The following is a 285,232-nucleotide window of genomic DNA, read 5'->3' on the forward strand; positions in this document are numbered from 1 at the left end:
AGTCCTGGAATTTCAGCTGTGTGACCATAGCCTGTTGTTTTATTTGGTGCTGGGGACCAGATCCGGGGCATTTTTCATGCTAGGTAGGAACTCCACCAACTGACCCACACTCATAACTTCTGTAACTATCCATCCAGTGGAGAATCTATGATTGCCGAGACATAGCTAACCAGCAGCGTGTACCCCCTTTCATGGTGTAGATTTGCCACTGAAAAATGGCTTCCTTTTAAGGAACCCTTTGCAAATGATAATAATCCTGGCCTACAACGGCTTCCCATGTGTCATCCTGTTCTTTCTCTTCCTCCCCCTCCCAAGGCAGTCCTAGAAGTCATATATTAAAAATGGCAGGGCTTAAATTACTGCAGGAAGCTTGTAAGCCACGGAACTGAGTATTCCCAGATAGAATTATCAGACTACTTCCACAAAGGACCAAGTCGTCAGACCTCCCATAACTTAGGGGTCACTGAGGACAAAGCACAATCCTTTTCTCATCTCCTTGGGTAAAAAACAATTGAGGCCTTAACTTACTGAATTGTAATTTATTGGAAGGCACCACATATATATATACCATGAACTGCATTTTACCTTTATTTTATGGTAGCTGAAAAGGGCAAGAATATTAATTATCACCTCCACCCAGTTTGGGTTACTCTAGGATAATTATTCATGCGTAGGATACAGCATCATCTAAATCTTAAGAGATGTTCTCATAGTTGGAAAGGGCAAAGTAGTGCTCTGAGGGATTGAAGATGTTAAGTCTAGAGCTGTCAACCTCAGGGTGGGATGTTCACTCCCCATCCTTCCACCCCCAACTAAGAGTTTAATAAAATCAGAAACTCAGCCCCAGCATCTAACACTCCTTCTTTATTTAATACACATCCATGAAAAGACAAGGAGATACAGAGGTGAGACAGTACAGGTCTTCCAAACTGAGGTCCCAGTGCCTCGGTTCCTTCAGCAATTCCCACTGGTATTGCCCTGATGCAACCGTCTGTGGCAACAGTGTGTTGTGGGAAGGGGTGGAGAGACAGCTGGAACATAGAGAAATGTGTACAACTCAGAGCGATCTCAACTTTGCCCTAACTCAAGTACCCTCATGGGAATGTCTTGCAACACATTATTAAGAAAAGAGGTTTCAAACCAAAGGGTGGGTGACTGCAATAAATATCACATGAGATGAACAAGGCATGGGAGTTTCCATTTACTTATTCTAATATTTGTTCTTCTCACTAGACACTCAACTCCATGAGAGTAGAGACTGTCCATACTGATCCATTCACCCCTGGCACACAGTAGTGACTCAATAAATATATGTTAGAAGGTTGGATTATCCCTGATTTAGGGAGAAAGAGAAAATAAGATACAATACACAGATGTATATGAGTTTTAGTGTTTCCAAAGAAGACTGGATTATGATGAATATATCTTTTAGATAACTCCACTTCCTTTAGTGCCCAGGACACATTTTCTTATATCACTTTGAAACTCAAAGGAAATACTTTCCCAATGATTGCTTGGCTGGTAAAAGATGCTTTCATAAAAAATATAGCCTCTGAGTTGTTCGCACCATTAGGAGAAAGGCTGTCACACTCAGGCCGAGAGCATGAAGGTGAGGGGTGGCAGCGGGCACCACTGCTCCACATGGACCAGATTTCCAGGTCTATACCCATCACTGCTCTCTGCACTCAGCATGAAGTGGAGGACATACTCATGTATTGGGTGGGCACTGGAGGAAATGTGGTGGACAAAAACATCTAGTGGGTGAAGCAAGAGTACTTTACTGGCCACAGCGGGATTAGATCTCTTGTCCTGACATAGCAGCAGGACTTTCTATATCCCAGAATTCAGTTTGTCACTGTTCTGAGCTCAGCATTTGTTGGTCCTTGATCAATCTCATACTCAACGCTATCTGCCTCACTGCCAGCACCAGGAAGCAAACAGTATTATATTGGTACAGGAAGACATCCACCCGCCCATGGTCTCAGGGATGGAATCAGGTCCAATAGACCTGAACAAACCCATTAAATGTGTTCAGATAGCCTGAGCCCAGCCCATCCACACGAGATGGCTCCTGACCCCTGAGGTCTGTGTCCTTTCACCACAGTGGACAAATCTCTATGACAACTTCACTGTTGCTCAAGAGCTTGAGTATTGTAGCAGCCTGGGGGCAGGTTGTCTCGAATGTTCTCTAGGTTCTTCACATCAGCTAGAATTCCATCTATGCTGGTCTCCAGCAGATGGAGGTGGTTCCTCTGCCGACGCACCCTCTCCTCCAGGTCAGACATCAAGGGCCGAAGTCGACTGTTGATCTGGGTCTTGGCTTGGAAAAGCTCTTGTTCTAATAGCATCATCCCTTTTTCATCCACACTGCCAGGCTGGTCTGTTTTAGGGAACAAGAAGGATGTTAGTAGAGACAAGCTGTCTCGAGACCTCGAGGAACACATGCACCGGCCCTTCTGAGATCCTAACAAACTCTGCCCAGAGAAAACAGCTTGCCATACACTGAGATGGCCTCACTTTCAATTAAGAATGAAGTAGAAATCTTCCTAAGAACATGAGGCCTGCGTCTGTGCTATGAACAGCCTAGTTCAAGACTAAGCTCCATAGTGTAGCCAATGAAGTTCCGAGTTCTATTTGGTTGAGATAACGGATCGGTGAGCTGAGAAGGCTGAAGGTTATAAGGGGCTGAAAGTTGTCTGAGGTCTAGCATAGCTCACCCCTGGGATCTAAACTAACTCCAAACAGACTTTCTGTATCACCCCGAGGAAGTATCTTGCTGTTTTATATTAGGAGACCTTTAGAAATAGGCTGAGCCACAGGGTTTACAAAGGCCAGGGTGTCCTTAGCTCTTTGGAGGATGGATTCCAGCTGCTAGGGAAAGAGGCATGACTTCATTCTGGCTCCATGTCTGCTCATTCCATTTATAACAAATGCCATGGCATTTCTACCTGTACACTCTATAAAACCAATGTCAACATGAGAGTACCAGGTCATATACATTTAGTTCAAGTAGATTAAGTACTTCCCAGTGGGTTCACACTCAAGGTCGGGCTGCCTCATGTGTCTGAGCCTCAGTGATAGGATTTGCCTCCTCCTGATGTGTGTGTGTGTACATATGCCACAGAACATGTACAAAGGCCAGAGGAAAACTTGTGAGAGTCAATTCTAGGATTTGAGCTTATTATACTGAGCTTATTATACTGAGCGCACTTAATGAGCTATTACCCCCAAACTCAAGAGACTGCCTAAAGTAGAAGTTATACCACAGTGAAAAATACTGACCCGATGGACCCTTCAGGGAAAACTTCAAGAATTAGGGGTTGTGTCCCAGCACAGCAAATGAGTGAGCTTGGGAGTGAAGTAATGTGTACGGGAAGCCACATTCAGGAAGAGAACAGGACAGGAACAAGGAGGGAGACACGGATCTCAGGGGAAGCCCCGCCCCACTGTTTACTGGGTGCTGTGCATCCTTGGTTTACCCCCATGTGAAGCACAATAATAAAACCCATCTCCCCAAATGCTAACAAGACTTAAATGGTCATGCCCTGAGAGCTCCTGGCACAGTCCCTGACAGGTAGTAAATGGTTAGCACTTCCTACCACCCTCCCTCCCACTCATGTTCCCTTTAAAGGCCCCATTAATTTCATTACCATTCTTTAGAATGCTAGCCCATGCTGCTAAAATCTTAACTGGGGAGATCTTATCTTTCATCTTTAGAGGACATTTTACTCTCTGGGGCTTACTGGATCACAAATAGACCCATTAGTGTAACAGCACAGACAATACTGGCCTGTCAGTGATAATCCTCCATGAGGCAGTCAGGCATTGCAATTGTTCTACTGAACCAGTGAGGCATAGCTGAGGCTTCTCCTGGATGTCATGGGAATACGTGACCCAGCTCCTAGTCCCTACCCACTGGAGTCTCCGTTGATGAGGGCCCCCTATTAACTATTAACTTTAGACTTCAACTTTTTAAACAAGTATTTATGTGGGCATATACATGCATGTGTGTGTGTTCATGTTCTATATGAGTTCAGGTGCCCATGGAAGCCAGAGAGGGTATTAGATGCCCCTGGTGTGGAGTTACAGATGCCCAACCTGAGTCCTGGGAAGGTAAAGGGGATTTTCCTCTGGAAGAAAGAACAAATGTTGTTGGCCAATGAGCCAGTTCTGCAGCCCCCAGAGTTAGACTTTTAATTAACAGCAGTTTTCTTTGGGTAATAACTATAGGGAAACCCGATTCCCTGCTGTACTGTGCTAGTAAATCTATCCTATCCTAAAATCCATGAATCTCCCGCTCTTTGCACATTTCCTCCAGGTTACTTATCCAGGAGGCTCCTCTTTTCCCAGTTGGTCATAACAGGTATAGGTTTGTTTAGGGAGGAACATCATCAGATTTAGCAGATGGTCCTTCAGACCAAGGCAGCCCATTGCTCAAACCTTTCCCTCCCCACTTGTTCTGCCTCATAACTGGCTCCTGTCTGTTTCCAACAGTTCCCACATGGCCTTCTTTGCCTCTAAGCCCCCCACTCCATAACTTCTCTCTGGTGCAGTGATGTGGTTACTCTCCTCCTTAAGACTGCCCCGGGGACCCCTCAGGCTCAAGACCAGGACCCTCAAGCTGACCAGACTTCTGGGAATTTCCTGGAACACACCCAGTGCTCTGACTCACAGCCCTTCACTCCCAGATACAAGTGCTCAGTGACTCATCTTAGACATGGTAAGATGGAAAATGTAAAGCAACCTGGCCCAAGTGTCTGGGCCCTGAGACAAAGCAGACTTCCAGATGGTCTCAGGGAAAGTTGAGATCCCCACACATCCGGACTAAGAATGTCAAGTCCTCTGGGGACAGACCCTGGGCTGGAAAGCTGTGGATGCTCTACAGACCTATGAGGTGTAGGATGCCGTCCAATGTGTTGAGCGTGTCTTGGATGGTAACTCCAGCACTCGTGGCTCTGGCATCAGCTTGCTGGGCTTCAGTAATCACCTGAGGACAAGTGAGTACAAAGGTGTTCTGAGAGGTTATTTTTGTCTTGGCAACTAAAGAGAGCGCACATGGAAAGACGCCTGCACTCACCAGCTGCACCGCGTCCTTATCCGTGTCAAACTCCAGCTCCTTCCTGGCCAGCTCCCCCTCCATCTCTCTCATCTCGCTCTTCAGAGTGGCCAGTCCCTTCTCCATGGCCAAGGCCCCATCTGCTGTCACATTGGCTTCCAAGTTCAGACTCCCTATCTCCTGAGAGAATACAAGGAGCCAGGATGTGAGGAAAGGGAGGGTGAGGCTCAAAACATCTCAAGGACAATTGGAGAAAAAAAAAAATCTGTGCCTGGCTCAGATGGAGCAAGTCAGATGGACAATGAGAGAGTCAGACTTCAGGACACACCCTTCTCCAGGCTGGCCCTCAAGCAAGTTAGTTCTAGGTTAGCTCTCTAGAGACTAGGAGGGTCAGTGCGAAAACACTGGTTCTCTTTCAGTTCAGTGCCTAGAAAATTTCTAACGCAATCGGGAAAGCATTCGAACAAACCCAGAGGGCAAGAAACATCATTCTCTGACACTCACGGGCTTTAGTCCAAAGACTCACCTGGTCTTTGGAACAACTTTACAAGGATTTCCCCAAGACAGTTGTACTTGGAATACAGACCTGGAGTTAACTGTAGTGGTGGGATTTTGTCTTTGCAGGGAAAAAGTTCATCAATGCCTTTATCAATAAGCTACAATTAAACAGTTGCAGGTATCTTTATGCTAGATGCCATATAAAGGAAGGTTTATAAAACTGCCCTCAAGGGGAATTGTTAGAAATTATAGTTTGTAGGTTACCAAGCAGTCTTAAAAGTGAGGTCGAATAGTCTAGATGCCCAAGACCTCTTGACTTCCTGGAGTGGCACCAGCTCCCTAGAAATCCTTAAGTAAGCAGGAAAGAGGTCGCTTTCAGCGGAGAAGCATTCCTTCGCTGGAGCTCTAGGCATGGCAGAGCTGGACCTCAGTTCTCTTGAATGCTCTTATCTCCATCCCTAGCACCAAGCACGCACAGTGCCGGACAGACTAAAATAGGCCCAGCTGAGACAAAGGTTATAGAAGGCTCTAGAGCACGGGGATTTCATATCCAGAATCAAAACGCTGATGTCAATTGTTACAAGTTAAATTTACATCCTAAAACTCATGTTGAAGTCCTAAGGGCTAGGGATGCTTCTCAGCGGGAGAGAGCTTACCAGCACGAACAAAGACATGGTGGATGGAGTCTTTGGTGCCTTACACACCTCTCTCAACTCAGAAGATGACCTTATTTGAAAACTGACTGTTGCAGATGTAATTAGCTACAATGAAGTTACACTGGACCCTTAATTCAGTGAGACTGATATCTTCTTATAAGATAAGACTGAGATATGAATATAGTGGCCAGCCTGGGCTACATAGTGAGACCATGTCTTGAAGATGAAGGAGAAGGAGAGGAAGATGGGAAGAAGAAGAAGACGAGAAGGGGAAAGAAGAAGGAGGAAGGAGGATAGAGAAAGGAAGAGATGACAGAGGACTCCGGGGATCACACAAGCAGGGAGTGGACGAATAAAGCTATGCACCACGGAAGACCAGGATTGACTGCCCTCCTCTGCAGCTGGCAAGAGGAAAGGAAGAATTCTCCCTGAAGCTGTCAGGAGAAGTGGAGCCCTGGGCGACTAATTTCTCATTCTAACCTCCTGAATGGTGCAAAAGTAACTTCTATTTTTCCAAGTATTTTCTGATAGCAGCCTTAGAAATCTTCATAGTAAACAACTCTGGGTATTCTCCACAGTGCTGTTCAAAGGAACACGGAATATGGTGTATTGGCTGCTAGCCAGTGACAGAATCCATCCAGCAGGGGTGGGCGTGTAGAGCGAGACTGCTGTGCCCTCTCCAGGACTCTGAGCCATAGGGGCTGAACTGAGCTGAAACTCTCTCTCCCTGGAACAGGGCTGTGTTGGGCACTGCCTGGGACAGCCTGTATATCCATTTTTCTTTACCTGCTCTATCTCACTGCTGATCTCCAGGGCCTCCCTAGCTGCGTTCTTTGCCCGTTGGGTGTCAGCAGCGGCGCTCCCCAGGGCCGTTTCTGCTTGCTGGGTCTTGTCACTGGCATCTGCAACCTTCTGGCTAATAGAGGAGAGTCTCTTCATGGCCTCTTCAGCCTCTGCTTTTCTGTCTTCAACCTGCAGATCAAACTCTAGAATGAAGAAAAAAGAAGAGAAAAGAAAAAAAAAATGCCACAGAGACAACTGAATGAGAGAGCCTGGTGTTCTGAGGAAAATCCCTGAAAGGGACCGATTACTAGCTAGGGGTGAGATGCTGCAGCTGGGATTAGCCTTTCTTTCCCAAGAGAAAAAGGTCTCAAAGGAGCCACTGAGGGAGCTGTCAGCTTGCCCTAGGTCCCCACCACTGCAAGGATATCAACATCCAAAGTAGACAAAGAACAGGTGACTCTCTTTAAAGACTGAAGACTTAAGTCCAAGCCTGAAGCCAAAGAGCAGAGCTGGGGGTGTCGTCACAGAAAGTGGGGTGTCGTCACAGAAAGTGGGATGTCGTCACAGAAAGTGGGGTGTCGTCACAGAAAGTGGGGTGTCGTCACAGAAAGTGGGGTGTGGTTGCAGAGCTGGGGTGTGGTTGCAGTAGGTATAGAGGAACTTTCTATGAAGAGAATCCTAAGTCTTTAGAAATGATTCCCTTTTGTTTGCTAGTGAATAATGCTGAATTAAACCAAGTATCTTCAAGATACACCTCAGACTCCCTGGGAGTCACAAGTCATTACCTCAGAGCAGGCATATTGGAAGCAACCAAGCCACCCAAGGAAAGGAGAATATCAACACAGTTGTGACATACTGGTATGAAGGACCCTAGAGATCACCTGGTCCCCTTAAGGAGGACACAGGGATCTAGAAAGGTCATGCAGAGAGCTTGAGCTGGTCCTAGGGCCCAGTGAGGGTCAGAACTCAGGACTCCTGGCACTTAGGTGGAATGACTTCCACCACCTAGGTCAAGTACTAATGAGATCATCATTACCTTAGTAAGGTAGTGACTAAGCACCTATTAATAACCCAAATACACCCACCATTTAAGGAGGCAAAGGAGCATTTAAATGAATCACGAGTGTCCCTTTAAATCTGGATCACACAGCACTAACCTCGGAGGTTCTTCAGGATGTTCTCAACTTCATAAAAAGTGGCATTGCCCATACTTAGCGCTTCTTGGGCTCTGTTTTTAGCAAGGTTGGCACGGGAAAGCAGCTGATCTGAAGTCTGTAAATAGAACAAGATCAGAATGAGTGCATTCCTGCTAGCAAAATCACCCTGACACAACTTTTCCGTGACACCAGAGTGCTGTGCTGTGACTCACCGCAGTCTAGGGGTGCTGGAGCAGAGCCCTCTAGTATCTGATCAGGAACAAACTTTGTAATATATGTCTTTTAGAGGAAAGTCTCCAACTCTTTCCACCCTAAGGGGCAGGGATAGTTTTGCAAATCACAATCTTAAACACTAGCTAGTTCCTGAATCTAAGATGGACAGACTTGGACTAAAATGAGACCTACAAGACCTGGGTTCTCTTCCTAGGTTCAAATGCTGACTCAATGGGTGGGGTTAATTCCATCAAAACTCCAGTCTTGGTTACTCCCTCTGTAACCAGTGGCATCATGACCTTCGAAGGGTTTCTGGTTGTGGCTCTGGCTATTTCCACCCATACAGTTGGCATTCAGTGCGTGCTTATTGGCTGAGCGAGTGATTAACAGAAGGTACCTGTCTCCTATCCTTTCCAGTCTGTAAGAGCTGCCGTGTTTCTTTTTCCCAGTTCCCCAGATTGTTTCGCACACGTGTGAATGCATCTGTTTGTCTGGTCACCAGGTTTGAGAGAGAATCAGCCTTTTGTCTGATCCTCTTTGCTTCCACCTGTGGACACAAAGTTACAAATGAGTGTGACTGTCTGCTCACACGTCACCACACTGGCTTCAGGACCTGCTGTCACCATTTGAAAATACTGGCAGCCTTAAGAAGCCAAGAAAGCAGACACTGGCCCTAAAGGCCCAAAGCCTACCAGAAATGAGACAGGGTGCCAAGGAAAGACAGGCAGTACAACTCCCAAGAATACAGTAAACTTTGTCTCTGGTCTTTAAAAAAAAATTGTTAAAAACAAATGCTTTATCTATTCACAGAACATATCTCTACGGAGATCACTGTGAGGGTCTTTAGCTGTTGGGTTTGCAGGTGAACTTAATCCAACAAGGTTGCAATAGCTAGGAGATTGATGGCAGAAAAAAAAAGCAAGCTTTTTGATAGCAAAAGTCTTCTTCTTAGCAGTATCAAATGGATGTATCGAACTCCATTAAAATTCAATTTGAGGGTCTCCAGAACTGGGGGGGGAGGCATAAAACTTTCCTTGACTAAGGGGTTCAAGATTAAACATGCAAGTCATTTTCCCTTTCAGAGTCTAGACAACAGATGACAGGAAGCACCTGTCTCTTCCTAACACCAAGCCCAAAGTCCATGCTAGGTTTTAAATACGGGCTATCAGCCACGTGCTGGTTGACATGGGTGCTGGGGTATGTGTGTATGTGTGTGATGGGAAGCCTTTGTGGGGTGTAGGAGGCCTCTAGACCATGTGAGCTCTAAAGGCATTGTGCACACTCGCCGATCATTTCCTCTGTCCTCCGGAGACTCTGCCGCCCTTAGCAGGACAGAGCCAACGCAGGTACTGTGCCTTTAACCGTCTGAAACACTAAAGAAAAGAACCTCTTTCCCCTAATAAGCAATGAGTAATGTGACACTGACTGGCACAGCCATTGTGAAGAAGAAGCTGTAAGGTTGAACCTTGTTCTGCAATCTATAGAGAAGAAAGTTTCCGTGGCCGTTTGTCCGGGCGGCATGCACACAGGATCAGAGGCCTCACCTGAAAGGACAGATCACTGACTCCCTGAAGCTGAGAGGCTGAATCCAGGAGGCGGAGACTGTGCTGATAAGACCTATCAGCTTCAATGTCGGCTTGGGTGCCCTCCCTTGACAGCTGCTGGGTCAGGGACTTGGTTTTCTCTAATCTGTGGGGAGAAAAAGTGAATGGTTAATAATAATAATAATGATAATAATAATAGCAATAATGGAGGGGGAAAACAAGACCTTATGATATAGCTTTGACAGGTCTGAAACTTACTGCACTCCTGCCTCCAAGAACTAGGATTACAAATACAAACTATATATGTATATATAAAATTCATCTTGTTGTTTTTAAAAATATGTAGTTGGGCCAGGAGGCATGATTATCAAAGTGTTTAGGAGGCAGAGACAAGTAGGTCTCTGTGAGTTGGAGGTCAACCAGAAGCTGGCGACTTAGTGCCTCACAGTCCCTCTCCCCATCCTCCTCAGGCAGTGTGTACATGTGCGTGTGTTTGTGTATAGGTTTGGTCAGAAAAATTCAACTCAAGCTTCCCAACTGCTGATCATCTAAGTGCTATTTTCCTGTCGCTGGCCCTGTCAGATGGCTTTCTATAGCCTTCATAAGCTGGAGGGAGACCATCTCTCCCTGTGTTGTCATGTCTCAGTCAGAATGCAAGTTTTACTTAGACACCATAACCTTTCTTTTCCTAGTCTTAAAAATACTTTCCCCAAAGTAACACCCATCCTCTTGCCTATGCTGTTGTTGCTGTTATATTATTATTATTACTATTATGATGATGTCAATAATTGCTTTAGTTCTCTGCAGCCTGTTCCTGAGCTCCAAGGGAGCTTGCCCTCTTCTAAGCACCCTGATCTGTGATGGTTCCACCGCCTCCTCCTCACATCTCTCTTAGGCTTTGTCTCTTAGGCTGGATCCTCTTGGGTTGCAGCTTGAGCAGTATTCGCCATCGCCTCCCTGTCACGTCTGGAGCTCCAGAGTTCTTTGTGTACTGAGAGAACTCTTTCTTAGGAGCATCCTGATCTTCCCCCACTAGGCAACACATGTCGCCTGGAATGGTCTGACCCATGCTGTGCTTCCCATGTACTTCTGCAGTGAATTTGCTTTCCGAGGCATAACCAGGGAATCGCTAGGCACTACGAGGATAGACAAGCCTCCATCCACGGCTCCCTTCATGACCCTCAAAGTTTTGTGGCCAGTTATAGTTCAAACAAGACCTGCATCCAAATAGCAAACGACGGTACCAGCAGGTTGGCCACCGGTGCTTCCCACATTGCGCTCCTCTCCAGTCACTTTCACTTGGCCTTCCTAGAGCTTCTCCATGCCAATCCTACTGAGAAGCCTGTGGGCCAGCAGCAGGCTAGCACAAAAGGCTGCAACCTGATTTGGCAGGCCAACGTCTACACTGTGCTTTGGTAGTTCATGTGTGTACGCTGTGCAGACCGCCATATCCCCTCTCTGCGGACACATGGAACCTGCCAGGTGAGATCTGGTAGGTACGTGAACCATCACCCTGTATTTAGGTGTGCTGTACTTATTTTTATCCTGGGTTACCAGCCATTTCCCAGCACAGTAGTCAGTTGTACCTTCTTACAGCCTTCTAAGTCTCACTTGCTGTCTCTTAAAGCAGGTCTTATTCTTGGTAGCTTTCATCCGGGACCCCATCCTGAAGAGCAGAAACCCACCATAGCGACTCCACACAAACCTCCTTCTTATTACTAATGTATAGTTTCACGTGCCTCTCAAGTGTGGTTTGCACTATACACTGGGAGCTGTCAGCTTTTATGGCTCCCCAGATGAGGACACGTTGAACATACTTTCCCATAAGACCTTGTACCACGGAGCTGTCCAAGACGCCGCTTCCGCCTCCTCCACTCAGAGCCTTGCGGGCCAACGAAAGTGCTTGCTTGGAATAGTCCTCAGTTTCCCTTGCCAGTTGCTTCATTGCGTGAGCTGACTCAGCGTGGCTGAAGACATTAAAGATAAAGAATTAGGGTTTTCGTAGAAAGATCAGCACAGGTTAGTAACATCCATCTTTCTTGCAGGAAAGAATAAAGGATGCAGTTTGACTTGTGAAAGCCAGACTAAACTGACTTGAAAGCATGGGGTTGGAGGAACAACCGAGAGAGAAGCAGATGCTCTCAGCCTCACAGTGCTACCCTTCTGTGGTCATTTCCATTTAAGCCATTCTCAGAGAAGGTATGGTGAGGGTAGCTGGTGGTGGTCAGTTCAGAGTGACAGACTATTTTGCTTATAAGCTGTTTTCCCGCAAGCAGAACCCCAGAGGTTTTATACATCCAGAGTCCACCTCCTTACTCCTTACCCTGGATACAGCTTTAGAGTGGGCCTGCAACTATGGAGGCAAAAATCTGTCAGTAAAAATCTCCCGTAGCCTTCTGATCTCCTGGTTCTAGGAAGTAGCTTTAAGATAACAAAAGCCAGGGCCTCAGGAGGCAGCCCCTCTGCAGACTGGATTCCACCCGAGATTAGCAGAGCCTGCCACCCTGCCAGCCAAAGCTTTTGAATGTGGTAGGATTTATAGTGAGGAGCCAGGACCAAGGGAGCTAGCTGCCTGTCATCTGTGAGGTCCTGCAGAGCCGGTTTCCAGGGGGAAGGTCCTTTTGTACACTCTGGCCCCCATAAGCAAGCAAACAACTCGTTGCTACTTGTTCTCAGGCCTGGTGTGGGAGTTGTGGAGTCCCTGAAAGCTGCAGACACCCGTTTCCAGAGGCTGATTCACTTCACAAGGCCAGAAGACTCCCATCTAACGCAGCCGTTTAAAGCCCTCTGTGAGTCAGAGAGAAAGCTGGAAGGGAACACTTTCATCAGTTCCTGCCAAACAGCCCTGTGGACGCTCTGTCCCTGCCATTCCCTGAAAGCCAAGTGCTTCAAAGCGGCTTCAAGGCAGGGGAGGGCTGCAGAGGGGCCTGCAGGGGGGCAAGTCCTGAATGCTCCTGAGTCTTGCCTGGAGCAGGGGTGTCAAACACTGCTGCTGTTTACCTGTCTGCCAATCTTGTAGCCTCCTGAGCCAGACTTTTAAACCCATTCGGCCCCGCGTAGTGCTCAGAGGAATGGATATTCTAGGGAATAAAGGGAGTAGGTTAACATTTGCATTTGGTTCTGGAGCCTAAACAGAAGTGCCAGAAGGATTCTCACTAGCCACCACAAAAGTCCAGACCCTGGCATAACAAAGGTCCCTGTCACCAAGATCACCCAGAAGAAGCTTGCTCTGGCAAGAACAAAGTAGGTATCCAATTTCAAGAGAAGTCTTTGTAAAATGGATGAATCTAAAAGTATATCTATATCTATATCTATATCTATACCTATACCTATATCTATCTCTATTTCTTTCTCTGACTTGGTGCTGCTCACTTGTAATACTTTGGAGGCAGATGCAGGAAGATGGTGATATTGAGGCTAGCCTCAAAAAATACACTATATATCTCTCAAGGTATATGCGTGTGTGCTCAAGAGTGTGTGTGTGCTTGAGGGTGTGTGTGTGTGTGCTCGAGGGTGCACATGCATGTATGTGTATGTGCTTAAAGGGTGTCTGTGAATGCATATTTGTCTGTATATACATCTTGGATGCCTTTCTTTTTTACTCTTTACCTGATTTTTTTGAGATACTTGGAACTTGTCATTTGGGCTAGAGGGCTGGCCAGTGATTCCCTGGGACCCTCCTGACTCTGTCCCCATGTACAGTACTGGGGCTGTGGGCATGCACCATCACAGCTGGCTTGTAAGCGATACACTCACTGAGCCCTTTCCCCAGACTGATGTAGCAAGTTTTAACAACAGTAATAATGGTAACTGGACCATGGGGGGTTTACAAAAAAAAATTTTTTTTTACAATAAACACTTTTTAAATGGGGAATCAAAAACATTTTTCTTTAAAAGATTTCTTTCTTTATTTATTATATGTAAGTACACTGTAGCTGTCCTCAGATACTCCAGAAGAGGGCACCAGATTTCATTACGGATGGTTGTGAGCCACCATATGGTTGCTGGGATTTGAACTCGGGACCTTTGGAAGAACAGACGGCACTCTTAACCACTGAGCCATCTTGCCAGCCCCCCAAAACACTTTTAATGTGATTTCTTTACTACTAGCTGATTATCTTTCGATTTCCTTTTTAGTTTAATTCATTGCTCTTGTGTTTGAATCAGGGTTTCTTATATCCTAGGCTGGCCTCTGAGTGGTCCGCCTGCCTTCACCAAACTCAGCCCAATTCCTCTATTCCTCTCTACTTATTATTCTTCCTATTATCCTTGCTGTTTGTTTGGGTTGGTTTGAGTCAGGAGCTCACTGTATAGAGGAGACTGACCTTGAACTTGCTGTGCTTCCACCTGGGCCTCCAGAGTGCTGGGATCATAGGCGTTTTTGCCACTAGGCCTGGCCACTCTATAGCCTTCAAACTCATAAATACAAGGGGCTCAATCATGTCTCCCTCTCCTATTGCACCTTGAACTACTCAAGGTGTGTGTGCCGGTTATATGGGCACAAGTTCACTCTCTCACTTTCAGTCCCATGTCCTTCAGCTTCCATCAGACCCATTCCTCTCCTCCATTTTATTCATTCATTAATTCAGTTGTCTTTTTTTTTTCTTATGCGGCAGACAAATATAACAGCCACATACTATACTAGGGGCTGAGAATACAAATATAAGCTAAGTTAAATTCTACAGATAAGAGGGAAGGCAGGATTCTGTCTATTGTGAAAGGGTGGCTAGAGAGAAATCAACTATAGAGGGATGTATAATGCAGTTCCATGGGAAACTGCAGGTGGCCAAGGACACAAGGCATAGACAAGCCTGTGACAAAGAAGAAAAGCCCAGCTACCTGCCAGGTCAATCAAGAAATCCAGGGACAGAGAGTCAGCCAGTGAGACCTGTGGGGCAGTAGTGAGATTCAACATGGCCACAATAAATGGACACGCTAACTAGGCAAACATACAGTGTTCTGCAAGGAAGCTTCGCTTTCTGCCAGACTCAGGCGCATCTGAGAGATGAGTCTGCTCGTATCCTGAACTCGGTTCTGATGCTGACTGCTCAGGGCCCGGATCCTTTCCGCAGTCATCTTGAGGTCATCCAGGCGGGTCTTGTAGTTGTTCTCTTGGCTCCTTGCCTTGGCCAGCTGGAAGCCAAGGGCTCTCATTGCCCCTGCACACGAGGAGAAAAACAAGACAGATGCAGAATGACCGAGTTAACCCGCAAAGCTGAAGACTTGACTTAGAGATTAAATGAGAAAAATGTCAGTGACAAATATTTGTGACAGTTTTTCACCCTGTCATTCAGGTGCCAGGAGAATATAATAGACAACACCTCCACCCAGGCAAGTGCTGGCTGCAGAGACCACAGAGATGACGGCCATAAAGACCATAAAGATGACCCAGAATCACAGTTCTTTCTAGGGCATGAATCTCCTAGCTGATAAGCAGTTGGCCTCCTCACCTTCTGAAATCTGAGCTTCTCTTAGAATGTCTCGAAGGGCCTGCTCAGCCTGCTGCATCCTGCCTTCCAGCTCCCCACTGGGGACTGTACCACCACCACCACCACCCTGAGCCTTTGAAACCAGGGCCTCCAGGCTCTGGAGCTGCTGGGTAAACTGGTCCATCTGAAAGCACACAGGAAAGGAATCAGAAGGGGGCGGGGGGGGGGAGACCACACCATTCAGCTCCAGGGATGCAGCAGGTAGAAGGGTCAATAGCTTGGCATGCTTGGTTCGTTGCGGTGGTTCAAATCTAGACTCTTGAGCTAGACCGGCTGAGTGAGGATTCTGGCCCGCTGCTTTAACCAGTGACCTTGGGAAATCATCTTCTAATCTTAAACAGCGGCAATAAAAACATACTGTTCACATGGCTATTCTTTGTGCTGAAGGAGTTGCTATTTGTAAGTGCTAAGAACAGAGCCTGGCACCTAGACACTTCTAGAAAGGCTACTGGGGGACTAGAGATCTAGCCCAGTGTTCAAGTGCTTGCCCAGCAGACACAAGGTTCAGTTCTTAACACTACATAAAATGAAAATAAAATATATGATATTTAGCAAGATGTGTGATGGCAAACACCTGTAATCTTGGCATTGGGGGGAGGGAGGGGCAGAAGCAAGAGGATCATGGGTTCAAAGTCAGCCTCAGGCTCTATGGTACGTGTGAGGGCAGTGTGAGCTACATGAGGCCCTGTCTCAAACTAGCCTTCCAAAGGCTATTAAGTAGGTTAGAAAAAAAAAAAAAAAAAAAGATTGAGGGTCTGAGGAGATTGCTCAGTGGTTTAGAGCACTCATTGTTCCTAAAGAGGACCCAGGTTCAGTTCCTAGACCCACACAGTGGCTCACAATCATCTCTAACTCCAGTTCTAAAGGACCTGGTGCGTCCTTTGGATCTCTGTGGGCACCAGGCACACACGAAGTGCACAGACATACGTGCCAGCAAGATACCCCTATATATTTAAAAAAATAAGTAAAAACCAGATTGAGAGTGTTCTACATATGAAGTTCAATTTCCCCTTATTGTCCCACCTAGAAAAGAATGATTAGTAATTAAGAACATCAAGTACACTCATCTCTTAAGTTTAAAGTTGAGTTTTACCATTTTATTTTCTGAGACAAGATCTCACTCTGTAGCCCAGGCTGATCTCTGATCTGGGGCTTACTAGTTAGCCCAGGCTTGCCTGGAACTCTGGGCAACAGTCTCAGACACCTGCATTCTGGGGTGACACCCGAGTCACCACCATCAGCTCTGGAACTTGGTTTATAAAGACATCTTATGTGTAAGTAACGGTGGGAGGGGACCCAGCTGGGAAGCAGTGCATGGCAGCCCTGTCCTAATTTGTTCTCCGTTGCTGTGATTAACACCATGACCAAAAGAGGACTTGATTCAGACTCTGGGGATCATGAGCTACACTCCCAGTTCCATGGGCCAGGACACTTAGAAAGATCACAAGTACTTTCAGACATTAACCCTTAAAAACTGAATCTAGAATGCTCCCCCTCACCCCCAGATTCACTAAGTTGTCACGAGTCTAAGTGAGACTGGATCTTCCAGAGGATACTAAAAATGGTGTAGATGAGAAGGTAAACTTACCACAAAATTATTATACACACTATTTTAGTATACGTTAAAGTTTTTTATTGTGTATGTGCGTGTGTGGGTGCACATGCATGTACGTGTGTAGATGCGCATATGTGTGTGCATGTATACACGTGGCAGGGTATACTCCTGGATGTCAGAGGACATCAGGGGGGTGGTTCACTCCTACAGCCTTTACATGGGGTCTGGGAATTGAACTCAGGGTTTTCAGGATTGCTTCTAACCACTGAACTATCATCTCTCTTTCTCTCCACAGATATATATATATATATATATATATATATATATATACACACACACATATATACACATATATACATATATACACACACAGACACACACATATATATACATACACACACATATATTTATCTATCTATATCTATCTATATCTCCATATCTATATCTATGTCAATACCCATCCCCAGGCCCATCCCCAGGATATATGGGGGTTCCAGACCTGTGACAGAACCAGGGCAGAGAACCACTCAGAGTCTGATTGCCTGTGGCTGGGGGCTGGAGAAGGTGGCATACCTGAATCTTCACTTGATTGTAGCAAGCAGGACAACTGGTTAGGGCTGCGTGCTCACAGTTGAGGCCGCCAAAGCCTGGCTTGCAAACACAGCTGCCATCACCTCGACACTCTCCAGGCTCCGAGCCCATGGGGCTGCAGTTGCAAGCTAGAGATAAGAGGCAGATAAATGGTGTATTCCCACCCAACTTGACCCAGAATGGGAGGTACAGCTAGGCAAGAGAACCCTGAGGCTGTGTCAGATCCATCACCCCTCCGCTGTGGCCTCGAGCACATTCCTATAGAAGCCAGCCCAGGGAACCTCACAAGCATGATCTATGTGTGTGCGCTCGAATGCAGAGGTGCCAGGAAACTTATCATCTTTCTCCTCTCATCATGCCAAAAGCCTACTGGGTACTTCGCTGGCACCCTGATTTTGCTTATAAGGTGCATTTTTTTTTTCTGGCCTATTTTAAGCCAGCTGTAAACAGCGTCTTCTGTTTTCTAGCTGAGGAATGTGAGCTCAGAGGGTTTGCTCAGATCCTAGACCAAATGAAAAGAAGCTGCCATGAGAACTCAGAAGAGCCAGGGTTCCTTACTTCCCACTGCAGGGAAGGTAAGGAGGGGAGGCAGTGGCCCTCCTGTGTGCCAGGTTCTGTTCCGGAGACAAGGATGTACCAGTGGGAGAGATGCTACTCTGAAGATCCCACACTGCTCTCGGAGCTAAGTGCTCTGCCGTTACCTGCACATAGCTCCCACGCCTCTCCTTTTTAGTGTATGAACTCCGCAGGAGTAAGACTTAGTCAGCACCGCTACTTTAGTCCTGAGGTGCCAACTGCAGGCAACGGCAGCTGCTCATAGCAGAGTAAAGGAGCTTGTCTAATTTTAATGAAATCTAAAACAACGAAAGAGTTTTCATTTATGTACTATGTGTTTGTTTACTTAAAAAAAAAAAGGTCTCGCTCAGTCGCTCAGGCTAGCCTCTAACTCAGGATTATCCTGCCTTAGCCTCAGGAGTGCTGGGATTGCAGGCATGAACCACCCCACCTGGTCACAGGGGACCTCGAAGCATCTCTAGGTAGACATTCTGGTGTCAGGACCTGATAGCAGCCACACACCAGAGTCATCTGGGGCCTCAGTGTGTCCATGTTTAGGGGCTAACGGTGGCCCTGCACTTTAAGGCTGAGCTGAGGGGACACACCTGCACACTCGGGTTCGGATCTGAAGCAGCCCTTAGCAGCCCCCCTACGAAAGCCTCTTTGAAGCTGAATCTCCTCAGGAGAACTGTCTTAGTCAGGGTTTCTATTCCTGCACAAACATCATGACCAAGAAGCAAGTTGGGGAGGAAAGGGTTTATTCGGCTTACACTTCCATACTGCTGTTCATCACCAGAGGAAGTCAGGACTGGAACTCAAGCAGGTCAGAAAGCAGGAGCTGATGCAGAGGCCATGGAGGGATGTTCTTTACTGGCTTGCCTCCCTGGCTTGCTCAGCCTACTCTCTTATAGAACCCAAGACTACCAGCCCAGGAATGGTCCCACCCACAAGGGGCCTTTCCCCCTTGATCACTGATTGAGAAAATGCCTTACAGTTGGATCTCTTGGAGGCATTTCCTCAACTGAAGCTCCTTTCTCTGTGATAACTCCAGCTGTGTCAAGTTGACACAAAAATAGTCAGTACAAGAACCTTCTGCGGTTACCTTCGTAATCACACCGAAGTCCCGAGAGGGTCTCTTCAACGGCTTTACAACCAGACTCCTCCCCTCCTGGGTTTGTTCCGGCTCAGTGGTGAGTCATTTATTGCTCTCTGGTGACAGGTCTGGCAGCTTCTTTTCTGCCTACCTGCCTTGGGGTTGGGCAGGATGTGCCCCCACTTATCTGCTCTTTCACTCAGGAATGTAAACCTGACCTTTTTTTTTTTTTTTTTTTTTAACTTTTCCCACCCAGGTTTAACCATTTGAGAGTTTCTAATGCTGCTTTCAGAAGCCGGTGCAGGGGAGGCTGGTCTTATGTGGCATGTGAATGAATAGTACAGACTGTTCAGGAGCCGGTCTGGTCATAGAACTAGTTGCCTCATGATATTAGCTGTCCTTGCCTTTGCTTCCATGTATAGATTCAAGCAAGCTCATATGTCCTTACACATGTGCATGTGTACACACACATACACACACACACACACACACATGCATGCACACACATACATATACCGAGAGAAAGAGCTAGGGGTGCATAATTTGTCTAAGGGTATAGTCTACCTCGACACTTGTCTGCTGGGTTGGGAGCCAATGGGTCTCCAAAGTATCCTGCTTTGCACTGGTCACAGTAGACACCGGCTGTGTTGTAGATACATTTCAAGCATCTGCCTGTCAACTGGTCACAGTTCCCAGAGGCACTGGGGTCCACGTTGTTGTTGCATTGGCAGCGTTGACAAGGTCTCACTGGGCCACGTTCCCCAAAGGGATCCCCAAAGAAGCCATCAGCACAGAGCTCACAGCGGGCACCTGGGAAGGAAGAAAAGAACATGGGGTCAGCCCACACCAGATTGTTCCCCACGGGCAGCAGGACCAGAAAGAGGCCTAAGGCACTTGGTAGAAGAAGCCGGCAGATGCACGGTGGTAGTTTGAATGAAAATAACCCATAGGCTCATAGGGAGTGGTGATATTAGGAGGTGTGGCCTTGTTGGAGTGGGTGTGGCTTTGTTGGAGGAAGTGTGTCACTGTGGGTGGGCTTTGAGGTTTCAGAGGCTCAAACCAAGCTCAATGTGTCACTGTCTCTTCCTGCAGCCTACAGATCCAGATGTGGAACTCTCAGCTACCTCTCCAGCACCATGTCTGCCTGGATGCTACCATGCTTTCTGCCTTGATGATAATGGACTAATCCTCTGAAACTGTAAGCCAGCTCCAACTAAATGTTTTCCTTTATAAGAGTTGCTGTGGTCATGGTGTCTCTTCACAGCAATGAAACCCTAACTAAAACTTGCATCAATCCCAGGCTCCTGGCACAGTACCCTAAGGAACAGATGAGCATGGCAGGGGTAGAGACTGCCACTTTATGGTCATGGTCACCACAGATTGACTTCATTAAGCGCCACAAAGAGGCTTAATTAGCTTGTGGGTAGAAGCCGGCAGGAATACAGAGGCAGTGGCATTTCAGTGACACCGAGACTGCTGCAGAGTGCTTAGTTTTTCAGATTGCAGACGTAACTGTCTTCCTTCTTACCCTAGGTTACTTGAACATAACCAGATCTAGGAATGTACTCTGAGGGTAGATTACTGGCCCAGCACGCACAAAACTCTGGGTTTGATCTCCCAGGATTGCCCAAAAGCAGATACGGTGGCAAGCACCTATACTCCCAGCATTTGGGAGGTAGAGGCAAGAGATCAAGAACTCAAGGTCAGGGCTGGAGAGTGGCTCAGTGGTTAACAGCACTTTCGGCTCTCATAGAGGACCTAACTTTGGTTCCCAGCATCCACATGAGATTGTCACAACTACTTATGACTAGCTTCAGGGCATCCTATGACTTCTGTTAACCTCGTGGGCACCTGCACTCATGTGCACAGACCACCCCCATACACATAATTAAAAACAAATAAATATTTTTCTTCAAAAGACATTTAAGGTCATTCTCACATACTAAGTTCAAGGCCAGCTTGGGCTACAGCAGCTCCTGGAGGGGCAGGGGAACTATGACTATGTAGTTGGTCTGAAGCTTTCATTCCCTAAAGAAATGCACATGACTGTCAACAAGCCAGCACTATGCTTTTTCCTCCATAACCGCACCAGCCCGTGGTCAATCCCAGTCACAGCTCAGACACCGCATACACCTATCTCTAGAATGTGCACATTTATATTAACCTGAAGCAACTATTACTCCCCAGAAATTCTCCTGAATGGGAGCTATTTGCACACGTGCACAGCATCAGGACAGGAAGCCGAGGGAGTGCAGGGTGTTGGCCCTACCTGTGACCCCAGGGGGACAGTTGTTACACACCACCTCCTCTGTCTCAGGCATCACTGAACAGCTGAACCCATTGTGACAGGGACATGGTTTGCAGCTACGGGGATCATGTGGGTCATTGTAGAAACCGATGGGACAGTCAGCACACTCAATGTCAGGATTCTCGTCTCCAGAGTAGCAATCTCCTGGAGTGTAGAAGAAAGAAATGACTGCTGACATAGTTCTGTCAGTGTAGATGGAATGTGGGGATCAGTTTACAGAGGCCCCAGCCTTCCCAGAGCCTCCCTCAGCATCTGAACGCTGACAGACATTCATCCTCACCCTTGAACCAGACAGAAACATGGCCACCACCTTGGATCTCAGCCTTACCCGTCACATTCAGTTAGACACACACATCCTCACTGGCCGTAGCATAGCACTGTTCCCCTATCCTTCATGGTCACATCGTTTGGTCACCACCTTCATTTAAAGCCTGCATTGCCTTTGATCTCCCCACACAATTCCTGCAACCCAACACCAATCCCCCCACCTTGTACGGAGCATGACGGTCATTTCCTGTAACCTGGCACCTTTCACTCACAATCCTACGGCATTTCCATAATGAAAAGAGGTCAAGTGTCCTATCACCACCTCTGGCTCCCTCGACCTTGGTCCCACGCTCCCCATTATTTCTCCATCCCCTAAGCGAATTCAGGTATGATATTTCCTCCTCAGTCCTTGCTTCTCCGGGAGACCCACTCCTCCGCCTCTACCGGGGGACACCTGGTCCAGGTGTCACTTCACTCACCCGTGTCTGGATCACAGGCCCCTCCCCCTTGGCAGTTACAGGGAACACAGGCGCCAAAAGGCCCCAATCTTGCCGAATCTCTTTTGTAACCAGAAGCACATTCCTGGCAGAATTGTCCCTTGTACCCAGCAGGGCATACACAACGTTCAACCCAAGGGGCTGGGGCTCCAGAGACAGGGCGGGCTGAAACCAGGGTCACGTTATCAATGTACCCTGTACCTGCAATAGAAAGAAGACGTTGAAAGAGGCAAGGTCTAAAAACCACAATAGAGAACGGTGGCTTCTTCAGGCCTGTAGTCCCAGGACAAAGGGAAGCAGAGGCAGGAGAATCTTTGTCAACTCAAGGCCAGCCTGGTTTACCATTACCAGTTCAAGAGCACCCAGGATTTTATTTTCTTTGCCCAGGTGCTGATCACACATTGTGGTACATGGACAGCTATAGCAGTCAGTGTCAGTACTCTGGAATGGGGAAAATTAAGGTCTAAATTGTGGCTGAACCCATATTAGCTGTGTGGATTGGGCAAATTCCTTGATCTCTGCAGACTTCGTGTTCTTAGTTTACAGGAGAGGCAAAGAGTATTGTCTAGCCCCCTGGTTTGTTGTGAAAATTACACAAGACACTACCTGGCATAACATACCTGGGAAATGGTAACAGTTCAGCAAACTGCTGGCTGCCACCCTGCCTGCTCCCTCTGTATCTGTGGCACTGGGGACATGGACATGGAAGGCCAGCCACACTTCTTTGGTCAGTGTTTAGAAGTGTGAAGCACCCTCCCCTTTAAATAATTGTAGGTAGGATTAGAAGGCCCAACACAGGAAGTCCAAAGATGGGAACTAACAGAGGAGATGCCCATTAGCTGTGGACTGTGGACCATAACCGAACTAAAGAAGGGACTCTTAGCAAAGAAGTATCTAGCTGATACAAAGAGATCTAGCTGATCTCTTGCTAGAGAAACATTCCTGTTAGGAAAAAAGAATATAAAACACAGACTCAGGATTTCTGAGAGGAAACCATCAAGTTAGTTTATCTTCCTGACCAGGGTCTGCTGTCACCCGTAGAACTCCAAAACAGATGAAGCTAAAACCAGGGATGGGGTCTTTTGCTCTTTCCTGGTCACTTACTATATTCTCCGTACGTAGCTCGGATCAGGAGGGCTGTGAGGTTCCGCAGTAACCTTCGATATTCGAAATAACTCAGCTGGGGACTCCAGTGACTGCTTGGATGTTCATTCAGTCTGCATAATTGAACATTTTTCAATGTTTACAAAGTCAAGTCATGCCACAGTGATACCTGATACAAGTTATGTCCAAGAAGGTGAGAACAGTTGAGCGTTGGCTTCGAGTTTTCTAGGAGACAGAAGCTTGGAGTTTTCTCTCTCCACAGGAAGGGAGAATTCCACAGGAAGCAGTGAAGGGTGTGTCAGTGTATATATTTCCAGGGATCACTGCAAAAGCTGGTCCCAAGCCCTCAGACACATGCAATACTCTTAGCAATTGCATAACCCAATACTAGACACATATCAGCTCCCCAGGTTCTGGCCCTGGAAAGTTACTGTTTATTCTAAGCTTTGTTCTTAAGGGATGTACTTGTGACCTGGGTATGCTTCATTGGTTCCTTCCATCTGTCCATACCCTTGCCCTCCCTGGAATCCTTTTGTAAGTGCAGGGAATCAAACCCAGGCCTCACACACACCAGGCAAGTGCCCATCACGGGCTGAAGCTGCCATCAGAATGAAGCCCGTGGTGCCTGCACCAGTCATCTCTGTGCTAGCCTTCGGGTTTCTGTTCCTGGAATACTGACTGTATGAAAGACCCTTTCATTTCATTCTCTGACTGGCTGATTAAATAAAGCATGGTTGTGGGGCTGGGGATACAAGTCAGTGGTAGAGAACTTGCCCAACATATACTCAGCCCTGCATGTTTAATCCCAGCACTGCGATGAATGAATAAATTAGTGAAAGAAATTAAAAAAAAAAATCAAAGTTGACTGTGTCCTTGGCCTGGGCAAGAAATTATGGGATTGGGGGAAAATAAAACTAGGCAGAGATGATTAAGATTCAGCCCTTGGAGTTGGAATAATTTAATCCAGTTTGGGCTGTTAGCAATTCACAAACAGAACACCGTGGGAACAAATACATGATGTCTGTAACTTTGCCTGGGTTCAGAGAAAGCTCAGACAAAGAAAGCATGTAAGCTGAACCCCAAAGAATAAGTTCACTAAGCCGAGGATGTGAGACTCCAGGCAGGAAGGAGGCACACGTCATCAGAGTAAGTAGCAATCAGGTAATTAAGCACTGAGTTCATGTGGATGCTGGCTCTAAGTCTGCCTCTCTCTGCTCCTATTGGCCCCCACACTCCTTCACTGCACACTCACTCACACACACACAAGTGTGCATACATTTGTGTGTGTATGAGTGTGTCTGTATAGGTATATGATATGTATGCACAGACACACTCATACACACACAAATGTACATATACATCATACACCTACACAGACTCATACACAAAGGAGATTTGTGTGTGTGTGTGTGTGTGTGTGTGTAACTATGTTGGGCATTTAGAGGGCAAAAGCAGGCAGATCTCCGAGCTCCAGGACATCCATGTGCAAGTGATACCATATATGTATATAAATTGGGCTAGAGAGATGATGGCTCAGTATATACCACTCTTGCATACGACTAGAGTTCAGTTCCTACCACATACATCAGGTAGCTCACAACTGCCTTAACTCCAACTCCAGGGGTTCCAACATCCTCTTTTAGACTCACATGTACATACCCCTGACACACACACATATAAATTTAATTTTTAAAAAATCATTATTATGTGTATAGGTGCATGGCAGAGTGTCTCATGTCACAGTACACATGCAGAGACCAGAGGACAACTTCATGGTCTCTTTTCACCTTCTTGTAGGTTCCAGAGATCAAACTTGAGTTACCAGATCTGAGCAGCAAGTCCTTTTATCAGCTGAACCATCTCACCAACCCATGACACTTTTCTTTTTTTCTTGAGACAAAGTTTCACTATGTATCCCTGGCTGTCCTGGAACTCATTATGTAGACCAGGCTGGCCTCAAAGTCAGAGATCTGCCTGCCTCTGCCTCCCAAGTGCTGGGATTGAAGGCATGCGCCACTATGCCCAGTGACAGCCTCTCAGTGGCTTTCCATCATCTGGTCAGCATAGACAAGATGTAAGCACCTGGCATGACACAAAAGATACAGCCTGGTAAGTCCTTTCTAGACGTATCAATCTTATTTATCCATCTCCTTTATCCATGCTATGTTCCAGCTACAAAGATATTATCCATGGGGCTCAGGAGATGGCTCAGTACTGGTGGTGGTGGCACACACCTTTAATCCCAGCACTTGGGAGGCAGAGGCAGATGAATTTCTGAGTTCGAGGCCATTCTGGTCTACAGAGTGAGTTCCAGGACATCCAGGGCTACACAAGAAACCCTGTCTTAAAAACAAACAAACAAAACAAAAACAAAATAAAACAAAACAGTACTGTGGTTCCCAGAACCCACATGGTAGTTCACAACAACCATCCACCATCGGTTCCAAGGGAACATCCTCACGGATATTCACACATAGAGGTTGTCTTCCTCTAATGTTTCTTTCTGGAATAGCCTTGTGTATCTTTCCATTCTCAGCCCCTACACTTGATGCCTTCATGAAGCTCCAGGCAGAATTAAGCTCATTTCAAAACAAACGTTTACCAGAACCAAGGCAGCTACTGGACCGTATCGTGTCTGCTTTTAGGTGTGTTATAGATCTCACTAGGTCACAAGCTCTTGGAGGACCAAGATCTTATTCCATCTTTCTTAGCCTCTAACAGTACAAAGCACCAACCGAGTGGGCACAGCTTCCCTCTACTGCCTCTCTGAACCCATCACTCCAAAGCCACTTTCTATTGGATGGACCCCAGCTCTGCAATGTCACCTGCAGCAGTTTCTCTGAGCTCAGTCCTCCCCACACTCCTCACCCCACTTCTTGTTCCACTGGAATTCAACTACTAGTGATTCCATCCACACTTACCTCACCTTCTCGGGACAAGTATCTCTGCTACCAGTGCAGCTGTACCTCTTATGTGTCTTCAGAATACCTGTGTCCGCCCTGTTATCTCAGTCACCCAACTGGCTGTACATCATTCTCTCCTCATGCCTGTGAACCTGTCAGCTACCGGAGGGAAGGAACAGTGTCCTGTTTCTGCATGTAACACTGTGCCTAGTAACCCACATGGCTCAGAAAAGCCTACTGGCTGGATGTGTGCTGGGACGCATGTGTGAACAAACAACATGGCTCTAGCTGGTTGGTGTGCTTGTGGCCTCTTTTTACCTGAATGTGTAAGTCTTTGTGATCCCACAGGGAAGTGTCTTGCCCGGTGCCATCAGAGGAGCCCTGATCTTTAGACCAGCACCTTCCAGGATCACATCGTAGGCAGATGGCTGTCTACCTCCTCTGTCCACACGGTAGTCAAAAGACAGGCTCTGCCCGTAACTCACTTGCTGGTTACCGAGGAATTTGGCTGTGAAATGGATTTTTGAAAAGATCAGTGGTACAGCTGAGAAGACAAATGCATGACCAAATTAAATTAATATTGTCAGTTTCTACTGGAGTCCTGTGTGACCCACCCATCCTTCTATCCCAAGCCACCCTGACGGAAGGGTCAGTCACGTCATGGGATGTGGGTGTGATATTTTGGCTGTGTAAGTAGCTCCAAAGATAATTCTACTTATCAGATAGCTCATGACATGACCAGTCTGATGGACAAAGATCCAAGGCAAAACAGCTGGGGTGCCACTTGTTATATATAAGTGTCTTTCATTTTGGCGAACACTTAGCAGATATTATATTTGTGTGTATACTTCTGTGTGTAGCAGGTGAGCATGGATGTGTGTGCAGGGATGTGAACAAGCATGTGGAGGCTGGATATCATGTCGAGTGTCCTCCTTAATCACTTGACATCTTTTTTTTGAAACAGTCTTTCACTGAACCTGGAACCCACCGATTTGGCAAGTGTCTCTGGCTAGCAAGCCCCAGGGATTCTCATGTCTCTACTGTTGTAGGACTGGGGTTCCAGGCATGTGCCACAATCACCAGCTTTTCCCCTGAGTTCTTAGCGTTCAAACGCAGGTCGTCATGCTTGCACCACACATTCTTTACCGGCTAAGCCATCTCCCCAGCTCTGCCCATATCTGATGACAATAATTCTTGACTACTGGCATGCCCTCTCTCATTTAATAGTTGAGAGGACTAAAGTTCAGAGATGTTAAAAAGAACCACTTGCTTGGGAAGTGCTCATTAGCTAAGGTTATGAACTAGGATTCAAAATTCTAGTCAGACCTTTGCCACTCAGATCAATAGTTTTAAAGTTTTTTTAATGTTTAAATACTTATTTATTTATTTATTTATTTATTTATTTATTTATTATACATAAGTATACTGTAACCTGTCTTCAGACACTCCAGAAGAGAGTATCATATTTTGTTACAGATGGTTGTGAGCCACCATGTTGCTGGGATTTGAACTCAGGACCTTTGGAAGAGCAGTTGGCACTCTTAACTGCTGAGCCATCTCACCAGCCCAGTTTTAAAGTTTTAACATGTGCTTTGGGGTTGGAGAGATGGATCAGCAGTTAAAGAGTTCTTCCTGCTCTTCCAGGGGACCTGAGTTCAGTTTCCTAGCACACACATTGTGCGGCTCACAGCCTCCGATAGCTACGGCTCCAGGGGACCCAACACCCTCTTCTGGCCTCTGAGGGACCCTGTACACATGTGTGCATTCCTATGTGCAGATATACATACACATTAATTAAATGTTTTAGCTTTTCAAAAAGACATTCTTTGTGTCTGCTTCTTAATTGACCCATTAAGTTTGGTTTCATGCTCCGATGGGAATCTAGTAACTGCTCATTTGGCTAATAGGTGGGTACAGAGGGAATCCCAGCAGGGCTGAGCTCCAGGATGCCTTGATGGCTCTACAGTGTCATGGAATAGTGACTTATCAGACTGGGCCTAAGCTCCAGGTGTCTACTGGAGCTGCTGCAGCCCCAGTGATGGGGACGGGTCGTACATCACATCTTCCAACTTAGTTTTTCTCTCCTGACTCTGCAGTCCTACCAATTGGCTTCTGCAGAAACCACCCCTCACATACCAGGGGCCACAAAATAGACGGGGTCTGCTCTTCGGGCAGAACTAAACACGTCCCGATGGCGCTGTGACCAGTGGAGTTTTGCAGGTGCCCCATTTCTCTGAACCGCCTTCCAACCATCCGCATCTGCAAGACAAGACACTGCTATGAGGCTGCTCCCATTGTCCCTTGAATTAGGTACGCAAGGCTCACTGATCAAAAAGCCCCAGGAGTAGAAAGGGGTTTGCTCAGCATTTTTGCTTTCTTTTAGAGTTTTCAGAATTCCCCAGTCACTCCTATCCACCAGGCCCTGTCCTCAGCAGCTTTGCCTTTAAAAAAAAAAAAAATATATATATATATATAATATTCCATGTGTATGTGTGTGCACATGCCACAGTATGTGTGTGTACGTATGTGTGTGCATGCCATAGTGTGTGTGTGTGTGTGTGTGTGTGTGTGTGTGAAGGTTAGAGGACAACTTGTCCCAGTCAGATCTCTTCTACCACTATGAGGGTCCTAGGAGTAGAACTCGGGTCCTCAGACTTGGTGGCAAGTGCACTTAGCCCCAGCTCTCTAGATGGCCCTTTCTTTGCCTTATCTTTATCTGGCTCTTATCTTTGGACTCCTGTGATTCTATGCTTGCTCTCACCTGCCTATAATTTGTGGTTTTTACCGTGCTCACCAAACCAAGATCTGGCCTTAATGGAGTGAGGCAAAAATTCAAACAAGCTAAAAATAGTATCAATTTCAATATTTTTTGTTGTGCTCTGAAGCAAGCTAAAGATATATATTAACTCAGTGCGATGGGATGTTATTAGTGAGCGTGGATTCTGAGATGTTCTCATAAACTCCTCGTCCACATGAACGATTCTTTGAGGTTTTGAAATAGATATGGGTGGGAAGTAGAGGGATGTTAATAGCTTGTCTCCTTTTTAGTTATTTTTAAATTATTCATATGTTGTTCAGCTGTAATTTTTTAAAGATATATGGTTTGTCTTATCCCGACAATATAATGTACATTAAAAAAAATAATGCAAGAGGGCTAGAGATGTAGCTCAGTTAGGAAGGTGTCTGCCTAGCATACCCAGGGTCCTGGGTTCGATCCCTGGCACAGAACTGAACTGCGTGTGATGGAACAGCTTTGTAATCCCAGGACCTGGGAGGTGGAGAACCATGACTTGAGAAGCCATCCTGTGACTAGGGAAGCCACTGTCATAAACACAAGTCACAGATCTTAGTATAATGCTAAATTAAAAAAAAAAAAAAAAAAAAAAACAGCAAAACCTTTTGTAGAGATACTTTACCCTGACTGAAAGTTGAAGTGATTTTGTGGACACTGAAGTCGGCAGAGGCGTGGCAGCTGGCTGAATGCCCATAGCAGAAACACTGGGTACAGCCCTCAGGGTTTGCCCGGTCCAGATGATAGTAGCCTGGTCGGCACCTGCAGCAGAATCATAGAAGTCAGGGCAACACTATTATTTCTTATTTCACAGGGAATGCCATGGCTGACCCAGCCTCTTCTACTCTCTCTCCCACTCAGCACCATTAATTTCCAGAAAGAAGAAAATGGCAAGGTTTACATACGACCTCTGACCTCCACTCCAGACCACCAGAGGGGCAATTCCAGCCCCCACCCTCACCCAAACATATACACAACAAATGAGCATGTCCACTGTCTCTGCCTTCACTAGAACCTTGGAAGTCTGGAAACTTGACTACTGACCCATCTTTGATGACTGGATGGAGGTAGGGTAGGGAGGAATGAGACAGGATTATGCAGAGCTGACCTGCCCTGGAGCGAGTGTTTAATGGAGGGGAAGTGGGGGCCAGAAAGACAAGGCTCTTACCTCAGAACCTATTCAACTGTCCCAATCCCCAAGAGCTTGGAGTACTTACCAGCACCATGTTTGTCATACCTAGGCCTGGTCCACAGAGGAAAGATCCAGTAACAAAGATAAAAGAAACCTGGAGACTTCCCAGAGCAGCCAACTGCAGGCTGGCATTCCACCCCTGCTCCCAGACCAAGCTCTCGGGCAGCTTCTCTTTGGACAACTGCCAAGCAAGGCTGAGCTCTGAGGAGGCTTCAGGAAAGAAGGCTCCGGTTTTCTCCACACAAGACAGGAACAGCCCCGTAGGCACCTTATGTCTACACCTTCATTCAATTCCCCCCTGAAGATAGAGTTGCTGAGACAGGAATTATTTCTGACGTTCTTGGTGGAGGAGGATAAAAGGGCCGAGGTGGGATTCAAACCCATGGAGAGGGAAGGATGAAGGAGGGAACAGAGCCGTGGGATGACCAATGACGAAGAAAACCAAGGATGATTGGCACGCCACCCAGCGATGGTCACTCCCATGGACCACTGATGTCACTGGGATAGAATATTGTTAACAGAGACCCACTAATTATGGCAATGGCAACTGTTACTCTATGTAGCTGTCTACTTTGTTGCATATTCTAGAATTTAAAAGGCTTCCAAAGACAGGTTTAGTGGCACATGTCTGTAATTCCAGTTCTTGGGAAATAGAGGCAGGAGGATCAGATGTTCAAGGTCAGCCTCTGCTATTGTAGCAAGTTCTAAACCCTGTCTTAAAACAGTAATAAATAAATAAGGCTTTCCAGTAGGGAGTAGTATAATCCTAGCATTTGGGAGGATGAGGCAGGAGGATTGCTATGACTTCAAGGCTAGCCTGGCTACATGACGAGTTCTAGGCCCAGCCTCTGTTACAGGGTAAGACTCTGTCTCAACATGCATATGGTGTGTGTGTGTGTGTGTGTGTGTGTGTGTGTGTCTGAGTTTCAGGCAGTTGTGGGCCACTGGACACGGATGCAGGGATCCCAGATAGGATCCTCTGAAAGAGCAGCAAATACTCTCAACAACACCCTGAGACCACAGGCTCGGAATGCACAGGCAGCGCCTTCACCCAGGCAGATGTGTTTGGCAGGGTGCCAGGAAAATGCTTGCTTTCTTTGAGCTCTGAGGCCACCCTCATGATGGCTCCTCCGCTCACAGCCATCTCGGGGGGGGGGGGGGGAGGAAACTTTAGTCGGAACACAGATTGGACTCAAGGGATGTCCTGAGGCAGCAACTGAGGGCCAATGGCTCCTCACTGCTCCACCTGCCTCAACATGGCTCAGGCCCAAAGGGCTCTAACGTACTGTCCCAGTTCATGTGTGTACGTGTAAGTACCATCCCCTTCCTGGGGCGGTTCCTTTTCAGTACACAATGGTTATGTATGGCCATAGACTGCCATGGTGGCTGTTGCGAGGATTTTCCTCAATGTGTTTAATTAGGCCAGGCGTCTCCCAAGACCCACTTTAGTCACGTGGTCTCATTATTGCACACAGCCTTGCATCTAAGCACCTGGGAGTCCCAGGCAGCTGCCAAGGGGACTCTCTGGGGCCCTCTGTCTCTGTCACAGGAAAAACAAACAGAGGGGACCCAAGGCAGAGGATGGACCTCAATGAATGTTTTTTTGTTTGTTTGTTTGTTTGTTTGTTTTTTAAGCTCAGCCTTTGAGGAAAGGGAGAAAGAAGCTCTCAACATTTGTTCAGAACCCACTTTCCATAATTGTTCTCTGTGGATTGATTCTTAAACACCAGGTGCCAGAGCACTGTCCCTCAAGTCCTCAGGGGCACGGTTCGCACAGACCTATCACAGCGCTCTCCAGTGACGGCTGGTTTGCAGACACATCGGCCAGAATCACAGGGTCCAGAGATGCCAGCTGGGTCACAGTCACACTTGGAATCTCTGAGTGAACAAAAAGAGGAAGAAAGTTAGGAGCCGCTTTCCAGCACTTCACAGTCAGACACGCAAAAGTCAGCTGCCCAAGCAAGAGACATCCCAAGGCTACGGCTTTCTTCTGGGGACTTCTCTCAGCAATCACATCCCCACTGAACTCTTCTCACCTTTAACAACACGTTTATTTAAGCCAGTGGGGCAGTGGCCAGTGAACCCTGGGCTACCTACCCGAAAAGAGCAGAGTGTGCCAAGTGCAGGCCAAGGCCATTACTAAACGATTTAGTCTGGTCAACTAAGCACGTTAGTCTTTTTAAAAATAAGTACATAATTTATTTCTAAATAGTCTAACTCAATCACGTCTTTTAGGATGGCGCAGTCCCCTGTGTACCTGATATTGCAGTATGTTCAGGCTCTACCATTTGGTAAGGCTCAACTGAGATATAATTCATATGTCATGGAATTCACCTGTGTATTGTGAACCGTTCACTGGTTTGTAATCAGTTCTTGAAAATCATATGACCATTATCACAAAGAACAGATCTTAACCATTTCCAATGCTCCTAAAAGAGCCAAGCCACACCCTCCCTCAGCTCCCACCCCCAGCCAGATGTGGACACTGATGTACTTTCTGTCTCATTAGATTTGACTACTCTGGATATTTCTTATCATTGAGATCATATCACATGTGGCCATTTGTGACTGACTTATTTCACATACCATAAGTTTTCAAGGTCTGCCCATGTCATATCACGGAGTATATATCGTCCTCATGGCTGAATATAATCCCACCATATGGATTTACCATAATTTGCTTATCTATTCATTAGCTGGTAGACATTTGGTGTATTCCCAGTTCTTAGCAATGATGGGTAATGTTTACATGAACTTCAGCACACTAGGTTTTGTGCATTTTATCCATTTTTATCTATCATGCATGTATGTCTAGGAGTGGAATTTCTGATTTCGCTGTCTTTTGTTTGCCTTGGTGGTGAGACTCTTCCTGGAGGCACCGGAGCAGTCATCTGATCCTGACACAGCCTCCCTGACTCAGGGCTCCCTCTGGTTTCCATCACTCTTTTTGGCACACGCTCACGTATCTACCTCATCAGTCTAAAACCGAAGCTGCTAGCTCTCCCCTGGTAATGAAAGTCTGCTCAAAGACCTTATAATGGAGAAAGAGTGGATGATGTTCCCCTGTGGCTGTCTTCTGACTCCGTTAAATCCTGCCCAAACCTGAAGCTTGTTGGACTCCTTCTCCTTCACAGTCCCCATCCAGTTAATGCTAGATCTAACCAGGCTCACATCCAGAATCCCTTTCCAATCTTCGTCTTTCCATTCCTCCATAGTATATCCAAATCAACCAGCAAATACATTCTCAGGGCTAAGAACCAGGGAGATGAGAAATAGGAACCATTCCTGATTCTTGGGGTTTCAAGGTGGGGAACAGCAACAGCAGTGATGTATAATGGCAGCCATGCTGGAACACCCCCATGGTGCCTCTTTCCCTTCCTCGACTTCAGGCACTGAACCCAGCCATGAACAAGACAAAGTTCTGGTGAGAGGAAAATCCAAATGCTGATAACAAATGTGAGAGCCCAAATAAAAGTAGACTCATATATGCACAGTGGGGGAAATAAGGGGGGACCCTGGAGGAGATGATGGGACACGTGGAGCTCCCTCAAGTGCTTCATAGCTTTGTAGGAAAAGGGATGAACGCAACACATACTGCTCCTTCGAAGCAGGGGTTGTGGCTAGAGTGTGGGAACCAGGAAAGCAACGAGAAAGTGATCTAAAAGGCCAGAGAAGGATAGAAGAGAGTAATCTATGCAAAGGCCCAGAGGAAAGAAAGTCCAGACAATGGCTAGGGTAGTGCCAGTAAGGCCAGGAAGATGTGCCTGTCTGGGCAAGGGACTGTAAATAGGAGTGTCAGGGAAGTGACGTTATCAAGCCTAGTCTATTTTCATTTAATTTTTCTCTGGAGTCTAAAGAACTCTGTAGCTATGAGGTATTATAGGTAATTAGCATATGTTTCCTTTCCATGAATCCACAGCTTAGCATCACCTAGGTTTGAAGGCTGCAATCCAATGGTCTGTATTCAGTCAGAACTAACATTTTCCACTGCTGCAAACAGCCAGCCAGGGGCATGCATTTCTGGTTATTCATGCTGAACCCAGAATCAGACTTCAGGAACCAAACAGAACCAAGTAGACTTGTGGATAGAGATGCTCCATCTTTTTCTACTATCCATGTCCCCAAACCAGGATCCTCATGATGAAGGCCAAACCAGAGGAAAGGAGAAACAGGACATTTTAAACTGAGTTGTTGAAACTCATACCTTATAACTCCAGTTCTGTGGAGGCTGAGGCAGGAGAACATTTGAGGCTAGCCTGAGCTACATAACAAGGCTTTGTCTGAAAACCAAAACAATAAAGCACACAATAATACTAAAACAAAAACAAAAAAAGCAAAATGAACAAACAAATAAAAATCAGGGAGAAAGGAGGAGAATAGAGAGGGAGGAGAGGGGGAGGGGGAGGGGGGAGGAAAAATGGGGAGGGGGAGGGGGAGGAAAAGGGGGGAGGGGGAGGCTTATACTGAAGTCATTCACCAAACCATACATGTTCCTAGCACACTGTTTTTCTACTACAAAAGTGAAATGATGCATAAAATATTAACAGTGCCAAACCAGGAAAGGTCTTGGGGACAGTCCTTGAGACAAGTGGCCCAGACAGCTGCCTAAACTCATCAACAATATTTCAATACCAGCAAACAGCCAATAAGTCGCTGGACTTTGCTCCTGGTTAGCATGCCAAGTTATTACTAAGGCAAGCTTGTTTCGCCTGTCATGCAGTATAACAATCGTTGGAAGGACAAGTCTTGCAAAAGAGTTTATTCAGGACGTAGCCACAGGTGGAAATGAGTTTGGAGCTATTCATGGGCTGATGTATGGGGACAGGTGGCTGGAAGTCAGTCAGCGGTCTGAACGTGTGCAACCGTTGCCCTCAAGACCCTCACGGCAGAGGTGTTATCTATTCCTCCAAGACAGATGCTGCTCAGAAGCAACTTAGGCACGTAACTAGGAGCAGTGAGGTCTAGAAAAGCAATAATTAAGAGCAAGCTAAACTTAGAAAATTAATAAAAGCTGGTTAAGTCTTGAAAAGTAGTAACTAAGCAGGTTAAGTCTAGAAAAGCAACAGCCGGGGGCTTGCTAGGTCAAGAAAAGTAACGAGAGCAGGTTAAGTCTGGGGCCCATCATTACCAGAAACATTGGGCAGGCTGCTGATGTCAGCAGATGAAGCAGTTTAAGCCCAGAGGGTTTAGTTAGCTTTTCCCTTGCTCTCAGAAATTCCTCTGCCAATTTTCTTTCTGGCAAATTATTTACCACCAGACTCCCCCTGCTACCTCTAAGCTCTGTATCTCTGTGATTGCTGTGTGATACGCAGTGTACATTGAAGGAAGACAGTCTGAGTCCTCCTTCAACAAAAGAATCTGAGGATGGAAAGCAGGCGTTTCAAACAGAAGGAACCAGCAATTGGGCAGAGAAAACGTCTTCTACACAAAGTGTGCTGAGGTCCAGTGGGTCCCTGGTTGGAATGGGGGAGAAGCCTCTGTGTCCCTCTTGGTTCCCCAAGGAAAGCCAAATGCATGCATCCAGGTGCCGAATCTCTGGGTCTCCAAACCGGCTCTATCATCACCAGTAGCACTGGGCATTTAAATTTCTCATGGTTTAAGTATCTTCTTATTAAAATAAGTGTAATGATAATCCCAGTTGTATATAGTGTTTGTATAATGATAAAATTAAACAGCCCCACATGAAGAAGTCACAAAAGTATTTGTGGGTGTCATTATTCCCTTGGTAATAGCAATGGTGGAGTAAGGATGCTATGACAATTAATCTTGGTTGTCAACTTACACCCAGGAAGAGGGAACTACCTCCATGAGAATGGCTTTTGGGCAAGCCTATGGTGTTTTCCTGACACCTAACTGGTATAAGAGAGCCTGGCCCACAGTAGGCAACACCATTCCTTGGCAGGCAGGCGGGTTTGGGCTGTATTAGAAAGGTAGCTGGGGCTGGAGAGATGGCTCAGAGGTTAAGAGCACTGACTGCTCTTCCAGAGGCCCTGAGTTCAATTCCCAGCAACTCCATGGTAGCTCACAACCATCTGTAATGGGACCCAATGGACTCTTCTGGTGTGTCTGAAGACAGCTACAGTGTACTCACATACATAAAATAAAATAAATAAATCTTTAAAGAAAAGAAAGGTAGCCGAACATGACATGGAAAGTAACTCAGGAAGCCGTGGTCCTCCCAGGTCTCTGCTTCATGTTCCTGTCTTCAGTTCCTGCCCTGACTTCCCTCAACGATGGGCTGATGGAGATAAAACAACCCCGAGTTGTTAAACTAAGGCAGATGCTTACAGTTGCCTCTGGTCTCGAATACATCCAGCATCGGTGAGCATATGGAAGCCTGGCTGACATCGGTCACATCTTTGTCCTGTCACACCTGGCTTACACCTGCATTGTCCAGAGTTGTCGCATCCAGCACTGAGGGAACCTGTAGCCCACCAGGTGGGGAGAAGGAGAGAAGAAAAATAAGTATTTGTAAGGCATTGGAAAAAACAATGACCGTCTGCTTATGGGAGCTCCAGATGCACTCAAGGATGTGCAAATCCACTGCTTTTAACAAGGAACCCAGGCCGTTTAAATCTCTACTCAGTACGGGATATTTTGACACGTGAAGATGCCTGCTTCACAGAAAGAGGGGGGTGAATCACAGAAACATTTTTATTTACACATTTGCTCTGACTTGACAGTAGGGAACACACAGTGCCTTTCTTTTTCTTTCTTTCTTATTTTTTTTTTAAATCCCATTAATAGGGTGTGGTAATGCATGCCTATAACCCCCTGGAGGCTGCATTGGAATAACCTGACCAGATCAAGTTCAGTTAGCCTGGTCTACACAGTGAGTTCAAAACTTGTTCCAGCCTTTGGAAACTCAAGGAGAAAAACCAATGACAGCATATTAACATATTAAGATAAATTACTTTCTCCCTTGTATCTAACAACCAAAGGCCATCTTTTAGGGGCCAGTACTTGACTTGTGTGTGTGTGTGTGTGTGTGTGTTTACATGAGTGTGAACTTAGGCAAGCATGTGGCAGCCAGAGGACCATCACCAGTTTTCCCTGCCAAGCAAGGCTGGGTCTTGAATTGGCCTGGAATTCAACAACTAGATGAGTCTGTTCAGATCCACCTGCCCCCACCCCGCCAGCACCATGACTATGCGTGAGACGACACTCCCATCTCTTTTTCACACGGCTTCTAAGGATCGAACGGAGGCTCTGCCAGCAGTTCACTGACCGAGCCATCTCCCCAGCCCTGATGGCATGATATATTTTTTTAAGTATGCACGAAAACCCCTTGACGAAGAATGTGTTCACTAACCGGGGGAAGCAGAAAACTTCACTTATGGAACGTCTCCTGGTGGCTCAGTCACTGCCTTGCAGTGTCTTGTTCATTTTTTCCAACAGTGTAACAGTCACTACGTTACACTGACGGGTTTAATAATGATGTTTTCGAGATGATAGGATCTCATGTATATAAGGCTTGCTTACAATTCAGTATGTAACCAGCGGTGACCTTGGATTCCCGATCCTCTTGCACCTCCCAAGTGTTAGGATTACAGGTGTGCTCCACCACACCTGGTTTATGCAGTGCTAGGGATTGAACCAAGGGCTCCAAGCATGCTAGGCCATCACTCTACCAACTAAGCTACAGCCTCCCCCATAATGGCATTTGATCCAGGAGTATCATGCCTTGGACCATATTAACTCCCCACTACACTCACCCGCCTCCCCTAGTTCTTCCCTTTCAGTACTCTGCTCCCCCTCCTCCCAGATAGTCCTCCTCCTATTCTCATGTTATCCACGGGTCTATATGCATATATAACCTAGGTTCCACATATGAGGAAAGATATAATATTCATCTTTCTGTGTCCTCATTACGATTAATATGAGCTCCAATTCCACCCATCTTCCTGTAAATAGCCTAAGCTCACTCTTGTCTGTGCTAAATAAAACTCCACCATGTGTATATATACCACATTTTTCTGTGCATGGGCACCCAGACTTATCTCAAAGATTAGCTTCTGTGCATAGTATCCTACTGACTCAGTTTCCCATGGGCTTGCTCTTAACTGTAAATGGGTCCTCTTAGGTTTCACGTAGATGGCAGGAAAGAAAGGCTCAGGATGGGATCGCATATCAGATACCCTGTATATCAGATATTTACATTACGATCCACAACAGTAGCAAAATGACAGGTCTGAAGCCATAACAAAGTTATTTCATGGTTGGGGTCACCACAACATGAGGAACTAACTGTATTAAAGGGTTGCAGGATTAGGAAGGCTGAAAACCACTGGGTTAGAAGAAGCTGGAAGATAAGAAAACAACCCCAGCTTTGAGTTCGACAGATCTCAACTCAAATACCAGGCTCTTCTAGCTGCGTGCCTCGGGGAAAATGGCTTACATGTGATTTCTTTTAAGTGAGAATGAAAACATTGCCTCTCGGGGCTGTTGTAAGTCTAGGAGCTAATATGTAAGAGGTGCCTAAGTCAGTGTTTCACATATAGTGGGTGCTTAAGAATGTAAGCACTACACTAATAGACTATTACAGTGTTAACAGCGCAGTAGTAATTTACCCCTAAGGCATCCTTCAGGCCTTCAAGGTTGGCATGGGACTGTTTGATGTCTCTAAATGTAAACATGACTAATTGAATTCACATTCTAAAACAACAGCACTGGGATTTAAAAGCCCCTACATTATAAGCCTGGCTCTGGGCTTTAAAGAATAGACAGAGAATGGCTTCCCTGGTTCAGTTTGTGTCTCAGGGAGTGTTCCCAGGGCTCAGGTAGATAATCTCTATGCAAATCTGAGGATGCAGAGGGTGTCAAAAGTGATTAATACTTAAAGTGAAGCCAAGGAGTTTTCCAAGAGAATCTTGTTCCTCCCTACCTCCCTTCCCCACATCTTCCTCTATGTGTGGGCACACGAGAGTGCACGTGTGTATGTGTGCGTGTGTGTGTGTGTGTGTGTGTGCATGCTGGGGATATAGTTTATAGTGCAGTACCTGCTCAGCATGTGCAAGGCTCTGGATTCCAGCCTCAACATTATATGAACACACATGCATGCATATAAACTTACAGCTAAAGATGTTTTAAATAATAGCTGAACTATGCTAACCTATTGTTAGCATATTTGTTATATTGTTATATTGAATATTGATATTGAATATTGTGATATTGTTATAGATCTGTTTTTTAAAAAAGGAATGAAGGAAGAGAACAAGCCCAGTGATACTGATGATGGCCACACACCTCAAGAACTTGGGTGTCACAGAAAGAACATACACAGTGCATTTTGAAGTATTCGTGGAAGGCTAGCAGGACTTAAATATGTGACTAGCACTCAGCACTGTCACTGGGACCACAAAGTCATCCCCTAAAATAAACTCACTTCTGGCTGGGGAGATCTCAGGGGATATCGCACTCACGTGTGGGAACCACAGTTTGAGTCTCCAGCTCCTCACTGAATCTCAGTGCCCAGGAGGCTGAGCTGTATCTCAGGCCCTCCTCAGACTGTGTTACTTTGAGACAATGTCTCATTGCACTGCACAGGCTGCCCTTGAACTCACTGTTCACAAGTGATCCCGGGAGCAGGCTGGCTAGCTGTGCTAGCTGAATCTGGAGGCCCCTGCTCAGTCAGAGACCCTGCCTCAGTAAATAAAGAGGAGAGCAATCAAGGAAGACACACCATGAGCTTTGGCTTCCATACCATGTACACACCTATGCCTGCAAACATGCAGACATGCATAGCCCCACATACACATACCACATCAGCACACACATATACACTACACACGTGCAAAATAGTAAGCTCACTTCTAAACTTAGGAGAAATCGGTATGAAGGCCAAACTACTGTGAGCACAAGTCAACTGTCGGCTTCATTTACCACACGTGACATAGTGATGTGGCTTTTTTTTTTTTCCTTTTTAAGATTTTTTTTTTTCATTTGAAACTTGTAGTCAATTGGGGGGCTGAAATCACTCAGGACATTATCTTTAAAGAAGACCCATAATTCCACCTACTTGGGAGACTGAGGCAGGAGGATTGCAATCCCAGGGTCTGTTGGGTTACAGAACAAGTTTACTGACAGTCTGGGCAGCTTAAGGGATGCTGGGATATAGTTCAGTGACAGGGCACTTGCCCAGCATGCACAAGGCTCTAGGTTCACTCTCTAACACTCCTTCCTCAAATCAGGCTACTGGTTAGTGATTGGTAAAGCCCAGGTACAGTTAGGAATAATAAGTAGTAAAAACAGTTCATTCCACCAATGTATCCCTCGGCCTAGGCAGTTGGACCTTAAACCTTTCAGTTTCTTCATCTCCTCCCAGGGACTGTGGGTGTGTGACAGGCATGGCCTGTCAAGTCTATCAAAATGTTTTGGAAAGTATAAGGTATTAGTTAGTCATTAGGAAATCCAGGTTTGCAGCCGGGTGTGGTGGCACACGCCTTTAATCTCAGCACTCGGGAGGCAGAGGCAGGTGGATTTCTGAGTTCGAGGCCAGCCTGGTCTACAGAGTGAGTTCCAGGACAGCCAGAGCTATACAGAGGAAATCCAGGTTTTCTGAAGGCACCTGTCTGCCTTGGAGATAAACAAAGTATTTTGATTTTTTTTTCATTCATACGGAAGGGACAGGAAGGACCTGTTCTGGGGACAGACGACCCGGATTATATTTGTAGCTCTTGCAGTGCCTTGCTGGGAGATTTCAGGCTACTTCTTATCCTTCTAGATCAACTTCTCCACTGTTAAAAGATACTTTCAGATATTCAATGATAAGCTAGAGTTTTTAATAATAAGTAAAATGTTAACAAGTCATTTTAGATCATATATATGAGACTTCAGTCATGCCTGGATATTATTATTTTATTCATATTCTCTCTCTCTCTCTCTCTCTCTCTCTCTCTCTCTCTCTCTCTCTCTCTCCAGAGTTGTTTCATGTGGCCCAGGCTAGACTTGAACTTGCTATGTAGCTAAAACTGGTCTTGAACTCCTGATCCTCCTTCCTCTGCCTCTCAAGTGCTAGGGTTACAAGCTTGTATCATCACATCTGGTTACAATATAATTTTTTTAAAGCTCAATTTTAAAATGGTCAGGTCAACCTTCATCTTTATAAGAATATCTATCATTGACTTATACTTTACTAACTTGTCTATCATGTGTTTAACTATTCTTGCACTATAGTGTGACACAAATATCCAGATGACCTTTTAACTGAGAACACTGGCGCTGTATAGAGGTCACACCATATGTCTCGAGTGACTCAGAGGGAGCTACATCGACAAGACCTGAACTTAGGCTGTCTGGCTCCCAAACTTACCACTATGTGCTATGCTATCAGCAGACCTAGGCTGAAGTCCTTGGTCTGCCCTGCAGCTCTGCAACCTTGCACAGGCATCTTCCTGTCTCCTACCCTCACTTCTGAGACAGGAACTGTGTTCAGAAGGTTCTCTGATTACTGCAGAAACAGCACCATGCTAGCTATCCATCACTGTGTATCTCTACACCTCCCACTGAGCTCCCGTGAAGTCCCAGATATCTCCAGAGAAAAAGAGGTATGCTTTCTCATACTGGGCTGGTGGGAACCACACAGAGACAAGTGAGAAACCTTCCCTTGCCCTTTCTGTTCAGCAGCTCATTCCTGGTCTCCTCTGGAATTAGAACTCTGTATTCTGCCCAAGGTTTGCAGGGAAGCCCGTTGAGTCTCTGTCACATGCTCACAGAACATTTTGTGGGGACAACTCAGCTCCTGTGATGAGCAGCAAAGCTGCGTGTTTTCTGGGGACCTTGGCTCCTCCAAGAATCTCAAATACCCATTAAAATTTAATCATTTTTATCTTGCTCTTTGAAGTCTTTTGGTTCATGGTGAGAACTGAGAACTCTAAGAGGTTCTGGATGTCACGTTAACTAAACACATAACTAAACAGACTGGTTTCAGGCTACATCATAACAGCAAACCCAGGTGAGGCTGGGGCTGACCCCAGATCTTTATCACCCCTGGTCATTCCAGTTTTCTAGAAAGTTCCTGACATTACTCCACTAACAACTCATCTTGGATACCCCAAAGCCTGCTCAGATTCACGTTCCTCCAGCTGCAGCTGTGACGAGGTTCCACAAAGCCACGCTAAAGCAGAACCACGCTACAGCTTTACCCTTTAAGTGTGCATCGAGTTATATGCTCCTAAACGCTTTCCAACAAGGAGAAGCACCAAATGCCAGGAAAGATAACAGACTAATGATGTACCAACAAAAACCTCAGTATATCAATAGACCTCTGCCTCTCCTGATGTGTTTACTTACTAACATGTGTGCACTGACTACCCATGATAAACACAGCCCAACATGCACAACAGACACACTGGAGAAGATGCTGAAAACCAGTAAGAGAGAAAGAGAGAAAGAAAGAGAGAGAGAAAGAAAGAAAGAAAGAAAGAAAGAAAGATAGACAGATAGGTAGAATAAATCCCATAATAGCTAGCTTTTCTGTGAGCCCACCTCCCAGGTAGGAGCTTCCCATCTGGTGTTTGCTCTTGCGAACAGCACCTTCAGCAGCTCTAGTCTTTCTCTGTGGCTTTCCTGTCTGTACTTTGAATGGCTAGAACCCAGAACAAGTGCAGAAACACGTCCTTACAATCCGACTTTTTCTTCCTTTATTTGTTTTTTGTTTTTGTTTTCTGAGACAGGGCCTCGTGTAACCTAGACAACTCTCTATGTGTCTGAGGATGACCATGAACTCCTGATCCTCCTGCTTCTACCTCCCCAGTGCTAGGATTATAGGCAGATGTCCCCACACCCAGCCAATCACTCTTTCCAATAGCCTGGTCAAAGCAAAGGTGGACGTGAAGAGCTGTCACTGAGAGAGACCACCTTCCTTTGTCCCTGGATCATAGAAAGGTTAACCTACCTACCTACCTACCTACCTACCTACCTACCTACCTACCTAGAAAAATCAACAACCTGCCCTCAGGTGTGGTAACATTATCTGTAATTGCAGCTACTCCTTGGGAGGGAAGATCAGGAATGTGAGGCCAGCCTAGAGAACTTAGGGCTTATCTCAACATTATAAACATTTAAAGGGGAGTACAACTCAGTGGTAGAATACTGGCCTATCACATACAAGGCTCTGTGTTAAACTCTCATTACCGAAAACAAAATACACAACCCTCTGTAGTAAAATTCAAACCAGCTGACTCTGATGAACCTGGCTCCTTCCATTACTCCCAGGGGTCATTGTTAAAACGACCAATGTCTGGTGGGGGGGACCCAGCTGTGCAACATCTCTCTAGTCTTATTTGTTCCCTAGTCCCTCCTTTCCCTCTCTCTCTGTCCTTCCTTCTTCCCTCCCTCAGTCTCCTTCACCTTCTTCCCACCTACCTTTTGAGTGGCAGTTGCAGGGTAGGCAGCGGTCTCTGTCTCGCTGTCGGTAAAACCCCTCCCTGCACCGCTCACAGTGAACCCCGGCTGTATTGTCATTGCAGTTAAGGCAACGGAACCCGCTGCCTGTCTGTCGCTGGAGCTCCTGATCAAAGACGCATTGCCTGGACTTCCCATTGCAATCACAGACTAGGGAAGAGGAAACAGAGACACTGTCAGAAACAGAGATCAGAACCTTCCAGGTTATCATTATCATCTGTTATGCATGGCCTACTACACATTGACTTAAAATACTTAATAAAAGGAGAGTGATGTGGGCTATTGGGGGAATAATCAGGACTCTTGTCCCACCTAAAGGAAGCAGCTATCAGATAGTGCTGGGGTGATCATTGCTTGGGAAACATGGATTCAGGGTCACCAAACTGTCCAATTGCATAAGAGAAGCCAATAAGCTTAGGTGATGTTTTTATATGAACATTCCTGGTTGGAATAGCTGCAGAGAATTCCCTGTAAGCACTGTGTAAACCAACAGAACAAGTTGGACTCTCATGCAACTCTCTAGCAGCTCATGCTGTCCACCGTTGAAGAAACACAACAGTTGTCTCTCAACAGCGTCAATGCTGAGTGGCCGAAACGACCATCTGGACTGGTCCTTCTCATCCCCACTTGTGTCTTGTACGTCCCTCCCAAAGCCTTGTCAAAGAAAACCAGCATCCAGCACTGGCCAACTCTGTGTGTGGTTCTAAATGAAAGTCACACATGGAAATAATTGACATAGTATAGTATCTGAAACACTCAAAACATTTTAATCATGGTTTGTTAGAAAAGGTGATGCGCCTTCAAATCCAAAGAACTGAAACATTTCTTTGAACAAATTGCCTTTCTCTCCTGTGTTGTGGTTCAACTCAACCCCTGGGCTCTGTAGATGCTAGGGAAGCACCCTACCAGTGGGCTATGTCGTCAGTGCTTTGGGCAGATCACTTTGACTTTTGCATCCTGTTTCCTCGTCTATAGATGTGGAACAGGTCAGCCTTCTGGCACTCTAAAGAGGATCCATCCGAGTAAGGACCAGCCAGGACCCTTGCATGGGCTCATTTTCCTTCTTCAGAAGAAACAGGTTAAAAACAGCACTTAAAGGTGAGGAAACTCGACCCAATAAAGAGCTGGGCTCTGAACCCAAATCTTTCTGTGCTGTCTTCATTGGCCCTGAAGCCTTGATGTGTGAGGCAAAGCCTTGGTGTGTGTGAAGCTGGCTTTGGAATATCCAGAACTATGATTTAACCAGAGTGCTGACCACAAAGCTGGCAACGGTGCCCTATGTGCTTAGCAGCTGTCCTGTGCAGGCCCTATCCACCTCTGAAGCCACAAAGGTACTGCCATCAATCTCATTGGCCTCCTCAATATGTCATACCAGCCCAGAGCCACTCTGTCTCTTTTGAGTATTACATGTGTGTTCATGCTTTTATGTATGGCATGCTACTACATGTATTTAGAGCACAGAGGACAACGTTTGGGAGACAGTTCCTCTCCTTCTACCATATGGGGCCCAAGGATTGAACTCAGGTCCTTGTGCTTGGCACCAAGTACCTTTACCTACTGGTGTCTTGATCCCTTGATCAAGGGTTTCTGGGGCTTACATCCACGAGCTCGGCTGATCCTCCCATCAATGTTTTAACCTCTCTGTTTAGGGGATGGAAAGGTGAATGCTCAGAGCAGGTGGCCACTGACCACTTCCCTGATTGGGCCTGGGGCAGCAGGGGAAGGGTTAGGATGTGCCCAGCCTTTGAGCACATCACGGAATGTCAAAAATTAACTCTCTCTCTCTCTCTCTCTCTCTCTCTCTCTCTCTCTCTCTCTCTCTGAGTGTGTGTGTGTCTTTCATGCGTGAATCCAAAGAGCTCCTGGGGTGCAATCCACCAGGAGCCAAAGCAGTGTAGCCAACTACCCTACATCCCTCAAACTCAGGGATCCACTGCTGTGCCTCCTGAGTGCTGGGATTAAAGGTGTGCACCACCATGACTCTTCCAAACCCCACTTTTCAATCTCTTTATTTAAAAGACAAAAATTGCCTGTGCTACTTCAGGGCCTGAACAGCTCAGCTCTTAACCAAGCCCTGCTCCGAGACTGGACACCTTTATTCCAGGGACGAAGACCAACATTTCACTGAGTTTACCGTGTTATGAATTTGTTCCCAATTCAAACTGCCGGAGGTATTTGCTTTTTATTTTTTTGTTTTTTTTCCCACAGAACCACTGCCAAGTTGAGTCTTTCCCAACTACTACTGGTGAAACTGATTTTTTAAATCTCCAACAGATGTGCCACACAGCTGTCACATGCTGTGAAATTTCTACCAAGGGATGGGTACAATGTCTCATGTGTTATGCACACCAGGCAACTGTCCCTGTAAGGCTGTGCTGTCTTACGAGCCAGCATCTTTCCGGCCCCATGCTTCCAGGAGCTGTCTCTAAGCAACTACATACTCCTGTCTGCTTCTCTAATTCAGAGCATACTGCCATTTTGTTTTTGAGATGGTCTTATGTAGCCCAGGCTGGCCTGGAACTCAATATGAGCTGAAAATGACTGTGTATTGCTGAGCCTTCTGTTCTTGTCTCCCAAGCATTGGGACAATAGGCATTTGCCACCACACCCCACGGACAGACTTCACTGGAGGAGCACGTTGGCCTTGAAGGTCTGCATTGCCTGAGAACTTGGTGACAATACTCCCAGGAGCCTTGCCTGCAAGACTCTTTAGTTGCCAGGCTGGGCTGCGGTTAGTTGACCTGCACTATATTGAGGCTTCACGCGCTCACATCCAGACGAGAGGGAAAGTCATCCTATTGCATCTTTTGCTTGCAGCTTTTTGCTGCCATTGGTGTATGCTGGAACCATGGCTTCCTTCACATTTTCTTAGACTGATGTCCCTAAAACCAGTGACCACTCACTCTCTCAACCAGGAGAGGAAAAAAAAATCACATTTTAAATTCTAGAATATTTATAACATAGCTTGTGGGAGTCTTTTTCATTGGAGGCCATTTCTTACTGACTAGCACCATGAGCTCACTGGTGGCCACAGGGCACCCACTAGGCTGACTATGCCAGAGGATCAATGGGAAAGTGGTATTCACCCTCTGAGGACAGAGACAAGCAGCCAGCCGGGGCGAAGGGCGACTGTAGTTGGGGTTTCCATGTATGCATTTCAAAGAAAATAGAAATCTGGATTTGTGTAGGAAATCTATTGCATTTTAAATATTTGCCCAAATATATTTTTAAGTATTCTCCACCCCCCCCCCAAACAAAGCAGCATTAAGGGTAAAGGGCTGTACTTTGCGTCTTACTTAGAACAGACAGGAAATAGGAAAATTAAAGCCTGGGGGCATCACGTAGGGCTAGAAGCTGGTTCATAGTAGCTGTTTAGTAGTTGGGAATGAACTAATAAGTGAATGCTCTTTTGAATTTTAGGAATCCTATCGCTGCATGTGGAGGCTCACACCTGTAATTGCTACACTTGGGGAGCTGAGGGAGGGTCAACAGGAGTTCTTGGCCAACCTGGGCTATATAGTTCCAGGACAGCCTGAGCTACAGAATGAGGTTCTGTTTTAAAGAAGGAAGGAAGGAAGGAAGGAAGGAAGGAAGGAAGGAAGGAAGGAAGGAAGGAAGGAAGGGACGGAGGGAAGGAGGGAAGGGAGAAAGGGAGGAAGGAAGGCAGGTAGGCAGGTAGGCAGGCAAGCTAGCCGTAGATGTAAAGTAGACATATACAATCTTAGTAACCTAGGACTCTAGTTGGATTGGGCACGAACACCCCTCTCCCTAAAGATGTACGTGGCAGCCTAGCTCCTTTACCTGCACACACTGTGTAACCACAACCGTCTCCAAACAGTGTACCCAGACAGATGCCCTGCCCTGCCCTTGCACCAGACTACATACACACCCTTCTCTGGACAGTACGACACTTGTCTTTCCCGACACAGACACCAAGCTAAGTCAGCTTCCCTTCAAATATGGTGTCTATTCTGAATGCATCTAGGTGTGAGGACCGGGAACGACTGCTCCAGCCTGAACTGGGTTTTAGTGCATGCACAGGAAGGCAAAACTTTTTCCTCAAGTGAATTTTCAGGGAAAACCCTTTATTCACCATCTTATGTCAGCATACTAGACATACATATGATGAAACTCAGTTGCATTACGGGAAGGGACATACACAATAGAAAAATGATTATACGACCCTATCATCTAAATAGAAAACTGCTTAGGCTAAATCTCCTAGTTAATCAATGTCCTCCTTCTCTTCAACTCCAAAGGGAAACTCCAGATCAGCTCCAAACAGTAAGCAGGACATGAGTGCCTTCATTTACATGGCTTGATGCTCCCCCTCCCCCTCTTTGTTTTTACAATAAGTTTCTTTGCTACATTTGCAGACCTCTGTGAGCTTTGATTTCAACTCCTTGAATAAGCACCTGGCCCCAGTACCAGCCCTGGAGATGGATGCCTGTGCGTCTACCATTTAAAGAGCATCTATCCTCACCTATCTGCACATGTATTAAGAATACAAGTTGGCAGTCACTCATCCCTATTCTTCTCCATAGGAGTCCAACTTAGCTCAATCTTAGAGAAACATACCTAAACGGAAGCCCATAATACATTCTGAAATAAGAGGAAATTCTAAAAATGTCTTTTTTATTATTATATGTTCCCTTATGTCTAGGTGTGTTTAATTTTATGCCTGGAATTTTTCCACTTTTATTTTCAAATTTGTTGCTGTTCTAACTAACTTTGACCCATATACCTTCCAGCTTTTGTTGGGAGTCCCTGACACACCCCCCCACACACCCATACACACCCACACACACGTAATGGCAGTGCAAGTGAGACAAGTCTTGGATGCCGTTGAGTGAGCAGCAGCAGGCCATTTACCTAGTCCTCTCAGTCCTGTTCAGTCCACTCTGGACAAATACACAGAGCATCTAACGTGAGCCATGCTATTCCAGGCTCCGGGATGCAGCAACAAGCAAAACTACACATGTCTCAGCCCTCAACGGGTTTCCATGGCAGATCACCAAGATAAACGAGTAACGCACGAAGAGCATATTAGGATAGTGATATTTATTAACGGGGAATATAAAAACCAGCAGGCATAAATAAATGTAATATTGTATATATTCACTAAATACTTATCGAATTACCCATGTTTTCCAATTTCCCCATGAGCAGGCCTGGGTCCAGGAGTCAGCATTAAGACATTATTACAGGGGCTAGAGAGATGGTTCAGTCAGCAAAGTGCTTGTTATGTAAGCATGAAGACTTGACTTTTATCCCCAGAACCCACATTAAAAATATGGGTGTGTTGGCATCCCAGCACTGTGGAGGCAGAGATGGGTTTCTGGGTCTTGTGGGTCAGGTAGCGTAGCCTAATCAGTGAGTTTTTGGTTAATGAGAGATTGTCTCAAAAAACCAAGAGATTGTCTCAAAAAACAAAAACAAAAACAAAAAACAAAACAAAAACAAAAATCCAAACCGGCTTCTGAGGAACAATATTATCTTCTGATCTCTACATGCATGAAAGCACACACATACATGTGCATACAGACACATGCACACAACTTAAATAGTTAAATATATGTATATGGATATATATATATACATATACATATGCATATACCAGATGGGTGGGTAGATAGATGATAGATAGGTAGATAGATAATAGATGGATGGATAGATATGATAGATAGATGACAGATAAATAGATAGATGATAGATACATAGATAGATATAGATAGGAAACATTACATGAGAGAACACAAAATCAGAGTTGGGAAAATGGCTCAGCAGGTAAAGATATTTTGCCACCAGGCATGACAACTCAAGTGCACCCCTTGGAACCCACACTGCGGGGAGAGAAGCGACTCGAATAAATTGTCCTCTGACTTGCATGTATGGGCTGTGGTGTGTACAGCTCCCCTCTGTCACACACACAGTGAGAGAGATAGAAAGACAGAGAGACAGAAAAACTGATGAGGGGAAAAAACACCACAAAATAAAAAGCACACATGAACCCTGGACATAGGACTAAACCTGGGCTGTCCACCACGCTACATCCCGGTCATTATTTCTTTGCCTATCATTCATGCCACACCCTTTCCAGGCTGCAAAAATCTCTTCAGATTTCATCTGCTTCTCTGTCCCCTCACTCGAGCTCTTGACAGCCAGCCAGGTTCTCCCCACAGATAAAGGAATGCAATTTATCAAGTTCACCTCCAGCCCTAAACAAACACTTCCGAACCGGAATCGGTTTACAAAGATTTCCACATATTTCTGTACGTCTAGTAAAGCGTGGGTGGCACCCGGGTCTGTGTGCTGTGCACGGTTTCTAGGCTGCTGAAGTGTGTGTTATAGTGATAACTGTAATAGCTTGGTCGCTGACCCTCAAAGTGCTCCTTAGGAGAGGCCCGCCAGGCAGCCAGACGTGCAGGTTAGTCTGCCCACCACCACCCACGCTCTTCAGGAGAGCAGATCAAAGGAGCTGGAAGCCTCTTTAACAATGGAGCCTGGAGCCTGGAATTCCTCTAGGCTCTTCCCAGAACTCCCACCCCTCACTAAACGTGGTCTCTGGCAAGTCAGGACAGGAAGTTAAGGGGCAAAGGCTGGTTCCAAGCCTTAGACTTAGGAGAATGAAAGGAAACAGAAAATGTTTCCTAGGGCTGTACTCTGGGTGAGGAGTAATCACCACTGGGTGGGCACAGATTCATCTAGTGCTCTTTTTAAACTTCCCAGGAGAAAATATCACCTTCTGGAGCAAGCAGCTACCAGAAATCGTACCAACATGGCACACCTCCGCTCGTCGAAGCTACAATGAGCCTCTCTATTGTGTGAAACTTAGAAGCAAGCTCTGAGCCAGGTGTGGGCTCAGGCCTGTAATTCCAACAATCAGGACGCTGAAGCAGGAGGATTGCTCTGAGTTAGAGGTGAGCCTGGGCTACATAATCGAATCTCTTCCAAACACGCAACAGATAACAAAACCCACAAAAACCAATAACATATACACTCAGCTTTTCACCAGGGTACAGTGTGTGAAGTCACGGTGCTTGTTAGTGGCTTAAACGGAATACCAAAATGAAAATCTACACATTCCTGAAACAACAACAACAACAACCACCACCCTGTGTATTTTGGCCCATGTCAGTTCCTCCTGTAACTCTCTTTCTCTTGTTCCCTGGGTCTCAACACCTAGATTCTTGCATGAGTTCTGGAACCCTGAGCTCTTTGCTGCCTCTGGCCTTCAGATTTGCCATTGCCACAGAACTGGCTGGGTGCCCGAAGAAACATAAATCAGATTATGACCTGCAGTGGCTTCTTTCTCCCTGCTGGAAGCAATCCTCACCACATGACCACAGAGCTTACCACTTCCATATATAGCACATCTGTGGGCATTATCCAGTCCGTGTCTAGCGTTTCTCTCTTGTCCCTTCCAGTGGTACCCACTTCACTGTTTGTCACTGTCGTTGCTAAGATATATGGGATGGATAGACAGAGAGAAGTAAGAGAGCAGAACAAGAAATGAAAGAAAAGGGAGGGAGGGGTGTGATACAGGCAGGCTGAGTATAAGAAACACCATTCAGGGGCTGACGGGGATGCTCAGTGGGTAGGGGAGACTGCTGCCAAGAGCACAGGTTAGGATCAACACAGGATCTATTGTTATGGGAGAGAAGATTAAGCCAAGATGAGAAAGGATCTTCAAATGCTGGGAATCCACTTTTACCAAAACCAAAATGGGGGGGTGAACAAAATCAGGGGGTGAGCACCAGGTACTCACATGGTGCATAGACATATATGCAAATGAAGCACCCATACATGTAAAGAAAAATAAAATACAAGTGTATGCACGCAATGTGTGTGCAGGTGACCTCAATTCACAGAATCCACCTGGTGGAAAGAGAAAAACATCTCCTACAAGCCATCCTCCGACCTCTACATGCTCCACCATGGCATGTACACAGCCACAGCCACACACACACACATAAAACGCACACACACTAATCAAACAAATAAGCAACAGGGTCTCCAATGGAGGAGCTAGAGAAAGCACCCAAGGAGCTAAAGGGGTCTGCAACCCTATAGGTGGAACAACAATATGAACTAACCAATACCCCCTAAAGCTGTGTCTCTAGCTGCATATGTATCAGAAGATGGCCTAGTCGGCCATCATTGGGAGGAGAGGCCCTTGGTCTTGCGAAGATTATATGCCTCAGTACAGGGGAACGCCAGGGCCAGGAAGTGGGAGTTGGTGGGTTGGGGAGCAGGGTGGGAGGAGGGTATAGGGGGCTTTCAGGATAGCATTTGAAATGTAAACGAAGAAAATATCTAATAAAAAATTTTAAAAAGCAAATAATTTAAAAACAGAAAAATCAAATTAAAAACCTGAACCTACAGAGAACTACAGAGAAATCTACAAGTCTAGGAATGCTCTTTGACATTTTCCAAAATGTATTGCTGGGGATGTCGCTCAGTGAGAGGGTGTCTACACATGAAGACCCCTAGGTTTCACCCCAGGAACCACACAGAAATTTCCCCAATAGAATAGACATTAGTTTTTGTTTCTATTTGACGTTCACCGTGAAAATGGCAAATATTTCACCACCACCCCCCAAAAAAAAACCCAACCCATCCACGGCGAGATGATCTGAGAAAAGACTCTAGTTAGGAAGGTATTTTCAATTAAAGGAAGGTCTGGAACTTCAGGCAGGTTGCCTCTAACACCAGAGGAACTATCTTATCTCTCTCCCGGGCTTACCATTCTCCCTGGCCTGTGAGACAGCAGCCACGGATGGGCAACAGGCCAAGGGCTGTATGAAGGCGGGGCAGGCAGGGGTGTGCGGCAGGCTGACGATGGCATGAGCTCAGCAGGCCCTGTTGGGGCAGCCTGCCCTGTAAGCAGGACTACCTCAGGAGCTAGGCATCCGAGCGATCGAGCGGCAGGTTTGAACCTGACAGCCTGCGCAGGCCAATGTTACGGAGAGCCTGGCTGTTCCTGCCGCCGCCGGTTCAGCTGCTGGGTACAGGTTCTGTATCATAACTTACAGAGATCTCCCGTGACTCAACCCAAATAGGAACATTTAAGGTTGACATTGAGTTGTCTTCCCAATTTAGGGACGGGTGTCTGCCTTCTGTCTCCTTTCCTCCTCCTGGGTTCCCTTTCTGAGACATCAAATCCCCCGCTTGCTTTCCTCAAACCCTCTTCTCTTCGGCAGCACAGGATCAAGCTATCAGGTTTCCTCCTGGCCCTTGATCTCCGCAACCAAGTCTTGTAGAAGCTTACGTTTCCCCAACTCCAGATGCTGGTTTATCAAGACTCGACCCTGAGACTTGTTGACTGCTCCCTCCATAACGCTCTCCTGATCCCAGGCAAGACAAGGTTTTCATAACCACCGCAGGCGTCACCTTCCCAGCACAGTTCTCCAGCCCAAACCTCATCTCCAACTTCAGCCATCCGCTCCACTTCTGAGCTGGTTTCATCTTTGGACAAAACCCATTTAAAACTAAACTCAGAAACTAACCATGATGGAAGACACCTATAATCCCTGTACTAGGCAGGCTGAAGCAGGTAGAACAAGAGTTTGAGGAGCCAACCTGAGCTATACAGTGACATCCTGTCTCAAAACAGCAGACAGGCAAACAAATGTAATAATAAAACCCCTCTGCTTCAAGTCAGGTGCTTGAAGCCAACCTCAGAACCCCAGTGACAACCTTCTCGGCTGCCTCTAATCTGTCCCACATCAGTGTTTAACCCACCAAACAGCTCAGGTGCACCCGAGTCTGTCTCCACTCCACTGTGGACATTCTCAATCCAACCCTGAGCAAATCAGGACTGACCCATTTTCTGACTCCATGAAGCCTTTCTTGCTTCTTTCCTGACAGAAAATCTTGCCAAAATATAATTTCTCAACTCCTCTCTGTTTAAAGCTCTCTAATGCCAACATTTTCCTCGAAGATTATAAATTAGAATTCCTTCACATTGCCTACAAGGACAAACATGATCTGGTCCTATTTTTTTTTTCACCCTAGCTTCACAAAAACTCCCAACTGAGGAGTGACTATCTAACTACCTACCTATCTTTCTATCTTCCTATCATCTACCTATGTATGTGTGTCTGTCTATCTACCTATCCTCTATCTTCAATTTGTGTATATTTATGTATCTATCTTTCTATCATCTATCTTCTATGTATGTATGTATCTATCAATCATCTATCTTCAATGTATATATATATATATATATTTATCTTTTTATCATCTATCTTCTACGTACGTATGTATGTATCTATCTATCTACCTATCTATCATCTATCTTCAATGTGTGTATATGTGTATGTATCTATATTTATATCATCTATCTTCTATGTATTTATGTAGGTATGTATGCATCTATCGATCGATCTGTCTATCTATCTATCTATCTATCTATCTATCTATCTATCTATCTATCTACCTATCGATCTATCTACTGCAGTGAGGACTGAGCCTACTGGTCTACCACAGAGTCTTACATTCTTTTATTTTGACAGCCTCATTCACATTGCCCAGGTTAGTTTTGTATTTGCTCTAATAGCCCAAACAGGCCTTGAAACTAAGGTCCTTCTGCCTCACTTTCCTAAGGAGCTGGGTTTGAAGAACTTCTAGCAGCCTGGCGTATACTGTTTAGTTGATATCCTTCTTTCCGATGCTTCTTACAACTCTTGCTTTGTAAAGGAAAGCCATCATGGGGAAGAGTACTGAGTTAAGGTAAGAAAAATTTCAAATAGCCCTTTCCTTTGTTCAAAGAAATTACACAACATTAGATGTTAATTTGTCCTCTTAGACACCACCCCCTACTTCAGAGTTAAAGGAAGGGTCTCCTGCAGCAACCCCTCCCACCTTTGTTTACAACTCTTTTATAATACTGTCAAGCAAGGGATGTCTCAATAGTTCTGACTATGTTAGCATAAAACAACTCAAAGAAAAAGGAGTGAGGGAGGAAGAGAGAGAATGGAATTCAACTAAATGTATGTATGCATGTATGCATGGATGAATGGATGGATGGATGGATGGATCTACTGCCATCCTCATTTCCAAGAACTCGCCTATCATGAGGTCCTGCAGGAAGAGACTTATCTGGACTGAACTTGGTAAATAGGGATTAGGTTAAAAATACTTACTCCCTTTTAAAACACTTGCCACAGGCTTCCCAAAGTGCAAGAGCAATGATCAGAGGTGTCCTTTTAGCAGGGCTCTGTTATAATGTGCTCTTTTTTTGTTTTTGTTTTTTAAGATTTATTTATTATTACATGTAAGTACACTGTAGCTGTCTTCAGACACACCAGAAGAGGGCATCAGATCTCATTACAGATGGTTGTGAGCCACCATGTGGTTGCTGGGATTTGAACTCAGGACCTCTGGAGAGTAGTTAGTGCTCTTAACTGCTGAGCCATCTTTCCAGCCCTCATAATGTGTTCTTAGATGCATTTTTACAACTATTCAAATCACACAATCCTTATGAAATTCCAAAGCAAAACAAGCCTGTCACTTGTCACTTGGTATCAACTGCACCAGAATCTTTGATCCTGTCTGAAAAACTCAGATTTCAGATCTGAGCGGCTTAAGATGAAAACATGGCCTTCTGCCGTGCTTATGTGTGATAACGAGAGGTTCATGAAGACTTCCTAGTTTGAGAATCTCCTCTATGAGACATCTCTTTCTGAAATCAGAATAAATATTCAATCTAAGTAAATAAAACAAAGTATGACTAGTTCACCCTTCAAACTTGTCTTGAACTTTATGGCTTAGTGTGTGAATGTCTGCTTCCAGTTTAATCCCTTTAAAGAATGATACAATTTAGTGTATAATTAGAATACGGGTATTTCCCTCACCAAGAGATCTTTAATGGAATTCCTTTTTTTTTTCTCTCTCTCTCTCTCTCCTCCACTTTTTTCCCCCAGATGTATATTAAGCCAGCATAGCCAGGACTGCTGAGATGTCCCTTGCCTGAGCCATGTGCTATCCATGCAGTGTGGTTGAGGCCACAGCAGAACACAGAGGATGGACAGGGTCTGAGTGTCTTATCACTCCAGCAATCCTGGATGATAGAACATGAATAAGTCTCTTCAACTGCAAACAGTCCACAGTGACCAAGAGACAAGGAGATGCCCATGGCCACACTCTTCTTTTGAATATGAGCTAAAGAAGGTTCCTACCTTCACTATCAGTGCATTAAACATGTCACAACCTAGGCTTAGAATCATGTGTGTGACTCAGTCTGGTGACCTGGAATTCTTACCTGGGGCACCTCCCATAATACTTCATAAGGACACCAGAGCCCAAGGCAGACAAAAATTTCCCCTAAATCCCTTATTGATTTTTTTTAAGCAATAAGTTTTCATAGATAAATATCAGCCACAGTTTCTGGCTATCACTACTATATATGCTTAAATAAGTATGTGTCTACTATGCACTGTGACATGTCTCAGTTTTATCAAATGGACAGCTGTAATTATTGTGCCTTTATGAGGTTTGGAAAATGTGCATAGAGAGCATTTGCAAGAATCCTACTTGAAAAAAATCTAAACTTGTATTGCTTGAAGTCAGAAGAATCAATTAATGGGCTCTTGGGGGCTTAACTACATGTATGTACCCACCAAGGGAAGCAACAAATAGCCGAAGAGAATGGAACATAGATACTCCACCAGGTGGTAGAAGCAACAAGTCCTATACGTCAGTGGGTGAGAACGCTGCTTCTCCACTTCTGCTTCTTAGTCACATGAGCCGTGGCCTTGCCTTGGGTCTCCACAGAGCTCAGAAGGCAAAGATTCCTACCACATCCTGGATGAGGTAAGAGCACAGGTTAGGGAAGAGAAGATTAAGCCAAGATGAGAAAGGATCTTCAAATGCTGGGAATCCACTTTTACCAAAACCAAAATCGGGGGTGGGGGGTGAACAAAAGACACCAGGTACTCACAGGGTGCACAGACATACATGCAGATGAAGCACCCATACATGTAAAGAAAAATAAAATACAAGTGTTAAGTGTGTGTATGCACGCTATGTGTGTGCAGGTGACCTCAAAGACCAGAACGGGGCATTGGATCCCTTGGAGCTAGAGTCATGGGCAGTTGTAAGCAACCTGACATGGATGCTGGGAGCTGAAGTCAGCGCCTCTGGAAAAGCAACTTCTGCTCTTAACACCTGCGCCATCTCTCCAGCCACTGAAATCAATTTAAACAAACTTATACAACAAGAATGAGAAATAAGAGGCTGGAGAGGTGGCTCTGTGGTTAAGAGTACTTGCCACTCTTCAAGAGGATCTGGGTTTGGTTCTCAGCATCCACACTGGGTGGCTCACAATCACCTGTAACTCCAGCACCAGGACTCCACAGAAGCAAGTGGCATACAGACACACAGACACACATGTATACACATAAATAAAACAAAATGTTTTTAAAAGCTTCCATAACCCCCTCTTATGACTAAAAAGGAATACATATATATACATATGATAGATAGATAATTTGGGAGGTTGCTTTTGCTTTTTAAAAATGAGAATAAGTCAAGGAGATTACCTTGGGAATTAAACATTGATGTACAGGTGAGTCTTGGCCCTGTTACTAACTGTAGGGTTCTAGCTAAGGCAGTCTTTGGTTCTCAACTTCCCTGGCATACATGCATTCTTCTTGCTGAACCCAACTTGGCTATGGGAAACCAGGCAGTGATTTTACCTCCCCAATGATCATCATCCTTTCTTAGAAAACAAGAGGTTGCATAGAGATCTCTTAGGTCCACTCTCATTCAGTGTCCGATACACTCTCAGTGCCTGATACACTCTCATTCGGTCCTGTGGGACTAAGCAAGGTTACTTCAGAAGGAATGGAGCTCCTACTTAGGCCCTGCCCTGCCCTGGACAGGGATAAGCATGTGGCTCTAGGAAACAATGGGGATGTGTAAGCCCTGTTGTAAGACGTCTTCCACATAAAGTGCAGCTCAAGGTTTAGATAATCTGTCTAGTTTTGAATTTGTTGTGGGAAATGATTTGGCTGCAATTTGATTTTCTTTTCCAACACAGAAATGCATATTCCCATGATAAATAAAATACAATCTGGACAAGATACAGTTGGGGGTTCTGTAATGGCTCCGCTCTGCCTGAGGAAGGCTGGGACACAGACCCTTGGCTCCGTGATCTCCATCTCTCCTCCCATGCCACAGGAGGGGAAGACTGCAGCCAGGTGTTGGCTGCTGTTGGAGGAACAGCCGCCACACTCGCCTTCTTTCACAGATGTGCTGTGAAGATGCATATGTTTGTTCAGCAGGGAGGGATGTCTGCAGACACATAGTCACCCACAGGCACCGAAAAAGACAGCTTTTGGCTTTGGAGGTGGTTCAAACATTACATCATCTATCTAGGGCTTATGTTACAACACAGCCCCAGGAATGCCTCAGCAATCTGCTAAGCTTCATTTGTAACTAAATTAGAGAATTCCAGAACCCTGGGGCTCTTGGTTCTGTATTGCTCTGAGAGCAATGATTCGGGTCTGGTTTCTTACCTTGCAAATTTCCCCAGAAAAAGAACAAATGTCAGTATGGTTGAGCTACCGAGGACTTAAATGGGAAACATTCCTGGAATTGTCTCAATGGGGGTAATTTCATATCCTGACTTTCCCATAAATATGATCACAAATCAACAGTCTCATCGACCACTTAAGCTAAATCAACTGCCCCAGTTTAGGATGCCAAAATGAATGTCCCCAGGGGACTTCCCAGCTTACATTCTCTATCCCTGTTATATGTGTGTGTGTATGTGTGTGTGTGTGTGTGTGTGTGTGTGTGTGTGTATATATATATATATGTTTAATTATTCCTAGCCGGGGTGTGGTGGCACACACCGTTAATCCCAGCACTTGGGAGGTAGAGGCAGGGGAATTTCTGAGTTTGAGGCCAGCCTGGTCTACAAAGTGAGTTCCAGGACAGCCAAGGCTACACAGAGAAACCCTGTCTCGAAAAACAAAAACAAAAAACAAAAAACAAAAACAAATTATTCCTAGGGGCAGTGTCACATTTAAGTCATTTTTAAAAATCTTATATACTACTTTCTCAATGACTTAAGTGTTATCTGGGGAAGACATTAAGCTAAAATTACCTCACTCAATATATTGGATACTTACCACTAAGAAAAATGCCAAGTCGTCTAACAGAACACCTCACCTCTAATCTCACAATCATGAGTGTTGGAAGCTGTCACAGATAAGTTCGAGGTGACTGCTCTGAAGATCACAACGCGCTCCAGAAATCTTTAAACCCTTTAACTGTTTTAAAAGCCCAGTATTTTCAGGGGACAATAGAAAGAGATTCAAAGCCAAGCACAGTAGCTCAGACCTAGATCCTGAACACTCAGAAGATAGAGGCAATAGATCATGAGCTCCCTGGACCACACAGTGAAACCCTAGCCCTGCCTCCTCAAAAAAAAAAGGCTCAATGGAATCACATCTCAAGGTATCTGAAGTAAGAAACTGTGTGGAAATAGCTTTAAGAAGACAAGCATCAGTGCTGGAGAGATGGCTCAGTGGTTAAGAGCACTGACTGCTCTTCCACAGGTCCTGAGTTCCATTCCGAGCAACCACATGGTGGCTCACAACCATCTGTAACACGACATGTCCTCTTCTGACATGTCTGAAGACAGCTACAATGTACTCATATACATTAAATAAATAAATGAGAAGAAGAAGAAGAAGAAGAAGAAGAAGAAGAAGAAGAAGAAGAAGAAGAAGAAGAAGAAGAAGAAGAAGAAGACGACAACGATGACGACAAACATCTGGATTCTGAGTTTGAGTGTAAATTACCTCATGGATGCAATTATTTCATGAAAGACAAATCAAAAGTATGTCACTTTATACGTTATATGACTTTAAATATATTCATGTGACTCACTAAGTTAAACACAAAAGAGACAAATGGTTACTACATATATGCTGCTAAGTGTTTTCAGAATCAGGCTGGCCTTCCTTTTGGGAGGAAGAGATGAGAGATTCAACTTCCATCAGAAAGTTCAAGGCCACCTTACACGTTTTGGGCATGTTCTTAGGAGCAGAGGATTTGATAAATCACTATGTGATGCGTTCTAGTGAGCAACGAAGAGCAAGGAGGGCTGACATGAAAGCCAAGAGTTGAAATTCTAATCTGGCTTAGGTTTGTGTCTAACGTTTTACCTTCGTTGTTGGGTAAGTCCTGGAGCAGGTCTGCCTGAACAGGATGGAAAGCTTAACACCTTTCTTGGGCTGTTGAGAAGAGATGAAAGAGAAGCCCTGAAAGTCCCTAGAGATACAATGTAACAGGTCCTCACAAGTTTATCAGGTACTTAGTGGGTTCACCAAGTTCTTTAGATTGTGCCTTCTGAGTTTCCGTAGTCTCTTTCTCCTTGGGTGTTTCACTACCATCATCTCTCCCTTGGATTAATGCAGTGGCCTTTTATTTGGCTTTCCTCACTTGACTCTATCCTCTGAGCAGTGACCTCTCTAAAATGTGAACACGCTCAACCATTACTGCCCACTAACTCTCTGCAACATTTCTTTGCTTACAAGGTGTCCTATACCGCCTATAGCATATAGCTCTTCATAGTCAGATTCGCAGCTACTCTTCTATCACGGTCTTCTCTGCATCTTGATCATCTCTAACAATACCTCCCCCAGAGATATGATCCAGACCTTTGAGGACACATGCCATAGTCTCTCACCAAGGCATGGTATGTGTCTCCTACTCATTGCTGTGCATCCGAACTTACAGTACCTGTACTCCAGACTCTCTAACAAAAAGTGTGGATGGACCCAGCTGTGCAAGGCGACTCACAATAGCCATCCTTTTGCCAAGTCTACAAGCTTGCTTACTACTAATGCTTTCATTTAGCAGATGAAGAACCAGACTTCAAGCAGTTGAAGAGCCTGAAAAGTTACTGAGAACACTGTGATGGTTGAACAAGGATGACCTCCCCATAGGTTCATATATTTGACTGTTTGGTTACCAGCTGGTGGACTATTTGGGAAGGATTAGGGGATGTGGCCTTGTTGGAGGAGGTGTGTCACTGGGGGTGACTTTAAGATTTCAACCCCCCCCCCCCAGCCAGGCCTACTCTCTTCCTCTGCATGTTGCCTACAGATCAGGATGTCAGCTCTCAGCTACTGCACCCTGCCATGATGATAATGGACTCGCCCTCTAAAACTGTAAGCAAGCCCCAATTAAATGTTTTCTTTTATAAGCTGCCTTGGTCATGGGGTCTCATTACAGCAATAGAACAGTGACTAAGACAGGCATTAACAAGCGAATAAACCAAAAAATTTTGCCGGGTCAGGCTGACTCTAAAGCCAGTATTTTAGGTGAGACCAACCCTGTAAGTCTCAGTAATTATATCTTAACCATAATTTCACCTGCAAGAAATAACCAGGAAGCAACATCAGGACTTCAGACTTTCGCAGCCCACAGGTGCAGCCCACAGGATGCCTGGATACAGGTCACTTTGGATTAGGACAGGTATCATACTTTTTGCCCAACTCCTTGTATATCCCAATGTGACAAAAATGGAAAAATATAAATGATCTACCATAATGACACAGTCTCACTTGGCTCCCAAATAAAGCTGTTTGAGGAGAGAACCTGGTATCTCAAGCAATCTGTCCCTAAGGAAGGGGAAAGTGCAAAAATGAGCCTACACAGAACTTCTGACTTTGTGTTTGAATGGACTGCTTGGGTACAAAGTCTGCTGTTGAACCTGACTTTACGAAACAATTGATGGCATCCTATAGATTCATTTTTGTTATGTAATACCAACACACATGTATGTATTTAATTATAGCCAAGAGGAAAATTGCTGTACTGAATATATGTGTGTGTGTATATATATATATATATATATATAATAATTTTATAATGAGGTCAAAAAAGCTAAGAACACCTGGATCAAAGGTTCTGCCACTGCCAATAGCTGCCTGGGTGGCCTTGTGCAAAAACACTGCCAACTGCTCATCTTTTCAATCAAAGGATTCTTAATTGCTGATCCATTTGAAGTTACTTTTAATTCTAATATTCAGAGATTGTTTTCACTCTCGGAATGTTTTCTACTAGGTTTCAACCAGTTTATCCTGACTCAGGGGGAGCCTACTCTACATGACCACTTTCATACATTTTTTTTGTTTTAAAGTTCATTTTACATATCTGAGCTACACAACAGGTTTTGATAGGACTAGTGAAATGATTACTATTGTCAAGAAAATGAACATGGCTATCATGCCAGTTACTCCTTTTTGGTGACAATTATACATGATCGAGCATCGTGGCCTCCGATCCCTGGCAGTGGTGACTGGAACACCATGGAGAGCAGGAAGCAACAGTAACCACGAATGTGAAAAGTTGGGTGATCAGAGGAAAGCGCTTCAGCTAAGTGACAGAGAAACCCCCCGCACTAGGTGTCATCATACTTGACAGGACACACGCACTCGAAAAACAGTCGCTAGGTTCTCACAGAGTTTTGTTTATATGACCTTAACTCCTCAGGACATGACAGCCACCGGGTGCTCTCGGTAGGAGTAAATGTTACTTGAAGTTTGAGTCCAATAAATACCTGGGAGGTGAAACTGTTCTTAGAAGTAACACTTGCAGGTTCGGGTATTACTAAAACGCTTAAAGTTCACGCTCTATCTCAAAAATACAACATGGATAACAAGGGGATTATGGAAGTTCTGTTTTTAGTCTGTGTGGTGCTGCCGGGCATGGAAAAAGTCCCACCTAACTCCCACTGGTAAATTACAGGGACCGGACAGTTTAAAGACTAGCATGTTACTGATTGAACAGGTGTGGAGGGGTCCCCTGTTGCCAAAGAAACGAAAGGGAGGGAATTGAAAGAGGAATGGCTTTAGAGCAAGGAATCCTTCAGCTGGCACAACCCATTAGCTTCGTGTTTTTAACTCCATTGGTTTTATGGGAAAACTCCTGTCACTTTAGAGCGCGACTGTACAGGAGCCCCAGGTAGGGAGGAGATGGGCTCTTTGCAGATCCTTGACCTGACCGAGTGTGGATTCTCGAGGTGAATTCAGCCAACACCGTGTGCAGGGAAAGGCAAGTTGGAGGCGCGGTGGGAGCACTCACCTTCCCTCCTGGAGGTGGCCTGGGCTGCGGGCAGCAGGAGCGCGACACCGAGGCAGCAGCTGAGCCAGAGCGCAGGCATGGCCGGGCCGCGCTCCGCCGCTGCGGGTGCCTGCCGGGCGCCGAGTCTTCGCCCTGCTGTGCCTTCCTTTTCCCTCGATCAGGTGTTTTATCGACTCTTCTCCCTGACTCAGTCCTGACAGGAAGAGAGCCGGTGTTTCGGGGCGTGACTCACCTGTGAACAAGGAGGACCCAACCCTCCGAGGCAGACAAACACTCAGCGCACGCCGAGCAGTAAAGCCGCTCGCTGCGGCCCCGGGCTCCCCCCTCCGCAACCGGGGAGCACACCTGGCCCCGCCGAGGGCGTGGTGCTGAGGCTGCGGTCCAGAGATCCTTCTGGAATGTGCCACATCCCTTCCCTCCACCCGCACCCCGCAACACACAGCCGGTCTCTCCTGGGGTGGTCCTGGGCAGAACTCAAGGTTGTAGATATCAGCCACCCCTTCCTCAAAACCGGAGGGGGCGAGGGAGTCTCAAGGGCACAGACATCCATTCCAGTCACAGTCGGAAGCCCCCTCCACTCTTAGTCTAAAACACAGGCAAATTAACCAGACTGAGGGGCCCAACAGGATCGATCCTCTTCCCTCTCATGGTAACTTTTATTCTGAGATACAGCACGTATACATACCTCTGATTTTACTCACTTCTAAACACACACACACCTCAGGGTGACCCAAAGATTGCTCTCCTGGGTCTATCTACCCCCTTAACCTCGAACTAGCAAACTCATTAAGCAAACTCATTAAACTGTTACGAACTAGTTCACAGTTGATATTCAACAAGCCTTCTGTTCATAAGAGAAAAAGGATATGGTTTATTAGTCTTTTAACATCTCAGAGTATATTTTTCACGCCATTCTCTCTGCCCACCCACCCCCCCACCCCCCGCTAGAAAATAACGTTAAGAGGGATAGTGCCAGCCAAGCCCGGTGTGAGCTGAAGTGAGTAACACCAAGTTGGGGAGGGGATGCAAATCTTGGCGTATCCCACACTGTCCTGGGAACTTCTTCTAGCTATAGACTTAAGATTCACTAGTATTTATGTAGACACAACGTATCCGTTACAACCAATAACCACTCCTTTTCCTCATGGTAAGGACAGCAAAGGCCTAATAAATACCCAGCCACTGACTAAATGAATGACTGTACCATAGAGAGTTCCGTAGCTTAACACTCTCAGATAACTAACAATGTAATCCATACATATTGTCAAAGGGTGTGAGAACTCCCATTTCTAAGTGTGATAGTGACCAGTGTCGGCTGACCAGGAGAGATGTGGCTGGCTTTGTACAGAACATGGAGTCTGAACTAGACAGCTAGTTCTAACCAGGAAGGAGACAAAGCATTGAAGAACAACAGAGGCAAGATAGGGCACTGCAGACAAGTCGGCATCTCTAAAATCTAGCACAAAATGAGCAACAGAATGGACATTCTAATTTTCTTAACCTAGACTCAACTCTCTTCTACTCTGTCCAAATAATGTGAAGATTCTTCTCAATCGGAATCAGTGCCCAGCTACTGCGAACACTTCGGTTCCTTGAGAGCAGGCATCTATAATTTTTTTTTCTTCCAGTAGCAGCTATGTGGTGGACAGAGGGAGAGAGAGAGAGAGGGAGAGGGAGAGGGAGAGGGAGAGGGAGAGGGAGAGGGAGAGGGAGAGGGAGAGGGAGAGGGAGAGGGAGAGGGAGAGGGAGAGGGAGAGGGAGAGGGAGAGGGAGAGGGAGAGGGAGAGGGAGAGGGAGAGGGAGAGGGAAGCTGCAAAGCCAGGCAATCTGGCTTCGCAGTTCATAGCACTTTGATAGTCATAGCACTTGTTTCTGAGTGCCATGATCCTTGAATATCTACCATCCACTAACTGAAAATATTGATACTTCTTATTTTAGAAAAGTCCAGGTCCACAGTGTTGGAGGAGCAGGGCATAGGGCCCTGCAAAATCAAACCTTAAAGGCAAAATTTGTTTTTTTAGCCCAGATTTTCATTGTCTATCATATCTCAAATGCTTTCATTTTCATCTGCTACCCTCTTTAGTGATAATAATAGTAACAAAGAGACCTATCTGTCATTTATTGCTGGCATAAATAAGTCTGGCATACATAGTAGTCCTTTTAACATTCAGTAGAACCCTGTGAATGAGGTATAGTACCAATGTCCCTATGCCACAGGCCAGGAAAGGTTAGGCAGCATGCTAACAATGGCAAAGCCAAGCTGCAAAGCCAGGCAATCTGGCTTCGCAGTTCATAGCACTTTGATAGTCAGATTAAAAAAGTGCCGTAGAGAAAGATAAGCTCACAATACTGAACGAGCTGAGTGCAATCTAAGGTTAGTCATCAACAGCCATCAAGGTATGGCCAACGTCCATCACAGCATGGCCAAGACTGTGGACTCTTGGCATTCATCCAGGAAACCAAGTCACACAGGAAACCATGCACAAATCCTTGTGATTTCCCCAAGATGTTAGATCTGAAAAAACCCACTAGTCACTTGGGCAGAGGGAGCCAAAAGGCAGCAGGCATCTTGAGTCCAGATCAACCAGTGCCTCATTTCTGTGGACAGTGCAGGATTCTACACCTTCAGCAGGCACTCTCCTGTCGGACTCCATATCTCATTCTTCACCCATGTAAACAATCCCTCACCTTGGGCTTGAGTCCTCTGCTTGGGCCTCATGCCTTTTATTCAGGGGTCAAAGCCAAGGCTCTGGGTCCCCATTCCAAATCCCACACTTGTCATAATCAAGGCAAGTTATTTGGGTTTCTTTGAGCTATGGTTTCTTCTAGAAAATGGGGAAAATGATAAAATACACATCTAGTAGGGTTGTTGAGAAGTGCAGATGAGTTAATGACAGAGCTAGGAACAGCCCAGGCACTCTATTCCATGCCCTACAATAATATACTCACTGTTGCAACCATTAGTGGTGGCGGGGCAAAGCTGCTGTCGCTGTCTGAGCACCAGCCAGTCTGGTTTTGCCACCAACAAACACCTTATGAGTAAATGCCTTGCTTCAACCTTTTTGCTGATTTTAATTTTAGTTTTGAACTCCAGGGACCCTATTGTCTTAGTTCATGTCTAAATCACCCAGATTCATTTAGTTATTAACTAACTTGCGTTTTTACCATTTACGTAGCTCTCTGCCCACAACCCCCTTCCCTGGCTAGCCTCGAACTCACTGTATATGGAAGGATACCCTTCAGTTCCTATGCTCCTGCCTCCACCTCCTCCTAGGATTATAGGCGTGGTCCACCACACGATCCTCAAGCTGGAAATTCCATACCCAGATGTGCTTGCCTAAGGTTCAGTGCTTCCTGAACGGATTTAAGCTTGATTTAAGGTGGACTGAGGTCTTACATTGCAAGCAAAATATAACAACATGATAGGTTACACTGTATTTTTATGATTAAGCCTTAATATGTGACCTTTCAAAAAGGCAACTGTTTGACACAAAGCTGTTCTCTTTTTTCAAATCTAGAAAAAAGTCAAACTGATGATCCCCCTCTGCTCTAGAAAAGAATAAACTATCGATCCACAGTGTATCACAGACGACTCTCAACGTACGGTGCCAAGCAAAAGAAAGCAGACACAAAAGACAAGAGCCTATGCTATTCTGTTTGTAGGAAATTGTAGAAATGTAAATTTTACAAGACAAGAAAGCAGATTATATCTTCCTTTTTTTTTTTTTTAATTAAAATTTTAGCCCAGGCTGGCCTCAAACTCGTGATCCTCCTGCCTCTGCCTCCTTCAGCAAATCCTACCGGCGTGCGCCACCACAACCGGCAGATTATATCTTTCTTGAGTGTTCTTTGGGGGATGAAAGAAATATTCTGAAATACGATCACAGTACAAAGTAACTTAAGGCCTCCAGGGATAGCTTAGTTGGTAAAGTGCTTGCAAGCACGAGGATCTGAGTTCAATTCCTGGAATCTACATAAAAAAACAAAAAACAAACAAACAAACACCACAAAAAACCTGGGGCTGGTGGCCCTAACTTGCTATCCCTGTGATGGAAGGTGGAAGCAGGCAGATCCCTGGGACTCTGTGTCTGGCCAGCTCAGGTAAATGGGAGAGCTCTGGGTAAGTGAGAGGTCCTATCTCAAAAAACAAAATAACTGCCACCTGAGGGGTGATATCCCAGGTTATCATCTGGCCTCCACATTTAAATTCACCGACACACACCACACATAAACATTTAAGCACACGCATACAGGTAATTTAATTGTATACCTAACGTCATTAAGTTTGGCTTGCTTGTTTAATTAATTATTTATTAATTAAATTAATCAATTATCGATGTACTGAGGGTGGGGCATATTAGGCAAATGTTCTCCCCAGTTGCTATACACCCTGTGCTTCAAAAATTGGTAAACTTGGTAGAATATGAATTATGTGTCAGTAAAGTGATATTAAGGGGGTGGAGCTACAGTGATACCTCCCTGATTCTGCAGAGGACCCAAGTTTGGTTCCCTGCCTCATCACATCAGGCAACTTGTAACCAACTTCAGAGAGCTGACACCTCTGGCCTCCTCTGGCACTGGCACCCACTCACACAGATACACACATAGACATAGATACCAGATTAAAAATAAAAATAAAATAAGACTATTTTAAAGGAGGGAGGCCTCAAAAAGCTGTATTTGAACATTAAGTTGAGATTGCAGTCAAATGTGCAAGAGCTAAGCCACTGCCAGAAACAGATCAGCAAATTCAGGAGCGAAGCCAGCTCTGCTGCTCTGAGAAGCTCGAAGCTGCCATCTTAGTCCTTGTGGCCGAAAGGGTATGTGGGAATTTCAGGAGGACCCCCTCTTCCGGTTCATTTTGGTGACCTCTAAAGGTAGCCATGCCTCTCCAGAATATTTGCTTACAGGTACGAATTTCAAACCCAGCTTTCATGCTCCCAAAGCTGCCACCTTCACTTGCGTCTGTCCAGCCACGTACCGGAAGGTTCTGGGGCATTCCCATTGGGCGTGGCTGCACCGCTGAGCCCTGGAAGTCCCCTTTGGCTGTTATTGTTGTGGTTTTTTTTTTTTTTTTTTCCAATTCAGCCATCACCCAAGGGAATTTTCTTTTTACAATGCTGTGTAAATCATTTTACAGAACTGTCGCTTCTCCAAGACGCCGAAGCCCCAAATAGAATTACAAGTGACATGTTGTTTTTTGCCGCTGGTTCCATTATTCCCTTATTTAACTTTCCGCAGGAATGCCTGGCATGTCACCGGCTTTTAGACTCACTTATGATAAAACACTGAAGCACCGGCTATTAGCATGCCAACTATAGAGACTGACTTGTGGGCCCCAGTTCCCTGCCCTCCAAAAAGTGTCCCCCAGAAAGTTCTAAATATAGCACCATTCAAATTAGAATTTCAAATGTAAAAACACAGAGGTTAGGAGAAAAGAAAAAAAAGAAAAAAAGAAAAGAAAAGAAAACCAAACGAATTCCGGCTTTGTTCTTAATGGGTAAAGGAAAGTGCCCTTAAATGGAAATGGTTCAGTGTTTCCTGGATCGGCTGCACACATTCTCCCGGGTTGGCTGCACTCCAGGAAACCATATTCCCTCAAGCGGAACTCGAGCTGAAGCGGCACAATTCCACTTTGTGCAGCAACACATACAAAGTGCTCTCAGCAGGTTTCAGAGCTCCCAAGAAGCCAGAGCAGAGCCTAGGGGAGCTGACACTGTGTGAGGTTGGCTAGTGGTACAGTTAGCCAGAGAAAGTGGTGGGAAATCAACACACACACAAGCACACACACACACATCACACTGCACACGCACACACTCACCAAGCACACACATACACACAACACACACACTACCCACAACTTATTTGCATCTCTTTTGATGTATTTCCAACGGGAATATTCATTTTTGGTATAAGGAGACATGGAAAGACTTACCTAGGAAAAGACATAACAGACAAAGAAAACCAAACCAAACCCGAAGGTGAGCAAAGTCCTGAAAGAGACATTGAGTAGATGTCACCCAACAGAAGTTAATACTTCCTTTCATATCTGTCTATCTGTGCCTCAGACACAGACTGGAAAGAGAGCCAAAGACCCAACTTGGGTGACACTCTCTCCTGTGGTGCTGTGGTGTGTGTGTGGGTCAGGGCTGATCCCCAAGCAAACTTGACAAGGCAAGTTGGAAGTGAAGTGGTTACCCCTTCATCAGAGTCCTGACTCCTGCTCAGGGAAGGTGGAAAGGATGTTTCTAAACACACTTGTAAATTTAAACAGACAGCATTTCCACCTTTCGTAACTCGAATGAAGCATTCAACCGGGAGGTGGTGGCGCATGCCTTTAATCCTAGCACTTGGGAGACAGAGGCAGAGGCAGGTGGATTTCTGAGTTCAAGGCCAGCCTGGTCTACAGAGTGAGTTCCAGGACAGCCAGGGCTATACAGAGAAACCCTGCCTCGAAAAAAACCAAACCAACAACAAAAAGCACTCTGTCACAAGTAGACCCTGATATTCTGTCTTAAATAGAAAACACTGGACACATTTTAAATTTATAGCAGTAATGTTGACAGTTGTGACAAGGCCAACCAGACTGTATTGGGAGCTGATGTGCCCAGCACCTGCCCGGTGTGAATGAGTGCACTCCTGGCCATCATCCCCACAAAGCAGGACCCATTAATATTCTCAGTGTGAGCTGTCAGTCTCCCCCACAAATCCACACAGCACCACAAATCAGGAGCAATGCTTCTCGACAGGTGGGTCGCAACTATCAGAAAACACAGATATTTACATTATGATTCTTAAAAGTAACAAAATAATAGTTATGAAGTAGCACCGAAAATAATTTTATGGTTGTGGGGTCACCACAACATGAGGAACCGTACTAAAGGGCTGCGGTGTTAGGAAGGCTGAGACTGACTGTCCTCGAGTTCTTCTTAGGTTACATCATTAAAGCAATCCAGTCTTTCACTGGATAAACCCGCCTTTCCATAACAACAAAGATTAAATTACATATCAAGTAAAACAAGAAATGCCTACTCTAATCTTTATGACATATATGATATTCTACAGCGATTCTTCTCCCCAAAATCAACAGTAAACAAGATTTATCTCGTGAGGGCACATTTTCCTTCCCACATTACCTCCGGTCACTCTTCCACTACGTACAACCGATGTCAGATCTTACACAACGCCCTTTTAGCTCATCCAATCAGGTCTCCATGGTTCTCTGTGAGTCTGATATCTTAATCTAGATGTAAGAGCCCTGTATTTAAATAACCCCGTTTAACTCCTTAGGATAACTGGAAGCTATTTTTAGCCCAGTTGGACAGAGCCTGAGAAGTCTGAAAGAGCTCAAGGATTTGGTAGCTATATCATGGGGTGCAACGTTTCCCGGGCTAGGTTGCACAGAAATCCCCAAACATCCCTGGGTGGTTCTTTTCCAGGAAGCCTAACAGAAGATTGGATTGGATTTGGGTTCAAAGGTGGGACTGCCCGACTTCACTACAGAAAGAAGATTGGGGTCTAACTGTGACAATCAGAGAATCTAGAAACACTTTGCTATTTTAAAATTTTCTCCCAGCCTCAATGTGTCTATTTAGATGAATTCTTAAGAAATGTAATTAATTCAGCGATTCCAGTGACTTAAACGGAAGCCATACATTTGCCTGGAGGACTTGGTGATTTTAGGTAAATACACTGTAGGCTTGAATGATTGGACAACTGTTTTAATGGTTTGCTGTTTGCTGTATGAAGACAGTAAACACGGTTTACCAGTGCTGTACTGGCTAGTTTTGTGTCAACTTGACACAGCTGGAGTTATCACAGAGAAAGGAGCTTCAGTTGAGGAAATGCCTCCATGAGATACAACTGTAAGGCATTTTCTCAATTAGTGATCAAGGGCCCTTGTGGGTGGGACCATCTCTGGGCTGGTAGTCTTGGTTCTATAAGAGAGCAGGCTGAGCAAGCCAGAGGAAGCCAGCCAGTAAAGAACATCCCTCCATGGCCTCTGCATCAGCTCCTGCTTTCTGGCCTGCTTGAGTTCCAGTCCTGACTTCTTCCTTGGGGATAAACAGCAGTATGGAATTGTAAGCTGAGTAAACCCTTTCCTCCCCAACTTGCTTCTTGGTCATGATGTTTGTGCAGGAATAGAAACCCTGACTAAGACACGTGCTTTATCAAAGCTCCGGAGGTCTCTGCTTAGAGCCCTCTATTAACATAACCCTTGCAGTTACTTAATTGATTTTGCAGTTTTATTTTATTATTTTATGTGTATATGAGTGTTTTGTTTGCATATACATGTGAGCCCTATGCCTCTACCACAAAGCCTTCCTCTAAGCAAGCCCTCAGGATCATCTGTTGGAAAGAATGGTCTGTGTCTACATGGTTTAGTGTTTATTTTACAAAGCTGAAATCACTCACGTTTCTTCAGTTTAGGTTAAACATTAATGTGGTGAGGGAAATTATATTTTATCTAAATTACTCCTTAAGAATGTTAGGAACACAACTGAGTTAATACTATACAGATTTGACCTTATTCGAGGAAAAACTAATAGTTTTCCTATTTTAGGTAAAATAAAATGTAAGTAAAAAAATTAACTAAAAAATTAAAATGAACGCATGTGTTTTTATAGTGAAGGGAGATACAAATAAATATAAAAGGATGGTGTGGAGCTAAAATAAGAATGGTGTGAAAAAAGTATTATTCAAAATGAGGTGATGCTTAGCGAAAATACTTACTGTCTTCTGCTCAGAGCGTAACGATTGCAAAGGGAAGACAGCTCTCAGGAGGTAGGAGCAAGGATCGGTTCAAAGCCAACCTCTGATACATAGTGAGTTCAAGGACAGCCTATGCTACAAAAATAGACAAATAAGCTGGGCGTGGTGGCGCACACCTTTAATCCCAGCACTCGGGAGGCAGAGGCAGGCGGATTTCTGAGTTCGAGGCCAGCCTGGTCTACAAAGTAAGTTCCAGGACAGCCAGGGCTATACAGAGAAACCCTGTCTCGAAAAGCCAAAAAGAAAAAAAAAAAAATAGACAAATAAATAAGATTGCAAGGGATGAGACCTGAGACCTTCCCTGAAGACAGGGAGAAAGAAAGGACAGGGAGAGGGGAGAAGAGACAGGGGGAAGGGAGCTTCCTGAAGGTCATTTATGAGAGCTTCTCTATCCCCCGGAAAACTCACACCCATTACTGCAGGTAAGTAACAGAAATACACCAGTATAGTTAGTTGGTGCACTAGTTGGGTCTTTTAAAGGTACAGAGCTGATAGAACGTGTGTGTGTGTTTAGACCAGCTAATGGGATGTATCTGGGTATTACAACATTGGCTGTCTTACTCCAGAGAGTCCTAGAATCTGGTAGCTGATCAGTCCATGAGGCTTCGAGGCTCTGAAGTCCCAATCGCACTGAAGGCCTGGAGGATCCTGGAGAGCTGCCCGTCAAAGAAGCTCCTTCTAATGTTGGTGAGCAAATGATACAACCAAACAAGAGGTGACCTCACCAGCTAGGGTGAGGAGGGCAAGCTGGCAAAACAGCAGTTTGTTCCTTCCATGTTCCACCTGGCCTGTCACAGAAGGTGCCACCACATTAAAGGTGGTGTGGGGTTATGGGGAGAGGACGGGTCCCTTCGGGATGTGGGAGTTTTGAGTGCACTTATCCCCAACCAGCACTGTGTGAAGCCTCTGGACACTGCTCTGGGGATGGGGGATCCCAGTCTGAGATCCCCGGGGACAGTTGGAGTCGGCTCGGGGGTCCCCGGGCCTGCAGAGAGGCTGGGACCATCTGGTTCTCAGGCTCTTGAGCACCCAGATGCCAAGGAAGAGCTGAGAATGCAGTGGTGGCCCGAGGGCTGGGTCTAGCCCGGGGCCAAAGGGGAAAAGAGGGGTGCTCCGGCTGGATTCCTCCGGGAGAGCGTCCTTGGCTTGTTCCGTGGGTGGCTTGGCTTGGTGGAGGACATGGCTGGGAGCGCTGAGAGGCCTTCTGTGAGAGATTAGCAGGCCGGCTCTTTAGATGAAGGCCTTGTTCCATTGTTCCCCACTGCGGATCACAATGAAAAGAGACAGCCCATGGTTTTAAGGCATTTATTGTCATGGCAGAGAGTTGTGCTGAGTAAAACCGTACCCCACTTTCTCAGGGTGGGCCTGCGATTACATACCTTTTGCAGGGAGGAGTGTCTGGGAAGGGGGAGTTTATTGGCTAAGTCCTTCAGCCCTTTAAGTACCTCATTAAAATGGAGATCTGTCTTGAGGCTACATGACCTGTGGTCACATTTTCTACCTGAGGAGGGGCTTGGAACACTGCCCTTACGTGACTGATGGTCATAGACCTATGGAGAGCTTCCGCCTTGTGTCAGGGGCCTAGTGTCCAGGATTGTGGCAAAATGCCTACTGTGCCTTGCAGGGTTATCCCTTGCAGGGTCACCTGCGGGGTTACCAGGGTTTCAAACCTAGCTCAACCAGAAACCAGGGTGCCTTTCACGGCCCCACAGGTGGATCTCTTCCTGCTTCAAATAATCTGATTAAGAAACCCCCTCACCAGAGCAGCCAGCATTGGTGTTGTAGTTGACTCTGGTGCAGTCAAACTGACCACAGTAGTAGCCATTGTCACAGTTGGTTAGTGTAGATTTGGTCACTCAGTTAGACTGTGTTTGTTGGTTTTAAGACAAGGTCTCCCTATGTATACCCCAGGCTGGCCTTGAACTTGTGATCACCCTGTTGGAATTACAGTATGAACCCCCACGCCCTACTGAGCCATATTGATTTTTATTTACTACTTTTCAGGACAAGGAGAAAATTTAATGGTAGTATGTGGTATATACTTCATCCTAGTATTTGCACATTTTGAGAGTCAGAAACTCATTTTAAAGTCTTATGTCAGATGGAATAAATGCATTTAACTAACGGGAATCTTAAAGGAAAGCTGTTTCCACTCTTGGCTGGAGACTGCTTGCCAATAGCCATGAAGATCCCATACTTCCTTATACATGTAGGTGGGAAGCACCAAGCATTGTCTACAAACATCAAGCAAAAGTGTTTCCTCTTCCTCAATGGGCCAACAATCTATGCACAGTTCAGGACCAGTAATCCCATTAGAGAATGTCAGCCTGGCTCACCAGATCACTGGGCTAGAAGGATAGACTGAGATGATCAGCTGAGGTCAGAAACTCTCTGCCCATGGCCACATCCTGTCTGCCAGATGTTCTGGGAAACTTGTGTTAGAACATGGCAATCATTTTCCGGTTCGTGTGGGTTTTGGCTACATTCGCAATGCATTCAAGAGTTCAGTACTTGCAGCAGAGACCATAAAGCCCAGGCCTGTTGCCACTGAAGATTGCCTAATCTTTGCCTTAGGATAACCTGGACCCTAACAGGACAGCTGCTTAATTCCCTAGATATTAAAGGTGCTATTCAACAAGGGAAGGGCGAAGTGTGGAATTGACAGAAGTCTCTAAGATGGTTCTTTCTCTTGTCCCTTTTAAGCAGAATTTAAAAAGAAACAATAAATGCTTTAGAACAATGGCTCTTGGTTTTGAAGCTTAAGAGGACTCAACCCCTGTATTGTGCCTCCATTCTAGCTGTGGCCCTTTGTTCTTTGTAGAATTGTCTTTGATTGTTGTTGTTTCACATAGTCTGATTTTATTGTTCTCTGGAACCAAACTACTGAAACTGGCTGCTGGATTGTCAACCTACCAAGTGTTAGGTGGCACGTCTCAGAATCCTGCAGCAGACACAGAAGAAATGATCCTCGAATCACAGCCTGGCAACACCAGGTCTGTCTCAGGGGGTGTGGCCTCTAAAATCAGGGTGGGGCAATGTCCAGTCTGTCTGTCCACCGTGCTCCTTGTCCCCCACATGTTCTTGCTATGATTTTCCAGAGAATAAATTCCCGGCCCAAATAATAGCCAGTCCTGTTTGTTGTCCTGGCCTTTCTTGCTTATTTGCATTAACAAGAGGAGCAAGATGTGTGGAACCATTAGGAACAGAGACAACCAAAGAGAGGAAAGAGAGGGAAAAGAGCTGTGTATGGCACATGGTGAGAATCCCAGAATTCAGGAGGCAGAGGCAGGAGGAGTGCTGTGATCTTAAAGACAACCTGAGTTATATGGGGAGATGCTGTGGAGAGAGGGAGAAACAGTTTCCCCACTCCCACAGAGAGGGAGGGAAGGAGGGAGGGAGGGAGGGAGGGAGGAACAGGGGTGTGTGTGGGAGAGAGAGAGAGAGAGAGAGAGAGAGAGAGAGAGAGAGAGAGACTGACTCAGGCAGAGAGACAGAGAACACAAGTCTAACCCTGTCTGTTTTCTGTCACATCCCATACCCTGGAGTTTTCCAGCATCAGTGAGCTCTGGAAGGCGAACTCCTCCCTGAAAGTTTGTCTAAACTCACCTTGACTTTCTCAGTAGGAGGTCATAACGAAGGTTTTGGATTTAGCCCCTATACTTATGAATGGGCCTTTTCCATGGGCTATCTTTTCTAGAACTGTTTTTTATTTATTTATTTATTTATTTATTTATTTATTTATTTATTTATTATATGTAAGCACACTGTAGCTGTCTTCAGACACTCCAGAATAGGGAGTCAGATCTCATTAAGGATGGTTATGAGCCACCATGTGGTTGCTGGGATTTGAACTCAGGAGCAGTCAGTGCTCCTAACCGCTGAGCCATCTCTCCAGCCCCTTTAAAAACTCTATATTAAACTGTGAACTTTCTACCTAAGGAAACCTGCGGGAAAGGCAGAGCCTGAAGTCGTTCTTGCTCTAAATAACTCAGGTGGGTAGACGTCTCTAAACACTCCTGCTGACATAAAAGGGGCCCTACTTTGCCTCATGTGGACAGATACAATTCTACTTTATTTTGTAAATAAAAGGGGGCCAACCTTCCTGAAGCACAGGGCTGGGAACCTCTGCTCAGTTACTGGAAGCTTCATTTCCACACACCTGTGGGATTACTGTTGCTCTTACAGAAACTGGTTAAAATTGTCCCACTGCTCTAATTAAGCTTGGCTGTCTCCGCCCACCCCCATTGTTCGGCTTTGAAGTCTAGGCAGCATAGTTAACAGCAAGGGTCAGAGAAAAGGTTGTTATTCATATCCTGAGGGCAATTCCTGTTGGGGAAAGGAGGATCCCTCCTCCCTTTCCAGACCAGAAGAGGAGAGATGGGGAAGGGATAGGCATCCAAAGATTCGGAGGGCTCTACGGAAGCAGTTCTCAACCTGTGGGTCTCGACCCCTTGGCAAGCGCACGCCGCATATTTACAGTACCATTTCATAACCGTAGCAAGACTACAGCGGTGAACTAGCAACAGCATAATTTTATGGTTGTGGGTCACCACAACATGGGTCACTGGTCTACAGTGAAAGGGTTCCAACTACCCAGAGCTGTCCCATCTATGATCAGACTTTGTGTCACTCAGTGAGATCATGGGCTTTGCCATTGAGTTGAGTAGTGTTTTCCTTAAATAGAATTCAAAAATGTATTTGATTTAGTTAGTTATCACACTGGGATCAAACCTAGGGCCTCTTGGGTACAAGAAAAGTGCTCTATAACTGTGCTATATCCCCAGGTGCTTCCTATGACCTTTAAAAAAACTGTTTTAAATTTTGTGTTATGGACTGGCTATGTTTCCCAGACTGGCCTTAATTTGCTTTACAGCAGCCTACATCCTGAACTTTTACTCCTGCCTCAGTCTTTGGAGCAGCTGTAGACTAAAACAAAACAAAATAAAACAAAATCAACAAAACAACAACAACAAACCAAAAAACAAAACCCAAGGATGTAAGACAGAGTTCTCATAGAACCTCATACTCAGCCCCCTCTTCCATTTTGTATTAAAATGCCTTATATTACGATTAACAAAACCAATATTTTGGAACTAAAATTCAGACTGTGTTCAAATTTTCTTAATTTTTAAAACCCCGCGTGTATTACATGCATGTTTGCTGGAGTTTAAACCTAGGGACTCCATCACTCTAAGCATGCATCCACCAATGAGCCCCACCTCTCAGGCCTTCTTAATGTTCTTCCTCTGCTCCTGGATCCCATACAGGATACGACAACACACTTAGCTGTCACATCTCCTTGTAGCTCTTTCAGCTAGGGCAGCTCTAAGTCTGTCTGTATTGCATTAGAGGTAAGAGCCCTGTCATCTCAGGGTCACATGAGCAGGCAGTCAGTGTGGCTTCCTAAGGACTCCACTGAGTCATTGGAACCTTTACCCCCCCACACCCCCACACACCCCCACTCTGCCACCATTTTGTTCTCTGCTGGGACCCATCCCCCACCTCCTCGAGGGCAGAATATCAACACAAAATTATTTGTGATTCTTTTGGAGTAGAAACGAATCTGTTTTTCCTCTCAGGTCATCTTTCTGTTCTCATCTTTGGTAGGATAATTGATTTTAGTTTTACTGAACACCACTGGAAATGGATCCAAAGCCAACACCTTCTAAATTGATGGAATTTTCCATAATTAAGCTTTAGCATTTGGTGTACCCTTAAGCTGGACGGGTGTGGGAAAGGGGGGAGGGGAAAGAGATAAAAGGGAGAGAGAGAGAGAGAGAGAGAGAGAGAGAGAGAGATTTCTAAAACCTGAATTAATCTTTTGGTTGAATGCCCCAAATGGCAGCTTTGGAGTCAGCGATTCCTTTGCTAACCTTATATGGAAGGGCCTGGAAATGAATAAGGATTTAAAACACCCTAACAGGTAGGATGGTCAAAAACCAATACGAACGAATAGCTATGAGCCAGGTGGAAAAGCATCTCTGGCGAGTTTGAACTGGTGCTGCTGCCTGTCTGAAAGTGTGCTTTCAGTGTTTCGGGCCATCGGCAGGCACCCTTTTTGGCAGGAATCCTGTGTCGACTCAGGCCCGAGACAATCTTCACACTGCTCTTAAAACACACACGGGCCTAGCATTAGCTCTCTGAAATCGCCTGCCAGCAGCAACCAGAGCATGCTCCCGGCATCACTGTAATTTGCCAAATAGCTAAAAATCTGCTTGAACTTTTCCTCAGAGACGATCTGCTTAAAATTAGAAAGAATCTGTTTGTGTTCGTTCATTTATAAGAAAATGAGGGGCCAAGCATGATCGCACATGCCTCCTGCAATCCCAGCACTCGGGATGCAGTAGTCAGATTGGAACTTCCAGCCCAGCTGGGCCGTGTGGTGAGATAGATACAAAATATAAAAAGTAAACTGGGGGAAGGAAGTATAAAAGCTGGCGAGGATGGGGGAGATTGTCCTTGGATCTGCCTGTAAACGTTCTTTCTACATTTGGTCAGATCAAAATGTAGGCACCATCATCTCTACCAGGATTTTCTTTTTCTGTGAAAGTAACTCAAATTTTCCTCCCAGAGGGGGCTGGAGAGATGGCTCAGCAATTAAGAGCACTGTCTGCTCTTCCAGAGGACCTGGGTTTTATTCCTAGCATCTAAATGATGCCTCACAACTGTCGGTAACTCCACTCCCAGGAAATTCAGTGCTTTCTTCCAGACCTGATTGTGGCACAGAGATAAATGCATCCAAAACAGTCATGCACTGTTGAAAAAACCAAAAAAACCTCTCCCAAAGCTTAGGCTTACAGCAGTAGACTGGTGCGTGCATATTTCTCCAAACCTTATCTCCAAGCAGAATGGCTTGTGCCATGCCCAGAGAGTCCCTCCAGTCCCGCACTGCCCCAGGAACAGCATTCCAGGGACTGTGACACATCTCTCAGGAAACCGACCCATTCTTTGTCTACAGTAAGCACATTCCCCAGCGCTGGCAGCTGTGGCTCTGTCCTGTCCTGTTCTGCTTTCACACTCACGGGAGGGAGCCAGGCCTTCATTTTGACCTAAGATCTCAGGCCATTAAAATGAAAGGAGGGAGGCTGGAGAGATGGCTCCAGATGGTTAGAGCACTGGCTACTCTTCCAAGGAACTGAGGTTCAATTCCTGGCACCCACGTGGTAGTGCACAATTGTCTGTAACTGTAGGGGATTCGACACCCTCACACAGGCATAAATGCAGACGTAATGCCAATGCACATATAAATAAGTAAATAAATAAATAAATAAATAAATAAATACGAACAGAAGGGGTGAAGAAGACAAGTGGGGGGAGGGGTGAAGAAAAGGAAAAAACAAACTCTGGAGAAGGTCCCAAAGGAGGCAGAATGACTATTCTTAAAGAGAACAGTCATGCCTGGTTCAGAGCTGCGTCGGTTTCTTACTGCCTGTGAGTGCAGTGAGCAGCATCTACCTTGAGTCAACAGAAGGTTCAAGGAGAAAGACATGGGCATCAAGTGAGGTTTCAGGTAAGCTGAACCCCCATGAATAGTTTTTCTAAAGCGTGGCTCTTCACTTTCACAAACAGATGGGATGCCTTCCTTGTGTCCCCATAACACCTAACTGTAGCTTGTCCTTGCTACTTTGTGGGTCTTCTTTCTTCCACACTTCTCCACCCTTTTCCCACTCCTTCAATCCCATAACACCAGATAAGAGAGAAAGAAGGAAAGAGGGGAAGGGGACAAGACTATTGTGAGACTACTTCATTCTGACTAGGGGTGTCGAGTTCCTTGAGGCAAGTTTGATCTTCACCATCAGGGTATCTAATCTTCTGTTTATTTGCATACCAAGACCAACAGCAACCAACCAACAACCAACAACCCACATAGTCTCTCAGGGGTCCTAAAATGTATATACCCTCTGAAAAGTCCCCAGAATTCCAAACTGTCTGTCACTGGCAAAGTCACACCCCTGTTAGAACACAAGATAAATCATTGTCAGCTGCTATGGACAATCTGAAGCAGCCCATATCCCACCCCTGGGACATAACAAAAACATACTCTTAGAATAGATCTGTGTTTCTTAAAGAAACCAAAGTTCTCACTATATGTAACAAATGCCTACTGCCTAAAATCTTTCAGGGGATTTTAGATCTAGTTCCGTCTTAACTGTTAAGTTTGCTTTTCAGCTGCATAGTCAGCACAGTGTTGACTGTACTTCTGCTTATTCCTGGGCCTCACTTGGAAATTCATGGTGACTCTTCTTTTTAAATAAATAAATAAATAAATAAATAAATAAATAAATAAATAAGAAAGATTATCAATAGGAGTTTATATTCATGAGATATTTTCCTTCTTGGTTGGTTTAACTACTAAGAAAAAGTCAGTCAAATTAAGATTTCCTAGGCATGGGCTGGAGAGATGGCTCAGAGGTTAAGAGCACTGACTGCTCTCGTGTAGGTCCTGAGTTCGGTTCCCAGCAACCACATGGTGGCTCACAACCATCTGTAATGGGATCTGATGCACACTCTACTGGTGTGTGTCTGAAGACAGCTACAGTGTACTCATATAAATAAATACATAAATAATATTTATATAAAAAAGATTTCATTGGCACATAGTTTTCAACTCTCTCAAAAAGTACAGCCAGATTCATGGGGCAATCACAAAAGGAAATCCGGTGATTAAATACCCTCTCCAGACCACTGGCTTTACACAAGTTACTCAAGTATACTTCACCAACCCCAAGAATGTACACTGGTGTTCATTTGGGGCTCAAATCCATCCTTTCTACATCAGCCTCACCAAGCATTTCCACTGTGAACAGGATGCTAAGAGCCACTATGCGTCATGGTGTGTCATTCATGACTTGTGGGCTTCCAGGAGGCAAAGATTTTATTAGGCTTCATTTGAGAAGCAAAACTTCACTCTGAGTTACTAAAGTAGCTTCAAAACTAAGAGAGAAGTGTGCCTGCTTAACTGAGTAAACTCCCTAGAGTTGCAGGCACACCCTCCCTGGCCACTCCCTTCTATGTTCATACCTAGATGGTACCGTTCCAAGTACCTACATCTCTTCAAAGCCTCAGCTTCAATCACTACCTCCAATGTTTAAAGCTCATTCTGGGCACCAGACTTTAATGATACCTCAAGCTACTGAGGCCTACAATCCATGCAACCCCTTCATCTCTGTTCTTCCATCCCTTCCCCATTTCTTTCTCCTTTCTGCTCACCAACCTTTTGGCAGTATCACACTGATGCTCAGGCTGGCCTTGAACTTGAAGTCTTCCTGCCTTGCCCTCCCAAGTGCTGAGAATCACAGGCATTTGCCACAATATCTGGCATCTTACCACTCTTGAAACCAAATAGACTTCAAGAACTTTCTCCTAATGGCTCACATCTTTAATCGAAGTACTTCAGAGACAGTGGTAGGAAGATCTCTATGAGTTTCAGGCCAGCTGGAGCTACACAGTGAGACTCTATCTCAAAAACAAACAAACAACAAAACCAAATCCCCCCAGCCAGTGCAGTTAAACCCTTGTCTCTCTCCACCACCCAAACTGCATTTGCTGAAGTACCAAGGACCTCTGTGCAAACCCAAGAGCCACTTCAAAGCCTCTCATCTCCCATTGGTCAGCACCATTTGATGTCGTTGATCATTTGTTCTCCTTAAAATACCTTCTTGGTTTCCAGCTCATAGGACCTTCCTCCCCAGTCACAGGTTACCCCCTTTTCAATCCTTCCCTCCTTTCTTTCTGACTTCTGAGTGTAGAATGAAGAAGTTGCCTAAGGCTCAGGCAACTCACCTCTTTTCTGTCTGTCACCAACACACTGTTGGTTTTCCCAACTAGTTTCGTGACTTTCAACATGTCACCTGAAGATTTTCAAGATTGTGTTTAAAATCGATTGATTGCATCGCTCTCGTGGTCTCTGGGCTTTTCTATCCAGCCTCCTGCTTGCAGTTTGCACCTGGATGGGTAAGAAGCACCTTACTTTAACATACAAGGCTGAGATCCTGCTTTCTTTGCTCCTAGATGGCTGCCTCAATTTTCTTTATCCTATTGGCTGTTCAATCTACTCTTCTGAAAGTCATTGCATGCATGCATATGTGTATATATGTGTATGTAAACATACATATCACACACACACGCACACACACACACACACACACACATACACACACACACATTAAGCTATACCCCAGCCCTTCACTCAAATGACAAGCATCAAGGACCACTTCCTCCTGTCCCCTTCGCAGTCACCGTGAGTAGCTTTGATCTCACCTTCCTGCCTCTACCCCCCTACCCCTCTGGTTTCTGCTAACACAGCTGCAAGCCTACTCTTCTTAGATATAACTCAGGTCATGTCTTCACTTGTCATCGGCTTCTTATGCCATTCATCTCACTTTGAAGAAAAGCCAAGGTTCTTATAATGGACCCAGGATCCTACACACCTTGTGCCCTGCTCCACTGACTGCGCCCCACCCCCAGGTCACATAGCTTCCTTGGTACACAGTGGTGCCTCTCTGTTCTTTACTTTTCTCATCTATATCATGGGAATAATAGTAGCCCCTACATTGAGATTGGGCTGTTTCCTACCCTAATTGATTCCGTTTTGTACAGAGCAGTGGTTTTTCACCGTTTCATGTGATCTGTGCCTTTCTTAGGAGACTCCATTTTCTACTGTTGTATTCTTCATCTCTCATATGTACCATTCGCTGGAATGTCAGGTCCATCAGGGTGGAATTCTGGTCTGTTCTGTACCTTGCAACAACCCCTTCACGTAAGACACTGTGCCTTTTCAGAGAGGGTTGTCATCAGGAGCCAGTGAGGAAAGCTAGCTGCTGATTCACTTGGCATAAGGACTTGCTAGAGTTCTCTAAGCTCAGGCATTGGTGGGGGCCTAGATAAAATCACGTTCGTTGCTCAGAGTCGGCCAGGCTCTCCTGATTGATTTCAGAAAGTCATAGAAAGATTCATGGCATGCTGGGTGGGCAGGCTTGATCCTATTATAGTGCTAGATCAACAACTATAAAATCTGTTCTCTTTGATAAAAGAAAATCAAGTTCCCTAGTCTTAAAGCAGTGTTTTCATCTGAGCATGGTGGCCCATGGTGGTAAATCCAGCACTCAGGAGACTGAGACAGATTGCTGTGAGCTCAAGGCCAGCCTGGCTACTGTATAAGATCTTCTCTTGGTCAATGAAAAAAAAAAGATTATATATATCTTAGTGATTTCTGACTAAATTCTCTCCACCGTTACCATGAAGAATACCTATTTCATGGGTAACCCTGAGCCTTTGGTTAAATGGGGTTTATAAACATGAGAAAGGTCATTCTGAATTTCCCATCAGCTCTAGAAAACAAAGAAATGAAACTAAAGAGCCCCAGAACAGTGCAGTTAAGAATTCAGACCTCACAATTGTTGGAAATAGCTTTGCTATGTAATTGTGGTTGTTTGGTTTTAATAAAAATGTACCCAGTGCCACATCCAGTTCAGGTGTGACCCCTGTCCAGTTCTGCTGTACAGGGAATCTTCAAAGCTGGCTCGGGCTTGCACCAATACACAACCCAAACTACTGTTTCTGGTCTGAAACGAGGTGAAGATTGCACAGCTGGATTTCTTGTTGAGGAAGTGGTCTTTCTCACAACTTGGTGTTGCCTCTTCCATTCTTGACATGGACTGGTTTCATGAGAACAGTGAAGACTGCCCAGTCCAGGAGTTCACCACAGCACTAGTGATCGTGTCTTGGGGGCGCCTGTTCTTTCCTGGTCTGATTCTGTAGCCTCCGGCCACCTTCAGCTCCAAGCCACACCCTCAGTGTCATCCCATGAGCACACCAAACAGGTTAGCCTGGCTAGACAGTGGCTGAGGTGTCTGCAGCAGAAGGGAAGTACAGTCATGCACACACCCAGTGACGGAAGCCCGACAGATGCTGGAACATGAAGGGAACAAGGACCCAGCTACCCTGTGGCTTAGAATATGTACAGTAACTTTGTCAAGGGGCGTTTCCTTGTGAGGGTAACACAGTGCATGACCCCTTTCCAGCCCTGCACTTGGGCTTTTGTAAGTCCACAGTGTGTGTGTGTGTGTGTGTGTGTGTGTGTGTGTGTGTGTGTGTGTGTTTCACAGTGGAGAGAGAGAGAGAGCGAGAGAGCACCCAGGTTCACCCCATGTGCATGTGGAGGTTAGAGGCCAACTTTTGGGCATCTATTCTTGACTTCTACCTCCTTTGAAATCCGGCCTCTCTTGCTCTGTCCGTGCTCCCTGCAGCCCTTCAGGCTAGCTAGTTCTGTTGCTGTTTCTGGTGCTACCCTAAAGGCTTGGTAGTTGTAGCTTCTGGATGATCTCCTGTCTCTGTTTCCCATCTCCCAAAGAAATGCTGGGTTGGAGAGATGGCTTAGTGGGTAAGAGCACCCGACTGTTCTTCCGAAGGTCCGAAGTTCAAATCCCAGCAACCACATGGTGGCTCACAACCACCTGTAATGAGATCTGATGCCCTCTTCTGGTGTGTCTGAAGACAGCGACAGCTACAGTGTATTACATGTAATAAATAAGTAAATAAATAAATCTTTAAAAAAAAAAGAAATGCTGGGACTCACGGGCATGCATTTCCATAGGCAGCTTTTTTAAGTGGGTTCTGGGGAGCTGAACTCATATTGTCAGACTGTGTTGACCATCTCCTTGTCCCCAATACTGTGCAAACCTTAGGCCCCACAGAAACAGTTTGCCTTGCCTGTGATAAGTTCTGTGTGCTGTTTCATATACCCGCCCATCAGGTGAGCTCCTCTGAGCCTGTGCCCTCCTGGCTGTATCATCCTCACGCATGAGATGAGCTGCTCTCTAAGGCTGTGCCCTCTTAGCTAGGGGAGATGTAGGCAGGCGGAACTTCCTTGGGTGTACTTAGTATATTTATTGGTTTTCCCCTATTTTAAGTGTGCTCTCTCTTTTTTCTTGTACTCTAAGAACTAATCAGAGCCAACGGGCCAAGCCATGATCATATATGGTACAGATGAAGCACAAAAACCTAATCTAACCTGAGGCTGTCTTTACTTGACACAGATTTTGATCAACTCTTATCTTCAGGAGAAAGTTCTCTCTCTCTCTCTCTCTCTCTCTCTCTCTCTCCAGAGCTGAGGATCAAACCCAGGGCCATGCCCTTGCTAGGCAAGCACTCTACCACTGAGCTAATTCCCCAACCCCTTCCTTCCTTTCTCTCTCTCTTCCTTCCTTCCTTCCTTCCTTCCTTCCTTCCTTCCTTCCTTCCTTCCTTCCTTCCTCCCTCCCTCCCTCCCTCCCTCCCTCCCTTCCCCCACCCCCCTCTCTCTTCCTTTCTTTTCTTTTTGGTTTTTTTTTTTTTTTTTTTTTTTTTGGAAGCAGGTTTTCTCTATGTATCCATGGCTGTCCTTGAACTCAGATATTTATCTGTCTCTGCCTCTTGAGTGCTGGGATTAAAGGCTAGGAAATAATTGATAAAACAATATCTGGGCTAAAGAGGTAGCTCAGTTGTTAGAGTGTTTGACAAGCATCCAAAGCCTTGGGTTCAATCTCTAGTACAAAATTACCTGGATACAGTTGTAGATGCTTCTAACCCTAGCTCTCTAGATGTGGAGGCAGGAGGTTGAGGAATTAGTTCACGCCTCTCATTGTCTATACCTATGGAGTCCGAGGCCAGCCTGAGCTAGATGGAATCCCATCTTAAAAATAAATAAACAAATAAATAAAATAAAAAGCCAACAGGTACTATTCTGTGCTTGGACACTAGTCTTAAAAGAGGAGGAGAGAGATTAGGAGTCTCAGGTGAATTCTCCTCGCGCTGCTAATTTTAATAATAAGCAGGGCTGCAGGCTTAGAAAGTACAGGCTTTTCCTGGCAAAGAACAGCCATAACCGTGGCTACACCAATATGCCATCCACAGTTTGGTAAGTGCTTTTTTTTTTTAATCTCTTTTTTTAAGATTTATTTATTATTATATGTAAGTACACTGTAGCTGATTTCAGACACACCAGATCTCATTACGGGTGGTTGCTGGGATTTGAACTCGGAACCTTTGGAAGAGCAGTCAGTGCTCTTACCCGCTAAGCCATCTCGCCAGCCCGGTAAGTGCTTTTTGTCGCAGCCTTGCAAGGTCTCTGTGAGCACTTCTTTAGAGTCTCAACTGAGTAGTAAAGACTTCCAACCTCCCAGCCTTGCCCTGTTACCATCGGCCTCGTGAGACGACAGCACCGTACAGTGAGGGGAGCAACAGGTGATCAACACCTGGAGGATGGAGAGAGAGCAGGGGAGTGGAGGCTGCTGGGAGTAGACACCATGGGAGTAGACGATGCCATGAGGTGAACTGAACAAGGAGCAGGGCTGCTAGGAATGGTCGCTGTGAGTGCAGGCTCCCGTCCACTTTCAGTCTTCAGAAAGGAAGGAGTTGGAGGAAACCCTGGCTGACTTTCTCAGCTGCACTTAACACAACCTCTGTCCAGTATTTTTGTACCTGGATCAGTGTTCCCCAGCCCAGCCTCTAGCTCAGCCTTCCTAATGCTGTGACCCTAAAGGGTTCCTCATGTTGTCATGACTCCCCCAACCATAAAATTAGTTTCATTGCCACTTCGTAACTGTAATCTTGCTACTGTTATAAATTGTAATGTAAATATTTGTGTTTTCTGATAGTCTTAGGTGACTACCGTGAAAAGGTCATTTCCCCACCAAAGAAGCCTCAACCCAATGGTTGAGAACCACTGCTGTAGGATCAGTTACAGCTAACAACACTCCTTTTCATACAGATACAATCTGTCCTTTACAGACATCATATAATTAGTATCTGAACATTTGCTTTACAGATATCTGTACATATACACATATATATGCATACACACATACATATAGACATATACACACATGTACACATACATACATACACACATGTACATGCACAGACACACACACACACCAAGCATCTGCTTACCAGCATGTGCATGTACTTCTGTTTTGTAGGGGATGCAACTTTGTTTTTGTGCTGTTTCATATGCTCTCTTTTTAACTGTCATGCCTATGTAAGTAAAATTCCCAGTTGCCTCTGTCAGAGTGTAAAAATCCACTGGTATCAGTGCTCAACTCTAAGAGCAAAACGTCTGTCAATAAAGCATAAGACAAAATTATCAATGGGGAGAGACTGAGCTATGTTTCCTAAAGGCAACACATATACTGAACAATTTGTTTTAAAATGTAGCATCATTGTTGAGTTAAAAGCTATATGTAAGCCGGGCGTGGTGGCGCACGCCTTTAATCCCAGCACTTGGGAGGCAGAGGCAGGCGGATTTCTGAGTTCGAGGCCAGCCTGGTCTACAAAGTGAGTGCCAGGACAGCCAGGCTACACGGAGAAACCCTGTCTCGAAAAAAACCAAAAAAAAAAAAAAAAAAAAAAAAAAGCTATATGTGTGCCTGTGTGTAGTTGTGTGCCTGTGTGTAGGTGTGTGCCTGTGTGTAGGTGTATGCTTGTAAGTGCAGGAGCCCTCAGTACAGAAGAGGGTGTCAGAGCCCCTAGAGGCTGTGAGCTGCCTAATATAGATGCTGGGGGAAAACTTGGGCTTTCTTCAGGATCAGCAAATGCTCTTAACCACTGAGCCATCTCTCCAGACCTGTCTTGGTTAAGTTTTTGCATCCATTTGAGAAAAATGCCTTTTGTTAATTCAGTTCCTATTGCTCTTTTAAATAAATAAATAAGGAAACAAACAAACAAACAAACAAAGGAAGAAAGAAAGAGAAAGAAAGAAACCAAACCACCCCAAACAAGTGTTTCTCACTGTAGAAATAACCAAGTTCATGACTAGATGATGCAAAACATAAGATTTGTCTGAGATAGCTCTACTTGCCAAAAAGTAAGAATGCCCACAGAATGTTGGGTGTTTATAGAAAGCTCAAAGCAGCCAGCTAAAGGCTAATGCTGTGGTCAAATCAGGGCCAATTAAGAATTAAAATAAATATCTAGCACAGCCATTAGTGCCCTGAGTAAAACAGGACTCCACAGAGCTAAAATAATGTAAATAAAATAAGGAAGAAGGAAGGTCTTTACGTCAGAATAAACTCCAAATTAATAAGTGTAGAAGTGATGAGTTAGAAAACTCTTCATTTGGCAATCATCAATGGCACTAAAGTTAGTAGAACCTGGTGTGAGGAGTAACAGCATGCATATGCTCACACACACACACACACACACACACACACACACACACACACACACCAAAACATTCCTCCCAAGGCACTAATTACAAAAAGTGACAGGTGGCTGCAATGGCTGTTGTCACCCGTGGTTCCCGATGACACACGGCTGAAAAGGACAGGGTCTTGCTCCCATGATCCCTGCTAAAAGTTTGTAACCTGAACCCAGTCCAGGGAAGACAGACAAAGCAAACCGAGGACGGTCCCTGACCATAACTGCTGCACTCTTCTGAAATGTCTGTGAGATACAGACGAGCCAGAAGCCTCTCCAAACAAAAGACTCACAGGCCAGAGCTGCTCTGGCCTAAGGACTCACATGGAGATGCACTAGGGTGACCACAGCACAGGGACTTTGCAGCTTCTCTTGCTTTATCACGGAGACAAACACCATTCAAATTGTTTACAGCAGTTTATCAAATTACCAAGACTTGGTTGATTTCTAGAAACACACATTGGTTTTCCCGTGATTCATCGGTCTCCCTGTTGATTTCCTCTGGCTGCCCCTGGGATTTCCAAGCTCCTGACTTCTCCAGCTCCCTGCTGTGGCTCACATTCCTCACTCACTCAACCCCCATGGCCCAAACCCATCATGATGGCTGCAGTAATGGGCAGAGTCCCTCTCATCCTGCCTCAGAGCTCCTCCTCCTTCCTCCACCATAGGAACCGGTGTATCTGCAGAGCCGACCCAGATAGTCCAGTGTAATCTTCTCCTATTTTAAGATGCACTGGGGAACAATTCAATTACTTTAGTAGCTTCGATCCCCTTCTGCCCTGAGACCTAAGACACTCCTGGATCCTAGAGATTGAGACGAGGGCATCTTTTGAGGCGTCCTTGTGCCTACCACAGCTGGCAACATCGGAATGATGGGTGTAGATTAAGTCTCCCCATTTTAGCAATTTGCCTGGACTTAGGTGAGAAGTTTCGTCATTGGAGACACTCAGGGAAGTGTTGGATCTTGTGCACTTAAAATGGTTCTCTCTGTGCTTGTTCTTTCTCAATGAATGGCTGAGAGATGGAAAGCAAGAGCAAGGGAAAGTTAAAGCAAAGCTAAAGCACACTGACACTGGGGACTCTGGGAAAAGAAGTCTAGAATTCTGGGTGGTTTACCTCACTTACTGTTTTCCTTCAAGTCTGAATCCATAATAGAAAACTTTAAAAATGTAATCCTTCCTAAGTAAAATTTCTATATCTAATGAATACTCAACAAATTCATGCATAGTGTGTGTGACTAACATGTCTATTTGGGCAGATAGTTTTAAAAATCTCATTTGGAAGTTCAAGGGTATTTCAACCAGTCGTAAAATGGACATTATTTGCGATTAACAACAAACTGCACATTGGGAAGTGAAAAGAAAATCAGTCGTCTTGACACTGTATACACCGATTGGCCTATAAATCGGAATATGAGTGTCATATATTCTTGTTTTCTGCTGCAAATTCTTTTCTTTAAAAATGGGCCTTGAAGAGGAAAATCAATATTAAAAAGTAGATTTTTAAAAAGAGCCAGGTGTGGTGGCATTTGTCTTTAATCACAGCACACAGGAGGCAGAGGCAGGTAGATCTCTGTGAGTTTCCAGCCAGCCTCGTCTACAAAGCGAGTTCCAGTACAGAGCTACACAATGAGGCCCTATTTCAAACAAACAAACAAACAAACAAACAAACAACAAGACCTACAAAGAAGCAGGTTAACAAACAAACAAACCCATAACTTAGTTAATAGTGCTGCACCAGTGTTTACGTTGGAGATGTGGTTTTACTATGTAGTCTTGGCTGGCCTAGAACTTGCTATATATCTCAGGCTGACCCAAACTCTAATGTGCTTGTATTAAAACCACGATTACATGGCTGTATGGTTCTGAACACTAGAATTCTATATTTGCCACTGGACCCAGTGATTTCTTTTGAAAAAATAATTTTGAAATTTATTATTGTATGTGTGCATGATGGATGAAAGCCAGAGGACGACTTAGTGGAGTTGATTCTTTCCTTCCATATTCACTTGATTTATAGGAATAGAACTCAGATCACCAGGCCCTTATCCACTGAGCCATTTTGACAACCCAGTGATTTCTTTTTCTTTCTTCCTTTTTTCTTTTTTCTTCCTTCCTTCCTTTCTCTTTCTTTCTTCCTTTCTTCCTTCCTTTCTTTCTTTCTTTCTTTCTTCCTTTTTTCTTTCTCTCTTTCTTTTTTCTCTTTCTTTCTCTCCCTTCCTTCTTTTCTTTTCTTTTCTTTTCTTTTTCTTTTCTTTTCCTTCCCTTCCCTTCCCTTCCCTTCCCTTCCCTTCCCTTCCCTTCCCTTCCCTTCCCTTCCCTTCCCTTCCCTTCCCTTCCCTTCCCTTCCCTTCCCTTCCCTTCCCTTCCTTCCTTCCTTCCTTCCTTCCTTCCTTTCTTTCTATAGGGTTTCTCTGTGTAGCCCTGGCTATCCTGTATCTGCTTTGTAGACCAGGCTAGCCTTGAACTCACATAGATCGGCTTGCCTCTGCTTCCCAAGTTCTGGGATTAAAGGGGTACACCACCATGCCCAGTCTCAGTGCTTTTTTAATACAGATAAAATGAATTATAGTTCTATCAGGCAACAATGCCGTGGAAGCTAGATGCAGAGTGTATAGTAATGCTAGCTCTTTTCTGCAAACCTCAAATATCTTAAAAAGGTTTAAAGAGCAGGAAAAAGAGTCAAGTGCAAAGCATTTCACCCTCATGAAACACTGCAGGGAGTAGAATTTACTCCAACAGACTGTTGTTGCTGAAAGCAAAGGCAAAGCCACTGGAAATGGGGGAGACCTTCTGGTGGGGAGATACACTGCAGATGAAGTTCTCTAGGAAGGATTAAACTGGGTGGAACTGGCTTGAGCAGAGGAAAGAGATGGGGGAGGGAGAGACAACCTTGAGAGAGGGGTGGAACTGGAGGGTGAGCAGGTTCGGAGTAACAATCATGCCTTGCTACCTCTAGAAGAGGAATCCATGTGACTGAGGATCATTCACACGGGTATGATAGGGGCTTGGAGAGGGATCATTGGTCAGAAGCAGGAGAGACTGTGCAGAAAGCTGGGCTCTCTCTACACTCCCTTCTCCGGCTCACCTTGTGGATGTGGCATCGAGAAAATAACCACCAAGGCACAATTTTTACTTATTTATTTTTATTTTATGTTTAGTCTGTTTTGCCTGCACATATGTTTGTGTGTGTATACTATGCGCATGCCTGGTGGCAGCAGAGGTCAGGAGAAGGTGTCAGATCCTCTGGAACAGGAATTATAGTGGACTGTGAGCTACCTACCATGTGGGTGCTGGCAACTGAAGCCCCGTTCTCTGCAAGTGCAACCCGTGCTCTTAACCACCAAGGCGCTGTCTCTCCAGCCCCATGAAGGCACTTTCTAAAACATCAAGCTATCCTGGCAGTGCCAACCCTCCCAGGCTCCTCCTATAGATTCTTAGAGCTCCCATCTGGCACCTGGTGACAATGTTCACCCCTTGGGCCAAGCCTGATGGTCTAGGACAGCCCGCTGAGACAGCACTGTACAGATTGTAGCAAGGAGGGCATCAGGTCTTTGCATACTCTCTGACCGCGCTGAACGTGTAATCATGGAAATCACAGCCTCTTGAGGTTTTACCTTCAGTGCTGGCTCAGCAGCCTAGAAGCTTGTAATCCACCATCGGAGGGCCCATCTCTCAGACAGACCTGTTCAAGCTGAGCTTGTGCTTACTCGGCACTAACTAACCTCACACAGAGACCATTGTCAGGAGGAAAGAGGCAATCAATGGACAGAGTCTGGTGGCAAGTGGCAGAGAAGAGGTTAAGGAGAATGAGACAGCTATCTTAGAAGAGACTGAGAACCCAGGATGGCTCTGGAAAGCTTTACCACTACCCAAAACAACAAAGCAAATCGGAGAGTTGCGCTGAGTTACTGAAATGGTGGAGGATCTCAGAGTGGTGGTAGACAACATAGGATGGGTCCCATTGGCACCAGCTGAAAGTACAAAATTGGCTTTTGTTGCTTGCATTGTGGGAAGACAGAAAGATGGCCATCAAAGGTAGAACCAGGCATCTTCGTGGAGCATCATTTAAGTTCACTTGGACATCTTCATGGGAAGTGATACAATAGGTTACAATTTTTAAAATTAAAATTACATCTATTTATGTATGTGTCTGTGTGCGGGGTGCATATTTATGCCACAGCACAGCATGTGTACAGAGGTAGAAAAGGATTTACAAAAGTCCGTGTTCTCCTGATACCGTGTGGGACCCAGGGATGGAACTCAGGATGCCAGATTTAACGGCAAGTGCCTTTACCTGCTAAGCACACACCAGCCCCAACTAACCTTCCTTTTTATTTTTACTTGTTTGTCTTTGATACAGGGTCTCACTGTGTATCCCTGGCCAGCCTAGCACTCCCTGTAGAGGCTAGGGTGACTTAGGATTTACAGTGTTCTGCCTGCCTGCCTTCCAAATTCTAGGATTAAAGGCATGCACTTGGCAAGGTTACATACAGACATAATCAAGAGCCCGTTGCCAAACTTTTAACAGATACAAACTCCTCTGAGTTATACCTTTATGGCCTGTATTCATTCTAAGGCTTAGGAGAACACAACTAATCAGTTAAAATTTTACTGAAAATCATTCCCAAGAGTTAGGGGATCAGATCAGGCTACCGGAGGGGCTCTGGCTACAATCCACAGATGTGAAGGGATGGATGTGGAAGGGAGTGGTCGAAGTCGGAAGCTGGGAAGCCAGGCCTTACCCATCAGATCACACAAGCTATTTGCACTCTATGTCATCGTGTGCTGTGCCATTTGGTTCCCGTGGTTATGTTTATCTCCTTTCAAATAAGAGCCAGTCTATGCTCACTCAGGTAGGGCTGTGGGTGCAGAATGTGGGTGGAGGGAGGGGAGAAAAGCTAGCAGTTGCAAGATGAGGCAAACAGTCACTTCCCTGCTGCTGAGACCTCAGTAACTGCTGCCTTCCAGCCTAAGGGCCTCGCTGCAGGTGGAAATGACAGACAATCAAGGGATGCTTGAATGGTGAACGCATGCTGAGGGCGGGCATGCTAACAGCCAGGCAGGCCCATAATGCTAGACTCAGGATGGACCCGACTTTCCAACAGAGTAGGTGACTCCTTGACATCAGGCTCCACTGCCCTGGGGGAAGGGAAGAAGGAACTCCTGACAGGGAGGAGTTAAAGCAAAGACAGAGCCAAGTACCAAGTTTCTTGGGGTTGAACTTCCAATCCACGCATCCTTTGACTTTTGATTGCACTTTTGCTATCTGGCTTTCCTTTCAGAAGGATGCTTTTCACTTCTGCTACGGTGACCTCAAGCCTTAATGTGGAAGTATACTTGTTCAGAACTAGTGCTGCTTCTGAGATAAGTTGAGGTTTGGTCTGCTGCTATGTATTGTAATGCTAAATTCTGTAGGCCCACCAGTGAATTCTTACGTTTACAAGCTTTTGTTGTGCAACCCTTGTTCTTTGATTTAAAACTACTGGCTAAATAAAATTGGTTACAGCCAGTTCCTGGGGGGGATTAAGGTGGGTGGGTTTTGAGTTACCTGTTGGATAAGTGAGACTAGGAGGAGGAGGAAAAAACAAGAGGAGAGGAGGAAGCGATTTGAGGGGAGATGGACTGTGAGCACATGGCCAGGAGAAACAGCAAGTATCTGAGGTATACTGCTGGGGAGGCAGCCAGGCCAGCAGTGAAAGGAGTAGATTAGGGGTGACATCCCCCCCCCCTCAGTAACTGTCAAAGCCAAATCAAATAACTATAGCCTGAGTCTCATTTATTTGTAAGCTAGTCAAGGTTAAGTTTAAATTGGATGAGCTACTTAGCAAAACTGCATCCCACCCCCAATACTGCTTATTGAATTAAAAAGTACCCTTAAAGATTCTAAAAAATTGTGTTTATCTGTGAGTGTGTGTGCCTGTGCAACTGTGCCTGTCAGTGACATTGCTCCTTGAGTCAGAAGGGGGTGGTGGACCCTTCGGAGCTGGAGTTAGAGGCATTTGTGAGCTGCCCAATGAAGGTGTTCACAACTCCCTCCCCTGCAGCCTGGTCCTCAGGATGATGCAGTGGGTGCTCCTAATTTCCGAGCCATCTCCTCCGCCCCCCGAACTTGTTAATACTTCATTTAAATCTGCTTACAGTGAAGACACAATCCCACGCAAGTTAAAATGGCCCAGTTTCTATTTTCATAAGCCATGGGTCTGGGAGATTGGCTCTTCCTACAGGCTGGGTCCCCCTGTGCCTCAGGCAGGTGGCCTTGCTTTCTACTTCAACACCCTCTTGGCTGCCAGGTATCCCAAGCTGGTGCCAAGAGGTGTGTGTGTTTCTTTAAGCTGTAAACTCAGGGGAAATGAAGGTAGCAACCTTTAACCACCTGACCTACGGCTCCTACAAGGTAGCGAAAGGGTTAACATTCCCTTCTGAATCAGCCCCTGCTGATGGGGCGAGAGGAGGACTGCGACTATTCTGGTAAAGGTTAACCAGTGTCTCCAAAGCTTTCTCTGAGGAGGTCCGGTTAGAACCGCTTTACAGGTACCATGGTTCTAACAATTTATGATATTAAGAAAGGAGGCACAGGATTCACTGGGACACAGGGAGACAAGCAGGGAACCAGGGGGTTGAAGGGAGGTATTTGCAGGCAACTTCTAGCTCCATAATGTCTCACCTGTCTGCAGTTGTCCCATGCTCAGCACCAGATGGAGCTGGAGCGTCCTAGAGGCCCTGTTAGCGCTGATTTCTCCCTTTGGCCTATTTTAAGTTTGAGCAAGACTTTCAGCAGCTTTCCTCAGGCGCGCAATCATTTAAACGCAGCTATGGTGGGTAAGCTACTGAAACCCTATCAGGGATCTCCAGCTGGTAGGCTCCAGGTGTATTTTATTATTTGGTTTATTTTTATGTGTATGCCATGTGCCTGTATTCCAGTCTGTGAGTGCAAGCGTATGCATGCACACGTGGAAATCAGAGGACATCCCTGGGTGTCATCCCTGCCTTCTACCTTGCTTGATACAGGGTCCCTTGTTCGCCACTAATATGGCAGGCCAATTGGCTACAGATTTCCACGGATTCTCGTCTTTCCTCTCCCTATAGGAGCTCAAAGATCCACATGTATGTCACCAAGCCCCACTGTATGAAAGTTCTGGAGAGTCAACTCCAGATTCTCATGTCTATACTGCAAGTGCTCTGCTCAGTGAGCCACGGTCTCTCTGTAGCCCATGCTGGCTTCAAGTGCTGGGAGTGCAGACATGACCCACCATACCTCGATTCTTATAAGCAGTGTTATACACCGAGGATCCTCATTGGCCTCTCTTTGCTCCTGAGCCACTTTTGTGCTAAGAGCCGAGTTAATACTCGCAATCTAGTTCTGTAAAGAGAAGTTTGCTAACTTCTGGATGACAATGAAGACCACAATTTGAAGAAGGTAAAATAACAAATGATAATGATGATGACGACGATGATAATGATAATAATAATGATAATAAAGAGCCAGGGATGTAGCTCAGTTGGTAGAGTATCTATCTGCCTAGCATGCTGAAGGACCTAAATTCAAGCCCCAGTACAAATAACAAACAGCACTGAGTGGTTCTCAAGCCAGTCCGAGGCACTATACGTAGACATCCATTCATTAAACCTTTTAAACATTTCATGTTCTAGCACCGCATTTAGGCCACACAAGATATAAAGGGTTACAAATATTCAGATTTTATTATAAATAAAATACTGTTTTCTTTTTAAACATAAAAAAATGCCAAGTGATGCGCTTTATTGCCCTCCCTGAGGGGGGAAGGCTGTAGAGATTAAGGCAAACAGCTAAAGTGAAGGCACATTGAAAAGGGCCACAGTTGGAATCAAAGGAAAATTCCATGGGGGGGTGGGGGTGGGGGGAGGGATAAAACAATCTGTTCTGTGTGGCACCCCGCATTCAACAGCAGCCATTATGTCCATTTCATTACATAAAATACAGATTATTGGAACTATACAATAAAGCAATGGCTGTGTCGAAGGAGCGTAATAAGGTATCATCATGTAAATAACTTTCATTTTAAAAAATAAAATTCTGTTTAAAAATATACCACAAAAGCTGGAGAAAACAAACCAAGACACCCCACCCACCAGCGCCTCGGGCCTGCTGGAGTGGAGTTGACCCAAAGGATGCTGGTGGTGGTCTGTTTCAGCCATTTTCTTGCAACTGTGACCAAAATGTTAAGGTGGTGAGCTTGGAATAGAGGAACTAGCCAATCAGCACTGAACTTGGTGAGGCCACGCCTCTGCCATGGCACAAAAGGCCTCGGAGGATGCCAAGCTGAGATTTTGTGGCAATCTCTGAGATGGAGACAGGCTGAACAGAACCTCCTCTCTGTCATCAGTAGCTCGGTGCTGATGCCCTCAAGTGTTCAGTCATCACATGCTCCCTTAGAAAACTGACCCGTGTGGAAAGGTTCCACGAACAAACTTTCCTAATCCCTTTACCCTGTCAGCTTGGCTACTGCTCCGGGGCAGGCATGAGAACCCTGAGGAGCTGCAGCTCAGATGGTCAGAGCCACGAGGAAGAGGGCCCTCTTCGGTCAGGTTGTGGAGGTGAGAAGGCATCCCATCAGACAGTGAAGGTGCTGCAAATACAAGGCAGAGGTGGAGCAAAACACTGGGGACCAGGCACGACGTGACCAGGCATGGTACAGGTTCCTGTGCCAGTGAGAGGGACAACTGAGCAGAGACGTGAGCAGACAGTGCCGTTCTAGGAGGACCCGGGATATTTACATAAATTCCTTACTCTATAATCATGATAAACAAAATCCATTCACACAAAAAATATAAATTTCAAATAATTAATAGCACCAGTGTGTCAGATAATAGTTTCTTTCCCCCGCTACGCAAAGTACAAAATTGCATAGTGTTAAAGGCTAAATATGAATCTCAGAGGCAGGTAGGTAGGAGGAAGGGGATGTGTGGCAGGGAACTGTCACAGTGTGGTCTCAAGGAGACCACCGAGCTGAGGATCAGAGGTTGAGAAGCCCACTAGGAAATGCCACGCATGGATCTTCCCTCTCCACACAGAGGAAAGGCTTGGAGTGGGCGGAGCCACAAAGTGCAGGAACTAGATGGGGTTGGCAGCCTTGAGAAACACTGAGAGCGGGTGTTTGCCACCAGGACCTGGCAAACAACGATGTGTTCTGAAGAGTTCTAGAAAGAACGGAAACATCAGAAGAGAATAGAGCTAAGGGCCAAATGTCACATCTCTCTCCAACAGAGAAAAAGAAATACACTCATGGAATCCTAATGATAGCGGTTACATCCCGATTACAGCCACTTCCCAGAAAATATGGGGAAAAGGAGATTTGCTCTTCTTTCATTGGTCAAGACCTTAGAGGACAACTGTTTTGACAGATATCTTAACAATAGTTCCAAGACTAACACTAACAAAGCTTCAAGAATTAGTACTACTTGGGGAAAAAACTTGAGTGGTTATCACATCTGTTTCTTCTGCATTAAGTCCTGCTTATAAAAATATCAAAAGCTACCTCACGTAGTGGTGCGTGTGAGCTGCCCATCCCGACTTTTTATCAGCTGCCTGAGGATTTGGGAAGCATTCATCTTCCTAGTCAATGAAAACAGGAGGAAACCCTAAGCATCCTTGATCCATGTTCTCCTGGAGACCCACATGTAACTACGCTGTCACCCACGATGGCTCAGCCAGCCAGCATGTCTGATGGATGGCCACCACCATTCTAAATGACCAATACCTTTGGCACAGGATGTTTATTTCCTTTCAAAGAGGAGGCAGGAGATGCAGACCGGACATACTGGCTATCTCAAGGCTACGATGAAGAGCCAAAGATTTCCTTCATAGAAACATGAGTACTGAGATAGGTCCTGCTGGTGTTGAGAGAGGGGAGGGGGCTGGGTCTGCCCTGGTATTAAAAGGTTCACAGGATGTGGGTAGGCCCCTGGAAGATGCTGTGACTTCAGGCAAACAAGGGAAAGTTCCGGTAGGGTGCTGACAGAAGTGGAGGAGAGACTTTATTAGGCAAAACCCTTTGTTCCTGGTTAAAGATGTTTAACTTGCTTCTCTTTAAACTCTGACTTTTCTTGGGTCAAAAGGACAGTGATGGAGAGCAGCAGAGAAGTGGGGGTCTGAAAGTGTAATCTTTGTGTCAAGGCACTGAGGCCTCACAGGGTCCCCTGTCAGGGACACTGCCTTACAGCCCTCTCGCCACTAGGGCTTCTCGATGGATGGGGTGTTGAAGCAGCCGGTTGGTAGGGTCCTCTTGATGTCCTCCAGGTTGTGAATATCCTTAATGATCTCTGCTATGTCCCGGTTATAGTCCATGATGGCTGCCTCCTGCTTCCGAGCCTCGCTCTCCAGGTCAGACACCTTCCTGTCCAGGTCGCTGGCCTTCATTTCGTCTTTGGCTTTGTTCAGGGAGCCTTCGATCTCATTGAGCTTGTTCAGGTCCACTGTGTCCAGCTGTCCTGTAGACAGGAAGTGGACAGAGGAGAAGGAGCGTGTATCATTAATACTAGGACAGATTTCTTTTTTGAGAAAGCTTTGTTCACACAATATTTTAATTTAATATTTATTACTTATATTACTATGCACGTGTGTATACATGCGTGTCTGCATGAATGCCATAGCATGTGTGTGGATGTCAGAGGACAACTTGCAGGACTTGGTTCTCTTTCCACTATGAGGGTTCCAGGGATTGAACTCGGGCTGTCCAGCTTGGCAGCTAGTGCTTTTATCCACTGAGCCATCTCTCTAGCCCTTGGAGGATGTGTTTCTAAATGTACAAGCACCATGTCTTGGACCTCGCTTATGCTGAAGAAGGTGACTTGGTAAGACTCAATCCTCTGCAGGTTTCTGTGTGTAATCTAGGTGTAATCTGTGGTCCATTTCAGTAGCGCCAAAGAACGCCAAACTCTCTAAGATAGAAGCACACATCCTCAACTCCTAGGATTCAAATGGGGCCATTTGGGGGTCACTTCCTGCTTGTAGGCGTTACACACCACTAGCAACCTTTCGATGGAAAAGTACCAAGATTAAAATGCCGAGATTTATAAGCAAAGCTTTGCTCTAAATATATCAAGAAAAAAAATAAGAGTTTCTTTTGGAAGAAGATGCTCTATAGAAAATAAAATCATACAGAAAGAGGAGCAGTTTCCTGAGCCCAGTCTGCCTCACCAACTCTCAGATGGTGTCTTAGTCAGGGTTTCTATTCCTGCACAAACATCATGACCAAGAAGCAAGCTGGGGAGGAAAGGGTTGATTCAGCTTACACTTTCATGTTGCTGTTCATCACCAAAGGAAGTCAGGACCGGAACTGAAGCAGGTCAGGAAGCAGAAACTGATGCAGAGGTCATAGAGGGATGTTCTTTACTGGCTTGCTTTCCCTGGCTTGCTCAGCCTGCTCTCTTATAGAACCAAGACTACCAGCCCAGAGATGGTCCCACCCGCAAGGGGCCTTTCCTCCTTGATCACTAATTGAGAAAATGTCTTACAGCTGGATCTCATGGAGGTATTTCCCCAACTGAAGCTCCTTTCTCTGTGATAACTCCAGCCTGTGTCAAGTTGACACAAAACCAGCGAGTACAGACAGTCAAGAATTATTTGCATGCATTTATACAAACTAACGGATAAAGTAAGGCGTAAAGCCCCTGCTTTAGCTTGCTTTCATTCTAGGCACATAATTTATTATTATTGGTCTCTGAGACAGATAAAATATTATTTCTCTCCCCTTTAAGAAAAAAAAACATAAAAGAATCCATCCCCAGTCTTTGGTGGCTATATGACTCTCTCATAATGGAGGTCCTAAGAAGCTCAGTTCTCTACCACACTGGTTAAATGAGAGCTCAGTGCTTATATGTCCCTGAAACAAGATAAGACAAAACAAAGCTTTTCTCTTGTTTGGTGTGAAAGTTTTCACTTCATCAAATTGTTCTTTGGTTGGCAAGTGGAGAGAATTCTGAGCTCTGAAGTGCAGTCAGATTCAAGTATTATTTTATTCTCCCACTGAGTCTTTTTTTTCAAATCCCTTAAAGACACTCCACCAGCAGGCAGAACTAAGAGGAAATGGCTGTTTAACTGTAGGCCAGACCTTGGCCATAGTGGCATCCCTAGCTGGCAGCCATGGTGTCTTCCTTGGGGCTGAGTCCAGGGAACTTGAACTTAATAGAGTCCCATTCGCCTTCACTCTAGAATCGACAGCCTATCAGTGTCACGCCGATGCAAGCTGCCCTTACAAGGTTCTGCCAAGCAAGACACTGTGTACAAGGTGTCTTTAAATAAGCGAGAGCTAAACAAAACATTAATATGAATGCCTTAATGAATGCTTTTAGAGAATGTGACTCTGCATCAGTGGACTCAGCCCTGCAAGCGGTGGCTGCAGCAACCCTTCTGTTACTTACCCAGCTGATCCAAGAGGTTGTTCAGCTGGCTGAGGAGGCTGCTGACAGAGTTTTTGGCCTTTCTGGCATTGAGCTCAGCCTCCTGAGCAGCCTGCGAAGCCTGTAGTGGAAGAGGATAAACAGCATGAATACTTCGGACTTTGTGTTTTCTTCTTCTCTAAATATTTTCCTCCAGTGAGCCAGCAGGTCTATTTTCAGATGTGTTTCCCTTTTCCAAGTGATGAATCAGAGTCGCTCTCACTGCAGGGTTTTTGGGGGTGGTATCTTCAGGTGGAGGATGTTATTTCTACTGCATAGGACAGTATATGCTTGTTGTTATTGTTGTTTTGGTTTTTTGGTTTTATTTTGTTTTTTAAGACAGAGTTACTATGTAACCTAAGCTAGTCTCAAATATAAGGTCCTCCTGTCTCAACCTTCGGAATGCTGGGACTGTACTACTGTGCCTGGGTACCCCTAATGATGTATGTAGTCAGAAAACCAATACTACCCCATTTTCTCCCTTCCCAACTTGAGAACACTTTGGGGCAAACACATGATAAAATGGATTAAGTAGAAACAGGTTATTTTGTTGTAAGTTCAAGTTGAATGTAGGAATTATTATTCTAGAATGTGGATATTCTCAGGGCCCTCATTATTAGAGATGTTCTATTCTTGGAGAGTTTACTCCAGAAAGTGAGGCTTTTCTGAAAATTCTCTGCCAACTTATAAACACACACACACACGCACACGCACACACACACAACAATGGATATTTTCAAAGCCAACCAAAGGTAAACATATTTGGGAACGTTCCATGAAACCTGAACAAACACACAGAGCATGAGTCACAGGATGCAGCGGAGGAAAAGGAAACATCGCTGTATCAGAAAGCAGATGCTCTCCCCACAAACCCAAAGCAGGACAGAAAGGAGTGGCTCTGCACTCCCGGTCACTAATTATTTTTCCTAGTTTTGGGGTCAGGACAAAGCAAACATTTGGGGATCAAAACATTGTGGGAATTTTAAAAGCAGAAAAAAAAATTTTAATTCAGTTTCAATTGCAGCTGTCCTCGGAGCCCATACAGGCTTCCTGTGAGTTTCTGGGACTGGGACACAGGGCTGGGCCGTGTTTAACCTGTGGCCTTCGGTGTCTTCCAGAAAGAACCACAACCTGTCTGGTTGAAGAAAATGTTATACTCAGGTAATACTAGCTGAATAGTGGCCTTTCAAAACTGATGTAGTTACAAAAGAGAGAGTACAGAGAGGGATGGCTTGCTGCTCTCAGAAAGATATGGACCAAAAATAACAAAAGAAAAACTTAGTTTTCCCTCTTTGAAGTAAACCCAGATCCCTTTTTGGAACTGGCAAATCTGTATCCTTCGCTGTTTTCAGTGCTTTAAATACAATGCTCCCTCAGAGTGCACCCACAGGGCTGGCAAGATGGCTGACTGGGAAAGAGGACTCACCACTAGGCTTGACGACCTGAGCTCTCATGCTAACATCCACATGATGGATGGAAAGAACCAACTCCCACCAGTTGTCCCGAGGCCTCCACATGTGCCTTATGGCACGCATGCATCAAAAACACATGAAATAAATAAGTAATTTTAAAAATGAAGTCCAGAGAGAGACTCTGCATATGAGAGAAAGACTGACGTTTGCTTCATGGTCATTTTCATTTGAGCCTCGCTTTGCATAAAAAAAAAAATCACAGAACAATCCAACACAAAGTTTAAAATCTCAGCTCTTTAACTTGGTGGTGCACACCTTTAATCCCAGCATTTGGGAAGCTGAGACAGGAGGATTTCTATGAGTTCAAAGCAATTATAGTGCACCCAGAGAGCTCCAGGTCAGTCAAAGCTACATAGTAAAACCACCCCGTCTCAAACAAACAAACAAACAAAAACAAATAAATAAACAAGTAAGACTCCAAATCAAGCAACCTAGCTGCCGTACAGAGCTGTGTACAGAACTGGCATCACTTCCACAGGCCTTGCACTCTGTCCCAAAGTAAACCCCAGCTTGAGGTCCTGTGTTGGGGGCTTGGGAAAACTGGGCTTCTTCCTGCCACTGCAAGGATGTGAGCAAACAGGCTGATATATACACTGTCCCTGTGACTGCAACACGGAACAGGACAGGGACAGTAACACTACCACCCCAGGAAGTTCTTCTGAATGCAGAATACAGCGCCGAATGAACAGAGCTGACCCTCATCCTCCCCTGCCCCGTAGAGTCACAGATCCACTCTTCCACGTGGCATGAGACGTGTACGTTACCACAGACGGTGCACAAGGAAAGCAGGCCTAAGGCCACCGGTGTGCTTCCATGCAGTGCTACGGAGTGCCTCACCAATGTCTTATATAACAAACTGGCTTCCGCCTCTAGTGAGCGAGCAGCTGGGAAAACTGGGAATGAAATGAGCTTTTCACTGCAATCTCCTTTTCTGAATTATTTTATCCCGTGTAGGAATTATCCATTCAAACTTCGTTAAAAAACATCACATACCCACAATTGCATTCTGTTCTGTTCTGTTTTGTTTTAAGTGTTCTGGAGCTGCAGCTGTGCTTTGGGATGGGGGCCATTGTGCAACATCAATACCTGGCAAAGGAGCCAAATTCTTTGTCTTCTACGCAAGCTACTGACCCAATTCTTGACGAAGAAAATGCAATACGAACTGAAGCTCACAGGAATTGGGCATCTGGCGGGGGTGGGGTCCTTCCCAGTGAGCACCCCTGACCTCTGCCTCTTACCATCCCCGCCATCATCATGTCCTGGTCGGCGTCATCTTGCTTCCTCTTCAGCTCATTCTCTGCCTCCTCTAGCTGCCTCAGCATGCCGTTCACCTCGTTATCCAGATCTGTAACTTCCCCGAAGGTTCTTTCCGCGTCCGCCTTGGTACTGGTGGCATTCTGGGTACAGGAGAAGCAATGGTCGGCAGAGGCAAGCCAAAGCTCCTAGAGCAGCAGCACTCCCTGTTCTAGAGCACACACCTACTCCCCTTTATAATCTGTAGAATGGCTCAGGGTGCAGTCCAGAAAGAACCTCACAATGACAGTTACTATCACTGCTCAACTCATTATTCATTAGGTTCTCATTAAAAGAAAAAAATCATTGTCACACAAACAGCATTTTATACAGTTTTTTTCATTGTGCCCTCTTCTTTAATGTTGAGAATTCCCTGTCCTAGTATAACCATGTTTAGCTGAGGTCACACACAGACAACAAATAAAAATGTAACTGTGAACACTTTCCGCTGCAATGCAGTGATTACACTTGACTGTTCTTGTGAGTTTAGCATCTACCAAAGACTACATCCTGAAATATGAGCATCTCATGAAACAGAATCTATTTAAAACTAACCCTTTCAAAGAAATTAAAATGTTCTGTGATTCTCAAAACACTTAATTTTAAAACAAGCTCTAATCTTTCCTTAACATAAAAAAGCCGGCCTGAAGAAATGCCTCTTTTATAGCTCTGGCTGTCCTGGAACTCACTTTGTAGACCAGGCTACCTCTGCCTCCCGAGTGCTGGGATTAACGCCACCAACGCCCGCCCGGTGAAAAAATGCCTCTTTAGCGTGAGTGAAGACAGCCTCTGTAGTGCTGGCCACAGCAGCTATGGAGGGAGGGTCTAGAGAACGTTTATGCAGGGAGAGGGCAGGAACTTGGTGGGCGGGGACTATGACGTAAACACCACCCCCTTCACAACTCAATCCAACACCCAGACAGTAGAAAGTCCTCTTCCTGATTCTCTTTCTTCGGTCATTGTACTTACGTATTCTCATTAGCATTGAAAAGAAAAGAAACAGACAGGGGTGGTTCCAGAGAGTTCTGTGTGCGATGCGAGCAGGAGCTGGAGAAGACGGAAGTGCTCACCTTCTGCACGGCGCTGGCGATCCTCTCCGCCTCATGGGCCTTGTTCTTGGCCTCCGTGGCATCAGCGGCAGCGTTGCCCAGCGCCAGCTGGGCCTCCCTTGTCTTCTCATTGGCTTCAGCTATGGTCCGGTTGATGGCGGGAATTCTCCTTAGAGCTTCTTCCGCGGCTGTCTTGTTATCGTTCACGCGTCTATCAAAATCTAAAAGGAGTGCAAGAGACAGATTTGAATTAAACAGCAGAGAAGAAAAACCTTCCACAAAGCCGGGCATGGTGGCCCACGCCTTTAATCCCAGCACTCGGGAGGCAGAGGCAGGCGGATTTCTGAGTTTGAGGCCAGCCTGGTCTACAAAGTGAGTTCCAGGACAGCCAGGGCTACACAGAGAAACCCTGTCTCAAAAAACCGAAAAAAAAAAAAAAAACCTTCCACAAAACAGCAATTGGATTTTGTTTAATAATAGATAAAAATCTATGTCTTTTTTGGTTTTGTTTTTAAAATAACAATGGGGGTGAAATCTCAGAAAAGGAAGAAAACAGCCCCATGCAGGTTTTCCAGGTCTCAAGTCACAGGAATGCACATCTGTTTCTGAGAGGGTCCTATTTGAGAAGCCACTCCAAGCAGAGTCCCAGCATGTTTGTTACACTGTAGCCAGTGCCTTAGTGTCAACTGTGTGTCAGGCAGCATGACACTCTTCTTGCAAATGAAGAGGCTAACTCATGGAGCAGGGATGTAAACAGGCCGGCTGACACCAAAGCCCCCACTCCCAGCTAGTGTGTCTGCCAACCCTCCTCATTTACATTGCCTGTGATTCTTTTTATCACACAGGAATCAGCCCCTCAGTGGACTGAGCATGTTTCTTTAAAACAAAGAATTAAGTATCAGAGTCAGAGAAAGTGACAGATAATTATCATGTATCATTTAAAGTCAGCTTAAGCAGGCAGACTATGGTGACATTTTCGTCTAATCGGAGGCCACCCTCTCACACGTGGCTTTTGGTCTTCAGTGAAGAGCAAAGGAATGAGAAGACAGAGGCACCCTGATTTTTCTTTCAAATACATCAGCTTCAGGTTTGGTGAGAGATCCTGCCTCAATAAATAAAAGTGGAGAGCCTGCAAAGAAAATACCTGAAGTCTGATTTCAGGTCTGCCCACACATGTGCACATACCCACACATACAACCATACATACATATGCATGCACGCAAACACACACACAGAGTGTAGAGGATGAAGTAAAGATGGTAAAAGACCATGGTTAACCACTGCATCTAAATAGTCTATGGGAATTCCCACACTCTTGTTCTGAGAGAATGGTGCTCAAAACAACGGAAAAGCGAACGAGTGACAGCCTCTTGGGGGGCTTCAGAAGATGCTGCTGTTACTGGGCCCGCACCTTTCAGGTTGTTGAGAATGTCATTGGCTTCTTGTAAGGTACTGCGTCCCTTCTTAGCAGCTTCTTCAGCAAGGGCCTTGGCAGCGTCAGCTCGAGCTAGGAGTTGGTCGGCAGTCTGCAAATGCAAGGCAGGTCAGAGAACAAACCTTCCGGGGTCAGCCTTTCCCGCTAACAGACAAGCCCCTCACAGTCACAGCCCAGAGACTGAAGCGTACGGAGAGGCCACCACCTGAGCAGTTTAAATTGTCGCCTCAAGAAATGCAGCCAGTGGCAAGTCAAACTGACCTGTTGTTCAGCTTTCCCCTTCTCTAGAAGGTTCTTCACTTCATGTTCCTTTCCTCTCATGTCTTCCCTGAGGTCCTCGTAATCCTTTAGCTTCTGGTCAATCAGACGGTCCAGGTCTGCAGCTTCTTTCTTGATTTTATTTGCTTCATTCTGTAACAAGCATGGAAAGTCATTACATTTAAATGAAAACGTGACAGTGAATGACAGGGGGCAAAAATCTGTGGAAAGAAAAAAATTTTTTAACCAGGTATATGTTAGTGATTTTCCAGTGTTTTCTGTACTTTGATGAATACACAGCTTTAGGCAGCCCATACCCTAGTCAAGATGCAGAATGCTCTATCCACAAGAAGCTGGCTCCCTGGGTCCCCTACCTTCCCCCATCCCCCCCGCAGCTTCCCCTACCCTACCCCTGACTGCCACCACCTCGGCAGTCTTATCTCTTTCCATATTTCATACAAATGGACTCAGGTGGCATTAGGTGTCTGAAGAGACCTCAACCTTGGAATCCCAGTCGATAACTCAGGTATAGGAAATGAGACCGTACACCTCAAGTTTAGTATTAAAACTATTGCTACAAAGGCTTTGTTTGAGGAGCCATGGTTAGAAGGATGAAGTGGGAACTTCTAGTTTCTCTGGAAAGTTAGTTATGTCAAAGGATGTTTTACTGAGGCACACAGGTGAAAGGATGTCTTGCCAAAGCAGACACATGAAAGAATGTTTTCCTGAAGCAGACACAGGTGAAAGGACACTTCATGAAGGAGTAAAATATGACCCCACAGATAGTGGGAGATGAGCATAGAACATTGGTCTGGTTTGCTCTGCCTTACTATTCTTTGCTAACACATACATGTATTGGTTCACCTTACATAGCATTGTTGAGCTCCACTGGTGACAACACCACCATTGAGAGAAACTTGCCCAAGAACTGCTGGTAAGGTTCCTACAGCAGCTTGCTGCTTCTATGGCCTCACCTCAGGCCACTTGGCGAGCCTGGTGGGTTCCTCAGGATTGAACTACAGCTGTCTAGTGTCTGCCTGCTGAAAGGACTGGACTGCAGCTGCTGAGTCGTATTTGGTGTTTGCTATGGGACTGCAATGCTGAGAAAGAAGATCGAGCTCGCCCCTAAGGAACTCTTGCTGAAGAAGTCCACGTCCCCCATGTCCTAATAACTGTTCTCTTCTACTACCTCTGCTGGGGGGTGGGCTAGGGGAGAGGGTGAACCCTTATTAGAAGTCGGCAGCAAAAATGTATGCCTACAGCATGAAATAAAACACTACCAACTCCTGAATATTCTACCTGCCTCTGTGGATGCTGGCTGGTATAGTTCTTGTAGGCTAGTGTGGTTCTTCTTGCTCTCTCAAGATCTGTTACACAACGCCTAGGAGGTAGGCTCTAGCCAGACTGTGCTTCAAGTAACTCAACTAGAGTTTGACAAGGGTTCCTATCACCAAGTAATCTTCACCCTTTCACATCTATACTTCGTCATCTCATTAAGTTCTACTTGCATAATTCAAAGTAGAACTCACCTTTACCAGCGAGTCAGGTGTAGGTCTGCAAGGGAGAGGCAGGGCACTATCAAAATGGCTCTTACTCAGACTAGAGGGACAGGGGTGTGATGGGGTTCCAGTGACCAGAGCCTCTGCACACATACCTCCAGGGCCTCAGAGTCCACAGGGGTCAGCTGGGCCACACTGGCATAGATCTCTACGGCTTTGTCACCTGCACGCTTGGCTTCCTCATGGACTCGGGCAGCCTGCTTCTCCAGGTCCTGAGAGATGTTCTTTGCTTGTTCATACCTAAGAAACAAATGATGGAATTCATTAAAAAAAAAAAAAAAAAAAGCAGCTGGTGGGCTTTTTTTTTTTTTTTTAAAAAAACATCTTAATATTAACCAGAAACAATCTAGTTACTTTCACTGGGACAACATCTCCAAACACCTCAAAGGAAATGTTGTCACCTCAAAGCTCTTATTCTGATAGCAACACTTAGCTAAAAGTTACATTTCATTTTTCTAATTCTAATTAGCTTACTGTATATAGAACTGGCCATCCCTAACCCCGAATCCCAACCCTGTTATGTTTTTAGCACTACTGCAAGACCACAGGAGGAGAATTTCACACCTGCTCCCATGTGACGGCCACTATCAAAATGCAGATACACTACAAATACTATGCTACATTTTAGGCTATGTGTTAGGGAACATGAGTGAACTTTGTGTTGAGACTTGAATCTAATCCATAATCTCATTATGTATTCAAATGTTCAAAATATATGTCTCGTAAGCCCCAAACACTTCTGGTCCCTAAGCTTTTAGATAGGGTTATTCAGTCTGCACATTCTCCCTTTAGGCCCAGGTAAAGGGTGGCAGCTCAGCGCACTTTCTCCACTGCACTGGAATGTCCGCTCTCCAGTTTCCATAAAGGAAGACTCTTAAGTGCATGGCTAGGCTGGTTACCATCCTGTGCAGTTACGGAGCTTGGTGTGGCTGGACATCCCCTCCCCAATCACACTACCACTCTGAAAGCATGATGAACCTCATGCACATGAGCGTAACCCCAAATCCACAGCACGGATGACCCTCATATGCAAGAGGATATCCCCCAAATCCACAGCACGGATAAACCTCATATACAAGAGGATATCCCCCAAATCCACAGCACGGATGACTCTCATATGCAAGAGGATATCCCCCAAATCCACAGCACTGATAAACCTCATATACAAGAGGATATCCCCCAAATCCACAGCACGGATGACTCTCATATACAAGAGGATATCCCCCAAATCCACAGTACTGATAAACCTCATATGCAAGAGGATATCCCCCAAATCCACAGCACTTGATTCTTCACAGAACAGGACTGCGAGCCACTTTCCAATTACACTCACTTCCGGTTAAGCTCTTCAATCTCCAGCGCAGTTTGATTTTCTCCTGCCAGGGTCCTCAAAAGCAGATTATATGCCTCAGCTGAAGTCTCGTTGGCTGTCTTTGCCACTCGTACAATGTCATCGGCTTCCTGTTTATGACTGTACATGTAGGAGGAAAGATAAACCATAGACATGAGACAGACTGTCCAGTAGGGAAAGAAGCAACGTTTAGGTAACACTTTGTTATATTTACACATCCTAATATGGACAGAGATCTAGGAACACTGCAAAGTCGCATTTGGAGCTTCACAATCATTTCGGGCAGCTCCATTTACAAAAAGCATCTGTAAACTGAGAAAAGAGTATTTTCTAAGAAAATCAGTGGCACAAAACTCTACAGGGACAAATCTGTATTTTCTTAGAAAAACTGATTTTTGGTTGGGTGTGCTGTGGTAGCTTCTGCCCATAACCCTAGCACTGAGGCAGGAGGATTGGAGTTTGGAGTTCCAGGCCAGATGAGATAGGAAGTAAAGATATCTCAGAGCACAGGGAGGGGATAGAAGGAAGCAGGCGACTAACTTTGGAACACAAGTAATTTACAAAACCATGTGTCTAGTCAGCAGCACAAACCTTGGGCCTGATCTTTATCATAAAGTCTTCTGGTCTACAGGTCTACACAATTACTGCACAGTTTCTACACAGTTACTATATAGTCTCTACACAGTTACTGCATAGTCTCTGCATAGCCTCTCTGTTCGGACTTTTCTTATGCTCCCTCATTACCGGCAGAAAATGCAATACCCAATAGCAAGGAACGTATCAACAGGGACTCTAGCCAAGCAATACATCTTAGCTGGGTAGCAATGCTAATGGATTTTCTGCTTCTACCATTTCGTGTTGAATTGTGGCACCCAGTATGCGGCCATTCCCCTTGGCCTAAGAAACTTTCATCCTAAGTGTTTGCATTAAGCCCACCAGGTCAGTAAATCTTCAAGACCTAGTTTGCTTGGGAGGCTCCATGTTTTCAGCTATCTTCCTTTAGTAAGAAAGTCCAGCTATGAACCCATGAACGTTCTGCAAAGTCAATGGCTCATATGTTTACTCTTACCAGAACAGAAAAAACCCTGCTAAGATCAACATAACCTAGAACCTGTGAGACAAGGCTGCTCTGGGCAGGATCTACAGTTCTCACATCTGTATCAGGCTTCCTTCTGTACTCCATACTACTGAAGTCTACAGAGTATTCTCTACTGGGGCTTCCTACACAGATGCTTGCTCAACATCCTTGCCATTTTAGAAAATATTTTAAAAAATTTGATTCCTCCTGCAATTTAAAGCCTTCCAAAGAAGTTATCTTATGACCAATTTAAAAGCACAAAACCCAAACAAATCGGGAACGTAAGGGTCAGTGTCCTTTGGCTGACATTCCAATGTGTAATGAGTTAGTGTTTTCTACTGAGGTCTCAAAGTTGGATATCTGTTGGAAAACTAATGGAAAAATTTAAATTAATAAGTTCTATTGAGTTTCTTAGAAATCTATAAAATTTACGACTTTAAAACTAAAAAAATATAAAAATTATGATCTGTGAACTATATAAGCATAATTTTGTTCTAAACTATTATATTCTAATACTTAAGGTAAACACTCTAATTTGAGGTGAAAGAGAAAGAGCATGCATATCTGGTAACATTTCAGAGTGGAATGTAGTGGAATGTTACTCAATGGAAAGTAGCCGTGGGAGGGGACAGGGCAATATGGAAGTCTCAGCTGAAGTGCTGTGCCTGAACCACCACGCCTGAACCATGAAGCACACTGCAGCTTACCGCTCTGCAAGCCTTCGGGCTTCTTCTGCCAAGAGGGTCATGTTGTTTGGCTCCCCTGTAGACTCTGGCTGAGTGATTGACTGAAGAGGAACAAAACACTTATTTTCAAAAGACTGAATTATTTAAGTTCCATAAAGCAAGTGTTAACACTAAATTTTTGTTCTAACTCTTGTGCAAAAAATGCTTTATCTTATTTTCAAAGATCTTTACCTCTAATTGACACCTTTGGCTGGAAATTATTTTTATTTTGAATGCTGCGGAAGAGGCAAGTAAGAGAAAGAGCCTAGACATCTCTCAGTTTTTATCCAGTTCTGTTTTGGGACAATCGCTGAAGTCTGAACCTGAAGTGACCTCCTCAGGCTCCTGTAGTTGAACACCTGGTCCCCACTTAGGAGAAGCTATGGAACCTCAGAGGGTGGGTCACCGGGACAGGAACCTCAGAAGGTGGGTCACCGGGACAGGCCTTTAGGGGTATAGTATGTTCCACTTCTGTCCCATTCTTGGCTTCTAGACCTGCCTGCTGTATGAGAAGTCACCACGTACTTCTGTCCCTACCAACAGCTGCCTCAGTCCTTTGCCCATGCCGAGGAACCAAACAGACCTCTCCTGTCTTACCCTGTTTCTGTTTACTTTGCTACAGCAAGGAGAAAAGCAACTGCCCCAATGACCACGAGCAGCACGGCTCTCGTGCTCTGGAGTGCCAGGTAGGAGGATGGCAATGCGCACAACACTCCAATCCACCATCACCCAAGGTCCCACCAACCCACCAGAACTTCAGACTCCCTCACCACATTGGCGGCAGCCATTTTTGCTTTCTCGAGCTCCCTGGAGGCGATCTCAATCAGCTGCTCTGTACTCTCCACTCGGGACCGTGCTCGCTCAGCCAAGATCCCCGTCTCTTCGATCGTATTCCGGATATTCTGCAGTCGGCTGATTTGGCTATGCAGGCTGCTATTTACTCTCTGAAGGCGATCCATCAGATTTTGATCTACATCTGGAAGAGCATTGCAGAGACAGTCTGTAAATGATCTGAGGGGATATGCCATCTATGTGAAGCTGTGGCACTGTATCTTTAATAACCTCAGCAGCATCTTTTAGACACATTTCCCCTAACTTCTATTGTACCACATCATGCTTTCATTGCTGCCTGCCTCACTGCACTGAATGTCTCGGGTGACTCTGAGTCCCTTTTCTACCCATTACTGGCTCCACAATCTTATACAATAGTCAGCAAAGCACAATCAAGCATGCAGATGCTTGATGAAGAAAAGTAAAATTGATCATTATACTATGACACCTGCCATATTTAACCACAACTACATACTGTTAAAACACTGCCAGTACTAAAAGCCTAACACTAACTATTAAAAAGGACATTTGAAGCAGACACCAGGAATGGTGCAGGCCTTTAATCCCAGCACTCAGAAGGCTGAGGCAGGTGGCTCTCTCTCTGTGTGTTCAGGGCCAGTCTGGTCTACAGGGGAGCTCCCACTCAGCCTGGATACAAAGTAAAACCTGACATGAATCAAGACAAAACCCTGAGAATGAAACAAAACAGAGAAGCAAACAAACAAAACTGCCCACCAACAAACTTGGGAAGTGTGGCAAACTCAACTTCTCTGTTCTTTATACTTTTTGCTCCTCTCCCACCTCACCTCTGTCCCAGTAATGTATGCAATTTTCAATTGGATCTCTGCTTCTACATGGTTGAAGTTTACTATTCCATTCTTTTTAAACCTCACACTTGGGTCCTAATAAATCAAACGATAAATATAAACCTGTGCAAATATAAACCTGCCAGTTTTAAATTCTCACATGTCATGAGGTTTTATTAATATAGAAAAAAAATTCAAGTTCTATTCAAATTGACTAGTTCTGGGAACAGAAAAAGAGCCTAGAAATAAATCCACACATCTGCAGCCAGGCAGCTTTCAAAAGAGTTGCTAAAAACACGCACCAGTGAAAGGACAGCCAGGAAACAGGAATGGAAAATGACCACTCGAAGGTGGAGCTGTACCTTTAACTCCACCAGTCAGAAAAAAAACCACCTCAAATGAACTGAATACTAGAACAGAAGGTCTGAAAAAAAGAAATTACTCAGAGGAAAAAAAATGCTTCAGGACACTGGAGTTGGCAAGGATCCTTTTTTGGACAAGACCCCAAAAACACAGGAAATAAAAGCGAAACTGGACAAATTCAATTACATCAAACTGGAGGGCTACACAGCAAAGGGAACATCAAGAGTAGCAGGGACAACCACAGACTGGGAGAAAGTGAGCACCCTGAGACTGGAAGCACTTAACAACTTTAAAGCTCATTACCAAAACGGGGTGTGTGTGTGTGTGTGTTAGTGTGAGTGTGTGAGTGTGAGTGTGTGTGTGAGAGTGTGTGTGAGTGTGTGTGCATGTGTGTTAGTGTGAGTGTGTGTGTGAGAGTATGCGTGTGTGTATGTGTGTTAGTGTGAGTGTGTGTGTGTATGTGTGTTAGTGTGAGTGTGTGAGTGTGAGTGTGTATGTGAGAGTGTGTGTGCATGTGTGTTAGTGTGAGTGTGTGTGTGAGTGTGTGTGAGAGTATGCGTGTGTGTGTGTATGTGTGTTAGTGTGAGTGTGTGTGTGTATGTGTGTTAGTGTGTGTGTGAGTGTGTGTGTGTGTGTGTGTGTGGCGGGGGGAGTTAATGGACAACACACAGAAACAGACATTTCTCAAAAGAAGACACACAAATGAAAAACAGGGATGTGAGAGATGTCTTAATGGCATCAACCACCAGGAAATTCAAGTCAAAAGCTCAGTGAGAGCCAGGCGATGGTGGTGCACGCCTTTAATTCCAGCACTTGGGAGGCAGAGGCAGGTGGATTTATGAGTTCGAGGCCATCCTGATCTACAAAGTGAGTTCCAGGACAGCCAGGGCTACACAGAGAAACCCTGTCTTGAACCACCCCCCCCCCAAAAAAAATCTCAGTGAGAGATGCCCTGACCTCAGTCAGCATGGCTACTGTCAAAGAGATGGCACAGAAGAAGCTCTGGTGAGGGCAGAGACCAGCAAACCCTGCACACGGCTGGTAGAAGTGTGCGATAGTGCTGCTATGATAGAGAACAGGAGGGAGTTCCCCAAACTAAAGCATGATCCAGGAGTCCCAATGCTACAGACATATTCCAGGGAAAAGTCAAAGACACCTGCAGTCTCGTCAATAGCCAAGTAGTGAAAGCATCTACCATCAGTGATTAACGAAACAGCACGGAAACACAGAGAGATACTGTTCAACCACAGAAGGGAATCAAATCCTGTCATTTGCAGCTACATAGATGGGGCAGGTGAAATAAGTCACACAGAGTGAAAATGCCTCATGACCTCACCCAGATGTGGAAGCTGATATCAACAATACAGTGGTAAAGCTATCAAACATACAGTGTGATTACAGCAGCAGAAGGCAGGGGATGGTGAGGGATGATGGGGGAGTGGAGGGGGGTAGGTGGGAATGATAGGGGATGGTGAGGGATGGTAGGGGGTGGTGAGGGATGGTAGGGAATGGTGAATGATGGTGAGGGATGGTAGGGGATGGTGGGGGGTTGGGGACATAGTGGGGATGGTGGGGGAATGGAGGTGGGGGATGGTGAGGGATGGTGTGGGGGATGGTAGGGGATGGTGGGAGGATGGTGGAAGATGGTAGGGGATGGTGACAGATGGTGAGGGATGGTGGGGGATAGTGGGGGATAGACAGTAAGTTAGGCAAGTCTATGAAGTTCTGGTATGCTACTGAACAGTAACTGGGGCAACTGTGATAATCAACATTCGTCATTTTAAAAAGTCTGAAGAAAGGGTTTTGACAGTTTTCACCATAAAGAAGTAATAAACATTTGAGGAGCTAAATGTTTATCCTGACTTAAAATTTGGGCTATGCATATATGCACACATATCAAAATATTATCATTCTGTGAATATATGTGTACTTTTATGTCCAATATAGCACTTAAAATGAACTTAATTTTTAAAAATTGAGCATTTTTAATTTCAGTATGATGCTGTGTTGAAATCTACATTTTATAAGGAATATAAAAATATGAAAGTTCCAAGATAGGATCAAGTAAAATGTGTTTGGAAAACAGCAACTTGACAGTAAGGTTCTGAAACACTCGTGCAAAGTGAAGAACCCATGCCTAACTGCACACTGGGTCCTGCTTAGAGGACACCTTGCACAAAAATAAAACCAAGTTTAGAACAGAAAAATATCAGCCACTGTTGTTAAAGCAGTGTGCACGCTTTAGATCCCAACTGCCACTCCTCAAGGTCCAGTTCTCCAGAATGGCACAGAGAGGACAAGAGATGCTCGCTGGGAGGCTCAAGTCAATTGTCTTTCAACTCCCAATATCTACCTGTTAGCACTGCACCATTCCATATAACCTTCTCCCAAGCCTACAGTATAAGCACATCTCAACTACAAGTGAGTATTTCCAGTCTCAAAAGCCAAAGCATTCATTATGAAGGCATTTCATTCTCTGTTAGTTGGAACCTAAGCAGGAAAGGCCAGCGGGGAACTCGTACGAATGAGGAGCCTCAGAAAGGCACTTCAGCCTATGAGAGGCTCCCAGGTCTCAGAGAAGCAAGAACCCACTGTCCTTCCAGCTTGCAGGTAATGCAAAGAAGTGTGGTGGAGCCGCAGCCAGCAGACCCATCTGTATGGGCACAGGAAATATGTGGTTTCTGTGGCCAGAGGATGCTGCCGGTAGTGGTGCAGCTATGCCAAGTTGCGTGGAATGACGGTGCCCAGACTTGCTGCCCTTCTTTGGCCCTGGGCCTGGTCCTGTATGCTGGTGGTATTGGCCCAGAGCTTTCTATCATATCCTGGTTAGCCCCACATGTCAGAATATAGCCAACCTCGTGATACTGTGTATACAGCAAACAGCGTGTGAATTTGCTGTTTTAATAAAGCATGTTAGTTGAAAACCATGTGCTAAAGTGGCTGACGAAATGAACGTCGTAAATGGGCAGGGTGTCCCTTGCAGTGTTTACCACTTACAATGATATACACAAGCAACCCCAAATAAATACATAGAAGCATCTAACATTAAAATAACTCACTGATATCTTATGCTTTTCAATATCTAAAAAGGTCTCACGTGGGCTCTCATTAAAAAAAAAAAAACAAACCAACTTGCCATAACCAATATGTCTAGTCACTTCCTTTCCTACTTCAATAATCATAAAAAAATCAAAATTCTATACATTAGTGATATCTATATGAAGAGAAAAGGCAACATACTTAGTTTCTGATCTATATTCTTAGACAGGCTGGCTTTTCTAGGTAACTCCAAATGGATACATACATACATACATACATACATACATACATACATACATACTCAAAGAGAAGTTGGTTACTACTGTCCCATGCTTAATTTTTAATGAACATTTATTATGTGCATCTGGGAGCACACTTGTCCCATAATGAAGAGCATCCTACAAACAGGAGGAGGGTTTATCCAGCTTCTCATCACTGGCACTGAGCTCAGGCACTTACATAATTGCAGAAAAGAGTTTGCCTAAGTTTAGGGGGGGAAAAGCCTAGTTTAGAATAAGGACAGCACTTGGGAGGCAGAGGCAGGAGGATCTCTGAGTTATGGTCAGCCTGGTCTACAGAGTGAGTTCCAAGACAGCCAGGGCTACACAGAGAAACCCTGTCTAGAAAACAACAAACAAACAAACAAGCCAAAGCCCTGAGAATTTATAAAACTATACAAATTAGAACTGAGATCACCAGGTCACACAGTTTTTGATCACGATACCTTTGACTTCCTGAGCCTCACGGAGAAGGTCTGTCACCTCCCTTTCTGCTTCCTTAAGTCTGTCCTCAAAGGCTTGATCTGTCACCATGTCATCCCCAGTGCCAAGGTTGGCGATGAGGCTCTCTAACTCCTGGAGTTTCACTCGATGCTCAGCAACCTAAGGGGGGGGGGCGGGGAAGGAGAGATTGGCTGTGCACACTGCAGGAAACTGGAGCTCTGTGCAGAGGGAGGTCTGCATTCTCACACAGACAGCACAGGCAGTTTCTCTGGCTTCCACAGCAAGCTTTTGGTACCATTCTTCCTGTACACACAGCCTACTGACAGTTCTCCAGTACTGACCTCTCCCCTGAGCATCGTTTAAATCTCTGCTAGGCATCTCAAACTGAACTCGAGAATCTGATTTCCCTGGGGACTTTAAACCATCTCCAGCAACATTAAACAACAACCTTTTTTTTTTTTTTTTTTTTTGGTTTTTCGAGACAGGGTTTCTCTGTGTAGCCCTGGCTGTCCTGGCGCACTTTGTAGACCAGGCTGGCCTCGAACTCAGAAATCCGCCTGCCTCTGCCTCCCGAGTGCTGGGATTAAAGGCGTGCGCCACCACGCCCGGCTTAAACAACAACCTTAAGGCCAGTTCCCGATTCTTCTTCTTTTTCCCTGTCCTGGTCTCTCAACACATGCAAGGGGTTCCCCTTCATCCCATCCCTAATAGTCCCTCTTCACACAGCAGTCACAACACTCCTCGTATGGGACTTCTGTACATCTCTACTGAATTTGGAAATAGTCCCCCAAACTCCCCACTTAAAGTCAACATATCCTATATAACCTGCCACCAACAATGTTCCTCCCAGGGCAGGGTCTGGGCAGCTTCCAGGTTCCAGGCGTTTGCCTGCCTCACTCCCCCTCACACGGCTCCCGCCTCTTTATCCTTCGGATCTCACATCACGAGAGTTTCCTTACAGAGGCTCTGCAGTTTCCCATGGTTTGCTAGTACCTCTTCCTTTCCTTCAGGCACTTTTCTCAGTAGTTCTCCTATGTATGCGGTTCTGGCCACTCCCCCCTCACTAGAACATCACCTCTGAGAAGAGAGAGCAAGTTCAAGGTGTCCACCATTTCTTCTCTGGAGCTTAGAGTAGACTTGAGTTTCTACTTCATGTCTGCTGAAGGAATGAGTGAATGCCCCACTGACAGCTTACCTTATCCTTCACCAGTCGGTAACAAGCCGGACACTCCTGGCAGCCAGGCCAGGACCGATTGTAGAAATAGTTCTCTTCACACTGGTCACAGCGATTGCCCACAAAGCCTTCCCTGCATTCGCAGCGGCCGTCGTCTTTACACTGGAGCGAAAGGGATCCTTCATGGTGACAGTCACAAGCTAGGGAATGAGGAGACAATTCCCATTTTAACTCGGACCGACTGTACCATCATCATGTGTACTTATGAAAAATTCACTTATGAGATTTTTAAATGGCTAAGTCCATGTAGCAGGCAAGATAGACATTTTAAAAGGAAAACTAGGTTGTGAAGTAATATGGGGAGCATGTGGAATGTGTGCATACATGTGCATGTATATGCTTACAAAGGTCAGAGGTCAACACTGGGTATCTGTTTTCCTCTACCACCTTTTACCTAATTTCTGTTGTTTATTTTTTTGTGTGTGTATTTTTGAGACAGAGTCTCATTATGTAGCCCTGGTTGGCCTGGAACTCACTATGGAGACCAGGATGGCTTCAAACTCACAAGAGCTTTGCCTACCTTTACGTTTGAGTTCTGGAATTAGGTCCAGGTCTCTAAAGAGCCGCTGTGTCAGCATTAAAGGTGTGTGCCACTGTGCCTAGATCTCCCTTGTATTTTGAGACTTGCATCTCAACCCGACCTGCTGGCCAATGAGCTCTAGGGATCTACCTGCCTCGGCCTCATTACAGATACACACCTGCCTTTTTATATGGGTACTGGGGATCTGAACTCAGGCTCTCTTGCTCAAATGGCAAGCACTTTATCAACTGAGTCACCTCAGCATCCCCTTGGGGCACATTTCATGTGGTATAAAAATTACACGAATGTCAGGCACGGTGGAGAATATGTCTCTGGGAGGTAGAGGGAGGGGAAGTGAGGTCAGCCTGAGCTACACAGAGAACACACACAGTATATTAAATGATGTAGCGCTCTTTCTCATATGCTTCAGGGACTCCACTCTACTTTCATCTTTAAATTTCTCTAAGAAATAAAAAAAAACCCAAATGCTAACATAACACTTCTTGCACTTCTTTACAGTTTGTTTTCTCTTTGGACTTTCTACATTCCACACAAGAAATGAAGGAATTCAGAAAGCAAAAAAATCCAAACTGTTCTGATTTCCAGGCAAGTGTTTATGCCAAGGAGAAGCAAAAGTTTATATGCAACCAAACCAAATGGGCTCTAAGGGTGGAGCCAAAGCAAGCCAATAGCGGCCGAGCAGAAGCCACGGCTGCTTCTTTATCTGCAGAGCTGAGGTAGTCAGGAAGTCTTAATAAGCAGAGTGGGCAAGCTCAGTGCTTCAGGGGAGATTTTTTTTTCTTTAGAAAACAAAATTACAAGGAGGAATAAGTATAAAAAAAACTAGAAAAGGAGACATCAACAGGGTGGTAACAGAGGAACCAAAAGGCCCTTGATCTCCAGAGTTTTCTAATAGTCACAGGAGGTCTCTTCTCTGGCCACAGAGGCTATCAGGCCTGTAACGCACTAACTAGCATGGGAGACACTGCACTGCAAGTCACTATGTCTTACGTTTGCAGCCTTCAGGTCCAAACCCAAAGTGGTTGGTCTCACAGCGCTCACAGTGCTGACCGGTGATGCCAGGCTGGCACTCACACTGCCCGGTGCGGATGTCACACTGCCCATTGGTGGAACCCAAAGCATGGCAGTCACACCTGAGGAGAAGCACAAGATGTTTCTAGGGTAGGAGGGGCAGAGTGTGGGCAACATTCTCATCCCGGAAGACAGCACGCTAAGAATGACTCCTCGGAATGTTAGGGGTTGTTCCCTTAGGTCCACACTAAACCCTACTGACCGAGAACTGGACAGACTCCCAGGCTGCAGCCCTGATGAGTCTGTCTCAGAAGAAACCTTACAATCTGCATTTTGAAATGTCTGAGGGCTGGAGAGATGGCTCAGCAGTTAAGAGCACTGACTGCTCCTCCAGAGGTCCTGAGTTCAATTCCCAGCAACCACATGGTGGCTCACAACCATCTATAATAGGATGGGATGCCCTCTTCTGGTGGGTCTGAAGACAGCTACAGTGTATTCACATAAATAAAATAAATAAATCTTAAAAAAAAAAAAAAAAAAAAGAAGTGTCTGACACACCAGGACTGCCACTATGCTATCTACCCCTTCTGTCCCCTACTTACACAGCCTTTCCTGCATAAGACACTGGAAACAATTCCTAAGCAACCTCAGGCCAGCTGCTTAGAGTAGCCTGGAAAGATGTACTTCTTAAGACAAAGACAACAAGGATCACTTTACACAGACTCAAGTCCCACCTCTCACAGCCTTGCCCGCTCTGCAGGTTGTAGTAGCCAGGGTCACAAGCACCGCAGTCCCGGCCAGACACATGAGGCAGACACTGGCACTGTCCGGTCACCGGGTTACAGCTGCTCTGCTGCTGCACAGTCCCGTAGGGATTGCAGGCGCAGGCTAGGGTGGGGAGACAGAGAAAGTAACAGATGCAAATCTCCAGGGAGAGCACTAAAACCTGAGACACTGGACCAGGTTCTCTAGGCCTGGGTTGTCTCACACAGAAGCTGAAAGGCACAGATAGTCTTGTCTTGGCAGTCTGAACAGAGATGTGCTAGCAATTAAAACACATTGACTTTGTAAACATAGGGTGAAAAAAAAGAACCATCTTATTAACAGTTTTTAACAGATTATTACCAGTATAATAGTAAGCAATAAAACATCGGCTACATTGTTAAACATACTAAATTAATTCTCCTGTTTTACTTTTTTGATGGAGTGTAGCAATTTTAAGTTATGCAAGAAGTGGTTCATACCGCATTCGCGCAAACTTCTGTAAGTACTGAGAGAGACCCCACTATGGATCTGCACATCGAGGTGTGGGCGTGACTGAGTCTGGCCAGTGACTAACCTTTGCATTTGTCGGCTGGATTGGGAGCCAGGGGATTTCCGAAAAACCCTTCCTTGCACCGGTCGCAGTAGAAACCAGCCGTGTTATAGATGCACTTCAGGCATTCGCCCGTCAGGCGGTCGCAGTTGCCAACTGCGTTGGGGTCTATGTTGTCGTTACACTGGCACGGGCGGCACAGTCTCACGGGCCCATTGCTGCCCAGAGGGTCTCCAAAGTAGCCGTCATCACAGAGTTCACATCTCTTGCCTGGGAATGAGAGGATCTGAGGTTAAAGAAGAAAGGCCTGAGGCATTCCTGCCGTAGATTACCAATGGGTACATACTGTATAGTCTGACCAGCATATACATGGTCTTGTGGTGTGGTGCGGTATGGTGTGGTGTGAGCAGGAGATCCAGGCTGAGGCCCCAGCACTGGGCCAAAACAGTGGAGTGGCCTTGACATACTTCCTAGGTGGGATAATCCCTGGTTTGCTTACCTCATTTCAAATTCTCTGACAACTAACCAAGATGATGTGCTCAAAATCTTGGTAATAGAGGTTTACCAGCCTCTGCATCCACACAGTCTCTAGCGAGCAGGGTCTCCTAACTTATAAAAGACACTCACTCCCTACTCAAGCACTGTCAGCTAATGCTGAACTCTAAGAGAGCCAGGTATCACCCGTGTCTGCTTTGGAGTTAGAAACTCACCTTCAGGTTCTGCATCCTCACTGATCGGTCCATCCTTCCCTACATCCTTGCCATTCCTGTCACCCCGAGATGAGCTCTTTAATCTGAGCAGCCAACAGGGCCTAAGAGAGCCCAGTGTTTCTCACGAATCAGGTTTGTTTGCTAAGTCACTAAACAACTGCCTGCAAGCATCTCCTATCCACACCAGCAGTCTTCCAGGGTGCGAGTGGGTGATGGGGTCTCTGCTCCCATGAAGCTGCTACTGTAGTTATCAGCACAGATATGCACACGAGATGCCAGATGCAGACAAGTCCGAGAGCATTCAACCAAACCCAGTGGCTAAAATCAGAGTGAGGGTGAAGGCCACTTTACACTGGGAGAAGAGACATTAGGATTAGAATTCAGAGAAGTCTGTCAGAAAAATACCTATGGGAACACTTCTGAACAAGGCTACATGCAGAAACCAACTAACCCTGGTCGGACTATGGGGACAGAAAGACTTAAATTCAAGTGCAGTGACAAGATACTAGAGAGCCTTTCTTTTTCATTTTTGTTGTGTGTTTGCATGTGCATACCATAGTATGACTATTGAGGTCAGAGGCCAGCTTATGGGAGTTGGTTCTCTCTTTCAACTACCTGTGATCCAGGGACTAAACTCAGGTCTTGAGGCTTGACAGCAAGAGTTTTACTCACTGAGACTTTACCACCTCAGCCCCTGCAGAGTTTTTAAGGGGTATGATCACAGAGGGTGGAAACACACACAATCTCGGCACTTCAGAGGCTGAGCCAGGAAGATCACAAATTTAGGTCAGCCTGGAATACTCTGTGAGTCTTAGGCCAGCCTGGACTACATGATAAAATAGCTCAGAAGAAAACAAATACTAATATAGTGATATAATCCGAAGGCATTTAAAAAGTATCATTCTGGTTCCTGTGTGAAGAACAGATGTCAGGAAAACAAATGAAGCAGGGGACCAGCGAGAGGGGGTGGGGCGGGGGGACTTCAGCTGAGAGGCTGGAGGCTGGACAGCGGCAGGAAGTGGTAGAGGAGGGGCTGTTTCTAAGAATCGAAGGAAAGATGGATCAAGTGTAAACCCAAGGATTCTGGCTTCAACAGGCAGGTTGTGGTAGTCTATAGACCGCTGGGAAGGAAAGGGTTAGAATTGGAGAAAAAGGGAAGAAGTGAAGAAGAGGTTTATTTAAGTTTGGAATTATAGCTGTGTGGATCTAGAATGCATAGAGTAATCGGCATATTGAATTAGCATGGCCCGGGAGCAGAGATAGGGAATCAAGGAGGAAGGTGGAGACCAGCACGGACTCTGTAACCTATGCTCTAGGGCCAGCCCGGAGGGGGCGGTGACCAGACCACAGGGTTGTCACAGCTGTCTGGGGAAGGTTACCTTCCAGAAGCCACCAAGCCTGAGGGTCCCATCAACACAGGCCTTGGACTAAATACTCTGTCCTCTTTGATCTCGGGCATGTGCTCCTGGCTACCTTAACTCTGAAGCAGGCCGGATTTGATGCAGTGCACATATCTCATCAGACAGAAAAAGGGAGAGCAGATGCGGAGGGTGAACAGAAAGCATCCAGCCCTGCACCAGGCGGGGAAGGAAAGCACAAAGGGCTCTGCTCAGGAGAGGGTGCCCAGGGCTGCGATACAGACTTTGTCGCTTGAAGAGATTGGATCATCAAAGTCATGAAAACCTCCAGCTGAAATAAAGAGGTGATCAAGGGGTACCCAAGAGGAAAGAGAAGAAAACCAAGGAAAGTGGGAAGTCAGAGTTCAGATCAGGGGCAGTCAGCCACTGTCCAGCATGGCCATGATACTGACCTGACAAGCAAACACCCAGGTCAATGAGCTGAGCAGGAAGTATGGCTGGAGGTGGGGCTGAGGGAAGAGATGAGAACACAGGGGAACAGAGGGAAATGGGGGCGGGCCCTCCTGGCCCTGCTGTGGGCAGCCACCAGCTCCCGCACAGCCATCGCCACAGGGTACAAAGGCAACATTCCAGCTTCGATGCCTCCTCTGATAGTGTAGCTAGTCCACATGTAATCTATACTTCAAAAGCTTGAGACGTGATTTGAATCAGACTAAAACAGAGACACCAGGTAGCCTGGACCAAACTCATTCCAAAATGCAATTTGCTTTCAGAGTCTAGGGTCAAGGTTCAAATCCCACCAGTGCGATTAAGACGCACTGAACAAGCAGCACGCTGTTTAGCCCTGGTTTTGTCTTCCTGCCCTTCACAGTGAAGGCAAAGTAAGCCAAGGAGCGGTAGTCTGCTAGTGACCCCTCCGTGGTCACAATAGCTAGGAACACCCAAAAGGGACATGATTTTATGTTCTTTGGGAAATGAATGGAGTGGCTATAATGGGGACAGAGGTCTACCCAAAGCTCTTCAAAAATAAGTAAATAGGGCTGGAGAGATGGCTCAGTGGTTAAGAACACCAACTGCTTCTTCTAGAAGACCTGAATTCAAGTCCCAGCAACCACATGGTGGCTCACAACCATCTGTAATGAGATCTGATGCCCTCGTCTGGTGTGACTGAAGACAACTACAGCGTACTTGTCATATATATAAAATAAATAAACAAAGTCTTTAAAAATAGATAGATAAGATAGACAGACAGACAGATAGATAGATAGATAGATAGATAGATAGATAGATAGATAGATAGATAGATAGATAGATAAATAGATGTTCCCAGTGTAAAGTGACTGACTCTGAGATGCTGGAAGGGTGATTCAGAAACAGAATTTTAAGATTGCCATTTCACATGAGCAATTCCAGACAAGCCAGCAGAAAGCCCAGTTTGGGTTCTTACTTTATGAGAAATTACATTATATGCGGTGACAGTTCTATCTGGAGTCACAAAGCTGTGTTGTAGCCCCAGCTCACCTGTGCCTTGCCACACAGCCTTGAACAGAGCACTCAGTTTCTGCTCTCTTAATCACAGCAAAACAACAGCTGCAGTTCCATCTTGGGGTTGTGAGGTCACCCGAGGGAAGAAGGCTGTGTCAATGCTCACAACCATAGAGAACTCTGAGGGATGGGGAGCAAGGCAGACTCACCGGCAGTGCCAGTCGGACAGTGCGTGCACACCACTTCCTTTGTCTTTGGGACAATGGCACAACTTGAGCCACCGGGGCAGGGACAAGGCTGGCAGTCAGAGGAGGTGCCCAGGGTTGAGTCCCCATAGTATCCATCGCTACATTTCTCACAGTGGGGGCCAGCTGTATTGTCTCTGCAGTCACAGACACCTATTGCGAGAGTGGAGATACACTATCAGGACAGTAACAAGAAGACAATGGATGCCACTGCTAATGGCAAAAGGATCGGCAGGCCTCGCAGTGGCCACAGGCCTTCTTACCTGTCTCCGGGTCACAGGTCTCACTGTGCCCATTACAGGTACAGAGCACACACGGGCTGTAAGGTCCAAGGCTTGGAGTTTCTCTTCTGTAGCCTGGGAGGCACGTCTCACAGAACTGCCCCCCGTACCCCACTGGACAGGTGCAGGACTCCACCCACGTTGCAGGGACTCCGGGCCCAGGGCGAGCACTTTGCAAGGTGACATCATCCAAGTACCCAGCACCTGTTTGTGGTGTGGAAAAGAGAGCCACTGAGGGGCCTCCCGGCTTCCAGAGGCTCATCACCATTGGGTAGCTCATGAGAAGCCAGACCCAAGAGTGCAGACAAAACTATCAGCTTAGGTTATTCATGGGAATGGCAACCAGAAAAAGACATCTAAGACAACCATGTGGTACAGGATACTCATGGAGTCGAAGTATGGCACACGCACAAACACACACGCACGCACGCACACACACACGCACACACACAGAGGATTGTATAGCTCTGATAAGTGTGCAACCCGCCCAAAGCCATTAAGCCACAAGTCATGCTCTGACATTTCCATGAGGAAAAAGAAAGCTATGCTGAGTTAGACCAATGGTCCATCCAATCCAGCAGAAACAACAGTCAAATGGGCCTTGGAGATACCATCATGGGTAAAGTACATTCCCCCCACGTTATGCAACATGACTTGCTGTTTATATAATTCATGTGGAAACTGACCACCTAGGCCGAAGGAAACTTCTATTGCTGGCTTGAACTTAACTTTAATAGGTGTACAGCTTTTTTCCAGTCAGACCATGAGTTATGGTGCACTTCTAATCCCTAAACATTCTTCTGTCTCCCTGGTCTAAAAATATTCCCCCTTCAATCTTGCTCCTACTCCCCAATGATAATTCATCTCTTTCCTCTCCTTCAAAGTTCTTGAAGAGAATATTCTTTATTTTACTTTTTTCGCATTCAAAATCACTGTCCAGAGAGTCCTGGGGTCTCTCTCAGTTTCCAAGCTAAGCCAAAGCTAAGCTCCTCCCCAGGCCCCTCCCATGCCCATCTAACACCCAATGCTGCTCTTGTCCCAAACCTGTAACTATTCTTTCTTCTCCATGTTCCCCTCCATGGGCTTCAGGGCACAGACCTCAACTCTGTTTCTAGGATTCCATCCCCTTTCTATTTTCCCAAGTTTACAAATAAAGGACCAAAATGTAGACAACTTCTAACCTACATTCGTAATCCAAACCTCTTCCAAGGGCCCAGATCCATATTAGTAATTACTTATAAAGCATTTCCATCTGGACACTCAGGCAGCGATTTCAAAAATAAGCAAACACCCCAACACATCCAAGTTTCAGCCTTTACCTTACCCAAGGGGGGGATAAAGCCCTCATTAGTAAGTTCTTGAAGGCATATTTTTAAACCCGTTTACACAAAATTAAAGCCAATGTTCACAGGGTAATACATAGATTCTGATAATTTAGCCAATAGTTCAGGTCACTTGATAATTACATGGCAGCAAACAAAAAGAAATGGAGGTTGAAGGTCAAACAAGCTGAACTAGTAGTTAATAATAAGACTGAGAAAAATCTATATATAAAATGGCATTTCAATTGGCTTATTAATTATAAAATAAGACTGTCACTAATTTTAATGAATGTTCTCCAAATCCTTGAAGAGCGTTTCAAAGTACATTTTAATATACAGTTGGTGATCCTTTGGATCAGTGTGAACACATCAGAGCAGGACCTTTTCTTTATCATGAATCCCTTTATACCCAGTCACCTCCTTAATCAACTCCTAAATGACAATGACATCACAACTTACTCCTCTCACTGTATGTACCACGGATCTTGATAGAGGTCAAGTTGTTTAGCAGCTTCTGAAATTCAAACGGGGAGAGAGCCGGCCTCCAAGGGTAATCCGTTGCTTCATGGAGCCTGGAGACAAGGAAAGGGCACAAAAGCCCTGTAAGGGTAGTCTGCAAGGAGGCTGTTTCTTGCAGCCACAGGCAATGCTGACAAGCTAACCAAATGAAAAAGAGCATTGCCAGCTTCTCAGTACAACTGAGAGATAGATAACAAAGGGCTCAGCTCCATAATACATAAGGGTCCCCCCGCCCCCCAGAATTCCTGCTGTGTAATCCAAGCAGGCCTTGAGCTCCTGGCAATCCTCCTGCCTCAACCTCCACTGGTCTAGGACAATAAGCATGAGCCACCACATCTAGCCCAGAAGTTTCTCTTTAACACATACCTTGAGGCCAGATCAACTCAGATAAAACAAAACAACAGAAAGCCACTTTCTCTTTCTCCGCCAGCCAGGCTTGAGTTGGCAGAGAGAACAGTCTCACCTGAAGATGTACTTCACAGTGGTCTCGCTGGGGTAGGAGTTGCCCTGAGCGATCAAGGGCACGGATACTCTCAAGCCAGCTCCTTCAAGCACAAGGTCCTCTGCGGAGAGGCGAGTGTCCCGTCTGTCCACTCGGAAGGAGAAGGAAAGGTTCTGCCCATAACTCAGGACCTGGTTGCCCAGGAACTTCGCTGGAAGGTAGATAATAGGCTGGGTCAGGGTGTGAGGATGTGACCAAGAGAAGGATCTAGAAAGCTGTGTGGCTCTGCAGCCTCACTTACCAGGGGCGATGAAGTATCTAGGAAAGTAACTGTCTGAGATTACGGCAATATCCTGCCTGTCTGAGGACCACTCCAGAGACGCCTCCGAGCCGTCTCTCTGCTCCACGCGCCACCCATCCTCATCTGCAGGTAGGAATGAAGACCAGAGCACGTTCAGATGACAAGCATCCTATACCCAGGCCCCACAAAGTGTATGAACTGCACTTTCTATAAGGAAATTACCACTACCACCAACAAAAATGACCCTATAACAGGACCTATATATACTGTTCCCTGAAAGATACATTTTGCTGTATTTTTTAATAAAACATTTACAGACACTGCTTACTACAATATATTCTCTAAAATCATATGTATTTTATTAAAGGGCCACACAAGAGAAAAATTATGCATATTAGTAACATCTAATATCCCTAGTATCAAAAACACTCCCAAGTTACTGATTTAAAAAAAAAACAAAACCAAACTACCCACATAGGAATGGTCTTGGGAGTTCTAGAGGCCTGTGAGGTGGTGCATAAGGGCTACATTACCAATCTGAAAGATGGAGGAGATGTCATAAACACTGTAGCCAACAGCATTTGTGCACACAGAAGAATGGCCAAAGCAGAAGCAGGGTGTGCAGCCCTTAGGATTAGATGACTCCAGATTAAAAAATCCAGGTTTGCATCTGAAAGAGATTAAGGCACGATCAGACACTGCTTTCTCGGGAAATTTGCTGCCAAGGCCAGACACGGAGCTAGAGGAGCTAGGGCTACCTCTCACAGTTGAAGCCTTCAACGTTGTCTTTGCAAACGCATCTTCCTGTTTCAACATTACACTCATCTGTGCTGCCCGAAGGATCGCAGGAGCATGGCCTGTTTGAGGGGAATGGAATGAAATAAAAAGAACAGGCAGGAAAGAAGCCCCACTCTGAAAGTCAACCCGTTTTACACGACGGCAAATTCTATACACAGAGCATCTCTAAAGGACAGGGTGAGCTCATGTTATCTTTCTATTTGGATTTGGTTTCAGTCAAGAATACTCATCGCCCGTGATGAAACCTAATACTGTACACGCTAGCTTAAAACTACTGAAAAGCACTTTCTGTCCCCCCCAGCCCCAGGCCATCCCCACTGCGAGTCTAGAAGTGTCTTGGCCATGACCGCTGGGAAAGTGCTCCCACTACAGTTACCGTGTCCCTGCGCAGACTCAGGACCCGTCTCTGCTGCTGAAAACATTTACCTGCATCCTGCCTCAGTGAGGGAATGGAACCCAGGCTGGCAACGGTCACACTTGTCACCCATCACTCCTGGCTTACAGCTGCACCTGCCGTAACTGTCACACTGTGTGCTGAGAGAACCTACAATAGAGTAAAGAGTTCATGTTCACCTCCAAGCCTGGACAGATGGGTAAGTAAAGCCAATGTCAAAGCAAACACAAGCAGGAGCCCAAAGCAATGCCTGATGACCAGTATGTCATCTCTGGATGGCAGAGAAAATGAGGCCTGACCGCCAAATGACAACTCTATAAATCATAGTGTTATGAGCCCTAACAGTTTAGTGTCCCAGGCACACCCCGAGGTAAATCTACCCACCACTCTTGAACAAAACTGTACCCAGTGATACAGTACACACAGACCAGTCACCTCTCTGGAAATCCAATGTTCCTTAAGGCTCCTGTCTAGAATTTTAGTATACAAAGATCCAAACAACAAAATATTAGCCCAACTCTCAAAAAATAAAAATAAGAAAGATTACAAGAGACTAAATGCTATGCATCTCTAGACACACACTAACATGCTGTGCACAGCTCAGCTCCCCACGGACATCAGACTAAACAAAATCATTAACAAGGAAAAGCCTTTCACAGTCAAAGTTCAAATGGTCTATGGCCCAGCTGCCAATTATTTACAGAACTGCTCCTTCTTCTATACACACTAGAAAGTTATCCGAAAGCTCAACTTAGCATGAAGGAGGCAGAATGAGACGTTTATAAGCAAGAACAGCATACATCACGCCACACTTAACTCTCTCTGCACATGCTCAGAAGGCAAAGCTTTCCTTCCTCAGGGTTCAGGAGACTTCTGTTTTAGCTTACTCCACCCACTGGGATGGATGTCACTCACCAACAGGGCTGCAGTGGCACGGAGAGCAGGCTTCGGTGTTCCCCAGGCGGAAGAAATTCTCCCGGCACCTCTCGCACTTGGCACCATCTGTGTTATCCCGGCAGTTGGTACAGTGGCCACCATGTCCAGTGGAACGGTATAGTTCAGGGTCAAAGTAGCACTCTTGGGATCGGCCATTGCAGTCACAAGCTAAATATACAAGTTATGCCACATAAGTATATCTTTAAAAAGAAAAAAATGTGTGTGTATCTGTGTGAGTGAATGTTATGTATGTGTGTGGATGCCTGCAGAGGGCATCAGATCCCCTGGAGCTGGAGTTAGGGGCAGTGGTGAGCCACCTAACATGGGTGCTTTATTGGGAAATAAACTCTGGCAGATGAGTATGCGTTCTTAACCTCTGAGCCATCTCGGGAGCCTCCAAGACCTATATACCTTTATTTATTTATTTTTTTTTTTTTTGGTTTTTCGAGACAAGGTTTCTCTGTGTAGCCCTGGCTGTCCTGGCACTCACTTTGAACACCAGGCTGGCCTCGAACTCAGAAATCCGCCTGCCTCTGCCTCCCGAGTGCTGGGATTAAAGGCGTGCGCCACCACGCCCAGCGACCTATATACCTTTAAGAAAGCACTTTAAAAGACTCCCAAGAAAACCAAACCTCAATTTACATCTCTATGACAGATGGCATAGAATAAAAATGACTACTAAGTACATTGTTAATTTAAAAAAAAACACCCAGTATGTCAACAAATTCAGAAAGCCTGATCATCCATTACTTTACTATGAAATATCCATCCTCATAGAAAAAGTATACATAAGAACTCCTATACTCAGAAGAGAATCTGTCTCCCAGTGGCTGTTCATATATAAGAGCCAAGTCAAATGATCGTTTTTCTGTTTTTTTGAGACAAGATTTCACTATGCAGTGTTGGCTGGTCTGGAACTCACTATGTAGACCTGGCCTTGAGCCATACACCTGCTGGCCTCTGCCTCCCAGTGCACCCCACGGGTAACAATGTATATAATCCCACCCATTTTCCTAACTCCTTATCTTCTACTTCTAGCACTAACAGCAAAAACAAGGTACTAATTTATCATGCATCTTTTCTTTGGACATTTGCCTCAACAACTCAAACACATTAAGACACCAGCTTCCAAGGAGCCAGACTACTCTCTCCAGACCAGGGAACTTGAGACCTGTAGGTTTAAATTAGCATGTCTGATGACGCAAGCAGAATGACAGGGAAATCTAGACACTTCAGATCCATCTACTGGGGAACCACAGTTCTAACTAGGTCATCTGTTAAACACAACTGTACTTTAAAACTGGCTGGTCTTGGCAGTGCACACTCAGGAGGCAAGTTTCTATGTATCTGATTGGTCTCCACAGTGAGTTCCAGACCAGGGTTACATATTAAGATCCGGTCTCCAAAATAAAGAAATATTTGCGTTTTTAGTGCTGCTTCTAGTGAGATGATTTTCTAAGACTTAATCTGTCCAAAGCACATATAAGTTCTTGGCCATCACATAAAAACAAAAATTTTGCTTGATTTACAATAAATACTTTTCAAACTATTTTAAAAGATATCTGAATATGTATTTTCTTTCTCTGTACAATAGATCCTATTATAGAATTACAACTGAAAACATTTTTAGAAACTTGAGTTGCTGGCACCAAGTTTGTTAAGTTGGTGCCCCCACCCTTTTCAGTAGCTGTTGTACAGTGACTTCCCCTTCCATTTGCTATTTCTCTGACCCCCAAGCTGTTCTATGTCACCCTGCAGTCAATCTAGCCTTCCGGAGTAGTGGTCCGGTGTTGGGATCATGAGGCAGAACAATTCCCTTGTCCATTCTGTTCCACCTCAAAGCTATAGGCCATGCTGTGCCTCACTCGTTAATGGCTAGGATGAGAGAAGACAGCGTGTCCTTCTCTTGTCTAGCCCCAGTATCCTGATTGTCCTGTCATAGTCACATCATCCAGAAACTATACTCTGAGGGGTTGGTCCTGAAGAGACTATAGAGGAAGGCAAATCCAGTGAGCTCCTTATCAAAGCCCGTTAGCAGTGAGCTAACAGTATTTTGTTTGTTCCTATTTCCTAGATAAACTAGAAACACGACATCGGTACACACACATACTTTTCAAATGCACATGTGTTTAGATGACATGTTTTAGAAGTATGCATCTCTTTCACCAGTCCTCACCTTACAACATCCAATTACATTAGTGTGGTAATGGGATCAAAGGAGCTCCCTGGAATTCTTAAGAAATGCTAGAGGAGGCTAGAAAGTTTATCAGCAACTCTGGGCTTTGTTGAGAGAAATTAAAGATGAATAATACAATTTGCTCAAGACGGCTCAATGAAAACAGTCAAAAGTCAGGATGTAGTTCCTTCACAAGGTGCTGTGGTAACTGCTCTAAGTTCCAAGTGTCCTTTTTTCTCAGTCTTTCTATTTCCCAGACTGATGAAGAACTCAAGAACTGTGGCGGCTTTAAAGTTTGTTCCTAGTAAGCCTTTCACAAATCACGACTCTGTGTTTCCTCTCTGGAGTTCCCCTCTCAGGCTGTGCACAGTAAGCCAAGACGTTCTGAAGGATAAGTATGTGTTAACTTCTTCATCTTGACCTTTTACTAGGGCACAGGACCTACCCCTTCTCCCGAAGCCACCCAGATTTGCAGGGCAGTGGCTGGGCAAGCTCTTCCCTCTATTCTCATTGGTCAGATAAAGGAAAGATGAGTCGAGTCAGTGTACTGACACATGCTAACCAAGCTGGCTACTGGAGTGCAGGAGTCTGAACAAGTGTACCTAGGGAGATGCACGCCCACCGATCCCATCAACGATCAACTATGTAGGGGGAAATAATGTCTGTACTTATGTCTGAATACATATGTACAGACTTTTCTCTATTGTCCTTATTTCCCAAATAATGTGGGACTATTTACATGGCATCTACACTGTAACCAACAGACAACAGGCGTGGAAGAAGGGCACGGTCACATTTACATAGAGAGCTTGAAGGTGCATGGACTTTGGTATGTGAAAGTTCTGGAATCCGTCTCATACAGACACTGAGGAATGGTTGATCTTAAAGGGCCACACAGTGACTTCAGAGGTCGCAGTTTAGAGGCTCTACATTGGCCCAGTATTTGAGTCTAATCAAATTCCTGGACCTTGGAGATTTGGCTTCCACGTTGATGTTCATGAAGGAAACAAAACCAGCGGGACTTATTCACAACCAACTTCTTTATCTATCATTTTCCTCTGATGTGCATGTGGCTCAGTACCCTACTCTACAGAAGTAGTGCATTTCAGTTTCCAATCAATGAGGAAGTCACCCTTCCCCCCCTCCTGCTATAGTCCCTAAGACAATGGGCAGACTACACCAGCAGCACTCACGAAGGCACTCGCTGGCGCTCTCAGCAGTCGCCCTCCTCCACGGCCGGTCATTGAAGAAAGGCAGGCACTTTTCACAGTCAACTCCGTATGTGTTATGTTTGCAGTTGCACACGAGTTTGTCAAACTCGTTCTTTACACACTCGCTGGCATGTCCGTTACATTTACACCTGGAGAGAAGAGAGATAGGAACAGCTAAGAATGGAACTGCTGTCAGACCCTAAAAATGATGCAGAAGAGATGGGTATATAGCAATCCAAAAGCAACCTAAGAATTCTTTGAATTTTACCATTCAAAAGTATAAACTCAGGAACTTGGCAAGGATAAGCTGAAACACACACACACACATACACACACACACACACACACACATATACACACACACACCCAAAAAAATCCCAAGATGGGACATTAACTAGACAGTAGAAAGTCCCTAAGAGTTTCTAAGGCACCAGCAGGATGTTTCCTGAAGTCAAGACTGTCGGGAAGCAGAAGACAATGACTAAGAATAGCATAAAGTCTGATACCAGGCCACCTGGGTTTCCCTGTCACTTACGGTGTGCCTGAACCTCACCTGTAAAACAGAGTCAAAGCTCCTCTCAGAGTCACTGGGAATTGCTCTATTTCTGCACACTGGACTGCACAGAATACAGGTTAATACACATATCAGTAATCCACACTCATGAGTGTGCTTCTGACTGAAGGAGGAGGGCCACTGACTTTGATGCCTCACTCCCAATAGATGCCCAGTAGTTAGGTGGTCCCCTGGGGCTCTCTGTGGGCACGGATCACTGAAGGATCCCCTAGATGCAAGTATAGCAATAAACTGAGGGCCCGAGGGAACTTGGAGACGTGAATGTGACTGGAACAGACGATTCTCTCACTTGCTTCCTTAAAGACAGCAATTTTACAGCTTCATCTACACCTAAAAATGCCTGTGCACACTGGAGTCATCTTCATCATGCAGAGATGAATCCTGCCTTGATAATTCTGTTCCGATCCTTTTCTAAGGCTCCTGTCCTTGGTGATTATACAAACTTAGTATCTCCCTGGGCCTAAAACTATACAAATCTAGGACTAAATGCACCATCACCTCCAAGTTAGCCCATTTTCTTAGTTTGCTGGTGGTAGCACTGTTCTCTTCTTGATCATTAGACCTTAAGATCATCTTTGATTAAAGACCTGGTCATTTTCCTTTCAAGTAAAATGCACCTATATGTCCCTCTCGATCTGCACGGCCTCAGGTGTTTGCTGTCTCATATGCAGATTATACAGCATCAAAGAGGACTGCACGACACTGCGCCTTTACCTCTTTCCACACTCACCCGACACATGTCTTTGAACTGATTCTGCAGGTTAGGATATAAAGTAATGGGCTTCGTGGCATCTTCAGAGCTATCTGTGTACCACTATCCTCTACTCTCAGTGAACACTCATTTTCCTAACCCAGCATTCATATTACAGCCTTACTCCAAACACTGCCCAATTTCTCAGTGGCTACAGTTCAAATCAACCTCACTGAACATGTTGGGAAAACCATAAACAAAAATAATTTTTCTGCTCTTGAGATTTCACGGGCTAACACCAGAGAAGAAAGTCTATGATTCTTAGCCTGTCATCTCTGGGCATAAAGCGATCTTTCTGGTTTATAGCTGTGCAAAGATGTCTTCTTCCCGTCAAGCAGAGTTACACACTGAACTTCTGCTAATACACAGTTATCCTCCTGCACAATCCAGACATCTTCCACTCAAATCCCACCTGCCCTTTAAGACCCATCCAGACCCCATCTGCTCCTCTATTCTTGCAGTTCTGTATCTTGATTCATGACATTTTTTTGTTGTTGTTCTGAATATACGCGGGTGCATTAGCACAGCTGAGTGGCCAACACCCTCCCCAGTGCTCGAGAAATGGAAGTTTCTGGATTCTTGAACTCTTTCAAAACCAGACTTGGGAGTGGGACCAAGTCACAGCATGAATTTCATGGCCTGAAGGTAATTTTACACAACGCTCAGGGACCAGCATTTTGACTGTCCACTTGTGACATCACATGAACACCAGAAAATATTTTACTTTCTAACATTTCAAGTATTGTGTGCTGGTTAGTTTTTCTATCAACTTGGCCTAAGTGTGGGGAATCTGGGAGGACCCTCTATGATAGCAATGCCTCTATCAGACTGACCTGTAGGTGGGCATTTTCTTGATGAATGATTGATGTAGGGAGAGCCAACTATGGTAGGCAGTAGTGTTATGACTAGGCAAGGATAATGGATAATGCAAGAAAGCAGGCTGAGCAAGCCAAGGAAACAACCAGTAAGCAGCACCCTCCATGGCCTATGGCTCGGTTCCTACCTCCATGCTCCCGCCCTGCTGTCCATGGCCTGTGGCTCGGTTCCTACCTCCATGCTCCCACCCTGCTGGAGTTTCTGCCCTGACTTCCCTCAGTGATGGACTATAATCTGGGACTTTTAAGATGAATAAACATTTTCTTCTCTAACTTGCTTTGAGTCAGGGTGTTTTTCACAACAACAGAAAGCAAACTAGAACACCTTGAGATTGTAGATTAGGGACTCTCAGCCTATGTTTTGATTTTTACTTATTTAAGAATTATCCTTAACTCCCTCCTAAGATCCAAGAAGGTCAACGTTTCTCCCTTAGGCAACTGCTCTGCAGAACCTTTTACTGGATTCTGCACTTAAATGGTCAATAAATGTAGATTTAACAAGGTCTCAGATAACCCAGTTGCTTAGCTTCCAGAATGAGAAGATCTGATAAGAAAAGTCGTCTAGGTTATGGCTTGTCTTTCCAGATCCACGTGGTCCCTCCCTAAGTTCTAATAAAGTCATAAACAAGTTCTACATCAAAGTCCCACCACCATCAAGGCAGCTTTAACAGTCCACTCACCTGCCGCCCACAGCAAAGTCTGAGATTGCGTAATAGTAAGACTTGAGAACTTTGGGGTCGTTAAACACTTCATCTCCAAAGGTGTTCAGGCGATTGAGCGTCACTCTGATGTCAGTGGCAGTTACCCATTCCTGCCAGGAAACAAAAAGGCAAGCAGACACATGAAGAGAAGCAGAGGCACTGAAGATGAGAGACGCACTTCACAAACTCTTCTAAACAGTTCCTATGTCAGTCAAGATCGCCTTCTGCTCCCTCAGTGAACTGCTGAGCTACCACCTTTAATTCCCGGATAGTTTCCTCCTTGACTGAAAGGTGACTGAAAGGGCTGAGCAAAGCTCTCTTAGGCAGACAGAGACCTCAGCATGAGGTCTTGTGTGAGCATACTGACCCGAGCCCACTGAGTGCAGTCTGTGTTTATTGTGATCTTTTACACAATGTCACCTCCGCTAGGTCTTTCGAGACCACGCTACCTTAAAGTTATCACCGCGTCATTGCTTTGCTGCTGTCACTCATTTCCACACTGCCTATGCCACCCGATCAAATGGATCAGAGGGTAGGAATCTGTGTCCATTTTGCTCAGTGCGGGGTCCCTCATGCTTGGTGCAATCTACGTCGGATCAAGTTGAAAGGTGCACCGTGACGGCAGCAGATAAGAATAAAAGTTGCGCTTTTACCCTGATTTTTATGATATCTAAGCTCTTATAATAACCATGTTTTCATTGAGCTAACTTTATCAGATGCTCATCCTGCTATGAAAATGACCCCAATGACTCCGTCTGCCAGGTCCACACCCTGGGCAGTCTCTCTCCGTGCTGGCTCTGGGCTTGGATGTACAGCTGGTTTTGGCAGAGGGGATATCAGTCAATTTGACACAAGCAGAGGCTCAATAGGGAGTATTCGTGATGCCAAGGGACTTGTCCTCACTGTGGAAAAAAGCCTGTTCTGGTCTCCTGAACATGGAAGACCACAGCGGAAGAGAAAGACTCAGCCTTCAGTTGACCCGGCTGGTGTTGTGAGCCCAAACCCAAAGATGGCACTTCAACTCAAGTCCAGGAGACTGTTGGGCACTGTGTGTCAGACTCACCCTCAGAGATGTACAAACAGGGACTGACGCGGGCATCTATGCTTCCAGAGAGCGCTACGGGACCAGCGAGCGCACTCCTGATAAAGAACCAGCCTCAGGCTGTGCCAAACACCTGGCAATGCGGAGAACTCATAAAAACTAATCTTCGGGAAGCTTCGAGTATAATTAGAATGGAGAAGATGATTTCACCGTATCCAGTCTTGGAACTCAATAACAACTCCCACTCGGGGCCATAATGGCAGGAATCTGTTAGTTGTCCATAACGTAAATAGCTAAACACACCTCTGCTTAATGCTAATAATACCTTCCAAGGTTCTATCACAGCTCCACAGCTCCCCTTCTTAAAGAAGGAAAGCTCACAGGGCACCACTGAGTCAACTGCCTGCAATATGAATATCTTATTCATCAATATGACTATCTTAAGAACAGAGAATCTGAGGCTCAACCGAACAGAGGCCCAGTGTCAGCTCTGTCGCTTACAACTGAAAGCTGGGGCAATTTACATCCTTTCTGAGCTCTGATTCCTCATCTGTAAAAATGAAGATAAGAAAAAACACCCAACTTACAGAGTTACGAGGGTTAAAAGACTTAATATACACCTAGACACCACAACACTGCTCAGGCATCTATGGCTGAGAACCCACTGTACTACAGCACAGTTGAGAGCTAACACGCAAGTGCTATAACAGAGACTAAGACCCACAAACCAACACACCCTGATGATACTCAGCCAGTGAGACCAGAGGACTTTTCCTCTGCCTCCTCAGTCGGAGAGAAGGCAGCTTACTCTGATCAACTAGATGTCACATCTGCTCAGGCCCTAGGCTATGAGAGCCAGGGCTCTTATATCCACACACACATAATTAAAGCTACCACCCAATGAAATGAGCACTCAAAGCATTCTTAACACACAGTCTCACTGGTTTCTAGGGCGTGAAGAACAGTAAACTGCAGAGTCCCTTCAGGGGAGCTGCTCAGGACAGGCTGGTGAGCATGCTGGCAGCAAAGGAGCCAGAAAACCAGTTACAACCTCAAACACCACTCTTCCTGGCCCCACTGCAGATGCTACAGGCCAGGAAACAGAATCAACCAAAGAAACAAGTGTGGCAGACGTCTGCTGTCTCGCCTCTCCTGAGGCTTTCTTTCCATCTTCAGTTATTCCATCTAAGTTAGCTGTTCTCTCTGTCCTGTATCATCTGCATCACAAGAACCTTTCTCACAAAGGCATTGGCTAATGGATTTACTTTCATATGTACCCTCTCTGGACAGCCCAAAAGATTACAATGGTGGGAAACCGGACATACAGAAAAATATATTCTCATCTTTTGGCTCTACCTACAACTATACAACCAGATCAAAAGGTGTCCTTGAATGTAATAACAAAGTACAGGGCTGGTGAGAGGACTCAGTGGGTAAGGATGTCTGCGGCCAAGGCTGATGACCCGAGTTCAACCCCCAGGACCAACATGATAGAAGGTCTTGCATGTTGTCTTCTGGCCTACATGTGCATGTTACCGTGTACACCTGTGCTCTCACATACACATACAAAATAAATAAATGTAAGATAATAGTAATTACAATAAATTCCAGAGACAGAGGCTGAAAATCCAGAAGTAGAAAGCCCAGAAGAACTCCTTTTCATGAAATCGGAGTAGCATTTGCAAAGTCACAGCTAGTCCTTCCTTCTCTCCTCTGTCAGCCAATATAGACGGCCCCCATTTAGATACTTACGTCACCATGCAAATAGATGTGACATCAGTGTCTGTATCAACATACTAAGAAGGACACGGGATCCTCACTCTTCCATGAGCACATAGCCAGAACATGTGAAAAGTTTAAACAAGTCTGAGCAGTACACAGAGACTCCATACGAGGGTGTACAGGGATGCGCACGCAGAACAGATGAAAAGAATCCTTGATTTGTTTTATTACTAGATGGGAAAAGGTTTTCAGTTGATGCATAAGCACAGTGCCAAGGTACCCTAACTGTTATCCTGACTCTAGAACTCAACTTCTCAGGTCATGATGGAATTCCCACAGTGACTATCAGCAGCACAGACAAGTGTCCTTGTGCTGTTTCCCATTACTAATTTTAAAAATATACCTTTTATTTTCTTTTTTTCTTTCTTTCTTTCTTTTTTTTGGAGACAGGGTTCCTCTGTGTAGCCCTGGCTGTCCTGGTACTCACTTTGTAGACCAGGCTGGCCTCGAACTCAGAAATCCTCCTAATTCTGCCTCCTGAGTGCTGGGATTAAAGGCGTGCGCCACCACACCCAGCTTATTTTCAAATAAAATCAAATCAAGGAACAGTTATGAAAGGATGCAAGAAAAATGAGAGGTTATTTCAAATACCTTATTTTATTTACTCAGGGAATGGGCAGACAGTGAGAAGGTTCAGCAGGCAGAGGCACCTCCCGTCAAGTCTATGACCTCAGATCCTCTAGGACCCAACAGGTAAGAGAAAGCCAACTCCCACGCACTGGCCTCCTAACCTACACACATGCTATTGTGCTTACACACACATAGGCACAAAATAAACTTCAAAATGTAAAAGAATTAGAATCTTTTTGAGACAGGATCTCATGTACTCCAGGATGGCCTTGAACCTGCTACCTAGAGGCACTTGAGCAGTCTACCAAGCAGGCTATACATCCCTAGCCCCACACCAAATGTCTTCTTGAAAAAGTCAGAAGCGATATGTTCCCTCCTCACGAGCACAGACGAAAATGAAAACTGTTCAGTTTTAATAAGATTTTCAAAGAAGCTAAGTGTGGGGGTGTACACCCATAATCTCAACACTGGGGAGGTGGAGGCTAGAGGGTCAGCAGTTCAAGGCCATCCTCAACTGCATACATGGGCAGACTTTGTCTCAAAATACCTCCTTAAACTAACATCTGTTTTAGAAAGGTTACACCCTGGGATATATTTTTTAAGAATAAAAGAACATAAGAACACATGTTCCCAAGGCAGAGGGAAGAAAATGGCTTTTTTTCCCCCACACTTATAGATAATACACAGGAGAATGGCATTAAAATCTAGCCGCCCACGTGATCGCTCACTTGGGTAGAGCAACTGGCTCCCACACCACCCTGTGGGTGCCTACCTGGAGCACGGGGCTGTTGTCAAAGTTGTAGGCACTTGGCCGTCCTTCCAGGGTTGAAAAGGCCACGTTGCCGCCGGTGAGGGGGGAAATGTCACTGAATTCATCAGTACACAAGGCCTGCTGCTCATCCCCTCCGGTCCTGATGAAGCCTCGGTTAGCCTTTGAGTATGTGTTCTCACAGGACCCACTGTAGTACTGGTAAGGCATCCAGGGCCCGTCTTCCCGAGTGCGCTTATAGATGGCGAAGCTCTCTGGACGGCTGGTGTGGAACTTGAGGCGCACGTAAGTGATGTCAAAAGCCTTTCCTGCGGAACAAACACATCAGAGTGCGTAAGTCGTGTGGATGAAGATAAGAAAGGCCCCCACTGCTAACTAGCTGTGAGACTTGATGGAGAGGAGGAGCCCAGCATTAGACCAGGAAAACCTCAGGACACCAGACACACTAATGGCCCCGTAGGCTCGTCTAAGCCTGGAAACTGCCCATTTCCCCACAAGTGGTTCTTAACATAGGCCATGAAAACTTGTGGTATAAGTGCAGTACTATACATTTTAAAATAAAACTAAGTAATGAGCTCACCTATTCTGACTCCTGGGGCTTCATTGAACGCTTAATTAAAATATCTTTTCTTAAAAATCTGAAAGCTTTTGGAATGGGTCCTCTGGGGACATCCAGTACACTCAAAGCCTTACCCTTCATTAACCAGAGTGTTTTTCTTGGTGCACTGTCCTCAGAACGGTTATCTACCCTGGGGAGAAGGAGGCTGTTTGGGACATGAACAGGAAAGGAGAAAAATCCTCATTCAAAGGCTCAGCAAAGAGACGTACGAAGAGAGAAAGGTTGTATCTGAAGATGTTCACAAGAGACCATGTGAGAAGCCAGCTCTGAGCAACCAAGGGCAGGAGGAGGAGGAGGAAGAGGAGGCAGCGGTGGTGGCGGCAGCGGATGGCTGCTGCCATCCCTCTAGAAGAAGAGCCAATGGGTTGGGAGTTCCTGCACAGCTAGGGCATGGCCAAAGGTTTGGGTGGCAAGACCTCAAACAATACACAGCTATTTAATCCTCACCCACGCTCCTGTGAGGCCTTACAACACATTTGCTTTGCTAGGTCTCTGCTATACCAGAGACAGCCAGAGACCACGGCTGGGCCAACAAGTATTTGTTCAGCGCAACTCCACACTCAGACCTGTGCGATACACTAGGCACAGGATGTGTACAGACCAACTCTCTGCTCTCAAGGAGGTGGCATGTACTCCCCCTACGTAAAGCACCTCTTAGAAAAAAACTACCCTGACCTCCTGTGTAGAGCAGGAACTCCTGCCCTCTGAGATGCTCAAGGAGTCCTCTGCTGTCCAGCAAGGCCAGAGCCTCCTATACAGCTTTATCTACAGTAAGGCTGATTTTCTCAACTGGTCCAGATCAGAGAAGAGATTTAATAACTGCCCCTTACACACACACACACACACACACACACACACACACACACACACACACGCATGCAAGAAGAACATAGGACTATGCTCTATGAGGCCTGTGCTCAGGTCTGGCTCCTTTACTGTCTGATTTCTCTGTAGCAATTTCTCTTTTATAAAGATAAGGGCAATCCTGCCCATCTGCTCTTGCATATCCTTGACCCATTATAAAGTTCTAGGAAGTGTAAAGCAATACTGTAATAGAGTTTATGAAGACAAGTCTTGAACCAAGGGTTTGAACCTATTCAGACAAGGACCTAACTAACAGACCCAGGGGCTACTTAGTAATTACATTCACAGAAGAACATTCCACAAATACAGGCCTCCCTAAGGTACCCACATAGCACTTTTCCAAACAGGTCACACACAACAGTTTCTACAGCTCTGTTGAAAGAACCATTGTCTCTGCTAAATCAAAATATGGCAAGCCATGAGGATGAGATTGTTGTATAGTATGCATGGTATTCCAGAAACTTACTATCTAAGACATTCCAACAAGGCAAACAGTTGATTCTGCACAGGAGTAGGTGGCTTGGGATTCTAATGGGCTTCCACATTACCTTGCGTTTCTCTTTCCTTACCTTTCTGACATCTCTGTGCTTTTTAGCACCCTGACCTATGGCAGACACCTTCTGAAATCAGTTTGCATAAAAGACCCCTCATGTGTCCATAGCAGCAGAACACCCAGAGAGCTACACAAGGAATGGAATGGAGGGGCCAGAGCATGCAATCATCTGTGCTGCTGAGATTATGATGCCTGTGAATGATTGAGACTTGAGAGCTACCATGTCTGCCTCTGTGTCTCCTTCCCCCTGCCTGCCCTCCCTCTATCTGACCAGATTTCCTACCTCTTATTGGTCCGTCTTATAATTCCACACTGGCAAAGTGAAAACTAATTCAATAGTAGGTGGATAGAAAGTAAGTCCAGGTTCTAATTTCCAATTCAGTGAGTCTGCCACGCCATCATTTCATCATGGGATCAATCAAAACAAGACACGATGGCTTTGAGGAGCAGGAGCCAGATCAAATGATTGAGGAAATCCTAAATTCTGGATGCATCACCTCTTGTTCAGGCATAAGAAGACCAGCCGTCGGTACATACAGCCTTCAGAAAATACTTAGCGTCTGAGGGTTCTGCTGCCCTTCTCCCTCCCCTGCCACATGTTCCCCTTAAACAAAACAAAACCCTCAAGTGCAGATGTTTAGAATGGAACACTCAAAATTAATTCCTATGTTCTGCTCTGAATCCTACAGTCCATGCTGGCTGAAGAGATGGAGAAGGGGAGGGGGCTGCCCAAACAATGGGAATGCAGCCATACTCCCAGCAGGGCCAAGCCAAGGAATTCTGCTGCAGCCTCCTACGTGGTAAAGTATTTCTAATCTCCTCGAGTAAGGAGAAGCTCTTCCTGTCTCAGAGTTGGATGCAAACACTGACTGCCAGGGAACATAAACGTCTCTCTGTTATGTGCAGTTCAGAGGAATTCCATGAGGACCTTGTGAAACAACTGCCTGTACAGTTTACTGATGAATGATAATGGCCATACAGAACTTTCCAGGATTCCAAAATGCCTTCCAAGGGCTGAATCAGAACAAAACAAGTTCCTTCTAAAGAACCAAATTAGGTGCCACGGGGTTCACTATTGAACTTACAGGCTAACCCTCTAGAAGTCAGAAACTGAACAAATTTTCTCTCTCTCTCTCTCTCTCTCTCTCTCTCTCTCTCTCTCTCTCTCTCTCTCAAGTCAAGATCGAGAATGTTAACACTAAGAAAGCTGTAGAACAGTCAATTAGAGACGGTGTATGTTTAGGCTACTAACTAGGCCTCTCCAAACAGTTAACACAAACAGTAGACGCAGAAGGCCACTGTTTGAAAATGTTCTCAGGGTTGTGAGCAGAGAGTTCCCAGGACAGCATGTCCAGCTGTGCACCAGCTGCCACTGCTGCACCTCAGAGATGACTGCACACAAATACAATGCCACCAGTCCACACAATCCAGAGCCAAGTCAGGGCCGGGTTTGGGATCTTCAGGCCAACCCATGAGAAAGCACTGGGACAGTTAAGCACATCCAGGGTGTGCTGAGGTGACCCCAGCAAGTCCAGCAGAGTCATCCCTACGACTGAAAGCTCCGTCCTTGAGGGCCTGGGCGAAGAGCTGGGTTCTTCCTACTGCCGTAAGCATCATCTTTCAAATAAAATGTTGAAAGAGAGGAAGGAGAGGAAGAGGAAAGAGAGGGGCAACTCATTTCTTCCCCTTAGATTTCAGCAACTGTTCATGGTCTCGCCCTTTGTCAAGTAGTCAAATACTATCAGAAAAAGGGCACAGGCCCACAGAAAGTACATTTAAATTACTACAATTTTACAAATGGGATAACCTTGACAGTTTTCTAGCAAACGGTAATTTTCAACTAAACTTATTATAACAAATACAATGGAGCTTTCAGTCTGAGAAAGTCTCCTCTCAAAAGCATGGCCCGGGCCTTCAACAGTCTTATGTTCCAAGTGTGTGCAATGAGCACATCCCTTCACATTTGTGCTACGCTATAACCCAGACCTGCTAAATGCAAAGACAGAATATGGGGAGCCAAAGTATTTAGAGTTCTTTTGTAAGATTTAGTCTACACATCAAAGGCTACTTATAAGAACCATGGTATATGTCAGCACGGAGCTAAAGAGAAGAACATGTTTTGAAGTGAATGATACGGTTTTGGAGATAAAAATATCCCAATTTCTAAGAATATTAGATTTTTCCATAAAGTATCAAACTTGATGTTTTGGTGAAGGCCACAATTCTGCCCTCTCCCTGCTATTCCCCCTAAAACCACCTGATACTATCCGCCCGTACTGCCAAGGAACAGGCTCTCCAAAGGCTACATATTCTTTAGTAAACTGAAAGGCCACACTATTGTGACTCAGCCTGGTTATTAAACATGGCTGTCTCATCAGACAGCCACTGCACAGACAGAGAGACTTCTTAACTAATATTAAAATGTCAAGCATGCTTGGAAGGTCATTTAAAATAGGTGCAAATTACCATTAGAGACTGCCATTTTCCATTACTAAACATCAGATATATTTATCTTAATCTGGGTACCTCCTCTGCCACTTCACGTTATAGCTTCAGCAAAAGAGATCAGATTATCAAGTGAAAGTCCAAGCCAAGAACTGGCTGGGAGCATGGCTGATTAACCCAAGCCTCATGCTTACAAGACTTAATACAAGCCCTGATTCAGGCTAGTGGGTCACAACATGCCTGAAATCCTTTAGCCGAGCTAAAGGAATGAGGCCGGTCCTTCCTCCCACTCATCCGCACACTCAGGGAAAAAAAAAAAAAAAAGTCTACTCACTCTGCTAAGCCAAGTTCTAGCTGTGGGAACCGACTGACAGGAGGGAGGCAGCCAGAGAAGGGAGATGATTAAATTTATTGAGCGAATAAAGTAAGCAAAATGTCAGTGATGCATGCGCTGCAGTAGAGAAACTTGAAACATGGGAAAGAGAAAGGAGACATCAGAATCTGCAGGTCTGTATGGCTCTGAGCTGTCTTATCTGCACAGAAGGGTGAGCATCAGTAAAGGTGTCGTGAACAGATAGCTTGATGGTAAAAACTTTCCAGCATCTAAGGATAGCAGTGTAGTACAAACCAAGACCAACTCCAATAACCCCACCTGATCCTCACAATAGAGCCGCAGAAGGCTAAAGAGTGCAGCTTTGTTTCTTCATTAACTATTTAGTCAGTGAATTACCCCAAAGCTCACTGTGACAAACTTCTGAGAATAGTCTAACCTTTCATTTTGCAAGAATACCTTTTACTGGTTGTTTCTGTAGCTCCCAATGAACACGTTCCCTTTCAACTCCCCACAACCATGTTCCGCTTCGCTTGTATCTCTCATCCATACGAGAAATTCTTATAAAACCACTTATGGCTCAGTACAAGATGGCTTTCTCAGTTTTCATAGTTGTGCGTTCATTTCTTACCACAGCTACCCACTAGGTCAGAGTTAACAGTCCTCACTGGTCCTGAGAGTCGTATAGATCCAAATTCTTCCATTCACTCAGCAAATATTTACTGAACGTTAATATGTGCCAGCTAGTCAATATTCTAAGCGTGAGGCCACAGCAGAAAGGGAGATCCATATGGTGCCAAGCAGGTGGAGTCCACCGTCTAGTGGGTGTCAGAGTGGGGCTAGGGCTGGAATAAATACGCACTAGTGCTGTCTACTGGGGGAAAGGCTCCGTCACTGCTTGCCATGGGAAACTTCAAAGACTTGAGTTTGATCTCCAGCCCCGACGTAAAGGCTAAACAGGAATATGCCTACAAAATCCCAATGCTGTCAAGGCAGAGACAGGCTGATCCCTGGGACTTGTTGGCTAGCCAGCCAAGCACAATCAGTGAGTCCCTGACCCCAGTGAAGGGCCTTGTCTCAAAAAACAAAGTGTGGGGCTCCTCGGGAATGGTATCTGATGGTGAATTCCAGCCTCCACACGTACACACTTGCACAACCATGAGCACTCATCATAAGCACACACACACTCGCGCACATGCACACACATTATCTATGTCAGATGATAGAGAGTGGGAGAGGGAGGAATGCTATCTAACATTGCATTCTCAGAGGTGACCGCACTAACATGGCTTACAGACCGTAAGTGGAACACTGCAACCCGTGGGTGAGAAGCCTTCTCAGGGCAAATGCAAATACCCTGAGCCTGCCAGCAAGCTTTAGTTAGGGAGTGGTCAGGAGGTCAGTATGAGTAAGGTGGAAAGCACGAGGAGATGGGGCCAAGGACACAGGAGTTTGTAGGTCATTGAGAAGACCTGGTTCTCTTACTAGGTGAAAATCCACTGGAGAACTCTGTAAGCAAATGTACATGCTCGGCTACTGTTCAATTCTATATATTTATAGTGTGTGTGTGTGTCTGTGTGCATGCGCGCACGCAGCTTTACGCATACTATGTACCTGTGGAGGTCAGAAACAGCCTCATGAGATCTGGGCCCACATTTAAGTTGCTAGGCTTGTGCGCAAATGTGTCTGGCCACTGAGCCACCTCACCAACACCCCCTGACTGCTACTTTTATAAGACTCCCTTGGGCTACTGAATTGGCAAAGCACTCTCTAGCTGGGCTGGAAAAATTTTTTTTTAAAAAGCTGCTGGAGGAGGGGCTGCAACAACCTAGGCAAGAGATGACAATAGATTGGTCCAAGGTAGCAGTAATAAGCAGTGGAGACTGTAGACAGATTCTGAGTGGTCCATAGATGAGCTTTAGTTACTGACTCGCTATTAGGCATGAGTTTTAGTTGATGCAATTGAAAAGTCGAAGCTGGCATTTACTGAAACAACTGCAGGGGTTGACTGAGGAAACTGGAGCTTGCTATGGGTTTGCGTTGGAGATGCGTATGAGATACTATGTGGGGATGTCAAGCAAGCGTTACTGTGGGGCATTGCAGGCTGGTCTCCAGTAAAGCTGAGGTCTGAACCCCGATGGTTATAATTCACCTTCATGACACGGTAGGCGTTCCCTCATGCTCCTGGAACTCTGGCCCCTTGCCTAAGGTACCACCTCCTACAGCCCCCACAAGAGAAGCATGGTCAGTAGTCATATAAGCAATGGCCCAAGCTTCTGACCTTCAGGGTAAACTCCTCCCCAGTTACCTAGAAACAGTGAAGACCATAAAAAGGGGTGCTCAGCCCCCACCTCACTCTCTTACTCTCACTCCTTTGTCCTCTTACCTCTCACTTCTCTCTCTTCTTCCCTTTCTCTTTGTCTTCTTTCCTCTCCTCTCTCCCTTTCTCTCTAGCCTTCTCTCTGTCTGTTTCATCTCTCTGTCTCTCTGTCTCTCTCTCCCTTCTCTCTTTCTCCCTGCTTTCTATAATAAACCATAGAGAGTCTCTGCTCCATTAAGACCTGCTGCGCACTCTTGCCAGTGTTGGGAACTCCTTCCCTCATTCCTCTCTCCTACAACCCTGGGGCTTTAGCAAGGTAGCCCCAGAGTCCCCGGTCGGGGGCTGCCCCTTTTCCACCCCCTGCCATGTGGGTCAGGCATGCTCACCCGGAGCCAAGTGGAGAAGCATCTGACAGCTCTGCCTGCGTCCACCTGCCCAGAGCACAGAAACTCTGGCCGGACAGACATTAGGCCCATTTTCCTCCCCACTTTTCCCCAGGGCTCCCCCACACACACCTTTTTTTGTTCCCTACAAGTTACCACAGAGTCTGGAGCTGCAGGTGTAGCTCCTTGGTAGAAGACTTCCCTGGGTTCAAACTCCACTACCACAGGAACAGACAGACCAACACTGAAGTTGAGAAAAAGGTATAGGCAGGAGAGAAAAAAATCTGGAAGTCCTCAAGAATCAGTGTTCAAAGACATGGAGTTAGACAAAAATGTCCTTTAACTAGATTCAGACGTGAGGACAGACGGACACTGGGACTCAGGAGAAATAGCTACTAAAGAGAAAGAGACTTTTACTTTTGAGATGATATTACATCATTTCCTCCCTCCAAGACCTCCCTGCTCTCTTTCAAATGTATGACCTCTTTCTCCATTAATTGTAATTACATCAGGGGTGTGTGTGGTGTGTGTGTGTGTGTGTGTGTGTGTGTGTGTGTGTGTGTGTGTGTGTGTATTTGCTCCTAAATACATTCAAATTCATAAACACACCCTGCCCAGTCTCTATAATGTTACTTGTATGTAAATGGTCTCAGGGCTGACCATCTGGATAACCAACTGTTCTGTTTTTCAAGAAGAGAACCCAGCTGAGTCAATTATTTCTGAAAGATCAAGAAAGATGGAGATTGCACTCTGGCCACTAGATTTCACAACCTGGAAGTCTCTACTATCTTGACAAGTGGTTTGGTGGAATGTTAGTTAGAAACAAAGAATGTTGGGTTGGGTTGGGTGGAGTGGGGCAGGGTGGGGTATGGATTGGAGCCAGCTAATAAAGACAATTTCCAAACAATTTTGTTATAAAGAATAGTAGCTGGATAGGAAAAAACAAACAAACTAAGGACAAACTTCCTTTAAAAAGATTAACGTGTGTGTGTGTGTGTGTGTGTGTGTGTGTGTGTCTGTCTGTCTGTCTGTCTGTCTGTCTGTCTGTCTTTCTGTCTGTCTTTCAGGCTTTCCACTCTGTATGCCTAACAGCAAGCACCTTTACCATCTGAGTCATCTCCCTAGTCCTGAAACTGTCTTTAACAAGGCTAGAAGATAACTGTCTTGTGCTGATGGAATGGCTCAATATACCTGGAGTTTCAGTGAACACTAAGTTTTCCTGATGGGACAGATGGACCAGAGTGAGTTCAGCATGCTCACCTTAGCCTAGAGTAAAGCCCAGGGGGACAGCATTACCAAGGAGTCCGAAGAGAGAAAGAAGGAATAACAGACATTTCACTGAGTGACTCAAAAAATATTTAATTTTATGTATACATATGTTCACCAGGTATATGCAGAAGCCATCGGGTGTCAGAAGATAGTTGTGAGCCAATATTTGGGTGCTGGGGAAAATCTGGGTTCTCTGCAAGACCAGAAGGTACTTATCAATACTGAGCCAAACAGTTCAAAGAAAACAGAGTCCCAGAGCCCTCACCGTTCTACATAGCCTGTGCTAGGCGTTCCGCATACAGCACTCTCCATATCCTCACCCCAAGTTAGGCACCAAAATGGCGGTGAGCATCACCTAGAAAACTTTTGCAAACAGCAAATAAATCTTAAGTCTCAGTTCTAAAAAAATTTAATTTTACATCCAACCAGTGACTTTTATGTGCAATTATGATTGAGAACTACATCCCTGCTGTGATGGCTACTTTTAATTGTCAATCAGACACAATTTGGAATCATCTTTGAAGGAAGTCCTCATGAGGAACTGTCTATATTACACAGGCTAAGAGTGTACCTATGAGGGGGTTTTCCTAAGTTAGTTAACTTAAATTGGAAGACCCATCCTGAATATAGGCAGCGCTATCTCATGAGCTTGGTCCTACAAAGGAGAAAGCGAGCTGAGCATGGGCGCGCTCACTTACCAACCAACCAGCCTCTCTGCTCTTGACTGTAGATGGAGCTCGCTGCTTCAGGTCCTGCCGCTTGCTTCCAGGCAACGATGCACTATAGCCTGGGACTGTGAACTTAAATAAACCTTCTCGGGCCTAAGTTGCTTGCGGTGCCTTTTATCTTTGCAACAGAAACATGTGCTATAAGCATTCTCATCTCAGTTCTCAGACTTTAAATGAGTCAGAGAGAAAAAACCTGAATTCGGGTGTAACACTGAAGAATGAATGGGGCAAACCCAAGCTCCTCCCTTCACTTTCACAGGTGACACATTTCAAGGCAAAACCTGTAGCAAGGACCCACCACAGACAAACACAGGCCGCAAACACGACAGGGGCTGGTTACTCAGTGCAGACAGGCTTGGAGTGACTAGACCCGCTGAGTCCAACCTCCATCACATCTCTTTCCCAAGTCAGTTTCCTCACAGCTGTACTTCTTAGGCCAATAACTACACGTTTGATGTTTAGAAAACTACATGTCTAAAATGCCATGTTATCCTTTACATGCTGTAAACATGGGTGAAGTTCCTTATCCCTTCCGGCTCCTTCTCCTCCTACAAACTGCTACGATATTAAGGCCACTAGCAGTCCTCATCGGGAGGAACAGATACAGAAGCAAAGAGTTAACCTCTGGTTCAGTCACACTCCAACAGGTAAGAAAGCAGTTTGTTCCTTTGTCAAACGCCTAGGCTTGTCGAAGCCAGGTCACTGCTGGGTAGCTGGCATTCTCAGGCAGGGTGTTTGTTACACTCTGCTGGGTTAGATCAGTGTGGAAATACTGACTTTTCAGAGAAGACATTTCAGATGTTTATTTTTAAAAAGAAGAAGATGTATACCTGGGAAGTGTGTGATGCTCACGTAAGAGAGCTGAGAAAGAGGGAGAGGAGGGGGAAGAGAAAGGGAACAGGGAGGGAAAGAAAGATGAGAGGGAAAGAGAAAGGGGGAGGGGAAAGGAGATTGAAGAATTATAGCATGCAGGATTCCAGACTTCATACTCCAGTTTCTAGATATTCCCCAGCCTCACACCGGATGCACAGTGAGGGTATTTTTGGGGAAGGGGGAGATGGGGCGGGGGGAGCATCACTAACTTCACCTCCTGTCCAGCTCTGCATGGGGACGCACCCTCTAAGTCAGGGCTCATATACAGCCTGGGGACTCTCTGGAGCTTGTCTGTTTCCATAAAGTTTCATTGGAATGAAGCCATGCCTGCTGGCATGTAAACCATCCCTGGCTGCTTAATGGCTACCAGAGAAGAGTTGTACGCAAAGCATTGCATGGCCAACAACAACAACAGCAACAACAACAGCAACAACAACAAGATATCTACGACTGTCAGAAGGTCTAAGAAATCCAAGAATATAAAAACAAAGATTGTATGGGCCCCAGGGGAACACCTACCACTGTCGTTCTGCTAAATGAACATGGCAATAAAGCGACTTCTAATGATCTATCTATACCTATAGATCAATGCATGGCTTAATCCCCACTGGAGAAGCCTCTTATTGCAGTAGATGGTACTTAACACAGAGCCCCATAAGAAGGAGCAGAGAGTGAGGGACTGTGTAGCACTCAAGTCCTGAATGGGATCTCCTGCCCCTCTCAATGTCCAGGGATCTACACAAAAGAGGCAGAAGGTCTGTTAAGAAGAGCCAGAGGTGGTGGATGATCCCATGAAGCATCTTCCAGACACAAGGCTGATCCATGTATGAACTCAGAGAGCCTGTGACAGGGGAGACTAAAACTGTACAGGCTCAGCACTGAGAGGTGAAACGGAAGCAGAATCCACCCTGCTCAATGCCCAGCCCGGAAGCTATCAGAGGCTGATAGCTGTGCGGAGAGGGAAAGACCAGTTTTCCTCAATGGAGTAACACTAGGTGTATTAACCATGCTCTCGGGCAGGCCTCATGCTTAGACGTGTGTGTGTGTGTGTGTGTGTGTGTGTGTGTGTGTGTGTGTGCGCGCACGCTTCTGTGCACATGCATTCTTGCTATTTTGACTTTGCTTTTAAGAAAAAGAAAATGAAGTTAGGTGGTTAGGGGGAGCCGGGAGAAGTTGGAGAAAGGAAAAAAAAATGCAATCAAAATATATTATGTGAAAATGTTTAAAATGAAATAACTTTTTAATACATGAAATTTTGAAAAAAAAAAAGTTTCTACTAAGCCTTCTACCATTCTTTCTACAGGACACACGGTTTTAAAATCTGATTCCCTACATCTGAACTTTTCTTGTAGTACCACCAAAATAACAAAAGACAGTTTATCTAGAATTTTTTAAGATTAATGACAATTTAACTGTGTTTGATACCTGGAAGTGCATACTATTTCACAGAGGGAAAATCGCTTTATTTCTTGCAAATGAGCATGCACAAAAGCAGTAAACAGAACTTATCATTTTGAAAATCAAATCTGAATGATATTCTTTTACTCATACAGCTCATGAAAATGAAGCAGGCAAGCAGAAAGACAAGCAACACAAGACTGCTGGAAAAAGAGGCTCCATTTTTCCGATGCGGTCCCTTCCTGCCCCAAGCAGAACAGTAAAAGCAGAGAAACAGAGATTCATTGCGTCAAACGGGAATCAGGGGGGTGGGAGAGCAGGAAAGATGGCTTGCTGAAAACTGCAAATGAAATGGAAAACCCGAACAGATCTCATTTAGATCTCCATGAGAACCTCCCGCCCTTGGCTTTGGGGTAGGAATTCAGCCTCTGACAAGGCTTCCTTGTCCTTCTGTTGTTCTGAGCGGATGGACAATTTACATCATGAACATACCCAGCCAGCCCGCATTCCCTCTACAAGGAGTGATTGTGAGCAGATGCCTTCAGAAGATAAGCATTAACAGTCCCCACTTCTCATTCATGGGCCCTCCCTGCAGGGCGTGACTCTCCATGGAAGCCTTTAGAAGTCCCTCGTGGTTTCTCACCCTTCTACCCCTACCAGCCTATGCTTCCACTTGCTAGCCCATTTGTGGTTAAACCGTGAGCTCCCGTCACATCGCTAAGCTGTGTTCAGTCTCCCTAGACTAGATGTAAGTAACCTTGGACAACTAGGCACAAACATGTTTGATTTTTCAAGTGATGTAGGATAGCTTCAATTTACAGCCTTTAAGAATCTGCTACAACAAAAAGTCACGACTTCTAAGTAGGCAGCTGGAGAGCTGGCTCAACAGAGCACTGGCTGCTCTCCCAGAGGATCAGGGTTCAATTCCCAGCAAGCACATGACAGTTCACAACTGTCGGTAACTCCAGTTTCAGAGAATCTGACACCTTCATGCAGACATACATGCAAGCAAGACATCAGTGCATATGAAATAAAAAATAAATGAATTGTTAAAAAAGTAAATTGATTTTAAAAAAGACTTCTAAGTGGAAGTTCATCAAAATGACCAGTGTGTCTACTGCTACAGTCATTGAAAGATGAAGTTTTTTTCTAATTACAGCAATCATCTTTTCCTTAATGAATATTAACATTTCTCAAAGTATTTTAAAATTCTCTCCTATTAAAAAGTAGAAAGGACTTGGGCAGTTAAATAACAAATATCCCTTTTCAGAGATAAGAAATGTTCCCTAGTATATCCCCAGATTTATAAATTACATGTATACCAGATCCAGTGATGTGGAGGGGAAAGAGGCCACTTGACAGATAAGCCACACAGCATATTTTAGGTGGCTGAGCCCTTTTATCTACTTTTCCCTCTATAGTGAGAGCAAACATTCAGCATGATAAGAAATGCTTCCAACCCACCCTCTGACATATTTCAAGCAGACAGCACCTCGGGTCTCCCGCACAGGGTGATTCACACGCACTCACAATGGAACCTTTTCTACCTTTTCTATTTACATCCTGGAGAACTGCCAACACCCTTTCCCGGCTCTCTGATCTGATGCCAGAGACTTGGTATCCAAACGCCACCTAGAAAAATTCTCCTAGGAGCTCCCTGCTGTAGAGTTGGGGGTGGGGATGGAAGTATTCCAGAGCCCACCATATCAATCCATGCAGGTTACCCAATTTAATGCTAACTCTCCATGCAAGTCACTGCAAACATCCCAAATTCTGATAAATTGTGCTTCACTGTCTGTCCCCAAACCATATCCTGCAACTCTCCAAGGTGCACTGACTCCTTCTGCTGTCTCCCCTTCGTTATTACCCATAAACCTCTCTCTTCAAATACTACCTGTCCTGCCAGGTTCAGGTCCAGTAAAGTCTAAAAGCCTATCTCCATCTGTATTGTCCCTTACTGCCCAAATCATGTAAATCTCTACTTGAGGACTTACCCCTCTATGCACGTTTTCTTGCTCCAGAAAAGTTAATTAAAAAGCAAGAACTTGAAGCTTTTTGGTACTTTTTATCATAACTTTTTAAAAAACCTTTTCTGGCAATAATGCATAGGAAAAAAGACACTTCATATTGTAGCCTTAACGCGCACACACTCATGGGGGGCGGGAGGGAGAACTCAAGCTTAGCTTTAAAAAATGCTGTCTTATGATGCAATCTATTATTACTCTATTCCTATTGCATTTGTCAGAAAATGCTGGCCTACAGATCACTAAATTGGGTGACATTAATGAACTGAAACCCATGATTTAAAAATGTTATTTGGCAATCCCCAGGGCACTGTCCTTGGCACAAGCCAGGTGCTCTTGCTGAGTTAACTCACATTGGTCAGGGTAGAGCTCGAGGGAACTAGTGTCTGTATATAAACAAAACCTGGCAGCATCTTCCCAAAACTCCTTTTAAAAAAATTTAAAAAGCAAGACCACATTAAAACACAAACAAACAAAAACAAGCAAAAAAAAAAAAAAAAAAAAAACAAATTCCCTAAATCCTCTGTGTGGAACAAACAGTCTTTAAACAGTATCAAAGAAAACAGTCTCTTTCCTGAAGCTAAAGGGCATGGAGCCCATTCATGAGCAGGGCACCCTGCATTCTAGCCCTGCATAAATCAGTCTTTTACACTCTTGTGGCTCTGATTCCAGATCCCCTCAGCAATGAACACGTGACAAGCCTTCAGGGTGGTAGCATGGGAGGTCTCTACTGTCATGGAGGACTGACGCCCAGTGCTTGGGGTTAGATTTCTGCTACAGTAAAGACTGGACGAAGTTTCCCACAACAGTCCATTCTACACATATCGTGAGCATGGAACCCTTTTCCTGGAATTTTTTAAAGACCTGAGATCTATTTACAGGTTGCATTTTTAAAGCCATGACCCACGCACACTGAAGGATACAGGGTGTGGGTTTTGGGATCAGGAATTTTGTCTTGCTCCTGCCTGTTACCCCTTTGAGTCACATGTCTGTTGCTTTTATAGGAAGAAAACAGTAAATTCGGTGGCTGGTTATGGCAATGACAGATTCATTCTACAAACATATTTTGAAACTTAACTTATACCAGGCAATTGGTTGTGATACTAAAGATAAAAACATCAAAATGAAGTAAAAACATGTGTCTCCTCACTAAAGAAATTCTACCTGGTGAGAGAAAACGCAGGTAAGTAAAACACAAAATGAGGGGAAAAAAAAATCACCATAGAAGGTTAGGCGCGCCGGGCGTGGTGGCGCACGCCTTTAATCCCAGCACTTGGGAGGCAGAGGCAGGCGGATTTCTGAGTTCGAGGCCAGCCTGGTGTTCAAAGTGAGTTCCAGGACAGCCAGGGCTATACAGAGAAACCCTGTCTCGAAACCCCCCCCCCCAAAAAAAAAAAAAAGGTTAGGCGCAACTTTAAGTCCACTTACTCTCTCATCTAGGGCGCCTCAGTGCAGCAGGAAGTATCTCTGCCATACTTTCTGAGCTCTGAAACAGTTTGTAATGGCTGGGGATGCCGTCCAGTCATGGAGTTGCCTAGCACATGAAAGGACTCATGTTTGATACCCATTACAGGACAAAAGAAGAAAAACAAAAGGAAAGGAAAGAAGGAAGATTAATTTTAACAAAAATATATCAATTCCAAAAAGTTTGGGGCTGGGGAGTAGCTCAGTCACACAGGAAAATGCTTCCCACACAAGTGCTGAAGGCCTGAGTTCACTCTCCAGTGCTCGAGTAAAAAGCCAGGCATGGTGGTGCATGCCTGCTATCGCAATGATGGGGAGATGGGGACAGGAGGATCCTTGGGGCTTACTGTCTGGCCAGAAAAATTAGAGAGTTCCCAGGCTCAGTGGGGCCTGCAGAAGGGGCGGGGGAGGGGTAGAATAAATGAAAGTGAATGATATCTGCAACATAAAATAACAAGTAAAATTCTTAAACGAATCTCCGTTCTGTAGACCTAACAAAATCTCTACAACATTCTCATCTATATTTTCTGTTCAGCCAAGGTCTGTGAACCCAGCTGCAGGAAATCTTGTATTGAGTGATTTGCAAAAGACAACAGAAATTAAATCTGCCCAAAACTGAACACAAGGTCTTCAAACAGGACCTTCTAGAATAAGTTCTTCATACGGGCTGGGGAATAGCTCTGCATGAAGAGCTAAGCTGGACCTCCAGCACCTACACAAATAGGAAAGATAATGTACGCCTGTAGTCCCAGCACTGGGGAGGTGGAGACAGGTGGATTCCTGGGGCCTGCAGGCCAGCCCAGTCTAGAGTAGTCAGCAAGGTTCGGGTCCCAGTGGGAGAGCCTGTCTCAAAACACAAGGTGGAGAGATGGCTCGGTGGGTAAAGTGCTGGCTGGCAAGCAGGAGGACCTGAGCTCAGATCCCTAGAGTCCATATAAAAACGAGTCAGGTGTGATTATGCAGTACCTATGACCCCAGCACTGGGAGGAAAAGGCAGGTAGATCCAAGGGCTTGGTGGCTATCTAGACTAGCAGAAACAGTGAGTGACAGGTTTGCTGAGAGTCCTGGTCTCAAAAACTAAAGAGATAAAGTGACTGAGGAAGACATCCCTACATCACCTCTGGCCTCCGCATGTGCCCGTGCACACATGCACACATGTATGTACCATACACACACACATGAAAAAAGAAAACAAGGCAGATGCCTCCTGAGGAACAATATCCATTGTTAACACTCTGGCCGGCCACACACACACACACACACACACTCTCTCTCTCACACACACACACACACACACACACACACACACACACTCACTCACATAAGCAGAAAGACAGAAGAATGCGTTTTCTGCTCTCATGTCTCTTACTTGAAAAAGTAAATGTCTGGATCATTTTGAAATTCACCCATCTACAACACAGTGGCGTTGAACTGGACTCCCACTACTACTTGGCTCGTGCATTCTTCCCCACGAGGAACAAAGCCCCTATTGACTTGAGCTTGTAGGAGGATTAGAATGGCAGGACTGCCATGCAGCGCATTACTGCACAATGATTCCACCCTGATAAGTCAAGGCAGCTTCTCTAGGGCAGCAGGCCTTCATCCCTCCCTCTCCCACCTCCCTCCCTCCCTCCCTCCCTCCCTGTCATTCGTAGAAATAGAGTTTGAAGCTTACATACCGGCATGCTATGCTTTCCTGGCCCACTTAAACTTAGTGCTGTACTCGACCTTTCGAAGAATGTGTTAAGAGTCAAACACTCCCAAGTTCTTAAATATTCAGTGAGATGTTAAAGAGAAAACCAGGACTATGCAGGACGGAAAGCATTCGAGAGAAAGGAAAGCCAGGCTCTGTGGAGGAAGAGACTGAATGAAGACACAGGGAAAACTGAAGCATCGCTCTGGGACCAGATGTGGTAGCCACACCTTTGATCTTCCCCTGGTCTATAGAGCAAGTTCCAGGCTAGCCAAAGCTACGGTGAGACTGTCTTAAAACCACAAAAAAAACCTTCCTGTTCTATTATATCAATCAGCTGTGCATCAGGAGACAGCATTTTAGTAATACAAATTGAATGCAAATATTTAAGAGGTACCAAGTCAGAGTGTATTCATGGAAATATGTGTGATATGATCTGGGTTAACTATACTGATTACAAATTATGGACATTGAGATTTATAAAGAACTGAAATACACAGAAATTTATAAAACCTAAGAATGTAGAAAATTCTAATTTTCTTATGTGATTTTAAGACGAATATTTTAAACAGACGTGATATTCTATCTATAGGCCTAAAATTTTATTTATCCAAGTTAACCAAAAATCTTTATTTAAACCCTCCTAAGGAGAAATAAATAGTAAGACAAACAACTGTATTAAAACGTAACCAGAAGAAAAAAACAAACAAACAAACAAACAAAAAACCAAAAAACAAAAATTCCAACCCTTACCATTGAGTCTACCAACAGAAGTTCCTTCCTTTAAAACAGTACAAAGAGCACCAGAGCCCAGGCTGAGTGTATAGGACAGGGCAGAGGTTTAGCGCACACACGCGCACTGGTTTCAATCTCCAGCTTCAAAAAACCCAAACAAAAGCCAAGCCATTGCCACAAACTATAACAAGTCTAGTGTAACTAGCTATTGTGTCTAGTACAGAGCAACATTTCTAATCTCAGATTTGACTAAACCTACTACCCGATGAGTTCAGTGAGTCCTATGCCCCAAATGCCCCAAAGCCTCAGTCACAGGAGAAGAGAAGGGACAGAGAAAGCTTAGTTTTCATAGTGAGAGCCAGGGTCTGGCAGTGGAGTGAAGGCAGACATCAAACTGCTTCTATAAACCCAGGTGAACTACCTTACCCTAACCCACTCCACCCGGCGCCATCTTGTCTCACCCGTTGCAAGCCAAACAAACATCTGTGCCTCCATTTCCTGTGTCTGTGTGTGTGTGTGTGTGTGTGTGTGTGTGTGTGTGTGTGTATCATAACCGTGCATCCCCAGAGGCAGACCAACTGATGATGGGTATAGTCAACAAGATGGACCTTAGTATCTTCCGTGGCAGGGAATAATAGGGAGAACAAAAAAACCAACCTTTAAATGCCCACATTTCAGAGGTCTTTATTTCTCACTGAGCTAGCCAGGTGAGAAAGCCTGCCACGAACATCTTAGTAACAAAATAACAGTTCTCTACTTGCAGAATTTTGCCTCGTCTCCTGTGAAGACCAGTGGTGCTGGTCAGTCGTTTAAATGAAATCACCTGTTGCACGGCTTTTCAAATTTAAAGACTGACTTGTTATCAGGGCACCAGGGGCAGATTAGAGTCTAGAGATCTCCGTGTATAAACCAAAGTCAACCAAACCGACTCAGAGGCCACGAAACAGGGGCAGGTGACCTTTTTTCCCCATATAATTCTTTTGTTTTTTTAATTGAAAATATTTTTTTTTTCTCACAGGATATACCTCGCTCCCCTCCTCCCCCCTTCCCTCCCATCAGTGTCCACTCCCTTTCTCTCTCCCATTAGAAAACAAACAGGCTTCGAAGGGATAAAAATAAAATAAAAAGATAAAACAAAAACTAACACATGGAACCTGGCTAAAACCAACAGGAAAAGGCCCACGAATCAGAGCCCCACTTGTTCACACACCCGAGGATCCCATAAAAGCACTACACTGGAAGCCATAGTGTGTTTGCAGAGGACGTGAGACAGGTAATTTTAGATGAAGTTAATTTTTGTCAAGAAGACGGCAGCAGGTATCTGCACAGCCCAAGTCCTCACAGAAAACCAGCTCGGACACCAGAAAGCTGCTTCCTCTGCAGTGAGAAGCAGGCAGAGGAAGGTAGATCTACTCAGGCGACAGCACTTCCAGACAGTGGCAAACTGCCCTCCCCAGCAACGGCCCTCTAAAAATAATCAGAATACTAGGCTAAAATTAGAGCATCCTCTCTCCCAGAGTGGGCCTGAGATCAGCATACTGCTCTCCACTGCTCCTTGGTCACCAGTCCGTCTATGCTATCAAAGTGTGTGATCATTCTTACATACATGCATTATACCAACCCCTCCATCTCACGTTGCATTTAAACCATCCCCCAACCCCCCAAAAAAGTTACAGTCACTTCATCCATTAGAGGTTTAAGTTTCTTACCTTGGCTCCCGATTTGGGACTCTGAGGACTCTGTCTCATTACTCTAGCTTTTAGGCTTCTGTGTATTTTAAGAAACTATGTTTCAGAAATGGCCAAGTGGGCAAGAGTATTTGCTGCTCTTTCAAAGGACTGGGGTTTGATTCCTAGTACCAAAACCCAGCAGCTTACGGAACTCCAGTTCCAGGAGGTCCAACACCCTCTTATGGCCTCTGCAGGCACCAGACACACAAGTGACACAGACAGACATGCAGACAAAACACTCATACGCATAAAATATAAATAAATCAAACTTTAAACTTTAAAAAGAACCAGTCTTTCTTTACTAAACATGTCACCGCCAGACTGAAATTCACAGGTTCTGTAAGAAGTCAAGAACAAAAGATAACGACACACTTCTTGCTATGGATAATCTTGCTGAACAACTCATAATTTGTAATCATAGCTATAATTTACCATTCCATCAAAAAAAGATGCAAACTCACACAAGGAAACAAAAAAAAGCATAACACAATGTTTAAATTTTTTTTTTTAAAAAAAAAAAAACAATACTACAATTAAATACACTTGGGAACTTGACTGCCCTGAACTAGTCAGTTTCAGACACAGTACAGCTTCACTGAAGGAACTGGGCACTGAGGTGGGGAACACAAAAGTGGCTTCTTGTGAAGTCAGCACTAACACCTACCTAAGCCTTCTCTGCCCAGAAAGACTCCAGCTACCCCGACGAAACCCAGTGTAGAAGGAAAATACTGCATAATTATTCTGCCGAATACTTCAAAAGCATCCATGCTCCCGGAGACTTCAGTAATGAGAGACGTGCGGGGCTAATTAGGTTTGAGCTTGTTTTCATTGTTAAAGTCCTTTCTTCTGCTCTAGACAACAGCAAGCCACCCTGCTCCCCTAGTGTGTCTTAATTACACCAGCTACAGACATTTTTAATTACAATGCTTCTTTCCCTCAAAGCACCGCCTTGACTTTAAAGGTCCTGATGAAAAGATAGCTAGTTACCTGGTAACAACTAAAACCACCATACCCTTCCTTACCTTGTTGGACATAGAAAAGAACTAGTTTTCTGTTTAAATAGTTAGGGTGCGGTAGTAACGGTAACATGGACATGCTGGGATACTGTCATGGTTTGAACCTGTGATGTCCCCATGGGCTCATGTCCTGAGTACTTGTTCCCCAGTGGGTGGTAATATTTTAGGAGGCTGTGGGGCCTTCAAGAGGTGGGGCGCAGCTTACAGAAGTAGATCACTAGGTGAACCTTTGAAGATTACACCCAGCTGCTGGGTTCTGGTCCTGATTCTGCTGCTGCTGCCACCAACTCTAACCCCACCCCACCCCCACTCCCCAAATACCCTCAAGTGTGTCTTCTATGACGCTGCACAAAGACCCTCTGCCACAAGCCAGAAAATGTCCTTCACCCCTGAACTTTCTTCTATCAGGAATTCCACTGTAAGGACACATAAGCTAACAGGTGGGAGAAAGGAACTTTTTTTTTTCTTTTTTTTTTTTTAACACAAGTGATTTTGCAAATGTTATTTTCTGTACAATTTTAACAAAGCCTCCATACTGACTGAGCCCATAACACTGGGAAACACAACCACATGATAAACTGTGGGAGATGGTTGAGGAACATGGAAGGCAAATAAATGACTGTTTTGATGCAGGGTTTGATTAAAAAAAAAGGACTGGACATACTGTCTCCTCTTAAAGATGGACAATGGCCCAAACAAAGGGAGTTGTATAACAGCTGGTACTCTCCTTGAGGAAAGCCATGACTCAGGCTCAGGATTTCTGTTCGACTACATCCATACAGAAAGCATCCCTCCTCCTCTCCAGGTCCCTGTGGACCACAGTCTTCTTTCCTGACATCCCCCACTTAAGACTGAGGGAGTTTGAGCAAACCACACCTTGTGGCTCTCTCTCCTCATCCTGTCATCTATCGGTGAGCCCCACATGAACCACAGGCTGCACGATGACATTAACGGTGTGCTCTGTAGAAAACAAAACTGCCTGCTTCCCACACACAAATGTCATTACAGACTGGGAATACTCCAGCCTTTCCTAAACTACAGGATGATGGAACTTCAGAGCCTAAGAAGTGTTGCACTAGCCGGGCATGGTGGCACACGCCTTTAATCCCAGCACTTGGGAGGCAGAGGCAGGTAGATTTCTGAGTTCGAGGCCAGCCTGGTTTACTGAGTTAGTTCCAGGACAGCCAGGGCTACACAGAGAAATCCTGTCTCGAAAAACCAAAAATAAGTAAATAAATAATAATAATTAAAAAAACCGAAGTGTTGGACTTCCTGCCTTCAGAGCTACAGCAACAATGCCATATGAGCAACAGAGCTGTGTGTACACTCAGGAATATTCAGCAGTACATATGACTCATACTACGTGTGTCTGGTTTTAATAACTACACAACTAATTTTAATTAAATTTCTCATTAAAATAGGAAAACAAAGAGTCCTTTCCAACGCTCTAAGTAACGCCAGCACAACTTTGACCCAGATCAGATAAGGATAGAAGTATAAGAAAATTACAAGCCAACGTAGTTTGTGAATAGAAAAAAATTAAAGCCTTGCAAATTAAACGTGGTAGTAGTTAATTTTCAGTTTGGGGAATGTATGCTTTTTATTCTAATGTATATAATTCTTTGGTTGCTTTCCATTCCACAAGCAACTTTCAAAGTTTTTCTTTAAAAAAAAAAATAGTTCATTCATTTTTTTTATGTGCATTGATTTTTTTCTTTATACATAGTAAACAAAGCTATGTTTACAGAAAATGTCTAATAATTTTTATACTTGAAATGTGAGTCTTCCTCTTTTTGCCTATTGTTCTGCTGGTTTTATGTCATTTTCCATTTTCTCTTACAAACCCACTTTCCTTATGTGTTTGACACTGAGTTAAAACACAAAACACACACACACACATGCACGCGCGCGCACGTGCATATATTACCTGAGACCTAATATACTCTTTCAAAGAAATGTTCAATTCTTTTTTTTTTTTTAATGTTCAATTCTTTATACAATGAACTGGGAGTAAAACCAGACTGGCTCAACCTTAATCCAAGGTGAAGACTTGACTGTCCTAGGTTGTACAGATGAAGCAAAGATGGTGTGTTTCTGTTCTCTTTAACACGATGCCTACCTGGGAAAGGCCTTTAACTCTGGATTTCAAACCCTTTGCTCTATGGGGTTGTCAAAACTTTTTGTAGTTAAGAAAATGTTTTGGAAAATGTGCCAGGGCTTATTTTTGTGGCTCCCGCCTTTTGGGAGTTTGATATCCAGAAATTCCCATCCATTTGTTAGCTCTTTGAGATCACGTCCCCCTCAGAAAGATTGTTCTCAGGAATCTAGTTGAATATAATCAAAAACAGAGCCGAGTTCTCTCAGGGAACATGTAAAAAGATAACACATGCTGAAGCTGGGCTAACTCTAGAAATGGATGATTGGTTTATACTCCTCGAAAACATTGCATTTGTCATCTTTATAAATTAAAGTATATAATCAGTGCAGTAGATTCAAAGAAGGACTTTTTATCAATATTACTTAATAATAAAAACCCTACTTTATTAAAGCAAAGATTTCAAAGAAAACTTCCTAAATCTAACAAAAGGTATTTATCAAAAACAGTAACAATAAAAACAAATCTTTCATAAGACCATACATATATAATAGGAAGGTGAAATTCCCTTTAAAATGAAAAAATGTTAAGGACACCTAATTTTTTGTTTGTTTTGTTTTTTGAGATAGGGTCTATGTAGCACAGGCTATCCTAGAACGCACTCTGTAGTTCCTAGACTGGCCTTTCACAGAGAGCTGCCTACCTCAGCCTCCTGAGCACTGGAATTTAAGGTGTGTGCTATGATGCCACACTGACATCTAACGTTTTGTTGTTACCCTGAAGATCTAGCCAGTGCAGAAAAACAAACTGAGAAATAGGAGTTGAGCTGAGGGTGGTGGCTGGTGCCCAAAATCCCAGCCCTTGGGAGGCTGAGGTATGAGCAATGTTGAAGGTTCAAGGTCAGCCTCAGCTACAGACGGGACTGCCTCAAACCCTCCAAAGAGTCTAAAAAGAACTAGAAATATTTACAGTCATCAAACAAAAGATGCTTAGGCTTTTTAACCTGTGGGATACATTTATAAAACAATAAGATACTATTTTATACCTATGGTTGATTACAGGGTATCTCGTGAGCTAACACTGAGTCTTCACTGTGTTCCTATAAACATAGCACCCCATATTCACCCCTGCTGGGCATCCTGAGGTGAGCACAAGACTCCACAGGCTTAGTCCTAGTCTTGCTGACTTTTCTTCAGGAGACCCCAGGCCACCTACACTTCTGACTGGCTATAAATTTGGGGGTTCTCACATTCCCCAAAGGTTCAAAAACTCACTAGAATAATTAGATGGCTCCGATTTTTGAATATGGTGTTGTCATAAAGGACACGCACAGATCACAACAGCCAAATGAAGAGACGCAGGACGAAGCGTAACAGAGTTGAAGTTGTGGGACTCTGTGCCATCTTTCCAGGGAACCAGAGGTATCTTCCTCCCATAATATCAACGTCTCCTAGCAACAGGAACTGTCATCTGGCCTCGATAGCTAGTTTTTATCAGGGTTTCATTAAGTACACTTGACTGAATGGTCCCCACCTCCTGCTGTTCTTCTCAAAGATCAAGCTAGTCAAAGCCCACCTCAGTCACATGGTTGAGTCTTTCCGATGCCCAGGCCCCACGAAAGCTATGAAGGATCCCATAATGAGTCCTCTCACTTAGGGAATAAATGTGCTCCTACCAGAAAATTCCCTAGGATTTAAAACTCTGTGGCAGTTAACTGAAGATAACGATAAGACAAATATTTCTCAGTACATGCAGTATTGAGTCTACCCTCAGTACTACAGTTTGTATATGGCATAGATTAAAATGATTTTGGAAGATGATTTACATTTAGTAATGTTTGCAGAAGAAAGGTCCACAAAGTCCAGTCACAGTTGGACAGTGCGTGGAAAACCCTGAGAGCTGACACAAATGAAGCAAGCGCATGGCCTCTGTGTCTTCATACAATGGCATCTTCTGGATGAAACTATTTAACCAGTCCTTTTGATCTGGCATTAACTCAGTCTTAAGTTCTCAAATATATTTGATTCTTATAGACTTGAATGGAAATGTGTCCTCGTATAAATGAGATATAAAGGAAGATCAAGGATTAAAGTGAATTTAAAAAGGAAAACTTCTATTTTGATTCTATTACAAGGAAGTCCTAGGCGATGGGGTTACAATGGATGCCTTCCAGTCTGCACCACTCTGAGGTCATTCCTTTACCCAAAGGTGCTCTTTCATAGCAGTCAGCTTACAAGTCCTATGGAAACAGTCCACATCGCCCAGCTCCAAGCAAGGCTTCCGAACTCTGGAGACACCCATCCCTCTAGTGTCTTTGCAAAAGGAATGCCACGTTGACAGCCCCTGCAAGAAGGGACTCCTCACCGGTAACTCCGGCTTCTAAGAAAGTGGACTCTCAAAGCACTCTTTCCAGTCTCTGCAAGGACCGCTGGGATTAAATACCTCATACCTCATGTCAGTCTACGGAACAAGCCGCAACAAGATTTCATCTAGACTCGGAAGCTCACGTGGTCACACTGTCGCAGACATTACCAATCAACAATAGAGCTACACGAGTTCAGATGGCTCACCGGGTAAGAGCTCTTGCTCCACAAATGAGAACCTGAGCTTAGAGCCCAACACACATTTAAAGTCCAAGTGTGGCCACACTGGTGCCTGTAACATAAGTACTGTCCAGGGTGGGGGTGGAAGGACACAGACACAGGCTTTCTGGCTACCATAGCTCCAGGTTCAGTGAGAGAGCCTGTCTCAAAGGTATAAAGGAAAAGTGTAACAAAGTATGGTATCTGACATCCTTCTCTAACCCCCACATTTACACATATGTACAGGCATGCATACTTGTACATATGTGTGTACATAACCACACTCATACACAAGGAGTTCAGAAAGTTAAACTCCTTATACATAATGATTTGTTCTTATTACAAGATAACCTTGTCTATTTTCAAGATATTTTTCTGTATTTTTAAAGAGCATAAGCTGGGGGCTGGAGAGATGGCTCAGTGGTTAAGGGACCATACTGCTCTTACAGAGAACACCAGTTCAGTTCCAGCATCTACACGGAGCATCTAAGAACTTCCCATAACTCCAGCTCCAGGAGGGTCAGCGGACTCCTCTGGCCTCTGCGAGCATCTGCTCTGACAGACTACACAGAAGTAAAAAGGAATCCTATTTGGTTTTTTGTTTTTCTTAAAGTTTGACTTAAGAGCCAATGTCTATATGAATCTTGGAAGCTGAAGTCACAGAATTGCCAGGAATGCAAGGCCAGCCTAGGCTCCAGTGAGACCCAGCCTCACAAAAAATTAAAGAAAACACATTCCCCACAATCACTGACATCCCAACTATCCCAACTAAGACTAATACGTTTCCCACTCATTTATTTATTTCCTACAGCCCGACAATGAGTTGAAGAATTCAGAACCAATCGTTCCTTTGGTCACAACACTGACAGCAACTGATCAATGTGTACCCACGTTTCATGTGTGTTTCCAGTTAGGGATGACGTACTGAATACATGAATTCATCGTTCACACTAAGAGTCACATCTGACAAAGCTTACTTACCAAGTGCATTCCCTTCTGGGGGAGCACTTCCCTCCTGTCCTTGGGAGCCTAGTTAACGATTTCAAAATATACTGGGGAGGGGATATCTTAGGCACCAAGTTCAACGGTAAAAAGTACAAATGTGCAATGAATGTTCACATGGGAAAGGTGACCCTCTTATGAGTGTCACCTTTTGAAAGAAGCAGCCCACAAGTCAATTGGTGCAACACTCATCAGACTTGTGTAAGAATAGGAATGTCATTGTTCAACATTCTGAGCGTGGGACCTAAGGGGTAAAGAGAGGGCTGGAATCTAGCTCCCCAGAACCAACATAAGTAGGCATGAGAGCTCCAGTCTGTAATCTCAGCACTCCTGCAAGAAGATGGGGGGGAGAGACAGGAGAATGCCCAAGAGCACATGGGCTAGCTTTCCTAGTATATGCTGCTTCAAACCAGACTATGTCTCGAACAAAGTGGAAGGTGGGGACCAACACCCAGAGGATGCCCTCTGACCTCCACACATACGCCCACATTCTCACACACACACCAATTTTCAAAAAGGCTTGGGAGCAGCCTTTTGTGACAAATCCAAAGAAAACAAAACCAAAAACCAAAACCAAAACCAAAAGCACCCTGCTTCCTGATGTACAAAACCTGATACCTTAACTAGTCAGTCTTTAATGGTGCTGTTACTTTGTATAGCGCCACAGCAGGTGGCAGGCTGTGCTGAAACAGGAAGTGAGAACAAGCCCCTCCCACGCACTCACACACCATCTCAGGCAATACATCCACGATCCCACACTTTACCTTCCAGCAGCCCGCTTCTGTAGGATTCTTTTCTTTCAGCTCACCCCGCCCACTGCTCAGTAACTCTTCCACCTGTCCTACAATTCTTTTCATACTAATGGACCTGCCACAGATGCCATGACAGGGGTACTGAAAACTCTTACTGAAGACTTTGAGAAAAACCCCACAGAATTCAAGCAGGAAAAAAAAAAATCCTTCAACCTTTGTAGTTTATAAAACGTTACATTATGAACGTCAAATAACTGGTTCAAAAAATAGCTCTGGGCTGGAGAGATGGCTCAGTGGATGGACTCAAGAGCACGGACTGCTCTTCCAGAGGTCCTGAGTTCAATTCACAGCAACCACATGGTGGCTCACAACCATTTGTAATGGGATCTGATGACCTCTTCTGATGTGTCTGAAGACAGCTACAGTGTACTCATATACATAAAATAAATAAATCTTTAAAAAAAAAAAAGGCTCCTTTCTCCTCACCGCTTCCGGTGAGTAAGTTCTCCCTAATTACTACTCCACCTTCAATTAGAAACAAAAGCCTGATCATTTCATCCCCTTTCTCAGAATACTTCAGTTCTCCAAAGGACTCAGGGAAGGGTAGACACACTCTGTAACAAGTGGTATAAACACTGGCCAAGTGTCGTCCTTAACTCTAAAATCCAGAATATTCATTCACCTGCCCACTCACTGAATCACTCTTGATGACTTATGAACTTAACGAAACTTCTACCATGTGCAGGGCATGGGTATCCCAAACTACTCCAGCTTACTCAAATGGGCCATTCTCTCCTGGGATCGGTACCTTAGTCCACGCTGTCTAACTGAACAATTTTCCTGCCTCATTTTACTTCAGCGTCTATGACCACTGATGATGGCACCTAGAAATGTCTTCTGAAAGCAAAGTCAGGATCTCCAGGAGTTAGAGCAAGATTGGCAAAGAGACCTTCTCTGAACCATGGTACTGCCAAGGGCTCTCCTCTCAAACTCACAACAGCTGCTACTGACCGGCAACCGAGACTTAGTGGATTAGTTGCCTGGGTTCTGAACTGGGTGACTATCTGCATTTCCCTGGCTTTCACAGCAATCCAGTTGGACTACAAACACTCACCTTTAAAAGGAAGCACTCTTCATCTTCAGCAGTGGGCACCCATTAACTCTCCATACAGATACACATGCGCATTCTCATATTCTCTCTCTCTCTCTCTCTCTCTCTCTCTCTCTCTCTCTCTCAATCTCTCTCTCCCTTTCCACCCCCACCCCAAATCTCCTTGAAACAACAAAGAAAGATGTCCTCCAAATGGTAACACTAAGTAAAATAAAATACTAAGTAAATAAAATTCACTTTTGCTGAATCTCTCATCACACAAAATAGTAGGACATTAAGGTAAATTTATATTTTCTTACCTTGTTCTTGCTTCCAACATGCATTAGCATGGCAGATAATAAAATTCTTGGATTTGGGGTTGTTGTTGTTGTTATAAGAATCCTATCTATCCTAGGCTGACCTCAAACTCCGAAAGAAAGACAGCCTCAAACTTCTGACCCTTCTGCCTCCATCATCAAATACAAAGTTTTTTTTTTTTTTTTTTTTTTTTTGGTTTTTTCGAGACAGGGTTTCTCTGTGTAGCCCTGGCTGTCCTGGCACTCACTTTGTAGACCAGGCTGGCCTCGAACTCAGAAATCCACCTGCCTCTGCCTCCCGAGTGCTGGGATTAAAGGCGTGCGCCACCACGCCCGGCTATCAAATACAAAGTTTACAAGCATACACCACCATAGCCAGTTGTGGTGGTTTGAATGGGAACAGCCCCCCACAGGCTCATTTGTTTGAATACTTGGTTCTCAGTTGGTAGAACTGCTTGGGAAGGACTGGGAGTCACGGCTTTACAGGAGGGAGTATGTCACTAGGGGCCAAGCCAGGGTTTTAGAAGACTTTCCCAGTGTGCTCTCTGCCTCCTGCTTACAGTGGAGACCTGAGCTCTCGCCTGTTCCGGCTGCCATTCCTTTACTCCACATCCACGCACTTTCCTCGCCTTCTGAAACCATAAACAAAATTAGCCAGCTTTCTTTTGTAAGTTGCCTTGGTCATAGCGTTTTATCACATATAGAAAAGTGACTAGGACACCAGTTTATGTGGTTCTAGGGATTGAATCCGAGGGCTTGGTGACCAGGAAACAAGCACACTACCAATCGAGTTCCATCCCCAGTACCCAGAACTTAGTGTTTTCCACTAGGCTTTTCTGTGCAAAAAATACAAGTTAAAATGCTTATATGGACAGTTTACAAAAAACAAACAGAGTCCTAGCTGATGGTGGTGGCACATGCCTGTAATCCTAGCACTTGGGGGGGGGGGGGGGGGTAGTAGATATCTCTGTCAGTTCAAGACCAGCCTGGTCTATAGAGTGAGTTCCAGGACAGCCAGGTCTGCTACACAGAAAAATGCTGTCTCAAAAAACAAAACAAAACAAACAAACAAAAACCCAATCATGACAGTAAGCCAGAGTTCTTCAGAAACTGACACAACATGAAAGCTTGTAACAGTATAGTTTGTAATATGAAAATGTTATTAAATTTTATAATATGTAGACCAATAAAGTGTATGGACCAGACAATATTCAGCTTTGATTTAAATTTAGGAGGAAGGGGTTGATGTAGGTTCTCTCTATATAGCCCTGGCTACCCCGAATTCACCTTAGGTTAGCCTTGAACTCAAACAGCGCTGCCTGCCTCTACTCTGATTAAAGACATGAGTCCCTACAACCAGCTGAATTTTGGGTTGATTTGGTTTGGTTTTTGTTTTGGGGGGCAGAGTTTCTCTGTGTAGACTTGGCTATCTTGGAACTTGCTCTGTAGACCAGGCTGGCCTCCCGGAACTCACAGATCTCTGAGTACTGGGATTAAAGGTAGGCTTGCACCACCTGATTAAACCCATACTCTTCCCTATACTAAGTCTTTCAAAAGTGGGCTTACTACTATCATTTACATGTTCAAAGTTAAACTGTCAATTGGTGAGGGATGTAAGCACATCTGTAAGCACAGCGCATCACATAGAGAACAGAGAAATGTGACTTGAACCCAGGCAGCTGAGCTGTAAGACTCTCAGTATCTCTAGCCCGGCACCATGAGCCTTTCCTGCGTTTTCTCAATTCGCTCCCTCAAGCAAACTCTAGTCATAGTGAAATACATTCCAGTTAATGCCCAAGGAAAATGGTAACAGCTATGTTCGGAACCCTGAAGAGCAGGGATAAAATGTGCAGTGTTGTTTATATATTATAAACCAGTAAATCTGGTTCTGGCTTGATCTCAAACTACTTTTGCTTTTTGTAACAGAGACAAAATTAAGAAATCACTAGGAGGGGAAAAAATAACACTAATATTTATAATTAGTACTAATTAGACTAATTAGTATTAAAAGCACTAAAAATATAAATTAGTATATTAGTATTAAAAATAATACTAATAAAATACTCTTGTGGGCTGAAACTGTATGTAAGTGTCAGAGAACATTTGGAAGTGTGTGGTATCTCGATAATAACAGGAAGTGTTGTAAAAACAATAAGCACAGATCGAATTTCATTCATACTGCTGACAGTTCACACTACACTAATAATGAGTTTAGGTGGGAAACTAGAAGGTGAAAGCTGGGGATACACAAGGTCATAAATTTAATTCAAACCACCTGGGGGGAGGATTAATAAATAAGACCTTGAGCTAACCACAGAAGGTAAGGGAAATTTCTATTGCCATCTGTATGTATCCCTTCTTATTCCAGAAAAGCCAGATCCCACCTCACTGAAGAGCAAGAGGTGACACACAGTTTACTTCTACAGGCTCAAGTAAAACTGGGGAAGCGGAGGACGGAGGACTAGCTTAGTGGTTAAGAGAACATCCTGCCATTCTCTAGGAGCTGAGTTTCCACAACCAAGGTTGGAGGACTCACGGGTGCCTGTACTTCCAGGTCCACAGTGACATCAGTGGACCCCAGGCACCAGCATTCCAGGGCTTAGACCTATCACAAGTGCATCAGTAAAAACAAAACTAAAAAGAGTTTTTAAGACTCAGAAAACTGGAGAAATTACCATTCTATGCATCTACCTTAACTGTAAATATAGAAATGCGAGTCTGTAACCCTTATCCCCAAGTCTGAAATTAAAAGCCCTGTATGTCAGGTAAGGTTTTTTTTGTCTTATGGTTTTAAGTTAGCAGCGAAGGCCTTGGGCAGGAGAGAACTCATCTGCAGCAAACCCTGACCTGAGTTGACACAAGACTATTTATAGTCATCCCACAAAAGTATGGGATTTTCTGCACCTCACGGCAGAATTAGTCATGCGCTCGATTATGCTGCGCCTTGTCCCAGCACTGTGCAGGAGGAGGGAGGAGAAACACCACACTGCCTTTCTAAAACTCTGAAACACATTCACTGTCAAGAATGTGGGCTGCTGACCTGTAGACATGCCATAACCTAATAATTTCTACTTCAGAGTGGCTGTGAGGACGAGGGACAGTTAGATCTTCTTAGGAGTGAGTATCTTAAGCCATAAACCCTCGAGTTCTGCCTTCTCCACCTTTCTGGTCCATTTTCTCCATGTCCACCTCAATGTATGTATCTACTTTACTTTGCCTGTACATTATATATGAGCACCGTTCCCCTTTGACTGTAATATCCCAGGCACTGCTTCCGCTGACCTGAAAATAATTAGCTTGCTCTTAAAAAGCTGAGACTGGGACAATGGTATTAAGAGTCACTTTTGTCCTTACAGAAAACACACACACACACACACACACACGTCAATGTAGCATCACCTTGGGCAAAGCTCTTTCTAAAAGGAGATTCCACTTTCCATGTGGTACTTATTATCAAGTATTCTGTATCAGCAGGTTCCTAAATAAACTCTAAGCCCATCTCCTGCCATGTAGGGAAGACAGAGATGCAATGACCCCACTTGCAGGGACTTTTATCTCTCACTATGGCAACAGCCATAAAGCAGTCAATCACAGCAATGCCCATGTGACTTTCCAAGGCCCTCCTTATAATGATGCACCAAGACTTAAGCCTGATACTAACATGCATGCAGCAGCTTCTCAGAAAACTACAGTAGTGAGTGCGTGGCATGCTTCTGCAGCAGTGGGGCCAACTTCAGGAGGCAAATTCTTCATTACAATCAATGCTTCAATGTGTCCCAGTAACCAGGCACAGTGGCACAAGCCTATGGTCTACCTAGAAGATGGAGGCCAGGGGATCAGCAATTGAAACCAGCCGCAGCTACAGGCAATCTGAGGAGACCCTATCTCAAAAAACAATTGTTTAATTATTTCTTGGAGTGTATGAGTGTTTTGCCTGCGTGTGCCTCCTGTCTGCTGTGTTTGTCAAGGCCAAAGAGAGGGCCGTGGGTCCCAGGAATGGAACCAGGTTCCTCTGGAGGAAATACCAGTGCTCTTAACTGCTGGAACAGCTCTCCACCAACACCGCCGCCAAGATGATATATTTCATCAAAAATCAGAAATAAAATACACTATCCATATAAAAAATAAATCCAACAGAATTTTAAAATCTTCCAAATCAAAGATTATTTTTTTTCGATTTCTAAGCAAAATATCAGAGCCAGTCGCCACTAAACATTCAAAACGCAAACACAAACATCAAAACAAGAACTAAAGCGCATGCTCGTAAATGTATGTAAGCATGGCCCCTGCTTCAGAAACTTACGCATCAATGACGAAAACACAATAATAATCCAGCCTTTCTGTCCTTAGCTGTGTGGCTGACAGTCTACACTACCCTTCATGGGCCCTCCAGGTGATAATGTTCTATAGAACATATAAAGTCATATATGACATGTATTCTTTAATTTTCCAAGTATTCTTTAAACAAAATGTTAAATTAAACACTGGGTTTTTATTCCATTTCCCCCAAAAACAATACCAAGAGTCTTCAGTAGATCTCACAACATAAAGGACAGAAAGAAAGTTAAAAACTGAAACATGATATAAAAATGAGATTACAATCACTATGGTGACTGCCACTGTATTCTAGCGTTGTAAAAACATTCTCTCATTTAATTACCAGAGTAGCCTGATAACAGCTCATGAATGTGGAAACAAAGACTCAAAACACGATGCCGCCAAGTTGCAGAGATGACATTTGAAGGCGAATCGCCCAGCTCCAAATCCTTGGCCTTTCAAGACCATCCTGGGAGCTCTGGGCTCCCACAGACATTGAACCAAACTTAATTTTAGGATATTCCAAAGCCTCAAACCTGTAACTGAAACCTATCAATATCTGTGAGATGAGTGGTTATTCCCACAACATCCTGGCTAGGTTAGGATGTCCAAGGCTTTAGTGAGAGTCCAGTCTCCATGACGATGTGATGTATTTTCTGATACCGTTACTGACATCCGTGGACCGAATAAGGCAGATTCACCTCCGTAACAGGTACAGGTGGGTCTCACATAATCAGGCAAGGTCTTGGAACTCAGACCAAGCAAAGCTCCAGAAGGCATTTTACCTTCTGGTAATTCTGACTCCCTGATGCAGCCTGGACTTTGAATATTCCTTGAGGCACCTGTGTGGAATGTTTAGCGGCCCCCGCCCCCAGCTTTGTGCTATAGAAAGTTGATGGGTATTTCTGTAGAGGCCATCATGGTGTCACGAGGGAAAAGGTCATTGTTGAAGGAGACTGTGGGATCCTGGTCTTTTCCTTTCTTTTACTTCCCTAACGAAAGGTCAGCATGCACTCTTCCCATGATGCTCCGCTTCAGGCCGAAAGCAGTAGAGGCGACTGAGCAAAAGTAAATGTAAGTCCTTTATAAGGATGTAAGTAAGTCTTTATAAGTCCTTTACCTGAGGTACTTGTTATGATAATGGAAAACTGATTAACGCCTCCAGATGCAACCCAGAAATTCTGATCGGCTTTCTAGTCTTTAGAATGGAAATTACAAAATCAACTCTTTGGGTAATTTTCTATCGGCCCAGCCTGCCCTACAATTACAGGCTTGCAAGCTACCAATTCTATTTTTAAAAACTGCTCCTCCCTCCCTCTCTTCTTTCCTCCCTCGCTCCTGTTGCCCTGGAGAACTCTAATACCTATACTTAATGTATTACATATAAAAACTTAGCATCAATGCACTAACTTGCACGGACAAGTTAATCTGTTTTTTGCAGACCTTGAAAAAAAAAACCCGTTTCACCTCTGTGGTGTATTTGAACTTGTGCATTTAATTGGGGAGGCTATTTTCTGCTTTGTCTTCAACAGAATTAAGTTTGAGATATGTCCAGATATGTAAAGTTTTATAAGCACAGAGACTATTAACTGCCCTGTGTGCCACATTCAAAGGCCAGGGAAAACCAAGACACACCTGCTCGCCTAAAAACCACACCTGCCACAGTTAAAGGCTCACGTCTATAAGAGCAAAGTTTGTCCACTTAGTTTTATGATACCTTAACACTAATTTCAATTTTCAGGCCATGTCTTCATACTTGAAACCTGACAATGAAATTTTAAGTACTTGTCATTCAAAGTAGATGTCTATATTGTGGTAGAGTGGGGGCCATGGGAGGGGGCACCTGCATCAAGCATGGTAACCAAGCAAACCTATCATGGAAATAAAATTGATAGCATTATCTCACATCAGCCACCCAGGCGAGAGCCCAAGCAAGAGCAGTGTGCTTTGATGAACTCATTTGATGTCGAAAATTGACTAAACTCTTTATAGTGATCCAGTCGCCTTGATGAAACACTCTGCCTGTTTCAACCTTGCTTGTTTTTGTAATGTGCTGCTGCAGAAACAATATATAGGAGATCTACAAGATACTGCAATGTACTGTCTACAGCAATGCAAGGAAAGTCGTGGAGTGGCACAGCCCCGACGGAAAACAACTGCAGACTTACTTGTGCTCTGCGGAGCAATAGTAAACGCCAGACATTCCCATCTTTTGAGCAGAATCTCACCATTCCACGTACACGGTTAACCTCGCAATTCCGCTTACACAGTGAGCCTCATAATTCCACGTACACAGTGAGCCTCACAAAGCCTCCTTCAATCTGCTCACCTTCCTGGGTGGCTCTCCTCAGACAAAAGACCTCCTGCTGTTCTTCATGCTTAAGAGGTTGTTATTTGCTCTGTGGAAATGTGCTGATTCGGGTATTTCTGATGAGGCTTGGGTTTTTAAAACGCTTTGGTGGCTAAAGTCTATGAATTAGCTGTCTCTGAAATGAAACATATGCATGAACCTGCCTACTTGCTGAACAAGCTCGTCTTATGATGCTAAAGACTGGAGAAAAGTCAGTGAGCTCAACCTGGGAAACAAGCTGAGTCCACTCTTCTGAAACTCAGTGAAAACTTGGTAGCTTGTTTGCTTTTTTAATGACCAAGATCATTTAAACAGGGAGGTGCACTAAAACACTGCCATTTGCCAACAACAAATATTGAAGTGAGAGAGAGACATTCACTAATTCTATGCCTGCTACCCAAAACTGGTAAGAAATGTGATGTCAAGAGCCCTACAGTGATTTAATCTAAAACAAAATCTCCTGGAGCTGGAAGGATGGCTCATGGTTAAGGGCACTTATAGCTCTTGCACGAGAGCCAAGTTTGCTTCTCAGCTCCACTGGCACATGGCAGCCCACAACCACACATAACTCTACTTCCAGGGGATCTGAAGTCCTCTTCTGATGTCTATATACACGGTATACATACATACTCAGGCACACACACACACACAAAATAAACCCTTAGAAATGTTTAAAACCAAAATCTAATACTTATTCTTCCAGTTCTCTGGGTAAGTATGAATAAAATATGGCCTTAAAGTTACCAGATATTCAAACTCCCAGGGATGGAGAAATAGATCAGCAGTTAAAGAACCTGCTGTGAGCCGGGCGTGGTGGCGCACGCCTTTAGTCCCAGCACTCGGGAGGCAGAGGCAGGTGGATTTCTGAGTTCGAGGCCAGCCTGGTCTACAAAGTGAGTGCCAGGACAGCCAGGGCTACACAGAGAAACCCTGTCTCGAAAAAAAACCAAAAAAAAAAAAAAAAAAAAGAACCTGCTGTGTAATCAAGAGTGCCAGCATTTAGATCCCCAGAGCCCATGGGAAATGCCAGGTGGGTATGGTGGCACATCTACAGTTCCAGCTCTTGGAAGGAGGAGACAGGGGATCCTGGGGACACGTTGGCTATCTAGACTTCCATCCTGGTGAGCTGTGGTTCAGGGGAGAACCCGTATCTCAAAGAATAGCATAGACAGCAATGGACGAGGAGCCCTGACATCAACCTTAGACTTCAGGGCACTTACACTCACGTACACACATGCCAGTGCACACACACACACACATGCATGCATGTCCCACATCCATTAATAAGATGAGAAATGCCTACTTAGGATCCATAGTCTACATCCATAGCATATACTGACAGCAAGTGTTGATGTGAAATGAAAGCTATTATAGTTTTTTTTAAAGATTTATTAATTTATTTATTTACTTATTTACTTATATTTATTATATGTATATATGAATACACTGTAGCTGTACTGATGGTTGTGAGCCATCATGTGGTTGCTGGAAATTTAAATTCAGGGCCCCTTCTTCCTCCAGTTGGCCCCACTCTCTGGTCTGCCCCACTTGCTCTGGCCTAAAGATTTACTTATTATTATATCTGAGCATACTGTAGCTGATTTCAGACACACTGGAAGAGAGGGTCAGATCTTATTATAGATGGTTGTGAGCCACACTGTGGCTACTGGAATTTGAAATTTGAACTCAGGGCCTACCTTCAGAAGAGCAGTCAGTGCTCTTTACTGCTGTGCCATCTCTTCAGCCCATATTATACTTTTTATAGTCATGTGACATCCAATTTTCTGTTTTGCAAATAATGCACAAAATGCCAAGATGAAACCAACTAAAGACTGAAACAGAGCTCCCAGTCTGAATTTCAGTAAACATGTACAGACATGAACACTATCTGCATAGAGTGTGTCTTCCTGCATGCCTGCTGCATTGCTGAAGGATCTTATTCACAGTGAGAACTGCTGTATCCAATGGATACAATGAACACTGTATACAAATGGGTGGTCAACTGATCCATCAGAACAAAGACCCAGCTTTCCTTCCTTGCCTCTGCCAGGGTGGCACAGTGAGAAATGAATTTCCCAAAGCTCAATTCCCCCAATAGAGTAGCTATTGCTATTTCCAAGTGCTATGACTACCCAGAACAAGTGTCAGTATATCTGTGAGAGCAGCTCATGCAGTTCTATGTCAGTGAGAACAGCCACCCACCCACTCAGTCCCTTTCCCTTCTCGGCAGCCTGTATTTACCACCAGAGTAAATGACAACAGAGACTGCATTTACTATCATTTTTTTTTATTTTTTAAAGATTTGTTTATTTTATATATGTGTGTACACTGTCGCTGTTGCTGTCTTCAGACACACACTAGAAGATGTTATCGAATTCCATTACAGATGGTTGTGAGCCACCATGTGGTTGTTGGGAATTGAACTCAGGACCTCTGGAAGAGCAATCAGTTCTCTTAACTGCTGAGCCATCTCTCCAGGCCCCAAAATAATATATTTATTTTATTTTATTTTATTTTATGCACATTAGTATGTTTTGCCTGCATGTATGTCTGTGTGAGGTTGTCACATCTTAGAATTACAGACTGTTGTGGGCTGTCATTTGGCGGCTGGGAATTGAACCAGGGTCCTCTGGAAGAGCAGTCAGTACTCTTAACCGCTGAGCCATCTCTCCAGCCTCCTATCATTTATTTTTCAATGTGGAAACTCACACAGAAAAGAGTAATTTCTGAAGAGTGCGTCTTGACATTTATTATAGGAAGGCTAAGGAAATGAACCCTTCAGGAATATCTCAGACAAAACTAAAGAGGTACAGTCATTGAAAGATAAATTTTAAAAAGAAAAGAAGAAAAAAAAAACATATGTATTCTTCCCCAGTGATGTAAAATGCCAGGAAGCTGTGCCCTAAGGGCAGTATATAGGGACATCTTTGTTGTTTTTATTGTGGTTATTGTTGTTGTTGTTGTTGCTGTGCCATAAGGACACTATATAAGATCATCTTTGTTGTTGTTGTTTTTGTGCCATAAGGACACTATATAGGAACATCTTTTGTTATTGTTGTTGTTGTTTCTCGTTACAGATGGTTGTGAGCCACCGTGTGGTTGCTGGGATTTGCACTCATGATCTCTGGAACTGCAGTCCATGCTCTTAATCTCTGAGCCATCTCCCCAGGCCCCAATATATTTTATTGTTTTTATTTTATGCACATTGGTATGGTTTTGTCTTCACATATGTCTGAGTTAGCTTGTCAGATCTTAGAGTTTTAGACAATTGTTAACACACAGTTGTAACAGACATTGAAACATGCGGTCATTGAAAGATAAATCTTCAAGTGAAAAGAAGAAAAAAATCCATAAGTATTCTTCCCCAATGATCATTGTAAACCACAGAAACATGCCAGGAAGCTGCACTATAAGGACACGATATAGAAACAACTTGTAAAAGCCAGAGACACTGACAAATGCTTTCTTGACTTATCTTCTGGGCTCTGTCCAGTAGAAATGAGCCTCCTTGTGTGGAGTTTTGTGGTGGCTGTCCGGAGTGTGTCTCCTCTTGTCTCTCTAACTCCAAGTCTCAACCCTCGTGAACTCACTTCTGCTTTTATAACACTCGACTGAGTATGAATATCCTGTAGCCAAATCCAGTCACTGTCAATCTTTTGGTAAATGCATCTCTTTTCATACCATAATGACCTCATTCCATTTCCTTTTGTAACACACATATGTCATTTCTGGTGCATACTCAAAAACTTACAAATGTACTTTCAGCACTACTCAAAAACCTAACACTTTTCATTTTCAGTACGTACTCAAAATCTTGAAAATGTCATTTCTAGTACTACTCAAAAACCTAACACATTTTGGTACCTTATTTTCGGTACATACCCAAAATCTTCCACAAAATGACTATCTTTTGTTGTTTTTCCCCTTTAATCCCAGCACTTGGGAGGCAGAGGCAGGCAGATTTCTGAGTTCGAGGCCAACCTGGTCTACAAAGTGAGTTCCAGGACAGCCAGGGCTATACAGAGAAACCCTGTCTAGAAAAACCAAAAAAAAAAAAAAAAAGATTTTTTTTTTTCTGTCACTTTAATTGTATGTAAGTCTGTGTGCACTTGAGGGTAGATGCCTTTGGAAGCCAGAAGAGATTGTCACATCCCCTGGAGCCAGAGTTATAGACAGTTGTGAGATGTGGGGATTGGCAACAAAACTTGGGTTCCCTGCAATACAATACTTACTACGAACTGCAGAACCATCTCTCTTGCCTCATGATACCCTAACTTAAGTTTAGCTTTCAACCCCCCTAAAAAAAAATCCTTCTAGCCTCATTTCCAACAAAACCACATTTTGTCTCCTTTAGGTCCTCACTCATCAAGTTATAATAGCCTCCATCTTGCTCTGTTTTGTACATTCAATCTCGAGACAAGCCCCTGGTGAGCCCCTTCTCTGTGATTGACATAGGCCTAATACGAAGACCATCATGATGACTAAGGCTTAGTTCAGTCTCCAGGAAATGTAGTGAGTCAGGGAGTGGAAACTATTTGTTAGGACACAGCTTAGTCACCACTGTGGTGCAAGGTATAAGGTGCTATCAAAACACAATAGGAATCGTGATTCATCAGGGAATTAGAGACAGGGAAACCCCAGTCCAAAGAATTGACAGAAAAAGCATGAGACTTGAGTTCAGTCGGAAAGGATGAATAACGGGGGTGGCACAACAGGGCCAATGGGAGATTACTGTTTAAAATAAAAATGGAGTCTCTGTTGTATGGACTTCAGGAGATACTGCCACAGGACGTGACTGGCAGGTAGCAGCATTATGAAAATGGGCACATTCGTAAGGACTCACACTTCACAGTCAGGAGCCAAGGAAGTCCCACCAGCAGAGTGATGCAGATAGCTTTAAAGGCCTGGTTGGCAACGTTTTGCAAAATCAATAGAGTCCTGCTATCAACAAGGTGCAGGATGCCTTCTGGCTTCCCTTCCTACTTCCAGGCCCAAAAAAGTTAGGACTGCTGTCTTGGCCTCTATGCAATGACCATCACCCAGCACATGAACCCATTTCATTCTTACACACCTCTCAGATAAAGCCCCTTACAGTCTTGCTCCAATGTATGCTGTCTGAGTGTGGTCGCCATCAGATCTGACTGCAGATTCTGTCATCACCTGGGATGCCCCACACCATGCTAGCTTGACCTGCATGCACTCCCCTTGTCTGCCTCTCAATGTCCCACAGCTCAGGACTTCCTATACCCAGGGCTGTCATCCAGTAGTGGCTGATTTAGACTACCCAAGTCACTTACTCTGGCTACTTTCCAAAGATAAAGGGCCAAAGGTCAGGCAGTTCTTCGGATTACTCTCAGAAAATTCTGAGTCGTTCATATAAATCACAAGTGCTGGCACATAATGGAACAAATGAGCTGCTCCAGTCTAGTCTTCACCATGATGTAACTTACTGAAAGCCCATCCAGGGCTCAGGGGATGGGTCTGTAAGTTAAGCTGCTGCTACGCCTGATAACCTGAGTTTGGTCCCCAGAACCCACATGACCAAGTCACTGACACATCAGGGGAAAAGCAAGCACCACAAGTTATCCTATGACCTGTATCCACACGCCATGGCACTTGTAAACACACAGGCGCATATAAATAAATGCTTTTATTTTTAAAAGAGGGGAGGAGAGGTAGGGAGATGGGTGTGGTGTCACACATTCAAAGCTGGCCTGGTCTTATAGAGTGGAGTTACAGGACAGCCAGGGCTAAACAGAGAAACTCAGAGAGAGAGAGAGAGAGAGAGAGATATGAATGGTTCCAGAACAGCTACACAGAGAACCCCTATCTCATTATCTCATGTGGAGAGAAAGAGAGAGAGAGAGAGAGAGAGAGAGAGAGAGAGAGAGAGAGAGAGAGAGAGAGAGAGAGAGAGAAATTAATTTCCAGGACAGCCAGAGCTACACAGAAAAACCCTATCTTAGATAGATGGATGGATGGATGGATGGATGGATGGATGGATGGATGGATAGATAGATAGATAGATAGATAGATAGATAGATAGATAGATAGATAGATAGATAGATAGATAGATGGGTAGATAAATAGATAGATAAGCAAGTGCATCCAACTATTTATCCAGAACATCTCTCAAACCTGAAAAACAAGACTAAGTTTAACAAACCCATTGGTCATAAAGCCTCCCTCTCCTCTAACATATTTCTTGTTCTGCTGACCCAGCCTCCTGCAAGTGTGGATGCCCCGATCATGAAAACTTGAACAATATGACAATTCTCTTCCAAGATTCTAAGAAAACACATATAGCCACAGCAGTTATCTATGTTACAGTTCCACGGACAGAGATACAACAAAAGCATACACTGTTGCAAGATAAGTTACCTTGAGAAAATGTCTTCCATATGTCATAACAGAATGATAAATTGCTATTATCTTATTTGGCTGCTTAGCTTGTAGCAGAGGGGCTTTAACAAATAAATGTAAACATGACGATACCCTTTTGTTGGCGGCTTTTCCAGGGCTTATTTCTTCCTTTACTCAATTAATCACCTTCTCTCACCCTCCAGGGGAACCAAGTAGGTGGGCAAAAATTCCTGGATGCTTTCTGGAAGGTATTTATACCACCCACACCGGCAGACACAAGAATCACTTCAAGTCTATGTAAACAGTCTTCAGAGACAATTTGGTTAACAAGATAACTTGGAATGAATAAAGATTTAAGAAAGAAAAGCATATCCAGACATAAGAAGTGCTACAAGAAGCCGGAAAATACGCAGTAACTAGAGAAACCTCAACCTGAATCCTTGGATCTTTTAGACTCTCAAGTCACTAAGTCCTTCACTTCAGTTACTGTCTCAGGGATAGAAAACAATATGGATCTCTTACCAAGCTGCAAGAAGGATCAAGAGTGTAGAGAGACTGCTCAATGGTTAAAAGCAGTGACTGTTCTTCCGGAGGACCGGGGTTCAATTCCCACCACCTCCATGGCAGCTCACAACTGTCTATAACTGCAGTTCTAGAGGACCTGGCACCTTCTTCTGGCTTCCTTCAGCTACCAGGCACACATGGTACACAAACATTCATACAGGCAAAACACCCATACCTAAAATAAAAAATTAAAAAAAAAAAAAAAGGCCAGACTTAAATGTATATCTGCCAAGAAAAAGAAAAACAGAGGAGTCTTTATCACAAGAAGCAGTGTAAGCGCAAGCTATGTAAAGATGTACAAAAATCACAAAGCACTGTAAAACTGAGCCACCCGCTGCCCCAAACTCCCATATCGCAAGCACAGGTACAAGTGAGCAAAATGCTCACCCACTGACATCACACACAAGCAAACTGGAGATAGAATTCTTGGAATTGCCTCTTTAAAAGTCCACCTCCAGGAACTCCCTATACTGAGAAACAAAGCTAAAGAACTACACGTCTGGAAAACAACTTCACAGACAGGGAAAAAAAATGTCTTCCCATGTTAAAAGAGAACAGGAGAGAGCTTGGTTTTTTTTTTTTTTTTTTTTCAGAAGGGTCAAATATATCAGTGACAGAAACCGAGTTATTTTTAGACAGCAATGTCGTCTACTATTATTTCCAAGCAAAAACTAATCTTGAGCCGGGCGTGGTGGCGCACACCTTTAATCCTAGCACTTGGGAGGCAGAGGCAGGCGGATTTCTGAGTTCGAGGCCAGCCTGGTCTACAAAGTGAGTTCCAGGACAGCCAAGGCTACACAGAGAAATCCTATCTCGAAAAAACAAACAAAAAAAAAAAAAAAACAAAACAAAAAAAAGAAACAAACAAACAAACAAAAAACCAAAAGGAAATCTTTCTAAAGGTGATGTTAGCTTATGACTCGGTTGCTTAGACATCGAATTGTACGTGAAAATGCATGGGTTGCTTGGCACATATTTATAAAACAAGAAGAGAAAAACAGGGATGGAGAGGAGAGCAGTGTGTCTTGGGGGCGGGGGGCAGGATAGATGTAGGGACAATTGCGATACCCCCGGTGGCAAAGATACTGGCCACACCCAGCCAGAGGTCCTGCTTGTGATCTTTGAGGGTCATGTGGTAGAAAGGAAACTGAAAATAATCCTCTGACAGACACTTGTGTGCTAAGGCGAGCATATCCACACATATACAAAATGAATAAAACTATTTTAGGCCAGGCATAGTGGGACATCCCATTAATCCCAGCACTTGAGAGGCAGAGACAGGTGGATCTCTGAATTCAAGGCCAGCTTGGACTACATAGCAAGTTCCAGAAAAGCCAGGGCTATATAAACCGACCCCTATCTCTAAATAAATAAATAAATGTTAAAAAAAAAAAAAAAAAAAAACTATCTCTCTCAAACTCATCCCTGCTCCAGAAACTTCCTTATCTCTAGGGATTTTTGCTAGGAGACTGGAAAGGCGAAGACAAGCTCTGATAAATAATGGGAGTGCTGAGTAATGGAAATGAAATGTGTTAGGTTTTTGAGTAGATCTAGAAACGACATTTTCAAGATTTTGAGTATGTACCAAAAATGAAATGTGGTAGGTTTTTGAGTAGGGCTGAAAATACATTTGTAAGCTTTTGAGTATGTACTAGAAATGACATATGTGTGTCACAAAAGGAAATGGAATGAGGTCATTATGGTATGAAAAGAGATGTATTTACCAAAAAAGATTGACAGTGGCTGGGTTTGGCTACAGGATACTAATACTCAGTCGAGTGTTATAAAAGCAGAAGTGAGTTCATGAGGGCTGGGACTTGGGGCGAAGAGACAAGAGGAGACATACTCCGGACAGCTACCACAAAACTCCACACAAGGAGGCTCATTTCTACTGCACAAGAAACCAAAGAGTAAGTGAAGAAAGCATTTGTCAGTGCCTCTGGCATTTACAAGATGTTTCTATATTGTGTCCTTATAGTGCAGCTTCCTGGCATGTTTCTGTGGTTTACAATGATTATTGGGGAAGAATACTTATGGATTTTTTTCGTCTTTTCATTTTAAAATTTATCTTTCAATGACCGCATGTTTCAATGTTACAACTGTGTGTTAACAATTTTCTAGGCGCTGGCTGGCCCGTGGGCCGTGAGGGCGACACTGGTGGCGTCTTCCTCTACTCCACATCCCCGGGGGCAAGATGTCGGGGCTCAGCCACGTAGAGTGGGAGGGCTGCCGAAACCTACTCAGCCTGCTGGACAACGACGAGATCATGGCCCTTTGCGACACCGTCACCAACCGCCTGGTGCAGCCTGTGGACCGCCATGATGCTATTCATGCAATATTAGTGTATAGCCAAAATGTAGAAGAACTTTTGAGGCGCAAAAAAGTCCACCGAGAAGTCATACTTAAGCATTTGGCAAAGCAAGGGGTGGTTGTACCTCCAACTGCTAAAAAACACAATCTTATTCAGTATGCAAAAGATTACTGGGGGAAACAGTCCCCAAACCTGAAGGACACAGCGGAGCCAGTTACAGAGACGGAGGACAGCCAGCTCTTTGAGCAGCAGGCAAAAGAAGATAAAGACGCTGAAAAGGTCGATTTCCGTCGCTTAGGAGAAGAATTCTGTCACTGGTTCTTTGAACTTCTTAATTCTCAGAATCCTTTTCTGGACCCACCTCAAAATGACTGGGGCCCACAGCACTTCTGGCATGACGCCAAGCTTAGGTTTTATTACAACACCTCAGAACAAAACACGACAGACTACCAAGGAGCAGAAATCGTGAGCCTTCGCTTACTGTCATTAGTTAAAGAGGAATTTCTCTTCCTCAGTCCCAACCTTGATTCTCAAGGACTAAAATGTGCGTCTTCTCCTCATGGATTAGTTATGGTTGGAGTTGCAGGGACTGTCCACCGAGGAAATTCTTGTTTGGGCACATTTGAGAAAATTTTTTGTGGAAAATAGTTGGAAAATCAAATTTATCAACCTGAGAATCATTGGAGGAAGTTCCCTTGCTCCTGAATCATTACTGAAGCCATCTGTAACATTTGAACCGAGTGATTGGAGGCCTTTTATAACGTAATCACTTTGTGTAATAGCCCTGAAGTAAGACCTAACATATGCAGATAATAGATAGTGGCACTGGAGACCAGGTTTTACATAGTGGAGATGAGGCATTGTTGAACAAAAGGGAAAGGAATTTGCTAAACCCTCTAAAGCATTGAGCACTGTACCTCTGCTTGAAGAAGCTGCAGAAACACAACACTGACCATCTATCTCTAAGCCACTGCAGATGTGAGAATTGACATATTTTAGTTGAAATACCTTTTTGGACTACAGACTAATGTGAATACTTGCCTATTTCTACCTGAGTTACAGCAAATGTTCTGAGAACTTATTGCGGTCCACCAAATAAATCCCACATGAGATATTGTAAAAAAAAAAAAAAAAGAAAGAAAGAAAGAAAGAAAGAAAGAATTGTCTAAAACTCTAAGATCTGACAACCTAACCCAGACATATGTGAAGGCAAAAACATACCAATGTGCATAAAATAAAAACAATAAAATATATTGGGGCCTGGAGGGATGGCTCACTGATTAAGAGCACTGACTGTTCTTCCAGAGGTCCTGAGTTCAATTCCTAACAACCACACGGTGGCTCACAACCATCTGTAACAGGATCCGATAACATCTTCTAGTGTGTGTCTGAAGACAGCAACAGCGAGAGTCTATTCACATATATTAAATAAATTAATCTTTAAAAAATCAAAAGTAAATGATAGTAAATGCAGTCTCTGTTGTCATCTACTCTGGTGGTAAATACAGACCGCCGAGAAGGGAAGGGGACTGAGTGGGTGGGTGGCTGTTCTCACTGACATAGAACTGCATGAGCTGCTCTCACGGATATACTGACACTTGTTCTGGGTAGTCATAGCACTTGGAAATAGCAAGAGCTACTCTATTAAGGAAATTGAGTTTTGGGAAATTCATTTCTTACTGTGCCTCACTGGCAGAGGCGAGAAAGGAAAGCTGGGTCTTTGTTCTGTTGGATCAGTTGACCACCCATTTGTATACAGTGTTCATTGTATCCACTGGATACAGCAGTTCTCACTGTGAATGAGATCCTTCAGCAATGCAGCAGGCATGCAGGAAGACACACTCTATGCAGATAGTGTTCATGTCTGTACATGTTTACTGAAATTCAGACTGGGAGCTCTGTTTCAGTCTTTAGTTGGTTTCATCTTGGCATTTTGTGCATTATTTGCAAAACAGAAAGTTGGATGTCACATGACTATAAAAACTATAATATGGGCTGAAGAGATGGCACAACAGTTAAGAGCACTGATTGCTCTTCTGAAGGTCCTGAGTTCAAATTCCAAATTCCAGTAGCCACAGTGTGGCTCACAACCATCTATAATAAGATCTGACCCTCTCTTCCCGTGTGTCTGAAGTCAGCTACAGTGTGCTCAGATATAATAATAAGTAAATCTTTAGGCCAGAGCAAGCCGGGCAGACTGTAGAGTGGGGCCGACTGGAGCGAGCAGGGGCCCTGAATTCAAATTCCCAGCAACCACATGATGGCTCACAACCATCAGTACAGCTACAGTGTATTCATATATACATATAATAAATAAATAAATAAATCTTTAAAATAACTATAATAGTTTTCATTTCACATCACACTTGCTGTCAGACTATGCTAAAAGTTAGACTATGGATCATAAGTTAGGCATTTCTCATCTTATTAATGGATATGGGACATGCATGCATGTGTGTGTGTGTGTGTGTGTGTGTGCACTGGCATGTGTGTGGGTGAGTGTGAGTGCCCTGAAGCCTAAGGATGATGTCAGGGCTCCTTGTTCATTGCTGTCTATGCTATTCTTTGAGATACGGGTTCTCCCCTGAACCTAAGCTCACCAGGATGGAAGTCTAGATAGCCAACGTGTCTCCAGGATCCCCTGTCTCCTCCTTCCAAGAGCTGGGGAACGGTAGGTGTGCCGCCATACCCACCTGGCATTTCCCATGGGCTCTGGGGATCTAAATGCTGGCACTCTTGATTACACAGCAGGTTCTTTAACTGCTGATCTATTTCTCCAGCCTCTGGGATTTGGAATATCTGGTAAGTTTTTTTTGTTTTGTTTTGTTTTTTGTTTTTTGTTTTTTGTTTTACGAGACAGGGTTTCTCTGTGTAGCCTTGGCTGTCCTGGAACTCACTCTGTAGACCAGGCTGGCCTCGAACTCAGAAATCCGCCTGCCTCTGCCTCCCGAGTGCTGGGATTAAAGGCGTGTGCCGCCACCACCCGGCTGAAAGAATAATTCTTTAAAAACAACACCAGATAGTCATTTTGTGAAAGCTTTTTTGAGTATGTACTGGAAATGAAAAATGTGTTAAGTTTCTGAATGATACCAGAAAGGACATTTGTAAGGGTTGGAGTATGTACTGAAAATGACACGTGTTACAAAAGGAAATGGAATGTGGGCGTTATGGTAAGAAAAGTGTTCTATTTACCAAAGAAATTGACAGTGACTAGATTTGGCTACAGGATACACAGTGGAGTGTTATTAAAGCAGAAGTGAGTTCATGAGGGCTGGGACTTGGGAGTTAGAGAAGCAAGAGGAGACACAAGAGTGGACACACTCGGGACAGCCACCACAAAACTTACCAGGAGGAGACACATCCAGACTTGCCAAGTTTCTCAGGCTTTTCCATTTACTGTGCTGTGAAGCCCTAGTGAGAAACTGGACTTCAGCAGTCTCATCCTCCAAATATAAACACACAAATCTGGACACGGCTGGTGTTTGCCCTCCCGGCCAGGAAGCAGAATCCCTGAAAACTGGAGCCAAGCTCTGGAACAATGGAGTGATCACTGTGTGGGCCTCTTGGGGCCTTCACCTGTGTTTGTGTTAGCAAACCCACAAGATCAAGACAATCATTCCTTGAGTTCCAGCCTCTGTGAGCATCACCCCTCCAAATACACTGTGTTCTGCCTAGAGGTGAAAATGTAAACACAGCAAAGGTCACATAATCTAAATTAGTTAATGAACACTACTGGGAATTACAAATGGTTAGGCCTTCTCGGCTCTCAAGCTGCTTATCATCCGCTAAAGGATTAATCCGAGACACCCACCAAAGGAGCCAGTTGGTGCGCACGCTCGCTCTGGATGAGAAGGTAAGGTAACTGAAATGAGCACTTTTTTAGTATGAGTAAGAGTGCTGTGGGGCAGAGGCTAGCCAGTGGCATGACTCTGAAGAAGAGGGGGAGGAAGAGGCCAAAGGACACGAACATGCTGGAAGATGGCGGGGTCTCAATGCAGAATCTCTGGGAAACAACCAGGAAGCCAGGGCTGGCTCTGAAAGCAGGGGTTTTCACTAGGAACCTACAGATACCAGGAACAGGAAGACAGCTTGCTCTCTTACAGTCCCCAGTGACAGCCCTGCCAAAACTCAGCCTGCACCTGTCTACCACTCAGTAGACAGTAGAGGATACCAGCTGGAAGGAGCCTGAGCACCCAGACACAAGATTCCTGGGCTGGTAACTCATTTTAAAATGTCTGCCAAGCTACAGTTCTCACACACACACAAAAAAAAAAAATGCATAGCCTCAGGACATCTCTGGCTCCTCTCCCGGAGCGCTCTAGCTGAAGCCAAAGAGAAGTCCAACTTCTCCAGGGAATCCACAAGTTCAGAAAGGAACCCTTCCAGAAAGGAACGGAGGCAGATTCTCCAGCCCAGTAACGCCAGAGACTTAATGCTTCTGCCCCTTATGGCAGCACAAGTTAAAGTTCACAGCCTACCATTTCTGCATCTTAAACATCTCGAGTCAGGAACTTGGGAAAGGATTAGCTGGCTGATTCTGCTTCCTGTGGCACTGTCTGAAACCATCTAGCGGCTGGCAGCTGGGCTGTGCTGTGAAGCTTTCGTGGAGACAGAGTTAGGGACACTCGGCGTGTACAACCCTGTCCTCCTAAGCCTGGTGAGTGCATGGAAGCCACACTTTGGTTTGGTTTGCAGCAGCTCATTCTGGGAGATCAAGGTGCAAGCTGCCAATTCTCTCAGTGGGTCAGCTGATTCACCCACCCTGCGATATGTAATGAGCTCCCCACCCCATCCTGGAAGACACAGACCTCGTCTTAAAAAATGCCAGTAAAAAAAATTTTAGGAGAAAGAGACAATAAGAACATGCAAATTACACAGATTCAGTCTCCATGGGAATCGCAGAAAAACAGATGGATTGGCACAAACTGAGTGCAGCTGAAGCAACAACAGCCAGATGCTGCAGGAAGAGGAAGTTGTTCTCATGGGTAACTCAGTCCTCAGTTAACACACGCACGTGTGCACGCGCGTGGGCAGACACACACACACACATATGTGCACGGAGTAGTGAAGTCATGGGAAATTATGTATAATAAAATCTGAGAAAAGTTATATGTGTGTGTGTGTGTCTGTGTATCAAAGCCATGTTCTAGACTCAGGTAGTTATACTCTGGTTTTTAATGGCACAATATCTTGTGAGAACTTGAAGCTGAATGGAATTTGGGCAATTCTTTGCTTTATGGGACTACTTTCTCTGTTTCATACCCTAGCTGTTCCTTAAGGGGACCATAGCATACTCCTCTGGCATGTCTCAGGACCCACAGCTGGATGACACATGGACCTACCTATCCCCAAAACTTAAAATCCGACTCAGAGACACCATATGCTGTGGGGACTGAAAGACTGTACCCAGCCCCAACAATTCTGTCACTTGTTCTTTTTCTGCTGCTCTTGTCTGCAGAGGCAGTCCTCCATCTGAGGGTGACCTTGAACTCTTGATGCTTTTGCCTATATCTCTCCGAGCAGCTGTGATCAGTCTGCCGTAACACCCGGCAAGACTCGTCACTATTTGTACCAAGCTTCTCAGATTATAAATAAGATTTCAGAATCCAGAGTTCTGAATATGATTAGCACGAAGACATAAAACTATTGTTTTTATGGATGACTGCCTACATACAAAACCTGAACGAATCTAAAGATAAACTATCAAAAGAAGAGAATTAAACAAATTCCTTGAAGCCCCATATTTTAAAAGCTACACTTTCCTGCACACTGCTACAAAGGATCACGGTTTACTTTGAAATTAAGTCAGCAATAAAAAAGAACCCAGGAATAAATCCAACAGAAAAACAAGACTCTTGAGGATGAAATTATAAAACATTATTGGAATTACTTTAAAACATGTAAATTATGACAAGTTTATGACAAACTCAATAATATCTGAACGTTAACGCAAACCAAATGGGCATCAAGTCAGTATGGATTAAATCAAGATGCAAAGAAGTTTCTGAAGAACCTCATTCTAGAATTTACAGGGAAGAAAGAGTCCTAAATATAGCTAAGATCTTTCTAAAATAGAATACATCTGAAAAGGACTTGCACTCGCCAGTAAGGAAAATGCACACAATGAAAACCCAAACCTTAGATCTTAAAAAGAAACAAAGATTTCTTACATAAGACACAGAAGGGCCGACTGCCAAAGAATGTACTAATAAATATGGTCATACTGAAATTAAGAAACACTGCCCAACAGGGCTGGACAGATAGATGGCTTGGTGATGAAGAGCACTTGCTGCTCTTGTAAAAGACCTGGATTCAATTCTCAGCACCCACATGGTGAATCATTTCCATTTTTAATTCTAATTTCAAGGAATCTGATGTCCTCTTCTGACCTCCAAGAGCACCAGGTACACACATGTGGTACATAGACATGAATCCAGCAACACACACTCATACATATAGTAAAAAACAGGTATTTAAAAAAGAAAATATCCAAAAAACGTAGAAAAATTAAAAAGACAAATCACATTCAGACATAATGCAGAACTAATGACGAATCAGTAGCAGCGAACCTGCAGAATTCTACCAAGCAATAAAGGCAAAACCCATGAAGCAACATTCTACAGGAAAAGAAATAGGGAAGATCCAGAAACACATGGAAAGAAAACTTTAGATGCAAAACACTTTGACACAATCTTATACTAATGAGTTGGTACATTTAAGAATTTTCAGTGTCAGTGGTAGACCAGCTAGCTTGCCAGCACTGCTGGTGGACATCCAAACTGATGGAGACCAGTATTATCTCATAAAATTGAAGACACACATTGTGAGTGCACCTCCAAATTGCAGAGACTCTCTCCTATGTGAGCACCAGGAGGCATGCGTGAAGATATCCATTGGGGCATTACTCCCATACAACAAACTCAGTCAGCAGGATGATCTAGCTACACTGTAACCTTCACTGCACAGGCCGGAAAAAGAATGAGCTGCCTTTAGAAAAGCTGTAGAAAGTGGAAACTGTAAAAGCTTCAAATTACCCATGACTAGGTACATAGTAGCATTTTTGTAAGGCTCAAAGCCAAGCAGTAACATCGCTCTTTAGGAAGAGAGGACAAAACCAACTTCTTTCAAAAGCAAGAAGGAAACATAAAAGTCCAGTGGAAATTAGGGACACTCCTGAAGTTCCTGCCGTCTTCCTAAGGAAGCTTTTTATTCCACAATCTATTAAACATTCCTGTGCACTGAAATTGTATCGCTGAACAAGCAAACCGTTATTTAACCTTGTATTTACCTCTATGTAAAAACAGACAATTCATACTAAGCAACTGCAAATCACATGTTATATCGAAAGACAAGGAAACTCAGAGACAAGTTAGTTTGCTGCTGGTGACTACTAGAGAAGCCTTGCCGGTAACTAGGATTTCAACTGTGAAGACGAATCCCCAGGGCCACTGTGGTCAGGATTAGGAATGAATACTATAGACAGAGAGAAGCTTTAGTGATCCTTACTTCAAACATAAACAGAAGCAGTCTGTGGTGGCTCACACCTTTGATCCTAGCACTCAGGAGGCAGAAGCAGATGGGTCTCTGTGAATTTCAGGACAGACAAATCCTGTCTCAATAACACACACACACAGCATAATGACCATACCAATAATCTCAACACTGAGGAGGCAGAGGCCAACCTGATCGACATATCAAGTTCCAAGTTTGATCAAGTTCAAGGCCCTGACTGGACCTTATAGTAAGACTTTGTCTCAACGCACACGCATGCACATGCAGCAATTTAGAATATATAGAATATGTGGATGCATGTACATGTTTGTTAGTCTGTGTGAACTCATGGGGGAGACTACAGTGCTGGGGACCGATCCCAAGGCCTGATGATACACACTAAACACAGACTCTACCAATGTCTACCAATGCGTTAGTTACAGACCTAGTGCCTAGGACTTTATAGTTAATAAAACAGAAACAGAAAGCCTTCGCCTGAGGAATTTTGCTATCCTAAGAAAAGAAACTTGGTATTATAAGTTCTGAGGGGTGGGGGGTGGCGGGAGGCTTCTTAAAGGAAACAAGTCTACAGTTGGTTTCAGCTCTTTTCTTGTTCTAAGTGGAAGTTCAACAGAACAAATGCCTAGGCAGGTCTCCCGTTGTGCACAAGAGATGTCTTAAAACTGTGAGAAAATAATTCTGTGGCCTATCTCCAACACTGAATGAATGTAGCTCTTTCACTCTTCCAAAGCCAGGGTCTGGACATATTTAACTGTTGAACTCACCCCTGTGCCTCACTGTCACATTTAGAATGAAAACTTCGGATTCATCAAGACAATGGAAGAGCAGCCGATGCCTCCCATTTCACAAGTCCAGACCTAAGCTCTAAACCACTGACCCAACAGTTCAGTCAAACACAGCTCCTGTCCCCAACATGGTCACTATTGGAAAAATTGGAAATAAAACCAATATATTCAAGACTCTCTGAGGAGATGCCCAAAGAAGATGCTAAGTAACCTCCAAGGGCTGATGAGAGGCCCAATAAACACTGTTTATCACACTGGCAGAACGTGGAGCAAGGTTTACAGAGAAGCTGTCCCAAAGAAGCTGGGACAGTAAAGCCAAAGACCACACAGTACATCCGAGCAAAGGGTTAGGTTTCTGAGCAAATGAAAATCAGACCAAGAAACCCTCAAGAAACAGAAGTAAAAGAAGTCAATTCAAAGAGATCACAATCCTTTAGAAAGCAAAAAGAAGATAAGAGGAACCTTCTGGCATGAGCATTTAGGACCACTCCTGAGAAAGGTAACCTAAGAGTTCCTAGAAATACTCACTTTCTTAAAAAAAAAAAAAAAAAAAAGAGCAGAGAGCACAGATGACACCGTATCAGCTTCTGCAGGCAAGCAAACCTACTTCCGACTCAGAAGGTGTCTCAAATGAAGCAGCTTCAACACACCAGGCCCTCAGCAGAACTACAGGGAACTTTAGAGGTGAAACTGGTCCTCCACAAAAACCTGAATACAGGTCTGTGTGCAGGTGGTAGGATGCTTGCCTGCCAAACAAAGCCTGGAGTTTGATTCTCCAGAAGTACATAAAACCTGTAATCCCACACGTGGAACATTGAGGCCGGAGGATCAAGAGTTCAAAGCTATCCCCAATACTAAAAAAGAAAAAAAGAAAAAGAAAGAAATTCATCCTTTCAATGTAACAGAAGTTTGGCTTTCATTTATTTTATGTGTATAGATGTTTTGCCTGCATGTTTGCATGTGCACTGTGTGTGTGCCTGGTGCCTGAGAGATCAGGAGGGCATTGGAATCCCTGAAACTAGAGTTTATTTAGATGGTTGCTAGTCACCATGTTTGTGCTGAGAACTGAACCCAGGTCCTCTTGACTGCTGAGCCATCTCCCCAGCCATGCAGAAGTGAGCATGACAGAGCTTTATCCATTTGCTTGGATAATGACCAATTCATCAACTGCTGGTTTTATGTTAAACATTTACACACCACTAACCGTAGAAGTGGTACAACTTACAAGTGCAACCAAATGTGGTATGCAGCCATGATCTTCTATCTATGACTCTAAGTTTTAAAAAGTTTTAAAGCACAGATGTTTTGTTTAGTAGAATACATCCTATGTGAGGCTATCTTGGTCTTTAGTCACCCTATTTCATGTGAACATACTTCGCAGCCAAAATGTCAGTTATTGCATATACAATATATGTACACTGTAATATACAACCATTTTGCTAAATCTGCTGATTTCATATGTTCCTAATGCTAAGATTCCAGAAAGGAGACTATGTGGTCATGTAACTAGTGGATGACATAATGAGTGGTGTTTCTAAAACACATCTGGATTTTAAAACGGTTGTGATTCATCTATCATTGCTGAAGGTAAACAGAATCAGAACTGTTGGCTAAATCAAGACTTGTCCTGTGCAGCTGTATCCTGTCAACATGTAGACAGATGTGCTCCCCCAAGATGGCTCTGACATGGATAGCCTGGCGATTTAGGTGTGCATCAACCCAATAAGTCAGATCTCGGAGTCAAGGCAGGGGCTGAGAACCAAGAGTAAAACCATCACATTAAAAGGTAAGTTCTGAGGCTGACAGACTGTAGGAGACAGAGGGCCTCCTGGGGGACCGTGTCTTCTCCCCATGGCAGGGAAGCTGGACCCACATCGTCCCAACGATGGGGTTAGCTAAAGAAGACATGGGGGAAATCTCAAGGCCCTACATCCAGATGAAGAACTGAAGGCAAGTAATGGCTGCTGCGAGTGGGATGGGCCTTCTTCAAGGACAAGCACCCTAGCGTGTCACCCAATTCAAAGTGGCCAGTGCTAAACACATACATGTGGGTAACACTAAAGAGCTCAGCAGCTTGTATTTATAAAGGTGTATATATAAAAATATTTTTAAAACAATAAACCATAAAATTGAGAGGGATTGGAGCAAAAAAACCCTCATATATGAAATTCTCAAAAGTAAAGAAAGTTGGGAAGTTGGCTTCCTTTCTTTCTTTCAGGAATTGGCTGGCTTTCTTTCTTCTTTCTTTCTTTCTGTTGTTATTGGCTTTTCTGTTTGTTAGTGGTTGTTTCGTTTTGTTAAAGTTTGTTTTTTTTGAAACAGGGTTTTTTTCTGCGTAGCCCTGGAACTTACTCTGTAGACCAGGCTGGCCTTGAACTTGTAAATTCCTGCCTCTGCCTCTCAAGTGCTAGAACTAAAGGCGTGCACCACCACCTCCTGGTTAATGATAAGTTTCAAATTAAAAAATAAAAATGAAGTAAATTCTGCCAAGGCAGGGAGTGGAGGTCAGGCTGAGGTAGCAGGAGAAAAATGTAGGCTTTCCTTAGGAGGGAGGCTCTAGGAAGATCCAGGATCTTTAGGACTCACTGACGATATGCCGGCTACTCTCCTCAAATGAGAAGAGATCTCTGAGGAAGACTCCACAAAAAGATCACCATGTGGGGGAAGGGGGTACTGCCACACAGAAGTTGGCAGGCACAGCTCCAGGAGAAACGTTGCTATGCATTGCTGTCTGCCAAAATCTGTTCTCATTGTCCTTGTCATAACAGTGCAAATGACGTGTGCCACATCCAGGTCTTAGTCTTAACACTTAAGACACAGTTTTCAACAGCGTGCACCGATTAGGAGGAGAGAACTGCTCATCCCTCAAAATCAACCGTACCCAAGGAAGGCACTCTAAGGAATGGCAGATGAGGACCATAATCCCACATCCCAGATAGCCCTGAACCACTCACCACAGACCCACCACATGAAAGAAAACCAGGTATCAGTGTTTGGTAGATGACTTTCTTGTTGGGGTTCTTCGGTACAGGGGTCTAGTGTTATGCTATTGCAGAAGCTACACCACATACTCCCTCCTACCCCAGACATCCAACTCCAACCCTATCTAAAGGGAAGCTCATCTTGGGAAAACACAAACACACTGCTGCTGCTGCTTGCAGTCATCTGTACTCTGTGGTCACAGAGTCACAGAAGATTCCATTGAATTCACTCATCCAACAAGCTTTCCTGAGTACAGACTGCCAGACAGAGGATACCAGGCTGTGTGTACACCAGAGACACAAAGCCAGTGGAGGAGACAGTTAATAGCCTCTCGGTGCCGCATCATTTCACCCAGATTTTAAGCTCAGATCCTCTCTCCCTCGTCCCCGAATTTTACAGTGTCTTCTGCATAATAGATACTCTAAAATATTCATAAGAGGGGCTAAGAAATCACTGAGTTTATGTTAGCTTCGGAGTATTCATCTAGTGGAGTAAATCCCGGCGACAGTACCACACCCCTCACCTCACAGGTCTGCAGCCTTTCCCCTCAACTTCAGAATCAGATGAACTATAGATCTGGCATAACATAAAGACAAATACAAATACGATGAAGGAGAGTTTGAAATCAGTGGTCTTCCGGGAAGAGCTGAAACTCCACTAGACCTTTAGCGGCTGCATTTAGGGGGCAGTTGAGCAAAGTGAGAAGGAGTCGGGGAAGAGAGCAGCTCTGTGGTGTGCAGAAGCCCATGGTGACTGAAATGCAGAGCCAGGCACACAACCAGCACTGCCTCAGCTTCCACCTAAGAGGCCCAAAGCTCCTTCCCTTCACATTGGCATCACCCCCTGGTGCTTAATGGGCAGTTCTGCTCGGTAGCTTCCCAATTTCATTATTATGTAGAAGATAGCATTTAAATGGCTGGTCCTGACAAGTCTCTGATCAGAGGATGCGAGAATCTCAATACTGGCTGGAGAGATGGCTCAGCAGCTAAGAGCACTGACTGCTCTTCCTTCCAGAGGTCCAGAGTTCAATTCCCAGCAACCACATGGTGGCTCATAACCATCTGTAATGGGATCTGATGCCCTCTTCTGGTGTGTCTGAAGATAGCTACAGTGTATTCATATACATATAAATAAATAAATCTTAAAGGTCCCCAGACAGTTGCTTCTGTGAAGGCATTTATATGGACTGTCTTTGTAGTATTAATACGGACTGCTGACATCTCTGTAGGTAACTGGAGTTTCTGCGGTTCCCATGGTGTTTCTGTTCTTTTTGTTTTGTTTTGTTTTGTTTGTTTTTTTGAGACACGGTTTCTCTGTGTAGCCCTGGCTGACCTGGAACTCACTCTGTAGACCAGCTTGGCCTTGAACTCAGAAATCCACCTGCCTCTGCCTCCCAAGTGCTGGGATTAAAGGCATGCGCCACCACGTCCGGCGGTGTTTTCTGTTCTTGTCACAGAGTGCCCCAGGATTAGCATTAGGGATCTGTTGATACATCTGCTCTCCTACTAGACCACATTTTTCTTTCTTCTCTTTGGTTCTTTGGTTATAGACTAGCTATGCAGCCCAGGCTGCCTGGAAGTCTAAATCCTCCCGCTAGGAAGATAGCCTCGCCTCACCGTTATATTCTCCTCAATGCCCGCCTAATTGTTTTTAACCCGGCCGGCCGTCACCTCCAGTCACCTTCAGTCACTCGTTCATCCCACATGCAGCTTCACTGCTGCTTCAGACAGGACAAATCAGACTTTTAGATCCAAGGCACCCCTCGGCCAGAGCTGCCTTCCTGTTTGAAAGGCAAGAATGAATGCCACATTCTTTTTTTTTTTTTTTTTCTTTTTTCTCCTCACCTTCATTTCTATCTAATTTATTAAGGCTTAATATTTCCAATGCATAAGGAAAACAGAGCAAGTCCCACATAAAACATTCCACTGGTTGAGTTTCCAAGTGCCTGTCTCAAGCTGTCAGATGTCCCCGGCAGATGTCTAATGCCCAGGCTCATGAATGACCTTTCCTGTCTTGTCTTTTGTTTCTCTGGGCTTCCTTGAAACTTCCTGTTTGATTAGCCACACACTTGGGTGTTCAAGCTCCATGTGTCATTATTCACCATAAAAGGGACAGGGGAAGTGACCAGCCAGTTAAAACACAAAACGATGTAGGAACAAAAACAGCTGCATCTGAGAAGAAGGCCAAGTAGACAGTGGGGATCCAGGCAATCTGTGAATTTCAAAAACAAGACCCATTCAGTCAGGCATGGTTCACAGGCTACTGACTGGGGCACTGGAGGCCCATTTCATAACTGAAGCTCACCAGAGCCATGAATGAATCTGCTTTCAGTTACCTCTCAGCCACATCCTCAACACCACCCCCACCCCCACCCACAGTCGGCCTCAAGGGACTGACTGAGCCGGCCTCCCAGTCTCTCTCTCTCTCACAGAAGAGCCAATACCAACTAAAAGGCTTCCAGAAAAACGTTAACTTCCATTTTATTTCCCAATCTAAAAAACAGGTCCTCGGGCCCTTCCCTAAAGCAACCATGAAAGTCGAAGCAGGACAGATACAGACACAAGAACAGCAAGCACAGGCCGCAAGTCCACATTCTCTAGACATCTGGAAGGTTTGTCTGTTTCCAGAGTCTCCCCTACTCATGGTCTACACCCACCGCTGCCGTCTGGGCCAGCACAGCCCAGTTTTACACGGGATGTCATCAAAAACCAAAGCCTTCTCAAGATGACTACCAAACCAAGCGGTTCCCATGTCCACCACAGGTCAGTGCTAACTTCTTTCTCGGCATGGGGTATAAAAACCCTGACAACAGCAGTAAACATGCTTGAACTTCTAAAGCTGATAAAGTAAACAAATTTTATCACAGCTGCATTACAGATGTTTCCACAAACTTTCATAATCTGTAAAATTCTAAGAATCTGTAATCTCTTGGGAAGTTTCTATTGCATGTGTTTATCTAAAATACTCACTATAAATTCCAACTCTGTATAGAAGTGATCTACAAAGTCAATCTGGGGCATGCAGTCTCCTGATCGCAACACTTTTCCCACGAAGAGGTCTTAAGGCATCAAGCGTCATCAGTTCCCACCCCATAACCTTCATCCCAGCTTCTCCCCACATCCAAAATGAACAACTGCAAGGAAAATTCTTAGGATGCTTGCTTGTATCAAATTATGATCTCATATTAAAACACAAGCCAAAAACTTAGCTGAGCATGATGATGCACACCTTTAATCCCAGCACTTGGGAGGCAGAGGCAGGCCAATCTCCACAAGTTCAAGGCCTGCCTAGTCTTTCCCGTGAATTCCAAGCCAGCCAGTTACATGGTGTGACCCTGTCATTAAAAAAAAACGAACATAGAAAAAGGGGATAAAGAGATGGTTCAGCAATTATGAGCACTTGCTGCTCTTTGAAGGGACTCAGGTCCAGTTCCTAGCATCCTCGCATTGGGCATCTTATTACTATCTGTGACTCTGGTCCCAAGGGATTTAACACTGTCCTCTACCCTAGCCCCTAAAAGCAACAGGCACACAAGTCACAGGTGAAGTCACTAGGCCTATCAGACTATTTGATGTGATGAGCAGGAACACCTGAGAGACCCAGCTATACAGATTATACTACAAGCCTCAGGCAACCACACCACCATCAACTGTATGCATTACTGTGTACACATGCAAGTGGTGGGTACACATGCCATGGTGTGTATGTATACTTGTGCATGTCTGTAGGTCAGAGAACAGCTTTGTGGGGTCAAGTCTCTCTTCCTACCCTTATACAAGTTCTAAGAATCAGACTCAGGTCCCTAGGCTGAATAAAGCCCCTTTACCCACTGAGCCATCTCACCAACCCCAATTTCCTTGGTATGAGATTAAAATAAACTCGAATCCTTTTGTCAAAACATTTTTAACAGCTTAAACTTCCTTCCCTGAGGACCGTTGTTGAGTCTTGGGCTCCCACGGCTGCCTAAGGTAACTCTGAACTTCTGACCTCCATTCCACCTCCCAGGCATTGCATGGATATAGGCATGTACGACTATATATAGGATTTACCTATATTCTCTACAAACTCCATAATTTCATTTTTACTACTCTAGTTAGCCACTGTCTTGATCCATTTCCTGCTGCAATTAGAATACCTCAGACTGAGTAATTTATAATAAACAGAAATGGACTTGGCTCAAGGTTCTGGAGGCTGAGACATCCCAAAGCCTGCTGGCACCTACCTGGTAAGGGTCTTCTTGTGGATTGTAACACAATGGAAGCATCCCACAGCAAGAGCATAAATAAAACAGGAAGATCCGAACTCATTTTCACAATAAACCCACAGCCATGCCAAAGACACTTAGAGCAGGTCTTCATTAATAACCACCCCTCTGTCAACACGAGAAGACTGGATTGGTGGCCGAGGCGTGAACTTGGTACACTTTTAAACCATAACAGCCACCTACTCTAAATGTGTTCACCTCCCAGCAGCTAAGGTTCTAAATGTTGTAAGTTAAGTTAAGGCCACAAAACTGAAATTCCATGTCAATCAATAGTTTTACATTGCCAAGGAGCAGTCTCGTATTCCCAAGATGGTCATAGAATTTAGAAATCTGCAGGCAAACTATTCCTGCCTTCAATTACAGTGTGAGCTGAAGGCGGGAAATTATCACTTCCTAGTCCCTGCCAACACATTCCGAGTTCTCCCTACAGCCTTTCTTCTCTTGGAAAAGGTAGGACATTTTCATTCTCTTTGAAATCAGTTGATAGAACACGCCGAGAACATATTTAATGTTTCTGTACTTTACCAGTGGGAGGGGGAGGGGAGAGAAGCAGGGGTGGAGGCTTCTAAAACCACCGCTCCCTCCCCCATCTCACCCCACTTCTGTGCAGCAAGGAATGTCACCCCATCCCACAAGAAAAGAAACTCATCAAAGCCTTTAAAAGTCCCCAGTCTTCTTATGTGGTGGTGTAACCACATTCTCCACACAAGGACAGAAAGAAGGTAGGGGCTAAGGAGGTCTGTCTGTAAGGAAAGCAGAAAGGGCGGACAGAAACACAGAAATTCGTCAGGCAGCTCAAGCCTGGAGGGCTCTGGGTAGAAGTGTTTGAGTCTGGGTTGAGTTTGTTTGTTTGTTTGTCTGAATCTTCAATTCAGAGTAGAAGTGAACTATGACAGGCCAAGGCACAAACCCACCACAAACACAAGTCTTCCAAGGCAATTATGGTCCGTCCTCAGAAATAAAGCCCAAAAAAAAAAAAAAAAAAAAACAAAAAACAAACCCACCAGTGACCTTCAAATGAACCTTAGCTCCTCGATGCTCCAAAAAGATTAGCAAGTTGGAGGTTGATAGCTTGGCAAATTTGCATCAACAGAAATCAAAGTGAATGGCGGGCTCTGGAGCCTGAAAGAAGGAACCAGTGACAAAGGAAAGTTCCTGGGGGTACAAAAGCTATCTCTCTAATCAGTCAATAAAAATGCACATTAGACCTACTCAGCAAACTTGAGGAATACACACACACACACACACACACACAAAGCCACCATAGCAGGGTCAGAATTTACTGGGAGCAGGAGAAACAGACTAGAACTGGAGATCAACCAGGCTGCTGGGAAGCCTTATCTTTAGTGATGTCAGATAAAGGGAACAGTTGAACTGAGCTCAGCAATTCAGCAAGCAGAAAGGAATAGTGGCCGAGGTAGGAAACGAGATAAGGTGCATTCCCTCATATAATTGGAGTTTACTGACCACCCTTCAGAATAGTACATGGTATGCTTTCCCCCTTTCTATTAGGAGACATTGACAAAACCCAGGGCCTCATTCTGAAATTCAATACATTCCTTCAACATTCCAAAAGGCATAAGACTAAATATTACACAACTAGTTAAAGTACTCTGAACCTAAAAGTTGTCCCTTTAAGAGTTTCATTTTAAAATCAGTATAAAGCTCTCTTTAAAAAAATCTGAAAACTAAAAATTCCAAATCCAGCTTTTTCCAGCAAAGTCAGAGACACGAGGCTTAGCTCTCTGATGGAGTCACTTGGTCCTTTGCCCAGGTGAAGGTCTCTACAGTTCGCTGCCTCTCATGTGCCAAGTCTGCTCTCAGGTGGCAGAGGGGCAGGGGCGTGACCGAAGCTTGTGAGCCCCGGATCCCACCGACACCCACCTGTGTGACCACAGGGAAGTCACAAGTCACCTCACCTCATTCTTCACAGAGGTATTGGCTCTTGAGACCGCAGAACTCTGAGGCACCCAGCACAGGGTTCACGAATCTGCCTTCTTCACTTGCTCTTAGCCAGAATGACTAAGAGGCAAACCTCGCTTTCTTCTGCTAACCGGTTTCCAAGCTGAAACCACATTACTCCACTCAAGGCGAGCCACACCTTCTTTCACAATTACCTGATTATTTTTAGAATTTTTGTTCTAATTTGTGTTTAGAATATTGATGCTCAAACAATCCAGCCTTCCTGGAAGGTCCTTCATTCATGTCCATTAGCAGTTTTCAAAAGCCAATCAGCTTTTCCTGGCTGACTTGTCTCTCACCTCTCAAGTGATCTGCAGCACTCCCTAGCACTCTGAAAATCTCCACCGAGTCATTTTTCCTATGGATGGATGTTTCTATCTTAACCCCTCAAATACATTACAGATTCCCTCAGGGTACAGCAAGTGTCTTTGATATCCATTACATATTACAAAACCCTTAAAGGAAAAATTTTCTCCCTGGCTGCCATTTAAATAATGTCTTTGTTCAACAAATAGAATCTCAATGCAACAAGCTCAAGGCATGGGGCGGGTGTGGGGGGGGGGTAGACTCCTCACACAACTAGTAATAGGTTAGAAAGCTTCACACACTTCTCAAGAAAGCCACCCAATTCAAGCTTGACTGTATTGTAGCTAACAGACTCCACAAGTCACTCCCTAGTACAGGTTTAAAGGGATGAAGATTAAAGCCACCACAGCAGAGAACACGTGCAGAACAATTCCTTTTCACCCTGGGAATCGGAAAGCACCTTATTTAGGAATAAATAACTAAATAAAATAAATCCTTGACCTTATCACCAAACACACGCATCCTTAGTGTGTAAACCTGGGACAATATCCACAAGCTTACAATTTTACATCAACCTGGAGCTTCAACCCGAACCACAGCTCGCTGCAGAGGACGCTCACCCTGCACAATCCTTGAGCTCTGCTTCCAAGGCTGGCCTTCAGAACAGCTCCCCAAGAACTCACACAGGCTGGTGGGCAGCTGGAATGGGCTGGCCCACTTGTTCTCAACAGATATTGGTTGGTAACCATTAATGCAAGTGACCTCCAGACAAAGAAAACAAAAACAAAGAAATAGCTCTTTTGCTCTCCGAAATCCTGTGCTTGCCAAAACTAATTCCATAAATAAGTCACCAATATATTATGCACATCTGTAATCTCAGCAGCTGGAAACTTGGGGAAGGAAGACTGCTTCAAAGTCAAGGCCATGGTGAGCTACATAGCTACATAGTGAGTTTGAGGCTAGCCTGGCCTACATAGCAAGATCCTGTCTCAAAAAGGAAAAAAAGAACAGAGAAAGGAAGAAAGGAAGAAAAGAGGGGTGGAAGGGGGGAGGGAAGGAGGAAAAAAGAAGGAAGGGAGGGAGGGAAAAAGAGAGGGAGAAAGAGAGAGGAGAGAGAGAAGAAATGAAAAGCATGAAGACCTATTCTGAATCAAGTTTTCCACCAACTTTTCAAAACAAAAAGATGAGATTAAAAATAGGAGAAATACCTAAAAAAAAATGGGTGAAATAAAACAATAATTCACTGTTGCCTTCAGCACAACAGGAAGGCTCCACAGCTGGAAAACAAAGAATAAACGGAGGGAGCTGAGAGACAGAAGCCCTCAAGTTTGAGAAGAAAACCAAGCGCATCCCTAGTTCACCTCCCAGCCTCGCCAGAGGTGCTCCTCCCACAAGAGATCTGAGGGTGCATTGTCCAAGAAAGAGATAGTGGCTTTATTTTATTTCATGAATATGTAGCTGCAGAGGGCACCAGACTGACTGGGTCCAGTTATTTTCAGCTGGCCCCTGGAAGGCCCCTGGAAGGCCTGGGAAGAGATGCCGATGGGACTTTAATAAGCTTTCTGGAGGCTTCTATTAAGCAAGCTGTCAATTTTAAGCCCAAATGAACAAGCATCTAACTTTATCATCTTACAGAAAGGAGCTTGCGCATCCCAGAAGGGCCTGCTTACAAATCTCAAGTCGAGCCACCAAGACAGTGCGACAGAAATCTGGTGCGCTGCCATCTTGCAACCTTACGTTGAAATTAACCATTTAAGGTAAGACAGGCTCATCCCTTATCTTTAAGTCTCAGGAATTTGGAGCAGCAAAAATAAACAAACAGCTCTGCTCTAAACTTTAACACTTCTCCCTAAAACCCAGAGGACAGCTGCCGGGCTGCCAATCAAGTCCAGCTGGAGATGAGAGCCAGCAAAGCCAGGTTCTGTTCCACTTCCTGTTAGCGCTCAGCCTCTACTAGATGACTGTCCATCTGCCTGACCACCTCAACTCAGGACTACAGTCTGCTCAGCATTTACAGTTGTTTGCTACCACACCAATAGCCCAGCCTGCTCATCTTCCTCTGTGCCTGCATGCTCATCTGTGCCCACCAACAACTCAATACACTACAACCAACGTCATACACCCCATACATGAGAAGCAGACTCTTTCCTTCCAATGATCTCATAGCCCAGTACAGGGAGCTTTCCAACAATAGACAGGTGCATATGTATTTTTAGATAAAACTTGTTTATGGAGCTGGAGAGATGGCTCAGTGGTTAAGAGCACCAACTGCTCTTCCAGAGGTCCTGAGTTCAATTCCCAGCAACCACATGGTGGCTCACAACCATCTGTAATGGGATCTAATGCCCTCTTCTGGAGTGTCTGAAGACAACCACAGTGTATTCATATACATAAAATAAATAAAGACAGATATGGAGGTGGGTATGGTAGTTCACATCTGTAGTTTCAGGCTAACCTAGGCTACACAGTGAGTTCAGGTCAGCCTGGGCTACAGAGTGAGATCCTGCCTCAAAACACAGGATAAAATAAAATAAAATAACACAGTTCTTTCAAAATTCTGTATTAGTGTGTCTAAAGTTCTAGAAATAGAATTCCTATGTCGCACATCTTAGATTAGTTACTACACTGACACATGCCTTGGGAAAACAGAGATGGCACTGATGGCACACAGGAGCTCCATCCCCAGTACTGGTCTGAAGAAGGGGAGTTGTGGGTAATCCTCTCGCGCATGCGTAACTCAGTCCATCACTTACCCCACCAACACCCACTGAACATTCTGCCAGACACACTGCTAAAGACTGAAGACACAAAAGCTCCAGCTTCCACCAAACGCTTGGGGGGGGGGGGCTCTCTGTATTTGCATTTCTCAATTAAGGCCTAAAGTGGGCTGGAGAGCTGGCTCAGCAGTTAAGAGCACTGACTGCTCTTCCAAAGGTCCTGAGTTCAAATCCCAGCAACCACATGGTGGCTCACAACCATCTGTAATAAGATCTGACGCCCTCTTCTGGTGTGTATGAAGATAGCTACAGTAAATCTTTGGGCCGGAGTGAGCAGGACTGAGCGGGCAGGGTTGACCAGAGCGAGCAGAGGTCCTAAAAATTCAATTCCCAACAACCACATGAAGGCTCACAGCCATCTGTACAGCTACAGTGTACTCATATACATAAAATAAAAATAAATCTTTAAATAATAATTTAAAAAAAGACTTACTGTAACCTAACAGAGTTCACCAAAACTGTGCAGTGAGGGCCAGGCAGTGAATACTTCGGCTTCTATAAGCAGGAACATAGTCTGTCCTAGTTACTCAGCCCTGCCTTCATAGTACAAAACCAGCCATAAACAGCATTATTAAATGAGTTTAATGTTGTTCCAATAAAACTTTATATATTCTACAATTGGAATTTCATGTAGTTTTCAAGTCACAAAATATTATTATTCCTTTGAAATTTTTGAGGGGGGTAACCAATTTAAAAGGCATAAGCTACTCATAGCTCACTATTCCATACAAAACTAGATGGACAGGCTGAGAAGATTTGGGTAAAGGGGGTATGGTTTTCTTACTCCCCAAATCTAGAAACACAGATTCCTTTATCTAGAGCTCAGACTGGCGGGGGCAGGTCCTCGGGATCACTATCCATCAGAAGTGCCCAGGCCCAGAAAGCAATTGGCAAGGGTTAATTTTATTTAACTAAACAATGGCAAAGTACCAGACTACCTTCAAAGAGTACGGCTGTCTGGGGAAAGTGGCACATGCTTGTAAGCTCAACTTCAGAGGCTGAGGCAGGAAAACAGCTTAAGGCCAGGCACTTCAGGACAGCCTGAGCAAGGTAGCCAGACCCTATCTTAAACATAAACTAAATCACTAAGACTTTCAATATGACCTTGAGGCAAAAATAGGCAAGTCAAGAAAGAGATAACAGTACATGACGACAGATACTGACAGTGTGGTTTAACAGAAGGTATAACCCAGGACAGGAGGTGGGGACAGAAAGAGGGAGAAAGGAACCTGGAAGGAGTCCTGCCGGCCTGAGTTGCTGACATCTGGGAGAAGTGTCCCACATGGAAGGACAGCCTTCTCTGCACAAAATCGATAAAAGGAGAAACCTAGTTGTTGACAATATTCAGAGCCTCCAGCACCTCCCTAACAGGACAAAGGCTTTGCCAGCAAACCTGAGGAGCCACCTAGGAACTTTTCACTCAGACAGGGTGGTTGACAGAAGACATAACCCAGGCTGTTACAGAGAAGATCCACATTTTACATCCACTGGTCCTTCTGAAATACAAAATACTGCGTGCGGCTCAACTACTGATAGTTCCCAACTCTGATGGGTTGGCTTGGATTGAGGAGTTTACAGTGAAGAATGAGAACTCGGGAGACACCAGGCTGGACTCTGACTTGACCTCTTCCTGAAGTACACCTAATGCAGTACTCTTAACCAATCCTGGGAGGGAACAAAGAACCGCAGCTCTGCCTTAACTCCTCCAATACAAGCACCAACGACGACCCTGCAGGGCACTGTTGCCAAAGCCCAGTAAGCTAGGTGCATTACAAGCACTTTCAACCTTTACTTTCAGGCTGCAGGGGCTTTGTTAAGAGCACTACCCCGTTGAAAATTGAGAGCGATCTGCGTAAGGGCCGATCTGTGAAACTGGAAGATCACTCGTGTGTCAAGATGGGGAAATCATCAGGTGAAAGCCAATGGAGTCCACACTGCATGTGAGGTGGACAGAACAGTATGAAGTAAATCAGGGGCTGGAGGGATGGCTCAGCGGTTAAGATCACTGCTCTTCCAGAGGTTATGAGTTCAATTCCCAGCAACCACATGGTGGCTCACAACCATCTGTAATGGAATCCGCTGCCCTCTTCTGGTGTGTCTGAAGACAGCTACAATGTCATCATATAAATAAAATACATAAATAATTCCTTAAAAAACAAAAAGAAGAAGTAAATTAATTTTAAACATGGCTCCACCCAGCCACCCCACAGCCATCATATCCAGGACTGGACCTGAAGGAAGAGCTAACCAGAAACACACCTTTACATTTGAATATGGTAAATAAAGGCTACATGTTCCCTCAGGGACAGTGTGGGTGTAATGATAAGAATTTGGGAATGTAAGTAAAAAAGGAACAACAGCCGATGGGAAATCGAGGAAAAGAACCACAGCAGCCTAGATCTCTGAATCAATCTGTATGTGAGCCTTTTTATTTCTTTTATTGTATGTATGTGCATACACTGTCGCTCTTCAGACTTACCAGAAGAGGGCATCAGATCCCATCACAGATGGTGTGAGCCACCATGTGGTTGCTGGGAACTGAACTCAGGACCTCTGGAAAAGCAATCAGTGCTCTTAACCTCTAAACCAGCTCTCCAGCCCCACCCATGAGCTTTTATTTTAAAGGGATAAACCAGACACACTCTTAAGAGATTTGCCAGAGGAACTATTAGCTGCAGAGAATAATGTACCAAGGCATCTTGGACTTACCTGTCTGAGGACTCATAGGATCACAACTACAGGACCCTCAGGGTCACCTTCATGGGGTTACAAGAAATCTAACCACTGACAATCTGGAGGCTTTCAAAAAATGTAAAATATTATTATAAAGACCCCCTTGCTATAATATGCAAAAAGCATTGCAACTTTAAATTCCACTCAGAAGCACATGAGCTCTTAGTAAAGGGCCTTCGTTCGGTCTTCCACACCTTCCTATTAGGCTCTGGGGTGTGCATTTCTTAGGTATTTTAAAAATGTTTACGGAATATCTGGCTGTAATATGAGAATGTATGCACACTGCAAGGGGGGAACATGATAAAAAGCATACCCAGCTTCCTAAAAGGATTTAGGACTGAAATAACCCAATGTTCTGCCTCCGACACCAATGTGACCAAGTGATGGAGCGGGGAGCCTCGGCTCTAGCTTTCCCTCTGGTGTGCCTGCTTTCTTCTGGGTGCCTTAGAAAACCAGGAGAAGAAATCTGCAGAGAAAGCAATGAACTGTGGAACAGGGGCATAGCCAACAGCGTCTTTTATAAAACCATTCAGCAACTACTGGCCATTAAAGAACTGCTCCTTGACTTCTCAAGTTGAAACCTGTAAAATGTAAATCAGGCCTCTGTGAGACAAATGAAAATAGTGTCCCCTCAGGGTGCACAAATACCACAGTGGAGTCACCCGCTCAACTGTAGTCAGAGCCCATATTACAAAGATTTTTCCAGAGAAAAGGAGACTTTGCTGTTTGTTTCATATTAAATAATAAACTGAACTCATAGATGTACTAAATCGCCTTCTGTGTTGATTCTGATTTACACACACACACACACTGGAGACACTTCACATATATTACACCATCCATGTCTGATCTGATGAAGTGCTTGGGACCTGGGCTGCAATGCTAACTTTGGAAATTGCATAAACTTCGATCGAGTTGCTTATAGAAAGAGTTTCTTAACCTAACTGTTTTAAGAATGAGAAAAGCTTACTTTTATGCAAGATCAAAATCCTACCTGTCAAGTTTCCATCCACAAGGATTACTAAATTAATTAAAGGGACTGTTTTAAAGAGTCAAATCCTCAGCTACAGCACTTTCAACAAGTTCCTGGATATTGTTAAAACTTACGGTGTTATTATTAAACGTAAATGCTACACTTTTAAATAGCAACCAAGTAATCAATACCGATTACTCAGGAGAGATCTGAAAGCTAAAAGCAAGACTTACTTTTAGGGAAGAAGTTTCTGACTGGAAGTCTCTCCACCTCAGGCAGAAGATAGAGTCGATCCCAAAGCAACATTAACTCTTCATATCCCACAGATGCGCTATGCCCTGAACCCTACTATATTACTACACATCACAGCCTAAAAATGGCAGTTGTCAGAATTCATGCTTGTTTTCCTGGATTTTTTTTTAACTCAGGTGATGGGTATTGTATACAAAGACCTAATTTATACCTGTCAAATGTTAAGACACCTTCTCCAAAAGGCACTAGCTAAAATGATCATGCAATCCGGTATATGAACATTTCTGAAGGCTTACATAAAAACCTGTCATTGTGGTCTCCTGGGTGTGGAGTTTAGCAACTAAAGGCAAATTGACTATTTGTTATATTTATTATTTGAAAATATCTAGCCATGTTTCATTTCTGTAATAAAAGTGACTCACAGCCATTGCCAAAACATGTGTGTGTCTGTGTGTGCACACACGCACATGTGTGTGCATGCACTCATGTATTTATGTATGTGTGTTTATATATGTGTGTATATATGTGTGTATATATGTGTGTATATAATTTTTTTAACTACTTAAGTGTGATCTGATTTGATTTTTTTCTCTCTCTAAATTTTGAAACAGGGTCTTGGTATGTTGCTCTGGCTGGTTTGGAACTTGCTATGTAGTCAAGGTTGGCCTTGAACTCCTAGACTCCGCCTAGGCCATCCTGGAATGATCCAACACACCCAACCCTGGACTTGATTTCTTCTCAAGGTTTGCAGTGAGGAAAGTTCAGCAGGGAAAGGCAGGCTGGAGACACGGAAGTCGGGCCCACTCTCCCCCACTGCTCACTGCAGTTTCACATGCTCTGGAGGGGCAAGGCACAATATGCATCACTTGTTTAAGGGTATGTGAAATGTGAACTGGATGGGAGATTTAATGGATACACAGAACAGTCATGGTACTTGACTCCATGGGAAATAATTAGTTAGCTACAGCCCACAGAGTAACTGGAGTCAAGGGGGGCACAGGGGTGAATACACTGAATATCAAAACAGTTGATTCTTGCCTGCCTGCCCTAAATTGTTGGGCACAGCATTCATGCATATATACCCGTTCGTAAATAAATAAATAAATAAAGGTGGGACAGACGCCAGAAACACCAACTCCCAGGACACATAAAACTCTCCCCTCCCCAGCTACTCCACCACACATTTCCTCCAGGACTTCATTTCCAACCCATAACAAGCACAGTCCGTCCAGTCCTAGTTTTCATAAATTGTCTAAAAAGTGTAAAGCATGTGTTTTTACAATGACTACGCGGCTGTGAAAATATTTTAAACTTTACTTTTAAAGAGTAAACCCACTGGGTGTGGCTACTCACACCTGGAATCCCAGTACCCTCCAATCCCAGTACCCTCCAATCCCAGTACCCTCCACTCAGAAGCAGGTGGGGGTTCTCTGAGTTCGAAGTCAGCCTGGTCTACATAGTGAGTTCCAGGACCGCCAGAGTGAGCCCCAGGTTTATGAATGTCATTTAGCAACCAGCTGAAGAATTTTTCAGTAAAATCAAGTCCAAGCGTATAGAAAATGTCATGTTGCCGTCCTAATGAGATGGAAGAGTTCTTGGGCCTCGTTATTAACATGGCCCAAAGCTAATTAATATAGCTGGCTCCCAACAGTAGCAACCTGGCTGCTCTCTTACCCTAGCACATACATGTCTCTGCAACAGAGACTTCACCAGAGAGAAGTATCTCCCTCTGCAGTCACCTGAAATAAACCTCAGCTCCTTAGCCTAAAGGAGGAGGAAAGCAGAGATTGACAGCCTATTGTTCAGAACTTTTCAACAGCATCTCAGGCACTTGGGAGACGTTAAGGCCTTGCCTTTGAATTTTGTTTCTTTTTTTAAATCTGAAAACGGATTAAGCAAGACTTCAAGGGGATTCAGAATTAAGTACAAAAAAAAAAAAAAAAGTAAAACGTAAGAAAAAGTTAAAAATAACTGGACATAAGTTATAGAACTTAAAAATTCTGAAGCTACTTCAAAGGACTCCCAGAGATCTTGGGAAGCCCTGAGTGCCGTCTGGAGAAAGGCATCTCTCCAAAGCATCACTTTTACACTTCTATGCCGTTCCAGTCCTTTTCAAAACCGAACTCACTCTTTACTTAATTACTGAAAATCGGACGCCTCACATTTTCATTTATGAGCTTGTTTTCAAAAAGTCCCATCTGCCTGGTGAGTCGTCTACAAAGAAAAAGGCAGCATCTACTACAGAGGCAGTAACACTGCTCTCCTAAAACTTCCTCCACACACAGTCATTTACACTTTCAAGGCACTTTCTCTAAGTCAGTCTTTCTCTGAAGAAAATTCCCTGATAATATAATGTTTAGTATACTGAAGAACAGTGGAAAGAAAACCCTGAAACCACAATCAGGGAATTATCTGCCTACAAAATGTCCCTCTCAAATATCCCAGGGCGACAATCAGTTTTTCACACTTAATGTTGCACAACTGAACACAGCAATGAAATTTTTCTGCTCTCTTGTCTGTCTCAAAAGTAAAGAAAACATCTCCAGGTGAAGCAGGAACTTTGATCCATTCAGATAATCACAGCCTTGCTCATCCACGGTTCTGCCATGAAGTCTCCTACTTCAGCCCTTTCCTGGATTCTAAAGCGTGCTTGTCTCCACACTTGCTTCGGATCAAAGCAAAAGGGAAGACTATCCAGGAGAGCCTTGGAGCTTTTTACACCGGAACAAAACTGCCCTCAATTACAGAGAGTGTCTTCATTACCTTTTTGTTTTCTCCCAACTAGGATTAGCAGTGAAACAGCTCTTAATTAAGGCTGAACAGCTCTGAAGTACAGTCACTTTAAAAGTGAACTTCCACTTTAATTACACATAGAAATACCGGCAGCAAAGGCATTTGCTCCCCTCAAATTCCCCTAGCAAAACTAAGAGCAATCGTTCTCAACCCTGGAGACAGACAATTAAACATTTTAAAGACAAGTGTTTGAAAGTGGACCTTCAAGACTCTAATGTAAGCATGCTATGTGATAGTCCTGTCCTGCCAGGATGAGTGTTTCATTAGCGCCTCAGGGTGCAAAAGGGGGTGGGAGGTGTTGGTCCAAAATCCTAACTGCTTAAATAGAAAAGAATCAACGGAACGAGAATCCGGTTGGACTAGAAAGAGTAAGAAAAGAGAGAGAGATGCTAGCGTGGGACATGGTGGCCCTCACCGGATGTTCAAAGCGAGATGAATTTTAGAAGTTGGAGAAAGGAATTTCTGTGTGTGGCCCACGCTGGAGAACAGACCGTCAGCACGCGGCTGGTCAGGCCCCTCAGGCCGGACCAGCGGCTCCATGGAGGCAGCCCCGGAGCTGGACCGAGAGCGAGTAGTGGGGACGGGGCTGTCATCGCTTACCCAGGTGCAGCGTGAGGTTGATGGAGTTGGGGTACTGCACCCCGGCCAGCATAGTCTGGCTTTGCCACCAGGTGGTGTCGGCCTGGTTGTTGTAGTCGGTCAGGAAGGCTGCCCCGTGTTGCAGGTGCTGCTGGCCGGCGTCACACAGGTGACAGGACTTAGTGACTCCGGTCACCCCAGTCTGCACGCAGTACTCCTCGGGCGGAGTCCCACACGTGTTGGTAGCCACCACGGTCACATTGAAGGCGGCATTAACAAACTCCGGCATGCAGCGCTGCGGCCGGCCGCCCTCATCCGCGCACTCGTCCATGGCCGCCCGGACACAGCCCGCCACAGCCGCCAGCACAGCCAGCAGCGGCCACAGCCGCCCCCGGGGCTGCAGGGCCAGCGCGGCCCGCCCGCCGCCCGTCATCCCGCTGCGCGCGGGCCCTCGGCAAAGGCTGGGGTGCCGCGCTGCACTCGCCTAAGCGGCGTATCCCGAGGCCGATCCTCCGCTGCGGGCCGAGGCCGGGCTGTGGACCGGGCTGGAGGCCGAGAGCCGGACGCAGAGCCGATGGGTGGGCGTCCGAGCCAAGATCGCGCTGCCTCCGCTGCCTCCCGGTGCGCAGCCTGCACTCTGCGCCGACCCCCGACTTCCGAGCGCGCACTCGAGAGCGCGCCCCAGGAGGAAGGAGAAAGGGGTGGGGTCTGCCCGGCGGGGTGGGATCTAGCGGTGGAGAAAACCCAAGGCCGGCCTCCTCGGCAGCTCACGCGGGCCAGGAGCTGCTCCCCGCCCTAAGCGTCCTCCCCAGCGACTCCGGGCGGCGGCAGGGGCAACCACTGGCTCTCCGGCCTGGAGGGCGGTGGGCCAGAGAAGCGAGATGGGAGGGGCGGGAGCAAGAGGACCGGGCGCGAGGTGGGCGGGGCGGTCGAGTAGGAGGGCGGGCGCGAGGAGGGAGGGACCCGCAGCAAAAGGGAGGGGGGCGCGAGATGGAAGAGGCAAGGGGTCAAGTGGGAGGACTTCTGGATGGGCGTGACTAGAGGTGGGCTGGGCGAGGGGGTAAGAGGGAGGGGCCCAAGGTGGGCGGAGAGGGAGCGTGAGTGAGGGAAGGAGGGCGGGGCGTGGGGTGTGGGGTGCTGGGCAGTGCATGCTGGGAGGGTAGGGGCTTCGGTGGAGATCCAGCACCTTGTTGGGAACCCTCATCCAGGTCTTGTACCTTAGAGGATCTTGCCCTGGAGGGTATAAGGCTAAGAGGAGGTTCTTAAAGGGCGACGCAGGTGGGTGAGGTGGCCCGGAATCTGTCTTTTGGACTTCATGAGGTCTTGGACCCTGGCCCAAAGAGATGTCAGTCCTTAGGGTATAGCTCAGCCACTACCTGACTCTGGGGCCTGAACACAGCGCAACGGTGCGGTGGCCTGCGTGACCTCGCCCTCCACAGCCATCCCGGGCATTGCCTCCTGTATCCCGGGCCAAGCCCTACCCACGCTGAGGGGAGAGATCCCGAGGTGTCCAAGGGACTGGAACACAGGGCTCGATCTCAGCTTCAGAGTCAATTTTGTGATTTCCTTGCTCTAAATTAAAATGTGACTGTCATTTAACCGGGCAAGGAAGGAAGTGAGAAGGCTGGGAATGGAATGACATTTTCCCCTGGATACGCAGACCCGCTTTGAAATTCTTCCACTCTGTTGTTTGTGTGTCCTAGCTTGCCTTTAAAAGACTTGAAATTATCTGGATTCTGACATCCTCCTCTTCGGACCTGCTGAGTCACAGAATATTGTCAGTGCCAGAATGACTCAGTTCCCAGAGCCCGAGCCAAAAGATCATGCGTTTTAGTCCCAGATCAGAACTACCTGCAGTGCTGATAGGACCAGCAGACAGGGGAAGGGAGGGTGCTATAAAAATGAACCAGCTGAGAGCCGGGCTTGGCATCACACTGCGCTAATCCCAACCCAAGATGCAAAGCAGACCCATAAAGTGTAAGCTCCCGATCTGGGGTTCAGTAGTCTATTTAAGATAATGATACTGATAGCTACAAGATGGCCCAGTGGGTAAAAGCACCTGCCACCAAGCTTGGTGACCTGAGTTCAATCTCCAGGAACCACATTCTGATTTCCACACCTGCACCATGACACTTGTGGGCGCGCGTGCGTGTGCATGTGTGTGATATGACGCATAAATAAATATGAGTTTTAAGATGGGGTAGTGGGCATATGAAACGATGAAATATAACAATAACTAGGTAATGATCGTTAGGGTCAGTGTTAGAGCCACAAGCCCTAATTAAGAGGGCCCAAGCATAATGGACTACTTGTGATGGGTAAAGGCTACTGTTCAGAGAGCTTTTAATACTGGAATTACTCAGGAATGCATCCACCTAACTTATTGGATGAGACGATGGAGATTAGGTATGCTAAGGGTCTCTAACTCTTTACTCCTTGTAACCCTTTGGAGAAAGAAACATGGGAGCTATAATATTTTAAATCAATGGTTCTCAACCTGCCAGTCATGACCCTTTGCAGGGGTCTAATGACCCTTTCACAGGCATTATGTAAAGACCATTGGAAAACAGAGATATTTACATACTGTCCACAACAGTAGCAAAATTACAGTTATGAAATAGCATTGAAGATAATTTCATTGTTGGGGGTCTCCACCACGTGAAGAACTATGTTAAAGGGTCACAGTGTTAGGAAGGCTGAGAACCAGTTTTTTTAGGTGGCTGAAACAAAATCACTCTAGTCACATAACCCTGGAGGGAATGATGTCTCAGTGCAAACATGCTAAACAAACTAGTGTGTGTCCTTTACATTGTTTTCTTTTGGCTTCTGAGGTCCAAAGTTAACTCCAAGCTGCTATTTATGGTACTTTACTCTGTAATTTCATCATAAGACCTTCACGTGCCATTTGTAAAGCACATGAAGGAACCTTCCATCAACCACTAAATCCTATTGCTCCCTGGAATATGTTAAAATTACAAGAAAGTATTGGGTTTTTTTAAAGCAATAAATTGTATCCAGCCAATACGCTTGATGATGAAGATTTGTTTCATAGTATGGATGAGGAGTGGAGAGAGAGGAGATGAAACAGTTTCACTCAGTAGTCTAGGCTGGCCTGGATCCCACACCAGTCCTCCTGCCTCAGCATCCCCAGTGCTGAGACCGGTAGGCATGATTCACCATGCTAGTCATCATTTTCTGAGTGTTGATTCAGACACACCAAAGACTTTGTAACACAATTTCAAAAACAGGTGGGGAGATCTGAATACTGGATGTTGGATGGTAACAAAGTATTTGAAGTTCCTGGAGGCACCACAAATCCAAATAAACCTGCTATTTTACAATAAGAAAATAAATCAGGGCTGGAGAGATGGCCCAGGGTTAAGAGCACTGACCGCTTTTCCAGAGGTCCTGAGTTCAATTCCCAGCAACCACATGATGGCTCACAACCATCTGTAATGGAGACGGATGTCCTCTTCAGGTGTGTCTGAAGACAGCTACAGTGTATTCGTAAAATAAACAAATCTAAAAAAAGAAAAAAGAAAGGAAGAGAAATCAGTGTGAGGCACCTCATCAAAGTGTGATCCCAACATCTACTGTGTGCAAGGCAAGGGAACCTCTGCTCCAGGCCAGTGAGCCCCTATCTTCTGCACCTGCCCCCTTGAAAGAGTATATAAGATTTACTGCAGATTACACCGTTTTCTTCTTTCTTCTTCCTTCCTTCCTTTCTTCTTCCTCATCACCTTCTTCCTCATCTCCACATTCTCTTTTTCCTTCCTCCTTCTTCCTCTTCTTCTTCTCCTCCTTCTCTCCTCTTCCTCCTCCTCCTCCCCCTCCTCCTTCTCCTCCTTCTCCTCTTCCTCCTCCTCCTCCTCCTCCTCCTTCTCTTCCTTCTTCTTCTCATTTGCTTTGTTTTTTTGGTCAAAAAATTCCAGAGCCTTATTCTTTTATTCACACATTTTTTAACTACTTTGAAGCTCCATTGAACAGACATTAAAGGAAATTTAAGTTCAGGTTCCTGAAAGGATTCTCTTAATGCCCAGTCACCAGTGCCTCGATGTAGCAAGGCAGGAGGAATCAAGCCATTTGACTATATGAGCATGATACCTCGCCTCCAAAGACCCTTTATATCCCAGTTAACTCTCCAAAACCTAAGAGATGTGTCCTTTCAGGATATATCTGAATAACTTTCAAGGTAGGATGTTCACTGCCTTGGTCACTAACCTGTGAATCTGTAGGAATGCCTACCCCTACTGAAGTATACCTGATCATCAATAGATATCCACTACCTAAGGGTCTAGACAGCATGTTATATAATTAGAAAGAATTTTAAAGTTTGTGTTGGCCTTTCAAGGTTGCACCTTTGTTAGGTTGCCACTCCAAGGTAGGTATAATAGGTATAATTACTGATGTGTTTGCTTTGCCATTATTCAGGCTTTCTGGTCTCATTTTTTAGTCTATTTATCTCCAGACATAAGGACATTGTACTATCTGCTTTGTTCCTTATATTTAGAAGTGTTATCCATAAATAACACCTACTATTAATTAATAATATGACAATCTTAGCCTATATTTGTATATTATTTGCATTTTAAAAAGTTTCTCTGAAACACAGGATGCTATTGCCTCTTTAGCATGGAAGAAACTAAGCCACAAGATTAAGCAAACTCTGACCCCATGTAGGAAGCAAAACAAGGACAAAAGGCTACCTTTGGCTCTCTGTGCACAAAGGTCTCCTCCCCCCCGTTGTGTAAAGGTCATAAGAAGAACGAGGGTAAACGAAGCGAAGCCCTGTTTTACACAGCCAAGGTTTGTCAGGTTATCAAAGAGGAGTTTAAAATTAGAGGGGAATTAAAGTGACACTGAAACAGAATTAGAATTTCTCTCTTCAAAGTTACAGTATCTACACACGAAGGGGAGAGTTTAGGCTTAGAGAGTCTGCCTGTGTCCTTAGTACAAATCCGAGCATTACGAGAGGCCCTGTGTGACTCAGGTAAAGAACAAGATTCTTCTTGCATGAGGCAGAGTTTTTTCAATCCCATCCAGCCCTATGTACCAAATTCTGGCTGCCTAAAATTGTGCTTCTAGTTTTACAAAGGAGAAAAATGAACACATCAACATAAGAGTCAAAACAACATTTATTACAGTATATAAGTGCAATAAAAAGGAAGACATTGCAGACCCTAATAGCAAAACCCATCCTCACCTGAACCCAAAAACTTACCACTCCAAAAATAATAATTTTACCTCTCCGGGGGTTTATTAGTATATTAACCTGATGTGAATTGTGTCCCATAATTTAAAAAAATATACCATTTTTATGCAGATAACATGGTTTCATGGTGGAAATCTGGAATATCTCAAATATGTGGTTTATTATTACTAACATGGTAAGCCAGGTGTGGTAACATACACTTGTAGTCCCAACACATGGGAAGCCAAGGCAGAAAGATCACTCTGAGTTGAAACCAGCCTGGGCTATAGAGTGCATTCCAGCTCTATCTGTCCTAGAGTAAGACTGCTTCAAAGAAATATAAGATGTGGGGGGATGCATGTTTATCGTCTCAAAACTTGGAAGATAGAATCAGAAGGATCAGGAATCCAAAATCATCTTTAGCTACATAAGGAGTTCAAGGCCAGCCTGGACTACATGAAACAAACAAACAAACCTCAAAGAGAGGGTCCGCCAGATGGATGAGTGGGTAAAACCACTTGCAGAGAAAGCCTGGCAACCTGAGTCTGAATCCATGGTAAGAGGAGAGACCTAACTCCTGAATGTTGTCCTCTAGGATACATACGCACAAAAAACAAAGTCAATACAGGTCAGGATCTAATAGCATCATTATACTGGCCTTCAAAACAAATTCCAAAATATTCTTTTACTTTCCGAAAGAGATTTTATTTTTTCAATCTGTTAAAAAAAAATTGCGGTGTCTATTCATTACATATGGTACTGTGTTGTAAGAACATTTTGACACAAGCATATAATTTTTTAAAGATTTATTTATTTATTTATTTTATTGTATGACTACACCATAGTTGTCTTCAGACACACCAGGATAGGGCATTGGAGTCCATTACAGATGGTTGTGAGCCACGATGTAGTTGCTGGGAATTGAACTCAGGACCTTTGGAAGAGCAGTCAGTGTTCTTAACCACCGAGCCATCTCTCCAACCCCTGCTTTTTACATGTTGTTTTTAAAAAGGGACTCACTCTACAACCCTAGCTGGCCTGCAATTTGCCAAATAAGCCTGGCTGGCTTCCAGATCACAGAGATCTGCCTGCCTCAGCCTCTCAAGTTCTTCCCTTTTTGATGTGTATTGGCCATTTTTATTCCATCTTTTAAAACCATCAGCCTGTTACATTAGCCCACTTCTGTCCGGGTTATTTACCTTCTTATTTAGATTTTTTTAGTTCTTATATTGCAGATATTGACCCTGTCTGGTGTATAGGTAATAAAGATTTTTCTCCCATTCCATAGGCCGTCACTTTACTTAATTAACTATGTTGTTTGCTACACAGACTCCGAGGTCCTGTTTCTCAGTGGCTGACTTTATCCCCTGAGCTCCTGGAGTTTCATTCAGAAACACCTTGCCTATGTCTCTATCTTGAAGCATTTTCCCCTGGTTTTTACTTCTACACTTTAAGAATTTCAAGGTTGCCAGGCGTGGCACGCCTTTAATCCCAGCACTCGGGAGGCAGAGGCAGGCAGATTTCCGAGTTCGAGGCCAGCCTGGTCTACAAAGTGAGTTCCAGGACAGCCAGGGCTATACAGAGAAACCTTGTCTCAAAAAAAAAAAAAAAAAAAAAAAAATTTGGGCTGGTGAGATGGCTCAGTGGGTAAGAGCACCCGACTGCTCTTCCGAAGGTCCAGAGTTCAAATCCCAGCAACCACATGGTGGCTCACAACCATCCGTAACAAGATCTGGCGCCCTCTTCTGGAGTGTCTGAAGACAGCTACAGTGTACTTACATATAATAAATAAATCTTAAAAAAAAAAATGGTTTAAAAAAAAATTTTTTTTTCAGGGTTATCTTAAGGAAGGTCTTGATGTATGAAAGATAGAAATCTTCTTCCATATGAATATCCAGCTTCTCCACCATCATTTGTTGAAGAAACTATCTTTTCTCGAGTGTATATTTTGGGCACTTTTGTCAAACAATCAGGTGGCCTGGGTTTGTATCTGGGTTCTCCATGGTATTCGGGTAGCCTGCCTGTTTGGGTTTGTGGCAGCACCATATTGGATTTGCCACTGTGGTTCTGGAGTAACTTGGAATGGAGTCTATCAGTACCTCCAACAATGTTCTTCATGCTCAGGGTTGCTTCTTGGGGGCTTTTGAGCTCTCATATGAAATTTTAAAGATTCTGTTTTTCTATCTCTGTGAAGACTGGCTTGAACATTAGAAGGGAATTGCATTAGATCTGTACATTGTTTTTGATGGTAAAACCCCTATCCCATTATTAATTCTAGCCCATGAGCAGGAGGCTCTTTCTATCTTCTAGAATGTTCTTCAATATTTTAAAGTGTTCACTAGAACAGTCTTTCACTTCCTTGGTTAGGTTTATTCAAATATTTCTCAAGCAAGGGTGAATGGGTTGCCTCCTGCTCTCTCTCTCAGCCTGTTTGTCACCGATATAAAGGAAGGTTACTGATCTTTGTGTATTAATTTTGTTTCCTGCTGCTCTTCTGAAGATGTTTACCTGAGTTTTCTGGTGGAAGCACTAGGACTCTTATGAATGAAACCATATCATCCACAAATAAGAGTAACATTTGACATCTTCCTTGCCTACTGTCCTCTTTTTATTTTCTTCATTGTTTTGTTGCTCTTGCTAAGACTTCAAGCATCATATTGAACAAGAATGGAGAAAGTGGACACTCTGGCCTTATTTCTGACTAAGTAGAAATGCATTGAGATTTTCTCCCATTTACTAAGATGTTGGCTTTAGGTTTGCCCTGTATGGAATTTAGTATCTTTAGATGTGGTCTCTCAATCCTAGTCTCTCTCCTATTTTTTTTAAGATTTATTTTTAAATTATGTATATGGAGGTTGGGGTATGTGCATGTCAATGCAGCTGTCTGGTCTAGGGAGGTCATTAGAGGCCTCAGGTCCCCTAGAACTGGAGTTAGAGGTGATGGTAAGCAATTTAATGTGGATGCTGGAAGTCAAACTCAGGTCCTCTGCATGAACGGCACAAATGGTCAGCCGCTGAGCCACATCCCCAGCACCTCGCTAAGGTTTTTGATCATGAAGAAATATTGGATTTTTGCCAAAAGCTTTTTCCGTATCTACTGAGACAATGATATGATTTTTGTCACAGAATCCATTTGTATTATGTATTACATTTGTTGATTTATCTTGGATGATCCCTGAATCTCTGGAACGGAGCCAATTTAATCATTGTGAATGCTGTTTTTGATATCTTCTTAAATCTGGTGTGCAATTATTTGCTGAGAAACTTTGTATCTGTGTATATTGGGAGATTGGTTTATAATTTTCTTTTCTGTTGTGTCTTTGTATGGCTTTGGTGTCAGGGCAACACTGGTTGTGTAAGAAGACCTAGGTAGTCTTTCTTGCCTTCCCATTTTATGGAACAGTTGAAGATCCACTGGGTTGGGTTTTTTGGAAAAATTAAAGTGTTATCCTGTGCTTAAATGTTTAACGACTCCATCAGTGACACCTAGATGGGCCTATTTTCAAAACATTATTTGGCTGGGCGGTGGTAGCTCATGACTTTAATCTCAACACTCAGGAGGCAAAGGCAAGTGGAACTCTGTGAGTTCAAGGTCAGCCTGGTCTACAGAGTTAGTTCCAGGACAGCCAGGGCTGCATTGAGAAACCCTATCTCAAAACAAACAAAACAAAACAAAACAAAAATCCATCTAAGTACTACATTAGTTACGTGTCATGAGTACTGATGTGCCTGATTCTTGTCAGTGCTGGTAGTAAACAGATGAGAAGGGTTCTAATTCCTGTTTTAATTCTTTCTTTGGTCCAAAAACTGTTCACAAACTTGTTGCTCAACTTCCAAACATTTGGAGATTTTTTTCCAGTTCTCTTTACTATACTGTTAGTCATTGTGTTGCTACTGAAAGTGGATAAGTACCACCTTCATCTTCTGACTTGGATCATGGAAGGGTGACAGGTGACTCTGGTTTGAGCATAAAAAGGAAGGGATGACCCAGCCCCAACGACCACACAAGTGTCTACCACTGGAGCAAGAGTGAGCTCCCAACAGCAGAGGCCAGTCACCAGAACTGACTTCTTGAGGCACATGATAACCCCTGGGTTTCTGGGCTTACGGTGACATAGAGACCCAAAAAAAGAAAAAGTCATTTTCTTATTAAGCAAGATAGACGCCGGGAGTCACATTACTACTAAATATACATGACCCTAATTATCCTCCAAGCTGTGAAACATGATATAGACCTTCTCACTTGATACCATATCTGTCCTTTCCCACTTCATTCCATGCCCAGGAGGCCTATATGTGTCCTTACTGGTGCCCTCTCCATTCTTAGTTCAGACTAGGGCTCCTCTAAGCATTGTGCTCTACCGTTTCGGTGGGTTCTTATCTTGTTACTAGCACTATTTTCTTTTCTTTTTTTTAAAGTCATCAAAATAATTTATAATAGTTAAATGCCTCTTAAATATACATGATCTCTTCTGAAGCTAAAAGTAATATACATTCAACCAGTTTTTAAAATGTATTTGGAACATTAAACATGATAGAAGTAGGGAAAAAATCTCTTATGAAGTCCTCTCTCTATGAAAGGAAATTGTGACAGGCTCCTGATTAGACAGAAACTGTTCCATCTCCAGGGGAGAATTTGCAGCGTAACTGTGGCTTCATAGAATTAATTGGGTAGTGTTCCTTCTGTTGCTATTTTGTGGAATAGTTAAAGAGTATTGGTATTAGGTCTTCTTTGAAGATCTGTAGAATTCTGCACTACCCCCATCTGGTCCTGCGCTTTTTTTGGTTGGGAGACTTTTACTGACTACTTCTATTTCTTTAGCGATTATGAGACTGTTTAGATGGTTTATCTGATCCTGATTTAACTTAGGTACTTGGTATCTGTCTAGAAAATTGTCCATTTCATCCAGATTTTCCAGCTTTGTTGAATATAGGCTTTTGTAGTATGATCTAATGATCTCTTTAATTTCCTCAGTTTCTGTTGTTATGTCTCCCTTTTCATTTCTGATTTTGTTAATTTGGGTACTGTCACTGTGCTCTTTGGTTAGTCTGGCTAAGGGTTTATCTATTTTGTTGATTTTCCTCAGAACCAGCTCCTGGTTTTGCTGACTATGTGTATAGTTCTTTTTGTTTCTACTTGGTTGATTTCAGCCCAGAGTTTGATTATTTCCTGCCGTCTACTCCTCTTGGGTGTATTTGCTTCTTTTTGTTCTAGAGCTTTCAGGTGTGCTGTCAAGCTGCTAGTGTATGCTCTATCCAGTTTCTTTTTAGAGGCACTTAGAGCTGAGTTTTCCTCTTAGCACTGTGTTTATTGTGTCCCATAAGTTTTGGTATGTTGTGACTTCATTTTCACTAAATTCTAAAAAGTCTTTAATTTCTTTATTTCTTCCTTGACCAAGGTATCATTGAGTAGGGCATTGTTCAGCTTCCATGTGTATGTGGGATTTCTGTTGTTTTTGTTGCTATTGAAGACCAGCCTTAGTCCGTGGTGATCTGATGGGATGCATGGAATTATTTCAGTCTTCTTGTATCTGTTGAGGCCTGTTTTGTGGCTGATTATATGGTCAATCTTGGCAAAGGTACCATGAGGTGCTGAGGAGAAGGCATATTCTTTTGTTTTAAGATGAAATGTTCTGTAGATATCTGTTAGATCAGTTTGGTCCATAACTTCTGTTAGTTTCAATGTGTCTCTGTTTAATTTGTGTTTCCATGATCTTTCCATTGATGAAGTCTCCCACTTTTATTGTGTGAGGTGCAATGTGTACTTTGAATTTTAGTAAAGTTTCTTTTATGAATGTGGATGCTCCTGCATTTGGAGCATAGATGTTCAGCATTGAGAGTCCTTCTTGGTAGATTTTTCCTTTGATGTGTATGAAGTGTCCTTCCTTATCCATTTTAATAACTTTTGGTGGAAAGTTGATTTTATTTGATATTAGAATGGCTACTCCCACTTGCTTCTTGGGACCATTTGCTTGGAAAATTGTTTTACAGACCTTTACTCTGAAGTAATGTCCATCTTTGAGGCTAAGGTCTGTTTCCTGTATGCAGCAAAATGCTAGGTCCTGTTTACATATACCGTCTGTTAGTCTATGTCTTTTTATTGGGGAATTGAGTCCATTAATGTTAAGAGATATCAAGGAATAGTGATTGTTGCTTCCTGTTATTTTTATGTTTGTGTGGCTATCTTCTTTTGGGTTTGTTGAAAGAAGATTACTCTCTTGCTTTTTCTAGGTGTAGTTTCCCTCCTTGTGTTGGCATTTTCTTTCGTAGTGCTGGATTTGTGGAAAGATATTGTGTAAATTTGTTTGTGTCATGGAATATCTTGGTTTCTCCATCTATGGTAATTGAGTGTTTTGCTGGGTATAGTAGCCTGGTGAAAAGTCTAGTGTAACTCTGATAGATCTGCCTTTATATGATACTTGACCTTTTTCCCTTACTGCTTTTAATATTCTTTCTTTGTTTTGTGTATTTGGTGTTTTGATTATTGTGTGATGGGAGGAATTTCTTTTCTGGTCCAATCTATTTGAAGTTCTGTGGGCTTCTTGTATGTTTATAGGCACCTCTTTCTTTAGGTTAGGGAAGCTTTCTTCTATAATTTTGTTGAAGATATTTGCTGGCCCTTTAAGTTGAGAATCTTCACTCTCTTCTACACCTATTATCCTTAGGTTTGTTCTTCTCATTGTGTCCTGTATTTCCTGGATGTTTTGGGTTAGGAGCTTTTTGCATTTTGCATTTTCTTTAACTGTTGTGTCAATGTTTTCTATGGTATCATCTGCACCTGAGATTCTCTCTTCTAGCTCTTGTATTCTGTTGGTGATGCTTGCATCTATGACTCCTGGTCTCTTTCCTAGGTTTTCTATCTCCAGGGTTGTCTCCCTTTGTGATTTCTTACTTGTTTATATTTCCATTCTTAGATCCTGGATGGTTTTGTTCAATTCCTCCACCTGTTTGGTTGTGTTTTCCTGCAATTCTTTAAGGAAGTTTTGTTTCCTCTTTAAGGGCTTCTATCTGTTTGCCTGTGGTCTCCTGTATTTCTTTAAGGGAGTTATTTATGTCCTTCTTAAAGTCCTCTATCATCATCATGAGATGTGATTTTAAATCAGAGTCTTGCTTTTCTGGTGTGTTGGGGTATCCAGGGCTTGCTCTGGTAGGAGAACTGGTTTCTGGTGATGCCAAGCAGCCTTGGTTTCTGTTGCTTATGTTCTTGCCCTTGCCTCTCAACATCTGGTTATCTTTGGTGTTAGCTGGTCTTACAAGCTCTGACTGTGGATTTTCCCTCCTACAAGCCTGTGTGTCAGAACTCCTGGGAGACTAGCTCTCTTCAGGAGGAATTTGGGTATGGAGACCTGTGACACAGGGTCAGCTCTGGGGTGGGGACAGAAACTGGAAGGATCCTGTCCATGGCTGTTCCTTGGTTCCCGTGTCCTGATGGCTCTGGCAGGTCCCTCTTGGGCCAGGAATTTGAGCAGAAGTGTGGAATTACCTGTGCTCACAGGTGTGTCAGCACTCTTGGGAGACTAGCTCTCTCTCCCAGCAGTGTTGTGGCACAGGATCAGCTCTGGGCACAGAGCAGACAGAAACTGGAAGGATCCTGTCCCTACTAGTCCTATTTTCAGATGAAGACATTAAAGCCATATGATATTAAGGAAACTGTCCAAGGTGACCAAGCTTAGATTCAAATGTAGGATATCTGACACTGGTCCCCAGGCTTCTATTCACAACACGGCAGGAACAAATGGCTATGTGAATTTTCTACCTAGCAGTGACATCTTTAATGCTCAGTATGACTGATCTCATTTCGTCCCTCTAACAACCCTAGGATGTGGGCCCTTTCACTATTACCTCATTTTATAGAGGGGAAGAAGAGAGAGGCACAGGGAGATCACAAAGACAACAAGTGGCAGAGCTGAAACTGACATGGACAGCTGGCCTGCCAAACCTTGGTCTCCATCATAAGGCAGCCCTGCCTCTCAACCGATAGTAAGGTCCTACATCAGCTACCCACACATGGTCAGTCATGCTATAGAATCCTTACATGAATCTTTACAGAGGTCTGATGATTCTGACAGAGATTATGACATATTTACTCTGAGTAGGTGTTTCGGGTATCAACAAAATTACAAATTTTCTTTCAATTTAAAAAAAAAATCTAAGACATAATTTTAGGCATAATTGAAATGATCTGTATAGAGTAACATTGATAAATATCATTACCTAAAAATACATGTATAGACTTAATTTGTATTCTGGAAAAGAAAGAAAGAAAGAAAGAAAGAAAGAAAGAAAGAAAGAAAGAAAGAAAGAAAGAAAAGAAATATCCATACAGATAAGATTAGCTGAGGGAAAGTAAAATTCAATTTACCTTAAATTATTTACATATATTATTTCTCTTGTAGCCACAATACATTCGCGAGTATTAAAGTTGAGTTAAACGCTAATGTTGTACACTCAAGGACTTCGTGCGTGCTGTCCAGACAAGGGGCATACAGTGTAGCCTCCACACAAACAGCAAAGGCTCCTTTTCACCCTGAGCACTCGTGCTTAGCTAGGCACTGATGGCTTAGTCAGGACTACACTGTAAGAGACAAGTTTTTACCCAAGTTAATGGTGCAGCACGGAAAGCAGGAATCCAACATGATCGCTACACAAGGCCAGGGGGCAGAAGGAATTCTGTAGCGCTTGAACTCCCACCGCCTCCCCACCAAGTAGAAAAGGAAGTGCCCACCTCCGGAATCCTCTCAGCCAATCACAAAATGAAGAGCTCATGAGCCAGTAGCGAGGTCAAAGCAAATGGTTGAAGACTGGGAAATAAAACCAATGCAATGTCTGTTGAGAGGGAAATATATACGTCTTACTCTCTGGAAACCAGCACCCTGGCAACTCCCAAAAGCCGCATGGATGGATAGGGAAGGGATTCATAAGGGTCCACCTGTCCCCGAGACGCCCCTGGCAGTTAATGGTTGCTGGGGGAAGGAAGTCGTATTTTCCAAAGTGCAGCCACTGGTAAATTGCTCATGCTCCAGTAAATAACCCCCTGCCCACGCCCAGCGGGTCACAGGCAAAACAGCAAAAAACAAAACCCAAAAGGCACAATAAGAAGTACAAGCGCGACTCGCTGGGGAAAAGATGTTCAAGGAGGAATGGGGTGGAAGGGGTAATGGAGGATGTGTGTGAAGACGACCAGAGACATTATATACATGTATAAAATCATCAAAGAATGTTTTTAAATATTTAAACTAGCAGTCGGAGGTGACAAGATGGCTCAGCAGATAAAGGCACAACCCTAATGATATGAGTTCGTCCCTGGAGCCCACCAGAACGTGGGAAAGAGCCGCTCGTTAGAGTTATCCTCTGACTTTCTTCTGCAGGTAAACATGCTTGTATGGCACCCCTTCCCTGACGACGACAACAACAACAATAAATTTAAAGGCCGGAAGTGTTTCAATAAGACAAAATGAGCAACCCTTTAAATTATTGCTGATGACTAGATTTTTGTGGTTCCCCCCCCCCCCCTTCTGCATGAAACCAGCCCTCGAGGTGGTTTTTGGAGACAAGCTTTTGAGGAGTCGTAGATAAGTCAGAACATAGGAGTAGATTCTAGGCTGGTGAGATTAATGTTTCTTTAAGAAGAGATGCCAGGGATCCGGTTTCCTCAGTGTTAGCCATGTGTTAAAAGCAGGAGAAGCCTCATCAGGGTCAAACGGCCCAGCCCCAGCGTCTAGGTCTTAGCTTCCAACCCATGGAACTATGTGGTGTTGTAGGGGGTTTTGGTTTTGGTTGGGTCGTTTTGGTTGTAGTTTAAGCTACCTACTCTGTGGTTTTGTTATAGCACTCTAAAGAGACCAATATGTGTTTAAAACTTAAAAGCAAAAACCAAACCAAAACAAAGAACAAATAAAACCAAAAAACCCCACTACTGTCCGTCTTTACAGAGTCACAATGTCAACCCGCTACATCTCGGAAACTGACTGTGTGTGTTAAAAATTAGCTTATTTTTGCTTCTTTATCAGTTGTGAAACATGAAACTGTGAGTAATTCATCTCAATATGCTAAAGTGAGTCACAACCTAAAAGTCACAGTCCTCAAATATACACTAAAATACACCAGTGTGGTGGCTCAGTTAGGAGGCTGAGGTCAGCCCTGGCTGCAGAAGAAGACCCTGTCTCAAAAAAGAAATGTGTGTGTGTGTGTGTGTACAGGTACTTTTAATAGTGTGTATATATAAGTAGTTCTTTAATAACTCAGTAAATAATCAAATACACACTAATAAAAATAGCTCTGTTGTGGTTTAAAATTCATTTTAATTGGGAGTTTCTACCCTTCCTTTGATCATTTAGTTCCCAGATAAAAGTCTTTACATTTACAATGAACCTTGACAGCAGTGGAGTTGGGCAGATGTCGACCTTCTGTGCTATTTTGTCTACTTCCCTATCAATAGCCCAGTTATAACTTGCCATGTTCTGCCTGGACTGCTCTTATACGATTGGCCATCCCTCATGGCCATGTTTTCATGATTCACCTGCCTGTTGGTGTCTTCTCCTCTCCCATCACCTCTCTCCCTCCTCCCTCTCAGGGTCCTACCTCCAACAGCAAGCCTGGGAGCTGGAATTTCATCAACCTTTCTTCTGCCCAGCTACAGGCGCTAGGCATCTTTATTCAACCAATAGTTTTAAACTAGGGAACACAGTTTGCACAACAAAGGCTGGTAAAGGTGAGAGTTCACTCCTAGGCCTAGAGAGAGTTTAGCATTATAATACATAGCAACAGACTAAACCTCAACATAGCTCTTTAGTAACTCACTGAATCTCAAAATGCCAAATCCTCTGTGCTTGTAACTTGAAGGTGTGTCTCAGCTCTGAAGTCTTGGAAGACTAGTCACTTTACATTTAAGAACAGCTTTCCTTTGCGCAGCGTGAATAGCATCTGGATATATTTGTGGAGGTAAGATGTGTGACCTAAAATAGGAACTTCTGTAATCTGAGTGTGAAGTCACTCAGCAACAGGACCATTTTGTTTTGCTTGTATTAGGTTGTTCTTTATTCTGGAACTTCCCTCTGAAGACACTGGTTATAAAGTATCTCTATCAGCCTCACCTAGGGGATACATCACAGGTCGGCTATGAGGTTCCAAAGACACAACGCGTCTCCCACTGTCCTGGGAAGACTGCCCAAGCAAGACTTCCTCTTAGCACATGCTCAGCAGGTCAACAGCCAGAAACAGGCAAAATGTAAAGTCGAGGGCTTCCCAAAGTCCACTCCTGGAGAATGCCTCTGAGTCCAGATTGCCTGAAATTAAAGAGCAAGACTTTTAACCAAGTTCATCCCCACCTTAAAGAAAAACCAAGAACTATTCAAACAGTACCTGTCTGCTCAGTGAGTCTGCCATCATCTACCGTCCCGAGAGGCTCCCCCTTGACCTAGGAGGTACCTCATGCCTGTGATCCCAGAACTCAGGAGGCTGAGGCAAGAGGACTTGCAAATTCAAGATGAGCTTGGGCTACATAGTAATTTCCTGACTAGCCTGGACTACAAAGTGAGACCCTGCCAATAAAACAAACGAACAGCCACTGTGGACCTTTCTCTCATCATTACTAATATTAAGGCTAGGCATCTGGAAGTTAAGAATTTGAGAAGATGCAAGATTTCAAAAATAAAACTCATGCTTTAGATCCTATGGAATTCAATTTAATTCACAATTCAATCAAGAAAATGAAATATCTAGCTGGAAATGATGGTACCTGCTTGTAATACCACCTACCTAAGAAACTGAGGCAGGAAGACAGCAAGTCCCATCTCAGTATAGAACTGTTAAAAGGGGAGATAGCTCAGTGGGTAAGGCCTTGCTCTACTAAGGAGATGTTAACAGTCTTCTCAGAGACTAAAACACCGCATCCTGCAGGAAGCTCCTTAAACAGAATGGTCAAACAACTAAAAATAGCTTCCAAAAGTCCCTGAAAATGACAAAATTCATTAGACCCCCCCTCACTGAGAAAGTAAGTCATAAAAGCAGAGAGTCCCCCTCAGACAGAAGAGAGAGCTGAGATTCAAAGAAGACTCGGAGACCAGACCGGCTGTCTGGAAGAAGCAGGAACCAGCAGAGCTGCCTGTCAGAGGTTTAGATCAACTGAATCCCCTGGAAAGGACATTCTCCAGCCTGTTGAGCTCCCTGCAGGCTGTGCAGATATGAGCTGTCTGTCACCCATGCTGGGATGGACCTTGGAGATGCAGCTGTCTTTGAGTCATTTCTGCTCCTGTAAGTAACCCCTCACCTGGATTCCTGTAAGTCACCACAGTCAAGCTCATTTGTTTCACCAAGTTGGACTTGGGTGGTACATGTGCCTTGGTCTGTTGTGGGCGCCCTATCTGAGGCTGAGATGTGTGTGCTGCGACTCTGCATGAAAGATTTTGTCACACAACATGAGACCCTGAGTCCAGATCCTTAGCACCATGTCAAAAGGCAGGCCTGGGGGTACACATCTGTATCCCATGTGCAGGTGGAGACAGGTGGGTCTCCAGAGCGTGATGAAGAGCTTGTTACCCAGTCACTGAATTCTGGGCTTAGAGAAAGAGCCTGTCTCAAAACATAAGGTAGAGAGCAATAGTGAAAGATACCAGACTTCTGGCTTACAAACACACATACATACATACACACACACACACACATACACACACATTCACATTCATACAGATACTACACAGACAGTTACACACACATGCACACTCATGAGTGTGCACACACACATATTCATAATATACTGCACAGACACACACTCATATATACACTACACAGACATACATACACACAATTCATATATACATGACACAGACATACATACACACATTCATATATACACTACACAGACATACACAAACACATTCACACACATATTCATATATATATATATATATATATATATATATATACTATACATACACATACACTCACATTCATGTATATATACACAGATATACACAAACACACATACAACACACACACATACATACAACTTTTGAAAGGGCTCAGTAGGTAAGGCACAGGCTGCCAAGCCTGACAACCTAAGTTCAGTCCTCAGAGCCCACAAGGAGAGACCTGACTCTCAAAGCTGTCTTATGCCTTCACACAAGCACCATAACACTTGTGTTCTCTTACATACATACAAAATAAATAAGTGTAATTTTTAATTATAAAAAGGAGAGGCTCTAGCTCAATACCTGCCTAGGATACACAAGTTCCTGGGTTCAAGATCTACTACTGAACAAAAATGTTTTTAAAGATTCATTTATCTTTATTGTATGTGTACATGTCTGTGTATCACATACATGCCTGCTTTCCAGAGACCAGACGAGGGTGTCAGATTCCCCTGGAGCTAAAGTTAAAGAGAGTTCTGAGCTGCCATGTGGGTGCTGGGACTTGAACCCAGGCTCCTCTGCAAGAGCAATCAGTGCTCATAACCACTGAGCCATCTCTCCAGTTTCAAAAAAAAAAAAAAAAAAAAAAAAAAAGGTTTTAAGGGGAGAGAATCCAAATGTAAGAAGCATGATAAACTATGACAAACTAAAGATATAAGGAGCTACAAGTACCTCCTAGGTGCTTCTTGGCTTAAGTAAGAGAACAATAAGAAAAGTATTTCTAGGGGCTGGTGAGATGGCTCAGTGGGTAAGAGCACCCGACTGCTCTTCCGAAGGTCCAGAGTTCAAATCCCAGCAACCACATGGTGGCTCACAACCATCCTTAACGAGATCTGGTGCCCTCTTCTGGAGTGTCTGAAGACAGCTACAGTGTACTTACATATAATAAATAAATAAATCTTTAAAAAAAAAAAGAAAAGTATTTCTAGCTTCTGGTAGGAGTGGCTGGTTAGGGGGTGACAGTCACTGAAGTAGGGAACACTGAAAGGACAACTGGAAACTAAATCTAAGTTCAATTTTTAACAAGCTCAGCTTGATCATAACATGGTGTTAGATGCAAAATAATACATAGTATCTAAACTTGAAATTTCTAGTAATTTTGTGAGAGACAAATAATCCATTAGAATTCAATGTAACAAGAAGCTAAATACAGCTATGTAACAAATGGAGTTAGATTCATTAAAGTCATACCCCCATAGCAGATAAACTCCAAAGTGTCTTAAGCAACACAAGTTCATCTAGAGCAACAAGGTTCAGAGAACTCTTCAAAGCCATTCCAGAAATGTGGTATGTTTAGACCATTTCATCACAAGTCATTCCTGGCTGCCAACAGAAGACAGAGTTGGGTCATACAGTGACTCAAGGGGTTTGGAATTAGCTCTTTGACCAGAAGTCACATGGTTCCATCTGATTGGGAAACACGGTTGCACAACTCAACATATAAATCTCAGTGTTCAAGAGACTGAGGCAGGAGGATCTTGAGTTTGTGGACAACTTGGGCCAGAGATGTGGGAGGAGAATTGGTTACTTTTCTGTTACCGTGATCATGACCGAGGTAACTTATAACAGAGAGCTTACTTGGACTTACAGTTGCAGAGGGAGAAGAAAGAGTCCGTCCTGGTAGGGAGGAATCCAGCAAGATGCTATCAGGCTTAGGAAGCTGAGAGGGCATATCTTCATGTACTAGCACTAAGCAGAGAGAATGAACCAGAAGTGGGGGAAAGTTATATAATCTCAAAGCTCACTCCAGGTGATGTACTTCCTCCAGCAAGGCTGAGCCACAAAAACCTCCCTAAACAGCTCTACCAACCTGAAACTGAGTGTTCAAATACCTGATGCTATGAGGATGTCTTAGTGTTACTAGTGTTGTGATGAAACACCATGACCAAAGCAACTTGAGGAGAAAAGGATTCATTCAGCTTATGATTCCACATCACAGTTTATCATCAAAGGAAGTCAGGACAGGAACTCAAGCAGGGCAGGAACCTGGAGGCAGGAGCTGATACAGAAGCCACGGAGGGATGCTGCTTCCTGGCTTGCTTCCCATGACTTGCTCAGTCTGGTTTCTTATGGAACCCAGGAGACCACCAGCCCAGGGAGAGTCTCACCCACAATGGACTGGGCTCTCCTACATTGATCACTAAATAAGAAAATGCCTTACAGCCCGACCACATGGAGGCTTTTCCTCACTTGAGGCTTCCTCCTTTCAGATAATTCGAGCTTATGTCAAGCTGACAAGACAGGGGAATATTATTCATTCAAACCACCACAGGGAGTTTGTTGACACCATTGGAGTGATTATTTAATTATATGGGGACTTTCTTCACCAAGTAGCCATACTTGTGCTGGAATTTGAAAGTACCTTAGAAGTTATCCATTGGAGAAAGCAGATGCAAGACCCTCTGGAGAAATATCATGAGAAGAGGCACTAAAAAATAAAAACCTAGAGAGACTGCAGATGTCTGGGGAATGGGGAATGGCGAAAAGGAATTAGCAGTTACAGGAGAGAATTTTCAAGGAAGTAGAATAAAATAAGATTATGAACTGGGCACCTGGGAGGCTGAGACTCAAGTCTGAGGCTATCCTGGGCTACGTAGTAAGATCCAGGTCAGCCTGATCTATTAGAAGACTCTGCTCCAAAAACAGTTCCTGAGCTGGCCGTGGTAGCCAGCCTTTTGTTCCAGCACTCAGGAAGTAGAGGCAGGTAGGTCTCTGTGAGTCTAAGGATAGCCTGGTCTACATACCAGGGCTACATAGGGAGACCTGTTTAAAAACAAAACAAAACAACAACAACAAAAACAACAACCAAAACCAGTTCCCAACTTCATAGTCTCAAAGCAGCTGGCCACTTCCCAAGTCTGACCCTGCCTTCAAAGCCATGGAGTGGACACTGTGCAAGTGATAGAGTGCTTGCCTGGCAAACACAGAGCCCTGGGTTCAGTCAGCAGTACCCCACAAACTGGGTGTGGTGACACCCTGTTAATCCCAGCACTGAGAAGGTAAAGGCAAGAGGAGTGGGAGTTCAAGACTACCCATGATGGTACAGCAAGTTCAAGGCCAGCCTGGGCTACCTAAGAGTCTATCTCAAGAAAGAAAGAAAGAAAGAAAGAAAGAAAGAAAGAAAGAAAGAAAGAAAGAAAGAAAGAAAGAAAGAAAGAAAGGGCGAGAGAGAGAGAAAGAGAGAGGAAGGAAGGAAGGAAGGAAGGAAGGAAGGAAGGAAGGAAGGAAGGAAGGAAGAGGAAGAAAGGAAGAAAGATCTTGAAATAAATACTTAAGTTTGTTATGGAAAACAACAAAACCCTCCATTCTCTGAGGAAACACAGACTTTTTTTTTTTTTTTTTTTTGGTTTTTCAAGACAGGGTTTCTCTGTGTAGCCCTGGCTGTCCTGGAACTCACTTTGTAGACCAGGCTGGTCTTGAACTCAGAAATCCGCCTGCCTCTGCCTCCCGAGTGCTGAGATTAAAGGCGTGCGCTACCACGCCCGGCTTAACGCAGACATTTAATGGTAGCAAGGAAAGATTCCTTCCTTGAGGATTTGTAGACCATCACTGGTTGCTAGGGAAGGGAAAGACTGTCTTCAATAGTGTTGCTAGTGGCAAAATACCTATGCTCCTGTAAATAATCTCTCACCCATACTCCTGTGAGCAACTCTGATGGGGGGAAAAAGGCACAAATGTGGGAGGGATCTAGGAATAAAGAAAAAGAGATTAGTGGGACGGGGAGAAGGGACATGAGAGGGTAACAGAGGTGAATATATTTGAAACATTATGCACGTGTATGAAAATGTCATAATGAAACCCATTATTAGGTATAATTGATATTTACTAACAAAAACATAAAATGTCAGGAGTAGTGTCACATGCCTTTAGTCCCAGCACTAAGAAAACAGAGGCAGGAAGATCTCTGTGCAGTCAAGATTGGTTTGATCTGTATATTGAGTTCCAGGCCAGCCAAGGCTACCTGTCTTAGAAAAATCAAACAAAGGCAAAGATAGCTATAGGTTATTTTTAAGTATACAAATAACTGTATTAAACATGTGAGGAAAATGGCCAGAAATAGAGAGGAGGTAGGAAAGGCACCTAGGGGACTGTCACCATAGAGAATAGAGGCAGAGAAGCAGTGGACTGATGGCAGGTCCAGTACATAGGAGAGGAGGAGGTACCGCGACCGGACGGACGCAGGAAGGTGAGGGAGACGGAGCTTCCGGAATGAGCTCGAGGTTTTCAACTCAGCTTCGGGGATGTTGATGCTATTAACAAGGTCTGAGGGACAGGATAGTCTCTGGAGCAGACATCAGGGAGAAAATAACTATATCCACGCTTAGAAATTCAAGTTCCCGGATTGTCATTAGCAAGAACCAATCTATAACGGAGTAGCAGCAATATTCCTTCTTTAAAAAGAAGCCCTTGTGAGCGGAAGCAGGGACTTTGTTGTTGGCTAAAAGAAAGCCCCTGTCTTTGAGTTTCAGCCTAGCCTCGCCTACCCACTGGATCCAATGTGCTCAGACCATGGAAACATCTGGAGTGGCCACGTTTCCTTACTGAGGCCAAAACAAGTTAAGTGGTGTGCAGCTTTGTCTCACCTCCGCCCTGCATCTCTCCTGGGAGGATGCAGCCCGTATTTACTGAAATAATGTGCAGGAAACAAAGATAACACAGAAAGTAGGTTCTGGAGGCCCTTCAGGATCGATTTTCAAAATAATTCATAAAAAAAAGTTAACATAATTGACTGTTTTGTATTCAAGACTGGCTTCATTGTCCTCAAATACACTTTTAAATATTTTTAATATATTCGTGAATTAATTCAGCTTGCAGAGAATTGTTCTGTAATAAGAAAAGATAATTGCTAGATGGTTGGGTTTTTTTTCCCCCCTTCAGTGACTGACTTTATAACTTTTGGCAAGTCACTTGACCTTTTGACAGTGAGGTCCTCGATTGTGAAACAAGGAAAAGAATGTTTAACTCTTAGAAGAATAGTATCAGGACTTGTTCAGTCAAAGGCTCTGAAATAAGCCTGTGCCCTTGGGGAGAAGGTATTCACAAACACTGAGTTTGAATAATTAGTGCTATTTCTTTTGAATAGAATAATTTGCTGTCTTTATGGTGAGCAATCCTCCATTGTACATTGTTGCTGAAGATAAAAAAGGAAAAGAAATATGATCGTTCCCTTCAAGGAATTCCCTATCTCAGGAGGAAGACAAACAATGAACTCATAAAGGAGTGCAATTTCATAAATGGCCAAGGGAAATACTAGAAGAAAAAAAAGAGGGGGAAAAAAAATCTCAGTTTGCCTGCTGGCTGGAGATGCAGCTGGCCTAGCATGGCCTGAGAACTAGGTTCGATCGGAAGCATGGGGAAGTTACCTGAATTAACTGCTTTACAAAAACATCCAGGGCTTTGATTGACTTTTCTCTCAATGAATAACTTCAACAGCTTTCTCTCCATGCAAGCTGCGTACGGAAAGATGTGACTTTCCTGTTGAATATTTTATTTATCACAAGGAAGTGATGTCTGAGAGAATTGGTCTGGATCTAAACCACTTACATTTAATTACTGATGTGTGACTTGGGCAAGCTCCTTAGTCACTTAATGAGACTTCTTCATCTGTAAAATGGGATGGGTGGTAGCATTCTGTGGAGGGACTGAAAACTGCAAGCACTAAAAGTACTTAGAAGTGGCCGCTGCTGCTGTGCCCAGGAGAAGTGCACACCGGCACATGGGTGTGTCTTTCTCTCAACTTCTCTCTGTCTTATCCTTCATGCTCAAGTCTATGCTAAAATCTCTTCACTATAAACTCCACCAGTGCTTCATTTAAAATGAGGAAAAGTGCCTTTGGGGCTGGTACAGGCACTGTTCTGGAGTTGGAATCCCAACTCACGACTGCCAGGAAGGCTAGTTGCAGGGAGGGAGCCCCAACACTCAGGCCTCTGTGGGTACTTGCATTCACACACACAGAGAATATTTAAAAATAAAAAATGTTGAAAACGGTTGGTACAAGCAGCAGAGGAATAGGAGTTAAGAAAGGAAAAATTCCTGTCATGTCTTTAGTGAGCTTGAGGTTGACTTGGCCTGAAGATAAACAGGTCTTGACATCATATCTGTCCGTCATACCATTGACCTCTCTTTGTCTCTGTCTCTGTCTTTCTGTCTGTCTGTCTGTCTGCCTCTGTCTGTGTGTGTGTGTCTCTCTCTCTGTGCATGTCTGTGTGTTTGTGTGTCCCTCTTTTGTTTGAGACAGGAGGTTCTTGCTATCCAGAGTGAGTCTCCTGTCTCAGCTGGGATTCCAGGCCTAATGCACAGCTGTCGTTTCTTTAAGGGGTCAAGTCGATAAAAGGAGGCTTCTCACGAGCACCTGTGTATTTGGTGGATACATGTTTCCTATGGCAACAAGCTGAGAGTACCAGAAATAGTTTATTCTCCCTGATAGAGAGATGGGTATACCATTCCTATCTGAGTGAACAGATGCTGCCCACGCAGAAGCACTGTACTGTGCTCTCACCAGTGTGCGTTGTCCTGTGCGTCAGAAGGCTTCTGAACTCCAATGATTGAGATGTAGCAGGACATTCCCTATAAAAGGATAACTCACTCTGCCTGGAACCTGACTTGAGAAGACAGAACATACTTGGTGGTTAACGTGTGCCTTGAGCAACCTATAAAGCCACTGGTGTTAAAACCCATGATGAAAGATGGCTGGCAGTGGCTTCCACTGCCGTGACAGTCTCTAGTGTCTGCGTGGCTAATTTAGAATTCTCTAGAGCCTATGGCAGGCCTAAACAAGACTAATAATCCTATCAAGAACCCAATTTTATCATCACAAAGACATTCTCTCTTCAACAAATACCTATTCTCTTTTTTGATAAATAGCCCTTAATTTGATATCGGATCCTGATAACGACTATTTGACTGTAGACACGCAGAGATTAGTTAGTCGGGTTGCTTATCACCAGCTGGGCAGGATTTTCCTTCTCTCTAATCCAAGGTAGTGCCCTGGAGCAGGGAGCGGCCAGCGGCCAGCAGCATTCCATCACTGAGGGATACAGCGATGGAGAGTTTGGTCTGATGTAGGTCCTTAAACCCGAGACCCTCTCATTAGCCACAAACTGGTTCCCCTCCTTCACCCCACATAGCATCGTGATATCCATAGGCATGATAAAGTGAGAAAGAAAATCTCTAACCAACTTACAGGTTGTGTTGGACTAGATACCAGCACTGTGTGGCATTAGATGCACCCCAGAGTGGCCCTGGAAAACACTCCCCTTCCTGCTGGGGAGAACTTTACTCAGAAGTGTAGATACCTGCTTCCTTGGGATCCCCTGACAGCCATCAGTGACTTGTGGATGGGACCCAACAGTTTGGCTGAATGGTCAGGCACTGGGGGAAACACGAACAGTGAATATTAGCAACAGTGAATGTGCGCAAGCTACTGACGATATATGAAATTCTTCGGCTAGATTCGGAATATGAGGATATTCGTATTCCCACCAAAGGCTGTAAGAGAGTTCAGCAGGAAAAAGCACTTGCCACAAGTCTGGTGACCTGAGTTTGATCACGGAGCCCCCACATGTTGTCCTCTGACCTCTATATATGTGCTGTGTCACACAGGATAAACAAACAAATGAATACATGAAGCTAGCTTGGGGGTGGGTGGAAACAGATCATTCAGTTCTCTACCCCACCCAGCAGAGCACTTGTAAAATCAACTTGGCTGTCAGTCAGTCAGTCAAACTCCTTCCTCAGTATGCTTCCTGGGAACAAGAAGTTAGCTATACAACAATAACAGTGGAGACTGTATATAAGTACAACAAAATGGGGTCTCCATTTCAGAGCTTCGGATGTTAGCTACTGTTAGATGCCTAGCCCACTTAGCTCATAGTTTGGGCTGAAAATATGGTGGCTTGAGCAAACACAACACAGGGATAAAGTGTACCTCTCGCCTATAAAAATATCACCAGGCAAGAGGTGCGGCACATATCTCTCATCCCAGCTCTAGGGCCTGGCAGCTGGAGCTTACTGTCAGCCTCAGTTATATTGCAAGTTTGAGGCTAGCCTAGGCAACATAAAACCTTGTTTCAAAAACATGTATCAGGTTGGGGAGGAAGCTCAGCAGTTAAGAGCACTGACTGCTCTTCTGAAGGTCCTGAGTTCAAATCCCAGCAACCACATGGTGGCTCACAACCACCTGTAATGAGATCTGACCCCTCTTCTGGTGTGCCTGAAGACAGCTACAGTATACTTATTTATAATAATAAATAAATCTTTGGGCTGGAGCAAGCAGGGATTGAGTGAACAGGACCAACTGGAGCAAGCGGGGATGACCAGAGGTCCTAAATTCAATACCCAACAACCACATGAAGGCTCACAACTATCTGTACAGCTACAGTGTACTCATTTACATAAATTAAATAAATCTTTAAAACAAACAAACAAACAAACAAACCATGAATCACTGAATGAATGAGTGAACCCCGGAAGGAAGTGCTAGGTAATATGGTGCTTTGAGTATCAAGGACCAGGCCTTCTCCTTGTTGTCTGCTGTTTTTGAGATACCATTGTGTAGCTTACTTTTCTCGATGTCATCTTGTAGTTCAAGGTGACTGCTCTGGCTCTCGCTCTCAGGTCCCCCACTTTAGCCTGCTGACATCCAAAATAGGAAGGGAAATCCAGAAACTTTCATTTAATGTCATAAACTGAAAAATGTTTACTGCCCATAGCCCATTTGCTATAACTTAGTTGTGCAGTCAAAATGCAAGGAAGAGCAGCTGAGAAATGGTGTTTTTATTTTGTGATTATTGTATAATCAAGAAAGAATAGATTGAAAATAGCTCTGGCCATCAATGCTTGGTCCGTGTTGAATGACTCCAGTACTAAGGCTGAAAGGGCTCCTGCTCAGAGGGTGACCGGGAACATTGTCTACTGTGGTAAGGATGGAGGTAAGTCATAGTCACAATAACTAGATTTCTCGTCACCACTTAGCACATTCCTGTCAACAATAGTATCTCAGGGTTTACTGGATGCCCTAGCCCTGTTACTCCTCTACCCGATAGCCACACACACAACACTCTGTGCAGAGAATTTGTTCTATTCAAAAGAACAATGAGCTGATAGTAAGATCTCTTTATCTCCCCTCCTGTAAATGTCCCTCGGTGTAGGCTGGCCTTACAGGATAGTGGAATGGACAATGAAGTGGAGTTGACGAGTGATTTCTCCCATTGCCAGTAAACCTGACCTTAGGGACCAAGACAGTGAGAGTGGCATTTATGTCTAACTCAGCAGCTCACAAAACCTTTGCTTTTTACCTCTGTAGCTCTGGGCTCGGCAGTGTGTGCTCTTAGCTGCTGAGCTGTTTCTCCCACCTTTGTCTTGCTTCTTTTGCAAATCTGTGTGAGCCTTTCTTTTCAGTTCTTTTCTTTAGATGCCAAGGGCCTGGGTATAACAGGTTCATATTCTGACCACCAGTAATAATACTGCATAATGAACAGAGCCTAAAATGGTAAATCAAGAAACAGCAATAAAAATATAATTTTAGAGAGATGGAACTGACCTGGGCATGGTGACTCACACTTAAAATCCCAGTACTTAGGAGGCTGAGACAGGAGGATCTCCATCAGTTTGAGGCCACCTTTGGCTACAAAGTTACCAGACCAGCCTAGGCTGCAGAGTGAGACTTTGTATCAAACAAACAAAAAAACGTATCTGGATAGGAAAACTTACAGCTAAAATCGATGGAATGGTATCTATTCCTAGAGCTACATTTGATGTAGACAGGACACCCTGGTGATAAATTCCTGGTGAGTGCAGTTTGCTATATTATTGTAATGTTGTGCATATAGATAAATATATATAAATAAAAAGTTAAAATTTCATATTTTGAGGGGGAAAAAGTCAAGGAATTTAGCATTTCATTCAAAACTTAGGGGAAAACGGGGCATCAGGGTGGCTCACCAGGTAAAGGTTACTGCCACCAACATTTGTGAATGGAGTTCAAGTCCCAGGACCCACATGGTGGAACGAGAGTACTGACTGCTGAAACTTGTCCTCTGATCTCCTCAGGCATGTGCATATATCCACATGCACGCTCACACAAAAGAGGTAGATAAACGAATAAATGAAATCTTTTTTTTTTAATTATTGGGAGATGTAACAAACTTTCAAATAGTGAAAGAAGAATACAGAGACTAGAGTAAGCTAATAACAAACAAAAATGCTCTCAAAAATGAAAAAGTGAGGACTGCAGAGATGGCTCAAGAACATTTGTTGTTCTCGCAGAGGATCTGGGATCAGTTGTTTTTCAAAACAAGTGTTTTTCAGTGTGGTCTTGGCTGTCATGGAACTGGCTCTGTAGACCAGGCTGGCCTCCAGCTTGCAGCTCTGTCTACCAGGTGCTGGGATTAGAGGCATATGCCACCACCACCTGGCTCCTTTATAATTTTTCTTTTCTTTTCTTTTCTTTTTAGGGGCTGAAGAGATGGTTCAATGTTTAAGAGCCCTTGCTGCTCTTCCAGAGAACATGAGTTTGGTGTCTAGCTAGCACCCAGGCCAGATGCTCATAGCCATATGTATTTCCAGCTCCGGGGGATCTGCTGCTTCTGGCCTCTGCAGGCACCTGCACTCAAAAGCACATACCCGCATGCAGACACATGCCTTTAAAAATATATATTGAGCCGGGCGTGGTGGCGCACGCCTTTAATCCCAGCACTCGGGAGGCAGAGGCAGGCGGATTTCTGAGTTCGAGGCCAGCCTGGTCTACAAAGTGAGCTCCAGGACAGCCAGAGTTATAAAGAGAAACCCTGTCTCGAAAAACCAAAAAAAAAAAAAAATAAAAATATATATTGATCTTGCTGGGCAGTGGTGGTGCATGCCTTTAATCCCAGCACTTGGGAGGCAGAGGGAGGTGGATCTCTGAGTTCAAGGCCAGCCCAGTCTACAGAGCAAGCTCTAGGAGAGTCAAACCCTGTATCAAAAACCAAAAACAAAACAGCAACAAAATCTTTGTTTTAATTAATCCTTAAAAATTCTAAATAAACTATCTTTTATTTACTCATTGACATTTTCATACATTAGACAGTATATTAGGATCATATTCATCCCCACACCCTTCTGCCATTCCTCCTCAGGCTTCTCCAACACACCCCCTTCCCAGCTTCATGTTCTCCATCTCATCCTTTAACCCACGGAGTCTAATTAGCACTGCCTGCTGAGATGTTGACTGAGCTTGTTGGCTCAGTCTTGCACAGGTCTTGCTGGTAACCATAGCAACAGTGGGTTCACAGGTGCAATGACCACAGCACCCCTCCCATCCTGAAGTTCTTACACCCTTCTCATCCTCTTCTTCAGGAACGTTTCCTAAGCTCTACTGTGTGGGGGGTTCAGGTGTTGGGGAGTGAAGACATAGAAGTCCAATTTAGGGCTGGGCACTCAACACTCATTTTCTCTCAGGACATTGATCAGTTTTAAGTCCCTGCATTGACTGGTGAGCACTGCACAGAAATGTTTACCTGGATAAAGATGAAGGCAGTATCTATGTACGTGCATGAACATAAATATTTAGAAGGTAGTTTGACAATATTGGCAAAACACCAGTCGTAGATTCCCTCCCCCCCAACCCCCCACCCCTAGCGTCTATGACCTCTCAAGTCGTGAACTTTTGACCAAGTTTACAGTGCTAGGCATGAACTCCCTTCTGTATATACCCAGAGGACTCTCCATCACATGACAAGGACACTTGCTCAACTATGTTCATAGCAGCTTTATTCATAATAGCCAGAAATTAGAAACAACCTTGATGTTCCTCAACTGAGGAACAGATACGGAAATGTGGTATCTACCCAATTGCCGAGAAATGGATGGAACTAGAAAATGTCATCCAGAATGAAGTAACCCAGACCCAGAAAGACAAACATGGTATGTACTCACTTATAAATGGATATTACCATAAAGTAAAGGATAACCATGCTACAACCCACAGACCTAGAGAAGCTAGATAAAAAGGAGGGCTTAAGTGGGGGACACATGAATCTTGTGATGGCTATTCCCAGTTGTCTACTTGACTACATCTGGAATGAACTACAATCCAGAAATGAAGAGCACATGTGCGATCCAGATCTGGAGGCTAGAAGACTCGGGCTTTTGGTCTGGATCTTGAAGCATAGATCGTACATACCTTTAATCTAGGTAGGCCATACCTTCTGCTAGAAGCCTAAATAAGGTCAATGGAAGAAGGAAAGCCTTTTTTGCCTGCTTGCACTTACTTGCCAGCCTATCTGTTGGAAACTTTCTTCAGGATTCCAGCTTATACAGAAGACCAGCTGAAACTAGCTTTGTGGGACTGAGCAACTATGAGATTCTTTTTTGTTTTGTTTTTGTTTTTGTTTTTCGAGACAGGGTTTCTCTGTGTAGCCCTGGCTGTCCTGGAACTCACTTTGTAGACCAGTCTGGCGTCAAACTCAGAAATTCACCTGCCTCTGCTCCTGAGTGCTGGGATTAAAGGCGTGCGCCACCACACCCGGCAACTAGGAGATTCTTAAACTTCCCATTCACAGCTGCCCATTGTTGGGTTAATTGGAATGCAGACTGTAAATCAGTCTAGTAATTTCCCTTAATATATAGAGACATTCCATGAGTTCTGTGACTCTAGGGAACCCTCACTAATACAAATCTCACTGTGAAGGGGAAATAGAAATCCCAGGTGGATGGGGGAGGAGTGGGAATAGGAGAGATCAGGTGTGGGGAGGACAGAGGGAGAGAGTGCTGGGAGAGACGGCTGGGATTGGGAGGCATCTCTGGGGAAAGCTAGAAATCTAGTGCAATGGAAACTCATAGGAATCCATGAAGGTAATGCTAGCTAAGACTCCTAGCAATGGGGGAGAGATAGGGCAAACCAGCCATCCTGTAACCAGGTAAGACTTCCAGTGGACGGATTGGGACACCAACATGGCCACAAAACCTTCAACCTACAATTTGTCCTGCCTACAAGATATTCTGGGGTAAAGATGGCACGGACATTGTGGAAGTGGTCAACCAATTCCCCAAGTGGTCCTGAATGAGTCCGTGCCATGAGAGGGAGACCATCCCTAATACTACCTACAGGGCCAGGAACCAGATGCTGGATAGCCCAACAACCTAGGATAGAATCAAACATGACTAGAAAAAAAAACAATGAAATGACTCCTAATGATATTGTACCACACTCATATAGACTGGTGTCTAGCCTAATTGTCATCAGAGAGGCTTCACCCAACAACTGATCGAAACAGATGCAGAGACCCACAGTCAACTAACTGTTGGTGGAGCTTGGGGAAACATACACAAGACAGAAAGCTAAGATTGTAGAAGCCAGAGAGTCACCACAAGAAAACCCACAAAATCAACTAACCTGGAGTCATAGGGGCCCACAGAGACTGAGCCACCAACCAGGGAGCCTGCATGGGACTGACTTAGGCCCTTTGCACATATGTTACACTGTGTAGCTTGGTCTTCCTGTGGGACTCCTAACAGTGGGAGCAGGTGCTGTCTCTGACTCTGTTACCTGCCTTTGGGACCCTTTCCCCCTGGCGAGTTACCTTGTCTAGCCTTAATAGAAGAGGAGGTACCTAGTCTTACTGCAACTTGCTATGCCATGGCTGGTTGATATCCATGGGAGGACTGCCCTTTTCTGAAGAGAAGCAGAGGAGGAATGGATGGGTGTGGAGGAGGGGAAAGGAGAGAGACTGGGAGGAGAGGAGGGAGGGGAAACTGTGGTCAGGATGCAAAATGCATACATACACACATACACACATTTAAAACTATCTTACAATGTAGTGGGTTTCTGTAAAGGTTTTTCATATAGTCTTAGTTTTGATTAGCCCACCCCTTTCCCCTGCCCTACCCACTGCCATCCTCGATGAGACCTTTAACCCCAGTATTCTCACCTCTGCTTTCAGATTATGTGATCTCCTATCCTCTTCCCCCTTAAGGTCTCTTCTCCTCTCATGAGTCCTCTCTAGCTTCCTGGAATCTACAGACATTCCACATTAAACACACAAGCCTCAAAGTCTAAAACTAGGATCCACACCTGAGAGAAAGAGAGAGAGCTCATGGCATGTGTCTGTCTGGGCCTTCTATCCTTTCACCCTGAGGTGGGGTGTCATTTGTGGTAAGGTGCATTTCTTAAGAGGCGGCAAACAGATGGTTCCTGCTATTTGATCCAATCTACTGTCCTGTGTCTTTTAATAGGGAAATTGAAATCATTAATATTCAGGGTTATTCTAGAATGTTGTGTATCTTGTTGATTTTATAGTGAGCTTTTGGTTTGTTTGGTTGGTTGGTTGTTGTTTTGGGCCTCTTTTGCTTAACTATAGTTCTAGTGTGTTTTATTCTCTTCTGATGGGTTTGTTTTTCTCTTTAGATTAAGGATTCCATCAAGTATCATCTGTAGAGCTGACTTAGTTGCCAAAAATTCCTTTCATATATTTTTGTCCTGAGAAATTTCTGTTTTGTTCTTCAACTTTGACAGATAGCTTGGCTGGGTATAATAGTCTGGGTTGCCAGATGTTATCTTTTAGAGTATATCATTCCAAGCCCTTCTTTTAAAATTTGAGGCAAATAATGATGGGCCCACATGTACATGTGATTTGGTGTTTCTCTCTGTTTTAGATAGTAGTGTTTTAACGATGAGGGCAGTCCTTTTCTGATCTTGTCTATTTAGTACCCTAAAGCCTCCTGTATCTGGATTGGCATCTCTCTTCCCAACTCTGGGAAGTTTTCTGTTATGATTCTTTTAAAAATGATTTTTAGTGCTTTTAGAACAAGATTCTTCCCTTTCTTCTGTGCCTGTTTTCATAGTGTTGCATGTGTCTTGGAATTCTCACCAATACCTTATTTTATCTCTGTCCTCACTGGATGTTTTCCACTCTCTAATCTGTCTTTAAGCTCAGATCTTCTGGCCTCTCCTGATCCATTCTAATGCTGAGGTTTTTTTTTTTTTTTTTCTCTATTTTTTATTTGACTTATCATGTTTTCTTCCCAGCATTTCAGGTTGGCTTTCCTTCAGTGTTTCCTCTTTATTGAATTCTCTTTCATAGTATCCATCACCTGCATTATTTTATTCACAACTTTGTGTCTTTGAGCCTATGAATAATCATTATTTTGGGTTTTCTGTCTGGGGTTTTTATCTGACTCACTCTCACTAGATACCATGGCTGTAGGGTTAATAACTTTCGAGCCGGGCGTGGTGGCGCATGCCTTTAATCCCAGCACTCGGGAGGCAGAGGCAGGCGGATTTCTGAGTTCGAGGCCAGCCTGGTCTACAAAGTGAGTGCCAGGACAGCCAGGGCTACACAGAGAAACCCTGTCTCGAAAAACCAAAAAAAAAATAATAATAATAATAATAACTTTCAGAGGAGTTATGTCATAGAACTTGAATGGAGTAATATTGACCATACAGTTCAGAAAATAATTTCTCAAAGCAGGAGTTCATGGTGCCAGGTGTAAGCTCCATGCTATACTCTGAGTAAGATATTAACTGGGAGAGCAGCAACAGGGGTTTAATATTACCAATGTACAATTGTCATACTAGCTGATTTATATCAATGGTCCCTGTGACTTCTGTAACTATTGGATAATAATAAACAACCAAGGAGGGTATGAAGTATACCAAGACTTTTGTTAATAACATTAGGAGTGGGAAGGATGCCCTGCTGGTACAGCTGTGCTGAGCTAAAAGTTGATGGTATCAGATCCTCTGGATCTAGTAGGTTCCATGAGTTCCATGTGGTGCTCTGTTCGGGAGGAGAAAGTGGGAGGCATTGGTCTCTGCAACCTCAGTGCTCTTTTGGAATGACTCTTTAAAATAAACACACACACACACACACACACGCACACGCACACACAAACACTATTCATTATATACCCTAGGTTCTTTTTTTAAAAGTGTGTGTGTGTGTGTGTTTGTGTTTGGTGCTTACAAACAAAGACACATGTGTCAAAATGCAAATGTAGAAGTCAGAGGACAAGCTCCTCTCTATCATACTGGTCCCAAGAAGCTTGTGCCACCATACCTCACTTACAAAAAGAAAAAAACTTAATTATGAAAAAAAAAATGTCTGATTGAAAACATCAATGAACCCGGGCAGTGGTAGCGCACTCCTTTGATCCCAGTGCTTGAGAGGCAGAGACGGGCAGATTTCTGAGTTCGAGGCCAGCCTGGTCTACAGAGTGAGTTCCAGGACAGCCAGGACTACACAGAGAAATCCTGTTTCGAAAAACCTAAAAAAAAAAAAAGAAAGAAAGAAAGAAAGAAAACACCAATGAGATAAAAAAGACCTTTGACAAGAATGACCAAGGGAAGAATGAATAGAAATCATTAAGCATCATTAGAAGTAGGAAAGAGTTCGTCCCTCTGGCCTTTGTCCACTCTTAATGAGTGTTGGGCTCCACAATAGGCCATTACCCACATTCACTCAGGAAGTGTTTCCTGTTTCAATGTCCTGTAGTCTTTGTCTGCTCTTGCCCATGAGCAAGTGACACCATCAGCAGGATCTATTTATTATTATTATTATTATTATTATTATTATTATGTGTGTTTGTGTATTTCTGATATTCTGTATCTTTCTTCCATGTGTCTTTGAGAATAACTGACAGGATCCAGTGCTACTCCGAAAATCTTCCTGCTCTGAACCATCCCCAAGGCATATAGAATTCTCTTTGTAATCCATCATCTTACCAGAATACAGCCAAGTGTAAATCCTTCTCATCCTTGATCACCCCACAATATCCTTTAAAAGTCTGTTGCTATTTTGAGACAGGGGTCTTGTTCAGCCCAGGTTTGCCTTAAGCTTACTAGATAGCTAAGGATGACCTTGGACTTTGGATTCTCTTCCTTTCATCTTTTCTGAGTACTGGTATCTCAGGTGTGAGCCATCATGCCTGGTTTATGTGATGCTGAGACTCTCATGCCCAGGGCTTTGGTCATGTCAGGTAAGCAACTACCACTGGAGCCACTTTCATTGGCCTCTTCATAAATGTTTGCTATTTTGACTTCTGTCTCTGCAGCTTTTTATCTCAATTGCAGCTACTTTTTTTTTTTTTTTTTTTTTATAAAGAGGGGGTAGTTGGGACTTGTTTTTTGGGACAGGATGCTGTTGTGATATAGCCCAGACCAGCTATGAACACTAAATCTTGCTTCCAACCTCTTAGATGTTGGTATTACAAATACATAACTGGAGTCTTTATTTTATTATTATTATTATTATTATTATTATTATTATTATTATTATTATTATTATTTGTGTGTGTGCACGTGCTCTTGAACATGTGGCATGCTCTCTCATGCTTGTACAGTGTAGAAGGTAGAGGACAACTTTGTGAAGTTGGTTTTGCCCTTCCATTTTTACAAGGGTTCTGAGGCTCAAACTTAGGTTGTTAGGTTTGTGCAGCAACCACCTTTACCCACTGACCCACTTTGCTGGCCCAACAACTTCTTTAAAAATTAAATTACTTGTATTTATATTCCAAGCTTTACCCTTTTATCTAACAACCTCTACCAGCCCCTTGCATTCACATTCATAAGAGCTAATTCACATATTTAAATTGTCATAATTTGCCGCTCATTCAGTCACCATCTATCTCCCCTGTGGGTTGTTTGTTGTTCATTTGTCCTTTGTTCTTGAAGCACAGTCTTGCTACGTAGCTCAAGGTGGCCTCAAACCTGCCATCCTCCTGCCTCAAACTCCTGGGCTTGCTTTACTAAAGCATTTTTTAAAAGTATTTTTGGCTACACAGACCAAGCTTCTTCTGGACAAGTCTCAAGCATGCTCTCTCGTTGTTGAGAGGTTCTGAGAGCTGGCCTAGGCTTGTCCTTACGTGGGGGCAGGCAGTGAAGGAGCTTCCTCCTAGGTTGGATGCAAACGGGCCATGTGTGGAGCAGTTCTCACAGCAGGGAAGTGAGCCAATACTATACTCCTCAGAGTTCCCTGGAGAGCGTGGCTGGGTTCACTGCTGGTGGCTTGGCATGCATTTCTGTTCCTCATGTTAGCTTCATGAAGATCTTTGAGTCTTGAGATATGTAGATGAGATAGGTCTCTTCTAGGACAGGCAATTTGATCATTTGAGATCTGTCAAACCATGCCAGCCACAGCACACAGCACACATAAGGTCAGAGGATGGCTCCAGGAGGCAGCTTCTCCTTCTACAGTGTGGGTCCCAGGGATTAAATTCAGGCCATTGGATCTGAAAGCAAGGGCCCCTACCCAATGACCCATCCTGCCTACCTATGACTTCTCTGTGCTTGCTTTGTTGTGGTGGTTGTTGTGTTTTACTTAGGACAACGATTTTTACTCTGCAGCCCAGGCTAGCCTGGAATTCACTGGGTAGTCAAAGCATGCTTTGAACTTGCAGTCAGTCTCTTGTCTTGGCCACCTTAATGCCAGCTTTACCCTAGAAGCCGTACTGAGGATGCTATTGGGGCTGGAGAGGTGGCTTGGTGATTTATAGCACATGTTACTTTTGCAGAGGACCTGGTTTGATTCCCAGCACCTACAGGGTGGCTCAGAACCATCTGTAACTCGAATCCAGGGGCCTTATAAAGTAAAATGTCCTCTGATGTGGGCAGCCTGGTGCCCACCTCCTAAGACATAAATGCCCACGTGGTGACACTCTCTGGCACAAAGAGCATAATTGACAGTCCCCTCTAACAAATGGCTTTTTCAGTGGTTGATAATACTCTTTTGATGTAGACTGCAGGTGCTTCCTCTACCCAGACCAGAACTTCCTGATAAGGAAAAAAATCCTATTTTACAGCCAAAAGAAAACCAGCCTGAAGCCAGAAAGTGGAAGAAACCTGAAGACATTAAAAAAAAAAAAAAAAAGAAGAGAACTAGCTGACCCCTCCTCAATGAAATACGGACCTAAATACATTCTAATACATTCTTGGTAGCTGGCTGCTAACACTCCCTGTTAAACCTGCTAAGCCTGCCCTTTTTTGAGACCAAATTAAAGCAATTATTTGTACTCATCTTGCCATCTGTCCTTCGCAAACACTAATTTGGTTTTTGGTTTTCTGAGGCAAGATCTCTCTATGTATACGTAGTCCTGGCTATTCTGGAACTCATATGTAAACCAGGCTGGCCTTTAGCTCAGAGATCTGTCTGCCGTGCCTCCCGAGAGCTGGGATTAAAATCACGTGTCACTGCACCTAGGTTTTCTTGTTGCTGTGGTTGTTGTTGTTGTGATATGGTTGTTTTTCATGTAACCCATTTCTTTCCTTTTCTCTTCCTTCTTTCCTTTCCTTCTTTCTTTTATCCTTCCTTCTTTCCTTCTTTTTTTGTGTGTGTCCTGTTCTAAAGCCACGCTTATTGGCAGCAGAGACTGTTCATCTAATCCGTGTGACTCTGATCATTGACTTAGGTGACGTCATACAAACTTCTCTACCAGACACTCGTGATTTCTCCCTCTAGCATTAAGTATTGTGTGAAGAGATGCTCAACACTGAATGAAGCTTTACCAAAACCTCTGGGTTTGTTGTTGTTACTGTAGCTGCTGCAGCTGCTACTGTTGTTTCATTGACATGTCTCCATTTCTATTTATTTTTGAGTTTGTGAGGGGTCTTGTGTTTGCATGTGCAAGGGGAATGAATTTGTATGTAGAGACCAGAGTGTGACTTTAGGTACCATCCTCAATCCTTCTCCACTTTATCTACTGAGATGGAATCCCTCACAGAATCCCAGAGCTCACAAACTTAGGCAGTCTAGTTAGCCAGCTGCTTTTCAGCACAGGGATTATAGACAGGCTGCTATGTGGGTGCTAGGATCCACTCTTCCACCAATTGCACATCAAACTCTTTATCTACTGAGCCTTCTTCCCACCCCGCCCCACATCATCTTTTGAGTAGTTCCTTCCTTTTAAGCACAATAAAACATTCCAGGCTTATCTTGTTCCCTCACAGCTGCAAGCCTGGAGTCAGACAGTTTTATAAGAAGTCCTAATTCCTCTTAGCGGAAGGTGACGTTTAGAAGACATTGTCTGGATGTGTGCTGAGTGTTTGGGGAAGATGTCCCAGACTTAGGAAATGTTATACGTTCATCACTCCATCCATTCATCCATGTATCCATCCACCCATCCATCCACCCACCCATCCATCCATCCATCCATCCACCCATCCATCCATCTGTCCATGTATCATCTATCTATCTATCTATCTACCTATCTGTCTATCATCTATATCATCTATGTGTATATTACCTATATGGCAAACCTACAAGCTCATATCAACCCTTCTAATTCCATTCTAACAATGAAGTGTTCTCTTAGGTCCATTTTCTACCTTTTCTTGATAGTGAGGCATCCATCATTATTAATGGTTTTTATTATTTGATTGATTTTGTTGTTTTCTTGCTTCTGCTCCATGTTTAGCTTATTCCAGAAGCAGCAACAAATCCACACTAGCACAAGCCAGGGGCACTAGAGGAAAGTGGTAGAGAACGAAACCAGCGTTGTAGCACTAGGAAACCAAAATTTAAACCTTTGTTCTGCTTCCAGTATACAATAGGTATCATATTAAGAGTAGTGGAGTTTAACTTATGTGATGGGTGGCTTTATCCCTGGACTTTCTTCTCGCAAGATATGCACCCCCACCCCAGTGTTTTATCTCTCTGCTGTGTGTCCATGTATGCATGTGGGGTTTGGTTATGTTTGGGGGGCAGAGGTGTGGTGAGTGTGTGTGTGTGTGTCCCCGCGCGCGCGTGTGCTTCATGTGGAGTCCAAAGGATAATCTCAGATGATCTTCTTCAGGCATTGTCCACCTTTTTATTTAAGACAGGCTCAGAGACTGGCCTAGAATTATCCAAGCAGCAAACCTCAAGAGTCCTTCCCAGTGGTGCTGGGATTAAGAGAACATGCTACCTAACTGCTGCTGCTGCTGTTGCTTCTTCTTCTTCTTCTTCCTTCTTCCTCCTCTTCTTCCTCCTCCTGCTCCTCCTCCTCCATTATGGAGATTGAACACAGATCCACAGATCCTTGTGAATATAACACAAGTACTTTACTGCTTTACTGACTGACCTTTGCCCTGCAGCTAGATAGTATGTAGGTTACAATCACTTGTGATCTCTATAGCGTGAGACCATACCTTGGGGGGTGTGGGCTCAGGGGCTAAGGAGATGGCTACCTAAACCTCCCAAGTGCTGGGATTACAGGGGTGTGCCGTCACACACATCTCCCCTTATCATTTTTGTATGTATCATAACACTTAGCATGTACCTCACAGGCTTAATTACTATTAATATAAATTTTTAATTTTAAAAGTTAAATTAAACTTTAATATAACAATATATTAATTCTCTGAGATTTCATACTTTGCCTTTTGGTCATATTTGGTTTTCCCTAAATTTGTTTCTTTATAAAGCCCAATTGGGTAATCCTATTTTCTAAATATACCTTGGCTGAATTTTTTCATAGAGGAAGTAATGATTTGAAGGATTTCAGAGGAAATGATCTTATTTTTATATATTCTTAAGGTTTTCTTTTTTAAGCATTCCATTGTGTTAAATACGTGTCGTAGACGTTTAACAATGACATTTCCTTCCCCTACCCACCAGTGTACTTATTTCCTTGGCAAGCACTGACTTGAGACTTCCACGGTTTACAGTAGGAATGAAATCAATCCACAGCAAACTCAGGAGTCAAAATGAACACTCAGGGCTGGGGATGTTAGCTCGGTGGGGAGAGTACTTTCCAAACACGCATGGTGGTACACAGGCCATGCTGTAACCCCAGCAATCAGAGGGTGTGGGCAGGAGGACCAGGAGTTCAAGGTCATCCTTGGCTATGTAGTAAGTTAGGGGCCAGCCTGAGCTATAGGAGCCCTTATGTTGAAAGGGACAGAGACATAGGTCATGGGAGAGCACACACACTTAAGAGCTCCTGTCAATATTAGGCAACATTGTAACTCTATCCTGGCGAGGAAGCTTGCACCATGGTAAGTACCTAACAACAGGCTCAGTTCAGAAGACTTACAAACAAAGGAATTTTGTGGCTTCTGCCTCCTTTAATCCTAGCACTCAGGAGGCAGAGGCAGACAGATTTCTGAGTTCGAGGCCAGCCTGGTCTACAAAGTGAGTTCCAGGACAGCCAGAGCTACACAGAGAAACCCTGCCTCGAAAAACAAAAACAAACAACAACAACAACAACAAAACCAACAACAACCAAGAGGTTCTCTGAATGACAGGGAAACTGAGCAACCTCTCCATCCCTGGGGATAGTGACAACACAGGCATTGGCCTGGCCAGGATGATGGAGATGATGGAGTGTCTAGAGTACAGATGTTGGGGTACAACTGGGACCGGCTACTTCAGCTGGGTTGCACCCCACAGGAGAGAGACAGCCTGTAGGAGACACAGCAGCAGACAAGGCAGTGACGGCTGCAGGTATCATCTCAAACTGATCCAGAAAGTGAGAAATCCTTTCCACCTCTTTCCTGCCCTCTTGTCATTTACCAGTGGCCCCCATGGACATGAACCTAAGCAGTTAGCAGTGAAGTACAGTGTATCATAACCAGAGAGAAAGGGGGATGTAGCTTACAGCTATAACCAGAGAGGCATTACCAGGAGGGTTGCTGTGAGCTCAAGACCAGCCAGGGCTACCATGTGAAACTGTATTTATAAACAGAGAAGGAGGAAGGGAGAGAGAGAGAGAGAGAGAGAGAGAGAGAGAGAGAGAGAAGTTTTCCATACTGTTGGGGGGAAATTTTCAGATACAGATTCAAGAAGTACTGTCAACCACTGGTGGAACAGATACAAAAAAAAAAAAAAAAAAAACACCTTAAAATCAAGCCAAGCATAGTAGCAAATGTCTTTAATTCCAGCACGCTGGACGCTGATGCAGACAGATTTCTGCGAGTTCAAAGCCAGCCTGGTCTATATGTATATATGTTCTGGGGGAAGTTCAGGACTAAATAGAAAATAAAAGAAGGAGGAGGAGAGGAAATCAAGCAAGCCCAGGCAGCACCAGTAAAGCCTTAACATGACTGACAACAGATACACAACAGAAACAATGGAAGCCATAAAATAACAGAATGAGATCTTCTAAATGTTGGAAACCACAGTCCACTAACTATCTCCAGTGAGAATTACCTTCAAAAGTATGTGAACTGCTACATGGGGTGGCCTATGCCTGCGATCTCAGTACTCAGGAACATGGGACAGAAGGATCAGGAGTTTCATATTCTGGGCCATCCTGGGGTACATCGTGAAACCTGTTTCAAAAAATAAAGAAAAGGATAAACAAAAAACCCTAAAGGTGTGTATATGTATTATACCTAATGTCAGTGAACTGTACTTAAAAATGGTCCAAGCTCGACATGATAGCACTCCGGTCTGTAACCTCAGTTGAGAAAAGAAGCCAGCATGGGGTATTTTGTGAGTTCTAGGCTAGCCTGGTTACAGGTTTGTTTAGAAATCTTTCTAAATGGTGTAGCTGTAAGTCTGAGAGATGCTTCATTAGAACGAGCAAGTCATGCAGGCCTTTCGGATTCAGATAGAAAGACGCCCATGGTGACTTTGAAGCTGACCAGGACTGTATAGTGAGATCCTGTCCAAAAGGAAAACAGAAAAAGAACAGATAGCTTATTTGAGTGATTCACAGTGGTGTTTCCCTTCCCCCAAGCTTCTCCAGTGTCTGATGAGCTTGTGAGTGGAAGCTAAGTCCTTGCATAGACATGCCAGGTACAACAGGGCAAGTCTGTGTGTCTAGCCTGGCACAAATTCCCTGCCCACTTCAAGTTGCCACACAAATGCTTAGTCTGTTCAAGAGCAAGTTGTACCCCATGAAAACTGCCTTGTTAATTCTCTCCTGCAGACCTAAAATGACAATGGCTATTAAAGATGGCCTACAGTACCACACTGTATGGCCTTTTCTCCTTCCTCAACTTAATTCCTTTCTTTTTTAAAAAAAAAATAATGTGTTCTGATTTCACAGTTAAAAACAAAGCTTTCTTTATTTGCCCAGTTACCGATCAAGACCCGCTTTAACCCTATAATAACTCAAATTATGAAATATAAGGCGGAAGCGGAATTCAATGGAGGGGGAAGCAGAGGAAGAAAACATGAGCAGCTTTGTAACAAGTGGGAGCTTGGTGTGTCTCATGGGAGAAGTCAACATCAGGACAATGCCCTTGTTTAAGACAGGGTCTCTGGTAGCCTGGGCTAGCTTCGAACCCACTAACTGGTTGAAGATGGCCTTGAACTGCATTTTGTTGTCCAGAGAGCCCAAGAGATAAAATTCAGTGCTACTGGGTGCCGTAATCAAACAGTGCTGAGAAGAGATGCCTACATCAGTGGTTCTCAACCTTCCTAGTGCTGCGACTCTCTGCTACAGTTCCTCACATTGCTTTATGGTTGGTGACCCCCCGCCAACTGTAAAATTATTTCATGAGTATTTAATAACTGTAACCTCCTGTTGTTGTGAACTGGAATGTAAATATCAGATATGCAGGATGGCCTGGGGCAGCCCCTGTGAAAGGCTTGCTTGACACCCCCCAACACTAGGGGTCATGACCCCCAGGTCTAGAACCACTCACTGCCCTAGATGGTTTGTACACAGTTGCAGCCTCCTTTGGCTCAGGGACTGCAGTCACACTGGCTTCTGCCTGTTCTTAGACACCACACACTTCTTCCTTGTAGGATATATGCTGGCCACCATGGTCCTCTGATCAGGTTTTGAATAGATCTCAAGTTAAAAGTTTCTAGCCCATAAAGAATTTTTCTCCTGTCTAGTTAGTTCCCCTCTGTTGTTTTCTACCTCCTTCGAATAAAAACCACATCTTAAACTTTGTACTTTACTCTAGTTTTTGAGACAGGGTCTTCCTGTCTTGCTCAGGCTGGTCTTGAACTCACAAGATTCATTGATTGTCTGGTCTCAGATTATAAATTGCTAGGATTAGGCTCTAAGTGAAATTTATTAATTATACCTTATTACGTTTTAATGTATTTATTGGGTGTATGCATGTATGTAATGTAATGTAATACATTACACCCAATAAATAAATACATAGATATATGCATACATGCATGCATCTATGGAGGTGAGAGGATGACCCGTGGAAACCAGTTCTCTCTTTGTGCTATGTATGTCCTGTGGATCAAACGCAGGCATTCAGGCTTGGAGTAAGTGCCTTTACCTTCTGAGCCATCTTACCAGGCCTCAAACGTTTCTTAAAAATGGACTCACTGTCTGTCCGCCTCTGTCTGGGAGCAGCCTCTTACTCATCTTTGTATCCTAGCCTCTGGCAAACTCAGGCAGTTACTAGAGTGGGGCTCGGTGGCTGACTCCTGTAAGCCCAGCAATAGAGAAGCTGAGGCTGTGAGTTGAACCCAGCTTGGGCTGCAGAGAAAACCCCTTTCTCATAACACAAACAAACAAGCCTGATAGAAAAGAATTTGAGCCACGTCATATTGCAGATATGTCAAAGTGAGTAATTTACATCATTTATAAAATATGGGTCAGCCCCGAGGGTATGCCCACTATGGTAATGGGGTTGGTTTCCTTTAATAAATCCCATTTTCTGTGTGATGCATCCCATCTTGGTATGCTTCTCCTTGGTTGAAGGACATCCGGTGGCAGCTCCCGAGGTACCATTAAAGCCTTGTTTGAAATTCCATCGACTTTCTAGCTTGGCCACACAGCACACAGCACTGATCAAAGTTCAGCAAGGAAAAGAGGCAACTATTTTTCTTGGTTTAGAATCTAACTGAACTTCCACCAAGGGTCTCTGGTTGGGTGGGTCCAGTTTTGTGAATGAATGAGTCCTTTGCCAGCAAGCGATATTGTTGAACCGGGCCATTAAGAAGCCAGGGGGCATGACCTTGGGGTAGTTATTATCAGTAATCTACAGCAACTGTTAGAAGGTTTCAGTTCCTGCTGTTGGGCAAAATTTTAACAGACAGACTTAAGTAAAATATTTCTGAAGTTCAAAACAAAACAACAACAGCAACCAACCAACCAAACAAAACCCCACAGTTTTCTTTGGGAATGTTTTTTTTTTTTTCATTTTTTATTAGGTATTTAGCTCATTTACATTTCCAATGCTATACCAAAAGTCCCCCATACCCACCCCCCTACTCCCCTACCCACCCACTCCCCCTTTTTGGCCCTGGCGTTCCCCTGTACTGGGGCATATAAAGTTTGCAAGTCCAATGGGCCTCTCTTTCAAGTGATGGCCTATTAGGCCATCTTTTGATACAAATGCAGCTAGAGACAAGAGCTCCGGGGTACTGGTTAGTTCATATTGTTGTTCCACCTATAGGGTTGCAGTTCTCTTTAGTTCCTTGGGTGCTTTCTCTAGCTCCTCCATTGGGGGCCCTGTGATCCATTCGATAGTTGACTGTGAGCATCCACTTCTGTGTTTGCTAGGCCCCGGCAGGGAATGTTTTTAATATGTGTACACACACACACACACATACGTATACATAAATATACATATATGTATGTGTATATGTATATATGTATGTATATGGTTGTGTATTGAAAATGTAAGCAATTCTCTTGAAATTATTATGAATTCACAATTTGAAAACCAAGAACATTCATAAGTTGATATCACTTTAAGCTTTTGAAAAATGAAGAACTGAAATAATTTGTAAAACCTAAAGGGAGGCCTCCTGTGGTCTGTAAATGCTGACTTCCAGAAGTTAAACAAGTTAGAGGCCAACCTGAGCTACTTGTGAAATAGAGAGAGAGAGAGAGAGGAAGGAAGGAAGGAAGGAAGGAGGAAGGAAGGAAGGAAGGAAGGAAGGAAGGAAGGAAGGAAGGAAGAAGAAAGAAAGAAAGAAAGAAAGAAAGAAAGAAAGAAAGAAAGAAAGAAAGAAAGAAAGAAGATGGGAGAGGAGAGGAGGGAAGAGGAGGGGAGAGGAGGGGAGGGGAGGGGAGGGGAGAGGAGGGGAGGGGAGGGGAGGGGAGAGGAGGGGAGAGGAGGGGAGAGGAGGGGAGAGGAGGGGAGAGGAGGGGAGAGGAGGGGAGAGGAGGGGAGAGGAGGGGAGGGGAGGGGAGGAAGCAAGCAATTCAGTCACAGCTGTTGGAGCACGATTTAACTGATCTTGTATTTTCACAGCTGGACGGCTGTGATTCTATTCTTTCTTTCAAACACCCCCACCCCATTAGTTACTGTAACTGCACAGTGAAGGCAGAACAAGTTTGTCTGACCTCAGTGTGCTCCGAAGCCAGAGAGTCCTTAAAATCCAAAAGACACTCTAAAATGAGAGAAGTAATACTTGTTTCTTCCTGCAAACGGAGGCCCCACTCCTCTCCAGCTTTAAATTCAAAGGATTGATGATAAGTCAGCTGATACCGAGCTCAGAGAGACTCTAGCCCACGCCTGTGAACACCACTGCCCCTCTCACTGTCCCATTGTGTTTACTCTCTGGTGAGAAGGAATCTCCCAAAAGCAAAAAGCAAAAAGCTTCACTCCACTCTGAGCTTTTGTTCACAGAGGTATCACACTGAGCGGGAATGTGGGTGGGGTTTGAATTTGTAAAAGCCTGATTAAATTTATCTAAAATAATCCTATCCTATCTTATTGGATCCTGAATTCAACCTAGTCCATTCATAGGCAAGATTCTTAGACAAACCCACTCACTGTTTAAAATCCCTTGTGTTGCAAATTAAACAGAGACCATAAAACAACCCAGTCCTGGCTTGTGTCATCTCTGATTCAATCTGCTATCAGTTAGATATTGGAGGAGGATTCCTGCTGCTTTGCTGGGTCTGTCAATTTTTAATAAAAGGCCTGAATTGCTCTGAGTGTCTCGGAATCTTCAGTTTCTCTTTTAGTGATAAGCAAAACACGTCTGTAGAACGCCCAAGATTCTAACACTGATAGAGAGACAGCCTTTACCCCAATACTCTTCTGAGATTACATCATAGTGACAAGGGCCCGAATAGTCTCCAAGGACTGAGGTATGGGTGGGGAGCCCTTAAAAGCAAATTCACTTCAATGTTGAGTTTAACCATTTTTATGATACTTTTTTTTGAGACAGTGTCTACTCTGGAGTAGACCAGGCTAGCCTTGAAACTGCAGTGATCCTCCTGCCTCAACCTAAATTTTGAGATTACAAGTATGTGCCCCTAATATCCAGTATGATAACATACATACATACATATATTTATTTATTATTTTTTATTTATTTATTTATTTATTTATTTATTTATTTATTTATTTATTTATAATGGGCTGGGGATGTACCTTACTTGGTAGGACACTTTACAGGCACATGCAAAGCTCTAGGCTTGACCCCCCCACCCCATTACTGAATTAAAAAAAAAAAAACTAGCAGTGGTGACACATGCCTGCAGCCTCAGAAGAGGCAGGGACAGGGGCTCAAGATCACCTTCAACTATATAGAAAATTCAAGACCAGCCAGGCGTGGTGGCACACGCCTTTAATCCCAGCACTCGGGAGGCAGAGGCAGGCGGATTTCTGAGTTCGAGGCCAGCCTGGTCTACAAAGTGAGTTCCAGGACAGCCAGGGCGACACAGAGAAACCCTGTCTCCAAAAAAAAAAAAAAAAGAAAAGAAAAGAAAATTCAAGACCAGCCTGGGCTACCTCACCTATATGGACCAGCCTCGTTCCATCCTCTAAAAAATAAAAATAAAAAAAAAATAATAATATAGTGTACCCAAGAAATACAAACGAAGTAAGAGAAGCTGGCAAATGTCTCCCAATGACAATAATAAAAGATGCAATGAAACATCTCAAAGAAAAATGCCATTTTACTCTGTGGCTGTAATTCTCTCCATAGAACTGACCCTCATTTAAGCAGTTTATTCAAATTGTTAGATGGATACTCATACCTGGCAATCATAGTTCAATAAACCATAAAAGACCAAGCAGAATGCAGGAAGTCTCACACAGTTACTGTAAGGACTGACTTCAGGTCACACTGGACAACACTGAAAACCATAACGCTGGCCTGGGGAGGGACCTCTGCTCTGTTGCCTAGCAGCTAGGTGACTTAGCCGCATCCTTGCTGCCTGCTAGCCTCAGAGCTGATTCCCAGATAAGGACTCAGTCTGAGGATTCCATCTTGTCTTCTCTGTTTCTTCCATGTTTGCAGCACAGATGTCTTCAACAGAGAGGATTTCCTTCCGAAGGTGCCTCCTGAAACAAGGCCTCACATGTCTGTGTCTTTGGCTGCCAAGGACCTCAGGGAACTGTGGCTTTTTATGTTGGAGATGTTTATGTCGAAGAAGCAGACCTCGTAAGACCAGAGATTTCCCAGAAATAGCATAGATGGTCTGTGGTAGTCACAGGACTATGGGCAGCCTGCAAATTAAGTATATACAACATGCAGACCGATTACTTATAGGTAGCTAAAATAAACCCATCTTTGTAGATTTAGTAATCTCACGTATTTGTTACAAGGACAACTGACTAACATAGTAACTGTTTCACACCTGTAACATTCTGACTTTTTGGTCTCATGTACCTGAGACTGGCCTCAAATTCCTAATCCTCCTGCCTCCACCTCCTGGGCGCTGGAATTACCATCATACCTTGCTTACATCTCTTTAAATACTCTACCAACTTCTGAAGGAAATTTGCTGTGTAGCAAACTGAGAAGATTGCCCTGATGCTTGATCTCAAGAACCAGCGAGGCATAAATGCTAGTGAGCTCCCCTGTCATGTGACCAGCAGGGCTATTCAAGTCGCATAGACTGGGTTGCTGAGTATGTCCACAATGGCCACGATGATGTAATGCCTCTCTCTTCACACAGTACCAGCATTCTTGAGCTTTGAAGTACCATTTGCCAAATACACAACCTGTATAGAACGCAGCCACGACCGGAATCTGAAAGGAAGTGAAACCATCCATTAAATCCACAATGGAATCAGCAAACCGATTTTTCAATAAGAGCTCTACTGCTGAGCATTGTCTGGTAATCTTAGGCAAACCCACCATGACTAACGGTACAAAGACAAGAAGCCAGGACCCAGATCCAGATGTGCCTTAAGCACCACAGCTCCCAAAGACTCGTAGGCTGGTAAGTTTCTATACTTAAAAAATGTGGGATGAGGGCTGGAGAGATGGCTCAGCAGTTAAGGGCACTGACTGTTCTTCCAGAGGTCCTGAGTTCAATTCCCAGCAGCCACATGGTGGCTCACAACCATCTGTAATAGAATCTGATGTTCTCTTCTGGTGTGTCTGAAGACAGCAACAGTGTACTCACATACATAATACATTTAAAAAAAAAAGTGAAATAGAGAGGGAGTTCATAGAAGAAAAGCATCACCCCACAAAGGTGAGCAGCAGTCTTGGGGTCCCCAGCATTATATAAATTCCAGGTGAGTGTGGCAGCCCACCTGTAATCCTAGCACTTAAGAAGCAGGGACAGAGTCCCTGGAGCGAGCTGGCTGGCTGGCTAGACCGGCTGAATCAGCCAGCTCTGGGTTCAAGTGAGAGATTCTATCTCAGTATGTAAGGTGGAGAGTGATCTAGACAGACACTCAGATATTTAAGTCCTGGCTGCTGCGTGCATGAACACACCTGAGCATGTATATCCACACCTGGGTATATATACACATGCACTCACAAAGGTTCAAGCACATGTACACACACACACACACACACACACACACACACACACACGATTTCTATCATGTATTCTGTAAGGAGGCAGCCAGGTATCTGGTAAGTGAGTAAGGTCAGTGCTTTGACTTTGCGTCACTGGACCAACTTCCCGGAAGAACTAATTTAGAAGCACGCCAAGGTTTTAGTGTTACTGTGTATGCTTTCTGTCCTTCGAAATTCTATCTTCCTCAGAATGTACATCCTCTGCCTGGTTCTCTTTTACTTTGAGACAGTCCCACTGGGTAGCCACAGTCAGCCTCCACCTTGTGATCTTTCAGTCTCTGCTTCCCCAGTGCTGGAATGACAGACGTAGGCCACCACACCCAGCAACAGGATGCGCTTTGATGCAGACCTATTGCAGATGCTCGGAAGGATAAGCCAGGCTTGTTACAGATGAACACATATATCCTGTCACCCTGCCAGCTGCAGATTTGGAAGGCTCACCCAGAGAAGGAATTATTGCCAGGTAAGAGGCTGGAAGCCCGGGCCTGACTGACACTCTGGACACATCTGGGCTCTGGACACATCTGGGCAGGCCAAAGGACTAACAGCCCAGGGGGCTTTGTTGAACAAGTGCTGTTCAAGGGAAGTCATCCTTTTCTCCCGAGGCCTTGCTTCTGGGGGGAACATACCCAACAGTGAGGAAACAGGACGTGAGTTATGTTTTAGATATGAAGTTGTCTGACATAAACATCGTCTCTCTCCTCACTGCCTCTTTGATCTCAGAGGGTAAGTGGATAGGAACATTCTAACCAGAGAGGAAAACAGAAAGAGCGGTCCTGTCTTTACCTTGGGAGTGCTATGCTGAAAATACTTGCCTCTGGATCGTTTCCCTGAGCCTTTGCTAAGAAAGCATGACAGCCACCTTTAGTTAGTTCAGGCAAGGATGTAGGAATGGGGAACGAGAAAACTGCAGTCAAGGCCAGTTCAAGGCAAGTTTCAATTTATCTTATAAACGTCCTTCATTTTTGTCTCGCATCCTTGAGAAGTTAATGTTTTGAAAGAAGCTTAAAATCTGAGCATTAACTAATGATTGGCTAGAAAACCCAAAAAGGGTTGGAATGGACAGGTTTGGGATGGTGCCAAAACTCGAAGCCTTCACTGCATCCAGCGCCGGGTGCATCTCCCCAGATGGGCATTTAAAACTCGGCACAGTTTGTGCCTGATGAATTTTATCCCATTCATGGACCTGCGGCTTGCCTCAGACCCTTTCTGACCTCTGAGCTTTTGGTCAAGCTGCCCCACACCCACTCAGAAGATTCTGGTCCTCCTTTAGTCCCCAGTATGTGCCCATTAAATTTATATGCTCTCGGCATCCCTGGAGGGCATTGGCTAACGAGCCTAGCAAGTTGGCAAGCTCCTGACTTAGTGAGCAGAGCCTTGAAGCATAAGGCAGAGCAAGGCCGAGGAAGTCATCTGATATCGAACTCTGGCCTCCATGAGCAGGGTCATCCATTTGCACATGCAGCACACATGCACATGTGCACATACATAAATACTAACTCATATATACTAACATGCATACACATGCACGCAAAAAAAAATGTACCCTCATAACAAATGCTGGAGAGGATTCAGAGAAAAGGGACCCCTTAGACATTGACGGTAAGAAAACAAGAAAGAGCAGCCACTAGTGAATATGGAGATGCCTCAGAAAACTAAAAATAGGGCTGGTGAGATGGCTCAGCCGTTAAGAGCGCCAACTGCTCTTCCAAAGGTCCTGAGTTCAAATCCCAGCAACCACATTGTGGCTCACAACCACCCTTAACGAAATCTGATGCCCTCTTCTGGAGTGACTGAAGACAGCTATAGTGTTCTTACATATAATAAATAAATATTTTAATAAAAAAGAAAAGAAAAAAATAGAAAACTAAAAATAGAACTACCATGTGATCCCGCTATACCGTTCCTGGGAATAATCTCAAAGTGTGAAGTGAAGGAGGTCAAACTCAAGAGACAAAGATGACATATTCTCTCCTATGTGGGCTTGCGTTGACGACAGGCTATGGGGAAAGGCACAGGACCAGCTGGAATGGGAGAAGATGTAGGATGAGGTTGTAGCTATCATTGGGTATGGTCACAAGACACACATGGATGGAATCTCTCTCTCTCACATCTCTCCTTCTCTCCTCTCTCTTTCTCTCATGTTTCTTCTTCTCCTCCTCCTCCCCCTCCCTCTCTCTCTCCTTGAAGTTGAAAGATGTGAGCTCTCAGCTACCATGCCTAAGCTCTCATGGACCCTTATCCTTCTAGACCCACAAGCCAAAATAAACCCTTCCTTAAACTGTCTTGGTCATGATGTGTTATCACAGCACAAGAGAGAGAGAGAGAGAGAGAGAGAGAGACAGAGAGAGAGACAGAGAGAGAGAGAGAGAGAGAGAGAGAGAGAGAGACCATACCTAGCTTGAAAAGGGCATTTCTAATGTACCATTTTCTTTCTTTCTTTTTAAAGATTTATTTATTTCATGTATACGAGTACACTGCAGCTGTCTTCAGACACACCAGAAGAGGGCATCGAATCCCACTGCAGGTGGTTGTGAGCCACCATGTGGTTGCTGGGAATTGAACTCAGGATCTCTGGAAGAGCAGTTAGCACTCTTAACTGCTAAGCCATCTCTCCAGCCCCTAACTAATGCATCATTTTCAAAATCTTTTGTTGTTGTTGTTGTTGTTGTTGTTTTTCAAGACAGGGTTTCTCTGTGTAGCCCTGGCTGTCCTGGCGCTCACTTTGTAGACCAGGCTGGCCTCGAACTCAGAAATCCGCCTGCCTCTGCCTCCCGAGTGCTGGGACTAAAGGCGTGCGCCACCACGCCCGGCGGCACACACCTTTAATCCCAGCACTTGGGAGGCCGAGGCAGGCAGATTTCTGAGTTCGAGGCCAGCCTGGTCTACAGAGCGAGTTCCAGGACAGCCAGGGCTACACAGAGAAACCCTGTCTCGAAAAACCAAAAAAAAAAAAAAAAATTAAAAAAAAAATAAAAAATAAAGGTGTGTGCCATCCCTACCCACCTCATTTTCAAATTCTTTTATTTTAATGAAGAGTCATTCTATTTCTGATCCAATAAATTGATTTGCATTACCGCCTGAAGTGTCATGGAAGCGTTGTCTCTGTGGCACAGCCTGGGTCTTTGGTGTGTCCATGGACATAACTGGAGATAGGAAAGTTAAGAATTCTATTTTGCTGCTGACCTGGGGAGCAGGCTGCATCGTCTGAACACACCCATGGACCAATTTCAGCTTTAAGGTCTTTGAACATTTTATGTCACTTAATTATCACGGCCAACCAACGAGGTGCGTTCTACCACTACTCCCCATGACAGATGGAGCAATAGAATTTCAGAAAGACAAATACATTTCTCAAGGTTACATAGCTACAGTGGGCTGTGTTCACACAGTCAGCCTTGAGTCTGTAGTGACAAGCATCCTGATGTTCCCTGATGTTCTCTGGATCCGTGTCAGAAGGCATCTGTCTCCATCAATGTCCTCGGGGCAGCCTCTTCCCTGGGAATTCCAGGCTTACAATTCTGCATCAGGAACAGAGGCGACTTACCTAAACCTTTCCCTCCAGGAAACACTTCACTTCCTCCACTGTAATGACCCTCTTCCTTTTCCATACAATTCAATCGGAGACAAAGAGCTACGATTTGATACCTCCTCCCCTGTGCTGTGGGCGTGAACCTGGGGCTTTCAACATGGTAGTCGGGTTCTTTAACCTGATTTATATCCCAGCTCTTTTGTTTCTTTCTGAATTTTATCTTTTTATTTTTTAGGTATATCTATTTATTATGTATATGGCATTCTGCCTGCATGTATGCCTGTGGCCCGAGCTGACCTTGTGCTCTGATAGCCCTCCAGGATTACAAGTGAATTCCAGTGCTCCAGCCTTCTAATGCTTTTTTTTTTTTTTTTAAATAAATTTATGTCTGTGTGTGTGTGTGTGTGTATGTATATGTCTGAGTGTAGGTATGTCCATTTTTTTTTTTTTTTAAGACAGGGTTTCTCTGTATAGCCTTGGCTGTCCTGGAACTCATTCTGTAGACCAGGCTGGCCTCGAACTCAGAAATCTGCCTGCCTCTGCCTCCCAAATGCTGGGATTAAAGGCATGTGCCACCACTGCCCGGCAGGTATGTCCATAATGATGCAGACACAGACACCAGAAGAGGGCAGATCCTCTGGATCTGGAGTTACAGCCAGTTGGGAGCTAGCTGCCCCATGTGAGTGCTGGGTATTGAACTGGGGACCTCTATGACCAGAAAGTGCTCTTAGTCACTAAGGCTGTCTCCAGCTGGTCCACAACGTCTTTAAATGCCATAAATGCACATGCTAGAGTAATGAAAACTCATTTTCTGATATCTTTTCCAGGTTAAGAAGAAGAAGAAACAAGAGAAAGCTCCCAGGTGGATAGGCATGGTGGCACACACCCCAGATCCCAGCCCTCAGAGGACTGAGGCAGGAGGGTTTTGGCTTTGAGTTTTAAAAAGCAAAGTAATCTAGGAAGACCTTGCTTCAAAGTGAAAAACAAACAACAACAATAAAAAAAAAAAAAACCCAAGCTGAACAAAATTTTTACTCTAGAGTACTTCTGCAATGTAGAATTATATAAGGTGAAATATGAAGTTCCTTTCCATAACCATGTTCTCTATGATACAACCGCTCCTCTGCAAAGGCTACAGCTGAATAACATCTTCTATTTTCCTATCCTTTTCTTATGTTTGTCTGTATCCAAATATTTAGCGCACATGCGTGTCTAGGTGCGTGCGTGCGCATATGTTGTGTATTTGTGCGTGTGTGTATAAATTTGTGTGTGTGTGTTGATGACAATTGTCCCCTCAATGGCTTCTCCACTTCATCTGAGTGTTTTCCCTGTTATTAGGAATTTCTGATCTTTTTATGTAGTTTATACACAATGAGATTTATCTCGAAAAGAACTGAAAGAGGAAGCTAAACAAGTATGGAGAGGTCAGCACAGGCCATCAAAGGCTGAAGCCTCAGCAGAACAAGGAGCCTCAGGTTAAAATGCTGCCAGTTAGAAGTCTAAGCTTGCAAGGCAGACTTCTGAGTCACAGCTGGAGTAGGAATGCTTCAGGCTGCTCCCAGCCCTTTGGGACTGGGGCTTGCACCAGTCTCCAAAGCTCTCCAGTGCCCCTGTGTGGTCAGATGCAGAAGCTACACGTACTAGAGAGCCGTTCTGAAGCGTCCCATCTTCCTGGATTATCTGCTGTTAGAGTCCAGAAAGACTTAAGAGCAAGGAAAAAACTGATGTGCCAAGACGAGGAAAACATAGACCATTTAGGAATCAGTTGCTAATTGGAAAGATTTTTGAAAGTTTTAAAAAATCTGTTTCATTAGGCAAATGTCTTCTTAGGGATGACCCTCCCTGCAAATATCTGCCATCCAGCATCCCCAGTACCCTCCAGACTTGGCCGCTCGCAAGGGTGCTTACCATGCTTCATACCACTAAACAAGCTAGGCAACTGGGCTGAAATACAGGTAAGCAGTATCAGAGAGGGCCCACAGGACATGCCAGAAGCCTGTGAGAACTGGGAGCCCGACCTTAGAGACTAACATGGCAGGTTAGGTCACTGTTTAAGTGGAAACTTCAGGGTTCTTTGGAAAGTCTGTGGTGTTAGATGGTATTTTGCTGGGGCAAAGACATGAAGGAATGTTTTGTTAAAGTAGAACCAGGTGTGAAAGGAAAAGGAGGACTCAGGAAGGAATGTTTGGCTAAAGCAGACACTGGAGAAAGGATGGTCTGCTAAAGCAAGCACGTGATGAAGGACTCTTTGCTAATGACACACATGTATTGGTCTGCCTTACATTGCATAGCTGAGCTGCATTTGTCAGGACTCCATACAGAGAAACGCACCAAAACACTTTTGGTGGTGTACTGTGGTTTCTGCTGCTTCCTCTGATTCAGGCTGATTGGATGGATGCACATGCTAAGGCAAGGCACATGGAAGACATGTGATATTTTCAGGGTATAAATAGGACTCCACGGAGTGATAGAGACAAAGCTTGGCTTGCTGGTACAGCTAGCTCTGCAACACTTGTGGGTCTTCAGTCTTTGCTGATCTTTGTTTCCCTGCAAGAGGCACAGCAGAGAACTTCTGGTATTTCTGTTGGTCCCTCCTGCTGACTCAAGCAGAGGTTGAGGCCTGGCTGTGTCTGCTAGGTGGTATAACCACTGTTGGCAACCAGATTCTACTGAATTGGACTGCTGGTAAATCTGTGAAAGGTTTGCAAGTGGATCAAGCTGCTGCTGCCTGCCAAACTATGAACTGAACTGCCAATTTCCAGACAACACAGATGGGAGTTGTTCCAAAGAACCTTTCTAAACAGGTCCACTTCCCTATATTCTTTCTTTTCCACTACCTCTGGTGGGTGGTGGGCCTGAAGGGAAGTTAAATTCTTAAAGAACCATCATTAAAATAAGGTTTGAAAATATTAAAGTAACACACTGTGTGGGTAGACGGGGGCATTCTCAGAGGCTGTAAGGTTGTTGAAGGAAAATCTCAGAGCCATGGGGGTAGGTTACTGCACTCTCATCTGTGGGCCAGTATCCTGGCTAGTTTTTATATCAACTTGGCAAAAGTTAACGTCATCTTAGAGGAGGACAGCTCAATTAAGAAAATGTCTCCATAAGATATGGCTATAGGCAAGCCAAGAGGGCATTTTCTGAATTAGTGATGGATAGGGGAGGGCTCAGCCCATTGTGTGTGGGACCACACCTGGGCTGATGGTCCTGGGTTTTAAAAGAAAGCTGGCTGAGCAAGCCATGAGGAACAAGTCAGTGAGCAGCAGTCCTCCATGGCCTCTGCATCAGTTCCTGTCTCTAAATTCCTGCCTGGCCTGAGCTCCTGCTTTGGTTTTCCTCAATGGACTATGATTCAGGACATATAGGCCAAGAAGACCCTAGCTGCTTTTGGTTATGTGTTTCATCACAGAAATGGAAGCCCTTACTCCGACAGCCAAGGGGTCCCTGAAGCATCATGAGCTGTAAAGGTTATTGCTTCTCCTGCCCGTTGTGCCTCAATAGAGTGAGTCCCTGTGGCTGAAGACAGCAGATGTTTTAGCTGAAGGACATGAGGAAATCAAGCTTGTACTTGTGGGAAGCCACATACGCCATTACAAGGTGGCACTGGCTACTGCTGGCCACCACCCATAAGTTTGGGCAAACAACCAATGTGCGCATGTGCAGTAGAGTTTTTTGCCAAGTCACTGCCTGGCCTGGGGCATGTAAATGAGATACTGAGAGCATAACCAATCAGATGTGAATGTGTAAATGAGGTATGTAAATGAGGTACTGAGAGCATAACCAATTGGGTTTAGACATGTAAATGAGGTACTGAAAGCATAACCAATCGGGTGTGGACACACCTCTCCTAGGACTATATAAGCAGTGCCAGTTCTGAGCTCGGGGTCTTTTCGCCTCTGCAATCAAGCTCTCCCAATAAACTTGGGCAGAAGGATCCTGTTGTGGCATCTGTTTTGCTGGTGAATCAGGCACTCACATGTACTGAACTAGAATCCCTCCCTACTATCTCCCTCCCTAGTGCCAGATGGTGGAGAACTTTCTCTAACAATTTTGCTTTGACCCTGCGTGCAAGCAACAGTACCAACATGCCAAGCCAGAAGTTTCCAATGGTGTAATAGCGTCACAACTATTTTGGGAGCAACCAACGGCTTTTCTGTTATATTTAATGCTACAACACAGGAGGGAACAAACAGCTGGTACCACGTGATGTCCTGAACACAGGTTTCATAGCACGCCTCCCTATCCTCCAGATCTTACATCCTTTCCATCTCTTTCACAATGTTCCTTTATAGCCAGAACTGTTTTTTAATCCTTTGTAAGAGCAACTAATGACTTAGGGTCTTGTTTTATAATTCTGGCTGTCCTGGAACTCATAGAGATCTGCCTGCCTCTGCCTCCCAGTGGCTCTGCATTCTTCACACCATTCTCCCTTCTATTTTATTCCTGTCTGAGTTGCCTACAACTTACTTCTCTTTCATAACTCAGCTCCACTGGGAATTTTATCTGCTCACGGAAATATAAATCAATACTTCGGGCTGGTGAGATAGCTCAGTGGGTAAGAGCACCCGACTGCTCTTCCGAAGGTCCAGAGTTCAACTCCCAGCAACCACATGGTGGCTCACAACCATCGTAACAAGATCTGGCGCCCTCTTCTGGACTGTCTGAAGACAGCTACAGTGTACTTACATATAATAAATAAATAAATCTTAAAAAAAAAAAAATAAATCAATACTTCTGGGGAAAAAACAATCTGGCAATCTGAAGTTGCTAACGTCGTCCTTTTCATAAATTAAAATTTAACAAAAGTTTAGTTAAGAATCCCACTTTGTGGCCCTGACTGGCCTTGAACCCAGAGACCCTCCTACCTCTGCCTCTCAAGAGCTGGGATTAATCTACCCCAGCTCTAAAAGGTTTTTTTTTTTTTTTCCGGGTTTTTTTCTTTGTTTGTTTGTTTTGAGACAGGGTTTCTCTGTATATCCCTGGCTGTCCTGGAACTCACTCTGTAGACCAGGCTGGCCTCAAACTCAGAAATTCCCCTGCCTCTGCCTCCCAAATGCTGGGATTAAAGGTGTGTGCCCCCCCCACCCCCGCTGCCCTACACCACAAGAGGGCAGATCCTCTGGATCTGGAGTTACAGCCAGTTGGGAGCTAGCTGCCCCATGTGGGTGCTGGGTATTGAACTGGGGTCCTCTATGACCAGAAAGTGCTCTTAGTCACTAAGACTGTCTCCAGCTGGTCCATAACATCTTTAAATGCCATAAATATACATGCTAGAGTAATGAAAACTCATTTTCTGATATCTTTTCCAGGTTAAGAAGAAGATGAAACAAGACAAAGCTCCCAGGTGGATAGGCATGGTGGCACCCACCCCATATCCCAGCCCTCAGAGGACTGAGGCAGGAGGGTTTTGGCTTTGAGAAAAAGCAAAGTAATCTAGGAAGACCTTGCTTCAAAGTGAAAAACAAACAACAACAACAACAAAAAACCCCAAGCTGAACAAAAGTTTTACTCTAGAGTACTTCTGCAATGTAGAATTATATAAGGTGAAATATGAAGTTCCTTTTCATAACCATGTTCTCTATGATACAACCGCTCCTCTGCAAAGGCTACAGCTGAATAGCATCTTCTATTTTCCTATCCTTTTGTTATGTTTGCCTGTATCCAAATACTTAGCATGCATGCATGTCTATGTGCGTGTTGGACTGACGTGCGTGCACATGTATGTGTGTATTTGTGCACGTGAGTGTGTAAATTTGTGTGTGTGTGTGTTGATGACAATTGTCCCCTCAAGAGCTTCTCCACTTCATCTGAGTGTTTTCCCTGTTATTTGAATTCCTGCTCTTTTCCATGCAAGATTAATTACCTAGTGTGCTTAGAGACCTTTTCCATGAAGACAGAAATCCAAGTACTCGCCGACTATGAAGACCAGCGTGGGCTGCTAGCTTTTCTTTGGAGTAGCTTTAGTCGGAGATTTAGTTTGTGTCTTTCCTGCCTCTCTCTAGTGCCATGTGCCCTTAAATAGTAGGGCAAGCCTTTTATGTAGTTTATACAGAATGAGACTTAAAACCTGTATTTATCTCGAAAAGAACTGAAAGAGGAAGCTAAACAAGTATGGAGGGTTCAGCACAGGCCATCAAAGGCTGAAGCCTCAGCAGAATAGGGAGCTGCAGGTTAAAATGCTGCCAGTTGGGCTGGTGCGATGGCTCAGTGGGTAAGAGCACCCGACTGCTCTTCCGAAGGTTCAGAGTTCAAATCCCAGCAACCACATGGTGGCTCACAACCATCCGTAACGAGATCTGGCGCCCTCTTCTGGAGTGTCTGAAGACAGCTACAGTGTACTTACATATAATAAATAAATAAATCTTAAAAAAAAAAAAATGCTGCCAGTTAGAAATTTGAGCTTGCAAGGCAGACTTCTGAGTCACAGCTGGAGTAGGAATGCTTCAGGCTGCTCCCAGCCCTTTGGGACTGGGGCTTGCACCAGTCTCCAAAGCTCTCCAGTGCCCCTGTGTGGTCAGATGCAGAAGCTACACGTGCTAGAGAGCCGTTCTGAAGCGTCCCATCTTCCTGGAATATCTGCTGTTAGAGTCCGGGAAGACTTAAGAGGAAGGAAAAAAACTGATGTGCCAAGACGAGGAAAACATAGACCATTTAGGAATCCGTTGCTAATTGGAAAGATTTTTGAAAGTTTTTAAAAATCTGTTTCATTAAGAAAACCAAAAAATAAATCCAGTCACGATCCTAACATTCTCTGGTGTACCTCTTCCAAACAATAAAAAGGAAGTTTCCACCAGACAAAACTTCAAAATCCCACACTCTCCACATGCACTCGTTACGTCTTCTCTGGAAAATGTAAGCTGTGTGCAACTTTGTGCAAGCTTAGGGTGTAGCTCTGTTGGTCTAGCGTTCAGGAAGCCCTGGGGTCCATGCCCAGCACCAAATACAATGGCTTGGGGGTCGCCTGCCTATAATCTCAGCACGCTGGAGCTGGAGGTTCAGAAATGCAAAGTCATTCTCAGGTATGGAGTGAGTTGGGTGCTACCCTGGTGTACTGGCTATTTTTGTGTCAACTTGACACAGCTGGAGTTATCACAGAGAAAGGAGCTTCAGTTGAGGAAATGCCTCCATGAGATCCAACTGTAAGGCATTTTCTCAATTAGTGATCAAGGGGGCAAGGCCCCTTGTGGGTGGGACCATCCCTGGGCTGGTATTCTTGGGTTCTATAAGAGAGTAGGCTGAGCAAGCCAGGAGAGGCAAGCCAGTAAAGAACATCCCTCCATGGCCTCTGCATCAGCTCCTGCTTTCTGACCTGTTTGAGTTCCAGTTCCAGTCCTGACTTCCTTTGGTGATGAACAGCAGCATGGAAGTGTAAGCCGAATAAACCCTTTCCTCCCCAACTTGCTTCTTGGTCATTGTGTTTGTGCAGGAATAGAAACCCTGACTAAGACACCTGGGTAACATGTGATCCTGTTGCAAAAAAAAAAAAAAAAAAAAAAAAAAAAAACCTTTATCAAATAGTAGAGAGTAAAACAATATATTAATGGGACTGATGAGATGGCTCAGTGAGTATGAGCACTAACTGCTCTTCCAAAGATCTTGAGTTCGAATCCCAGCAACCACATGGTAGCTCACAACCATCCGTAATGAGATCTGACGCCCTTCTGGTGTGTCTGAAGACAGCTACAGTGTACTTACATAGGTGTCTTAGTCAGGGTTTCTATTCCTGCACAAACATCATGACCAAGAAGCAAGTTGGGGAGGAAAAGGTTTATTCAGCTTACACTTCCATATTGCTGTTCATCACCAAAGGAAGTCAGGACTGGAACTGAACAGGTCAGGAAGCAGGAGCTGATGCAGAGGCTATGGAGGGATGTTCTTTACTGGCTTGCTTCCCCTGGATTGCTCAGCCTGCTCTCTTATAGAACCAAGACTACCAGTCCAGAGATGGTCCCACTCACAAGGGAACCTCCCTTCTTGATCACTAATAGATAAAATGCCTTGCAGCTGGATCTCATGGAGGCATTTCCCCAACTGAAGCTCCTTTCTCTGTGATAACTCCAGCTGTGTCAAGCTGACACACAAAACAGGCCAGTACACATAGGACAATAAATAAATCTTTAAAACTAAAATAATATATTAATGCCAAAGTCCCTAAACTGGAGTGGTTCCTTATGTCCTCATGGATTTTTTTGTGCCTACTGATAACTTGCCGATGGAAAACTGATCCTTTTATATTTGCAATAGCCAAAGCCCACCATTTTCCTGTCGTCATCCTCCAAATCCTTAGGCAAATGTCTTCTTAGGAATGACCCTCCATGCAAATGTCTGCCATCCAGCTTCCCCAGTGCCCTCCAGACTTGGCCGCTGGCAAGGGTGCTTACCATGCTTCATGCTATAAATGTTACCACTAAACAAGCTAGGCAACTGGGCATGGTGGTGCACTCTTCAATCCCAGCACTCAAGAGGTCCAGAGAGGCAGATATCTCTGAGTTTGAGGGCAGCCTGGTCTACAAAGTGAGTTCCAGGACAGCCAGGGCTCTGTTGCACAGAGAACCCATCTTGAAAAAACAAAACAGTTATATAACCTGTCAAATTACCTTCTAAATAACCCCATTTGTGTTCATAGAATAGCACTGAGTCAGCGTTGGTCAGAGAACCTTCTGACTGTGCACTCTGTGGTGACTGTAAAGACTTGGTATAAGAATAAATTCTGGACTGGGCAGTGGTGGCACACATCTTTAATCCCAGCACTTGGGAGGCAGAGGCAGGTGGATATCTGAGTTTGAGGCCAGCCTGGTCTACAGAGTGAGTTCCAGGACAGCCAGGACTGCACAGAGAAACACTTTCTCAACCCTTCCCCCACCCTACCCCCAAAAAGAATAAATTCTGGCCCAGGGGTAGTAGTACATGCACACACGTTTAATCCAAATTACTCAGGAGAGTTCCAGGACAGTGAGGGCTACTTGGGGAAACAGTGTCTGGGGAGGGGGATGGGAGAGATAAGTATACATGACTGTTGAAGGCTGAGTCACAGGTGGGACATACATATCACCTTCCCAAAGTTCAGAAAGCATCCTGAAAGGAGGGAAGGATGAATATAAGAGTCAGAGGAAGTCTGGGAGGGGCTTCCCTGCCTGACAAGGCTGTTGCAATCTTGAGTGGGAAGTACAGAGAGAGCACGCAGCCAACACCATCATCACCCTGTCGTGAAGCGGGAGGAGCTCACGGGGACCCAGCCCTCCATGAGCATTTAATGCTTGGTGGGGGTGGGGAGATGTTTTGTTCAGTGGTGCAGACACTGGCCACAAACTTCCACCCTACTCCTTCGAGTAACCCTAACTAAACTCCTTCATGGCCTCTGCTCCGGTTCCTGCCTTCAGGTTCCTGCCTTGGGTTCCTGTTCTGATTTCACTCAGTGACCTGAGAGTTGTAAGCTGAACTAAACCCTCTCCTCCACAGTTGCTTTTGGTCATGGTGTTTTACCACAACAATATAACTCCTAAGATACTAATAATGTTGCCATGACATATTTATATTTTTTATTTTTATTAATCTTTATTGGTGCGTGCGTGTGTGTGTGTGTGTGTGTGTGTGTGTGTGTGTGTTGTGTATACAATCCAGTGCCTTCTATGTGGGATGCAGGGATAGAACTCAGATTTTCAGTTTGGCTTAACAAGTGCCATTCCCCACTAAGCCATGTCTCTGGCTGTCATGTATACGTTTATAGGTGATATCTATTCCCACTTGCTTAATAACTCGTCTTTTAAATAATATCTTTAGTGTCTCTCTCCTCAGCTAGAACTCAGCTCAGAGACTCTGTGTGCCTTGATAACTCACCAGCAGTAGCTTGCATACAGAGCAGGTACTTAAACTGTATCTGTAAACCACCCTAACTGCCTCCCTTCTCTGGAGAGCAAGCCTGCTCCCTCTGGGATCTCTCTGTTCCCATTCATTCTGGCCCCACCATTTCACCTAAAGCCATGCTAAAAGTCGCAACTAGGGAAGGGCATGGTAGTGTTCGCCTTTGATCCCAGCACATGGAAGATAAGAGGCAGGTCTGATGTACACAGCTGCACTGCATAGCAAGACCCTGTCTGGGTCACAGGAGTCACCACGGGGATAACAGGATGGCAAATCTTCCAGGTCCTTGCTTGCTGCCAGGTGCCTTCCCCTAGTTGCAGACCTGGTTCTGTCACCCAGGAGCCAGTCCTGTACCTTGGTGTGGATGTCAAGGGACTCTGCTTTGCTCCTCAACCCTAGTTCCTCCAAAGATAAAAAGGAAGAGTTACAGAAACTCGTTCTGAGTGGATCTCTGACCTCTGACCTGGGAAACGCTTACCTATCTTGCGTTTTGCTTTAAGCCAGCTGTCACTTAGTGTCAGTTTCTGTTTTCTTTTTTAAAGGAAAAAAAGATGCAGAAGAGCTGTGTGCTCATTAATGTCAGAGTTGAAAGATTACAAGCCTAGGTTTGGCTTCTCGACGAGCCAGAAAGAAGTTTTGACAGGAATCTTTTTGTGATAGAAAATGGAGTGTAACTGTTACATAAAATCTTAAGATATTTGTTCATCATGAGTCAACCTGTAGAGTCAATGCAGAGGCCCCCTCCCTGCAGATGCTCTATCACTCCCCAAACAACAATTGCACAAAACAGAGTCACTGAGCTACAGGATTTAGTAGCTGCACACTGAGTGAAAGCCTATAGCGTGACAGCCCTGTGCTGAGGAAGGTCTTAGCTGAAATACAGGTGAGCAGTGTCAGAGAGGGAACTATCTAGTAGGAAGGACAAATACCCATTGCAGCCCAGAAGTTAGAACACCCCCCCCCCATTCTACCCCTCCAACTACGCGATTCTCTCACCAGTTAGACACTAAGTATCATGGAAAGGGATAGTGAGGTAGAAGAAGAAAGCCATGGAGAAGTGATGGACTACTGTCCCAAAGCTCAAACTTCAACTCGAAGAAGAAAAATCCATGACGAAGCATCGTGCAGATTGTGACTTGGTGATGGTGTAGTACAGGAAACTGTAACACTCAGGAAATAGTCGGGACCTGAACTCTTGAATTCACTTTTGAACAAACAGAGCAAGAGCCCAGCTCAGGCCCTGATAAGGCGATGGAACTTGGGAGAGGATGGGATCCATCTAAGTGCTGTGGACGCAGAGAAACTGAGTACTATACCTACCTATCCCTCCTTAGGACACACACATAGACTAGGAATGTAGGGAAATTGGTCCTTGATGGACCGGGGTATGCCATCCCCAAGAGACTTGATTGCTAACGTAGTACAGGTTAAAAGAAAAAAGATTAAGCTGTACTTAGTAGGGGAGACATTACTACCGCCAGAGTATTCAGTATACACTTCTTCCTTGGGGGGAGGGGAATGGTGTAGTAAGCTTCAAAAGTACTAACCCGCCCACCAGCTGGATGTGGCCAATAAAACGTCAAGGCCCACAGTGATTGCCAGAAGCCTGTGAGAACTGGGAATCAGACCTTAGAGACTAACATGGCAGGCTGGGGCAAGGTGCTGGGATTTAGACCTGAGCCTAACAGAACAATTCCATCACCGGTGAAGAGACTGCAGTGGCTCTAGAGGGCAGCACCACCCCAGGATGTGGAGGCTGAATGTTTCATAGTAAATGTGACATATAGAGGGATAGATGGAGTAGTGTCTCCCCTACACTGCTAACCTAATTTTTCTCTTTTGATAAAGCAATTGAAGAAGTGATTGGATCTTTTCTTAGTATATTGGACTTCACTAGTGTTTCCTTTCTGTGTCCTCTTAGCAACCAAATGCCACACACGTGGAATCCATGGTGACAAGCCCTCAGAGATTCTGTTCAGCCTCTCAAGTAATGATTATTTCTGCAATATTGCCCCCAGAGTACGTTACATGCGGTAAGAACACCCACAGGATAGAAAAACAGTAGCTAAGGAGTTGAAAAACAGATCACTAATGAAGTGGAAATTGAAGGGTTCTTTGGAAAGTCAGTTGTGTTAAATAGTGTTTTACTGGGGCCAAGACATGAAGGACTGCTCTACGGTCCATCCATGTTTTTCTCTTCTTCTTTTATAAATATATACCAAGCAACTCCTGCATTTTCACGTACAATTAGATGCCTAAGCAATCATATCATAAGCTAACGTCACCTTTAGAAAGATTGGCTTTTATTTATTTATTTATTTTTATTTTTTATTTTTTGGTTTTTCCAGACAGGAATTCTCTGTATAGCTCTGGCTGTCCTGGGACTCACTTTGTAGACCAGGCTGGCCTCGAACACAGAAATCCGCCTGCCTCTGCCTCCCAAGTGCTGGGATTAAAGGCCTGTGCCACCATGTCCGGCTCAAGATTTGCCTTTGTTTGGAAATAATAGCAGACGACATTGCTGTCTAAAAATAACTCAGTCTCTGTCACTGATATATTTGAAATTCTGGGAAAAAAAAAGTTTTCTCCTTTTCTCTTTTAACATGGGAAGATATTTTTTTCCTATCTGTGAAGTTGTTTCCCAGATATGTATCTCTTTAGCTCTGTTTCTCAGTATAGGGAGTTCTTGGAGGTGGACTTTTAAAGAGGCAGTTCCAAGAATTCTATCTCCAGCTTGCTTGTGTGTGTCTCCACTTGCTTCTCTAACTCCCCAGCCGCAGCCCTCATGAACTTACTTCTGCTTTTATAACACTCCACTGAGTATCCTGTAGCCAAATGCCGTCAGTGTCAATCTCTTTGGTAAAGAGAACACGTTTCTTACCATAACATCCACATTCTATTTCCTTTTGTAACACGTGTCATTCTTGGTACATATTCCAACCCTTACAAATATCCTTTCTGGTACCACTCAAAAACCTAACAAATTTCATTTCCAGTACATACTCAAAAAAGCTTTCACAAAACGACTGCCTGGTGTTCCTTTTAAGAATTATTCTTTCACATTAATTGTATGTAAGTCTGTGTGGCCTTTGGAGGCGCAAAGAGGTCATCAGATCCCCTGGTGCCCAGAGTTAGAGACAGTTGTGAGATGTGGGGGTTGGCAACAAAACTTGGTTCCCTGCAAGAACAATACTTACAAGAACCCTACAGTGATTTAATCTAAAACAAAAACTCCTGGAGCTGGAAGGATGGCTCAGTGGTCAAGGGCACTTATAGTTCTTACACAAGAGCCAGGTTTGCTTCTCAGCTCCACTGGCACATGGCTGCCCACAACCACACATAACTCTATTTCCAGGGGACCTGAAGTCCTCTTCTGATGTCACCATACATGGTATACATACATACTCAGGAACACACACACACACACACACACACACACACACACACACTAAATCCTTTGAAATGTTTAAAGGCAAATGAAGAAACAAAATCTAATACTTATTCTTCCAGTTCTCTGGGTAAGTATGAATATAATATTACCTTAGACTTAGCAGATATTCCAACTCCCAGGGATGGAGAAATAGATCAGCAGTTAAAGAACCTGCTGTGTAATCAAGAGTGCCAGCATTTAGATCCCCAGAGCCCATGGGAAATGCCAGGTGGGTATGGTGGCACACCTACAGTTCCCCAGCTCTTGGAAGGAGGAGACAGGGGATCCTGGGGACACGTTGGCTATCTAGACTTCCATCCTGGTGAGCTTAGGTTCAGGGGAGAACCCGTATCTTAAAGAATAGCATAGACAGCAATGAACGAGGAGCCCTGACATCAACCTTTCCCAAAGCTCAATTCCCCCAATAGAGTAGCTCTTGCTATTTCCAAGTGCTATGACTACCCAGAACAAGTGTCAGTATATCCGTGAGAGCAGCTCATGCAGTTCTATGTCAGTGAGAACGGCCACCCACCCACTCAGTCCCCTTCCCTTCTCGGCGGCCTGCATTTACCACCAGAGTAGATGACAACGGAGACTGCATTTACTATCATTTATTTTTGATTTTTTAAAGATTAATTTATTTAATATATGTGAGTAGGCTCTCGCTGTTGCTGTCTTCAGACACACACCAGAAGATGTTATCAGATCCCGTTACAGATGGTTGTGAGCCACCGTGTGGTTGCTGGGATTTGCACTCATGATCTCTGGAACTGCAGTCCGTGCTCTTAATCTCTGAGCCATCTCCCCAGGCCCCAATATATTTTATTGTTTTTATTTTATGCACATTGGTATGGTTTTGTCTTCACATATATCTGGGTTAGGTTGTCAGATCTTAGAGTTTTAGACAATTGTTAACACACAGTGGTAACAGATATTGAAATATTCGGTAATTGAAGATAAATCTTCAAATGAAAAGATGAAAGAAATCCATAAGTATTCTTCCCAAATGATCATTGTAAAGCACAGAAACATGCCAGGAAGCTGCACTATAAGGACACAATATAGAAACATCTTGTAAATGCCAGAGGCACTTGTTGCGCTCACCTCGTCCAGCAAGAAAAACGCAACACGGTCGGATTCTTCTCAACAGCCTTCTTTATCTCAGGAACACCTCGATGCTACGGGAACTCCGGAAACCCAGGGAGGACTGCTTTTATATATATATACCCCAGCACTGGGGAGAGCTATGTGTCCTCCTGGGATTGGTCAGTCTGCTGGCACTTTGATTTGTATGCACCCGCTCGGGAGGGGTTGGCGCCAGATTCGGGCTAGCACCTGCGCAGTGGCCTTGGTTATGGCGACAGTGTACCAGAGGCCGGCGCCATCTTTTAGGCGCCCGGCTGCCTACAGGCACTGACAAATGCTTACTTGACTTATCCTCTGGGCTCTGGTCCAGTCGAAATGAGCCTCCTTGTGTGGAGTTTTGTGGTGGCTGTACGGAGTGTGTCTCCTCTTGTCTCTCTAACTCCAAGTCCCAGCCCAAGTGAACTCACTTCTGCTTTTATAACACTCGACTGAGTATGACTCTCCTGTAGCCAGTCACTGTCAATCTTTTGGGTAAATACAGCTCTTTTCAAAGCATAACGACCTCGTTCCATTTCCTTTGGTAAAACACCTACGCCATTTCTGGTACATACTCAAAAGCTTACAACTGTACTTCAGCCCTACTCAAAAACCTACCACGTTTCATTTCCAATACTCAGCACTCCCAATATTCATCAGAGTTTGTCTGTGCCTTTCCAGTCTCCTAGCAAAAATCCCTAGAGATAAGGAAGGTTCTGGAGCAGGGATGAGTTTGAGAGTGATAGGTTTTGTTTGTTTGTTTTTTTGTTTTATAACATTTATTTATTTATTTATTCATTTATTTATTTAGCTCGGGTCTGTTTATATAACCCTGGCTCTTCCGGAACTTGCTATGTAGTCAAAGCTGGCCTTGAATTCAGGGATCCACCTGACTCTGCCTCTCAAGTGCTGGGATTGATGGAATGTCCCACTATGCCTGGCCTAAAATAATTTTATTCATGTTGTCTACGTGTAGGTACGCTCGCCTTAGCACACAAGTGTCTGTCAGAGGATCATTTTCAGTTCCCTTTCTACCACGTGACCCTCAAAGATCACAAGCAGGACCTCTGGCTGGGTGTGGCCAGTAACTTTACCAACTGCGGTATAGCAATGGTCCCTACATCTATCCTGCCCGCTGGCCCCAAGACACACTGCTCTCCTCTCCATCCCTGTTTTTCTCTTCTTGTTTTATAAATATGTGCCAAGCAACCCACGCATTTTCACGTACAATTCGATACCTAAGCAACCAAGTTATAAGCTAACGTCACCTTGAGAAAGATTTGCATTTTGGGGTGGGGGTGTTTCAAGACAGGGTTCCTCTGTATAGCTCTGGCTGTCCTGGGACTCACTTTGTAGACCAGGCTGGCCTCGAACACAGAAATCCGCCTGCCTCTGCCTCCCAAGTGCTGGGATTAAAGGCATGTGCCACCAGGTCCGGCTCAAGATTTGCCTTTGTTTGGAAATAATAGCAGACGACATTGCTGTCTAAAAATAACTCAGTCTCTGTCACTGATATATTTGAAATTCTGGGAAAAAAAAAGTTTTCTCCTTTTCTCTTTTAACATGGGAAGATATTTTTTTCCTATCTGTGAAGTTGTTTCCCAGATATGTATCTCTTTAGCTCTGTTTCTCAGTATAGGGAGTTCTTGGAGGTGGACTTTTAAAGAGGCAGTTCCAAGAATTCTATCTCCAGCTTGCTTGTGTGTGTCTCCACTTGCTTCTCTAACTCCCCAGCCGCAGCCCTCATGAACTTACTTCTGCTTTTATAACACTCCACTGAGTATCCTGTAGCCAAATGCCGTCAGTGTCAATCTCTTTGGTAAAGAGAACACGTTTCTTACCATAACATCCACATTCTATTTCCTTTTGTAACACGTGTCATTCTTGGTACATATTCCAACCCTTACAAATATCCTTTCTGGTACCACTCAAAAACCTAACAAATTTCATTTCCAGTACATACTCAAAAAAGCTTTCACAAAACGACTGCCTGGTGTTCCTTTTAAGAATTATTCTTTCACATTAATTGTATGTAAGTCTGTGTGGCCTTTGGAGGCGCAAAGAGGTCATCAGATCCCCTGGTGCCCAGAGTTAGAGACAGTTGTGAGATGTGGGGGTTGGCAACAAAACTTGGTTCCCTGCAAGAACAATACTTACAAGAACCCTACAGTGATTTAATCTAAAACAAAAACTCCTGGAGCTGGAAGGATGGCTCAGTGGTCAAGGGCACTTATAGTTCTTACACAAGAGCCAGGTTTGCTTCTCAGCTCCACTGGCACATGGCTGCCCACAACCACACATAACTCTATTTCCAGGGGACCTGAAGTCCTCTTCTGATGTCACCATACATGGTATACATACATACTCAGGAACACACACACACACACACACACACACACACACTAAATCCTTTGAAATGTTTAAAGGCAAATGAAGAAACAAAATCTAATACTTATTCTTCCAGTTCTCTGGGTAAGTATGAATATAATATTACCTTAGACTTAGCAGATATTCCAACTCCCAGGGATGGAGAAATAGATCAGCAGTTAAAGAACCTGCTGTGTAATCAAGAGTGCCAGCATTTAGATCCCCAGAGCCCATGGGAAATGCCAGGTGGGTATGGTGGCACACCTACAGTTCCCCAGCTCTTGGAAGGAGGAGACAGGGGATCCTGGGGACACGTTGGCTATCTAGACTTCCATCCTGGTGAGCTTAGGTTCAGGGGAGAACCCGTATCTTAAAGAATAGCATAGACAGCAATGAACGAGGAGCCCTGACATCAACCTTTCCCAAAGCTCAATTCCCCCAATAGAGTAGCTCTTGCTATTTCCAAGTGCTATGACTACCCAGAACAAGTGTCAGTATATCCGTGAGAGCAGCTCATGCAGTTCTATGTCAGTGAGAACGGCCACCCACCCACTCAGTCCCCTTCCCTTCTCGGCGGCCTGCATTTACCACCAGAGTAGATGACAACGGAGACTGCATTTACTATCATTTATTTTTGATTTTTTAAAGATTAATTTATTTAATATATGTGAGTAGGCTCTCGCTGTTGCTGTCTTCAGACACACACCAGAAGATGTTATCAGATCCCGTTACAGATGGTTGTGAGCCACCGTGTGGTTGCTGGGATTTGCACTCATGATCTCTGGAACTGCAGTCCGTGCTCTTAATCTCTGAGCCATCTCCCCAGGCCCCAATATATTTTATTGTTTTTATTTTATGCACATTGGTATGGTTTTGTCTTCACATATATCTGGGTTAGGTTGTCAGATCTTAGAGTTTTAGACAATTGTTAACACACAGTGGTAACAGATATTGAAATATTCGGTAATTGAAGATAAATCTTCAAATGAAAAGATGAAAGAAATCCATAAGTATTCTTCCCAAATGATCATTGTAAAGCACAGAAACATGCCAGGAAGCTGCACTATAAGGACACAATATAGAAACATCTTGTAAATGCCAGAGGCACTTGTTGCGCTCACCTCGTCCAGCAAGAAAAACGCAACACGGTCGGATTCTTCTCAACAGCCTTCTTTATCTCAGGAACACCTCGATGCTACGGGAACTCCGGAAACCCAGGGAGGACTGCTTTTATATATATATACCCCAGCACTGGGGAGAGCTATGTGTCCTCCTGGGATTGGTCAGTCTGCTGGCACTTTGATTTGTATGCACCCGCTCGGGAGGGGTTGGCGCCAGATTCGGGCTAGCACCTGCGCAGTGGCCTTGGTTATGGCGACAGTGTACCAGAGGCCGGCGCCATCTTTTAGGCGCCCGGCTGCCTACAGGCACTGACAAATGCTTACTTGACTTATCCTCTGGGCTCTGGTCCAGTCGAAATGAGCCTCCTTGTGTGGAGTTTTGTGGTGGCTGTACGGAGTGTGTCTCCTCTTGTCTCTCTAACTCCAAGTCCCAGCCCAAGTGAACTCACTTCTGCTTTTATAACACTCGACTGAGTATGACTCTCCTGTAGCCAGTCACTGTCAATCTTTTGGGTAAATACAGCTCTTTTCAAAGCATAACGACCTCGTTCCATTTCCTTTGGTAAAACACCTACGCCATTTCTGGTACATACTCAAAAGCTTACAACTGTACTTCAGCCCTACTCAAAAACCTACCACGTTTCATTTCCAATACTCAGCACTCCCAATATTCATCAGAGTTTGTCTGTGCCTTTCCAGTCTCCTAGCAAAAATCCCTAGAGATAAGGAAGGTTCTGGAGCAGGGATGAGTTTGAGAGTGATAGGTTTTGTTTGTTTGTTTTTTTGTTTTATAACATTTATTTATTTATTTATTCATTTATTTATTTAGCTCGGGTCTGTTTATATAACCCTGGCTCTTCCGGAACTTGCTATGTAGTCAAAGCTGGCCTTGAATTCAGGGATCCACCTGACTCTGCCTCTCAAGTGCTGGGATTGATGGGATGTCCCACTATGCCTGGCCTAAAATAATTTTATTCATGTTGTCTACGTGTAGGTACGCTCGCCTTAGCACACAAGTGTCTGTCAGAGGATCATTTTCAGTTCCCTTTCTACCACGTGACCCTCAAAGATCACAAGCAGGACCTCTGGCTGGGTGTGGCCAGTAACTTTACCAACTGCGGTATAGCAATGGTCCCTACATCTATCCTGCCCGCTGGCCCCAAGACACACTGCTCTCCTCTCCATCCCTGTTTTTCTCTTCTTGTTTTATAAATATGTGCCAAGCAACCCACGCATTTTCACGTACAATTCGATACCTAAGCAACCAAGTTATAAGCTAACGTCACCTTGAGAAAGATTTGCATTTTGGGGTGGGGGTGTTTCAAGACAGGGTTCCTCTGTATAGCTCTGGCTGTCCTGGGACTCACTTTGTAGACCAGGCTGGCCTCGAACACAGAAATCCGCCTGCCTCTGCCTCCCAAGTGCTGGGATTAAAGGCATGTGCCACCAGGTCCGGCTCAAGATTTGCCTTTGTTTGGAAATAATAGCAGACGACATTGCTGTCTAAAAATAACTCAGTCTCTGTCACTGATATATTTGAAATTCTGGGAAAAAAAAAGTTTTCTCCTTTTCTCTTTTAACATGGGAAGATATTTTTTTCCTATCTGTGAAGTTGTTTCCCAGATATGTATCTCTTTAGCTCTGTTTCTCAGTATAGGGAGTTCTTGGAGGTGGACTTTTAAAGAGGCAGTTCCAAGAATTCTATCTCCAGCTTGCTTGTGTGTGTCTCCACTTGCTTCTCTAACTCCCCAGCCGCAGCCCTCATGAACTTACTTCTGCTTTTATAACACTCCACTGAGTATCCTGTAGCCAAATGCCGTCAGTGTCAATCTCTTTGGTAAAGAGAACACGTTTCTTACCATAACATCCACATTCTATTTCCTTTTGTAACACGTGTCATTCTTGGTACATATTCCAACCCTTACAAATATCCTTTCTGGTACCACTCAAAAACCTAACAAATTTCATTTCCAGTACATACTCAAAAAAGCTTTCACAAAACGACTGCCTGGTGTTCCTTTTAAGAATTATTCTTTCACATTAATTGTATGTAAGTCTGTGTGGCCTTTGGAGGCGCAAAGAGGTCATCAGATCCCCTGGTGCCCAGAGTTAGAGACAGTTGTGAGATGTGGGGGTTGGCAACAAAACTTGGTTCCCTGCAAGAACAATACTTACAAGAACCCTACAGTGATTTAATCTAAAACAAAAACTCCTGGAGCTGGAAGGATGGCTCAGTGGTCAAGGGCACTTATAGTTCTTACACAAGAGCCAGGTTTGCTTCTCAGCTCCACTGGCACATGGCTGCCCACAACCACACATAACTCTATTTCCAGGGGACCTGAAGTCCTCTTCTGATGTCACCATACATGGTATACATACATACTCAGGAACACACACACACACACACACTAAATCCTTTGAAATGTTTAAAGGCAAATGAAGAAACAAAATCTAATACTTATTCTTCCAGTTCTCTGGGTAAGTATGAATATAATATTACCTTAGACTTAGCAGATATTCCAACTCCCAGGGATGGAGAAATAGATCAGCAGTTAAAGAACCTGCTGTGTAATCAAGAGTGCCAGCATTTAGATCCCCAGAGCCCATGGGAAATGCCAGGTGGGTATGGTGGCACACCTACAGTTCCCCAGCTCTTGGAAGGAGGAGACAGGGGATCCTGGGGACACGTTGGCTATCTAGACTTCCATCCTGGTGAGCTTAGGTTCAGGGGAGAACCCGTATCTTAAAGAATAGCATAGACAGCAATGAACGAGGAGCCCTGACATCAACCTTTCCCAAAGCTCAATTCCCCCAATAGAGTAGCTCTTGCTATTTCCAAGTGCTATGACTACCCAGAACAAGTGTCAGTATATCCGTGAGAGCAGCTCATGCAGTTCTATGTCAGTGAGAACGGCCACCCACCCACTCAGTCCCCTTCCCTTCTCGGCGGCCTGCATTTACCACCAGAGTAGATGACAACGGAGACTGCATTTACTATCATTTATTTTTGATTTTTTAAAGATTAATTTATTTAATATATGTGAGTAGGCTCTCGCTGTTGCTGTCTTCAGACACACACCAGAAGATGTTATCAGATCCCGTTACAGATGGTTGTGAGCCACCGTGTGGTTGCTGGGATTTGCACTCATGATCTCTGGAACTGCAGTCCGTGCTCTTAATCTCTGAGCCATCCCTCCAGGCCCCAATATATTTTATTGTTTTTATTTTATGCACATTGGTATGGTTTTGTCTTCACATATATCTGGGTTAGGTTGTCAGATCTTAGAGTTTTAGACAATTGTTAACACACAGTGGTAACAGATATTGAAATATTCGGTAATTGAAGATAAATCTTCAAATGAAAAGATGAAAGAAATCCATAAGTATTCTTCCCAAATGATCATTGTAAAGCACAGAAACATGCCAGGAAGCTGCACTATAAGGACACAATATAGAAACATCTTGTAAATGCCAGAGGCACTTGTTGCGCTCACCTCGTCCAGCAAGAAAAACGCAACACGGTCGGATTCTTCTCAACAGCCTTCTT

At 44.5% G+C, this 285,232-nt stretch overlaps 2 protein-coding genes and 2 pseudogenes across 2 annotated transcripts; 1 reads left to right on the forward strand and 3 right to left on the reverse strand.

Moving 5' to 3' along the window:
- Nucleotides 1–862: 862 nt before the first annotated feature.
- Lamc2 (laminin subunit gamma 2) lies at nucleotides 863–63,068 on the reverse strand. The gene is made up of 23 exons (XM_021170094.2): nucleotides 62,764–63,068; nucleotides 43,618–43,806; nucleotides 36,541–36,676; nucleotides 32,032–32,130; nucleotides 29,686–29,822; nucleotides 28,406–28,528; nucleotides 26,588–26,777; nucleotides 23,367–23,479; nucleotides 22,245–22,463; nucleotides 21,460–21,642; nucleotides 19,755–20,000; nucleotides 17,525–17,670; nucleotides 15,358–15,520; nucleotides 14,861–15,066; nucleotides 12,908–12,987; nucleotides 11,725–11,874; nucleotides 9,908–10,052; nucleotides 8,761–8,910; nucleotides 8,151–8,265; nucleotides 6,997–7,196; nucleotides 5,078–5,236; nucleotides 4,888–4,987; nucleotides 863–2,380 (listed from the first exon to the last, which is right to left on the reverse strand). The coding sequence occupies exons 1-23, from the start codon at nucleotides 62,840–62,842 to the stop codon at nucleotides 2,127–2,129; spliced, it is 3,582 nt and encodes a 1,193-aa protein (XP_021025753.1). The 5' UTR covers nucleotides 62,843–63,068; the 3' UTR covers nucleotides 863–2,126.
- LOC147006167 (large ribosomal subunit protein uL18 pseudogene) lies at nucleotides 10,701–11,572 on the reverse strand (annotated as a pseudogene).
- A 32,320-nt stretch (nucleotides 63,069–95,388) lies between the features above and the next one.
- Lamc1 (laminin subunit gamma 1) lies at nucleotides 95,389–212,408 on the reverse strand. The gene is made up of 28 exons (XM_021185565.2): nucleotides 211,582–212,408; nucleotides 139,458–139,762; nucleotides 135,271–135,401; nucleotides 132,373–132,539; nucleotides 128,983–129,171; nucleotides 128,100–128,217; nucleotides 127,634–127,732; nucleotides 127,409–127,545; nucleotides 126,876–126,998; nucleotides 126,596–126,785; nucleotides 126,073–126,185; nucleotides 124,274–124,495; nucleotides 123,975–124,163; nucleotides 120,237–120,482; nucleotides 119,632–119,785; nucleotides 118,877–119,019; nucleotides 117,307–117,485; nucleotides 116,114–116,270; nucleotides 111,121–111,326; nucleotides 110,333–110,412; nucleotides 108,530–108,667; nucleotides 107,292–107,436; nucleotides 105,641–105,790; nucleotides 105,356–105,470; nucleotides 103,966–104,165; nucleotides 102,841–102,999; nucleotides 100,113–100,212; nucleotides 95,389–98,180 (listed from the first exon to the last, which is right to left on the reverse strand). The coding sequence occupies exons 1-28, from the start codon at nucleotides 211,991–211,993 to the stop codon at nucleotides 97,924–97,926; spliced, it is 4,824 nt and encodes a 1,607-aa protein (XP_021041224.1). The 5' UTR covers nucleotides 211,994–212,408; the 3' UTR covers nucleotides 95,389–97,923.
- Nucleotides 183,526–184,550, forward strand: LOC110312122 (uncharacterized protein C3orf38 homolog pseudogene; annotated as a pseudogene).
- Nucleotides 212,409–285,232: the final 72,824 nt, after the last annotated feature.

Source organism: Mus caroli, unplaced genomic scaffold, assembly GCF_978045245.1.
Source record: "Mus caroli unplaced genomic scaffold, Mus_caroli_1 scaffold_1, whole genome shotgun sequence".
NCBI lineage: Eukaryota > Metazoa > Chordata > Mammalia > Rodentia > Muridae > Mus > Mus caroli.

Coding starts and splice junctions, on each gene's coding strand:
- Lamc2 (XM_021170094.2), bottom strand. CDS start 62,842: ATGCCTGCGCTCTGGCTCAGCTGCTGCCTCGGTGTCGCGCTCCTGCTG. Junction 23,480..26,587: donor ACAAAGACTTACACATTCAG/GTAAAAAGAGGC, acceptor TCAATTATGCAG/ACTGAATGAACATCCAAGCA. Junction 8,911..9,907: donor TCAGTGATCTGTCCTTTCAG/GTGAGGCCTCTG, acceptor TTGTGTCCACAG/GTGGAAGCAAAGAGGATCAG.
- Lamc1 (XM_021185565.2), bottom strand. CDS start 211,993: ATGACGGGCGGCGGGCGGGCCGCGCTGGCCCTGCAGCCCCGGGGGCGG. Junction 126,186..126,595: donor ACTGTGAAGTACATCTTCAG/GTGAGACTGTTC, acceptor CCTTGTCTCCAG/GCTCCATGAAGCAACGGATT. Junction 119,786..120,236: donor TCCAGCCGACAAATGCAAAG/GTTAGTCACTGG, acceptor TCCCCACCCTAG/CCTGCGCCTGCAATCCCTAC.